At 36.6% G+C, this 267,581-nt stretch overlaps 9 protein-coding genes, 3 long non-coding RNA genes and 1 pseudogene across 32 annotated transcripts; 10 read left to right on the forward strand and 3 right to left on the reverse strand.

Moving 5' to 3' along the window:
- Positions 1 to 16,760: 16,760 nt before the first annotated feature.
- Positions 16,761 to 19,973, forward strand: Cxcl8 (C-X-C motif chemokine ligand 8). Its single transcript, XM_046428743.2, has 4 exons — positions 16,761 to 16,919; positions 17,809 to 17,944; positions 18,191 to 18,274; positions 18,707 to 19,973. Exons 1-4 carry the CDS (start codon positions 16,856 to 16,858, stop codon positions 18,726 to 18,728), a joined length of 306 nt encoding a protein of 101 aa, XP_046284699.1. The 5' UTR covers positions 16,761 to 16,855; the 3' UTR covers positions 18,729 to 19,973.
- Positions 19,974 to 68,356: 48,383 nt separating this feature from the next.
- On the forward strand, positions 68,357 to 70,644 carry LOC124082237 (C-X-C motif chemokine 5). The gene is made up of 4 exons (XM_046428717.2): positions 68,357 to 68,687; positions 68,810 to 68,942; positions 69,054 to 69,137; positions 69,496 to 70,644. Exons 1-4 carry the CDS (start codon positions 68,459 to 68,461, stop codon positions 69,509 to 69,511), a joined length of 462 nt encoding a protein of 153 aa, XP_046284673.1. The 5' UTR covers positions 68,357 to 68,458; the 3' UTR covers positions 69,512 to 70,644.
- A 6,814-nt stretch (positions 70,645 to 77,458) lies between these two features.
- Ppbp (pro-platelet basic protein) lies at positions 77,459 to 78,927 on the forward strand. Its single transcript, XM_046428745.2, has 3 exons — positions 77,459 to 77,695; positions 78,010 to 78,139; positions 78,272 to 78,927. The coding sequence occupies exons 1-3, from the start codon at positions 77,554 to 77,556 to the stop codon at positions 78,372 to 78,374; spliced, it is 375 nt and encodes a 124-aa protein (XP_046284701.1). The 5' UTR covers positions 77,459 to 77,553; the 3' UTR covers positions 78,375 to 78,927.
- A 1,906-nt stretch (positions 78,928 to 80,833) lies between these two features.
- Positions 80,834 to 89,505, reverse strand: LOC124082203 (uncharacterized). The gene is made up of 3 exons (XR_006848301.2): positions 89,337 to 89,505; positions 81,848 to 81,943; positions 80,834 to 81,727 (listed from the first exon to the last, which is right to left on the reverse strand). It is a non-coding gene; the product is annotated as an uncharacterized LOC124082203 (long non-coding RNA).
- Positions 82,417 to 83,438, forward strand: LOC124082199 (platelet factor 4-like). Its single transcript, XM_046428654.2, has 3 exons — positions 82,417 to 82,624; positions 82,964 to 83,090; positions 83,203 to 83,438. Exons 1-3 carry the CDS (start codon positions 82,519 to 82,521, stop codon positions 83,288 to 83,290), a joined length of 321 nt encoding a protein of 106 aa, XP_046284610.1. The 5' UTR covers positions 82,417 to 82,518; the 3' UTR covers positions 83,291 to 83,438.
- Positions 89,506 to 89,823: 318 nt separating the features above from the next.
- Positions 89,824 to 97,622, forward strand: LOC131423601 (uncharacterized). Its single transcript, XR_009225346.1, has 3 exons — positions 89,824 to 90,130; positions 95,071 to 95,166; positions 95,286 to 97,622. It is a non-coding gene; the product is annotated as an uncharacterized LOC131423601 (long non-coding RNA).
- Positions 93,469 to 94,649, reverse strand: LOC131423140 (platelet factor 4-like). Its single transcript, XM_046428656.2, has 3 exons — positions 94,390 to 94,649; positions 93,964 to 94,078; positions 93,469 to 93,852 (listed from the first exon to the last, which is right to left on the reverse strand). Exons 1-3 carry the CDS (start codon positions 94,493 to 94,495, stop codon positions 93,765 to 93,767), a joined length of 309 nt encoding a protein of 102 aa, XP_046284612.1. The 5' UTR covers positions 94,496 to 94,649; the 3' UTR covers positions 93,469 to 93,764.
- Positions 97,623 to 105,021: 7,399 nt separating the features above from the next.
- Positions 105,022 to 123,004, forward strand: LOC124082196 (C-X-C motif chemokine 2). 9 transcript variants are annotated; one of them, XM_046428647.2, is made up of 10 exons: positions 105,022 to 105,206; positions 112,999 to 113,106; positions 113,213 to 113,275; positions 114,205 to 114,268; positions 115,076 to 115,189; positions 116,558 to 116,673; positions 119,595 to 120,655; positions 120,762 to 120,885; positions 120,977 to 121,060; positions 121,820 to 123,004. In XM_046428647.2, the coding sequence occupies exons 7-10, from the start codon at positions 120,241 to 120,243 to the stop codon at positions 121,875 to 121,877; spliced, it is 681 nt and encodes a 226-aa protein (XP_046284603.1). In that variant the 5' UTR covers positions 105,022 to 105,206; positions 112,999 to 113,106; positions 113,213 to 113,275; positions 114,205 to 114,268; positions 115,076 to 115,189; positions 116,558 to 116,673; positions 119,595 to 120,240; the 3' UTR covers positions 121,878 to 123,004. The 9 variants fall into 9 exon arrangements, with proteins under 9 accessions (XP_046284603.1, XP_046284600.1, XP_058430044.1 ...); XM_046428644.2 differs by having other exon boundaries at positions 114,208 to 114,268; XM_058574061.1 differs by having other exon boundaries at positions 112,999 to 113,094.
- Positions 111,182 to 224,475, reverse strand: LOC124082200 (platelet factor 4). Of its 12 annotated transcripts, none has more exons than XR_009225342.1 (8): positions 224,290 to 224,475; positions 214,535 to 214,589; positions 193,235 to 193,305; positions 161,790 to 161,984; positions 138,158 to 138,215; positions 112,318 to 112,543; positions 111,851 to 111,977; positions 111,182 to 111,730 (listed from the first exon to the last, which is right to left on the reverse strand). XR_009225342.1 is itself a non-coding variant. In XM_058574063.1 (3 exons), exons 1-3 carry the CDS (start codon positions 112,421 to 112,423, stop codon positions 111,643 to 111,645), a joined length of 321 nt encoding a protein of 106 aa, XP_058430046.1. In that variant the 5' UTR covers positions 112,424 to 112,557; the 3' UTR covers positions 111,182 to 111,642. The 12 variants fall into 12 exon arrangements, 1 of the variants encoding a protein (XP_058430046.1); XR_009225336.1 differs by having other exon boundaries at positions 214,357 to 214,589; XR_009225343.1 differs by having other exon boundaries at positions 224,285 to 224,475.
- On the forward strand, positions 129,334 to 136,084 carry LOC124082201 (uncharacterized). Of its 2 annotated transcripts, XR_006848298.2 has the most exons (5): positions 129,334 to 129,661; positions 130,487 to 130,616; positions 131,153 to 131,287; positions 134,785 to 134,857; positions 135,940 to 136,084. It is a non-coding gene; the product is annotated as an uncharacterized LOC124082201 (long non-coding RNA). The 2 variants fall into 2 exon arrangements; XR_006848299.2 differs by lacking the exon at positions 130,487 to 130,616 and having other exon boundaries at positions 129,355 to 129,661.
- On the forward strand, positions 200,755 to 200,855 carry LOC124082311 (U2 spliceosomal RNA; annotated as a pseudogene).
- Positions 224,476 to 224,548: 73 nt separating the features above from the next.
- Positions 224,549 to 226,639, forward strand: LOC124082198 (growth-regulated protein homolog gamma). The gene is made up of 4 exons (XM_046428653.2): positions 224,549 to 224,788; positions 224,895 to 225,018; positions 225,128 to 225,211; positions 225,993 to 226,639. The coding sequence occupies exons 1-4, from the start codon at positions 224,692 to 224,694 to the stop codon at positions 226,006 to 226,008; spliced, it is 321 nt and encodes a 106-aa protein (XP_046284609.1). The 5' UTR covers positions 224,549 to 224,691; the 3' UTR covers positions 226,009 to 226,639.
- A 9,556-nt stretch (positions 226,640 to 236,195) lies between these two features.
- LOC124082204 (growth-regulated protein homolog gamma) lies at positions 236,196 to 238,369 on the forward strand. Its single transcript, XM_046428657.2, has 4 exons — positions 236,196 to 236,437; positions 236,544 to 236,667; positions 236,778 to 236,861; positions 237,690 to 238,369. Exons 1-4 carry the CDS (start codon positions 236,341 to 236,343, stop codon positions 237,700 to 237,702), a joined length of 318 nt encoding a protein of 105 aa, XP_046284613.1. The 5' UTR covers positions 236,196 to 236,340; the 3' UTR covers positions 237,703 to 238,369.
- The last annotated feature ends 29,212 nt before the right edge of the window (positions 238,370 to 267,581 follow it).

Consider the following 267,581-nt stretch of genomic DNA (forward strand, 5'->3'; position numbering starts at 1 on the left):
TCCATGTGTAAATTCATCACTGTCAAGCCTCCATGTGCAGAAAGGAATGATGAAGAGCCTAGTTTAGCAGATGCAGGATCTGATGTCCAAAGAGGAGAGTGTGGCTTTCTCCAGGTCACATGGCAGCTGATCTGCTGAGCAAGTGCCAAGATCCCAACTCTCTGTTGTTGGATCCTGTTTAGACAATCTGATACACCTTTAAGGAAAGGGGAAAAATTGAGTAAAAGAGTTTAATTATCAGTCATTAGTATTGTAGAGCAGACTCCATTATCAGAGATTTTTTCTGGTCTGGTGAGCATGCTACAAGATATTTTTATAGTTAAGAGTTTTGTAAATGCTTCATTATTTAAAAGGGACCCAAATCTCTCAGTGAAAGGGCACAAAGGCCAAATGACTAGTTTAAGTTAATCCATAGATGAGATCCCAAACCCAAGTCCAATGACTGATAAGAATTCTCTTCGTAAGTTTTGACATATAGCTTAATGTACCACTAAGAATGTCCTTTTTAATGTGTAGAGTCTTCTCTCACCTTCTAATGGAAACCCCTTGTCCATAAAAAAAAAGTGACCAAATATTTTAACTCTTTGAATTGTGGTTGTATTTCAGCAAAGCAGTTGCTCAACAGAAAAGTGAAGAATAGAATTTGCAATGTAAGATTTGGATTAGATGTTCTCAAAGAACACTTGTGGCTCTCATCCTAGGTAAGGTATGACAGAATACCCCAGTAATTGACTTTTCATATGTATAATGAATTCTGATGCAATAAAATAATCTATTCTGCTAGGATCAGAACAAGGGAGAAAAAAGCTTTAAATATAAAGGATTATTTATTTGTGGTTTTAGTATGCCAAGATCCAAATACCATGGAGTTTTAAAATAGTCAGAATGCAAAGAGGTTTAGATAAATATTTTAGAATTATTGCAATATTGAAACTTGGACAGAACAATGCATCTGTATTTTTTTTTTCATGATTTATTTAGTATGCATGCTTTGCATGTATTTAAATCTATGTTAGGTAAAGCTCTGTTCTCTGAAACATAAAGAAAGTCATTTGATCCTGATGAGTTTTACTTTCCTCATTTTTAAGTGAAAATCCAGGACAGTGGCAGCAGAGAGTGTTTAACAATGCATTTTCCATGTTCCAGAAACTATCCCAGTGCTTTCTACACATGAGGTCAAATAATCATCACAACAGCCCTATGAAGTCAGTACTACTGCTATCCCCATGTACAGATGAGGGCATTGCGGCAGAAGAAGTTATGCACTTTGTAAAATGTCCCACAGGAAGTATAAGGCAGAACAAGATTTTAGCTCTCAAATTCCAGAGTCTGACTTCCTAAGTACATGCCACAAACTACGCAGCATTTACAGGATTAAGAGCCTACTAAGAGTCTCTCTCATTCATCCATGATGCTTACCTAACACAACTGCATGAGCCTACGAAGCATCCAAGAAAGAAACTGCACACAAATTCCAGTGAGTTCTACAGTGTGTAATGTCATCCGGTACTGACAGCTCATTTTGGATTTTGAAAAAACTCACTATTTTTCATAAAAAAAAACTGAGCCTGATCTGACTCATGTAATCCAGGGTCATTTTAGGCTTATAAGTCATTGGAATATGTAATTGTTTTATGTGGTGTTTTCTTTAGGACAACTGGGAATACCCCATGACAAAAATGATTTCCACCCCACTAACTGATGCCTACAATTCCCTTTGGTTTAGGTTCCCTGGTAAAACTCACATTTTTCTATTAGAAAGAACACTTTAACCTTTCCAAAATCATTTATGCTATGTTGTAAAAGACAAATCAAAAGGTAGGTTATGAAAACAGGGAAAGAAGAGGAGAAAATGAGGGTCCTGGCTCTGGAGATACGGCGTAGAGTTAGAGCAGTCTGGGAATTTTGCTTACAGCCTTCCCCACAATTTTGCTTGTAACAAACCCTACTTGATTATTCAAGTAACACCTGCTCTGTAAGGAATGGTTCTCACTCCACTTGCAAGACGTCAATCCATGTACTGGAAATAATGGAGGAAATAGAAGAGTGAAACATCACATTTCTGTTTTTTACAGAATGTATAGTAGAAGACAGAAAATGAGCATACATATAATTACAACAAATTGCTAATCACAGTGGAGCCCATGAGAGTGAATAGGATTCTTAGCAAGACCATGATGGACCAATTCTCCCGCATGCACCCAAAATACCTCCAATGGCACAGGAAAGTACTGATGGTAAAAGCCTCATGGTTCACACAAGTGTGAAATTCTTCTCAGAGTACAGGTTTTCACTTCAAGATTCAAGCAATATTTTCTGCTTCATAACTTTTCCTTGTATATTTTCATGTACTAAAAGAGTAATATTTTAATTTACTTTATAGTCATGAAAACTGATGATCAGGGAGGTGCCCCTGTTGATACCAGGCTTCTGTACACTCTGATATAATGCTTTGTTACCCCAGGGATCAGGGTGTCCCAATCTGGTATATGGAAGATGTGACCTAACACCTACAACCTTTCCTATTATATGTCCTCATTAATCACCTCCAGTTGCCTTTATATTCCATTAAAGACTATGCTTCATGGTCTGGAAGTGAGAAAGAGTGACTTATGCTTTCTCCTCCATGTGTCATAACATATTGACACCTAAACACCATGTGGATCAATAACTGGCAGGGAGAGGAAAGAATTAGGGGAAAATTAAGTCCACATAGGATGTTCAAGGGGATAATATCCCTAGAGGGACCTTAACTCTGGCAAATGTGTTTATAGTGCCTGTCTTCCCTACTGGAGATCCCATATTTATAGGTTTTTTTAATGTTCTATGCAGCATAAACAGGAAAATCGAGCATGTCGGTAGTCATTTTGGAAATAAATAAAGCTTAACCAAAACATAATATGAACATTCTCTACTCCCCTCAGCTCTTCTCAATATGGACAGTAGTCAGAGTTTTGTATAACAATAATGCTTTGATCAGTTTCGCTTGAGCAATAAGGGAAAATTATAACTTGTTTAATTTCCAGGCTGAAATAATTGTTTATACATTTGGAATGTAAATTATGTGTTTAAAATAATACTGATATTACAAGTATTTTCTAATTCAATATTTAGGTATTTTATTAAGAAATTTCAGTGTGGTAGGAAGCTTTAGTAAATGTTTACAAAAAAAAATCATCTTTCCTTAACACCATGCTTGGCTTTCAGTAGGTATTCAATAAATAGTAATACAATGATGAATGAAAGAAACATAAAAAGTAAGGTAATCACAGAATTGCTTTTAAGAACATAAACACAAAAGAAAGCATTGTCATGATTATGTTCCAGGTAAATTCATGACATTTTTATATAAACCATCTATGAATGGTTGATCATTCGTGAGGTATATAACTGTGAAAGGTCATTTTTTAGTTTAGCTCCCTATGTATGTCTTCATGTCTTCTAAATCATATGTGTCCTGGTAATTATGGTGTTAAAGGAAAAAAAAATGATTAGTATCTATAACCTCAGAAAGTCTAAGCAATAGTTCCTAAGAAATTAGGGGAAAATAGGTATCAGGGAGTTGGATCATTCCTATGCACCTTGTTTAATCTTTTCTAGTGCTGGGGGAAAAAACAGTTAACTTCTAAGTCTGTCTAGTCCAAGATTGCCTAAGGCAATTGACATTTCTTTCATTGGGGTTCTTCAATTACCTGAGTGCTTTTGTTTTCTACTACTATAGAAATTATTATCAGTTTTTATAAAAATACACAAATTAATAGCACATTTTAGAGGATGGTTCTAACACCTAGAAGTTCAATGTGTAAAAATGAAACAAAAACACTTTAGGGAAGCTGAACTTTGTTCCTGGCTTCATGTTTATGGGAAGTCAAGTGAATAGTCAATTTCCTGAATTTGGCAGATTCATAGATTGGACATTCTGTGTATAAAGCAGATGTGGTTAGTAGGCTAGAGAATAGAGCAGAATTCTCCCCGTAAAAAGCTTCTATTAGATCATGCTCAAAGGGGAATTTCTTTCTATGACATTGTATTTTCCTTGACAAAGAGTTTTGCCTTTCCTGTGTTTTATGTACTACTAGAAACAATTTTCCTGTGGAAAAAATATTTATTGGAACTCTAAGATAAATCTCATATAGATTCCTCTATGATTTTTTGTTTGTTTTATGGCTCTTTTATTTTAAAGGTGGGAATACTGAACTCTATTTCTCTCTTTTCCTCTGTTCCATACAAACTTCTTTTGTTTTTATTAGTGCATAATAGCTATACATAATATTGGTGTTTGATGTAATCATACATGGTTCTTGATAACAAAGTTAATGAGACACATTTTGGCAATTGACAATATATCCACAGGAAAACAATGCCTTGTTATTCCTATTTGTGATACATCTGTGATGGAAAATTTATTTTAAAAAGGGGACTTAAAGGGAGATTTCTCAAATCCTTGGGAAATTCCACACATGGTCAAGGGGCTCATACCCATGACTCCTGGAACATGTCAGCAAGTGGTATTGCACAGGATTTTCTACTGAATCATGCCTCAGGAATCTGAGTTTGGAGTGAAGCTTGCAGAAGGAAGCTGACTGCAGGATGGTTGCTCAGCCAGAGGTCTCCTGTTTCAGGAGCGTTCTTATGTATTCACCTGGTAGGAGGATTTTGATACTCAGTTCAGATGCTGGTACACAGATACCACTATCCAGAGTGAGAAACACAAGAAATCACCCATGATACAGCACATTGGGAGACAGCAGTAGCTTTTAAATTCTGTCCCCAGAGAAGCATTGTGTCATGCGTACTTGGTAGAAAAGCAGATTATGGAGGGCCCTTGACCTCCTGAAACAGACACTGTGGGAATGGAGCCCAGCAGGCTGGGTTTCAACAAGCCTTCCAGTTGTACTCTAAATCCTGAAAATGCACTGGGCTAGGAGAAAGGCTCTCTACACCAGGAGAAACCTCACTCCACAAGGGGCAGGCCAGGGGCAATGTTGAGAGGGCAGTGTTGCCTAGACCTTTGAATAGATCAGCAGGTTTATTGAGAAAAGGGGTGAGGGATAGAAGAAGGGCATCCATGCAGGATGTGCACTAGACAGTCAGGAGTTGAAAAGTTAAATAGCGGGGATCGGGTGGGGGAATAGACCCAGGGAAATGTCTAGAGAGGTCAGAAGGGGCCAAATGGAAGACTGTTAGGAGAAGGACTGTAGGCAGGATGAGGAGCTATCCCGAAGACAGTGGCAATGGGTAGACCCTGAAGGGTAAACCTAGGTTAAAACAGGGTCAGATTTATAGTTCTGAAAGTTCACTTGGCAGAAGTGAGTGGACAGTGGAGGACATGAAGCTTGAGATTCAGTCAGTTAGGAGCTTCTGTGGGTCAGAGAAAGCAGGCCTTAGCCTAGCACAGTGAGGCTAGGAAAGAAGAGTCCCAAATAGAGAGTCATTAGGAACAATGACTTGTAGAACTCTAATATCACAGATGTTAAAAATCGTTAAGTAGAGATACTGACTGATAAGCAAATCCCGACAAGAGTGGAAAATGAAATAAGCAGAACATAGAGGTGTGTGTATGCTACAATGCCAGTTTTGAATCTTATGCACACATATACACATAGTTCTGGAAGATATATATCAAAATCTTTATCCCTTGATTACAGACAATTCTTATTTTTTCTTCATGTTTTATTTCCCAAGTTTTCTACACTGAAAGTGAATCACATTTATAATCAAAACTTCCAGTGTTAGGGTGAGAGGGACGAAGAAATAAAGATATATTTGAAAGTAGAAGAAGATAATGCATGGGAAATTAAGTCAGAATGGGTTCACGAATAGATATGAATTATAATTCTCTTATTAAATTTAACCTATCTTAAAAAATATCCTACTTCTGGGCCTGATGGCTCATGCCTGTAGTCCCCCTATTCAGGATGCTGAGGAAGGAGGATCGCTTGAGCCCAGCAGTTCAAGAGCAGCATGGACAAACATCAAGAACCTGTCAAAAAAAAAAAAAAAAAAAAACCCACAAAGCAGGCCTGTCAGGCTGTTAACATAGCTTCCCAGCCACCAAGCCTTGTAGCCAGCCCACTGGTTCCTGCTGAGAAGCAACGGCGGGAGTGGTGGAGTGACAGCCCAGGCGGATTAAAGCCTAAGTTGCAAGCTCAGCCTGCAGCTGTATGGAGCCCACCATACAGGCATGGAGACCCTGAGATGCTGTGGGTCCCAGCTTACTGATCTATCACCCTTCAGTGGCCAGGTAGGTGCACTGTATGGATCCTGCTGGCTGCAGAAGCCTGTTCCATGCAGCACTGCAGCCTGGAATTTGCACACATAGACCATCTGACAACCTCAACCTCCTGCTTCCTGACCTGTGAGGAGAAATGGAAGTGAGGAAAACCTGAATATTTGGGACTCAAGGATTGACTAAACAGTGTTAATACCCTAATTAGCAGAAGTTTGGACCAAAAGCAGTGACTCAAGTACCATAGAACCCTAAACTAGCACCCTAAATAGAGATAACCTTGCTATTAGGTCCCCTCTTGCATCACAAATGTCTGTTCCTATTGCTATTCATCAATAAATCTGACTCTTATACTCATTCATCCTGGCCTGTGGATTTCATTCTTTGAATTCACAAGACAAGAACCCAGAAAGAAGAAGAAATTGACAGTGAGGTGCTGCGGTCTGCTGCAACACTGGAGGGCATGGACCACCATTAAGAGCTGTAACACTTCATAGCTGCAGAAGTCCGCAACCTTATGCAGACCTCACTCACCAGCAGAAGTAGAGAATCGAGTTCCATCTCAAAACTCCCATTTCACTATGACAGGGAGCTCAGAAATATTGTATGGCAGCAGAAAAGAGGGATGGACTTGGTGTGGGCTAGAGCTAAAAAGGAAGTCAGTTGTGCCCTTCCAACTTGTCCACTAGTTTATGCACTGCTGTTATAAGAAAGGGACATGTGTACCAAGAAGAAAAGTCTCTGATGGAAGGTCTTAGGTGGAGTCAGCCTTGGAGAACTGTACCTTTGACTCCCCACAGACCCTGCCTCACACCAGGCTCTGTCTCACTACTCAGAGCATTTGATGCTGCAGTGTGGGGATGCGGTGACAATTGGAACAGAGTGGCACTAAGACCAGTTCTTTGATTGCTGTGGTAGCTACTTATTTATTTTTCTGAACCTATTTCCCTGCAATAGAAGATGACACATAGTTCTAAAAACTCATAAATAACAAGAAATCTATGCAGCAATGGGGAATGTTTGCCTAGAATCTAGAAGTGAGGGAAGCCGCTTTATTCAGTGATGGTAGGAAGGTTTGGGATCTCATTGTTCATGGAAAGGAAATAAGTGGCCAGAATTCCAGGAAACTAATATCATAACAATAAGGACACTAAACTATCATTTATCATTACACTAAGCACTTTACAAATGTTATCATTTAATCCTTACAACAACTCTGTCCATTTTTTGAAGTCACCATTCACAGGTGAGACAAGTGGGACTTCCAGCCTTAAGTGATTCTACTAAGTGTCAGAGCCTCAATTTGAACCAAAGTAACTTTCATTCAAAAGTTGACACTAGAAGTTCTGAGGATGGATGGTGTTGATAGCTGCACAACAATGTGAATGTACTTAATATTACTGAACTAAATATTTTAAAATGATTAAGGTGGTAAATTTCACATTGTGCATATTTTACCACAATTAGGAAAACTGCTGTTTATAATACTTTCTACATATTCTAAAGACGTTTTTATGTGACCATTCTAAAAGTCACCCACATTAAGGACATGCCTGAATTTTGGAAAGAAAAACTGAAGAGTCCTAATGCATTCCAAAAGTGGCTCAAGGAACCCTAGGTATAGGTCTCCTTTCTCTCATTTCTAACCCTCTCCACCTTTTAAAAATTCTCCGGTCCCTTTTTCATTTCTTCCTTTCACCCTTCCTTATCCTGAACAATCAGACAGAAAAGCTGCCCACTTCTATTTTACACCCACACCCAGTCCACAGTCATCAGCCCCTCCCACACTAGGGCTGCTGAGGCTTCCAGGGCTCACCTCATAATACTTGTGAACAGAGAAGAACCTGTCAGAGCCCACTAACTCTAACCCTGAAAAGGGAAGTGAGCATGTTTGTTTTAACCTGGGAGGACTGGCTTTGAAGAGGCTTTGGAAATTCCAGTGGAGATCAAACAAGGCAGAGGGAGATCCACCATGCCAAATTCCTTATTTAAATGCAACACCAAACATACAGGCATACAAAGGAAATGAGCAAGGAGCTAGTAGCATTCCAGAGAAAGGAAAAACTCTGAGAGAAAGAGGGCAACACTTTTGCCTAAAATCCTGACTGTACATCCTGAGCTCATCTGTAAGAGGAGGGTGAGGTGCTGCCTTCTAACCCATAAGGTGGTGCTTGTGCTGGAGTGAGCTGAATATCAGAAGGATTCCTTGTTTTTCTACATTGCCACCTAGGTATGATGAAGGCTTACTACACATACATACCTTAACAGGCTGCAAGATCCCCAAAACACTCAGAATGGAATCTGAGCATAGCTTTAAGAACTATATGTGAAACACTGATTTATCACAAGAAAGAAAAAAAATGTGTTATTTTATCAGATTTCTTTTTGCTTCTGTGGTATATTTATGAAGGTAGCTAGTGCCTAGCTGTGCTATATATATAGTGTTCTGCCACAGAGACCCTGGAAGATCAAAGTGAGCCTACCACTCCCTTTCTTTATCATCTTTTTTTGGGAGGTGGGGGTGAGGGTAGTACTGGGGATTGAAATCAGGGGCACTCAATCCATAAGCCAAATGCCCGGCCCTATTTTGTGTTTTATTTAGAGACAGGGTCTCACTAATTTGCTTAGCGCCACACCTTTGCTGAGGCTGGCTTTGAACTCGTGATCCTCCTGCCTCTGCCTCCCCAGCTGCTGGGATTATAGGGGTGTACCACCATACCTGGCTCTTCTTATTTTTAGAGTTCCAGTGCATTGAAGAAGAGGAGGAAGAAGAGATGGGGGACAGAAGAAGAAATTTCAAGACAGAATTATAAAATTTCAAACATTATATTTAGTACATTAACATTTATATATTACACAGATTTATTGTAGTATATTCATATTATTAAAAATATGTGCAGTATTGTGTTCAGGATAAGATAAGAGCTCAAAGGTGGTCTCAAATGTCTTCTGTTTTCAATCTTGTCAGCATATGTGATTGAGGGGGGTTAGCTTATTGAATCACAGTACCAAAGACCAGTTTGAGGATTTTGTGAATGTAAGAGTTAGATTAGATATGCTGTTCTCTTCCCACTCACTGGACCATCTATGCTGCACTCACCCCACTCACTGGACAATCTTTACAAACCACAACAACATTCATACCTATCAGATACTTTTTCCGAGGATTTTACAATCTTATTTAATAAGCTTAAAACCCTTTTATTGAATTACAGTATTTGACACTTGGACCAACAGGATAGAAACACTCCAGCTCAACCTGGCCTTCATTCTGCAGAGAGAACAAGTACAATTTCTCTTAATGCTTTGCTAAACCTGAGTGTTGGCAAATCTCTCCTAGATTTCCACAATGTTCTGTAGAGTCAAAAAGATCTGATTTGAATTCATATTTGGGCTCAGCTGCTTGCTAACTGTATGATTTTTGTATTCTGGGTCCATTTTCTCAAAATTGTTAAGTGAGGATAATAGCACCAAATGCTAAGTGTGTGGTGACAATAAAATGAATTAACCTGAATAAAAAACCTAGTACAGTGACTGGAACCCAGTAGATATAATGGATCCTATCCCCTTATCCTCTCTGCTTCCTGATTATCTGTACCAGCAGCCATAGCCTCTGCTTTCCATGGCTATAGGACCAAATTGAGGAGTTCTACTCAGGATGAATCAGAAGAGCACTATCAAGCAAGATTTTCCCCATACCAAAGAATTCTGCAATGTAACCTGAGATACTCTCAAGGATCTAAGTTGATAGAGCTTCCATTTTTCCAAATTCATACACCTAAAATCTTCTCCATCCATGACTGTTTTTCTCTTTCTCACATCTCATATCCAATTCCAGTTACCTGAATCTGATCACTAGCTGCCACCCTTGCTGTTACATCCTGGTCCAGTGTGGGCTATTATTATCTCTCTCCTGGATTTCCACAATGTTCTCTAATTGTTCATCCTGCTTTTCTTTTGTCCCACCACCCCCACCTCCAACTATCTTCTCCCCTAGTAAGCAGAGTGTTGGATCATGTCACTGATGTTCTTTAGATACTGCAATGCCCTCCATCCAGAGTGAAAGCCAAAATCCTTACTATGTCCACAAGACCTATCTGGGTGGCTCCTTAATCCCCATCCTCCTTTCCTGTGGGTTCTCCCTACTCCAGTCTCAATAGACTCCTTACCCTTCCTCAAATATGCCAGTCATGCTCCAGCTCTATTCCCTTTGTCTTCGCACATAGACCCTAAGCCAATTCCTAGATTGCTCAATGTCAACCTCTCAAGGAGGCCTCCCCTGACTCCCCAGTGATGATTCTGTTCACTTCCCCAATCAAACCCTTGCCCCACCCACCTGTTCTGCTTTTTTCATTTTCATACTACTTATCCACCTAAAACACACTCTAAGGTGGATCATTCTATTTATGTTATTCACCAGCCCTTTCCAAGTACCTAAAAAAGGAATTGAGATATAGAAGATGCTCTGTCAGTGCCTGTTGAATGGATAAGTGCTGGGAAAGTTAGGCCTCTTTTCCTATATTTCCATGCACTATCCACTAAATTTTATGATTCTGCTTTGGAGGAACTCAAGTGAGTTCTTTTCTTCTTGTTTTTCTTTCTTAATTAATTTTTTCCCCTTAACCCCATCCATAATACATGTTTCACAACAAAGAGTCAAACAGCTCCAACTTGTCTAAGAGTCATGAGGAAATCAAGTAAGAGGAAGCAGTGTCTGGTAAGAGAAGAGCACAGGAAGCATTTCCTTCCATTCCTGGAGACTGCGGGTGATGTCTGACAGCAATCTCACTGTTCCATAGCCTCTCACGCTAGCCTCTTACGTTGTTAAACCTGTGCCCTTCTCCTCTTATAGATGAGAATTTTGTAAAGAACATGTCTGAGCCACATTCAAGGACAAGTACAGTTTCTCTTAATGCTTTGCGAAATATGAGTGTTGGCAAGTGTCATCTCCCACTTATAGGTGGTCAGGCTTCCTAGAGGGGGTTCTCCATCTATTTCATGTACATTAAGCATCATAAATAATGAAACAAAAGAGACTATGGGAGAATCCCCTTATTTTATACATGAAAAACATAAGACCTCAACTGGAGGTAGAACTGGTCCTTCCACTGTATTATCATATCCTTCTTCCCTCACTGAATCAAGATCCTCTTTTCCTGACTTCTGTATTCTCCTAGGCAGACGAAGATGGGATAAAGAAGGGAAATGTGCTTGAAACAAAATTTGTGAGACTTATAGACATGTAAGATGAAGTGCATAGAAAGTTCATTCAATGAACTTTTTGAGGCAGCACAGAAACTCTGGACTCTGCTTAAGTCTTACCACTGCTTCAGACTTGTTGGGAAGTTGACCTTCTGCAAATTACTTACCCTCTCTGAATTTGTTTTCTCATCTGGAAATAAACATAGGAGAATAAACAATACCAAAATGTAGGGTTGTTGTGAATATTACAAGAAATAATATGCCATGCTTAGTCACAAGATGCTATTGTCATAATTATTCTTGAGTGGAAACCCTCTGCACCCACTGATAAATCCAAGTAGGTCAGATTCACAAGAGGATTGCATTCCTTTCATTAACCTTGGCTCTTTAACACCTACCTGATTTCTCTTTGAGTCACTTGACAGTGTGTTTTCATGGCCTTACTCTTCTGACCTAGTAGTATATTGTTTCTTCCCCATTTCCTCCCCACCCGTATCTATTTTGTTTTATCCCCAACTTTGCAGGGGATGGTGCCAATGATGTTATCCCAGGTCCAGTTCTCACTGGTAGGGAAAAGGAAGTGCATAGAAAGTTCATTCAATAGCTTTGGAGTGGACAGTTTTTACATTGTTTTAAAAGTCCACTGGAGCCTGCAGTAGTGATTTCCTGCTTCCTGGTTTAGACCCACAGGGAGAGATTTGGTTAGTAAGTAATAAGATAAGAATCAAGAATGATATGCTATAAATGAATCGTTGTGGCAAACAGGGAACCATACTAGATGAAAGTATTAACCACCTAGAAATCAAAAGAGCTCAAAACTGGAAATGAAATACTATGAGGCACCAGATGAGAGAGAGACCTAAGAAGCTTCATATCCTTATTTTTGCTATAAATTTGGGGGACCGAGAGACTAGCCCACATCTCCAAATATGTACATAATCTAAATTGTTTTCTAATTTGGCTTCCCTTTTATGTGAAAAATCATTAGGTAGGTAGGTAGGTAGGTAGAGATGAGGGGAATATAGAAGGACAAAAATTCACCCCTCTGCCTCAGCCACCTTTTGCCATTGGCTGTACTTTTTAGCAGGTTCACTGAGGAGGTAACAGCACTTCAAAGTAATACTCAGTTTTAATCATTTTTAAATAGATTTTGGTTGTACTCTGATGGATGACAAAAAAATCAAAGGTCATTCATATTTATACTTAATATTGTAAAAACATTCTCTTCCTCTTCATTCTGCTCCCTCTTCATCTTCTAGAACTTAACAGATTGTTTTCTGGAGTTTTCAACGTGGACATGAAAGAACAAGAATCCAGAAAGAGCAAGAATCAGTCATGGGATTCCATTTCTCTGGCAGCTAATATGGCTTAAAGATGGTAAACTCAGGATTAACTTACTATTTTCAAGTTATACCTTCAACTTACTCTTTATTGATTTTAGCCTTTGAGGGTTTGTAGGGGAGGTTGGTAAACTTCCTAAAATCCTTTGGGGATTTCAACAACTTTGTACCTTTGGGTTCCACATGGATTTGGAGCAGAGAATATATAGCTTTTAAGACACTTTCATAGAATTAAATGGTTAAAATTAAAAAGGTTGAGAACCACTGAGATAATACTTAAAAGAGAAGTTAATCTCTTTAGTCTAAGCACAGTGGAAGTTATTGGACTTACTTTGTAGGACACTGTTAATGTTTACAGGGCTCCGTGGTCTGTGAAATGCAGGTAGTGGGAAGTGGGCTCCAGTTGCTGGTTGCATGTGCTCACCATCCTTTATCCTAAAGGATCTACTATATTACTCCTATTCCAACCCTAGAGGAGCCTGGAAAAGACTGGATGGTTAATTCACCAAGGAGGAAATTGCTGCCTGGTTGCACTGGTGCTAGTTTACCCGCTCACAGCTAAATTAGAGAGCATGAACTAAGACTGTACTTTCCATAGTGAATTCTTTTTGTGTTTATATAAATAAAATAATTGTCCCCAAGGGAGAACAAAAACAAACAAAGATAAACCCTTCTACTTCCTTTTGTTGATTTTGCTCTTGTTTGGAGAGGTTGTGAGAACTGGGAATTTTGTGCTTTCATTCAGAATATGAGCACCTGTGATGTGCAGGCACCCAGTGTTGATGGGCCTGGCATGGTTTCTGACTTTGTGGAATTTCCAGTCCAGTGTGTGACATATATCAACAAATGGCCGCCAGATGGGTTGAGAGTGCATCACATCCATGGAATTCATTAATGTGGAATTCATACTTGGGTCAAATTTTGTCATAATACTTTAAAAATCCCCAAGGCAAATAATTAAGGAGCTTTTGAGGAAAAGAGAAAAATTGCAATCATACCGCCTTGGATCAGCATTTCTGAAAGTTTTTTTTTTTTCCTTAGTCACTTGACTTAATTGCTTGGCATTATTATTCACCCCAAGGCATCAGTGCTGTCATTTTTAATGGAAAATTTACTTTCTGCTAAATGATACCATTTCCTGTGACCTTTACTTTGAATGAAAGAAGTCATTTAACAAATAATATATAATCATTGTCATTTATAATATATATTCATAAGATATAATATATTATCACAGGCATAATGAACATTTGAGTAAACGATGCCTAAATACCTTCAAAATAAATCTAACAAAGAAAATAAGTGTATACATACTTTTGTTGTATATATTTAACAAGGAAAGTAACGACTACAAGTAAGCACTTAAATTCAATTTTTTGTTTCATATTAAAGACAGATTGATCCTAGATTTCCTAGATTTCTCAAGTTCATAATAGTCCTTTTTTCCAAAACCTGTCTTTCAAACTGCAAACTCCATTGATTTGGGAGATACTTTTATAAATGATACTTAATTCTCTGTGTATAACAATCAATAGTTATAGTGCTATTTGCTACACATAATTGTAAATTGGATCACTAGATATAAAAAAGAAAGCTTGTATAATGGCAAAAAGCATCTAGATAAAACCTTTACTGTATCACCACAGTGAATCTCACCATCGTGTACATCCACAAGACTGGGGTCCTAATTAGAATAAGTTATAATCCATGCTTGTATAATTATATCAAAATAGATTTTACTGTCATGTATAACTAAAAAGAACTGATAATATAAGAATAATCTGTTGTAATACTCCTTTACTTTTTGATTGACAAACTTTTAAAGGAAATATGATTCTCTTACTCCAGAAAGGGATAAATGTAACTGTATTTTAAAGCCGGGTGTCTTTGTAGAGTATAGCTAGTCCTGCTTCTTTTCCTATTTAAGACTATTTAGTCCTTCTACTCATGGTATAATGACTCAAAGTGTTACTTTTATAGAAGAGGGACAAGGGAAAAATAGTGTCTCCTCTAGTCATTTGTCTATATCTGATGGAGGGGATCCTAGAACATAGTGTATAGAAGGTCACATTGTGAGGGATGAATAGCATTTGAAAAGAGGTCTTTTGACCCTGTAAGTGCTCCATTCTAGAAAGGAAGAAAGGAAAGATGGGAGGGAGGAAGGAAAGAGATCAAGGTTAAATGGAACTCATTAACTCAACTTCTAAGGATGATGTCAGGATGAAATAGGAGCTAAGAAAGTAGGGAAAGAGGCAGATATAGGGAGATGGAAATAAGGAAGGAAATGGGGTTCACACGTAAGTAGAACTCAGCAAAAACACAAAGGCAACCTTCTGGGAAAAGTAAAGGAGTATTTGCACTTGGTCAGAACTCTTGAGCATCTTGGTAGTGCTGCTAGTATGAATGGGTCTTACTGGTGATGATGACTAATTGTCCATAAGTAGCTCTAGTTTGGAAACTCCTTGGAGTGGGTACTATATCTTATTTACACGATATTCCCATCTCCATACTCTTGATATGAGTAGAAAATAAATAAGTAAATGGATAACTAAATTCCTGAAATACTAACTTTAAAATAATAGGAATTGTGTTATACAGAATAAACATTTACTTTGCTTTTGAAGGTAATGTAATCCAGACACCACTTTGTCCAGAAGCTTAGGTTGCTTAGGGGAAGACAAAGAAAGAAGTATGATTGCTCAGAAACTGGCCTTTTCATAAATCATTGTGGAATTCCTCCCACACAACTTTCTGTGGTGAGGAGCTCACTGCTTTATCTCACTAGCCAGGATGGAAGAAAAGCATTAAACTAAACTGATTTATGGATAAATTGAGTATTTCTCCAGAGAGGACAGCCTTACTCAGTATGCCTTATCCAAAGAAACTAGGACCTGTCTTGAAAGGACTTTTCAGGAAACTAAAACACAAAGTCATCTTTTTACAACTTGGAAAATTTTCACTCTGTTCCTCTTTCTAGTGATCACAAGCCTTCAGGGGTTAGCCTTGGTTTCCTTGGATAAGGAGCATGAAAGAGGGGTAACTGGGCCAGAGTTTGAATGAAGGTGTCCTTTCACTAAGCAGGTGTGGTTTACATTTCCAAGGAGCCTTAGTGTGCCACTCCCAGGAGCAGAAGCATACCTGGACTCTACCACTTAACAGTCCTTATATAGTCTTTGCTTAGATGTGCTGCTCCTTTTCCTCTTCCCCGGTGACTATCCTCCCATCCTTCAACACTCTCGATTGCTTTTGGAAGATTCTACTCTGATGCCCTTGACTGAAGTTAATATCTCAGTACCACTTACCTACTCTGTAATACAGTCAGTCCTTTTGTGATAGACCAAACTCTTTTAAGACTACTTAGTCTTACCATCTCTAGATCCTCCACATTACTCAGAAAGCTGCTACGTTAATGGTTTTGAAACTGAATTATTTTTGTATGCAGCAGGTGCGCCTTTTAATTCTATTAACATACATTAATAAACAAAAATTTAAAGTTTGACTATGATCCTTGAGAGCAGTAACAGTTCCTGGAAGTGTTCCAAAATGCTTATAAAAGGACTTACCATAAATTATGTACCCAATAAAATTGGGTAATAAGATTACCTTCACTATCTTCACAGTTCGTATTATTTGCTTAAAGAAATGATCCTATCATAAAAAGAACAATCCATGACTTTGTTCTAACAGCTCTACTCTGTCATGGAGTAATAGGAGTTATCCATAAATAGAGGAATATCACTGACAATAGTTTATTAAACCGGGAAGCTTGGGTATATAAAAATATTTGTTAACATTATTTCAAAGATCAAAGAAAACTTCAATCATACTAAAAACGTGATAAGGAACTGATCAGGGAAGTCTGATGACTCAGGTTTAGCTTCGAGGGCAGGAGGTGGTTGCATATTGTGGAATTTCCTCTGACATAATGCAAGGATGAGGGTGCATCTATTCTCTAGTGTTGTGATAATATAAAAAGCCAGAGGAACACTCCATTCAGCACAGATCCTCAGAGACAGCTGAGAACACAGCTTCTAGAACAAGAGCGAAAAGGAAACCAGAAGAAACCACTTCATCTTGAGTAAACATGACTTCCAAGCTGGCCGTGGCTCTCTTGGTAACCTGCCTACTTTCTGCAACTCTCTGTGAAGGTAAGCACAGCTTTCCATTTGTCTCAATGTGATCTCCAGGTTGCAAAACTACCCTAAATGCATTGAGAACAAACACCAGGAAGACAAAATAATCTTTGTAGTTATTTAATGTTAAGTTGAAGTTTTAGTATTTAGGCTGTATAACACTTGGGAAATTATAAAGTTTGATTAATATAGACACTGCTCTTATAATTTATATTCTGCAATATGCATATATTTCATATAAAACTTTAATTGATAGAATATTCCATTAAGGACAACAGCTAACCAAATTATCTATTAATATTGAGCAGGTTTAATTCAGATAATTCAACTCCAAATAGTGCTATTTTACAAGCTTCTAATAATTATCAATTCCTATTAGGTTTAAAGATACCCTGATTGCTGACCTTGAGTTTGCTCCAATGAAATAAACAGTTTATAATGCTGATAGTATACATTTCTATAGTTTTTCTTTTAAGCAGTAAGGATTTTAGTATGATATGACACCTCTGTGAAATTCATTTACATTTTCTGTTAAGTCTTTCAGAAAGCAGTTTCTATGTTGGTGAACTTAGTTTGCATGTGTTAAATAGCACTTCATTATTACAGATGATTATGTAATACTGATTGGAAGAAACGGTATAATGAAGATGTCAGCCTAGCACAAAGATAACTCTAATGTTTTATGTAGAAAGCTATTCGATGTTTTTAGCAATAACTTTAAAATAGAACAAAACTTAGGTCAAGGGCTAGGACATCATCTGGACCTCAGGGTCAAGACTGGGTTTTCTAAAATGTGATGTTTTCTATGTTACTAAGACAATTATGTTGGGATCAAAGAGGGAATAGCTAGCAGAGCTGTACCTCTTGATGAAATCCCTAACCATTCTTTATTTCTTCTTCACAGCTGCAGTTCTGGCAAGGATTGGCACAGAACTTCGATGCCAGTGCATAAAAACTCATTCCACACCTTTCCACCCCAAATACATCAAAGAACTGAGAGTGATTGAGAGTGGACCACACTGTGCCAATTCAGAAATCATGTAGGTACTTTAAAAAATGATTAGTTAATTTGCTTAAGCAAACCTAAAATTGAGGAAAGTGGAAATATCCAGGAAAATTCTAGGTACTGGGAATATAGAAGTGAGCAAAACTGATAGAACAAAACTTAGGTCAAGGACTAGTTTGAAGTTGAAGGCTATTTTGGTCTTAGATCATGCTTGTACTTGAGGAACCATGGTTAGAATGGGAAAGATAAATACTGCTATTAACCATCTCTCCCATTTCAGTGTCAAGCTTGTTGATGGAAGAGAGCTTTGCCTGAACCCCAAGGAAAAATGGGTGCAGAAGGTTGTGGAGCTATTTTTGAAGAGGTAAGTTTTTTAGAAAATTATTTAAATTCTTCATTTATTCAGAGGCATAGAGTCCCAAAGTCAGACCATTAATTTCCTGCTGCTGCTTCTGAAAATCTTTTAATTAAAAACTTTTTAAAAATAAAAAGCAGCAATACTGAGATTGCTATATTTATAACTGGTAAAACCATGCATTTCAGCTTGTCCAGGGAGTCTGCTTATGCTTGTGACCTGTATCATGAGGAAGGTTTCCTCTGTACTTCACAAGTGTTCTATTTTAGATATTTTTTCTGATCTCCATATATACAGTCAAAATTATAAGACATTTCTAACACATGAATGTCTGAAAATACATTAATTTTTCAAGAAAATATATTTTCAAGAACCCTACTTGTCTCCTTATTAGAACATTGATAATATTGAATTATTTTATTCTCTTTTGTTTATTTTCAGGGCTGAGAATGAAGATCCATGAGAAAAAAAAAGTGTTCTCCATGGTATCCAAGAATTCTTCAGTAAAGATGCCAATGGAATTTCAAACAAATCTGATTCAGCACTTCATGTATTGTGTGGTTGTGTTATGAGGCTGCCAGATAAAATACAGGATGCCCAGCTAAATTTAAATTTCAGTAAAACAACAGATATTTTTTCATGGCGTCATGCAACATGTAGGATGTATTCGTTTAAAACAACTGTTTGAAACTGTCAAAGTTTAGGAATTAGAATTGCTAGAAATGTGATATTTCAAAATTACATAAAAATGATGGCACAATGATGTTTTCTGTAAATCCAAATTTAGCTGGAAATCATAGATTTTTTATTTGTGAAATCTGGCAGATTCATATCTCATCTGCAGACCAAGATCCACAAATCTTTGGTTTCTCCTTTATTCCTAAACTGGGGAAAAACATATCAGTTTTTCCATCCTACCTCACAGGGATGTTTTGAGGACATGTGGAAGCACTTTAAGTTCTTTTTGTGGTCATGTTAATTATTTTCAAGTGTAACTTATTCGCCTATTTATTATTTATATATTTATTTAAGCATCAGATATAGTTATATTTGTGCATGAATTTGAAACAATGGAAAAGGGAAAGAAAGAATCTTGGTTGATAAAATAGTATAGTGATGTTAGAGTGAATTTATATTTATTGTAGATATTAAATTTAGTTATATTATAGAAAATTTGATCAGAATTTCCAGACTTAGTGGGGAAAAAAAGATAATCAGTTAAAATTTATTAAATGTAAACAACAAATAATGTTTCACTGTAGGTGTGTCATTGTTACCTGAAATTTTAGTTGAGCCGACAATCCTAGTTTTGATGATCTTGCTCTTTCCTTGTTATTGGTAGCTTGTTAGCAGTGCTATGATGAATTACAGAATCCTGAGTTAGTACTACTTTTCTCAAAACAGTCAAATTTCAACAGTAAGCAAAGTAATTTCTTAGTGACGAAAATTTATTTACAATGTACAAATACATTCTCATAATTTGATTTAAATGATTGTTTTTTAACTACCATTGTTTTTAAGATGCTTTTATGAATTCCCAAAGACTTTTTTTCTACTATGTATGATATCATGGATATATAAATGTAACTACAAAACATTTAAAATATAATTTATTATGAAAGTCATCAGATGTTTGTCTTTCTTTGTTGCTTTAACTTATTGTATATCTACTTGCTTATATTAAAATAAAATTTGATCCAAAAACAAATATTCTGCTTTAGGATTTCATGTACTATTTATCTTTTATTATAGATAAGCAGAACCCCTTTCCAGATATGGGTTACAGACAGCTTTGGTTTCCAACATAGGATGCTGGAAATTTTCTTTCAAATTCCCACAGCATACTGTTATGCTAATAAGTCTGACTTTAGATTTTCAACCAACCAGTCTATGTGTCCGAATATCTGAATGCAGATGGATGATTACTTAAAGAGGGAAGAAAGTACACATTATGATGTGTTTATCAGCAATTGAGAAGTAAAACTGACACATATAAGACAATATAGGCTAAAATATAATTATTTATAATCTGTGATAGAGAGAAAAGCCTGTTTCCTCTTATAGTTCCCAATTTACTTTAACTCACATAGAAGTAATAAAAATTTAATAAAGTAATAAAGAAACCAACTGGAAATTCAATGCTGATTTTCAGTGTTCAGAAACATCTTGATTGTTTCCTTCTAGAGATTTCTCCCTGCCTATATCTCTTCCCAGGCCATGTCTTGGGACTCTTATTTTTCCTCGGTGTTCTGACTGAATTTCATTTCCATATTCTTCTCTCTCACTTCAAGGTTTCTGTCCACCCCACTTTGCAGTCTGTCATCCTGTGGGTCTCATAGATGAGTGAATAAGTAAGATAATAAAGTAGTTTTAAAGAGTAGCTAGACAATACATAGCATTCTTTGAAAGAAGAAGCCAGGGGTTATCTAACATAACTAGTCTACGCTTTCGAAAGAAATTCTGAACTAGATCTGAAGGATAAGTAGGAGATAGCTGCACAAAAGGAAGAAGGGTATATAGAGAAGAGCAGTCTAGACAGAGGGAGGAAGTAATCTTCAGGCAAGAGCACAACACGATTGGAGAAGTGAAAGAATTTCAGTGTGACTGGTCTTGGGCATGAAACAGAAAAAGTACTAGCAACAAAATACAATGTATTTTTCAAAAAGCTTAGCACGAAAATGAAAATTTTGGTGGATTTCAAATTGTGAACACTAGATGCAATTCTTTTGCATCTCTTTCCAAAAGAGAAGTGGAAGGCCAGAAAAGCAACTCAAAAAGTCCCCTTTTAGGAGCTTTTAAGTGCTGGTTGAAGAGTGAGTCAATGAAAAACTCCCAACCTTATATAAAACCTCTTAGTGTGTTAAGTACATATCTTCAATCTGGTCAGTGTTCAAATATAAAAGCAAAATGAAAACACCTGCACCAGCCTGGTAAATCTTTCTAATGAGTACTCCAAAAACCTACCTCCAAAAACCTACCTCTCAATTTCCTCTTTATCACCTTCATTGTACACAAATGTCTTCTTTACTGTCTCACCGTGTTGTCACTGACTGTGAGACAGCAAAAGATTTCATTAGAAGGCCATCATATAGATCAAACTGGAATTTCAGCATCATGTAAATGAGCCCAAAAAAAAGGAAAAAAGGAAAAGAGAAAGAATCTAGGGACAAGAATGAGATAGAAGGAAAAACCTATCAAACTGCTAAAATTAAATTTTTCCTTCATTTTGCTTCAATGATATGAATAAATCAGTTATATTGACACTGTTTTCATTTGTATAGACGAAGATTTAGACACAAACTTGAACATGGAAGCTCTCACCACAGACCTCTGATTCATTTGTGAGATCTTCAAATTATAAATCTAATTTTCCCAAATAGAAGCCTGAATGTAAATACACAAACACAAAGAATGATAAAGTGTTCACCTTAAAGCTACATTAAGTGTAAAATACCACAGTAAATACATTGTGCATACAAAATCTTAATTGTCACAATTCTCATTTTATTCTCAAAATTTTGGTAACTAAGTAATTTTTACTGCAATACAGCTATTTTGCCATCTGGGCTGTGTTCGAAAATTTCACAAGAATGATGAACTATTCTGCTTTTTGCTTATGGGGTAATAATATAGCAAGTTAAAATTGCTTATGAATGTTTTAAGGAAAGTTTGAGAAACCAGTAATTACTTCATTCAATTGCCTTAAAAGAAAGGCGGGCATTGCCTCAAGTTAGGTTATCATTAACCTAAGATGTGGAGATCATAACAAATAGGGGGTTTTCCAAGGCATCAGGGAAAATGCTGATTTTCGATTCCACCCTGCAAGATTTTCAGAAGAGGAAATTAGGAATGCTCTAAAAGATCATACATAGGACAAAAAAAATCTAACTCTTAAAACATTATTTGTTAAGATGATAGATGGACAAAAGCATACCTTTGATGGAATACAAAAATGGGAAATATTTATCAACATTTCTACCAGAAGTTTGTTTCAGATATATCTAAAGAAATGTTCTAGTGGTTTTGTAAAAAAAAAAAAAATCATGGTGTGGAGGAGAAGATACACTTTAAAGATATCTAGCAATGACATTTCACAGGACATGGATTTAGCTCATATTTTAATCATGTTACAATGCAATTCCATTGTTGGCATCCTAAGTTAACCTTTGGACATAGGCCCCATGCTATGTTTCACTTGCAGTTTTAGTATTGCCCTAAGTGGGAAAGTTTTAGTATTCCCTATTTGTGGGAAAATATACTACCAGTAGATGCCTCTGTCTAGATATACTTTTTCTTTTTGCTTCCAAAGATGTTCACTATGCCCCTTAGAGCAATACCCTTGAGAAATAAGTTACTGAAGTGGCTTGTTTCTGCTCAGGTCTCCCTGGGTCTCCAGCAGCCTCATTATGATGTGTGTGAATTATCCTCCCACGGACTTTCCACCCTCTTTCCATTCTCTCAGGGCCTGCCAGTTGTGCTTTGTGAATAGCTCATTCCTAAACTTTCTTAAATAAGTGAAATTTTGTTATTGTTTCCATTCATACTTATATTTCTGGTTATTAAAAAATTCATATTCCAGGCTCCTTCTGAAAAGCTTGACTGAATCAAGGACATTTGTAGAATAGACTGCTAGATATATCTGAAGGTAACTTTGGGTGGAAATTTCTATGAATGTTTCCCATCTTGATTTCCCATGAAAGGCATGTTCTTATCTACTTATTTTACCAAATAATGTTAAAAAGTCTTATGACAATAATACTTATTTAACTTTATGTTTATCTTTGGGTATATATAAAGCACAGAAATATGCCTTTCTTTACTCATTATAAGAGTTGAATTCTTTGACCTTTATGTAATCTTTTGTAGAATTCCTAATTGCCACTTCTCTAAATTTTGTGGATTGAACTTGGCCAAGAATTATTCTGATACCTGAGTAAAGAAGAAAATCTTAATATTTTCCTCCTTTTTCTGTTTTCCTGATCTATCTTATTCATCTTCACTTATGAATATATTTTATAGGCCTCTATGCTACCATGAAAAGGACTCTAACACCTACTTTTCTAGCACCAAACTTTGTTTCTGAATATTTTGACTTTCTAGTTCACCAAAACAATTTATATAGGTACTTTTCCCCTAGGAGGGGGAACATAACGTCATAATTCTTAATTATGAGCCACACACCTAGTGACTTAATTATAAAGATTGTAATATGGAAAGAGGAGAAGAAAGAGTTCACAGTAGAGAAACCTGAAAAATACTATCTCATCCAGTAATCAAGTCAATGTCACAAGTGATAATGAGGTAATGAAAATGGCAACTCACCTTTGTGGTCTTCCTCCCCAAAATACATGACCCAGGCTAATCATGAGGAAAACATTAGATGAATTCCAGTAAGGAATTCTACAAAACACTGGCTAGTGCTTCTCAAAACTATCAAGGTCATCACAATAAGAAAATTCTGAGTAAATGTTAGAATTAAGAGGAGCCTTAGGAAATCTCACAATTAAACATCATGTGATATCCGAAATTGATTCTAGAACATAAAAGGACATTTTATGAATATTTGAGTCAGGTATGGATTTTAATAACAATGTATCAATACTGATTCATTAACAGACCCTAGAAACATAAGATGTGGATAATAATGGAAACTGGGTATGGGATTTATAAGAACTCTAAAATATCTTCTAAATTTTTCTATAAATCTAAATTTGTTTTTTAAAAAGCTTTATTTAAAAAAATTTGGGAAAATACTTCCCTACCAAATCTATAGCGTGTAATAATATTTTTTTTAAAAAAATTTAGTTGTTGATAGACACGATATCTTTATTTTTGTTCATTTATTTTTATGTGGTGCGAGGATAGAACCCAGTGCCTCATACACGCGAGGCAAGCTATCAACTACTGAGCTACAACCCCAGCCCAGCATGTAGTAATTTGAATTTTTCTGTCAGAAACAGTGAAACTAGAACATGGGCTATGAAGCTGAAATTTGCTGAGCATGTCCTTTAGGCAGTGAGAGGACCCAGCTTATTATAAAGCACATCTGTACAACTGCCTGACCTCAAGTGCTCGTCTCAGCCACCATTTGGTCAAAAATCCCCACCCTTACCAGATCTTAGTGTAATTTGAATTGTGATGATGTAGAAAACCAAAACAGGATATAGGGAGATAGCCATATGGAGATCAAATAAGTCATACTGATATACATAACAATTAAAATATTTAGGGAACATTTCACTCAGTGAGACTCATTTTGACTAACTTAACTGCTCGGGAACACTTGGCCAGAATTCAGCGAAAACCAAACTCACTTTAGCTTTGCTTATAACTTCCTTCTTGTACCCTATAATTTTCTTGCCTCACATTCTGTTTTGGTAAAACCAGCTTCTGATTATTTATTTTTCTTTTCATTTTAAATAATTCCCAATTTGTTCTCTAGATGCAATAATTTAGATTGTATTTCCAGGACAGACCTTTCCAGGCTGGCTCCCCTGGAAGCCAGGGTGACCTGCCCTCACCCCTTAGCACTGTCTACCTCTGACTGGTTAGAAGAGTCTCCAGCATATTCTGACATAACCTGGAGATGTTCTGTTCGCTCTAAAAACAAGGAACTTGGCAGCCAAAATCAGAAATATTCTATAAGGGTTCTGTTGAGTAGACATAGGCAAGGAATACTCAAGATAATTTGGACACGTTATACTGGAATTCTGACTTAAGAAACATGTCTGAATTCAAGTCTGTCCTGTGTTTCTTCATCATTTTTATTCAGGTTAAGAAATATCTATACAATAACAAATCCCTTACTTACCTTTCTTCTTTCCTTTCTTTCTTTTCTTCTAACTCCATGGCACAAGTCATCTGAGACCTTTAACATTTCTCAAGATTCTGTAATGCTGATCTGTTTCCATCCTTCCCCTATTTCTCTGCAAGTCAAAGGATAATAATAAACAGTAAAATTATTTTTCACTGGGCTTCTGTGACAATGGTGAGTAAATCCTTCTGAATATTTTATACCAACACTGTATTTTTTGCAAAAAGTTAGTGACAAACACTTTTCATATAAAATTTCCTTACTTTCAGTATAAATAACTCTTTACTTTTCTGAAATGTAGTAATATTAGTGATTTATTTTACATAAAATGGGAACTGCATTCATTGTTTTTATAATATTCTGAAATAAAGTGCTTGCAGTAAAAGTTGTATATACACATGTTAAAAACTACAATTGAAACCTCAAGTAAAGGCTCCAAGGAACTGCTTTTCATTAAGGAAAATGGATCATACAAATTTTAAAAATATGATTATTCCAAAGTAAGGAAGAGAGTCTTTCTTTATTGGATATAAAAGGTTTACAATAATGAAATATAATAGTTCACATACACACACATGCATATACACATTGAGTTCCTATGCATGTTATTTATTTGAGATTATTATATTCTTTCACCTTAGTACATTTTAAGAAAGGTAATATTATCATATTTCACACTTAAGACTGAAATTCAGAAACTAGGCAGTGAATCCATCAGGATTCTTCACAGCACTGAAAGGAGACAGGGAAGAACAACAAAATTGAGATGCTGACGACAAAATAAATGCTCTAAGGTTCAATATTACAAAGTCTGAGACCTAGAGAGGTAACTGGAGTAGAAAATAAACTCAGAGTTTCCTAACCCCCAACAGGAACCAGAGTATTGGAAGAGGGGAGGGGCAACAGAGAAAGAGAGGAGAATAGAAATTCTCTTAAGGTCACCCTAAAAACATTTGGAAAGACAGGCAAAATTTAAAGCATAACAGTAACAGCAGTGTTCTTAAAAAAGAGCAAATAGCTTAAAGCCAAATCTTGAAAAGAAAACTGAGCCAGGGGTCCAAAGCCTTCTTATGGAAACTTCAGCTCACTAGTTAGACCCTTAAATCAACCTGGAGTCTTCCCATGCCGAGAGACAGCTGTAAATTAAACCAGAGGGAATTTCCCTGGAATGGAACACTTAAGAATCCAGCCAGTAAGAAGGTCTAGAGGGACCACCACTATCTGAAAATCCCTGAAACCCCCTGGCCCTCCCCTTCCCTATGAATAAGGGGAATGAATGGCTGGTGGGGACCTGTGCCAAGGAGCAGCACCTAGCCCCTCTCAGCCTGTGTGACCCAGGCAAGGGCAGAAAGCTCTACATAGCCTCCACTAACTCCATTCACTCAACTAGATAGAGACAGCTTGTCTCTGAACAGAGGACAGTGGATTCACCAGGCCCTGACCACTGACATTTGGGGTGGCACTGTTGGAAATCTAGGGATGATCCCTGGAATTGTGGGGCCGACCAGAGGGAAGTTGCGTGAATATCCAGTGACACAGAGACCTAGTTCCTGGAGGGTGGCATCTGAGGACAGATGGCTGCTGCCAGAATAAATTCCCTCAATTCCCCAGGAGACTTAAGCTGAAGCACTCACAAAGATAGTTAGAGGGAGATCAGTTAAGATGAAAAATTACCAGAGCCTATGCATAAGGAAATGGCTGCTCCCAGCCCTAACTGGCGCAAAGCCTGACCCATGATCACAAGTGGTGAGTGAAAGGGCATTATTTGGATATTTTCAGGATATTGAGTCAGACTTGGTAAACAGAGGGATCAAGGCCTGCCATTCACAACCTGGGAAAGTGGAAACTTTCCTCTCTTTATTTCTGACTCTCTTTTTCCCTCTCCCTTTCCCCCCATTCTTTCTTCCTCTCCCATTTTAACTAAATTTAATAACTAGTTTTTTTACCTATTTCAGAACTTTATTACAAGTTTATACCTGAATTTGATGAATACAAGAGATCAACTGCAACAAAATTTTGTTCTTATGAGGTTGAACAGAATAAGAGTTGGCTAGGAAATGATTATAGTAAATAGGGCTCAGTGGCATCTTTTAAAGTTATACTCATATTGGAATCAGCAGAGGGCAAACATTTACTTAACATATCATTATCTGGATATTCATCCAACCCAGAGCCCTTAAGAGAAAGAAGATCAGAAGGTAGTCCTTTGTTTAAAAGAAGTGATGACTATACCAATAGTGGGTAGACATAAAAACAATATGAAAAATCAAGGGAAGAAACCACAGCAAACAGCCCATAATGCTTCAATAACTGATTACATCAATACCACAATGTATGAAAAATCACAAAAAAAGAATTCAGAAAATTCATAGTTAAAATATTCTATGTGCTAAAAGAAGATGACATGTAAGGAGTAAAATCAGAGATAAAACACAGGAAGTGAAAGATCACTTCAATAAAGATCTAGAGAGTCTGTAAAATAACCAAACAGAAATCCTAGAAATAAAAGAATCAGTAAACCAAATTAAAAATTCATTGGAAAGTATCACTAATAGATTAGACTACTTTGAAGATAGTTTTTCAGGCCTCAAAGACAAACTATATAATTTTGAAAATAAAGTTGACCATAAAGAAACAATGTTAAAAGAAAATGCACATAATATTTAAGAAATCTGGGATAACATTTAAAGGCCAAATTTGAGATTCATTGAGATAGATGAAGGTTCTGAAATACAAGCTAAAGGGATGCATAATTTTTTCAGTGAAATAAAATCAAATATTATTTGATTATTATTTAGTTTTTTTCCAAACGTCCAGAATAAGATAGAAATTCAAATACAAGAGGCCTATAGGACTCCAAATATACAAAGTCACAGTGGAGCTGCTCTAAGACACATTATAATGAAAATGTCTACCATATAGAGTAATGAGAGAATTTTAAAAGATTCAAGAAAAAAATGGCTACATTTAGAGGTAAAACAATCCAGATTTCAAATGATTTCTGGACCCAGATACATATATATCAAGTTCTGAAAGAAAATGGATGCCAACCAAGAACACTATATCCAGCAAAATTTCACTTCAAAGTTGAAGATAAAATAAAAACCTTCCAAAATAAACAGAAGCTAAAATAATTCATAACTAGAAAGACTGCACTACAAAACATACATACTCAATAAAATATTTCATGAAGAAGAAATAAAAAATAAAAATGAAAACCAGCATAGGGAGGAACTTGTTATGGTTTGGATATGAGGTGTCCCCACAAAACTCACATATGTGACAACATAATAAATTCCAGATGATAAATGATTGGGTTGTAAAAGTCTTAACCCATTTAGTGATTTTATGCCTTAATGGAGATTAACTGAGTGGTAACTGAAGTGGTAGGGTGTGGCTGGAGGAAGTGAGATTTGGGATGAGTCTTTGAGTACATATTTGTATCTGGTGAATGGAGTCTCTCTTTGCTTCCTGATCATGTTAACTTCTTCTCTGTGCCACACTCTCCCAACATGATGTTTAGCCTTACCTCTGAGCCCCGAGGAATGGAGCCAGCCTTCTATGAACTAAGATCTCTGAAACCGTGCACGCTCAAATAAACTTTCCCCCTTTAAAATTGTTCTGATCAGGGCTGGGGATACAGCTAAGTTGGTAGAGTGCTTGCCTTGGATGCACAAGGCTTTGGGTCCAATCCCAAACACCACACACACACGAAAAAAATAAAAAAATTAAAAAAAATGTTCTGATCAGATCTTTTAGTCACTGCAATGAAAAAAAAACTGACTAAAATAAAATTACACTTGAAGACTACTCAATTAAAGTGGAATCAAGTCCAATTTAAATATTAGATAGAAATAAGTAAAAATGGCAGGAAATAAAAGTCATCTCTCAATAATAACATGGAATGTAAATGGTCTAAACTCTTCAATCAAAAGACATAGTTTGTCAGATTGGATTAAAAAACAAAACCAAACAATATATTGTCTGCAAGAGTCTCACATTATAGGCAAAGATATCCACAGACTGAAGGTGAAAGGATGAGAAAAAAAAATACCATTCACCTGGTACTTGTAAACAAGCAAGGGTAGCTATTATCAGATAAAGTGGACTTCAAGCCAAGATTAATCAGAATAGATATAGAAGTTCACTTCATACTGCTTAAGGTAATCATACACCAAAGATATAGTCACTGTAAATATTTATGCCACAAACAATACCTTTCAATATTAAGAGTCAAATAGACCATAAAACAATAATACTGGGTGACGTTAACATGCCTCTCTCACCACTAGAAGATCATCCAAATATAAACTAAGTAAATATTCTGCAAAACTTAAAAAAATATAATTAATAATATGGAACTAACAGACACCTATAGAATATTTCATCTATCAATGACTAAATTCACTGTCTTCTTAGAAGCACATGGTGCAATTTTCAAACTAGACCATATTTTAGGTCACAAAGCAAATCTTAGCAAATACAAAAAATAGAGATAATACCTTGCATTGTATCAGATCATAGTGGAATGAAGTTAGAAATCAATGATAAGATAAAAAACAGAAACCACTCTAACACCTGGAGATGAAATAATGCCCTTTTAAAAGCTGAATTGATAGTAGAAGAAATCAAGGGGAAATTTAAAAAATTCTTAGGAGTAAATGTGAATCAAAACATATCAAAATCTGTGGGATAGTAGAAAGGCAATTCTAAGAGGAAACTTCATAGCATTGAGCTCATACATTAAAAGAATAGAAAGACACCAAATAAATAATCTAACATTACCTTTCAAGTCCCTGGAAAAAGTAGAATAAACCAACAACAAAATAGGTAAAAGACAAGAAATAATTAAAATCAGAGCTGAACTCAATAAAATTGAGAATTAAAAAAAAACACAAAAGATCATCAAAACAAAGAATTGTGTTTTTTCCCAAAGGATATACAGATTTGATAAACCAAAAGAAAGAGGCAAAAATCTCAAATTATCAAAATCCTAGGTGAAAAGGGAAAGATCACCCAAGATGCTACTGAAATCCAGAGTATCATCAGAAACTATTTTGAAAATTTACACTCCAGTAAGCTAGAAAATCTTGAAGATATTGAAAAATTCCTAGAGACATATGATTTACCCAAACTGAATCAGGCAAATATGGAAAACTTATACAGGTCAATTTAAAGTTATGAAATTGAAGAAGCTATGAAAAGCCTTCCAACAAAGAAAATCCCAGAATTGGATGGATTCTCAGCTAAGTTATACCAGACATTTAAAGAAGAACTAACACCAATCCTCCTCAAATTATTCCATGAAATAGAAAAGGAGGGAACATTGCCAAACTTATTCTATGAAGTCAGTATCACCTTGATACCAAAACCCGACAAAGACACTTCAAGGAAAGAAAACTTCAGACCAATATCCTTGATTAACATAGATGCAAAAATTCTTAATAAAATACTGGCCAAACTGCATACAAAATCACAATAAAAAATAGTTAACCATGATCATGTTTCTTCCCAGGGATGTAAGGGTGATTCCACATAAGGAAATCAATAATTGTAATTCACCACCTAAATAGACTTAAAGCAAGAGTCACATAATTACCTCAATAGATGCAGAAAAAGCATTTGAAAATGTATGTTTCCCCATTCATGTTTAAAACACTAGAAAAACTAGAAAGAGAAGTAACTTATCTCAACATTGTAAAGCCTATCTGACAAACCCAAGGCCCACATTATTCTGAATGGAGAAAACTTAGCATTTCCTCTAAAAACAAAAACAAGACAAGCATGTCTACTTTCATTACTCCTATTCAACATGGTCCTTGAAACTCTAGCCAGAGCAACCAGGCAAGAAAAGGAAATTAAAGGGATATGAATAGGAAAAGAACAGCTCAAATTATTTGCTGATGACATGATCCTATATTTAGAAGACTCAAAAAACTCCACCAGGAGACTTCTAGAATTCATAAATTAATGCAGCAATATAGCAGGATACAATATCAACACTCTTAAATCAATCATGTTTTTATACTCCAATGATATATCTGCTGAAATAAAAATTAAGAAAATTATCCCATTCGCAACAGCTTCAAAAAATAAAACAAAACTTTGGAATCAATCTAAAAAAAGAGATGAAGGACCTCTACAATGAAAACTACAGAACACTAAAGAAAGAAATTGAGGAAGACCTTAGAAGATGGAAAGACCTCCCATGTTCTCGGATAGGCAGAATTTATATTGTCAAAAGGGCCATACTACCAAAAGTGCTATACAGATTAAATGCAATTCCCATAAAAATTTCAATGACATTCTTCACAGAACTAGAAGAAGCTGTTATAAGTTTATTTGGAATATAAGAGACCCAGAATAGTCAAAGCCATCCTTATCGAAAAAGCAAAGCAGGAGTTATCATAATATCAGACCTCAAATTATACTACAGAACTATAGTAACAAAAACAGCATGGTATTGGCACAAAAATAGGCAAGAAGACCAATGGCATAGAATATAAAACACAGAAATAAACCCACATAAATATAGTTATCTGATAGTAGACAAAGATGCCAAAACATACATTGGAGAAAAGATAGCCTTTTTAACAAATGGTCCTGGGAAAACTGGAAATCCACATGTAGTAGAATAACATTTAACCCCTATCTCTCATACTACACAAAACTCAACATAGATCACAGACTTAGGAATTTACACAAAACTCAACATAGATCACAGACTTAGGAATTAGACCAGAAACCCTGCACATATTAGAAGAAAATTTTGGCCTAACATTCCAACGAGTTGACACAGAAACTGACTTCCTTAACAAGACTCCTAAAGCATAAAAAGTGAAATAAGAAATCAGTAAATGGAATGGCATCAATTAAAAAGTTTCTTCACAGCAAAGGAAACAACAGTGTGAAGTGAGAGCCTACAGAATAGGACATAATCTTTGCCACGTGGTCCTCAGGGCATTAATATCCAAGATATACAAAGAACTCAAAAAACTTAACTTCCAAAAAACAAATAATCAAATTTATGAATGGGAAAAAGAACTAAACATATGAAAGAAGAAGAAACAGAAGAAGAAATACAAATGGTCAACAAATACATGAAAAAAAATGTTCAACAGCACTAGCAATTAAAGAAATGCAAATTAAAACTAGGTTGAGATTCTATCTCACTCCAGTTAGAATGCCAAGGAAGAATAAAAATAACAATAAATATTGGTGAGGAAAAAGGTACACTCATACATTGTTGGCACAATTGAAAATTAGTGCAACCACTCTGGAAAGCAGATATTCCTCAAAAAACTAGGAATGGAACCACCATATGATTCAGTTGTCCCACTCTTTGGTATATATATATATCTAAGAGATTTTTAAATAAGCATATTATAAGGACACAGGCACATCAATGTTTACAGCAGCCCAATTCACAATAGCCAAATTATGAAGCCAACTTTCATCAACTTCAACAGATGAAAGAATAAAGAAAATGTGGTACACATACACAAGAAGTATTAGTCATAAAGAAGAATGACTTTATGACATTTGCTGGTAAATGAATGGAACTGGAGATTATCATGCTAAAAGAAATAAGCCAGTCCCAAAAATTCAAAGGTCAAATGTTTTCTCTGATACGTAGAAGCTACTCGAAAATAAGGGGGGGGGGTGTTAAAAATTGGAGAAAGATCAGTGGAATGAAGATCAGTGGAATGCAGGGAAGGGAAGAGTGATGGGCTGGGGGAAAGACAGTGGAATGAATATAACCTAACTTTTCTATGTACACAAATGAATATTCCACAGTGAATCTCACCATCATGTACATCCACAAAACATTAATTAAAATAAAATAACTAAGTAAAAATTATCAGAAAGATCAGTAGATGAAAGGAAGGGGATCTGGGGGAGGAAGGAGAGGGGCTAAAGAAGAAATACTGGGGACTGAATTAGAACAAATTATATTCATGTTTTTATAATTATGTCAAAAATGAATCTCATTGTTATGTATAATTAAAAAGAACCAATGAAAAATCAGAAAATTTAAGTAACTTCCTGAAGATTAGCTCAAGCCAAACTTGAAATCATGTCATCTGCTTCTAAAATCAGGCCTCTCTCCTTTGCACCACAGTATTTTTCCAGGTTCATTCAAATCAGTTTTCTAAGAATTTATTATCAAGCATCTGTTAGTCCTGGATACTTCAGGGAACATATATGAGTAAGTAAGTTACAGTTCCTTTCCTTAGGTATTGGGTAAAAAAGTAGTCATTGCTGCTACTATTTGATATACATACACTTAAATGTACTATAGAGTCCATAGGCATTGACAAATATCATGCCACTCAGACCTTATAGACAAATTGCTTTCCTGAGTAAGAATTTAGTGTAGTACCCATTATTTTTAAAACTGGATGTTAGCTTCAACCCTCTGCCCTTGGGAAATGGATGAAATTGAACATAAGCACAATGTCCAAGGCTTTGTAGGAGACCAGAATCTGCCCTACAAAACCTGTGGACACTGGAGCTTACTAATTCTTCTGTTACCATCATGGTGCAAATCCTATCTCCACAAAATTACATCCTCCAAAACCTACTTATTGCAAATTGTCTATCCATTCATAAACCTGTCATGGCACTGGTTGTGGGGCAGCCAAAAGTAAGGGTCCATTGCAAATCATGTATCCTTCGGTATAGGTCACTGATCCATCTCTTCCACACTCATTATCTTCTTTCTCATTTTAGTTTCTAGGATCTCACATAAAATAATTTTATTCATATTGGAAAACTCATCATTTCCCCTATTCATCCATCAGAATGTTTTGGTCAAAATAATAATTCCATTTCTTTACTTTGATAAATAAAATATTTTGTTCCCATTATATTTTCCTCCTCCTCTTCTTTATTTCTCTTTGTCCTTCTCTTTCTTCTTCTCCTTCTCCTCCTCCTCCTCCTCCTCCTCTTCCTCCTCCTCCTGCTGTTTCTCTCTCTCTCTCTCTCTCTCTCTCTCTCTCTCTCTCTCTCTTCATTCTCTGTGGATGTTGCACTTATGTCAATTGAAAAGATTAATATTTATTTAAGCATAGCTTCATTGTTCTCAATTTTAAAAGATAATAAAAAATAAAAAAGATAATTAGCATATGTAGAAAAGTACCAGAATTAACTGCTAAAGATTTTCTTTAGGAATTGCTGCGACTACTAGATCAAGAGCATATTTTAGTGTTATTTTTATTATGATGGTGGTGGTTATGGTAATTCTTATTGTCTATTGAGAGCCCATGATGTGTCAAATGTTACAAGGAGTATAAAATAACAAGACATATGTTTCCATCTTTTTAAGACTTTTCCAAGCACTAAATTATGAAAATGAAGAGCTGGAAATGTAATTAATAGTCACTCAGTCACTTATTCTTGGGAAAGTGGTCTGAAGAAACACATAACATGTCTCACTTGGAAAAAATGACATGTCAGCCTGACAAAATTGTTCTCCAAGCACACAGTCTGGCTTCCTTCAGTAATAAAGGTGAGCTGTGGTAAGAACACATCAGTACTAGGGCAGAGCTTAGTCTAATAATTTGAGTGCTGGTCTGTTATCTCCTTGGGTCTTGAAACCAACTTGTGCTGCCATGATTAAAACTTACACGTCACCAATTTTGTGTTTTTTTCTTTTTTGCTAGCTCTAGCCAAAATGCAGAATTCACATTTCTCCCTCTGAAATCAGTCATATGAAATCACAGATCATTGGGTGATTAAAAAAGAAGCAGAACCAGGACACTTATAAGTGTCAGCAAGCTATTTCTGAGTCTTTCAGTACTAGAGATAATATTCCAAGGAGAAGGACAATGTCATGCATATGACCAGGATCTATTGCTCTTTGAGTTATTTGAAAAGTAAAATGGATTTGGGTCCTTTTGCAAACAATGGTGAGTGTATTTACAGTATATGTGACTAATTTCTGTACTATTTGGGAGCAAAAAGCAAGTATGGGGCTTGGGTGGAAAAGAAAAAAAAGAGAAACCACTTATCTTTGCAAAGTCAACAGAATTGGGAACCACCTGAATGAGTTGCTTATCTTAGATAACCTTAGGGCAAAAGAGGAGGAAAGAAGGAAAGAATTATGATTCTGCCCCTCTGTGTTTGATAGCTGTGGTAATAGGTATAAGAACTTGTCATAGCAAATCATTTCCAAAGAACACCTTCATATTCCTGTACGTGCTGAAATTTGCTAGATGAATAATCACCATATTCATCAATGCCTGCAAAGAATTGGAGGAAGAAGAAAAAACAACTATTATTCTGTTCCTATCAGAAAGACATGAAAGTAACCACATTTTTGTTTCAATGGTACCGTGGAACTTAATAAAATATTAGAATCAAAATCTATAGCAAACATTCTTTATGGTATAAAGGTTCAGGAAAAAAATCAATTGAAAAGTCACCTAAGTACCTATTTATCTGTATAGGTGAACAATGAGCACACCCATCTGAATTGCTAAAATAAAAAAAAAAAACAGAAAATATCAATTATTTGTGAGGATGCAGAGGAACTGCAACTCTCAAAAATCTGATGGTGGGCGTGTGAATGACAGTGCAAAACCTGGTCCCATGTACTAAAACAGACATACACATTTCTTAGACCCAGTGCTATGGTTTGGATAAATGTCCCCCCAAAAATGTTTGTGTTAAAAGCTTGGTCATCAGGCTGTAACACTATTGGAACACAGTGGAACTTTCAGGAGCTGAGGCCTAGAGGAAGAAAATCTGTCAGTATGAAATTGTCCCTGAAGGGGATATGGAATACCAGAGTCTCCTCTTTTTCACTTCCTAACCACCATGAGTTGAGTAGCCTCTTCTACCACTCACTCCTGCTAAGGTATGCAGCCTCAGAAATTTAGAGCCAATATAAACTTTTCCTCTTTTCAAATTTATTATTTCAGGTGTTGTGTCACAGTGACAGAAATCTGACTTATACACCCAGTAAGTCCCTTTTTGGGTAAACTCAATAGAAATGTGTATGTATGTTTCTAAAATGACATATGATATATAAATTATTTATGATATGTTCCTATAATGGAATACTCTATATTACTACAGCAGCATTGAGAAAAAACTCTACAATTATACACAAAAATATGGATGAATCTTATTAACAAATGGTTGAGTTTAAAGATCCGAACATAAAAACTAGATAAGTTGAATCTAGAATTGATTTGAAAAAGACCCTAGGATGACCAAGTCAATGGATTACAGCTATTTCATTTGGGTTCACATAATGTTTGTGGGTTCTCATAATCTTTGTCACACCTGAAGTGAACAGATGGCCACTCTGTAAAAACAAGACAAAATAAAAGCAAAAATAAACAAAAAAGTCAAAGAGAGACTGGTCATACTGGATCTCAAGAATTATCACAAATATATAGTAATTAAAACAGTATAGTATGCACAAATATAAGAAAGACAAATAGATCAATAGAGCAGAGAAAAGCTCAGCTGTAAACCCTTGTGGGCTCGGAACACTAAGGCATCACAAAGGCGGCATTGCAGACCAGTGAGGAAGGGAGGGACTACTGGGCAAGCAGAGATGGAAAAGGCCTATTTTTAAAATGAAGTTAGATCCTTGTCTCACAACATGCACAAAAATAAGCACAAGTGAAAACTTCAAAATATTTGGAAGAAAATTTAGGCGAATACTCTTTTGATCTTGAGATGGGGAAGACTTTTAGATAAAAGCTATAAAAACACTACCCAATAAAAAACACATATATTCTCAAAACAGAGAATTCCCATCACAAATGTAGTTCCTATACCCAGAATCACTTTTATGTCTTTGTAGTATTATGTCTTGCTCATTAAATTAGGCAAAGAAAAGCATGTGAATGTAGGAATATTAGATGAGTAACATGTTTTAGAAGTAATGTCAGAATATCCTGTATTTCTATGAATGAAGATTCTATGAAATTATAAAAAAAGATGTGTAATAGTTCTCTGCCTTCTTATATAGGATATTAGCTAAATTATAGCATTAAATGGCTATAGAGTAGTTGTATAATTTCTATTTCAAAATTAATTGACTTTTAAAGCTACTAATAAGGGAATTCCAAAATTGCTTGTGGACCAACACTTTATCTTCAGGCATCTGTGGGTAACCCTGGTTATGCAATTCCCAAAGTGGACTCTTTCCTTGGATAATAAGTTTTCCAAGGACAGATACCAAAGTTAAGTCTAAGGAGTGGCCCAGACACTACTGGCTATATGTTCTCCCTTTTGGACTCTGGATGAAGACAGAGACCCAGAAAAGAAAGGGCGGGTGCTAATCCATGGCTATCTTGCCTAAGATCTTTTTAAGTTCAAGTGGTTCTTGTTTAAACTTGATTTGTTTGAAGATTAAATATCATCCTGACACACACGTACACACAAACACACACATGAGCAGATTCCACTGACACACAATTTATGAGCAGATTTACAAACTGAAAAATGCTTTGTGTACTGAGAATACAGAGCCACATTTGTTGTGTCTACCAAAGTTCACAGTCTGACTGCAGTAGGTGGTTACAAACAGCAAATATGCTGACTGAGGGAAATGCTGACATTATTGTTATATTAAGATTAAGTACTCTTTTTCCTCAAATGAAGATGATATTCCTGAGTGTAATTCCCAAGTGCAATGAAATCTTATAACATTGCTATTGTCATATGTGTATCATGGCCAGGGAAGGGGAAGGTGAAGGAATTTTAAATTGGGCACATCTATATGGTCTACATTTATTTTAAGCATTAAAATTTTAATGAAAATTTTATTCTTCAACAATAGTTGTCTGGAATATATTATAAGCTGCTATACATCAATATGAGAAAGACAAGCAAGCCGAAAGAAAAATGAACAAGAATATAAATAGGCAACTAACAAAAAACTTAATATATGTTTAGTTTCATTAGGTACCAAAAAAATCAAATTTCAATGAGATAGCATTTCATATCCATCAGAGGGTTGACTATTGGTAAATCTGTTAACACTGAGTTTGAGTGAAAATATAAGGAAACGATAACCCAGACGTCACTGGAGGAAACATAAGTGCATAAAATCACCTTGAAAAACAGTTTGGCAATACCTAGTTGAAGTCAAATGTGTGCACATCCTGTTGCAGCATTATTGCTTCTAGGTGTCATCAAAAGGAAATTCTCAATCATGTACATAAGAAATTCAATATAAAGATGGTCAGGCCCATTCATGTTAAAACACTAGATAAGCTAGGGAAAGAAAGAACTTTACCTCAGTATCATATCATGGCCCTGTATGACAAACCCAAAGTCAGCATCATACTGAATGGAGAAAAGCTGAAAGCATTTCCTATAAAATCAGGAAAAAGACAAACATGTCTCTGCTTACTACTAATATTCAATGTAGTTCTTGAAGCTCTAGCCTTAACAATCAGGCAAGAAAAGGATATCATAGGGATTGAACAAGAAAAGAAGTCCAATTATCTCTGCTTGCTGATGACATGATCTTATATCTAGAAAACTCCACCAGAAGCTTCTAGAACTGATAAACATGTTCGGCAAAGTAGCAGGACATATCATCAATATGCATAAATCAATAATTTCTACACTCTAATAACAAATCCAAAGAGAAAAAAAAATTTTAAACTATTTATTTTACAATAACCTAAAATAAATGACAAAATACTTGGGAATAAATCTAACCAAGGAGGTGAAAGACCTCCACAATGAAAACTACAGAACACTGAAGAAAAATATGGAAGACATTAGAAAATGGAAACCCTTGCATGTTCTTGGATAGACAGAATTAATATTGTCAAAATGGCTGTCATTTGAGGCATTATACAGATTCCATGCAATTCCCATCAAAATACCAATAACAGTCTTCAACAAACTGGAACAAAAGTTCTAAAATTCATTTGGAAGAATAATACACCCCAAATAGCCAAAACAATACTGAGCAAGAAGAATGATGCTGGAGTCATCACGACACCTGACCTCAAATTATACTACAGAGATGTAGAAACAAAGACAGCATGGTATTGACACCAAAACAGATGAGACCAGTGGACTAGAAGAAAAGACAGAGACAAACCTACATAAATACAGTTATCCGATACTCAGCAAAGGTGCCAAAAACAAACATCAGAGAAAAAACAGCCTTTTAAATAAATGTTCTGGAAAAACATATGAATATATATATGTAGACTATATACTGAATATACATATATAAAAGAATGAAATTAGATCCCTATCTTGCAACCCGCACAAAAGTTAATTCAAAGTAAATCAAAGACCTAGGAAATAGACCAGAAACTTTGAAATTTCTAGAAGAAAACATAGAATCCACATTCCAACATGTTAGCACAGTCACTGACTTCCTTAACAACACCCTTAACCTCAAGCAATAAAACCAAGAATCAATAAGTGGGATGACATCTTATTTAAAATGTTTCTCACAGCAGGGGAAAAATAGTGTGAAGGGAGAGCCTACAGAATGGGAGAAGATCTTTGCCATTTACTCCTTCAACTGTGGATACCAAACTCAAAAAACTTGACACCAAAAAAAAATCTAATCAATGAATGAAACAGACATTTTTCAAAAGAAGAAAAACATATGGCTAACGAATATATGAAAAATGTTCAATGTCCCTAGCAATCAGAGAAATACAGATCAAAACTATACTGAAATTTCATCTCACTCCATTTAGAATGACTATCATCATGAGACAAATAAAGATGGGGTGGGGATACACTTATACAGTGCTGGTGGGCTGTAGATTAGTACCACCACTCTGGAAAGCAATATGGAGATTCTCAAAAAACCAGGAATGGAACCGTCATATGACTCAACCATCCCACTTCTTGATATTATCCAAAATAACTAAAATCAGCATACTATATTGATATAGAAACACCAATGTTTATAGCAGCTTAATTCACTATAGTCAAGTTATGGAACCAGCCCAGGTACCTAACAAATGGTAAAGAAAATATGACATGAGATATATACATATACACATATATGTACATAATCATAATTTCTTCTTTATGGTTGAGTAAAATGCTACATGGATAGATAGAGATGTAAATATTCCCTTCTTCTTTATGGCTGAGTAAAATAGCTCAGCCATAAATAAGAATGAAATACAGCATTGGCTGGTAAATTGATGGAGCTGGAGAATATCATGCTAAATTAAACAAGCCAGACTCAGAAAATCAAGGGTCAAATATGTTTTCTCTCAGATGTGGAGGCTAGAGCAAAATAAAGGGGGGGTGAGTGGGGGGCCCATGAAAATAGAAAAGAGATCAGTGGAGTAGAGGAAGAAGATTGAGGAAGAGGAGGAGTGGGAAAAGGAAGGAACTGTAGGATGAAATTGACCCAATTATGTTATGTACATAGATGAATGTATCACAGTGAATCCCACCTCTATGTATACCTATAAAGCATTAATTAAAAATAAATAAATAAATAAATAGAAGGAAAACTAGCATAGTGGAGGAAGGGGAACAGAGATAGGGAGTAGGGAAGAGGAAGAGAAAGAGGAAGTAATGGGTACTGAAATAGAGCAAATTATATTCCATGTATGTATGATTATGTCAAAATGAACCCCACTATTATGTGTAGCTATAATGTACTGATAAAACATTTTTAAAAGATGTTCATGAAGCACTGTTTGTAAAAGCAAATATGTAGGAACACCTACTCTCCCTCAGTAATCAAATTGATAATTCGATGATACAGGTTAAAATGGAACAATTGTGTTCAATTAGATTTACATGGGAAAGTCTTGAAACATAGCTGTGAGTGAAAACAGATGCAAAATGCTACATTCGATACAATGTCATTTATGTGAATGCTAAAGCACCAAATAACATTGATAGAAACACATGTATATGAGCTGGGTGTGGTAGTACAAGCCTTTAATTCCAGTGACTTGGAGGCTGAGGATGGAGGATCACAGATTCCAGGTGAGGCTCAGCAATATAGCAAGGTTCTAAACAACTTGAGACTCTGTCTCAAAATAAAAAAAATAAAAAGGGCTGGAGATGTTGCCCAGTGATTAAAGCACTCCTAGATTCAAACACCAGAATGAAAGGAAGAATAGAAAAGAAAGACTCAAATGGTAAACATCAGAGCAGTAATGAGAATGACATTATCATCACAGATCTGGATAGTGAAAGGGGAATACAGTTATGAATAGGACTTTACTATATATTATTTTTAAATTATAAAGATCAGAAGCAAATACAGCGAAATGTTAACATTGCTTCATCACAGAGGTGGGTAGATAGGTTGCTGTTATATGCACATATATATTTTATTTTCTTGTTTAGAAGTTTGTATAATTGAATGGGTTTTTGTTTGTTTGCTTTGGTACAGGGGATTGAACTCAGGGGTACTTGACCACTGAGCCATATTCCCAGCCTGTTTTTATATTTTATTTAGAGACAGGGTCCCACTGAGTTGCTTAGTGCCTCACCTTTGTTGAGGCTGGTTTTGAACTCGAGATCCTCCTGCCTCAGTCTCCCGAGCCTCTGGGATTACAGGTGTTCGCCACCGCACCCAGCATGAATGTTAAAAGGGTTAAGTTTGTAGAATTCTTTTTTTTTCTCTTCATGGGGAAAAAGAAGGGAATTTGAATATTTCCTCTATCAAAAATTCCTTTAAAGTTTTATTTGCCAAAGCTTCCTTCTTCCTTGTTTAGGGATTAGTAACTCCAAACCATATTTACTTATGTGGTTCATTCTGAAAAAGAGAAGATTTGGCTGGTTTACATAAAGCTCGACATTAACCTAGATTCTGAGTTAGAGGTTCCAAACAGAAATATTTTCTCTGGCAGACCTGAAAGGAAAAAAGTCAAAAACATTTTAGTGTTGACACAGAAAAGCCATAAAGGTCACTGAATCTGTGATCCTTCATGGTATCCACAGTGAGTCCAGAAAATTTGCCTCTCCTACCAACTATTTGGTTCAAGGTCATCAGAGCAGATGGACATTCTGGAACATGCTTGTTGCTGTCCTTAGATTGACACTTTCCGCTTAGCGTACTGCTTGTACCTGTTTTCAAACTCTTACCCTTTGAGTGACTATCGCAATGTTCGTAAACCAAAGGAAGTCCCTTGTTCCTGCTGATTCGTGCATGCTAACTTTTTTTACTTATGTAATAAATTTATATTTTATAAAGTGGACATTTTCTTCAAGGTATAAACTTGTCAGTGTGCACCTTTTGGTAGAGAAGCAAAGGCTTTTTCTCCACATATAAAGATAATGAAACCTATGTTCTCTACAGTGCTATGTACCTTTACAGGTATTAAAAGAGCAAATGTAAAGAGGTTTGATTTTTTTTTAACAAGTGAAAAATGACACCTAACTTGTACTATTGGAATTATATGTAACCCAAATAAATGCTTCCTGAAAATTATTATTTAATATGTAAAATTATATTTGATGGAGATTAAGTTTCAACATACAAATGGGGAAAGGAACCCAAACATTCAGATCAGAGAAAAGATTGCCTGTGTAGACATCATAACAATGTCTGTGGGTTTATGAAACAAAAATAAGCATACAAGTTCGGAAGTGGGTACCTGAAATCAGTGTGATCTGTATATCTTTGCATTATGAAGAAAGAGGGAAAACTACTGATTAATTTTAGAATGAGTTAGTATTTCTGGTTATTACTAGGACCATAGGAATAGTATGTTTACTATAAGAAAGTGAAATGATGAGGAAATCCTCTCATATAAGTAGAGACAGGAGAAAAAAATAGAATAAATAGCCCAAAATTAGAAGAGAAAAACAAATCTGAGTTAACATGAAATGAAGTGGAATAAACGAAAAATTAAATAAATTAAAAAATAAATACTGTTAGGCAACATGAAAAGTATTGATATATGAGGTTTTTGTAAGAGACTTAAGGATCCAAATGATTCAAAGTAAAAACATGGAAAATTAAAACTTATACAGAAATGGAGATAGCTACACTAATACTGGGCAAAACAGACTCTCTTGCAATGTGTGTAAAATATAAATATTTCACTTCATAATGAGAAATTTTTTCAATTAATGATAATATATAACAATGGTAAGTGTTTGAAAATATAGCTTCCAAGTATATTTTGTTAAAGTTGACAAAAAAACACAGAAGAAATAAGTAAATTCACAGAATAGAGGAAGATTTTTTCACACACCTCCCTCAATAATTGATAAGCCTACCTCTCTCTCAAGAAAAATATTGTATAAAATTCAATGGGAATAATGCATAAAAATAAAAAATAAGGTTTTTACATGCTATCTTTAGAAATTTTGAATGTGGTTGATGTAAAGTAAATTGTTTTAGTAAGTGATTGCAAAATAAACAAAAGATTATACATACATTAATATTTGACAATTTGTTTCAAATCAAAAGAGATACATTAAAAGCGTACTTCTTTGGCTTTTTGGTAAAACCTTATGTTAAGTAAATAATGCACATTGAGCCAAACAAAGAAAACTTCCCTTTTGAAAAGTATTTCAAAAGGGAGAAATGTTACAAATGATGAACATGTTTTTATTTATTCACATTTTAAATTTATAAAATTTTAGTTCAATAATCCACAGTCACTAAGCACTTTTTAAAATTAGTCTTTTTTTAAATTCATGCTCATAGATTGTGTCATTTATCTTCAAAATGGGACAAGAACAGTTTAAAATTATTTTATTTGAATTATGTTTTCTAAGAGAGGGCTCTATGTGACTCATCTTTGAAATTTTTCATACAATTTGCTGAGCCTCACTTGCTGGAATGAAATTTTCCAGTAGGCTTGATGTCATGAAGGCTTCAGGAACAGCCAACAGTGAAGCAAAGTGTCATAAATTGTCCCGTGGTTTATGGATCACTGACTGAGTGAGTCAGACCAGGACTCACTACAGGAGTCTGACAAGCTCCTGAGATTCCAGTCTGAGCAGTAGACAGAGTCTGGATAATATTCACTGCTCCAAAAGGGTGTTGGCTTTTCCTCTCCAAATCTGAGACCTGCATTTTGAAGTGAAGATGACATTTGGTTTCCCATTTGTGACATGTTCTAGAAATTGCCATACTGGCATTCTATTTGAATAAGGGTAGGAAAAGGCAAATCCAGGTATATCTTACATAGAGTAAAAATGCATTCTTTTTAAGGTATAACATTTGATGAGTTTTGACAAGATCCCAACCCATGTAATCAACACCATAATCGAGATATAGAATATTTCCATCAAGCCCCAAAGTTTCCTCTGCCCTTTTCAGTCAGTCACATTGTCCCCCATCTGTCCCAGATAAATACAGATCTACTTTTCACCACTGTAGAATTTTTAACTGAGACACAAAGTTGTACCTATTAATGGGGTACCAGGTGGTGTTTTGATACATGCCTACATTGAGCAATACTCAAATCAGGATAAGCATATCTACTTCCTCAGTTGTCATTTCTTTAAGTCAGAAATTCTCAAAATCCTTTCCTCTAGCTTTTTAAAAAGTATGCAGTCCATTATCATTATCCATAGTCACCCTACTGAGCCATCAAATACCAGAACTTATTTCTCCTAACTAGAGTTTGGTACCTGTTGATCAACCTCTCCCTACTCTCTCTGGCCTCCAGTAATCACTATTGTACTGTCATAAAAGATCAACTTGTTTAGATCGTGAGAAAGATCATGCAGTACTTATCTTTCTGTGTCTGGCTTATTTCACTTAACATAATGATCTCCAGTTCCATCTGTGTCATCACAAACATAAGAATTTCATTGTTTCTTGGATGAACAGTGTTTTATAAAGGTCAGAGAGTGCATTATGTCTTCCATCACTCGGTAGAATTCTGTGAGCCGTGTTCATGTTGGTGCAGTACTCATTTCTGTTAGTTGCTGGATAGGATTCCATATTATAAGATTATATATTATAAGATTATATTCAGTCTTTCATGCTTTCATCGATTTTAGTTTTTTTTTTTTTTGGTTATCTTGAATAAAGTTGCTATGAACATCCATGTTCAATACATTTTCAGAAAGAAGCTTTAACTGCTCTTGAATAAATACGTGGGCGTGCATATATTAGATCATATGATTGTATAGTTAAGTTTTATAAGAAATGGACAAGTGTTTTCTGAAGTGGTTGTCCCACTTTACACTCCCTCCTGTGATGCATGAAGAGTACCAGTTGCTCCACATCTTCTCCCAATAATTGGTATCCATGCTTTCAAATTTTAGCTATTGTCTTTTAGGCCTCTGACTATAATATTAATTTGTAATTCCCTTATGCCTAATAATGTTGAGCATAGTCCCATGTGCTTAAAATTGGCCATGTACATGCCTTCTATAGTTCACTATTTATTATTTTTTAAATTATGAATCTTATCAGATATGTGTATTACACTTGTTTTATGGTCTGTGGCTTTACCTCCTCATTTTATTAACAATGTTGTTTGAAAATCAGCAGTTTTTAATTTAAATCCAATTAATCAAAGTTTTCCTGTGTAAATAAAACTTTTACCTACTCAGAGGTTATAAATTTTTTCCTGCAGATCATTTAGATACAGATATATTTTAAGTTTGTGTATGCTATGAAACAAAAGTCAAGGTTTATTTTATACCATGAGGATATCCAGTTCTTCCAGCACCATTGATTGAAAAACTATCTTTTTCCCCATGGGATGGACTATCTTAGAAATTTGTAGAACACTAGTTGGCCACATATGTATGTCCTAAAAGTCATATTTAAGAACTCAACCCCAGGAATTAGAATTCCTAAATTTAAATACTGTCTCAACCACTTACAGGATAGTCACCTTGAGCAACTTCTTTAACTACTGGAAGACCCAGCTTACTCATTCTACTCCAAGCATAAATAAGGGGATGAGCTTATGCCCAATGCCCTTAACCATGTGACTTGCCACAGGTTACTCACATAGATTGGTAGCAACACTGGGAGTTGAACCCAAATCATTCAGCCTTCTGTTCATAGCTCATTGTACTCTGGAAAATTGGCCCTCTCAAAACACCACAAATCTCTCAAATTCTTTCTATAACTTTGAGTAAACGCTCAGATTTCATCAAGCTGACTTTTCACATGCTTACATGTGAGAGAAAAGCAAGCAGCTTACCAAGCTTTTTTAAGATTTGTGAACTTACAATCATACTTTTTATAATTCCTATAAGAAAAATTCCAGTCAAAAATTCCCAGAATAGGTGTCTTATTTTTAAATATTCATTTCAAGTATCTCTTTGTGTATGTGTAATTATTTAATAATCTAATAGTTTAAAATAATGACCTCAAAGTAAATTCAGATAAGCAAGTGGTCAGAACAAATAAATGAAATTAATTAATAATTGATGCAGGGTTACTATAGGATGGCCTTTAAGTCTTTGAATAAAAGTAGTTTAATTCTGGGATTGTGAAGTTCTAAATAAAGCAGAAAAGCTGCAGTATCAAAAGTTATTCCAGGGAATCTCACACCAAAAGGAAGAAGCAGAGAAACTTTCTCACCAGAACTATCTCTTTCTCTGTGGAAATTTTGCTTTGAATTTTACTAAGAACTTTCTTCATTGCAGTCTAAGTGCTGAGCTGTCATAGTTCCTCTGATAATAAATTTCAAAAAAAATTGTGACATGAGTATATATAATGTGAAAATGAAATGGTACTAAAGCCAGTTTTATTTGGCAAAATATGTAAGCGGCCCACAACTTAAAATCAAAATTGTGTTTCATTTGACATATTCACTTCTCTTTTCATCAAAAAATACAGATCCAAGGATGTAAGCATGAATCTAACACAATTTGAAAACTTACTTCTTTCAAAGATATGGCATGTAGATAGGAATATTACCTTCTCAACAGAACAAAACACACAATGTCTGTGGCCAGCATAGAGATTCAGGGATTAAATGTGAAGAAGTATCTATTGAATGCTAGGTGGCTGACTGGTTTTCTCTCATTGTGATTCCCACTGATACTATCATGCTGGCTCCATTGGTACTTGGTGTTCCATTTTGTTAGATACATGCATGGAAATACACCTGTGTTGTATTTTTCTTGATTTGGGAGAAAACATAATTTGACATTTAAAAAATTTTTCAAATAAAAAGAAAAAAATACATCCAGGAAATAGTGTTGTAGAAACAGTTTGAAAAGTCCTGTATTTGATTGTAGACATCTCTATTTTAGGACATTGAATCTCTCATGTCCTAAAATAAGGTTACTTCTAGGGGAAGATTGTCACCTGTGGCATGACATCAAGGGGTTCCTTTTGAGGCACTTTGACCTCATAGAATAAAAACCAGAGAAAGTTTCCCAGTCAATAAGTAGTCCATGAAATTATCTTCCACTCTGTTTAAGAAATGAATGGACACTGTGGGTGCCAACAGAGATTTCAGCCTATTTAAGACCATCTCATAAAGCAGTTAACTTCCATATGGACTACACGTACAGCTACAACATAGTCATAGTGTCAAAAAATGTCAATGATAGCCATGACCTTATTACTGTCATGTATTAAGCTCCAATTATGTACCAAAATGTATGATATTTGCTTTACAAACTGAATTCTATTTAAAACAAGAACTAGATGCTATGTAAAATGTTAATTATTAAATACTACTTATTTATTTATTTTTGGTACTGGGGGTTGAACTCAGGGGCACTTTACCACTGAGCTACATCCCTGGTCCTTTATAATTTTTGATGGGGTCTCACTAAATTGCTGAGGGTCTGGCTAAGTTGTTACAGCTGCCGTTGAATTTGGATCCTTCTGCCTTAACCACCTGATTTGTTAAGATTACAAGTATGTGCCACTTCAACCAGCTGAGTTATTAAATACTTTAAATAAGGTCTTATTTTTCCTACAAGTGGATTTCATTCATTTGTTTTGAAATAAGTCTAAATATTTTTATTATAGCAAAATACAAATTATACAAAACTTACACAGTCATTTTTACATGTACAGTTTAGTGACATTAAGAACATTCACATTGTTAGACAATCATCACCACCACTACCTATATCCATAACTTTTTTTCTAAGATTGGAACAAGACAAGACGACCACACTTATCACTATTATATAACATAGTAGAATATGAAAGTCCTACCCAGAGAGACAAGGCAAGAAAAAGAAACACAAGTCATCCAAATCAGAAAACAAGTTAAATTTTCTCTGATGACATGATTCTACATATAGAAAACTCTGAAGACTCCATTATAAAATTGTTGGGACTAATAAATGAATTCAGTAACATATAAAAATCAGCTGCATTTTGATACAGTAATAAAAAAACTATGGAAAAAGAAATTAAGAAAACAGTTCCTTACAACAGCATCAAAAAGGATAAAACATTTAGGAACAAATTTAACCAGGGATATAAAAGATCTGTATATTGATGAAAGAAATTAAGACACAAATAAACGAAAAGATACAAACGCTCATGAATTATAAAATTTAATATCATTAAAATGTCCATTCTATGCAAAGCAATCTACAGAATAAATACAATTTTCTCAAAATTCCAATGGCATTTTTCAAAAGAAGTTGAAAAAAATACAATCCTAAAGTTCATTATGTCTTAGTCTGTTTGAGTTACTATAAAAATCATAAAATAGGTGACTTATAAACTACATAAATTTATTTCCCACAGTTCTGGAAGCTTGAAAACCCCAGGATAAGGTGCAGGCAGATTTTCTGTTTGGTGGGGGACAGCTCTCTAATTCACAGATGACATCTTTTCACAGGGCCCCCACTTGGTGGGTGGGCCAAGGAAGCTTTCTGGGACCTCTTTTATAAACGCAGTAATTCGGTTCATTGTTAGATATTCAGACCTGATCACCTTCTAAAGGCTCCACCTCCTAAAACTGTCATACTGATGATTAGATTTCAAAATGTGAATTTGAGGGAGACACAAATGTTCAGGTCATAGGATTATAGAACCATAAAAGATCTCAAAGAGTTAAAGCAATTTTGAGCAAGAAAAAAAAAGAAAAGAAAATTGACAATATCACATTTATTGATTGCAAGTTATAGTGCAAAGCTATAGTAATCAAAACAGAATGGCACCCACAGAAATAGATACATAGGTCTATAGAATGGAGTTCAGAAATAAAATAAACATAGGCACTCACAGTCAACTAATCTTTGAAAGAGTGGCCAAGAGTACAAAAAGAGAAAACAACAGATTCATCAATAAATGGTGGTGAGAAAATTGGATATCTATGAGCACAAGAATGAAATTGGACTCTTATACCAAATGAAAAATGCAACTCAAAGTGGTTTAAATATTTAAGTGTAAGGCCTGCATCAGTAAAACTTCTAGAAGAAAACACTGGAAATCAATTTCTTCACATTGGTCTTGGCAATGAATTTTTGGATATAACATGAAAAGCATAGGCAATAAAGGAAAAAATAATGTGAGTTACATTAAACCGTCTGCACAGCAAAGCAAACAATCAGCAAAATAATCAGACAACCTACAGTACACGAGAAAATAAGGAGCTGACATCCAAAGCGCATAAGGAACTCATGCATCTCAATAGCAAAGAAACATACAAACTAATTTAAAAATGGACAAAGGACCTGATAGACAGTTTCCAAAAGAAGACATACAAATGGTGAAGAAGCATAGGAAAAGGTGTTCAATATCACTAATCACTAGAAAAATGCATATCAAAAATCATAATATCATCTCATGTCTGATCACAAGTGTTGGTGAAGATTCAGGGAAAAGGGAACCCTGATACATCCTTAGAGGAAGCACAAATTGGTAGAGAGAATGGGAAACAGTATAGTGTTTCTCTTAAAAGTTAAAAATAGAATTTTCAGATGATCCAGAAATTCTACTTCCACTCTTTATCAGAAGAATTTAAATTAGGATCTTGAAGACATGTTTGCACTTCCATGTTCATCATTGTGGCATTGTTCACAGTAGTTAAGATACTGACAACCTAAATGCCCTTCAGCAGATGAATGAGTAAAGGAAAATTTGAGATTACACACACACACACACACACACACACACATATATATATACACTCAAATACATATCACACAAATATACATGTGTGTATCTATAAACAATGGGATATCATTCAGCTTTTAAAAAAGAAGGAAATTCCACTGCTTGCCACAATATAGTTGGACCTGTAGACTAGTATACTAAATGAAGTAAGCCAGACAAAGACAGACAAGCACATTATCATCTCATGTATATGTAAAATTAAAAATGATAGAGGCAGAGAGTAGAAGGGTGGTTGCAGGGGCTTTCAAGGAAAAGAAACAGAATGATGACAGTCAATGAGCTTAACACTTGAGTTATATAAAATAAGTTAGTCATGGAGATCTACTCTACAGCAGAGTGCCTGTAGCTCACAGCACTGTGCTGAATACTTAAAGTTTGCTAAGAAGTAGATCTTATGTTAATGTTTTTACATCCCCTCAAAATAAATAATTATAATGAGTAAAGGGGCCTGGGAGGAACAATGTGTCTAAAACCTGTCGGTGTGATGATTTTATATGTGCATGTTTTTCCCCCAAACAAAATTGAGTTGTATGCATTAAATATGTATATATGGATAATTAAAGGAGTTTTTAAAAAGCACAAATTGCTCACAAAAGTTATTATGCAATAGAATTTAATTCAGTGAAATAATATTGGTGTACTTGAGAAAAAGACTAAAGAGTGGTAAGGACACTTGGAAGGGGAGTTGAATTTCAAAGCACTCCACCCAGATAGCCAAGGGTCAATCAGAGCACAGGCACTGCAAGCTTCCTATTTGCAGGACTGTTTCAATTTCAGATTTTGATCAGAAAGTACCTCTTTCTTCCCTCAAATTCCCCACTTACTTATGTTTGAAATTCTTTTGTGATGATAACTGCCCTTCATCTTTCATTAGATACCTAGATTAAAATGTTCAAAACAGATAAAAAAAATTAACAGTAAGATGTGCCGGACTAGATTATATTTTTTTCACTTTGGAAAAAAAAAAGTATTTCAATAATGGAGGAGTGCTAGAAGGAAACTGGAGTGATTTGGCCATAGTAGTTATGCAAAGAGGAAGACAAAGTCCCTTTACTCACAGTTTGACCATGGACTAGCCATGCACATCAACTTCTATGGCCCCTGCTTTTGGTTTTAGTGTAACAATCTAGGATTTCACACCTAAGAATACGTGACCAGACATCTACAGACCTATCTGGTATCAGAAGAATTTCAAAAGGCATCGTTGTTATGTATTCATCTCCCTGGGTGGAGCAAGAAATTAAGCAGATAGAATAAACAGGTGTGGCTTTGCATTTTATTTGATACTAACTGAACCTACAGGAAATAAGTTCCTTAAATAATGATGTCTTCCTTTATGGTAATTCCCCAAATAGAGTTCTGGAAAATAGTTTTCTTGGAGAAGTTGTTTCGTTTTCTATTATGTCTTGGTAGGTGCCATTGGCATTTCTGGGAATATGTCAGTGGTGCTTTGCGTGGTCTCACCTCCACCACATATTTCATTGCCAATAAAGGTGATAATTTTATCTTCAAAGGAACATAGAAAAAAGAGGAAATCTTTTGAGGCAAGCCCTAGAAAATTTTATATGTTGTTTATTCACCTGTGTTTTTATAGAGAACATCAAAGAGCATATATTCTTTGAAGTCAAGACAGTTTCGTTACATGCTCAAGATAGCAAGATAACTATGAGAAACTGAGGAAAATTGAAAGGAGTAAGAGAACTGATAGGAAAAGGCCTTCCTGCCCTAGGATGCCACACTTGCTGTAGAAATTCTCATTTTTGTGTGTTCCCTTATTTATTGTTTACTTTGCAGTATTTTATTGTTTTTAAAAATACAGGATTTTTTAAAAAACTAAATGAAGAAAAATAGTGTATTTCCACAATTTCAGAGCAAAACTTATTTCTCTGGGAGGACTATAAATTCAATGCATGGTGGGAATCAGGGGGTCAGCTCTGGATTTACCACATATCCTAAAAGATGTAGTAAAGAATTTTCCAATCCTATTGATATCATTACCCTAGGTTCATGTATGAAGACATGAATGGTGTGACTCTATTTTTGTACAACCAGAAAAATGAAAAATTGTGCTCCATATATGTACTATGGATTGAAATGCATTTTCTGTGATATATAACAAATTAGGACAAATTTTTAAAAAGTCAATGTCACACAAAAAAAGAATTTTCCAATCCTAAATACATGTAATTTAATATTATGTATGGCTGTGCCACTAATAGGTCTTTCACATTTTTGAGAACAAATGGTGAGAATGGAGGTAATGGAGTGATTTTTGCAACTGAAATATGCTGACAGTTACTATAACTGCCAACAATAACACATAGGGTCACGTATCTCCCACTGCAAAAGTCCCTGAGGAAATTCCCAGCCTCCTTTCTCAGCAAGAAAGTTACCAAACTTCAGTAGAAACTCAGAAACACAAAGCATCATGGCAGCATATAGTTAGTACCACAAATAAAGTGAGGACACATCTCATTTTGTAACTAGAAATAAACAGGTGCCATAGCTTCTATGATATTAAATCACATAAGTAGAAAGCACATTGATGGACGCAACAGATAGGTGCCTTAGAAATGTAGCCTGAAAATTACTGGAGTTTCCACCCCTTTCCCTGGGGTGGAATATTTTTCTCATACCTGTTTTTAGTTCACCACCCCTTCATTTTTTGGAGAAAAATAACAACTGACAGAGTAGAGAAGACTAGAAACAGTGATTGTAAGAGTAAAGGATCTTCACAGAGGGGGAATAAATTATCCACAAACAGAGATGAGACGCCAGTTCATTATTTGTGTTATTATCTCTAAAATAATTTACAGAAAAGATGAAAATAGAGATTGTTCTAGTGTGGTGCTCAGGGAGGCTTGGATTTCTAAAGTTCCTCTCAATCTCAAGAAATAATGCAATTTAGTGTAATATCAGATTTCCTGAGTTTGGTATCTCACTTAATATTTGTAAATGAAGACATTGTCTATTTAAACATTATTAAAATAATTAAAATTTATGGGAAACCATGTTATCATCAAATATGAGGCTGATAAGCCCACTGAAATTGCATGGGCAAAGCTGGCTATGGTTGTATTATTAAGTGTGTCAGCACAGGTTTATTCTATCCCATGTATCAATTCCAAAATCTGTCTTATTTCCTTTCTCATTTTCACAAAATATGCTTTAAATGTTTAGATGAGTGTTTTATTTGATCAAGATTGGGGATAAAATGGAAAGCAAGCAGACACAACCCATTGCCCTCATGGGGTTTATGGTTTAATGAGAGTCAGATAATAGCTAATAATCACACACACACATGCAAACATGCATATACACACACATAGCTGTGGAAGTATTATGAGGTGAGTACCTTTCCATACATAGAGAAATAAAACTTTCTGAGAGAATACTTATCCTTACTATGTGCAATCCACTCTGAACTTTTTTATCTCATTCTGTAATATTTCCTTTATTAAAAAATAGTTTCTTGCCAGATATGATGGCACATGCCTGTAATCCCAACAGCTCAGGAGGATCACAAGTTCAAAGCCAGTTTCAGCAACTTAGTGAGGCCCTAAGCAATTTAGCAAGACCCTGTCTCAAAAAAAAAAAAAAAAAAAAAAAAAAAAAAAACCCTGGGGATATGGGTCAGTAGTTAAGCATCTCTGGGTTTAATATCTCATACAAAAAAGAAAAAGCAGTTTCTGGTCATAAGTTTTTAAATTTATTTTATAATCTACTACCATGAGGGAAATTAGCTTAGTCATAAGAGTCATAGAAGCCTTCCCTTAAGGATGTGATGATTGAGTTGAGGTTGAAGATGAGTAAGAGTTAACTAGGTAAAACAAGGCAGAAAAGAGGCACTTAGTCAGAGAACACCAAGTGCAAAATCAGGGCAGAGGAGGAAGCAGATGTGTGCTTGGGACCAAAGGAAGGACAATGCATGGCTGTGGTGCAGAGGGCAAGGAAGAGCTAGCACCTGGTGACAGTGGGGAGAAAGGATGGCCAAAGCCAGGCAGAGTTCTTCAGTGACATGTTAAGGATTGTTTCCACTGTTGTCATGTATTTAAAAAAAAAAAAAGGATTGCTGTCTTTGAGAACAAGGAGATGGCAGTGAAGATTTGCTTTTTGAGATTGTGTGAGCTAATTGTGCATAACATAGGGATAAAGATGGACACAGGCAGGACACTGAATTAACGCAGGAAAGGAACACCATACCTTGGGTCTAATTATATGGAAGCAATTATGAAAAAAAAGTGTATTCTAAACATTAAAAATTAATTCCTGTTATAACACAAACAGAATGGCTTATAAATACTGACTCTCACACATATCAGTTTCCACATAATCAATTACCCAGGGAAGTGGATTTAAATGACTTCCTGGGCCCTACACTTTAATGATTATAATTTGAGTTTGTGGTAGAATTCTGGTATATTGACATATTTTAAGTCTCCTTAGGAATTCTGATGTACATGTAGAGAGCTATTAAGAAGATATAATTATCTTCTTTTAATTCATTTTCCTATATGACCTACTGCAATTCTTTGTATACAAATACTATCCATATGATGGTGATCCTCAAATTTGTATACTCAACAAGACCTCTCTGCTAATTATACATTCCTAATTTCAGCTGTTTACATGTTTACTTGGATGATTTAACAGGAATGTCTATAATTAATATGATTAAATGTATCTTTAAATTCCCAGTCATTTCCCATCTCATCTTCTCCTTGAGTTTCCCTGTCTTAGCTATGACAATTTCACATTTCCCCCTCACTCAGATGAATCATCCACACTACATCATGTATGCCAGGCATGATAGGAAGTCCTATTAGCTGTACTTTCAAAGACCCTCCTCAACCCAAAGACTTACCACCAGCTCCACTCTAGACCAAAGCATCATCATCCTGCAGCCATAGTGGTGGTACAGTCTTCATGTTAGTCTCTCTCCATCTTCCTTTACTTCCTTTTGTTCTATTTTTCATGTATCTTGTGTAGAAAATTTAATAAAGAAAGATCATTTTACTATTCAATATTCTCCAAATGGCTTCATAATCAATATAGATGAAACCCAAAGTTCTCATCATACCCTACAAGAGACAAATATTTCAATCTCACAGCCTCTGACTTTTTCTTATTAATATTGCTTAGCCACAAAAGTCTTTAAATTCCTACCTTAGAATCTTTTTTTTTTTTTTTTTTTTTTTTTTTTTAGAGAGAGAGAATTTTTAATATTTATTTTTTAGTTTTCGGCGGACACAACATCTTTGTTTGTATGTGGTGCTGAGGATCGAACCCGGGCCGCACGCATGCCAGGCGAGCGCGCTACCGCTTGAGCCACATCCCCAGCCCCTACCTTAGAATCTTTAACCTGTTCTTCTGTCTGCCTGGAACACTCTTCTGACAAAGCTACATGATATCTCCCTCACTTCTTTTAGATTTTTGCTTAATTATGATTGTAGTGGAGTCCTCAGAGCATGCAATATAAAATACATATGTACGCATACATGTATACACACAAACACACATACACACACACCTTTTTTTAAAAAAAAATGTCAACTATTGCCCCACCTTCAAAATAGAATGGCTAATCCTTGAGAGACAAACTGTCTCATTGCTAGTGCCTTTAAAATTGCTTGGTTCTTAGTAGAAGTTCAATAAATATTTGGTTAATGAATTAAGGAGTGGTATATGGGGAGAAGGTGTGGTGAGAGGGGCCTGGTGAAGAGAATGGGTGAGTGGCAGGGTTTGGGGAAGTGCCAAATGGCATCTTTGACATATGCCTTGCCATGTGAAAAAGTTATATTCCCATCCCTCTTCATGTAGAAGCTATGCATATACAAAGAGGACCTTGAAGAGGCAAGGAAGGATATTAGGCAGTGGTTACCTATGTTAGTTCTGCTGTCAGACAGCTTGATTTTAAACTACAGTCCCACCATTTTTCAGTATGATCTTGGTCAAGTCACTCAACCTTGCTAAACTTCTACCCTCATTCAAACATGGGATAAAAGTTTTACAGAAGATTAAATAAAGATAATTCATAAAATGTGCATTAAAAAGGTAGTTGTCATTAAATATTAGCTGTTGTTTATTATTATGTGACAGGGTTAGCTAGTAATGGGATAATAAAAGAAAGATTAAAGAAGAGGATTAGAAGAGCCTAAACATTGGGATTATTCTGCTATGAATGTTTAGATAAGGAAGATCTTTCTCACCTCTCAAAATGCTTATTTAGAATAAGAGGTCAGTAGAACACCAACAATCAATCTTTCTAGGGTTGACCTAGTTAGAGGTTTCTTTTTTTTTTTAATTTCAGGAAGAGAGGTAAGGCAAAATCCGATCAAGTGCCAAATGGAAAGAGGAAGACAGTTGAGAAAAATGAAAACTTGATTCAGCAGAGGATTTAGTGCGTCACATTACACCACATCCTGTTTTTCTCTTAAGCCATTACCCAGTATCATGTGTTGCAGCAGGATGAGGATATAGTTCAGATCAACTTTACTTAGCATCATCAGGGATTGCCAGAAGCAACCAACTCCAGCTTTAGTCAGTATATCAGATGATGCTAAAAAGCACTAAACTCCCATCATATGAAAACACAACAGAGACATCATAGCATTTTGTAAGTATAGAATCATATTTTTATACTCAATCATAGTAATTAGAATGAAGAAATCAAAAACTCTGCTAGGACACATTTAACACATTTAGGACTTGACCAAGGTCATACAGAAAAATGGTGGGACTGTAGTTTAAAATCAAGCTGACAGCAGAGCCAACATAGGTAACCACTGCCTAATATCCTTCCTTGCCTCTTCAAGGTCCTATTTGTATATGCATAGCTTCTACATGAAGAGGGATGGGGATATGACTTTTTCACATGGCAAGGCATATGTCAAAGATGCCATTTGGCACTTCCCAAAACCCTGCCACTCACCCATTCTCTTCACCAGGCCCCTCTCACCACACCTTCTCTCCATATACCACTCTTTAATTCATTTATCAAATTCACTGTTGTTTCTATTTTGTCCCCAGCATCCCAAAATACCTACATGCCCTTAATAGGCTGGTAATTTTTCTAAATATCAACTCACATCCAATCATACCATTTAAGGTTTCTATGATTCATAGCATGCTTGAATGTGTTTGGAACCAATTCACAATTTCAATATTTACCAAAATATTAAACTAAGCTTTGTATTGCAGGCATCAACATGATTAAAGCAAACGGGTTGGCAAAACCTCTCTCAGAAATGACAGATCTCAGTTGAACATTAATATTGTTTTTATTGAAGATCTTCAGTTTGGCATTCTAAATCTCATACTGAAAAATCAGCAAATGGCTCATTACCTCTCTCATTAAGTATCAGGGGATTTTCATAAGTCTCAGTGTTGGATGAATTGACCAGTAACAAATGAATCCTAAAGGCAAATAATGAAGCGGAAATATGTTATGGTTGAATATTAACAAGTATTTTGATGTAAACTTGATAGTTTAAATCTCCTATAGGACCCCATGAAAATAAATCTGTTTAGAAAGAGAAAAAGAAGATGGTTGAAACAAAGATCTTGGAAAGGCTCCCTCGAAGCATGTCCATCCATAGATTAAAAGGACCCAAAACCTAACTCTTGGTTATGGTGGGAAATAGTTATATAAATGCAAGCACCATCAGCCAACCAACTAGAACATCAGCAAAATAAGGTCTGGCTCTGTACTTGCAGCTGAATGGATCAACTCCCCTGGAAGGTCTTTCTGTGATAAGAAGAGGACAAAGAAGTAAATTGTCTTGTTGATAATACCTAGAGGTGTTGAGGTAGACTTCTTCCTGCATAGAGCACTTACATGAGCACCTTATATTTGGAGGAGAGTGAGCTCTAAAAGATTTTGTAAGTACTGTCCCATGTGGCACGAGAGGAAGATACCTGAAGACTAATCTATAAGTCAGCATCAATAGTCACCAGTTTTATAAACAAACAAAAAAGAGAAATTCGTCTCTAACACAAAGGTCCCACCATTTCTTAGATTTCCAGGCAGACTTCTCTGGTTATTGCTACAGGACTCGTGATTGGATAGGTCTCAGTGTTTAGAGTAAGAAATTTTTGATTTGTCAAAAACTATTCTGCCATCTTAGGACTACACCTTTCTAGGAGAGAGCTACGACATCCTAGAGAAATGGAGCAGGAGTTGAATAGTTGAAAGAGAAGGACATTGGTGAAAATCTGTTGACAAGGGCCTGCTCAGGACATTGCTCAATAGCTCTCAGTATCTCTGAGGCTGTGGCTTTGCAATTAAAGTGGACAGAATGAATATTTGGAATATGGAGAAGAGAATTAAAGGGAAGGGAAAGGAAATAAAAGCAAAAGAAGGGATATGGGGGTTGCATTCTTAAATATCCATCAAAAGAAAACAAACTTGTGTTGATGCTGAAAAAGCTGTTTCTGAGAAAGAAAAAAAATTTTAAAAAGTGGAGAAAGGAACAATAGAGCAAATTCTGGAAGATCAGACTCATTTAGAAAACATGACAGCAGAAATTAGCTATATCTAAATGCTTCTGTGAAGGGCCAGGTGAATTCTGACTGCACACCACATCACCCTCGTTGTTAGAGGTAGTAATTAGAATTTGAGAGAACTGGAGAGGGGAGTGGTATCAGTGGTATCATGGGGGAAGAGGAAAAGACTTCTAAGCGGGGCCTGGAACCTAAGCTTGACTTGGTTACCAACACTGATGTGGTTATGATACTTGTTGAGGTCATGTTCCCCACATTAAAAGCTTTAGGGGCTTTGGGAGGCCAGGGTTTCTTCCCCAAGTAGAGTCCACATATCCTCAACTCACGTAAAACCAAAATCCAGTGGTTTACCTAGGTCTCTGCTACCACCATAAGGCAACTTGGTTACCAGATGAAAGAAAATGGCTTCTGAGAATTAGTCAGAGGAGAACCACAGAGATACAAAGATACAGATCTTTAGTCTCTCAATGACAAGCCAGACTTTGAAGTACTAAAGTTGATTTTCTAACTAATAAGCCTTTATCAGAAAATCAAGTGAAGACAGAAGGAAGGTTGATGTTAAAGTCCTCTTATTGGTTATCAACTGTCTCTCCTATCACTTCACATCATGGGAAAACAGTCTTGTCCCTCATACATTTGGTGAGTGATGACACCTATAGAATAAATGGATTAATATATCAATTTTTAGAAATAGGCCTTTGTGGTTCAGTGCCTTTTAAACTTTGGGTACATTATAGGGAGACTGAAATTCTTTGGAGAAATTGTGAAATTGTCAAATTAAGGAACAGATGGATATAGGTGCTCTATTGCATCAGGATTCTTTTTGTACTATAGTAGTAGTCGCACTGACAGAACTATTTTTATCTTCTCTAAGGTCCTGGTACATTCTCACAAGAGTAAACTAATAAAAATTTATCACTTTGACTCTCTGAAGCTAAAAGTTGGCAGAAAAAATAAAGAATTAATAATCTCATTTCCTCTTGAGCATATTTTGAGAAGACCTCATGAATTGAGTGCAAAGAGTTTTTAATTGAGAAAAGCTGCATTACATAGTTGTTAGTGGATTATTTTGAGGAGAATTCATGGCCAGGGTTACTATACATTTTTCAACATGAAGTGAAAGTTGGCTACCCACAAGGCAAGATAGCAAAATGTTAAGTGATTCATGACAGTATTAGATAAATCTTGGAGAATTACATTAATAGAGATTAGTGACCCAAACATCTTTATAGAACTATTGGCTCACATTTGGTCGTACAGTTACGAGGATCCCGTAATCCATATACATCGCCAATTAGAAAAAGATTCCAGAAAAATCATATGAGTGTTTATTATGATACTCTTAATTTTGTATCTGAGTCTGGCCAAAAAGCATTAGCCCTAACTCCCATGCCAAGGAAGATAAATTGTTTGGCTCACTACATTAGTGTTTTACAATTAAGGTATTATAGGTATCAATAGATGATCAGGAATAGGGCAAACACACCTTTGACTTTATTATGCCTTTAAACAGATACCCCCAAAGATGTATCAGAAACCTCTATGAGGTTTTCTGTTAGCTTTTCATCACTGTGACTAAAATATCTGACAAGAACCATTTAGAAAAGGAAAAGTTTCTTTTGAACTCATGGTTTCAGAGGTTCAGTCCATGGTCAGCAATTGCTCTGGGCCAGAGGTGATCCAGAAAATCATGGCAGAGGCCATAGGGGAGGGAGGATGCTCTACTTGTGTTGGCCAAGAATTAGAGAGGTCAAGGGGAAGGGCCAGCAGGGAAGATGAACCCTTCAGGGGATGTCCCCAGTGGCCCACCTCCTCTAGCCATGTCCTACCTGCCTGCAGTTACCACCCAGTTAGTCCATTCAAAGTAGGATGGACTGGTGCAATTACAGCTCTCTTAATCTAATAATCTCATCTCTGAACATACCTGCATTAACACAGGAGCTTTCGGGAGACACCTCATACCCAAAGTATACTTTTTTTTTATTAGTTGCTCATGACAATACAGTGATCTTGACATATCATACATTTGATTCAAATGGGGTATGAATTCTCATTTTTCCAAGTGTACAGGTTGCAGGATCATGGTCTCAATACTTAATGAAGAAGGTGGTAAGACCCAAAGGGGTAACTCTAGCAATGAGAAGTGGCAATGATAGCTTATATATCTTTTTACAGCAGCAGTTCTAGTGAAAGCATCCACTGTCCAGCATTACAAGTGTCTGTCAATGATGCAGGCGAGGGTATCCATGATCAGTGGAGAGTTTGTGTTATCTTCATCAGCCTGGGTTTGCTGTGTAGGTTTGGACATTATTCTTTATGAGCATCTTGTGAGACTGACTTGCAGGTCCTCCTGGGAAATTTTGTGAGTCTCCTAGTATCTCAGGATAAATTCATTTATCTTCTGCTTAAATTTTTAATGTTGTTTGTCACTAATGGCATCATTGTCTTTAGGAAATTATTAGGGTCACCTGGAAGGAGGCTTCATGCAATCTCTTTGGATATCTGTCTGGAAAGGGCCAGACTGCACTCCAAGAGGAAATGAGCAGCAAAGCAATCAGAAGTGATACCCCACATCCCACCATTGATGGGCATAAAAATAATTTAGGGGAAATAAAGTAGGTCAAAAGTCTTGGAAGCAGAAAATACAATTTAGAAGATTGGTAACAGGTCAACTAACCTCTCTGGATTTTGTTACTTACACATATACAACAAATCATAGCATTTATTTTACAGGAATTTTATAATATTTATAGCAAATGGATATGAAATACTGAGTTAGATCCTGGAGAAGATAAAAGGATTGAATAATGAAGATGAAAGAAAAAGATTTGAACATGAGGATAAATACTCTGTGACTGGAGATCACCAAACTTTGGATTGCTGGATGCATCATTTGAGGCTATGCTTTCTTTTTAGCCCTCTTATGGGGGCAGATTCCCCAAGTCATTCTCTGTGCAATATCCCTCAAATATAGAATTTTAAAACAAATCTCTTCACTGAGTTCCAGACTTATGAAACACTTCTTCTATGACATTTCACTTGGGTATTTCATATGTGCATTTCTAATTCCACTACTGTGTAAACACATTCCTCCCCATTCATTTATGTCTTCATAAATGGCATCACTATACATAGTTATGCCCATCAAACAATGGAATAATTCTTGAATATTCCATTGCTTGCCTCCAACCCTTCAGCATGTCTTATAAATTGTATCTACAAAATATATAGAGAATCTCCTCACAACTCTACTTCTCCATTGATATCATCCTAGTCCCATTCATCATAATATTTCAACCAGACTAGGGCTTGATAGACTTTTTCTATAAGGACCAGATAGCAAATATTTTTTCTCTGTAGGCCATATAGTCTCTGTCACAATCATTCAATACTGCCTTTGTAGCATGAAAGTAGCCATAGGCAAAATGCATTGCAAATCATGTTGGCTGTGTTTTACTAAAACTTTATTTACACAAGCTTGTAGCAGGCCAGGCATGACCCACGGGTGATACTTGGCAGCCTTCACTTTGACTGTCAAAGCTGTTTTATAATTTGCACTTCTGAATCCAAATTTGACAGGATTCTATTTCTACACAAAGTCAGAGATTTGGGGGTTTTTTTAAACATAAAAATGAATCATATTCTCTTAAAAAATCCTGGAAAGTTTTCTTGTTGAGAATGAAATATGATCTCTGTACCTTGGCCTAGAACTCTCTGAATAGTATAGTTTTTGCTCACCTCTCCCCTTTCTCAGTAAGTTTCAGTCATCACCAGCTCATTTTTCAAGCAGGCTCTTTCCTGCTTCTGACTTTTGCCCTCATTGTCCTTCTACCTGGAAACCCCCTTTTAGACTCTTTTCAGGCCTCTATCATTTTTATCCTTCTGGTATCAGTTTAAAATGCCGTGTTCTGAAGGGCCACTGTTCTAAAGTAAGTACACCCAGTCTGTGATACTTTTCAATCAGGTTATGAAATTATTCTGACTCCTTTTTAGCATCTAGACAGTCACTATCTACTTTCTTTGCCTGCTTTGTTTTTAACCTCTCCCATTAGATTTTAAGTTCCATGAAGACAAGGTCCTTGATAGTGCTATTCATCACTGGATCTTGAGTTCATAGCACAATAAAGAGTTTGTATAATCCAATGCTTCATTCACATTATTCAATGAATATTTGATTGAAAAAAAGTAAAATAAGCCAGGCACCAAAGAGTACATATTGGGTGATGAATTATATGACGTTTAAGAATGGGCAAAACTGGGGCTGGGGTTGTAACTCAGTGGTAGCTCAATTGTAGCTCACATACCTTGCACGTGTGAGTCCCAGGGTTCGATCCTCAGCACCACATAAAGATAGATGAATAAAAATAAAGTTATTGTGTCCATCTACAACTAAATATATATATATAAATGGGCAAAACTGGAAGTCAGAACAACAGTTTCCTGGGAATGATACATTTAGAGGAAAACAGCACAGATTTTTCTGGAGAGAGGAAATGTTCTATTATTTACATTATTTAAAACTCATTAAACTATACATTTAATACTTGTGTATTTCACTATGTAAATTTTACTTCAATTTAAAACATAAAAAGCAAAGTACTCTATAGAACCTTCCTGTTTGTCCTCTCAATAATTTTATGAGGAATAAAGCTGGTACTAATATTGCCATTTTTAAAAGTGATAAGTTGTTTTAAGATCGTATAGAATCCACCAAAGAAAGGTGACTACATGCTTTGATAGAAAACTTTCACAAATTTCATTTATTTTAAAGAAACCATCTTGTACATAGCCATATTGTGACCGAGACCAGCTTGTGGTCTAACATTAATCACTAGTATATTTTTTTTCTATGGCATAATCCCTGGTCATAGTATTCATTAGTCTGGTCTCTGATTTAAATTGGGCAAAAGTTTAAAACTATTCTGAAAGGACATTCTGTTCCAAAGAAAATAACTTCTAGTTTGACTTACTAATACTGTGGGTTTTTTGAAACCAAAATGATTCAAAGTAAAACATTTTGTGAAAGCTATTTGCTCAATTTACTCTCTAGAGGAAGCTATGTTTTAAAATCCCAGTTAGTTAATAAGGGACTCATAGTCCTTTTGCCAGAATTTCTAGGATTTTGTGTATTTGGGTTTGAAGTTGCAACATGCTTTATGTCAGTGGGAGCAATTTCCTAATTCTCAGTTCTTGTAAAAATAGTATAGTGAGTACTCATGGAAGCAGTTACTCACTAAGAATTCATAATCAAATTCAACCAAAAAAATGGTAGCAATCAATCATCTATAAGATGTTTTATTCTTAAAAGTTCATGGACACTGTCTTGGATACTTGTCAAATATTAGGTCTTTTTTTTTCAAGCAGTAAGGCAAATAGAATTTTGACTATCTAAGAAGCACATTAAGTCATATACATGTAATTACATCACTATTATTCCTGTTAACCCATTTTATTCCATCATTCCATATGTTGTACACCTACAAAAAATTGAACAACAAATATTAACCTTATTATTGCACCTTGTCATAGAAATATTTGTAGAATTGAAAACTTGGGACTATGGCAATGATAAGGTTCTACTATATATTAAATGACAGTAATAAATATTGTGAGGCTACGCAGAGTGAATATTCTGCTAAAAAAAAAAAAGTACAATGTGTGGAGGTAATGGTGTCCAAAGCAACAGAGCAAATGGTCACTACTAAGCACAATGTTACAAGTCTAAGCACATTATCATACAAATGCCTTCTCAAAATTATTTGAAATAGTTAATACTAAAAGGATTTTCTTTCTATTTTTTGCTTAATCCAGGTCAAATTTATGAAATAAGACATAAATGCTTCCTATTTCTGAGAAGCCCAAGACTTGAAAACATACAGAATTTTCATCCTAATATTTTCTGTGTATCATTTTTTATTGTCAACAAAAAATAATTTTAGGATTGTGCTGCTAGACCAAAGATAACTAGAGATTCCCTTTTCTTTTGTGTGCAAGTAACTCTTCTGCTCAAACTCTCATTTTCTTTCTTATATTGAATTCCTTGCTATGCTTAACCAGACATTGATATATCAACATTCTAAATTATTGGCACTTGTAGAGTATTTCTTAAAGGTACTGTAAAGCGTAATGGATATAAAGGAGAATAGAAACTTGAGGAAATATTTGAAAAGGCCTACACCAGATGCTAAATCTTATAATTAAAGGCTTCTGGTTTGTTGGAAGAGATCAGTGAAGAATGACATTCCCATATTGCTAACATTCAATTTAATATAACTTAATCAGAATTTCTTCTAGTCACAATCCCTATGTCACAGAAAATTCTCAATTTAGTAAAGATTTAGTAGTATAATTTCCTTTCTTTTAATATCAAATATCTTTCTGGATTCTAAAAATTCTTTTGAATAATTCAGATTCCAATGGCTGAACATATTATTTGAATTTTCTCTAAGAATTACCAAGAAACCATTTCCAACGTAGAGAAAACCAATCAAAATAGTGGAGTTCCAAAAAGTAGAATAATCCTATCCTTTCCTCCTTAGCTTTCAGATATACTGGTAAAGAATACTGTAAAATAACAAGCTGTTATCATCATGTATCATCAAATGCTCCTATACTGCTCACTACTGAACTTAGAACTTACTATATATATATATATATATATATATATATATATATATTCTGATTTTAGAGTTTATAGTTGTCTTGAAGGAGGAAAAAACAATTAATGAATAACTAAGCTCAGACTTATGAGGTAGTTATAATAAGAACATTAGATGTTCAAAGACTAAAGGGGAAATACATTTCAAATGGCTGAAGGTGAAGCACAGTGGTAGAGTGCTTGCCTAGCATCCATAAGGACCATAGTTTGATCTCCATCTCCAAGTGAATAAATAGGGAAGTAAAACCTGAAAACATAAAAGATTAGTCTTGGAGAAGGTGAAGGATATAGAAAACAGTATGGTTTCTAGCTGGGTAACCTGGAAGTCTTTGGGACCTTTGACATCATTGTGGCCCCAAAGACAGAAGTGAATAGACTGAGAATTTCAATAGTTTAAAATATGATGACTGTGGGGCAATACAATAAAGTGGTTGACCAGACTGTGGAGAGCTCCCAGGGGGTATGTGTAGTGACTGTGAGGAAAGTGGTTTGTAATCTGGAAACCATTAAAAATGTTTTATAGCAGATTCCCCAATGCTGTTACTTCTAATCCTGAATTTTCTACTTCTTACTTCTGTCTCTGGTCTTACTTTCTGTACCTGATTACTGGAGAAGAGATTTTCTCTTATCTGCCTCAAAGAATTGATGTAAGGCTCAAGAAATCATGAGTATGGAAGAACCTTAACAGTTGCTAACCATTCGTGTTTTCATTCATATTACATTACATTATATTTATTTCATTCATATTATATTACTCCATGGTATTATGACTAAAACCAGACTGCCTTTGACAGACAGTAAATCTTCCAGGTTATCAGGATAATGATGTCATTTTGTGGGTTATTTTATTGTCATTGGGAAAAATAGCAGAGTCTTTCTTTACCACCCGATACAATGCCTGTAAGACAAATGGCATCACTTTTAAATTTGCGATAGAAACACAATTGCTTTTAAAGTGCTCTGTCTCCACTAATTCTTAGTGCTTTCATTCTCAGTCTCAAGTGATCTTTGGACATCCACATTCCTAATTGTCTTTGTACAAGAGCAACATCAAAGACGCCTAGACAGGAGCCTGACGTGGCTGTGGGCAAAAGCAATTTCAATGAGAAGCTAGGTTGAGTTACATACTGCTTCCTGATAAGGTTGGACAACCGAACAGCCCACTTCTTATGGGGACTTTCTTTTAACTGCTTGTGCCAGTTTTTTTTTCTTTTTATATTCTGTAAACAATCCATGGTGAGTTGATTCAGAGTGCCAATCAGATGAAGCATGTAAATCCATAAGACTGAAAGGTGGAACTGGCAATCTCTTTCCATGATTTCTAACTGAATTTATCATTTAGTGTCATAACTAATTCACATGATCACTTGAATTTAAAATAATTTGGAACTAACCTAAACACACACACACACACACTTAAAAACTCAATAACCTGGGTCATTAAACTTTCTTCCCCCACAGTCTTATGATAGTGTGATTTCTTCCTTGTAGTTAAAATGAATTTAATTGCTCAAGATCACTAGTTTTGTTTTTGAAGTTTTGTCTTAGCCACTTGAGTGAGGCTTATCTGTCATCTTTAGATACCTTCTAATCTCTAAAATGTTGATACAATAAATCCACAGGCTGCTTTCTACAGATCACCACTCCCCAGAAGGATGAAGGATTACACTAGCTGAGTCAGGGTTGATGCTGATGGTATCAGGAAGCTGTGCAGGACAGAGAACTTCCCACTTAGCTTCCCTCCCAGAGAAGATCAAACCTCCTTCCCATCCTAAGCCAGATACTTAAGTTTCCTTCCAGAATAAAAGTTCCAAACAGAAATGACAACTCTTTCTTGCTCAGCAATGGAAGTGCTGTTATTCCAAGAAAGATGGGTGGAGGAGTTAATAAAATTCCCCAAGTTCACAGGGGACAAGTAAGAGTTTCATTCCATGACTAGTTTCTGATTGCCATCATGTTTGCTGATTGCCTTTGCTGGCCTACTGTGAGGTCAGGGGTCTTGAGAACAATCCAGAAGAGAATTTAGTTGGTTGTCCATGAAAGAAAGCCTATGCATCACATAATATCATACGTAAAACTGCCATGGAGTGATGGTCTGGTCATTAAAACCCCAGTTCTGAAAGTTATTTTACCACTTGATATTGGGGAGACAACTCTCAGCTCTGGACCAGGTATTGGAAAGAGCCTAGCTCACCACTGGTCATGAAGCTGGAAGGTTCCACAAGCTTGTGGGAGAGGCACCCCCTCCCCATCCCATGAAGGTGTTTGTGGGAAATTAGAGTGGACTCTGTCTTGATGCCAAATTGATTCAAAGATCAAGCTTCCACAGGAGTTTCGTAAATTCATCAGTTTCCCATAGCTTCTCCAAATTGTGTTAAATCACATATGCACATACACACGTGGCCCAGGAGCCAGAGCCAGAACAGTGGATCTCTGGTATTGGCTTCAGACCTCAGTCACCCTACACCGCAGCAGCCCCACGAAGACCAAAACCTCTTCTAATTCAAGCATATGTTGAACTGCTAGAAGCGAGGTGTCATCTTCTATGGCAATTTCCTGCATGTGAGTTTTGAAGATTTTTGTTTGTTAAACCACCTCAAAACGCATATACTTGCTGAACTTACACGTACAGGATTTCCAGTAAGTAGTTGATTTTGAAGCCAGTTCCTGCCACTTACTTGAAGCAGAAGTAGAGAAGAAACACATTCATCTTGGTTTCTAAAGCTGACTGAATTCCAGAGAATCCTTAAGTAATCTGAGGAAGCTTATAATGACCTACCTGAAAGGAGAGAAAGGTCTTTCGGTTTAGCGCAGTTCTAATCACAGATTACATTTCCTGAATAATAATAATAATAATTTAAAATCTACCGAAAATTTTCTAAAGCCAAATCTCCGCTACTTTAGTTCCAGTCTTCCTCTCTAGATGGAGCCTTCGCAGAGGCATCTGCCCTAGGTAGAAAGAGGTTACCCAGGAACGAGGTCCCCAAAAGATCGCTCCCTGTGTAGGGAGGGAGGAGTAGCTCCCTCCACTGCGGGGCGGGGCTACCAAGTCCTTTCCAAACCGGTGCTGGCAGCTCCTCCCAGGCACCCTCTTTACCAATTCGCCTGGTCTAGGCCCCCCTCCACAAGCCCCCTCCGCCAATCCCCGACCCCCGTGTGCAGGGAATTTCCCTATCATCCCAACTTGAATTTCCTTCCTGGGGGAAGGGATGAATGCAGATAAAAGGAGTGCAAAGGACTCGAGAAAGTCACAGTGCTCTGGAGCCTCAAATCTCCGCGCCTCTTCCACGCTACGAACCCGCGCTCCCTCGCTGCGCTCTTTTGTCCGCGATGATGAGTCTCCGGCCCAGCCTCTCTCCCCGCCTTCCCCGCCCTTCCCGGTCACTCTGCGCGCTGCTGGCGCTGCTGCTGCTGCTGACGCCGCCAGCGCCCCTTGCTAACGGTGAGAGCTCGGGACACACCAGAGGCACCCCAGCAAGACCGCGTGTCCCAACCTCTGCATCTGGGCCGGGTGGGGGTGAGGGCTCTCCCAGCACCTTTCGATAACGACTCTTTCTTCCCCAGCTGGTCCAGTAGCGGCTGTGGTGAGAGAACTGCGCTGCGTTTGTTTATCCACCACGCCCGGAGTTCACCCCAAAATGGTCACTAATCTCCAGGTGATCGCCGCAGGCCCACAGTGCTCCAAGGTGGAAGTGGTGTAAGTTCTCCTGCGCTGCGGTGTCCGCTGTGACCTTAGCAAGAAGGGACTCCTCCAGCCTTGTCTTTTGCTCCTATAACTTAGGCTTGCATCCTCCTTTTCTCTCTGTAGAGCCTCCTTGAAGAACGGAAAGGAAGTCTGTCTGGACCCTGAGGCTCCTTTGATCAAGAAAATCGTCCAGAAAATTTTGGACGGGTACTTGCCCCTTTGATCTTTACAGTTTCTTAATCTTTTCTCAGGAAAAGGTAGACTTCACAAGGTCCTTCCTTATTCTCTCTATAGGATTTGGGTACCACATTCCAGACCATGCTTAAAATTAAAAGGTTGTTAAGAAGGGAAAATTTTTCTGGAAGGAACTGGGAAAACCTGGATCACCCTTGCATGAGCCATAATACAAAGCTCATTATTGAAAGATGTATTTTTTTCCCTCCACCCTTTACATTTATCTTACTATTATTTTCATCAACATTCCAGGCACTGTGTTTTGAAAATAGGGTAGAGTAGACTAAAGTATGAAAATCTGGTTAAACTGATATAATTATTTTCTCAACAGTGGAAACAAAAATTAAGAGAACGGAACATGCATTGGAAGGACTGTCCAGCTTTCAGCTGAGAAGTTTTCCAAGAGAGTCTCTGGACCAGTGAAGACAAGAAGTGGTTGATTTTTCCCCCCAGTAGCTTTCTGTGCGGATTCCCTGCTTTGAAAGGAAAAGGGAAATCTGTTTACCCCTCATATTTTTTTTTTGCTCAGTTTATTAAGTATTTAGCATAGTATTTCTTGCTACTTGTTTTTATTTTATCTGCTATATTACTGGAATCCTTGGAAACTGACTATTTTGTGAGCCAGGAGTCATTGGTGGTTGATCTTTCAAAGTGTCTTGAATTGAAGGTGACTTCTGCACTGTATTTCTAGAGTCCATTCCTATAGTGTGTGTGAAAAGGCTTTGAATTTAACAATGAATGTTTTGTTGGAATGCTGTTGGGGGAGAGACATTCTTATTCTCATTCTGCCCATGGAATAGAAGATATTTTAGTGTGTTTACTTGGATAATATGTTACAGAATTTTTTAACTCTTGACCCCTGTATGCTATTTAAGTTATATATATATATATTAGAAACCTGGGTGTGTCATACAATAATGTGTAGAATATATTTCCTTATTTGGAATTTCTAAATGTTTAAATTCAATAAGGAATAATATATTCTCTTCCTATGATTTTAGACATTTGGTGTCTTCTTAGTATGGCATAATGTCATGACTTACTCATTAAATTTTGATTTTGTATGCTATTTATTAACTATTTTATTAGCACAACTGTAATCCAGTCATTAAATACTTGTTTAGAATATATGAAGACAAGAAACAGGTAATTACTGACTTATAGTTTTTATAGGAATGCATTTTTTTTAGTTTTTCTAAGTAAAAAGCAAACTTAACATCAATCTATACTCTGAAAGTTTCGAAAACATATTTGACATATTTAAATACAAATTCATCATTTGGTCATCCAAAAATATATACTATTGCTAAGATATTTACATGCTGATAATGTATCTTTTAAAGGTTTTGAACACTTTGTTAAAAGTATATATACATCACATCCACTATATTAAAATTGCACTTTATTTTTTAACTATGTGGCTCATTTGTTTATAACACTTATGGGGGGGTAGAAAAAAATAAAAGATTTCTAAACTTCACTCACATTGTTTCTTTCTTATAGAGTTAAAATTAATTGTATTTTTCTATACTTCTACATTATTCAAAAACTTAATTCTGCTCCTCTCTGGCTTACAGAGAGGGCCCTCATTTTCTCATGCTGATGCATCAGTTCAACTTTCTCCAAGCTCCAGTAAATCCTTTGTGATATCAATAGGTCCTGGCATCTATAGAAAACACAAAAAGGATAAGGCTTCCCTATCTGCAATTCTTAACTAGCTTCCTACTATAGTTTGGACCTCAAATGACCCTCCCCCAAGGGCCATGTGTTAAAGACTGGGTCCCCAGTTTGTCACTCTTAGGAGGTGGTGGAACTTTAGGAGGTGGGTCTAGTGGGAAGTTGCAGATCATCAGGGATATGTCCTTGAAGATGGTTTTAGGATCCAAGCCCCTCCTTTTTCTCTCTTTTTCATACCCAGCCATGAGGTGAATAGCCTCTTTTGCCATGTGCTCCCACATCACAGACTATGCCACTATAGGCCCAAAACACCTGGGCCAATTGGTCATAGACTGAAAGCTCTGAAACTCTGAGTCAAAATAAACCTTTCCTTTTTTTAAGTTCATAATCTCAGGTAGTTGTTACAGTAACACAAAGCTGACTAATATAGTCCTTATTTCCTAGATGCTGCTAAGCATGGCTAATGAAGTTCTGTCTCATCTCACTGCTGATTATTACTTCAGCTTTACTTCTTCCTCACATTCTTTGCAGTCAGGCATTTAGTTCCCTAACACAGCATGTTTGTTCTTGGGTCCATGCCATTTTTTATGGCTCTACCTGTAAGGAACTTGTCTCATTTTTGCCTATAGGAAGATAATTACTCATCCTTTAGAACTAAGCTCAAGCAATACCTTTTTCATGTAGTTTTTCTTGCCATTGCAAGCAGAGCTCCTGTTTTTCACTTTGATGTTTCCATAGCATCTTCTAGATGTCTGAGTTATAGCAAATATTGCATTGCTATTATTTGTTTGTAGGTCCTTTCACCCTAGTATTCTGAGAACTCCCCTAGAGTAACACCTGTATTTCATCCATCTCTGTATCGCCAATGTGTGGCACAGAATTATGGCATTGAATTAGTAACTTTTCCTGACCCAAGTTGCCCTGTAGTGTACTACCTGGCTCATAGTAGGTATTGATTAAGCTATTCTCTTCTCCTTGTCTTCAGGTAACCCAACAAGGAAGGGCTTTGGCTTATACAACTTCTTCATCCTATAACACACACCCCTCACTTTCATAATAACTCCCATCCTTCCTCTCACTTCCTCCATGCATCCTGACCCTTCCTCCTACCAGATTGAGATTCCTTGCTTATCTTGTCTTTTTCCTTTGTAATATTTTCTCACCAAAGTGACTATTGAATTTATGGAATCTATACACAAGTAGTTATGGTGTTAGTGTCGATCTATTTCAATTACACAGTAATCTCCATGAGGACAAGGACAGTGTTTACTGCTGTTTTTAGGACAGCACTGAACACACAATGGGTATTTAAACAGATGAGTAATTGAGACTAAACAAGCCCTACTGTCTTTTTAGTACTAAATAGTAATTTCATATAAATATCCCATTCTTATGACAAGCAAGAAAGGAAAAGAAGAAGACTAACTAATATAAACACACACACACACACACTGCAATTGCATTAACATATATACTTATATTGGCATGTATTTATTTTAGTAAGTACTAATATTATTAACATTTATATCTAACCTAGGTTTTCCTGTAGCTTTTGCTCTCTCATTATATATAAAATATAAGTTAGATTAATGAATTTTCTATTATTACATATTGATATAGCTATATAACAGAAAGAGAGAAAGAAACAAAAAGATACAAGTTATGGAAAAATCTGTTATACTTTCAAGAAGATGGGTGACAATTTTTCCAACAATATAGAGAAGAACAAAATGGCTCTAAATTTTAAGAAAACATTGAACTTAAGTGGTCTCTTTCTTTTCTCAAATAGTACCTTTTTTTGGGTGGGATCCCATGAATTTTAGGAAACACTCAAACTAAATTATCATAAATGTTTGAGCTCTAAAATTTGTTATACTAAAATTTGTTACATCAAACACTTATTGAATAAATGTATGATAATAATAGATGAAAGCATATTAAATGACCTTTAGGTGGTAAAATAGAAGTTTTGAGAGAAAATAAATATTACTAGTTCTTTTTTGCTTCATCATCACTTCAAGGTCTTTGTTTCTCCCAGTAGCAAGATTTAAAGTTAAGTTTATATACAGACCATAGAATAAGACCTTGTTTCTAATATCTTTGCAATTCTTGTTGTCATGCTCATTCTGTAAAGAAGAAAAAATACATTACAGTGTATTACCAAAGTGCAACCTGTGCAAGTATCCCAATGACAGCTACTGGTCACTATTTCTATCATTACTACTTGATTATGCCACTGGCAAGCTCAAGGACTACTGTATCTGGGGAAAAGTAATCTAATGTATGTCTTCTAGGGATGTCTTCTAGGTTCCTCATAATGACTCCTAAGTACTATTTTCATTGTCTTATCCACCTGAAACTCTCTCTCATATGTGAAATCACTTGGAATTAAATAAGTGGTCAGCTAAAATCTACTCTGTGTGATTGGACCCAATTCAGACAATTTTAAGTGTATAAGATCCTTCATTCATTTTACCATACTTGCCTCTGGGTGTAACACATTCGCTTAATCCCTCAGTTCCCGAAGGTATGACAAGATCTATGGTCAAATATGACTAGTGGCTTTGTTTTTCTTAGTTTTAATTATTGCATGAGGAAAAGAATTGCTGTGGGTAACTCTTGCATACATCACCTCAAAAGACCTTCCTGGATGTCACAAAGTGAGAACTTTGACAAACAGAATGGGCATGACTAAATCCAGGAAGAAAAGCAGAGTGTGTGTGATTCTGATTTTGGCTGATGATCCTGGTTTTCTCTTAGTCAGCAGAATTATTATATTTCTGGGAAGGATTGTTGATACATCAAATATGCAAAGAGGGATAGTGACATAGGACAACCTAAAGTTTAGATCTAAAAATTCATTTCTACAAATTCTATTCTATTTCAATACAGAGAAATTGCAAAAATACCTGACTCCTGCTTTGCAAAATCGCCTTGCCACATAAATTTATGTTTATTTCTGATCCACTCTAGGATTGGAAAAAGCAAAAAATAATTGATTCATTTTCAGGAAGGGTGTAGGTATCCTTTACATTTTGTGGTGCAGCACAAATTTGGAGCAGTTGTCTTTTAAGTCTAGTTCTGAGTATTTACAACTATGTGACCTTGACAATTTATTTAACTCTCTGCCCCTCAATTCTCACATCTGTATACTAGTATAATAAAACCTATCTAACAGGCTTTCCCAGGGGGATTTTCTGGAACAAAGTAAATGCTTGATAAATATTAGCTCCCTTCCAAGTGTTCTAAATTTACCCATATCCCTTCTACCTATGTAAGAATGATATTTAATACTGCTAAGAATTTATTGCTGAATCTTTTTTAAGAGCCTTCTGGAAACTAAATATTCCTTACATATTTTCTGTTAAGGACATGGTGACATTATTAAAATACATGATCCCCTATCATTCCTATAGACATTCAACAATAAAAAAGTCAATATATTGACATTTACTTATAAATTTTTATATACCAGATTCTGTGCAGGATCCTTATGATTCTAAGGTAATAAAGAAGAAATTTCAGTTTGAATTAAGGCTTTTTTTGTAGAAAATAACTTAGTTTTCCATGAAACAAAGATTTTCTTGAATGGAGAGAGGAAGGGAAGGGAAGAGAGGGGAAAGGAGAAAAAGAGAAGGAGAGAGGAGAGATGGAAGAGAAGGAAAGAAGGAGGAAGGAGTAAAAAAAGTTTGTGTCTTTTCTTTTTCCTTTCCTTCCTAATCCTGCTCTCTTCTCCCTCTCTTCCTTCCTACCACCTTCTTTCTGCTTATTGTGGAGAAGTAAAGGAGCCACAGGAGGAGGATCATTGCCCCAGGAGTCCTGAGGAGCACCTGGCTATCTCAGCAGAGGTGTCAGCAGCCAGCTGCCAGCAGCCAGTACCTCCCAAGTGAATGAGGCCCCTCTTGATTTTTCAGCAGTTTTGGTCACTGTCTGACGAGGCTCACTAAAGTGAGCACAAGGAAGAGGAAGACAGCAGCCTCTAAGTTATCAAGTGTAAGGTTGACTTATTACATAGCCAAAGAGGATCAATGGTACTCGGTAACAATTTAATGTGTTTGCAGTTTACAATTACAAAAAATTGTATTTCAATTTTCTCAGATGACTAAGTAGTAAAACTGGGTAACATTCATGTATCTGATATTCAACAAATGATGTTATTCAAAATAAAAATTCTCAGATCTGTAAAACTTTTCAGTCTTCTTATGTTACAGCACCCAGGAAGATATTTCCCTTTAGCTCCTTCATCCTCTCCACTCATCCCCGCCCCTACTCCATGCTTTACCTCTGGACAGTATTTAGCAAGCACTCAATAAACATGAGTGCCAGAATCATTGAGGTCTGGACAATTCTTGTCAACTCAAGAGGTATACAGAAAACACATTTGTTTTCAACATTTATGGAAAATGTTTGTTCTCTAGTATTTTAATTTGTTGACTAAGGTACTTTAACAGATGAATCCCAAGTTTTGGTACCCAAGGATCTTCTGTACCAATTGCTTTTATGACCAATTTGCAGATGATAGTTTATTTCCTGTATACTTGGAAGAAGGATTTAAAAGACAGCTTTTCAAAATGTTCTATATAAAGCAGAGTTTATATATGTCTTAATTTTAATGGATAATAGTCCTCCAAGGTCTTTAAATATTTTATTTAAAATAGCTAACTGATAAGTTGTATTTTGGGTCTTAGAAAAACTTGCTTGTTTCCTGAATGACTCTGCTACTTATAAGGTGACTTAAAGGGACAAGAAATAACACACACACACACACACACACACACACACTGAAAATGCAAGATTCAAAAAAGCCTGTCAAGTTATTTTAAAACCCAAGAACCTCTGGCATTTGCTTCTACTTTTAGCATTCATTTAAATTCTAATTTTTTATGAGTTAGCTGCTTTTAATTGAATAACTTATTTTAAAATATATTTTACCCATTTTGTACAGACAGTTTATGACCATCTGTATTGTGTGTCTCATTATGGAAATGGAAGAAAATTGTAACAGAAATAGCAGTTAACAGCAGTAGTCAAAGTAATTGTAGTAGTATCCAATTCATTTTTATCTCATTTTTTTGTGCAAATATTTTAGGACTTACTTTTTTAAAAAAGAGTTAAACGAATAAATTCAATGAAAATTTTATAATGCCTTGCACATAATAGATACTTAATCGTTATTTCTTGAATAAAGAGAAACTAGTAAAAAGTTGTTTTACCTTAAATATGCACTAAAAAGAAGTTGAAATTTTAATGAAATGGACTTTGTTAGTACTTCCTCATGAATCTTGTTGATGATGTGATTTTGTGTGTGTGTGACAAGACACATTTGTTGATTAATACTGATGTAATGTTATTATGCTACATGCTCACGCCTTTCCTGCTACCAATCAACTCAAGTAGTACCACTAATTCATAAGATGTTCTACATCTTTTCCTCCAATGGATTAAGGATTGTTGAATAATCTAACTAAATAAAACACAAAAGAAGTTTGGGTAGAATTAAGTATTGAGAGAATAAAAGTGTTTGGTGGGCCAATAAATATCATTTACAATATGTTTTGGAGGGTTGTGATGGGCAGAAAAAGAAGGAGAGCATAAAAAATGTTTAAATCCTTTGTGTTTCACTCATTGCTTTTGAAAGACAAGAGTAAGCTGTATAATGATCCCAACAGAATGATTCCACTTATAAAAAAAGGACTATGCCTATCTCTATGTATGTTTTATCTATGTGTTATATATGCCTTTCTGTATATGTTTATGTGTATAAATGAATGTAGATAGAATATAAAACAAATGCCAAATTGTTAATGGTGATTTCTATAAGAGCAATAATATGGAGTTAAGTATGAAGAGGAGCTTGAACATTTTATTCCACATATATGCACTGTATAGGAATTTTTTACAACAGATTATGTTATTTATCTTTGTTTGATTAAAAATAAAAAGAAAAATGTGCTGTTTCTTTCTCTGGGGTATACTCAGATGGTAAAAATAAGTAGCTTATTTTATAATTCAAAGGAGAATGTGTCTGCTTCTACTTTCTTAATGAAATTACAAAATGTAATTTATTCAGAAGGCAGAAAGAAACCCATCAACTAATATCCAAGGTGAGCCTTTGGTGGTAATTGGCTCATATTTTATCCACATACTTCAAACAAATCCTGACATTTTTCAACAGCCAAGACCAAAATATCTGCTTTCTTTGCCATTTGTAAAAGGAAACAACTCTCTTTCTTCAGGGGCCACATGCTTATGTCTTCAGATGTTCACCAAATATCTATTAAGCCTATAAACTGTATCATAGGAGAGGCAGGCATATTGTTACCCAGTTGATACAAAGAAAAGACATGCAGTATTTTAATCTGGTTCTTACCTCCCTAAGTAGAGTGCTTATATGTATGTAAGGGATATATGTATTGAGAAAAGGAGAGTAGGGATGTGAAATGACTCATAAAATGCAACTAATTTAGCAGGAATTTTGATCTGTCTGATGTTTTCTGGGTGGTATGACTTAAGCATGCATTTACGGGTCTATCAGTACACACCCTCACTTCCCCTTTCCTAACTTCTTCCTCCTTACTGGTCTTGAAGCAGTCATATCAAAGACATCTGGAGGGCATATAAAGCCACTTAGCTGCAGACTTCTAGGCAGCAACGCACCTTCAGGCTGTGGTCTCCTGGCTCTGGAAACAGCTCTAGCTCTGTCTTCTGCACCATGAGCCTCAGACCCAGTGCCACCTCCTTCTGTACCAATACCAGACCGGTTCGTGTCCTGCAGGTGTTGCTGCTGCTGTCACTGTTCCTGACTGTGCTGGTTCCCTCTACCACTGGACAACGCAGGAGAAATTTAGGGAAAGGTGAATCTAGAGCCTCTGCTGTCCAGCAGCTATAGCTGTTTTGTTGCAGTTGTGCAGGGGGGACTTGAGGGGATGACTATCCTGGCCCTTCTAGGGCTAGCAAATGCCTTTATACTAGTGACCCTAAGTGAAGGAGCTGAGCTTAGTGGGCATTACAGATGTGTTGTGCTATGCAATCTGCTAGCCATATTACTAAAGGTTTATCAATTATATGCCATTGTCTTATGGGAGTGGTTCAATTACCCTGAATTTACAAATAAAGAAACTGAGGAAAATAACCATGACCACTAATAGAGTTTTATGTTCTCTCATAGTCAAAAGTGTAGAACCATATGTTGAACTGCGATGCATATGTGTGAAGACGATCTCTGGAATTCATCCGAGTAACATCCAAAATTTGGAAGTGATCAGACCAGGGGCCCACTGTGCCAAAGTTGAAGTGATGTAAGTTCCTTCTTCTGTATCACTGCTTCATTAAGGAAGCCCTCCAACTCCTCCCACCTACACTACTTTCTCCAGTCTCATGGATCTGTTCCAACCTAGGATACTCACAGATAATTGTGTTTTGTCTTGCAGAGCTACACTGAAGGATGGGAGGGAAATCTGTCTGGACCCAGAAGCTCCCAGAGTCAAGAAAATGATCCAGAAACTGTTGGAAAGTGATGAATCAGCTGCTTAATCTGTTTATTTTCTACCAACCCCTTTTTAATCTCCCAGGAAGGGTAGGATTTTGAAGCCTTGACTTTCTAGAGTTATTAACTCATACACTCATTTTTACTATACAAAAATTCAGGTACATTTTCCATTCTGTCCTCCAAATCCTACTTGACTGTGAGAACTCTGCCTAAAAGATGACAGAGAGAAGATGAAAATGAGCAAGACTAACATATAATTTAAGGTTTACTCTCCAGTTTTTGGCTAAACACTGTACTTGCTTTACATTTCTTTAGTTGAAAATTTCTTTCCAAATACATTTGTGTAATTTTCTTTCTCTATTGTTATGTTCAAAGTTCCTATGTTGATTAACAGATTTTACAATAGTCAATGACACTAGTGATCATGCAGAGCCAAGCATGGAATATTTGCTCAATAAATGCATTTTAAGTGTATTTAGGCAATAGAGATTTTCAATGTTTTTGTTCTAGATGGCTTGTTTAAAAGTATCCTTTGGAAACTTTTCTAATGTTTATTTTGCCTTAAAACTCTAAAAATAATAAAGTTGTAGAATGTAAGTCTTGTAAGCAATGGTTATTTACTTTAAAGGGAATACACTTAACACTAGTAGAACAAGAAAATATATGGTGAAGAAAACCTTGACATTCTTTATTAAAAACACTCTCGCATTTCTTGAAACAGAAAAGACAGAAAATGATACATTTTATTTTATATTAATGTTTTACTCTGACATTTTGTATATATTTGCCTTTACATAATGTGTGCATAATTACAATTTCAGTATTAGAATTGGACTTACAAATAAGTACAACAGAGAATTTAAACTTTACTAGACTATTAATTGTTCTTTTTAAAATCAATATTCTTCATCAATTTCTAAATCCATAAAATTTACACCCTTGCTATTTTAAAAGAAATATGAACATGAACCGAAATGTTATTTATTTATTTATCATATATTATCAATTTACAGACTTGGAGAAAGAGTTTTAATTCTCTCTCTCTCTCTCTTTTTTGTTTTACACTTTGGTATTTTACAATATTGCCAACAAAATTCACAAAGTTGATAATCTCTGTGATTTTTACATGATATATTAATCAGAAAATACTAATCACTATTAAAAGGCCAGGCATAGTGTTTTACATACATTGATCAAATAGTTCTGACAAGATGGCAATGATCTGATTAAGAGTCTTTTCTCTAGAGCCAGAATAATTAGGTAACCTGGCTCCCCCACTTGTTGGCTGTTTGACTTTGATTGGATTGCATCATCTCTCAGATGGTGATCATGTAATTGCCTATCTCAGAGAGCTGATGTGAGGAGTAAGAGGTGTTAAATTCAAAGTGCTTAAAACAATGAATGTCATACAAATAAATATTAGTAACTGTTTACTATTGTTACTAGTAGTACTGCAAAGAAGAAATCTGAAGATGGCTCTGAAGAAATTTACACTGGGCTGGGGATAGAGTTTAGTGATAGAGTACTTGCCCACCATGTATGAGGCTTGGGGTTTTAATCCCCAACAATGAAAAAAAAAAGAAAGATAGGGTGAAATAAAGAACAGAAACTCACCCCAACATCAGATACTAAGTGAGCAGAGTGATCATAGTGAGGATTTGAAATCGTATTCTAACCCACTATACCATACCACTTTCCTGGATTCTTCTTTCTCTACCAAAATTATATTATTTTTCACATAGTGTTGTAGACACAGAAAATAGTATTTAATACACAAATACCATACTGTGTGTACAGTATTGATCATAGGAATATAAGTAAGTTCACCAATTCTGACCTATAAAGGGACTTTAGGAAACATTTACCTACTAAGAATGTAGTTCATTTCAACTTTGCTTTATTAAGGGCTCCTTATATTATCTCCTCACTGTCATAACTTCAGTGCCTTAAAATGTTTTGCCTATAAAATAAATACACTTATTATGTAATAGGTAACAAAAATATACATAAGCATGGCACAAAACAGTAAATGAAGATTGAAGCCATTTACATTAGTTTTTATCCAAAAATCAAAAGAAGCTTGGGTATCTCAGTCAATAGTGGTTTCCTACAAAAAGTTGGCAGGGCCATCTCATGAGATATGACACAGTGTTTGCACTATGCTTACATCTCCAAGATACACAGGCCATTTATTATTGTTGTATGGACACATTGTATTATTTTGTGTAAGTGCATAGAAAGGATAACTTTATTGCCCCACACTATTGCCTGGATTCCTTTACTTTGAAATTATTAAAATCTGGGGATATGGTTATACAAATTCAATGTTTTGCTTTACCATGTTCAAAACAATTCCTCCTCTCCATTCGCTCTGCTGCTAACCCAAAAGGAGACTCAAGTTTCAGTTCCATAAACCATGATGTACACCATGTCCTATAACAACCATTATTATATTAGATGTTGAATTTTCTAAATATATGCCATGGAGAATTGCCCTTGAAGATCTCACTCACTGATCAGCTAAGAGAGGCAGACATGTGGACAGAAGAGTAAACTATATGTGGCACATGTCAGTATGGAGAGATCTGCAGCAATTGTACAAGGGAACACATGAATGAGTCAGAGCTTCATAACCATTTTCAACATGTGTTGATCATTCTCAGTGTAGCGATATGTATTAGGCCCCTACCAGTGTACTAAATTAGTGATAACCATGACCTCTAACCTCCTAGAGCTTTCCATTGAGGCAAAAAGAAAAAAACATTTTAAACACTGTTAAACACACTCCAACACATGCGTCTGAGCATACCATGTATATGTGTATTATGGTGTGAAACAGGAAAGGCTGGGGTGCTGCAAGAGAGAACAACAAAGGAGCATAATAGAGTGTCACTTCAGGCTCCTCTGAGGAAGTTGTTATCTAAACCAATACCAAAAACATGAACAGAACTTAGCCAACTAAAAAGACAGGTGGTGTGAGAATAGGAGAAAGAACATTCCAGCCCCAGGGATTCAGTTTGCACTATGCACATTTCTGCAGATGTTCCATGCTGCAGTCTCCTAATGTCCTTCACCACTACTAATTTGCGTGACAGAGAGAATCCAGCATATACCAGAATTAGAATGTGCATATCCCTAGTCCTGATAACAGCCAAGCCACTCCTTTTCAAGAAAAGGAAGACAGTTCATGTTGATCTCTTCACCTTTCCTGTGTGGGATTCTGTGACATACCTTCCACCCTTACCTCCACATCATTTACACACTCAACTCCCAGACTCTGTATCCTCCTTCAGAGAACATTGTTGTTCCCCACCAGCAATACAGCCCATCTCACCCTTCACTGGGACTGGGACACATGGCCCACCAAACTCTCCTGTTCTCTCTTCTGGAATATTATCTGGGATGAAGACAAATGGAGAATAATTCAAGCTCCAATATTTTTTTAAAAAAATCAAATACAACTTTTGTAATATATGTAAAATTATGAGTAATGAGGATAATTGACCTCGTTTCTTACAGTATATGGGAAGATGGTTAGTGATGCTGGTAAATCTCATCCAAGAGACTGGAGAAGGCTTCCACATTCAGGTGAAATTCTGAAGACAGTCATTGCCTAGAGAATGAATTGCACTTTTCAATAGCAGAAAACAATTACAAACAACACAGCTTTAACTACACAGTAGTAGCCAAACTCAACAGAAGTCAACCAGAAAGGCAGGGTCTAAGGGCAGTTTTTGGTAATGCAGGAGCTAGTTAAGAAGGAAACAGAAATTGTCTGGGTCTCAAAGGTATACACTGTGTAAACTGCATGGTGACCACAGAGCGCTCTGTGATTCCACATAAAGAAAACATAGACCTTATAAGATTGAGTACTAGTATTTTAAACTACATAAATGTGTGCATATTTCAGTTAGGGTTGGAGATGTGACTCCTGCTGCCAACTTAAGGCCAAGGCAGCTGACTCTAGCCCTTTTTTGGGTTGTTTTATTTAATCTTGCCTGGCTAGAGCCCAACTCTTCTCTGAAATGACTTAGCTTCCGCACCCCAGTTCCTCATTCCCCATCCCAGGTTTCCGGACTGGACCAGCAGGAGGGATAAAAAAGGTGGGGACATCGCTGGAGCCTCGGGCCTGGGAACCCTAGCCCCCACTTGCCCTGAGCACTCGGATCCTGCTGGAAACTCCAGGACATGGGCCTCACATTGCGCTCCTGCAGCCTCTACAGCCAGCTCAAACCCAGGCTGCTGCTCCTGGGGCTATTGCTCCTATCAGCTGTGGTCAAAGTCGCCAGTGGTGGTGAGAGCAGAAGCAAAGAGGGGAGGGACTGACCCATGGGAGCAGCAGGATTGAATCCAGGAACCCCCGGAGTGCTGAGGCAGTGTCCTTAAAGTTAAGGGTTCCAGCTCTATTGTCCTGGGCTTGCAAAGTGTGCCAGCACTGTGCCAAGCTCTGCACAAGCTCGCTGCCATGGAGTCAATATACCTTCCCTCTGGAAATGCAATTGGTGGCTAAGGAAATGAAGGACAAGGGCAGGGGTGGGGGTGGGGCAGGGAGATTGGCAAGGTGCCTCTGGCCACTCCTGAAATCCTCCTCCCTCCCCTACTCCTGGCTCCTCACCCTTTCTGTCACCCTCAGAGGACCCTGAAGAAGATAGGGAGTTTCAGTGCATGTGTGCAAAGACCAGGTACAAAGTCAATGCCAAGGACATCACCAACCTGGAGATGATCAAGCCAGGACCCCACTGTGCCACCGCCCAGATGATGTGAGTTCTGGCCCTGTACAGTTAGTGCTGCCCTTTGTCCCTCTGTCCCTCTGTCTGATCTTGTTTTGGAATCCAGGGACCAAAAGGTGCATCTCTTCTCTTTTTCCTGCAGAGCTACACTGAAGAGTGGGAGTAGAGTTTGCCTTGCAGGGCAAGTCTCCTTCTTTAAGGCATTAATTGGAAAACTCATGAAGAGGTAGTTTCTACCTGGCTAAATGTATACTTTGCTATATAACATGTTTGGGTGTTACACCCACCACACACATACACACACATTCGCTCTAATTAAAAAAGCATCTTCTAATGCTTATATTATCCTTCAAATCTTAAATAAATAAATAATATGAATCAAGGTGTGATTTCGTCAAAATATTGCTTCATAATAGAGGAGAAAATAGTGATGTCATATCATTTTTTTCTTACAAGAAAACACCTCCAGAATTTTAAGCAAAAAAAAATGTTTTGAAGAAGGGTTTGTTTTATAAGGAATAAATTTGCTTGGTGCTACATGTTGGCTGATAGATATTTGCATGTATAGGTGACTGTATTATTTCATAAATGCATATTTCCTGCATTTCTTAGTTGTGTTAATAATAGCATTTAATCATTACTAGTTTCCTAGGGTTTTTTTTAATTAACTAAATAAGTCAGACCCTGATTTTATCCCTTTAAGACTTAGACTCTACTACATTATTATTAGAAAATTAATAAAAATACAATTTGAAAAGAATAGTTAATGTTACTCTATTAATACTTTGAGAAACTGCATTAAAATAGCTTAATCTTTATAAGTTTTTTGAAAATGTTGATATTCTACAAAAATGAAAATTAAAAACAGTTTTTGTATTCATATTGCTGCCTACAATGGATCCCTATTTTGCAAACCTACCAGTTTTGTTCTTATTATATTTATATGTTAGTATTCCTCTAAGCATGCAGATGTCTTGAATAGAAATTTTTTTCCCTGGGCATTTTCAGGTGGAGGAGTTGCCTTATTTGCAGTTAAGTATTCTCCCTTGCATTCCCTAGCATTAGAGGTGTTAATATTACATGTTCAACAGCCATGGAACCAGGAGCAGTGCAAGCTGATGTTTTCATTCACATTTTGGGAAGATGTTACTACACTTTGGGGAGAAAAGAAGATGTTGCAACATGGGTATATTAGTTAACTATTGCTTGTGTAACAAATTCTCACAAACTCAGTGACTTACACAACACAAATCTATTTCTCACAGTCCTGAAGATCACAAATTCAAAATAAGTCTTAATGGGCTGAACTCAACATGTCCTCAGGGCTGTGTTCCTTCTGGCTTTAGAGGGCAGTCTTTCTCCTTACCTTTCTCAGCCACTAGAAGCCACCTCCATTCCTTGGCTTGGGGCCCTTTCTTCCAAGTTTGAAGCTTATCATTCCAGCCTCAGCTTTTGTTGTCACATCTGCCCTCTCCTCTGACATTCTCTAATAAGAAGCTGTGTGTACACATTGGGCCCAATTGGATCAACCAGAATAACCTTACTATCTTAACATCCTAACACATGTGTCAACTTTTTTTCTGGCCATATGAGGTAACCTAGTCATAGGTTTCAGGCATCGAGCCATGGGAATCTTGGGGGTTGGGGACATTATTCAGCCTACCACAATAGGCAAGAAGGCAAAATCTAGTTAAGGCAGAAGGAAGCCACAGATGCTGGCTTAGGAACTAAGGCAATTTTGATCTAAGATGAAAGTGTTTGGATAATGGTATGTTTAAACTCCTAAGGGAAATGAGACTATGATGCCATTCAGTCTCTTGGGGAAAAGGGACACCTTAGGATGAGAAATTAATTAAAATAGACACAATTTCTAAAGGCTTATGAAGTGCCAAAACATCATCTAAAATTTCTATACCCACACTGTCTAGGAAAGGCCACAGCTTGTTAGAAGCTGTATAAATCAGTCTGGTTCCTATCTCCCTGCTCTGGGTTTCACATTGTGCTTTCACACAAGCAAGTAGCATGGTAGCCCATGCTTCAGAAAGGAATGACCCCATAAACTGGCTCTTGTAGATGGATTAGGGTTTGCTAGTGGGTCAAAGGGAAGAGTGGTACTACCACAACATGAAAAACTAGACAGAAAGATGCATGATCGTTAAGTCCTCGGCATATTTGGACAGAAGCTCATAGTTCTGCAGGGCTGCAGTCTATGGGGAAAGAGAGTGAACAACGGTCTCCTGTTTAGTTTTCATCAACTTGGTGCTTATCACTTCCTGTATAGCTCTCATGCATTCTTACCTAAATTATCTCTCAAAACAGATATAATTATGGCACTCCCCTTCATAAAACAAAACTCAAAGTCCTTAGCATGGCTCTCAAGGCTGTGCTACATTCACTTTCCCTCTGTGCCTTGTTTCCTCATCCATGAAGTGGGAACAATCTGAGTATAGGCTTCATGGGTTATTGTGAGGACTAAAGAAGTGGCATCTGTAAAACATTTGGTATAGTTCTTCATGCTTAAGAATAGCAAATATTAATTCTTGCTATAGTAATGCTTCCAAAATACCATTTCAGTCAGTTTGGAGTTTTAAGTGTTTAGCAAAGCAATTTTTTGTGACAGATAGGAATACAGGGTCGAAATAGTACCAGTGTTCTTCAGAGCCAATGAAATTTGAGGGAGAAAACCTTGGAAAGGAGATGAGAGTGGTATGATTTATTTTGCCCATTCCTCTTCTGCTTTCTGTCTCAAACAACACACTCAGTTATATCCCATAACAGAGGTGAGTTAAAGGGACAAAGGGCCACAACAAATTTTTCCAAGTGAACCAGTGCTGGAATCTTGGGGCCTCATATGTCTTTACTTCAGAATTACTGTAGTCTAACTATTCTGACAACACTTTCAAGTTGCTGTCTTTATCAGCAAGGGCATTGAGAGAGGTCTTTCCTACCAGGAAAAGCCCAACACACACACAATTCCTTGTTGTTCAGGCATTTATGGAGTAATAAGCTTGAGTGTACTTCAATTGTTCATCCACCCCAACCCTCCCAAGCCTGGTGTTGGTTGGAGGCAGGCAGTGGGAAATGTCCACAAAATAGGCACTTACCTCCTGTCATGGTCCCTATCAACAAGAGGGAGAGAAAGGGGCTGAACTCAATATCCAAAAGATTTTTTGCCCCCAGAAGTTGTTCTGCCATTTTTTAATCTTTGCTCTCTTTTTTATTCTAAGGCCTTTGTGGTAACAGTTTCCAGTGTAATATGAAGAACGTTGAAGACTTACTTGAATTTAAAGATATATCCACAGTTTTCTCCTTATAAAGGATGTGATACTACAGATAATAGCACATAAAGAGAACACAAATATTTTTCAAAAACTATAATTTCACCACTCGGAAGTATCCTTTTCCTTTTTCAAAGTACTGGTCATATGATATGGTTATAAGATGAACAGTTAATTTTCAATAAAGTGTCATTTGTTCTCACAGATTCATAAAAGAAACAGTAATTACTTGATTATATTTCAAGGAGTTAGGGAGCATTCCTGTCCCAATTTTACAGATAGAAAACCAAGTTCCAGTATAATAGAATAAGTTTTCTTTGGCCAGGGAATGAATGGCAAATCCATGTGATCTAGTAATCTAGCATTCATTTATATCATTCATATGATATAAATATATAATGTGAATGCATATATTCATTGTGTATTTATGTATGTATGTATATAGTTCCACATGTATACATCTATATACATGTATGCTCACACAAGCTCACACACACATAAAAATTTCAAAATACAATGCTTACACTTGTTTTATACTGTTAATCCTGGTATTTCATTTTCTGCACTATGCTATCCTACTTTTAAAAAATGTTGACCACAACTCTATAATTTCATCACTCACTGCTGGACATGGATGTTAATATAAAAGCACTTTAATTAGAGTCAAGTTCTTATGTTTCCTATTGAGTCCCCACTCTAGAGAAGGCACCTGGAGAGGCAGCAGGCATGAAATGAGCAGGACCAGCTACGTAGTTCAATCTGCTTGGCCAGGTATCCTCTTCCTTCATTCTCACCCCCGACCTGGGTTGGAATTCCCATGACAAGCAGTTTTTGATATAGAGATATTACAACAAATAGGTGTCTATATGAGGTGCTACCTCCTTGTCCTGTTATATTCACTGCCTGTTCTGCTTCAGCCATTAGATTTGTTTCTAATGGGAACTTAATCAAGGGCAGAAAATACATTGCTTTCCAGGGGGCTTTGGAAAAAAACAAACATAATTTAGTGAGTTTAGCAGTTTTATACAGATTTTTCTCCCCATATTTCTCTTTTTGTTATATTCTCTCATAAATGGTAACATTAACCCAATGGGCTAATAATTTGAGTCTCCCCTTCTGTTATGGTTTGGATGTGAGGTGTCCTCCAAAAGCTCACGCGTGAGACAATGCTCTTGCATTTCTCAGAGGAGAAATGATTGGGGTATAAGAGACTTAACCCAATCAGTGAATTAATCCCCTAATAGGGATTCACTGAGTGGTAATTGAAGTAGTAGGGTGTGACTGGAGTAGGTGGGAATTGGGGCATGGTTTTGTGAGTGGAGTCTCTCTCTGCTTCCTGATCATCTTGTGAGCTGCTTCTCTCTGCCACACTCTTCCCCCATGATGTCCAGCCTCACCTCCAGCCCTGAGGAATGAAACCTGCTGTCTGTGCATTGAGGTCTCTGAAACTGTGGGTCCCCAAATAAACTTTTCCTCCTTTAAAGTTATTCTGGTTGGATCTTTCAGTCACAGCAATGAAAAAGCTGACTAAAATGCCTTCAAAGCACATGTTGAAATGTAAGTGCCACTGTGATGGTAATTGGGACATGGCTAATAAGGGCTCCACTGTTTTGAATGGATCAATGGTATTGTGGCAGGAGTGGCTTAGTAATGGGGAGAGTGGGTTGTTGTAAAAATATACTCAACTTTCTTGGCTTTCTCTTGCTCTTGCCCTGGCCCTCTTTCATGGGCTTTCTCATCATGTCATCCCCAGTGTCATGTTATGAAATAGCAATAAGGTTCTCATCATATGCAGCCCCTTGACCTTGGACTTTTCAGCCTCCAATATTCTGAGAAATAGGTTTCTTCTATTTATAAGTTACCTACTTTGTGCTATTCAATTTCAGCAATACAAAATAGAATAAGACAACTCCTTTGGATTAAATCTTAATTTTGATTCTGTGTGACCCTTAGTCTACTCAGTTTCCTCATTTCCAAAACAAGGACTAAGGTGGCCACCATGCACGGTAACTAAAGGAGTAAATCACACTAATAGTAGGATCCAGCATAGGGTCTGATTCAGAATTGAAATCTTACTAGTGAATACTACTTTTCTTCCCTTTCCTTAGAGATTTGCACAAGAGCACATGCCATTCCAAACATTGGTGGCCACAATCCTTGACCCAATACATAACCCATTAAGAACAAGGCCAACAGGCCAGAATTTTCCCACACAGAATCACAATCCAAAGCTTGCATACAGACAGCTAGTTAGAAAAAGTTGAATATGACAGACACAGGGGTACTTTCCACTGTTGGTAGCAACTAAAAGAATCAAATAACAAAACCACAATGTTTGTCAACCAATATATCTAAAGATTATAAAATATACAGGACATCTGATGATTGGGAGCCTGGCTTAAGTGTCTTCCTAGTAAACAACAACAATAACAACAAAGAAATAAGATTTTGATGTAACAATTTCAGTCTTTTTTATGCTGTTGTAACAGGATACCACAGACTGAATGAACTTACAATAGATGGAAATTTATTTGGCTCCTGGTGGTTCTGGAGGTTTGCAAATCCAAGATTGAGGAGCTAAACCTGCAGAAGGCTTACTTGCTGCATCATAACATGGCAGAAGGCATCACAATGTGAAAGAGAGAGGGGTGCAGGAGAGGGAGAGAAAGGGGTTGAACTCACGAATTCATCCCTTAAAAGGAACCAACCCACATGATAATGAACTTGCTGCTGTGATAATGGTACTAATCCATTCAGGAGACAGAATCCTCATGACCACCTTTTAAAAGTTCCCCTTTTAACACTGTTCCATTGAGAATTAAGTCCCCATCATGTAAAACCTGGGAGATATGTTCAAGCCATGCCAAATATTTATTTCTTCTCTGTAGCAGATATAACATGGGATTACACATTTATCTGGCATTTTGTGATGATAGGCTATAAAACCTGCAGGCAGAGTAGTCATCAAGCAAAGTTGGAACAATTAGCTTTCACTTACCATCTGTGTTGCAGAATCAGTCTTCTTCTGCCAGTATGTTAGAGAAAACTATAGGAACTATTATCAAAGAAGGAATAAGGCAATGTATGCATACCTCCATCACCAGAATGACTGTTAAGCTAGACTGTGAATATGCACTTATCTGTTTTTCCTACTTTACATCAGGGAATAATGGTCAAACCTATTCCCTCTCTTTACTTCCAATTCCAGATAAATACCTGAAAGACCAGGACTAAATAAATATTTGTCAAATATTAACTACATGAAGAAGAACAATAATGCACTTAGTCCTGCTGATGCAATGGTGTAGTTGAAGGCTGAGCAAAAGGCATCTAGCCAGCAGATAGTTAATTGAACATAAAAGACATTCTTCCCAACTGCTAACCTTGTTAGGCTCGGAGTTCTCACCATGTTATTCATAGACACTAGAGTACGCTCATGCTCTTTGTACCATCAGTGATTGTTTGATATTTCAGTTACAGTCAAATTCTGCTTGTCATGGGAATTCCAACCCAGGTCGGGGGTGAGAATGAAGGAAGAGGATACCTGGCAATGAAGATTGAACTACGTAGCTGGTCCTGCTCATTTCATGCCTGCTGCCTCTCCAGGTGCCTTCTCTAGAGTGGGGACTCAATAGGAAACATAAGAACTTGACTCTAATTAAAGTGCTTTTATACTATCATCCATGTCCAGCAGTGAGTCATGAAATTATAGAGTTGTGGTCAACATTTTTTAAAAGTAGGATAGCATAGTGCTGAAAATGAAGTACCAGGATTCCACAGTATAAAGAAAGTGTAAGTATTGTATTTTGAAATTTTTATGTGTGTGTGAGCATGGGTGGGCATACTTGTATATAGATGTATACATGTGAAACTATATACATACATACATAAATACACAATGAATATATGCATACACAGTATATATATATATATATATATATATATATATATATATATACATATATATATAATATAAATGAATGCTAGATTACTGGATCACATGGATTTGCCATTCATTCCCTGGCCAAAGAAAACTTATTCTATTATACTGGAACTTGGTTTTCTATCTGTAAAATTGGGACAGGAATGCTCCCTAACTCCTTGAAATATAATCAAGTAATTACTGTTTCTTTTATGAATCTGTGAGAACAAATGACATTTTATTGAAAATTAACTGTTCATCTTATAACCATATCATATGACCAGTACTTTGAAAAAGGAAAAGGATACTTTCGAGTGGTGAAATTATAGTTTTTGAAAAATATTTGTTTTCTCTTTATGTACTATTATCTGTAGTATCACATCCTTTATAATGAGAAAACTATGGATATATCTTTAAATTCAAGTAAGCTTTCAATGTTCTTCATATTACAGAGGAAACTTATCACAAAGGCCTTAGAAGAAAAAAGAGAGCAAAGATTAAAAAATGGCAGAACAACTTCTGGGGGCAAAAAATCTTTTGGTGGTTTTGTTTTGTTGATAGGGACCATGACAGGAGGTAAGTGCCTAGTTTGTGGACATTTCCCACTGCCTGCCTCCAATCAACACCAGGCTTGAGAGGGAAGGGGTGGATGGACAATTGAAGTACACTCAAGCTTATTACTCCATAAATGCCTGAACAACAAGGAATTGTGTGTGTTGGGCTTTTCCTGGTAAGGAAGACCTCTCTCAATGCCCTTGCTGATAAAGACAGCAACTTGAAAGTGTTCTCAGAACAGTTAGACAACAGTAATTCTGAAGTAAAGACATATGAGGCCCCAAGATTCCAGCACTGGTTCACTTGGAAAAATTTGTTGTGACCTTTGTCCCTTTAACTCACCTCTCTTATGGGATACAACTGAGTGTGTTATTTGAGACACACAGCAGAAGAGGAATGAGCAAAATAAATCACACCACTCTCATCTCCTTTCCAATGTTTTCTCCCAAAAAGTTCATTTGATCTGAAGAACACTGGTGCTATTTCGATCCTGTATTTCTATCTATCACAAAAAATTGCTTTGCTAAACACAACACTCGAAACTGACTGAGATGGTATTTTTGGAAGCATTATTGATAGCAAGAATTAATATTTGCTGTTCTTAAGCATGAAGAACTACACCAAATGTTTTACAGATGCCACTTCTTTAGTCCTCACAATAACCCATGAAGCCTATACTCAGATTGTTCCCACTTCATGGATGAGGAAACAAGGCACAGAGGGAAAGTGAATGTAGCACAGCCTTGAGAGCCATGCTAAGGACTTTGAGTTTTGTTTTATGAAGGGAAGTGCCATAATTATATCTGTGTTTTGAGAGATAATTTAGGTAAGAATGCATAAAAGCTATACAGGAAGTGATAAGCACCAAGTTGATGAAAACTAAACAGAAGACCATTGTTCACTCTCTTTCCCCATAGACTGCAGCCCTGCAGAACTATGAGCTTCTGTCCAAATATGCCGAGGACTTAACGATCATGCATCTTTCTGTCTAGTTTTTCATGTTGTGGTAGTACCACTCTTCCCTTTGACCCACTAGCAAACCCTAATCCATCTACAAGAGCCAGTTTATGGGGTCATTCCTTTCTGAAGCATGGGCTACCATGCTACTTGCTTGTGTGAAAGCACAATGTGAAACCCAGAGCAGGGAGATAGGAACCAGACTGATTTATACAGCTTCTAACAAGCTGTGGCCTTTCCTAGACAGTTACCTCAACTCTGAGATGGGAATAATATTACCTAACTTGCAGTGTGGGTAAAAAATTTTAGATGATGTTTTGGCACTTCATAAGCCTCTAGAAATTGTGTCTATTTTAATTAATTTGCCATCCTAAGGTGTCCGTTTTTCCCAAGAGACTGAATGGTATCATAGTCTCATTTCCCTTAGGAGTTTAAACATACCATTATCCAAACACTTTCATCTTAGGTCGAAATTGCCTTAGTTCCTAAGCCAGCATCTGTGGCTTCCTTCTGCCTCAACTAGATTTTGCCTTCTTGCCTATTGTGGTAGGCTGAATAATGTCCCCTACCACTAAGATTCCCATGGCTTGATGCCTGAAACCTATGACTAGGTTACTTCATATGGCCAGAAAAAAATTTTGACACATGTGTTAGGATGTTAAGATAGTAAGATTATTCTAGTTTATCCAATTGGGCCCAATGTATACACACAGCTCCTTATTAGAGAATGTCAGAGGAGAGGGCAGATGTGACAACAAAAGCTGAGGCTGGAATGATAAGCTTCAAACTTGGAAGAAAGGGCCCTAAGCCAAGGAATGGAGGTGGCTTCTAGAGGCTGAGAAAGGTAAGGAGAAAGAATGCCCTCTAAAGCCAGAAGGAACACAGCCCTGAAGACATGTTGAGTTCAGCCCATTAAGACTTATTTTGAATTTGTGACCTTCAGGACTGTGAGATAATAGATTTGTGTTGTTAAGCCACTGAGTTTGTGAGAATTTGTTACACAAGCAATAGTTAACTAATATACCCATGTTGCAACATCTTCTCTTCTCCCCAAGGTGTAGTAACATCTTCCCAAAGTGTGAATGAAAACATCAGCTTGCACTGCTCCTGGTTCCATGGCTGTTTAACATGTAATCTTAACACCTTTAATGTTAGGGAATGCAAGGGAGAATAGTGAACTGCAAATAAGGCAACTCCTCAACCTGAAAATGCCCAGGGGAAAAAAATTCTATTCAAGACATCTGCATGCTTAGAGGAATACTAACATGTAAATATATTAAGAACAAAACTGGTAGGTTTGCAAAATAGGGATTCTTTGCAGGCAACAATATGAATACAAAAACTGTTTTTAATTTTCATTTTTGTAGAATATCAACATTTTCAAAAACCTTATAAAGATTAAGCTATTTTAATGCAGTTTCCCAAAGTATTAATAGAGTAACATTAACTACTCTTTTCAAATTCAATTTTTATTAATTTTCTAATAATAATGTAGTAGAGTCTAAGTCTTAAAGGGATAAAATCAGGGTCTCATTTATTTACTTAATTTAAAAAAAATGAGCCTAGGAGACTAGTAATGATTAAATGCTATTATTAACAAATGTAACACATACAGTAAATATGCATATATTAAGTAATACAGTCACCTAAACATTCAAATATCTATCAGCCAACATGTAGCACCAAGCAAATTTATTCCTTATAAAAAACCCTCCTTCAAAACATTTTTTTTTTTGCTTAAAATTCTTGAGGTGTTTTCTTGTAAGAAAATATGTTATGGCATCACTATTTTCTCCTCTATTATGAAGCAATATTTTGACAAAATCACAACTTGATTCATATTATTTATTTATTTAAGATTTGAAGGATAATATAAGCAATAGAAGATTCTTTTTTAGTTAGAGCGAATGTGTGTGGGGGTGGGGTGGGGTGGGGTGGGGGGAAGCACCCAAACATGTTTTATAGCAAAATACACATTTAGCCAGGTATAAACTAACTGTCCAGGAGTTTCTTCATTAATCTCTTAAATAGGGAGACCTGCCGCTCAAGGCAAATTTTCCTTCCACTCTTCAGTGTAGCTCTGCAGGAAAAAGCAAAGAGATGCACCTTTGGTGCCCTGATTCCAAAACAAGATCAAACAGAGGGACAGAGAGGGAAAAGGCAGCACCACCTGCCCAGGGCCAGAACTCACATCATCTGGGCGGTGGCACAGTGGGGTCCTGCCTTGATCACCTCCAGTTTGAAGATGTATTCAGCATTGACTTTGGACATGGTTTTTACACACACACAGTGAAAGTCCCCATCTTCTGCAGGGTGGCAGAAAGGGTGAGGAGCCAGGAATAGGGGAGGGATGAGGATTTCTAGAGTGGCCAGAGGCACCTAGAGAATCTCCCAGCCCCTCCCCCACCCCTGCCCTTGGTCTTCATTTCCTTAGCCACCAATTGCATTTCCAGAGGGAAGGTATATTGACTCCATGGCAGCAAGCTTGTGCAGCCCAGGACAATAGAGCTGGAACCATTAACTTTAAGGACACTGCCTCAGCACCCCGGGGGTTCCCGGAATCAATTCCCACTGCTCCCATGAGTCGGTCCCCTCCCCACTTTACTTCTGCTCTCACCACCACTGGCGACTGTGACCACAGCTGATAGGACCAATAGTCCCAGGAGCAGCAGCCCGGGTTTGAGCTGGCTGCAGAGGCTGCAGGAGCACAATGTGAGGCCCATGTCCTGGAGTTTCCAGCAGGATCCGAGTGCTCAGGGCAAGTGGGGGCTAGGGTTCCCAGGCCCGCGGCTCCAGCGATGTCCCCGCCTCTTTTATCCCTCCTGCTGGTCCAGTCCGGAAACCTGGGATGGGGAATGAGGAACTGTGGTGCGGAAGCTAAGTCATTTCAGAGAAGAGTTGGGCTCTAGCCAGGCAAGATTAAATAAAACAACCCAAAAAAGGGCTAGAGTCAGCTGCCTTGGCCTTAAGTTGGCAGCAGGAGTCACATCTCCAACCCTAACTGAAATATGCACACATTTATGTAGTTTAAAATACTAGTACTCAATCTTATAAGGTCTATGTTTTCTTTATGTGGAATCACAGAGCGCTCTGTGGTCACCATGCAGTTTACACAGTGTATACCTTTGAGACCCAGACAATTTCTGTTTCCTTCTTAACTAGCTCCTGCATTACCAAAAACTGCCCTTAGACCCTGCCTTTCTGGTTGACTTCTGTTGAGTTTGGCTACTACTGTGTAGTTAAAGCTGTGTTGTTTGTAATTGTTTTCTGCTATTGAAAAGTGCAATTCATTCTCTAGGCAATGACTGTCTTCAGAATTTCACCTGAATGTGGAAGCCTTCTCCAGTCTCTTGGATGAGATTTACCAGCATCACTAACCATCTTCCCATATACTGTAAGAAACGAGGTCAATTATCCTCATTACTCATAATTTTACATATATTACAAAAGTTGTATTTGATTTTTTAAAAAAATATTGGAGCTTGAATTATTCTCCATTTGTCTTCATCCCAGATAATATTCCAGAAGAGAGAACAGGAGAGTTTGGTGGGCCATGTGTCCCAGTCCCAGTGAAGGGTGAGATGGGCTGTATTGCTGGTGGGGAACAACAATGTTCTCTGAAGGAGGATACAGAGTCTGGGAGTTGAGTGTGTAAATGATGTGGAGGTAAGGGTGGAAGGTATGTCACAGAATCCCACACAGGAAAGGTGAAGAGATCAACATGAACTGTCTTCCTTTTCTTGAAAAGGAGTGGCTTGGCTGTTATCAGGACTAGGGATATGCACACTCTAATTCTGGTATATGCTGGATTCTCTCTGTCACGCAAATTAGTAGTGGTGAAGGACATTAGGAGACTGCAGCATGGAACATCTGCAGAAATGTGCATAGTGCAAACTGAATCCCTGGGGCTGGAATGTTCTTTCTCCTATTCTCACACCACCTGTCTTTTTAGTTGGCTAAGTTCTGTTCATGTTTTTGGTATTGGTTTAGATAACAACTTCCTCAGAGGAGCCTGAAGTGACACTCTATTATGCTCCTTTGTTGTTCTCTCTTGCAGCACCCCAGCCTTTCCTGTTTCACACCATAATACACATATACATGGTATGCTCAGACGCATGTGTTGGAGTGTGTTTAACAGTGTTTAAAATGTTTTTTTCTTTTTGCCTCAATGGAAAGCTCTAGGAGGTTAGAGGTCATGGTTATCACTAATTTAGTACACTGGTAGGGGCCTAATACATATCGCTACACTGAGAATGATCAACACATGTTGAAAATGGTTATGAAGCTCTGACTCATTCATGTGTTCCCTTGTACAATTGCTGCAGATCTCTCCATACTGACATGTGCCACATATAGTTTACTCTTCTGTCCACATGTCTGCCTCTCTTAGCTGAACAGTGAGTGAGATCTTCAAGGGCAATTCTCCATGGCATATATTTAGAAAATTCAACATCTAATATAATAATGGTTGTTATAGGACATGGTGTACATCATGGTTTATGGAACTGAAACTTGAGTCTCCTTTTGGGTTAGCAGCAGAGCGAATGGAGAGGAGGAATTGTTTTGAACATGGTAAAGCAAAACATTGAATTTGTATAACCATATCCCCAGATTTTAATAATTTCAAAGTAAAGGAATCCAGGCAATAGTGAGGGGCAATAAAGTCATCCTTTCTATGCATTTACACAAAATAATTCAATGTGTCCATACAACAATAATACATGGCCTGTGTATCTTGGAGATGTAAGCATAGTGCAAACACTGTGTCATATCTCATGAGATGGCCCTGCCAACTTTTTGTAGGAAACCACTATTGACTGAGATACCCAAGCTTCTTTTAATTTTTGGATATAAACTAATGAAAATGGCTTCAATCTCTAATTACAGTTTTGCGACATGCTTGTGCATATTTTTGTTACCTATTACATAATAAGTGTATTTATTTTATAGGCAAAACATTTTAAGGCACTGAAGTTATGACAGTGAGGAGATAATATAAGGAGCCCTTAATAAAGCAAAGTTGAAATGAACTACATTCTTAGTAGGTAAATGTTTCCTAAAGTCCCTTTATAGGTCAGAATTGGTGAACTTACTTATATTCCTATGATCAATACTGTACACACAGTATGGTATTTGTGTATTAAATACTATTTTCTGTGTCTACAACACTATGTGAAAAATAATATAATTTCGTTAGAGAAAGAAGAATCCAGGAAAGTGGTATGGTATACTGGGTTAGAATACGATTTCAAATCCTCACTATGATCACTCTGCTCACTTAGTATCTAATGTTGGGGTGAGTTTCTTTTCTTGATTTCACCCTATCTTTCTTTTGTTGTTTCATTGTTAGGGATTAAAACCCCAAGCCTCATACATGGTGGGCAAGTACTCTATCACTAAACTCCATCCCCAGCCCAGTGTGAATTTCTTCAGGACCATCTTCAGATTTCTTTGCAGTTCTACTAGTAACAATAGTAAACAATTACTAATATTTATTTGTATGACATTCATTGTTTTAAGCACTTTGAATTTAACACCTCTTACTCCTCACATCAGCTCTCTGAGATAGACAATTACATGATCACCATCTGAGAGATGAAGCAGTCCAGTCAAAGTCAAACAGCCAACAAGTGGGTGAGCCAGGTTACCTAAGTATTCTAGCTCTAGAGAAAAGACTCTTAACCAGATCATTGCCATCTTGTCAGAACTATGTAATCAATGTATGTAAAACACTATGCCTGGCCTTTTAATAGTGATTAGTATTTTCTGATTAATATATCATGTAAAAATCACAGAGATTATCAACTTTGTGAATTTTGTTGGCAATATTGTAAAATACCAAAGTGTAAAACAAAAAGAGAGAGAGAGAGAATTAAAACTCTTTATCCAAGTCAGTAAATTGATAATATATGATAAATAAATAAATAACATTTAGGTTTATGTTCATATTTCTGTAAAAATAGCAAGGGTGTAAATTTTATGGATTTAGAAATTGATGAAGAATATTGATTTTAAAAAGAACAATTAATAGTCTAGTAAAGTATAAATTCTCTATTGTACTTATTTGTAAGTCACGTTCTAATACTGAAATTGTAAATATGTACACATTAAGTAAAGGCAAATGTATACAAGACGCTAGAGTAAAACATTTAATATAAAATAAAATCTATCACTTTCTCTTTTCTGTTTCAAGAAATGCAGGAGTGTTTTTTATAAAGAATGTCAAGCCTTTCTTCACCATATATTTTCTTGTTCTACTAATGTTAAATGTATACCCTTTAAAGTAAATAACCATTGCTTACAAGACTTACATTCTACAACTTTATTATTTTTAGGGTTTGAAGGCAAAATAAACATTAGAAAAATTTCCAAAGGATACTTTCAAACAAGCCATCTAGAACAAAAACATTGAAAATCTCTAGTGCCTAAATACACTTAAAATGCATTTATTGAGCAAATATTCCATGCTTGGCTCTGCATGATCACTAGTGTCATTGATTATTGTAAAATCTGTTAATCATCATAGCAATGTTGAACCTAACAATAGAGAAAGAAAAATTACACCAATGTATTTGGAAAGAAATTTTCAACTAAAGAAATGCAAATCAAGTACAGTGTTTAGCCTAAAACTGGGGAGTAAACCTTAAGATATATGTTAGTCTTGCTTATTTTAATCTTCTTTTTGTCATCTTTTAAACAGAGTTCTCAGAGTCAAGTAGGATTTGGGAGACAGAATGGAAAATGTACCTGAATTTTTGTATAGTATAAATGAGTATATGAATAACTAATAACTCTAGAAAGTCAAGGCTTCAAAATCCTACCCTTCCTGGGAGATTAAAAAGGGGTTGGTAGAAAATAAACAGATTAAGCAGATGATTCATCACTTTCCAACAGTTCCTGGATCATTTTCTTGACTCTTGGAGCTTCTGACTCTGGGAGCCCACCTGCTCTCTCCCTATTTCCCTCTCCCTCTCCCTCTCTCCCTGTCCCCCAACCCTCTGTTGACTTTGCTCCCACCATTGTGCTGCCATCAGCCAGGAGGTGATGCAGCCAGAAGGAGCCTCATAAGAGCCAGTACAATGCTATTTGGGCTTTGAGCTTCTAAAACTGTGAGCTAAAAAAATCTCTTTTCTTTATTTATTTTTTATTTTTATGTGGTGCCATGGTTTGAACCCAGTACCTCATGCATGCTAGACAAATGCTCTACCACTGAGCCACCTCTTTTCTTTATAAGCTACACAGCCTCAGATATTTCATGATAATAATGAAAAACAAACCAATACAACATTCATTTTATCAGTTTAGCAAACCCATGGCATTTTCACTTGTTCCAGCAAAAACTCTAGACACTGTTTCTGACTTAACCAGGCTTAGATCATTTTCTCATTTCTGAATCCATCAGCAGGGTGGGGAAAGGTTTGGACAGAAGCAACTGAGAAATGGCTTATCCTGTTTGAACCCTTGGACTGAGAGCAGGTATGACTAGATGAAAGAAAGAGGGTAGCCAGACAAGCAGTGTCGGGATACTGAATGGTGAAGTTGCCCTGAACCTGACACTAATGCCCTTGAATTGTGGGGGGAGATAAAGCCTAGAATTTGATGGCACGCTTTGATATCTTCATTCTTCCCCCTTAAAAACAAAGTCATCGCATCATTTTAGGGAAGTAGGGTTGGCAGTTGTGAGGCAATGAGTCCCTGAGGCAAGATGGAGTAGAACAGTGGAGCTACACTGCCCACACCTGCCTGCCAATCATCAGGGTTACTTCCAAGAATGGAGCAGTGGGTCAGCCTAGGGTTCCCTTTGAAAACTGGAGCCTAATCATGGGTCAGCCATGCAGGTCATTAATTTGAGAATGTGTCTCCAGTGTATAGGACTGAAGAACTGGGAAGAGTGAAATAGGAAAAGAGGGTGGGCAACTGGGATTCCATCCTACTGGAAACCCTCTAAGAAATATTGAAAAAATATCTGTTTAAAGCAGAAAAAAAAAGGGAAAATGTTTATCCATTGGCTCCTATTTTATGGCAAGGAATGTTTCATGGCAGCCACTGAGAAAAATTGGCCCAGGAAGGGAAAGACACTGATACAGCTGAGGCGAGGAGCTGTCAGGTTACTCCTGCAAGTGGCTGTTGCCACAGCAATGCCTGGGGAGGGGAGTAGAAGATGTGAACACCTGGAATTTACTGTTTGTCAATTCTGAATGAATGGTTCCATGATGATTATAGGGCAAATGGAATTTTACCACCAAAAATTCAATTTTTAAGGATTCTCCGATTTCTTTAAGAATTGCAGCCTTGCAAAATATGTTCAACTTCATTAACAAACAAGGGAATGCAGACTGTAATGACACTGAGATTTTATCTCACTCCAGTTAAAATGGCAAATTTCAAGAATACCAGTAACAATAAATGCGGATGAGGATGGGGGGGGGGGAGGTACACTCCTACATTGTTAGTGGAACTGAAAGTTAATACAACTACTTTGGAAAGCAATGTGAAAATTTCTCAAAGACTAGAAATAAACCCACCACATGACCCAGCTATCCCACTCCTTGGTGTTGACTCCAAAGAACATGCATACCAATCTTTATAGCTGAGCAGTGCACAATAGTCAAGTTATGGGACCAGCCTAGGTGTCCCCCAATAGATGAATGGATAAAGAAAAGGTGGAATATATACACAATGGATATAAAGAAGAATGAAATTATGTCATTTTCCAGTGGATGAATGGAATTACAGAATATCTCCCAAGGGAAATAAGACAGACTCAGAAAGTCAATGATCAAATTGTTCTCTCATATGTGGAAGCTAGAGAGAAGTAAGGTATTTTTTTTAAAAGTGATCTCATGAAAACAGAAGGGGGGAAACAGTGTGGTAGAGGAGGGAGATAGAGGAGGAGGGAGTGGGGAGGGGAAAGGGAAGGAAATGCATACTGACATTGACAAATTATACTATGTGCATGAATGTATATATCACAATGAATTCTACCTTTACACATAAGCACCAATTACAAACAAAAATTAACCAAAGGAAGACCAATAGAGTAGTGGAAAGAGATCAGGAGGAGGGAGGAATAGAGGGAAGATGGTAGTATTAGAGATTGAAATGGAGCAAACTATGTTATGGGGATTTATGAATATGTCAAAAGGAGTCCCATAATTATATAAACCAAAATGCATTAATAAAAACATAAATTTAGGGCTGGGGATATGGCTCAGTTGTTAGAGTGCTTACCTAGCATGCACAAGTCCTTAGGTTCAATCCCCAGCACCACCAAAAAAAAAAATCCCATAAATTTATAGAAAAAATTTTTGCTTTCATGAGTTTAAAGACTGCATAGAAATCTAACATTCCCCTCTTAAAATGGACTTGACTTAGAAAATCACTTGTTCAAATGAGAGAATTAATTTGTTTCTTGTTCTAAGTTATAGTATTCCTGTGCTTTGAAATTTTTAAATTTTGATTTATGAAGATTTCATTGAGTTAAGTGGCATGTTAAGGTAGCATATAAAATAAAAACCACATAACTCTTTGCTTTTTATTTCATGACAAAAACATGTGATTTTGATTAAGTTATTTCCAAGAGTTAAACTCTATAATCTCCAAATGTTGGCTGCTTCTTGACATGCTTCATTCTTTTGGCAGCTCCTCTGGGTAAACTATGTCTGACTATCTGAGTCCTCTCATTTATGTCAGTTATGAGTTGTGTGTGAAGACCAATTGCAGCAAACACTTTCTGTTTTTCTTCCGTTCCAAGAAATAGACAAGATATTTGGATCCCAGTGACCTAAGGGCCTCCCTCTCTGACCCACCTCTTAAAAGTCCAGCCACCTCTTAACATTTCACATTGGGGACCAAACCTCCAGCACAAGAACCCTTGAGGGGTAAACCAAAAAGAGGCCTAGAGTTTTGCCAATTCTTGGTGAGAAATTGGCACAATGAAGTTGGCACAGAGAAAATGAAGTGGGATATATTTCTACTTTGGAGAAAATTCTTTGGCTATCCTTCAGCTGGATCTGATTTTTCATGGACTTTTCTGTTATGTAGGTCAACATATTTTTTTTTAATTTATTGTTTCATAAAAGTTAAATGAGATGTTTGTCTCTTCCCAGTGAAATGGTTTTCCTAAAATCACCCACTTCCCATGCTTCTACTACTTTTCAACACAAGTTGCTGTTTATTGTTAATGAATCTACGCATTCATTAATTAAATATTTATGTACTGTTTAGAAGCTGTGAATTGAATTAAGTTCTGAACTAGGTAACCAAGAGGAAAATGATAGACCGCATCACTACTGAACTCACAGTCTATGGAGTAGGACAGAAAGACATGGAGTTATCCAGGGACCCAACTCTCTTAGCAATGGACAGAGCTCTATAGGCTGTCAGAGGAGGGAACACCTGATTCCCTTTTATGGAAGGATGGGAGCTGCCAGATAAAAGTTTCTGGAGGAGGAACCGACCTAAGGTGAGTGGATACGGTGGACTGATTCAGAAAAGGAGAATGGAATAAAAGAAGGCACGAAAACTGGGAACAATGTAGTATGACCTGAGAGGAAAAATAAGCCGTTTATTATAGTAGAATGAATCAGACATAACTTTGTCATGTTCATATATTAATAAATGACCAATGTAACTTCACATCAGGTAGAACCACAAGAATGGGAAGTCATAATCCATGTATGTATAATAAGTCAAAATACATTATACTATCATGTATAACTAAAAATAACAAATAAAAAATAAGCAGTTTATTTTTTTAACAGAGTTTAACATGAGGCAGGGAGTGCTGAGAGATCAAGAGGAGGATGGGTATAACTCAGTTGTAGGGGGCTCCTACTTGTAATTGAGGGGGTATTTCTAACATCCCCTCCCCCATCATAAGTTTATAATTCCTCCCAAGGGGTTAACCCAGCCCCTGGGTTCTGAGCACATCATGGGATGTGGAGCACACTAGTTACATACCCTCATGAGAGTTATATGCTCTGCCAGGAAAGCAATTATATCTCATTTCTGTTTGCATTCACAGGTCTCCAGTGAGAGTGCTTGTGGAAATAATGCATGAATAAATGGTTTCAGGCCATTGCTTCCTAAACAAAGTGTCCTGAGGAAGGACATGAGAAAACTGCCCTTGAAGGATTTTAGCATCCTAGATTTCCTTATTGACCTTACTTTCTTTTGCTTGTTTTGGCCACTCACTACTTGAATAAAATCTCAGTTGAATACAAGTGAACAAAAAGATATTTCATCCACAGCCAGAGTTTGAATTCTAGAGGATGTGCTGGAGAAGAGTACCCTGCCTTAGATAGAGAAATGAACCTGAACAGAAGTCATTAGAAAGTTCTAAGGCCTAGCTCTGCCAACAGGACCCCAGAATGTAGATGAGATCTGAAAGTGCATTCAAAGCAAGAGGACCTGAGATATTTGACCTTTATGGACCATCTGCCTCATGGCCAAAGGAAAGATCTAGTTAATTAGAGGTTGTGTGGTCTAGACAGAAGGAGTGAATAATAACTATTCATTATATACATTTTAATTCATGTATGTGTATAAAGCACAGCAATGGGTTTTATAGAACAGGTAAAATTGGATTAAGTCTAACTTCTAATGTAAAATTAGACATTTAATCTGTCTACTTTCTTCTATAATCATTCTTCTACAAAAAAAATCAGCTATTTTTCTCCTCTGGCATGATAATATAATAATAAGATCAGATTTCAATACTTGAAATTGTTAACACCGATAAATGTGTCATATATTAGCTTTTCACAGATGTCTTGGGAGTAGGTTATTGATTTTTAAAAAATGTTTTTATAGATTGTTTTGCATCCCCATTTTCTTAAGATTGTTTTCTGAACTCTCTGGAAGTGGTACTTAGTAAATAAATGATGTCATGACTGAAAGGAGAGTGACCAAGAGACCTTTTTGCAGCAGTGCAACAGGGGAGAAGAGAGAAAGAGAGAGAGAGAGGAGAGCATGCGCGCAAGGGAGACAGAGAGATCAAGAGAGAGAGACAGAACAAGAGAGCAAGAGAGAGAGAGGGGCCCAGCAAAAGGGAGTTTTTATAGCCCAAATCTAATGAGGACTCTGGGTCTGCAAGCTGCCTTGTTGGCACAAGGAGGGGTTGAGTGTTCAGCCTTGAGTGGGGGTTGAATGTTCAGCTTTGATGCAAACAGGTGATAAAGGACAAGAGAGAGGGGGGTTTGAGTACCTGGGATATCCTGCAGCTAACATTTGTTCAGCCTGCCCTGCAGATAACATAGTTCAGCCTGTTCTGCACCCAACAATGACCACATAGTTCAAAAAGAATATAGGATTGTCAGAATAACAAAAGAAAAGAAAATGGGAAATTTTCCCTTTAAAAATATAATAAATTTATTTTGAAGATGAAACCATCATTATGATTTTGATACTGTGGAGATAAAATTTAGGAAATTGCAAGATGAAGATATAAACCACAAATGAAAATACATGACATGAAGATACAGCTTTCTATAAGGAAAATTATGAATAACTATTAAAATTTGATATTAAATATTATTCAATGTTCATTCAATGTTTCAATGTTCCTCCAATGTTTTGGTTGGAAATATCTTTGTTTTTATTGTTTTCTTCTAGGCTCTGTTCATATATTCAGGAAACTTTTCAGGGACAGAATTCTGAATGGTACTGATTACAATGATGTGGCACTGCTGAAGTGTGACTGAGCTGATTCAATGGCTGACATGTCTAAGCAGTTAAAGACACCAAAGAAATGTGAGATCCAATTATGTATAGTGGAAGTTATGGTAATAGTGAAGAAATGCCTTGATGGCATATATTTTCCATTTGTATGTATTATACATTGAATATAAATGTCTACAATTAAATAAAATTGAATGAGCTTGTATTAAAACTTCAGAATGTGATTGGAGGATGTGGATAGACAGATGAAGGGAACTCAATAGATTCCATAATATTACAGAAGTGACTGTAACTGAAAAATCAAACAAGTCACTGATGGTACAAAGAGCATGAGCATGAGTGTCTATGAATAACGTGGTGAGATCTCTGAGCCTAACAAGGTTAGCAGTTGGGAAGAATGTCTTTTATGTTCAATTAACTATCTGCTGGCTAGATGCCTTTTGCTCAGCCTTCAAATACACCATTGCATCAGCATTATTGTTCCTCTTCATGTAGTTAATATTTGACAAATATTTATTTAGCCCTGGTATTTCAGGTATTTATCTGGAATTGAAAGTGAAGAGAGGGAAGAGGTTTGACCATTATTCCCTGATGTAAAGTAGGAAAAACAGATAAGTGCATATTCACAGTCTAGCTTAATAGTCATTCTGGTGATGGAGGTATGCGTACATTGCCTTATTCCTTCTTTGATAATAGTTCCTATAGTTTTCTCTAACATGCTGGCAGAAGAAGACTGATTCTGCAACACAGATGGTAAGTGAAAGCTAATTGTTCCAACTTTGCTTGATGACTACTCTGCCTGCAAGTTTTATAGCCTATCATCACAAAATGCCAGATAAATGTGTAATCCCATGTTGTATCTGCTACAGAGAAGAAATAAATATTTGGCATGGCTTGAACATATCTCCCAGGTTTTACATAATGGGAAGTTAATCCTTAATGGAACAGGGTTAAAGGGGGAACTTTTAACAGGTGGTCATGAGGATTCTGTTTCCTGTGTGAATTAGTACCATTATCACAGCAGCATGGGGGTGGGTTCCTTTTAAGGGATGAATTCTTGAGTTCAGCCCTTTCTCTCCCTCTCCTGCACCCCTCTCTCTTTCACCTTGTGATGGATTACCTTGTGTAAGCCCTCCGCAGGTTTAGCTCTTCAATCTTGGATTTGCAAGCCTCAAGAACTAGGAGCCAAATAAATTTCCATCTATTGTAAGTTCATTCAGTCTGTAGTATCCTGTTACAACAGCATAAAAAGGACTGAAATTGTTTCATCAAAATCTTATTTCTTTGTTGTTGTTGTTGTTGTTGTTTACTAGGAAGACAGTTAAGCCAGGCTCCCAATCATCAGATGTCTTGTATATTTTATAATCTCTAGATATGTTAGTTGACAAACATTGTGGTTTTGTTATTTGATTCTTTTAGTTGCTACCAACAGTGGAAAGTACCACCTGTGTCTGTCATATTCAGCTTCTTCTAACTAGCTGTCTGTATGCAAGCTTTGGATTGTGATTCTGTGTGGGAAAATTCTGGCCTGTTGGCCTTGTTCTTAATAGGTTACGTATTGGGTCAAGGATTGTGGCCACCAATGTTTGGAATGGCATGTGCTCTTGTGCAAATCTCTAAGGAAAGGGAAGAAAAGTAGTATTCACTAGTAAGATTTCAATTCTGAATCAGACCCTATGCTGGATCCTACTATTAGTGTGATTTACTCCTTTAGTTACCGTGCATGGTGGCCACCTTAGTCCTTGTTTTGGAAATGAGGAAACTGAGTAGACTAAGGGTCACACAGAATCAAAATTAAGATTTAATCCAAAGGAGTTGTCTTATCCTATTTTGTATTGCTGAAATTGAATAGCACAAAGTAAGTAACTTATAAATAGAAGAAATCTATTTCTTAGAATATTGGAGGCTGAAAAGTCCAAGGACAAGGGGCCACATATGATGAGAAGCTTATTGCTATTTCATAACATGACACTGGGATTTTCATGATGAGAAAGCCCATGAGAGAGGGCCAGGGCAAGAGCAAGAGAAAGCCAAGAAAGTTGAGTATATTTTTACAACAACCCACTCTCCCCATTACTAAGCCACTCCTGCCACAATACCATTGATCCATTCAAAACAGTGGAGCCCTTATTAGCCATGTCCCAATTACCATCACAGTGGCACTTACATTTCAACATGTGCTTTGAAGGCATTTTAGTCAGCTTTTTCATTGCTGTGACTGAAAGATCCAACCAGAATAACTTTAAAGGAGGAAAAGTTTATTTGAGGATCCACAGTTTCAGAGATCTCAATGCACAGACAGCAGGCTTCATTCCTCAGGGCTGGAGGTGAGACTGGACATCATGGGGGAAGAGTGTGGCAGAGAGAAGCAGCTCACATGATGATAAGGAAGCAGAGAGAGACTCCACTCACAAAACCATGCCCCAATTCCCACCTACTCCAGTCACACCCTACTACTTCAATTACTACTCAGTTTATCCCTACCAGGGGATTAATTAACTGATTGGGTTAAGTCTCTTATACCCCAATCATTTCTCCTCTGAGAAATGCAAGAGAATTGTCCCATGCATGAGCTTTTAGGGGACACCTCACATCCAAACCATAACAGAAAGGGAGACTCAAATTATTAACCCATTGGGCTGTTACCATTTATGAGAGAATATAACAAAAAGAGAAATATGGGGAAAAATCAGTATAAAACTGCTAAACTCACTAAATTAATATGTTTGTTTTTTTCCAAAGCCCCCTGGAAAGCAATGTATTTTCTGCCCTTGGTTAAGTTCCCATTAGAAACAAATCTAATGGCTGAAGCAGAACAGGCAGTGAATATAACAGGACAAGGAGGTAGCACCTCATATAGACACCTATTTGTTGTAATATCTGTATGTCAAAAATTGCTTGTCATGGGAATTCCAACCCAGGTCGGGGGTGAGAATGAAGGAAGAGGATACCTGGCCAAGCAGATTGAACTACGCAGCTGGCCCTGCTCATTTCATGCCTGCTGCCTCTCCAGGTGCCTTCTCTAGATTGTGGACTCAATAGGAAACATAAGAACTTGAATCTAATTAAAGTGCTTTTATACTAACATCCATGTCCAGCAGTGAGTGATGAAATTATAGAGTTGTGGTCAACATTTTTTAAAAGTTGGATAGCATAATGCAGAAAATGAATACCAGAATTCACAGTATAAAGCAAGTGTAAGTATTGTATTTTGAATTTGTTAATTGTGTGTGAGCATGTGTGGGCATATCTGTATATAGATGTATACATGTGGAACTATATACAAACATAAATACATAAATACACAATGAATATATGCATACACTATATATATATGTGTGTATATATATATATATGTATACATATATATATGTATATATATATACATATATATATGTATATATATGTGTGTGTGTATATATATATACATATATATATATGTGTATATATATATATATATATGTATATATACATATATATATATATAAATGATATAAAGGAATGGATAAAAATGAATACTAGATTACTGTCACATGGATTTGCCATTCATTCCCTGGCCAAAGAAAACTTGTTCTATTATACTGGAACTTGGTTTTCTATCTATAAAATTGGGACAAGAATGCTCCCTAACTCCTTGAAATATAATCAAGTAATTACTGTTTCTTTTATGCGTCTGTGAAAACAAATGTCACTTTATTAAAATTTAACTGTTCAGCTTATAACCATATCATATGACCAGTACTTTGAAAAAGAAAAGGATATTTCTGAGTGGTGAAATTATAGTTTTTAAAAAATATTTATTTTCTCTTTATATGCTGTTATCTGTAATAACACATCCTTTATAATGAGAAAACTGTGGATATATCTTTAAATTCAAGTAAGCCTTCAATGTACTTCATATTACAAAGGAAACTGTTACCACAAAGGCCTTAGAAGAAAAAAGAGAGCAAAGATTAAAAAATGGCAGAACAACTTCTGGGGGCAAAATATCTTTTTGTGGTTTTGTTTTGTTGATAGGGACCATGACAGGAGGTAAGTGCCTAGTTCCTGCCTTTTTTCCCACTGCCTGCTTCCAACCAACACCAGGCTTGGGAGGGAAGGGGTGGATGGACAGCTCAAGTACACTCAAGCTTATTACTCCATAAATGCCTGAACAACAGGGAATTGTGTGTGTGTTGAGCTTTTCCTTGTAAGGAAGACCTCTCCCAATGCCCTTGCTGATAAAGACAGCAACTGGAAAGTGTTCTCAGAATAGTTAGACCACAGTAATTCCGAAGTAAAGGCATATGAGGCCCCGAGATTCTAGCACTGGTTCACTTGGAAAAATTTGTTTTGGCCTTTGTCCCTTTAACTCACCTCTCTTGTGGGATACAACTGAGTGTGTTATTTGAGACACACAGCAGAAGAGGAATGAGCAAAATAAACCACTCTCATCTCCTTTCCAACGTTTTCTCCCACAAAATTCATTTGATCTGAAGAACACTGGTGCTATTGCGACCCTGTATTGCTATCTGTCACAAAAAATTGCTTTGCTAAACACTTAAAACTCCAAACTGACTGAGATGGTATTTTGGAAGCATTATTGATAGCAAGAATTAATATTTGCTGTTCTTAAGCATGAAGAACTACACCAAATGTTTTACAGATGCCACTTCTTTAGTCCTCACAATAACCCATGAAGCCTATACTCAGATTGTTCCCACTTCATGGATGAGGAAACAAGGCACAGAGGGAAAGTGAATGTAGCACAGCCTTGAGAGCCATGCTAAGGACTTTGAGTTTTGTTTTATGAAGGGAAGTGCCATAATTATATCTGTGTTTTGAGAGATAATTTAGGTAAGAATGCATAAAAGCTATACAGGAAGTGATAAGCACCAAGTTGATGAAAACTAAACAGAAGACCATTGTTCACTCTCTTTCCCCATAGACTGCAGCCCTGCAGAACTATGAGCTTCTGTCCAAATATGCCGAGGACTTAACGATCATGCATCTTTCTGTCTAGTTTTTCATGTTGTGGTAGTACCACTCTTCCCTTTGACCCACTAGCAAACCCTAATCCATCTACAAGAGCCAGTTTATGGGGTCATTCCTTTCTGAAGCATGGGCTACCATGCTACTTGCTTGTGTGAAAGCACAATGTGAAACCCAGAGCAGGGAGATAGGAACCAGACTGATTTATACAGCTTCTAACAAGCTGTGGCCTTTCCTAGACAGTTACCTCAACTCTGTGATGGGGATAATATTGCCTAACTTGCAGTGTGGGTGTAGAAATTTTGTATGATGTTGTGGCACTTCATAAGCCTTTAGAAATTGTGTCTGTTTTAATTAATTTGTCATCCTAAGGTGTCCCTTTTTCCCAAGAGACTGAATGGCATCATAGTCTCATTTCCCTTAGGAGTTTAAACATACCATTATACAAACATTGTCATCTTAGGTCGAAATTGCCTTAGTTCCTAAGCAAGCATCTGTGGCTTCCTTCTGCCTCAACTAGATTTTGCCTTCTTGCCCATTGAGGTAGGCTGAATAATGTCCCATACCCCCCCAAGATTCCCATGGCTCGATGCCTGAAACCTATGACTAGGTTACCTCATATGGCAGAAAAAAAAATTCACACATGTGTTAGGATGTTAAGATAGTAAGGTTATTCTGGTTGATCCAATTGGGCCCAATGTGTACACACAGCTCCTTATTAGAGAATGTCAGAGGAGAGGGCAGATGTGACAACAAAAGCTGAGGCTGGAATGATACACTTCAAACTTGGAAGAAAGGGCCCCAAGCCAAGGAATGGAGGTGGCTTCTAGTTGCTGAGAAAGGTAAGGAGAAAGAATGCCCTCTAAAGCCAGAAGGAACACAGCCCTGAGGACATGCTGAGTTTAGCCCATTAAGACTTATTTTGAATTTGTGACCTTCAGGACTGTGAGATAATAGAGTTGTGTTGTTAAGTCACTGAGTTTGTGGGAATTTGTTACACAAGCAATAGGTAACTAATATACCCATGTTGCAACATCTTCTTTTCTCCCCAAAGTATAGTAACATTTTCCCAAAGTGTGAATGAAAACATCAGCTTGCACTGCTCCTGGTTCCATGGCTGTTGAACATGTAATATTAACACCTCTAATGTTAAGGAATGCAAGGGAGAATACTGAACTGCAAATAAGGCAACTCCTCAACCTGAAAATGCCCAGGGAAAAAAAATTCTATTCAAGACATCTGCATGCTTAGAGGAATACTAACATGTAAATATAATAAGAACAAAACTGGTAGGTTTGCAAAACAGGGATCCATTGTAGGCAGCAATATGAATACAAAAACTGTTTTTGATCTTCATTTTTGTGGAATATCAACATTTTCAAAAAACCTTATAAAGATTAAGCTATTTTAATGCAGTTTCCCAAAGTATCAATAGAGTAATATTAACTAATGTTTTCAAATTCTATTTTTATTAATTTTCTAATAATAATGTAGTAGAGTCTAAGTCTTTTTTATAAGATTTTTTTATAGAGAGATATAGAGAAAGAATTTTTTAATATTTATTTTTTTTATTTTTTCGGTGGACACCACATCTTTATTTGTATGTGGTACTGAGGATCGAACCCAGCTCTGCTGGCATGCCAGGCGAGCGTCCTACCGCTTGAGCCACATCCCCAGCCCTAGAGTCTAAGTCTTAAAGGGATAAAATCAGAGTTTGATTTATTTACTTAATTAAAAAAAAGAGCCTTGGAAACTAGTAATGATTAAATTCTATTTTTTTATTAGTTGCTCAAGACAATACAATGATCTTGACATATTAAATGCTATTATTAACAAAGCTAACACATAAAGTAAATATGCATCTATGAAGTAATGCTGTCACATAAACATGCAAATATCTATCAGCCAAACATGTAGCACCAAGCAAATTCAGTCCTTATAAAACAAACCCTCCTTCAAAACATTTTTTTCTTAAAATTCTGGAGGTATTTTCTTGTAAGAAAATATGATATGACATCACTATTTTCTGCTCTATTATGAAGCAATATTTGAGAAAATCACAACTTGATTCATATGATTTATTTATTTAAGATTTGAAGGTTAATATAATCATTAGAAGTTTTTTTTTTTTAGTTAGAGCGAATGTGTGTGGGGGTGTGTGTGGGGGGGTCCACCCAAACATGTTTTATAGCAAAATACACATTTAGCCAGGTAGAAACTACTTTGCCATGAGTTTCCGGACTAATCCCTTAAAGAAGGAGACCTCCCCTTCAAGGCAAATTTTACTCCCATTCTTCAGTGTAGCTCTGCAGGAAAAAGAGAAGAGATGCACCTTTTGGTGCCTGGATTCCAAAACAAGATCTGATAGAGGGACAGAGGGACAGCTGGGCAAAAGGCAGCACCAACTGCTCAAGGTCAGGACTCACATTATCTGGGTGTTGGCACAGTGGGGTCCAGCCTTGATCACCTCCAGGTTGGTGATGTGCTTGGCACTGACTTTGGACATGGTCTTTAAACACAGGCACTGAAGGTCCCCATCCTCTGAAGGATCCTCTGAGGGTGGCAGAAAGGGTGAGTAGCCAGGAGTAGGGGAGGGAGGAGGATTTCAGGAGTGGCCAGAGGCACCTAGAGAATCTCCCAGCCCCTCCCCCACCCCTGCCCTTGGTCTTCATTTCCTTAGCCCCGAATTGCATTTCCAGAGGGAAGGTATATTGACTCAGTGGCAGCACGCTTGTGTAGAGCTTGACACAGCGCCCTCACACTTCCGAAGCCCAGGACAATAGAGCTGGAACCATTAAAGTTAAGGACACTGCCTCAGCCCCCCAGGGGTTCCAGGAATCAATTCCCACTGTTCTGGTTGGTCGGTCCCTCCCCGCTTTACTTCTGCTCTCACCGCTCCTGGCGACTGTGATCACAGCTGATAGGAGCAATAGCCCCAGGAGCAGCAGCCCGGGTTTGAGCTGGCTGCAGAGGCTGCAGGAGCGCAATATGAGGCCCATGTCCTGGAGTTTCCAGCAGGATCCGAGTGCTCAGGGCAAGTGGGGGCTAGGGTTCCCAGGCCCGCGGCTCCAGCGATGTCCCCGCCTCTTTTATCCCTCCTGCTGGTCCAGTCCGGAAACCTGGGATGGGGAATGAGGAACTGGGGTGCGGAAGCTAAGTCATTTCAGAGAAGAGTTGGGCTCTAGCCAGGCAAGATTAAATAAAACAACCCAAAAAAGGGCTAGAGTCAGCTGCCTTGGCCTTAAGTTGGCAGCAGGAGTCACATCTCCAACCCTAACTGAAATATGCACACATTTATGTAGTTTAAAACACTAGTGGTCAATCTTATAAGGTCTATGTTTTCTTTATGTGGAATCACAGAGCGCTCTGTGGTCACCATGCAGTTTACACAGTGTATACCTTTGAGACCCAGACAATTTCTGTTTCCTTCTTAACTAGCTCCTGCATTACCAAAAACTGCCCTTAGACCCTGCCTTTCTGGTTGACTTCTGTTGAGTTTGGCTACTACTGTGTAGTTAAAGCTGTGTTGTGTGTAATTGTTTTCTGCTATTGAAAAGTGCAATTCATTCTCTAGGCAATGACTGTCTTCAGAATTTCACCTGAATGTGGAAGCCTTCTCCAGTCTCTTGGATGAGATTTACCAGCTTCACTAACCATCTTCCCGTACACTGTAAGAAGCAAGGTCAATTATCCTCATTACTCATAACCTTAGATATATTACAAAAGTTGTATTTGATTTTTTAAAAAATATTGGAGCTTGAATGATTCTCCATTTGTCTTCATCCCAGATAATATTCCAGAAGAGAGAACAGGAGAGTTTGGTGGGCCATGTGTCCCAGTCCCAGTGAAGGGTGAGATGGGCTGTATTGCTGGTGGGGAGCAAAGGAAGGAGGAATGTTGAACATAACAATAGAGAAAGAAAATTACACAAATGTATTTGGAAAGAAATTTTCAACTAAAGAAATGCAAAGCAAGTACAGTGTTTAGCCAAAAACTGGGGAGTAAACCTTAAGTTATATGTTAGTCTTGCTCATTTTCATTTTCTTTCTGTCATCTTTTAAGCAGAGTTCTCAGAGTCAAGTAGGATTTGGGAGACAGAATGGAAAATGTACCTGAATTTTTGTATAGTATAAATGAATATATGAATAACTAATAACTCTAGAAAGTCAAGGCTTCAAAATCCTACCCTTCCTGGGAGATTAAAAAGGGGTTGGTAGAAAATAAACAGATTAAGCAGATGATTCATCACTTTCCAACAGTTCCTGGATCATTTTCTTGACTCTTGGAGCTTCTGACTCTGGGAGCCCACCTGCTCTCTCCCTGTTTCCCTCTCCCTCTCCCTCTCTCCCTGTCCCCCAACCCTCTGTTGACTTTGCTCCCACCATTGTGCTGCCATCAGCCAGGAGGTGATGCAGCCAGGAGGAGCCTCTTAAGAGCCAGTACAATGCTATTTGGGCTTTTGTCTTCTAAAACATGAGCTAAAAATATCTCTTTTCTTTATTTGTTTTTTATTTTTATGTGGTGCCATGGTTTGAACCCAGTACCTCACGCATGCTAGACAAATGCTCTACCACTTTGCCACAATCCCAGACTACCTCTCTTCTTTATAAGCTACACAGCCTCAGTTATTTCATGATAATAATGAAAAAACAAAAAATACAGCATTAATTTTTATCAGTTTAGCAAACCCATGGCATTTTCACTTGTTCCAGCAAAAACTCTAGACACTGTTTCTGACTTAACCAGGCTTAGATCATTTTCTCATTTCTGAATCCATCAGCAGGGTTTGGACAAAAGCAACTGAGAAATGGCTTATCCTGTTTGAACCCTTGGACTGAGAGCAGGTATGACTAGCTGAAAGAAAGAAGGTAGCCAGACAAGCAGTGTCCGGATACTGAATGGTGAAGCTGCCCTGAACCTGACACTAATGCCCTTGAATTGTGGGGGGAGATAAAGCCTAGAATTTGATGGCACGCTTTGATATCTTCATTCTTCCCCCTTAAAAACAAAGTCATCGCATCATTTTAGGGAAATAGGGTTGGCAGTTGTGAGGCAATGAGTCCCTGAGGCAAGCTGGAGGAGAACAGTGGAGCTACACTGCCCACACCTGCCTGCCAATCATCAGGGTTACTTCCCAGAATGGAGCAGTGGGTCAGCCTAGGGTTCCCTTTGAAAACTGGAGCCTAATCATGGGTCAGCCATGCAGGTCATTTATTTGAGAATGTGTCCCCAATATATAGGACTGAAGAACGGGGAAGAGTGAAATAGGAAAATAGGGTGGGCAACTGGGATTCCATCCTACTGGAAACCCTCTAAGAAATATTGAAAAAATATCTGTTTAAAGCAGAAAAAAAAATGGGAAAATGTTTATCCATTGGCTCCTATTTTATGGCAAGGAATGTTTCATGGCAGCCACTGAGAAAAATTGGCCCAGGAAGGGAAAGACACTGATACAGCTGAGGCGAGGAGCTGTCAGGTTACTCCTGCAAGTGGCTGTTGCCACAGCAATGCCTGGGGAGGGGAGTAGAAGATGTGAACACCTGGAATTTACTGTTTGTCAATTCTGAATGAATGGTTCCATGATGATTATAGGGCAAATGGAATTTTACCACCAAAAATTCAATTTTTAAGGATTCTCCGATTTCTTTAAGGATTGCAGCCTGGCAAAATATGTTCAACTTCATTAACAAACAAGGGGATGCAGACTGTAATGACACTGAGATTTTATCTCACTCCAGTTAAAATGGCAAATTTCAAGAATACAGGTAATAATAAATTCGGATGAGGATGTGGGGGGGGGGGCGGGAAGGTACACTCCTACATTGTTAGTGGAACTGAAAGTTAATACAACTACTTTGGAAAGCAACATGAAAATTTCTCAAAGACTAGAAATAAACCCACCACATGACCCAGCTATCCCACTCCTTGGTGTTGACTCCAAAGAACATGCATACCAATCTTTATAGCTGAGCAGTGCACAATAGTCAAGTTATGGGACCAGCCTAGGTGTCCCCCAATAGATGAATGGATAAAGAAAAGGTGGCATATATACACAATGGATACAAAGAAGAATGAAATTATGTCATTTTCCAGTGGATGAATGGAATTACAGAATATCTCCCAAGGGAAATAAGACAGACTCAGAAAGTCAAGGACCAAATTGTTCTCTCATATGTGGAAGCTAGAGAGAAGTAAGGTATTTGTTAAAGGTGATCTCATGAAAACAGAAGGGGGAAAACAGTGTGGTAGAGGAGGGAGATAGAGGAGGAGGGAGTGGGGAGGGGAAAGGGAAGGAAATGCATACTGACATTGACAAATTATACTATGTGCATGAATGTATATATCACAATGAATTCTACCTTTACACATAAGCACCAATTACAAACAAAAATTAACCAAAGGAAGACCAATAGAGTAGTGGAAAGAGATCAGGAGGAGGGAGGAATAGAGGGAAGATGGTAGTATTAGAGATTGAAATGGAGCAAACTATGTTATGGGGATTTATGAATATGTCAAAATGAGCCCCATAATTATATAAACCAAATGCATTAATAAAAACATAAATTTAGGGCTGGGGATATGGCTCAGTTGTTAGAGTGCTTGCCTAGCATGCACAAGTCCTTAGGTTCAATCCCCAGCACTACCAAAAAAAAAAAAAAAATCCCATAAATTTATAGAAAGAATTTTTGCTTTCATGAGTTTAAAGACTGCATAGAAATCTAACATTCACCTCTTAAAACGGACTTCTCTTTGAAAATCACTTGTTCAAATGAGACAATTAATTTGTTTCTTGTTCTAAGTTATAGTATTCCTGTGCTTTGAAATTTTTAAATTTTGATTTATGAAGATTTCATTGAGTTAAGTGGCATGTTAAGGTAGCATATAAAATAAAAACCACATAACTCTTTGCTTTTTCTTTCATGACAAAACAAGTGATTTTGATGAAGTGATTTCCAAGAGTCAGGCTCTATAATCTCCAAATGTTGGCTGCTTCTTGACATGCTTCATTCTTTTGGCAGCTCCTCTGGGTAAACTATATCTGACTCTCTCTGAGTCCTCTCATTTACGTCAGTTATGAGTTGTGTGTGAAGACCAATTGCAGCAAACACTTTCTGTTTTTCTTCCGTTCCAAGGAATAGACAAGATATTTGGACAGCATGATTAATGATGAAGTCAAATTATTTCATCCCATGAAACATGATGAAGTGTCCAAACTGTAGCCACAGATATTCTGGGTTTTCAGATTTGAGTAAGTAGGCATTCAACCAAAATTGAATTTCATTTCTTGAAAGCTAGCAGGTGCATGCATGTCCACTAATTTCATTTTGGTAATATTCTAAATTAATTTAGAAAGAGAAACCTTTAAAACGTGAACATTGTGTTTTTGAAATCATTTCAAATATATAAAAATTGTAAAAATAATACAGTGTCTGTGAATCCTTTACTCAGTTCCAAACATTTTTCATTACCTGGTGCATTTGTCAAATCTAAGAAACAAATCAATGTTGGTCATGCACATTACTCTTTGAACTAAACTCCAGACTTGATTCAGGCTTCACTAGGTTTTCCATTAAGTCCCTTTTCTGTCTCAGGATGCAATCTAAGTTAGTTGCCGTGTTCTCCATATTTTTGTCTAGTTCGTAATAGTTTCTCAGTCCTTTCCTATTTTTCATAATCTTCACAGTTTTGTAGAATGCTGCTCAGCTACTTCAAATTCTTCAATTTGGACTTGAATATTTTTTTTCATGATTATACATCAGTTATGAATTTTTGGAAAGAATATCAAAGAGTGCCTTTCTTATGACATCATGCCAGTGGGTATGTGACATCCTCATGACACCATACTGAAGGTGTTAACCATCATTTCTTGCTAAAGCGGTAGTTTTTCCTGTTTCTCTCCCTGGGGAAGTTACTATTTTTTCAGAATTTGGCACATCAAGACAACGTAACAAACTAACCAATGCCACAGAAGAGAGTTATGCTGTTGTACCTCAGTTTCTTTATTTGTAAACTTTACCTTCCATAAAGATAATAGTAATGTCTACTTCACAGGGTTGTTTGAAGACTGAATGAGTCAATATTTGTAAAGCACTTAGAGGAGCATAAAATAAAAGCTTTGTACCTTGGGTAGGTGCAGAGGGTTAGTAAATCGCTCAGGGTTTGTGGCAACTAAATATAGGAAGCAGCTTGTTTCATATTTACCCAGAATCCTGTAAGCCCTTATAATTTAACTACTATGTTTGTTGAGGAAAAAACAGATGTTAAGTTTTCTCCCTAGACAGAGGAGATATAAGAGGAAAAAAAAATACCTCTGCATGCCTTTCTGACTTCACAACTTAATAAAACCAGCACATATTGCAAGTACAATTAGAAAACAAAAAAAAAATTTCAAGTTTTCAATAATTACTTTCACATTTGTAGACAGTTTCCCATTAAATCCCAGTAAAATAGTAACCACACAAATTCTCAACTACTCATGAACTAGTCACAAAATTATGACCTTTAGATTACTTCTCATTTCCTTCTCCCTGAAACAAACTTTAATCTCTTTTTACTTTTCTGGGTTTTTTTCCCCCAGGATCACAGTGATAAATACTAGAGTGATTTTTTAAATAGTCATTCATTTTGTACATCTTTTTCAATAAATGAGTCTTTTATTCAAACTCTTTTTTAGTAGATGAAATGATTGAAAGTGGAATCACAAAATCAGTGATTCATCTTAGCAATAAAAAATAAAATCCCATCTATGTGCATCTCATAATAGAGCACACATATGCCTTCCTTGATGAAAGTCTGAAATATATTTTTTTGTAACTCTCAATTGATTTTTAAAAGTTTTTAAGTGTGTAGCGCTGACTACAGCAGGAAACTGCTGAAGAGGTTACTTTGCCTTTCTACTTTCGTTGAGTCAGTGCATTCTGGGTATCCTTTCTGTCAAGAAATTAATCAGGGACATGGGGAAATTTACTGACAAGGACTCAACCACAAATACTATCTATAGTGTTTAAGCACAACATGTCAGCACATGTATTCCACTGTACACCAAAATTATTGTGATAGCACTGTCTCCAATTAGCACCAGTACCAAGGGCATTCTGGACACCCAGATGATGGTGGTTTTATGAACTTTATTCTAGGATATGCCTTGATGTCTAACAGACACATTGCTACTCCATATGGTGTTGTATGCAGTTAGACACAGTTGGGGTCAGCAACTGATATAGAAAATTTTGAATGTGAAAAGGAAAATTGGGGAATGAACTTATTTTTTAAAATGTCTTCAAAGAAGGATTCACAACAGGTTGAGTTTCTGTTTGGGCAATATTGGAAAAAACTGTTCCCACTTTATTTAACAAACATTTATAAGGCACTTAATCCATGCCGGTGCTTTACGAATGTTGACTCATTTTTCATAACCACCTTGAGGGAGAAACAAAGAGGTTTAACAAATTGCAGGTGATATGGGAATTATGTGCAGCTAGAGCTACTTGCCCGGTGGTTGACAGGGGGCACCTGCTAGTATCTGTTGAGCTGGGCAGTTGGAAACCCTGTCCTGCAGACCTGTGCCTGTAGGGCAGAGGCCATTAAGTTTCTCCTCTCCCTGCTCCCATTGTATTGTATTTCAGGTTTCTGTGATAAAGATCTGAATACAACTTGGAGAAACAAACTCACGCCCTGCCCTGCCCTGCCCTCTAAAACCCAGTGATGAAAAAGTTCTCTAAAACTCCTGGAGAAAAAGCAATCAGAGAGAGTCAGGTTGAAAGAATTTTAACCTGGAATGATGGTGCAATGTGATGATCATTACTATCCAAAGACACCAATTGGTGTGAATATACTATGTGTACAACCAGAGATAAGAAAAATTGTGCTCTATACATGTAATAAGAATTGTAATGCATTCTGCTGTCATATTTAAATTAAAAAATTACATAAAGAAAACAAAGAATTTGAAATCGCTCATCAGAAAACAGAGACGTGTTTCTAGAGAAAGAGGACCAACGTGGAATACAAGACAGCCCCGTATTAAATGAAATGGGATTTGTGTGTGTGTGTGTGTGTGTGTGTGTGTGTGTGTGTGTGTGTGTGAGAGAGAGAGAGAGAGAGAGAGAGAGAGAGAGAGAGAGATTAGTGTTTCCTATCTCATTTGCATGATTCTATTTGCTGCTCTAGGGCACAAGTGCTGCGCAGCGGGTACCCACTCCCTAGAGTCCAAGAGCCTGCTACTCAGTGTTATCAGAAAAGCTAACTCCTTGAGCCTGCTCCACCCATCCCTCTACTCTGCGGCTTAAGAGTGGCCAACAGTCCGGTATTGCAAAGATCAAAGTTTAACCCCTTATACGTGGGATATTAGATCTCAGGGGAATTTCAGAGGTCGCCAACATTTCAGAGGGAAGAAGGAAGTTAGTCAGGATCCAAAGAAGAGGTCGTGTTACATTCAACTGTTGACGTTGATCCCCATTCCCACCAAATGGAAAACGCAAACAAGATAATTGGGGATTGAGGATATACAACATGAGAAGCAAGTCGAATATTCTCTTCAATCTGCGATATTGGCTCAAGTTTTGAACAAGAGAATGAATTTCAGGTGTATATACAATAAGCAAAATCAAAAATTAGGGACATACAGAGGAAAGGTATATAGTGAACTAAGCAAAACCTAAGACCCCCTTCACGCTCTTCCTTAAACCCCCACGTCTGATAACTAGTATCATCCGCTTCCTCTAAAAACTTGGCACCCTCCTGCAGTGGATCTCTCAGGCTCTCAGGATCTCCCAGCTCTTGCCTCCCTCTTTGCCCTATGCACTAAGGTCACTGGATGCCCACAGTCCCCCTCGCAGGTGGTTTGGGATACAAAGCGAACAGCCCAGAGACCCTGGGAGTTAGGCAGGAGGGCCAGGAGGGCGGCACCGGTGTGTCCCCCCTGCTCCAGCCAGGGGCAGGGCGGCGTCTTCTTTCCGCCCTCGGGGAAGCACCAGGAGCTCCGGGAATTTCCCTGGCCAGGGGCTCTGGCCTTTCCCGCCAACCATGCATAAAAGGGGCTCGCGGATCCCCGAGAGCCACAGAGCCAGGACAGCAGCCCCTCGCCACAAGCTCTTGCACTCCAGGCTCCGCCGCGATCCTCCCGCTGAGTCCCATGGCCCGCACCGCCTCCGCCGTCCCCCGCGCTTCTTGGCTCCTCCGGGTGGCTCTGCTCCTGCTGCTTCTGGTAGCCGCCTGCCGGCGCGCAGCAGGTGAGACCCGCGTCCTGGGGTCCCCAGGATGGGACTGGGATTGAGGGTACGGTGTGAGGAGGCCTAGGATGGGGACAGCCCCGCTAATCCGGTCTCTTCTCCTCAGGGGCGCCAGTGGTCTCTGAACTGCGCTGCCAGTGCTTGCAGACTGTGCAAGGAATTCACCTCAAGAACATCCAAAGTGTGAAGGTGACGTCCCCAGGACCCCACTGTGCCCAAACAGAAGTCATGTAAGTTCCTTGCGGTCAGAGGCTGCTGCCCTCCACCTGGCTCCCCTCCCCCCGCCCCTTGCCTCACTGGGATCCTCCCTTCTCTCTGCAGAGCCACTCTCAAGAATGGACAGGAAGCTTGTCTCAACCCTGAGGCCCCCTTGGTCAAGAAAATCATCCATAAGATGCTGAACACGTGAGTTATGGTTTCTATTTACACGTGTAAATGAAGTCATTATATTAGGAAAACCCATGGGTGGCTGACCGACTAGAAATTGTGACTGCTATTTCAACAACTTAGCCATAAAATAATTAATGTGCTAGGGAAGAGGGGCGAAATTTATTTCCTAGGTTTTGCATCCCCACCAGAACCCTGTCTCTATTCCAGTGAGTGTAGGTAACAACTGCCTTCTTTAAAACTGATAAATGTTAGTTAGGTATGCTAAAGAGCTTTCCACTTGTTAAAAAATACATCCCCCCTGCCACAGTCCCTTCTGGGGTTCAAATCTGGTATTTTGTAGCATGAGGCCCTGAAGTTTAGTGGTGAAAAGATTTTGCAGCAATGTTGCAGAGTAGAAGTCTGATTCCCCCAATATCTATTCACTTTTGGCTCAGGATAATTATTTCATTTTATCTGAAACTTAGTAAAATAAGGGAAATAATAGTAAGTATTTCATGAGCTAAACGAGGCCCAGTGTGACAGACAGCAATAGGTTCCGGTTGTTAGTAGAACATATCTGTAATAGAATAGAGAATACGGACCTCCTCCCCACCCCCCATTCCTAAATGAGAACGTCCACCATCCTAGAGGTCTCTGCTACTAGCTCGGCCATCACAGGCATCAAAGTCCTCTTGGAGCCAGGCTGGGAAAACTGGATTCAAAAACTCTGGAGCTGAGGGGACAGAATGCTGCACAGTCACCTTTCCTGAGCGAGCAGCTATTTAAAGACAGCAGTTTTTTCATTTCAGTGGCAATTCCAGCTGACCAGGGGAAGGAGGAAGTTCCTTGGTGACTGTTCCTGACACAGGACCTGACTTCATATGAAAAAGAGATGAAAAGATAGCTCCCGAGGCCGCCTGGAGTGGCCTTAGTATGCTTGAACATGTCTTCTGAGAGCTCTTCTATTTATTTATTTGTTTTCAAAGATTCTATTTTAATATTTTATTTATAAAATAATTAAGGGTATGATTAAATCTACTTGCACATGGTATCATTATATTTATTGTTCATTTTATATCAAATCCAAATTAGTTCAATTCTGATTCTTATTTGTCATCTGAGGGATCCAAGCAAACAGAAAGGGAGATCATTGTCAGGGAAGGAGAATGTGCATACACATCTATTTTTGTAACTCTTTAAAAAAATGTCAGTTGCTATTTATTGAAATGGCTTTCCAGTGCATAGTCAACATTTCTCATGGTGAAGCTTTATGAACTACAGTGTTCTAAATATCCCTTGGACATTTTATGTCTTTCTTTTGTAAGGCATAATGCCTTTTTTTATTGCTGGTTATGTAATATGTTACTATGTCTTAAAACAAAGAGGTTTAAATATTAATGTTTTTACAAAGAATGTGAAAATAAAGTATTTAAAAATAAAGAATGTTTATTTTATTTCCTGGAGGGGAAAAGGGATATCTTTACTAGATAATTTAATGATTTACATCAGTGTTTCTCAACCTTATCTTCCTGGGGATTCAATTTGCTGCGTAGACAAATCGTGAGTCATGCCTAATTTCATCTGGTGATGGATCTCACTTCTCTTGGCTCACAACTAATTAAGAATGTGCTTCTCCAAGCTGTAGGCTACTCTTGATGTGAGAATTATTAATGTAGCTGGATGATGGATGGATGGATGGAGGAAGAGATATAGATGGGTGTAGACACAGATATTCTTTAATGAAGTTGACAGTGAAATGGTGGTAGAGTTAATTTTTTTTTCTTCAAAACTATTTACATGTGTCATCAGTAGAAGCAGAAAAAGTGAATGTCTGAGTACCTGTAAAAAAAGACTAAGCTGCAATTCAGGTTCAAGTTTCTAACTCTCATAAACATAAGAAATTACCACCAAATTTAATGTTTTTCTAATTCTTTATACTAATTATATGAAACATGGCTCTAATATTTGACTACATCAGTTCCCACCCTTCCTAGTGAAGTTTATGTAGAATTTGATACAATGTTTATCCTGGGAAAGCCTTTGGATAGCTTGGTATTCAATGCTGCCCAAGGATGACAGCAGCAATCTATGTTTCCAAGAGAGACAAAAATGCCATGTCTAAAGAGAAAATGTATCAATAAAAAAGAAAGAAATTCTAAATCTGAAAGGAAAGAAGAAATTTTTGCACATGTGTGAGGTGTGTGCTCATCTCCAATTTAGGACTGATTCAGGAACCCCTGAGTTTAGGTAAACACCTCCAGCAGATGCAAGAAAGCTGGTCTTTCTGCTTGAGATCAAGTTCTGGCTTGGCTCAAGTAGCTAGGTAAATAAGGCCCTAAGCAGCAGGAAACAATCTCTCTGAGTTTTTTTCCTCACATCCAAAAAGTTAAAAATTATCTCTTCATAACTCCCAGATATTAATTGTGAATGAGATAAAAGAAGAAAGGAAGAAAGTTTATAAACTGCACAGTAATAAATAAATACAAACCATTCCAGAAATTCCATAAATACTAGCATTTACTCTCTAACCCTGAGTTAGAGGACACTGGGAAATGTTACAAATAGGACCCAAGAGCTCAATAAAGCCACAACTTGAACCTAAGTTCAGTCTTTATTTTCAACATTGTCTGGAGCTTGCTGTTCTGGATGCTGTGTTCCAGTCAATATGGAACACAGAAAACAAGAAGGACAAAAGAGATGATTTTATTTATATGATGGTTGAAGACAGATTTCAAAGGATCAGATAAACTTTGGGGTAAATTCCAACTATATCATTGTAATCCTGAGCAAGTTTTGTGACTTTACTTGACTTTATTTCCCCTTCTATAGAATTAAGATAATAACAGAGTATATACCTTCTGAAGTGATTCAATGATTAAATGTTATTGATGGCTACAAAAAACTGCTTCTTGTCCTGGGTTCCCAGGACAATGTCATGGACACATCTCAGTCTTTAGATCAAAAGAAAATGTAAATTGTAGTTTCCATAACAAATCACCCTATACCTTCAAAGTGCACAGCAGTTTCCTATGGGGGAGTGTTATGGCAGGAAGTGAGACATAAGGGTGTGTGAGGTGGTAGTCCAGGGTGAAGGAAGTAGGAAAAAAAATAGTATGTATCATATCTTCACTTCATGAGGCGATCCACAGGAAACAGCAATGACCAGAGGGACTGAGGTTTCCTGAGAAATGCTACCAAAGGAGACAGTGGAGAGGAGGAAATATGGTTGAGGCTATTCTGTCATTGCAAGTCCTTCTTTGTAAGGTCTCCTGAGATGTCCTCTCAAGACTCCCAAATATAACAGAAGAGACATTGGGGGATGGTGGAGGTGGAAGACCCACATTAGAACAGTGGGGGCCATCCAGAAAAGGCGTGATAGTGTTTCTTTCTCTGGATACCTATCCAACTAATAAGGAAAAGGGCTAGTCCCATGTACATCACCAGTGTCCCACTTCACATCCCTCCATTCACCAATGAGTTCAGCAGTTGCAGTGGGCAACAGCTTCTCAACTTGACCTCTCTGTTCTTCAACTTCTCTTTCTGAGTGCTTTGTTTGGGAAAGGGGACTTGGCAGAGAGTCGGCACCATTCCCATTCCAGAAGGCCTGTGATTTAATGCCCTATGGTTTAGAGGAAATCCTTATAGAAGGACAGAACTTAGTAGATGAAGACTCTGTTTTCCCAGTCCCTTGCTTAGACAATGCTAGAAATTTTTTTCTTCTCTCTTTCTCTTTATAAATATGTGTGTGTGCATAAAGTTATAATAATATATAATATATATCATCATATATTATATATAATATATATACACACATATGTGTGTATGTATGTGATATTTTTAAATAAATAAATTTTATTGTATCCTAAGAAATTTATTTTAAAATAAAGCTAGATATAGTATAAAATAAATATATAAAATACGTAAAATTTCTTCACTCTTCATTATGTTCACATTTTCATTTAGACACCTGAGCATATTTAATAGCTATTTTTAAATCCTTAGCCACTAGTTTTATCATTCTGTCATTTCTGATTCTGTTAATATTGACTAATTCCTCCACTTCCCCTGTGGCTCAGGCTGTTCCATCTCTTGGCACTCTTGGCATGTGCATAATTTTTTTTAACTGGATACAAGAAATTTTTCTTATTATCATGTATTAACTTGTGCCTATTAATGGGGTTCAGTGGGATATTTCCATACATGCATGCAAGGTACATTAATCAAATCCAACTATCCATTTTCCACTCTCCCCAGCACAGCACTCTTCTCAATACCTAATAATCACTATTCTATTTTCAAATTAACTCTTTACTTCTTTCTTTTTCTTAAGTTTTCCCATATGAGAGAATATTTAGTCATTCTGGGTTTGGCTTATTTCACTTAACATAATGTCCTCCATTTCCATCAATTTTCTTGCAAAAGATAGGATTTCATTCTTTATGTCTAAATAATACTCCATTTTGTGTATGTACTACACTTTATTTTTTATCCATTCATTTGTTGATGGGCACCTAGGCTAATTTCATCTATACCTTAGCTATTGTGAATAGTGTTTTAATAAACATGATAATGCAGGTATCTCTTTTTTATTTTCTTAAGACATATATCTAGGTATAGGATAGGTGGATCACATGGCAGTTCTATTTTTAGTTTTCTGGGGAAACTCTATACAGTTTTTCACAGCGGTTGTGCTAGTTTACATTTTCAACAACAGTGTATAAGTTCCTTTATCTCCACATTCTCACCAGCATTTTAATTTCATGCATTTTTTTTGATAATCACCATATTAACTGGAGTAAGATGGCATCTTATTGTAGTTTTTGACTTGCATTTCCCCAATGGATAATGAGATTGAACATTTTTTTTTCATCTCTTGATTATCCATTTGCATTTCTTCTTTTGAGAAGTGTGCATTCAGATGACTTGTGTGTTTTTAAATTAGAATACATATTTTTGTTAAGCTCATTGAGTTACTTGTATATTCTAGATATTAATCATCTGTCAAGTGAAAAGTTTAAGTTTTCTGTTATTATATAGGTTGTTCTTCACTCTGCTGATTATTTCCTTTGTGGTGCAAAAGATTTTTAGCTTGATATAATCCAATGCGTCATGTTTTTGTTTGTTTGTTTGTTTTCTGTACTTTTAAGGTTCTGTTGAGAAAATCACTGCTACGTTAATGTCTCAGTGTTTCCCCTCTGTTTTCTTCTAGAAGTTTCATGTCTTTGATCCACATATACTTGATTTTTGGACAAGATGAGAGACAATGCTCAAGTTTCAATGATTTGCATGTGCATATTTAGTTATCCTGGCACCATCAGTTTAAAAGGTTCTTTTCCCATGTTTTTTTGTGTCTGTGTCGAGAATCAGTTGGCTGTAGATGTGGGTTTACCTAGAACCTCTATTATGTTTCATTGGTCTGTTAATCTGTTTTTGAGCCAACACCATGCTGTTTGGATTACTATGGCTCTGTAGTATTTTCTTGAAATCAGCTATTGTGTTGCCTCCAACTTTGTTATTTTTTCTCAAGATTGCTTTGGCTTTTCAGGGTTATTTTGCTTCCATATAAATTTTAGAATCATTTTTCCAGTTCTGTGAAGAATGTCATTGGAATTGGACTGGATCTGTAGATTACTTTGTATAGATATTTTAACAATATTAATTCTTACAATCCATGAATCTTAAAAGTCTTTCCAATTATTTGTGTCTTCTCCAATTTTTTCCATCACTATTTTGTAATTTCTAATATAGAGGTATTTCCTAGATTGTTTTTTCTCTTCTTCTTTTGCTGTTGTGAATGAGCTTACTTTTATAATTTCTTTCTCATCAAATTCATTATTGGTGTATTAGAAAGGCAACTGGTTTTTACAATGTTGATTTTGTATGTTACTACTTTACTGAATTTATCAGTTCTAATAGTCTTTTGGTGGAGTCTTTCCTACATGTAGAATCTTATCATCTAAATAAAGGGATACTTTGCTTCCTCCCTTCCTATTTATATGTCTTTTCTTTCTTTCTCTTGCCTAATTGCTCTGGCTGAAACTTCTAGTAGTATGGTGAATAACATCAGTGAGAGTGAACAATCTTGTTTTGTTCTTGTTGCTTTCAAAACTTCTCTGAAAAAGAAACTAAGTAGTTTGGAGAGGAAAAAGTAAATAAGATCAGAAAATGATCTCTTGGCAGTCAAGTAGGAGCTTGGTTCAAAAATCTGAGAGATTGTGGAAAAAAAAACTAATACAATTCTGTGCATTATATAGTTAGCATGGGAGATGCTCAGAGATTACTAAAGAATTATCAAATGTCAGATAACTATTTTATTACAGAAATGGGCCAAAAATAAACTTTATGATGCTTACTTAGTACAGGACTATCTTCACCAAAGTAGATGATTCTCAATGTTGCCAAAGAATAAGAAATGGGTTCAGCCACCTGAAGTTAGTTGCTACATTACTCTATGAACTATCCTTTGTTTCCTCAAAACATAGTGGCTTAAAAACGACTGCCAATTTTTTCTAGCTAAGGATCATCAATTTGAGCTGGATGATGCAACAACCTGGACTGGGCTCAGCTGGATGGTTTTTCTATTGAGATCTTCCAGGGTCATTCATGTGGCTATGGTCACCTGCTGAGTTGAGGCACTGTCTCACTCCCATTCTAGTGCTTGGTGTTCTCCAATAACTGGGACTCCTATTTCTAGCAATGGGGCTTTGTTCTCCTTAAACGGCTTTAGCATTCCAAGAGGGCAAGAGTGGCAGGTGAGCCATCTCCTTGATATCTTCCCTTCTTCACCTGGAACATCCACATTGTCAATTTTGCCACATCCTTGTCACCAAAGCAAGTCATAAAGTCAGCTCAGTCAAGGGGTTTGGGAAATAGATTCCCCCTTTTAAATCAAGAAGTCAATAAGAATGTGTGGGGCTGGGGATGTGGCTCAAGCGGTAGCTCGCTCGCCTGGCATGCGTACAGCCCAGTTCCATCCTCAGCACTGCATACAAACAAAGGTGTTGTGTCTGCCAAAAACTAAAAAATAAATATTAAAAACTCTCTCTCTCTAAAAAAAAAAAGGAATATGTGGTTATTTTTAACCTTTCTGATATTCAATTTCCTCGCCTATAACATAGAAATATTTCCTGGGAAGTTTCCAAACAACTTACAAAAATTCATAGAGCAGCATTGGCACAAAGTAAGATACAGTGTTGCTATTATTACATTACATTGCATCACAGTATAGATACATCTTTTGAAGAATGAAACACAGGATTACAGTTAAAAGTGGAACTGTTTGAAAATTCAACTAATAAAACAGATTGTCCATAAAATCTAACATATTTACAATCTCAACATTTTAAACAAACCAGATCTAATTGTATTTTAATTGTGCTTCAGATATGACATAAAATTTTAATAGGTCTATGATTAAAGAACCACAGTTAATAAAAAAAAAGTCACTTAAAAATAGAAAAAAAAAAACCAAACTTTTAAACTGTCACTATGTCCTAAGCTTATCTTTGAAGTTTTGGTTAAATAAATTCTTTTGAGTCTTTCAACATTTAAATCAGATTAAAATGAGGTCATTGGGATAGGCCCTAATCCAATAAGACTGATGTCCTTATAAAAGGGGGAATTTGGGGATAGATATATATTCAGGGAGAATACCACAGACACGTGAGACAACCATCTACACACCAAGGAGCAATGCCTGTAACAACAACTCCTTATCTCTTGGTCCTAAAAAATAACTTTGATATTAGACTTTCAGTCCCCAGAACTGTAAAAAACAAACAACAACAACAACAACAAAACCACCACTTCTGTCATTTAAGCCATCCAGTCTGTAACTATGGTAGCATATGATAGCCTAGGAAAATATGAATATTTGCCCTTCCATTTATTGATGCCAAAAAATAGAGTAAACATGAGATAATTAAGGTTACTTGAAAACTACTCAAGTAAAAATTAAATAAATCTCACTCTTACTTAGTTTAGCTTCAAGACCATGGAAACTGCTACTTTCAAACCCCAAGTAAATTCTAGTTTTCTTTTATTTTTTAAGGCAAAGGTTATTACAGTCCAGACTCCATTTTCTTTGTAGGTTATCTGTGCTGAGGTATTGTTTTGGCTTGATAAATTCTACTAAAACCTCAAGAGGTATTATGCAAATAATTACAAATGCCAAAAGCAAATATTTGCTGAGAAATACTATCTTAAGTCTCTTCTTTATGCAAACATGGCATTTGGAAAGATTCATAAATGTTCTCATAACTCTATTCATTAACCACAATTGGCATTGAACTTTTCACATTATGAAGTCTCAACCTCAGGAAATAATAGATTCCTTTCTCTATTCAGAAAGTTCATCCCATCCTGTCCCTAGACTTTAATTTAAACAAAGCATGAAAAACAAACCCAGTTTCCTTATTGGCTTGTGAATGGCAAGCATGCCACTTATACCTTGTACCTTTCATTCTCCAATGGGGAGAGAGAATGGAAGAAGAGAAGCAAAAAATTCTCAGGGTGTCAGTGATCACATAAAGGTGGGCTGCAGTTCCACCACCCACACAGCATTCAGATCAAGGAGAGACAGGGCTGCTGAGAGCTCACCAACACTCCTGCTGGCGCTCCTTGTCATGGGCATCTTTGGTAAGCCAACTATGATGATTTTCTTTTCCTTTTGGTTACTGAAAAAAGTTTAGAAGAGATTCCAGTTCTAATGAGCTTGTATTGGGCATTAAACAATACATAGAAACTCTAAAAGTAAAGCTTAAGTGGGCATACATTTAGATTGCAAAGTGACAAAAATTTCTTATTGAGTTAAATAAAAGATACCTGTTTAATTCCCTAGAAATATTTGGCTGTGGGGCTGGGGTTGTGGCTCAGCTGCAGAGTGCTTGCCTTGCATGCGTAAAGCACTGAGTTCGATTCTCAGCACCACATAAAAATAAAATAAAGGTTATTGGGCCTGCCTACAACTAAAACAAATACTTAAAGAAACATCTGGCTGTAAGTCTATGCTTTTACTTTATAGATATGATAGCAGAAGTATTACTTCAAATAGGTTTAGGGTATTTGTTATAATAATGGTATGCAGATAGAAATGCTACCTTCAATTGATAAAATTCACATATAATCTTTATGTTTGGAACTTTTCATAAAAGGGAATTAGGTGATTTTACCATTAAATGTGTTATCATATTGACTATCCATACTTAAAGCAATGAATTAATGCTCTAATGTATCTACCAATTTCTCAAATGTAGTAGATGCTCAATAAGTGATCCCTGAACATAATAATATCCAATGATTAGCTTTGTGTGATTGCCTTCCTAAATATTTATCAGTACTGAATTGATACCCTGCTGCATTGATTTCAAATTTCAAATGAATAATTAAGGGTCACAGCTGTATTTATACTACTCAAGTAAAAATTAAATAAATCTGGGGTTTTTCTATACTTTTCTCACACAGCTGATCTCTGTAAGGCTCAAGAGTTACGATGTCAGTGTATTCAGATGCATTCTGAATTTATTTCTCCCCAATTCATTGAAACATTATAGTTGATACCCGAAGGTGTTCAATGCAGCAGAAAAGAAATCATGTAAGTAGTGATGATGTGGGAGAATATGGAAACTCCAGCATTGGTGTTTTCAAAGAGGGCATTTCCTTATAAAATGTGCTAGATTGGGAGTATAGGGAACCAGGCTCCTGGGTTGTTATTCCTTCACAGACTAGGAAGATAATTGTCTAGTATTTATGCTCTCATTCCTGAAAACATCATGTACCCTCTTCAGAAAACAAATGAAGAAAGAATCTCAAATGGGGACACAGAGTATGAATTCTTCAGAAGAATTTAGCTTTGAAATCAATGAACAAGTATAATAAGCAAAAATACTCAGCCATGAGTAAAGATAAATGGGAAGTTAATTCATCATCAAGAAATCTATTACACACACTGGGATATACAAATAAGTTCAATATGGCTTAATGGCCTTTGTGATCATCTTTCTGGGGCATCAGCCTACAAACACACAGCTTGGATACTTTGGGGAATACATCTGCTTTTCATTAAATTTTTTTTTAAGATTATGAAGTATATTTGCATACTGATTCAATTATTCATTGCTGGCTCAACAGTTGCCCCAATTTTGTGTGAAACAGACACATCATCTCACAGTAGTTTGCAGGATGTGGGCTGGGTTCTCTGCTTGGAGTTTCATAAAGCTAACAACAAGGTGTCAGCTGAACTAAAGTCTCACCTGGAGGCTCCAGGTAAGAATCCTTTTCTAACTCCAATTGCTGGTAGAATTCATCTTTTTTTTTTTTTACGTTGTAGAAATGAGGTCCATATATTGTTGTTGGCTGTTCATATATCTGGGGTCACTCTCAACTCCTGCAGAATGCTCTAAGTTCTCTCCATGTGTCTCCCTTCACATAAGCAATGAAAATGTGCCCCATATTGTATCTCTTCCAATTTTCTCTTCTGCTACCAGCCAGAGAAAATTCACTACTTTTAGGGCTTATGTCATTGTTTTAGGGTCCCTAGAATAACAATTCTTTGGATTAATTTAATCATATAATTAGAAACCATAATTACATCTGCAAATTCTTTTGCCTTATAACATAATCATGAGTGTAGTATCTCATCATATTCTCATACCTGGGCTTATGGATGAGAAGCTTAGTGGGGCTTCTTAGGATTCTGCCTAAAAATATTTTTAAAACCTATGAATATATATGGGTACCATTTGAAGAGCAGTTGTAAAATAAACTTCTGCTTATTTGCTACCTACTCAGGCTGAAATCTAGAACATAATAGTATGTCAGAAGCCTCCATGTGTAAACTTCCTATTATAGGCCAACTGGTGCTTCTCTTTCCAATACCTGAGTTGAAGCTCTAACCCCCAGAACCTCAGAATGTGAGTGTATGTCAACATAAGTTCTTTACAGAGGTAGTCATGTTAAAGAAAGGTCATTAGGGTGGGATCTAACCCAATATGACTAGTGTCCTTATGAAAAGAGGAGATCAGGACACAAACAACATGTGGGTCAAGGGTCAACCACGTGAAGACATGGTGAGAACATGACCATCTGCAAGCCAGAGAGAGTCTTCATGAGAAACCAAACCTGCCAGCATCTTGATCATGGACTTCCAGTCTTCAGAATTGTGAGAACTCAGAAATTTGTTTATTAAATAAATTTCTGTTGTTTAAGCCACCCATGCCATGGGATTCCAAGACAGTCAAAACAAACCAATATCCTTCCCAAATCATACCCATCCCCTTCCAAGAATTAACCACTATTTTGAATTGTGTCACTTCTTGCTTTTATTTATAATTTTACCAAATAGGTATGAAACCTACAGCAATCATTATTTATTTTGCCTCTTTTGAACTTCAGGTCAATGAAATTATGCTATATGTATTCTGTAACTTGCTTCCATCATTTAACTTCATATTTTACAATTCATTCATTTTCATGTGCTTATCTGTAATTTATTCAATTTAAGTGATAGTATTCCATTATATCAATACTAAATATATAAATATAAAATGTATTTATCTAATATGCTCTTGGGTTCTTTCCAGATTTTTGCTATTACAACAATTCTTTATGTTTCCTGGTTCATGAATTTGAAAGTTTCTTAAATTTTCATAGAAATTCAATAGAAATAACCTATTTTATTTAGAGTTTGTATATCTTCAACTTTGCTAGTTAATGACATACTATATTACAAAGTAATACCAATTCACACTGCTTCCTGAATAAAATCATCTGTTGCTGCACATACTGGCCAATAACTGGTATTGTCAATCTGATGAAAATGTATTGGTATCATGTTGTTCTTTTAACTCACATTTCTATATTATTAATGGGGGTGGATAATTAATCATGTTTATCAGCATTTATATTCTACCTTTTATGAAATTTGGGTTTATTTGTTTCCTCCTTTTCCAATTTGGATGTTACCTTTTCCTTTTTGACTCACAGGGGTTCTTTATGTACTCTGCATACTAATCCATGTCAGTTTTATGGATATAACACTTCATTTTCCAATTTTTTGCTCATATTTTCATTCTTTCTATAGTGTCTTCAGTGAATACAATTTTGCATTTTTACTATACTTGAGTTTGGCAATACACTCTTTTTTGGTTAGCATTTTTAATGTCATGTTTCAAAAAATATTTCATAGATTTCACAGAAATATTCTTCTATATTATCACCTGAAATACTTTAGTATCATCCATTGTGTTTAAGGCTTGAATCCACCTTTAATTTATTTTTGCATATATGATGTGAGAAAATTATCCAGTTTTATTTTACTTTTTTCACATGGATAAAAAATTAACCCAGTGCTATTTATTGAAATGCCATCATTTCCCCACTGATCTGCAATGTGCAATGCCACTTCTGCCATAAATTGAGTTCCCTTTAAGTAGAGGTCTGACCCCTCTATTCTGTATTACTGATCATATTGTCTCTACCTATATGCAGTCTTCCTTATTAACATTTTATAATAATTGACATCTAAAATGGACAATTAATCCATCTTTTCCTCCAAGACTGGCTTGTTTCTTATTGGACTTCTGTTCTTTCACATAAATTTTAGAAGCAACTTGAAAATTGCACTACGTTAAATTAGAATTTGAATGAAATTTCTTCAAAACCATAGATTCAGAATTATTGACATCTTTATAGTACTAAAATTTCCATTTCAAGAAAAGGGACTTGTTCCCAATTTATTGAGGACTTCTTTACTGTTTCCAAGATTTCGTAATTTCCCCCATACAGGCTCTTCATATCTTTTAATTAAAAAATCTTATTTCTAGATACTTTACATTGTTTGGTGGTATTATAACAGGCATATTAATAAATGTTCACAGTCCAGCTGTTAGTGTTTAGACATTTGTATTGATTTTGTAATCATCAACCTTTTACTTGGTCATATATCATCTGGGAATAATGGCAGTTTAATTTTCTTTTTTGAAAATCATAGGACATTTATTTATCTTTCTTGCTTTGTTCAGAAGGTTGTGCTAAAAGTAGACAACTTTGGTTTGTATCTGCATTTAAAGGAATACTTTCTATTTTTTACCATTTTGCATGACATATGATAGTTATTCCTTGTATTGGTAATTTTCTAAGTGTTTATTATTATCATTTTATTTCACAATTGAATATTATGTCATGGTATTTTCTTAAACATTGGAATATACACCCTTGGCTCAGTGTGTGGTGAGATGATATAGTCCTTATGTAATAATTTTTATGGAGATACTAGTGGAGCTTTGTGATTCTTATAGTACACCTAAAAACCAAAGAATTAATTTAAATAAGAAATTTATGCTTTCCCGGTTCAATTTTAAAAAAAAGGTTTAATGGGTTCCTGATTAAATCAGAGAGATATAACAATAAAGAATATATAATAACTGATTGACAACTGTCAGCCTAGAAGATATTATATTAAAATAGATTTCTCAGAGTCTAGCACTATACCTGGTACATTTTAAGTCCAAAAAAATTTCTGTGGATTGATTGACACCACAAAAAACTCTAAAATATATATTTCTTTAGTTGTTTGAAAAATTATTAATGCATGTTGATATGGCTAAAAGTCATATTCCAATAATATGATTAACAGTTTGAGAAATCTAGATGTTCATTTTAAGTATATGCATTTCATGTTGCAGAAATTATAATCAATATATTTAACACATTATTATATTAAGTATAGTTGTTGTTTAACCAAAATACTTTTTTATTTTCAGAGTCACACTGAAAGATGGGCAATTAGTTTGTTTGGATCCTGAGGCCAAATGGGTGAAGGTTCTTCTTGAAAAGGTACAATTAAGGCCAAGAGTGCTCACATTCACATTTTCTCATTTTTATTTTAATTACAGATATGTTTAGAAATATATACAGATTGTTTTAGATTAGAATAAAACTACAACAAGATTAGAATAAGTCTATTCCATAGAAACCAAAAGAATAGTTAGTCCCCAGAGTAGTAGCATTCACATTATCAGGAACCTTGTCAGGAAAATTCTCAGGACTCATCTCACACTTACTGAAGCAGAAACTCTGAGAGTGAGCCCCCAAATTTTCATTTTAACAAGGTTTCCACATATTTCTCAAGTTGAACGCCTAGTCCACATCTTCTATTTAATATGCTAACCAGGGTTACCTGTTATAAATAAACCTGTTTAACATGAAAGTGATATAAAATTGCTATCATCTACCTGTCTTATGCAGATCAACTAAGTAAGCTATTGGCTTATTTGCTGAAAGAAATTTTAAGAAGAAATGCTTTTTCTTTAGGAAAATATGGCCATTTATTTCTCCACAACATTTCTACAAATTAAGCACCAAATAGTATTTGCAAATTTTTGGATAGAGAAGAGATAATGAACACAGGCAAGTGATAATAGGTGTGCATTTGCATTAACTTCTTTTAAAAATAAAACAATACTTAGATTTTTTAAGCCATATTTAGAGTGAAGAGTTTGACCAATTAGAAAACAACTTCTGGGTTTTTTCCATTAGAAAATTAAGTGGATTTGGAGCCTCTGATTCACTTGTGGGTCACCTTGGTGGTCGAGTAATGTAACATGATCGGAAGAGCTGTGGTTTAGATTCCCAGATCTATCAGTTATAAATTATGTCATTCTGGAAATTAGCACCAGAGGCTCATATGTTTTCATTTGTTTTCACACTGGTCTCTAGGGTAGAAAAATGGATAATACATGCAAAATATTTAATTATGGCTCTTGTTAATGTTCAACTGACTGACTAAATATGCTTCATTCTTCATTCTTTTGCCTAGTCTTTTAAATATTTTTTTACAGGCATCTTTCTTAAAACAGCCCACATGTGGGTTATCCTGTGTATCTGTGTAGTTACATGCTACTCTGCTTGTATCGTAGGTCCCTTAACTGATGACACAAGAAACACCACATTCAATGATTAGTAGGAGCCCTTTGTATCGCTGTGAGGTTGGACATACTCCAGAATGTTCTCTAAAGGTGGTTCCATCTTCTTGCTAATTAAAGACTGGAATGAATGGCTTTATCTACGTATTCTGGAGACCTAAATGTTGCTTTCAGGAAGATGACTGGCTGCTTACAAGAGGAGTAATGGGAAGTACAGTGACAAAACTTCCATTATATAGGAAAAATAAGTCCCAAATCTCAGAGTAGGCAAGAAGTTTCCCTGTCAGACTCAGTATCTTTCTAGATCCCACTTCCTCCATTGCTGTCCCCTACTACCTTACTGTCCATTTAACTTCATTGTAGACCCTGCTGTTTCCCTCCCATGTTTCCACCCCGTACTTTGATATTACACTTAATGACATCATGATTTTTTTTTAATCAACACCCTGGTCTCTTGATTGCTTAACCTTTTGACTTCCAATGACCTTCACTTCAACCGCATTGTAGGAGGAGCCTACAAACTTGGATCACAGTATAAAGCAGAATTGATTTATCTCCAGTGCCCAAAAACAAAACACTTCTTTCAGAGGAATCTTTGATTCATTGTAAGATCTGAAATAAAAGTATATTTAAGACAGAATTGAGGCATAATCAAATGTATAAGAGAATTATCTTAAATTTTAAGAATTTACTTTGAAATAAAGCAAACCGAATGAATAGCATTGATCAAAAGTAGAAGTGACTCATGGTAGGAAACTAAAGTCATCATGAAAGGGAGGAAGAGAGGAAATCTAAAACCATCTAGACTCTAGCAAGATCATGAGGACGCTTCCCAGAATGGTGAAGCCATGTTCTGACCCTTTAATTTTTTCCTGGTAGAATTTCTGCATATACATATGCAGCAACATCAAATACTGAGTAAATAAATGTCAACTTTCATGTTTTCCATTTCTGAAGAAAAATGTGTTACAGCTGAATGATTTTCTCATGGAGCCAAAGCAGGATGCCATCTCAAAAGTAAACTATTCACAGTCACTGGGGTTCTTAAGATTTTCTGTCTTTGCCTTTTTCTGCCATCATGAGATTCAATCCTAGATGTTGACATTTTAATCCCACAATAGAAAAGAAGGCATGGTTATGGATCTTTGCAAGGCAGAGTATTATGACAAAGATCCTTGTATAAAATCAGAATCTTTAACAGGAACACATGTACTAAAGAACACAGGTTTATAATAAGGCAGCTCATCTGTCTCAAAAAATAAACATTTAAGTCTCCACCAAGAGTCTACTCTCAGGCAGCTTCTGGATTCATTTATAGTACCTATGTGGTCTTGGAACTCCTTGGGAGAATAAAGGGGCCCATATAAATGTCTGAAAGAAATGAAATTAAACCTGCCCTAAGGGCATACCTTCAACATAGACCTCATAGAAATCTCAAAAGTGAAACCATGCTGAAGATAAGTTCATAGTCAAAAGTCACACTTCTGAAGAACCATCTGCCCTAATTAGAAGTCAAAACCCACAATAAACAGCATCTCTAAATTAAAAAGGTTAACATCAACAAAGGAGTCCATTATAAATAGGGTTCAAATCATTAGACACTAAAGAATAAATTGAAACACAAGAAATTAATAAGATACAAGAAGACCAAGTAGACTTTTTAGGGAAAGCCCAAGCAGGTAACAATAAAAGGAATAACAAATTAAGAGGGGAGGGGAGGTAACCTCTAGAAATAAACACAATATTATATTCTGGGGTCTTTTGTAGTGCTAGAGATTGAACCCAAGGCCTAATACATGCTAGGCAAGTGCTCTACTACTGAGCTACCTTGCCAGCTCTAAAGATGGAATCATACAAGGTGAAAACTTATAGAATAGTTTAATCAATAGATTTGATTAAGCTAGAGATATAAGGAAATTATCTAAAATGCAGCAAAGAGATAAAAATATAGCATATGCAAAAAGGAGGTAAGAGACTTGGAGAATAATATAAGAATATCTATCTTACTTCTGACTGTAAAAAGAGAAAGGGTGGAAGATAGTATCTAAAAGGTTAATGACTGAGAATTTCCTAGGACAGATGAATTTTCCAAATTCAGGGAGACCAATAGGTTATGAGCGGGACAGAAAAATAAAATTAGCCCTTTAGTGACATTGTGTTGAACCTGAGAGATCCAAATGTCAAAGACCTTAGAACAAAAAGCACAACTTACCATGTGGCAGGTACACTTGAAGGAGGATTCCAGGAAAGATCAAACCTGTGCCAGTTCCCTGAAAAAAAAAAAACATGATTTTTCTACAATGGAATTGCTCTGTATGAATTAGAGTCAAAGAATAAGAAATCTGCTTTTTTGAGGGGGAGGGTTCAGGACTGTAATGAAGAATTAAAATCACCAAATGTGGTATATATAACTTTTATATCTAAATTTGGGATGAATTCTAAAGGAAACTAGTATTGTAGATATCAGGATTAGTGATGTATTGACTTATGGACTAGTTTTACTAGTAATGTTTGTGGTCCAAAGCCTATATACCTAATGACTCACACTGTTAACATTTCTCGCTATGGCCTTTCTCTCTAGGTTCAAAGAGCTGGTATCAAACTGTAAACTTCTGAATACATTGAGAAAAGTAAACCTTTCTTATTGCAACCCCATCACCCCATCTTGGTGTGTTAATATGGGAAAGTGGTAAAAATTAATAGTTAAAATAGGTTTGGAGCACACAAACCCTAGTCCTACTAGTTACAAATTAAGTAACTCCAGGCAAGTAACTAAGACCCAGACTGCTTCTGTGAAGTGTTGACACTTCACACAATATTTACTTTATTTGAAATTAATTGAAAAGACTGAAGAAGCAAATGTCTTTCACCAATTTATGATCTAGAAGTCAATCAAACTTCTTGCATTCTTTCTAAAAGTACTATTCCATTTCTTGGTCTAAAGCTCTTATTAATACTGAGCCCTCTACTCTGATGGGTTCTCCTTGCCCTGCCTCCTTATCCTTCACCTCATCTAATAATTTAAGATCCAGAGAAAGATTTTGTTTGCTACTAAATCCAGGATGTTTTCCCAGATTCCTCAAAATTAGGATGTCTACTCCTCATCCACATAAACTGCCAAAATTATAGTTGTTTCATATTTAATCTAATTTCATAGAAGGAGATTTTGAGTCAACACAAATTTAAATGACTTGCCAAAGTTAAAAAACACTTAGTGGCAGTGCCAATGCAAGAAGCCAAGAATCCTGATTTTTATCCCAAGACATTTCTCCTACTTCCAATCCAGTTATCCAGGTAAGCCCCAGACTAGATATGCCAAACCTCTGTGGGATTAAGACATGAAATCTGCAGAAAGAAACCCTCTGCATATTTCTAGATGAGGCATGTTTCTTCCCCATGATATAGGAATTAACTTCTTGGGCTGACTTAACACATCCTGAATGCCACTCCCTGGCAGCCCTCCCAGCCTCCTTTCACTGAATCACCAGGTGCCATGAACTTGGTACATAGGGATACCTATCTCCTGTATTTTTCCTTTTAGTCTAACAGAAATATGTCATTATTTTAATGAAGCCAATCTCCTTCCAGAACTCACCATTCACACAGAGTATTTCTCTTCCCTTGAGCCTCATTCATTGTAGGTCACAGATTAAGACTTATCCCACCATCTCTCACTCCCACCCCTGGGCAAACATACATCTGCCCTTATCTATACCCAACCCCATGGATCAGGAAGACCAAGGAAGAGGAGATACATTCATTAACCTCCCCAAACCTGCTACTCCTCTTTTTTTTTCCCCCACCTTTTACTATACTACCATTCACCCAGCTGCTTAAACCAGGGACCTAGGGTCATTGAAAACTGAATTTTCCTGTTCCATATGAAACCAGCCTATAAGTCCTACCATTTCTACCCCCTTATGAACCCAGCCTATAAGTCCTACCATTTCTACCCCTTTATGAACCCTCACTTATCCCTCCTTTGTCTTCTGCCACAGCACTTGTTCTCGTCTTCTCCAACTTTCATTGTACCACTGAAATAACCTCTTAACTAGTCTCCCTGACTCCAGTCTGCCCCTATTTTAGTCAGTCTTATTCACTAAAAAGTGATTGTTTTAAAATTCAAATTTCACAAAGTCACTCTCCTGCTTCAATTCTTCATCTATGAGAATAGGATACTAGGGTCAGAATAATTATATCCCTCCAAAATTCATATGTTGAAGTCTAATCACCAAGGCGGAGTGTCGAGAACAGTGACAGTGATTGGGAGACCAGTGTCTGAGGCTGGGATCCCTGATGACTTCATGGCTGTGGTATGCTTGTGACTGGGAAAGTTTCTGTGCAAAGGTGTAGGATGCCCGGTTGCTATGGCAATGCTCTCCATGGGGAGACACTGTTGCTATAGTCTTATCAGCTTCAACCTTGCTCTCTGGCACATAGCTCCTGGGAATGAAGGGACTTCCTTGCTAAGACAACCACAACTATTCACCAGTTCCTCTGTTCCTGAATCTGCCCACGAATTAATAACTTTAAACTATGGACTTTCTTGAGAGCTCCACAATTCTCCTAACATTGCACACTGCAACTGTAGAATGTAACTGAGGAAACAGCTGCATACCCATACTAACTCTGTAACTTTCATGAATACAAAGAATAATGCTTGCATAGTCTTTAATCAGGATTGCTGGTGTAATTCCTTAGGCCTGTTTCTCCAGCAGAGAGCAGTGCTCCATCTGATCCTCGAAGTTTTATCTTCAAGATCAGCATGTGTGAGTCTTCTTTTGTCCAGTCTCTCATCCCCCCTTGCCAGAACCTGCTAGTTTGGCCACACTGGTCACAGCAGTGGAGATATTAGCAGATAAGGTTGGTTGATAGATGATTGGATTATGAGGGCAGAATCCTTACAAATAAGATTAGTGCTCTTATGAAAAATGTTTCAGAGAGACATCTTGCCTCATGCACTATGTGAGGACAGAGTGACAAGGTACCATCTATGACCCAGCAAGCAGGCCTTCATCAGACACTGAATCTTCTTTGATCTTAGACTCCCTAACCTTGAGGCTACTAAATGAATTTTTGTTGTTTATAAACTACCTAGTTTCTTGGATTTTCTTTATAGAACCCTGCATAAGCTCAGACACAGGTCAATAATTAAGAACTTCCATTAATCAGATCCTTTATGAAATATGTGTGTGTGTGTTTGTTTGTGTGTGTGTGTGTGTGTTGCTGAGGAGCAAAGCCAGGACCTCATTAGACAAACATATTACCATGAGCCACATACCCAGCTCTTGTTTTTCTTAAGATTTGCCTCAAAACACTTTGGACATGCCCAGCTTTAATGGAGTCTTCTTGAAAGTCAATTAATTATGATAATCCTGAAGCTGTCTGGTTCAAAAAATTCCTCTCACATAATTTTTCTCAATTTGCCCTTTCTTACCAATAGGCCAAAATTTACAACAGCAAATAGCTGCATGTATTATATTTATACAGAGAAAACATGCTTGTAGTAAAAATTCAAACTGTGTAAGGGATTATATAATTTAAAAAGAAAGAAGAAAACATTTTTCCTTTTACTGCCAAAACCTCAGTTTTCTGCTTAGGAATAATGACTTTTATAAATTTTGGTGGGTGTATATTTCCAGAAATTGTCTCTGCATGCACAAGTGTATTTGTTGACACATGGGAGCATTGCTTCATTTCAGCAGATGTGTTTTTTTATTTACGTTTTTTACCAAGATGGGAAGTGGGGGCAGAATATTTTATTATAGAACCTAACACTGTTCAAGTGGTTCATTCTGGTGGACATGTAGGTGTTTCCAAATCAATCTTTCTTGCCTTATTTCTTTTCTTCCTTCCTTCCTTCTCTTTTTTTTCTTTTTAAAACAAAACTAATTTGTAGTGAACTTTTATGTGCTTTCATGTATGTAAGCATATCTGGGGGTCATCTTTATACAACGGGAATTTCTGTAACAGTATATAAATTTTACATTTTGGTAAACACTGTCAAAACATTTTAAAAGAATTTGAACTAAACTGCCTCTATTAGTGTATACAAATGCCTGTTTGCCAGGACTTCTGTGATAATGTATTAAACCTTTTGATTTTTGCCTGGTTGATAATTGACAATTATTAACTCGTTGTTTGACTCTGTATTCTCTAATTATGAGTGTTGTTGGTCTTCTTTTTGTGTATCTGCAATCATTTATATTTTTCTTTCTTGGAAATTTTTCTAGGAATTATCAACATCTTGTCATGTATTTGTGAAATTTATATATTAAGACAATGAGCATTTTTCTGCTTAACAAATTGCAAAATATTTACTTTGCACTTGTATTTTATTTTTCTCCCAATGGAAAGTATTATTTTTAGGCAAATTAATTCACTGAATTTTTCCTTCATGCCATTTGGAGTTTGTAATTTGTTTCTATAGCATTTTCTCATTCCAAAACTCACTTGGAATTAACTTTGGAGATGAGGTTTAGCTTCATTTTTTTCTGAAATCTGAAATCATTCACCATTTCCCCCAATTCCATTCACTTGCTCCTTCCTTTCCCCTCATTGGTTTTAAATACTTCTTGTAGCATGTGTTTAATTTCTGTTTGAATTTAATTTCCAACTCTCTAGTGTAGCCTGATGGTATCTCAGCTGCCATCAGAAATTGCTATGCCTTTATATGCTTTGGCACTTGGAGGTGCTGATTCATTTTTAAAGATTTCCTTCTTCTCCTCTAAGAATCAGGTACAGCTTTACCTTAATTAAGGTTTGTGTATGCATACATGTGTGAGGACACATATATGCCTTAATAGCATTTTACAGTTTTCCTCATTAAACCTTCACATTTCTGTTTATTCCTAGATGACTTTTGCTATAGTTGTAATTAATATGTGTTATGGTTTAGATCTGAAATGTCCCCCAAAAGCTCATGTGTTAAAGCATTGGTTCCCAAAGCAACAATGTCCAGAGGTACAGTTTTTTTTTGGAAAATGATCAGATCATATGATCTCTAACCACATCAGGGATTAATCCATTTAATGCATTAATAATTTGAAATAATCTACCTGGAAATGGTATAAACTATAGGCAGATAGGACATAGTTGGAGGAAGTCCTTTATTGGGGGTGTGCCCTTTGGGACTTTATCTTGTCATAGGACCCTTCTTCTCACTGTTTTTGCTTCCCAGGTGCATGAGCTAAGAATCTGAGTGATATAACTCACTATTTGAAAGGTCTGTCTGGCTTTCCTTTGCATGAATTAAACATTATTTATTTATATAGTAAAAAAAAAAAAAAAAAAAAAAAAAAAAAAGATTTCATCTAACACACCCTCTACCATGATGTTTCTACCTTAGAGCCAGCAGATCAGGGACTGAAACCTCTGAAATCATGAACCAAACTAAATCTTTCTTCCTTTAAATTGTTTTGTTTTTCAGGTATTTTCCCCAGTATTAAAAAGCTAACTAATACTATCTGACTGAAAATGGGATACATTATTCTGTTAAGTCTGTTATTATTCTATTACTTTCCGATAAGACAGCTCTTGATGTATGCATATTAACTCAAAGAATCATGAGCTGACTAAACTTGTGAATTGTGTCAAATTGATTAACTTGATTATTTTCAGTTGTCTGATTATGTAATCATATCAGTAACTCATAAAATTTTTGTTTTCTTCTCTGTTTTTATAGCTTGCTTCTTTTCTCAGAAAAAAAAAAATGGATAGTATCCCAGAACAGTGTCATATGGTATTAGTGACTATAAAGCATTCTTAATCTCATCCAGTCCTTTAATGGGAGTCTGAGAATTTTACCCATTAAGCATGATTCTGGCTTTGGCTGACATTAATATTTTCAAAACAAGATTAAAATGTATGCATAGGGTAAACTATTTCTCTACTTTTAAGTAGAGACAAATGCTTCTGATCAGTGTAGAGGGATTATTTTGTTTTGTAACAATATGTCAGGCATGATCAACAAAGGTCTTTGTTTTTCCTCTTAACAGCCAGTTGCTAACAGGAAGAAGAATTTTTTTTCTGCCAAAACTCTTACTCAGGCATTTCTCTAGCTCTTCTACTCTACATGGACCCACCTCCTGTCCTGCATTACTAAAGCCTCGTTCGGCGTGGTTGTCTAGTTGTGACTTTCAGTGTATGGCTCCATTTGGCCTTTCTCATCAAGCCGTATCTTTCAAAGTATTCCTTAGAAATAATGAACGTACATTTTTTGTCTATATTCTGTTCCTCTGCATTTTTTCTTAATTGTTCAGGATGATTTATTAGACCTTCTCAAAGGCCCCAACAGTAGAGGTCCAATTACATGTTTATTAAGAGTGTAAAGTCTCTGATGAAAGTTGGATCTTATCAAATACCTTTGCAGCATTTATCAGACATAATTTAAATTATTTTTTCTACTATTTTTATTTGTTGATACCAAGTCAGTGCTTTTTAAATCATTATTTCATTAAATCATAATAAATCAAGTGTTTATGAATTAATAGTAATAGTATTACCATAAAAACAATGGTAATGTTTACTATTCTCATTACACTATCTTACTGAAGATGATTCTTAAAATTTAGTTCTTCTTAGAATTAGGGATATTATTGGAGAATATGATTCCTATTCAGGTTTTAAATGCATGATTTTAATTTCCACTAAATACAGTATAAGAAAGTATCTTATGAAAGCAATCAATATCATAGCTCTTTATATATAAAATGACAAAGTATAGTTTTTGAGATGTATCATGTCCTCATAGAGAATGAAGAAGATATCAGCACTCAAATATGAGAATATTCAATCCCTGACACATATATTGATAAGAGTAGATCCAGATTAAGACCTTAATCTTTGTGTTCTAAATGTAACCCTGTGGATACCTCTTCCAGGGACTTACATGAAAATTAAATGTACATTTTTAATTCATTTTAATGCAGCACCATATAGTTATGACCTTAAGGTGGGTACTAGAAGATGTGGTTTTAAAGGATTTTATGAATATGAAAATTTTGGAAATAATTTGAGGAATCTATTGGCATAGATATTAGAGACAAAGGGATTTGGGTTTGAACACTAGCCTTAGAAACTAGTTGTGTGACCTTGGAAGCATTACCTAAAATCTCTGAGACTCATTTTCTTCCTTTGTAAATGAGAAGAAAAATAGTAATCACCAAACCACCACCAGTACCAAGTTACTAATGGGAATACATGTAAAGTCCTAAAATAAATGCCTACAATGTAACAAGTTTTTAGTAGGTGATAGCAATTACTAATACAATTGCCATTGTTACTATAGTAGTGTTGTTGTTACTTATCATTTTATTCTTTTCAGTTATCACCTGTGCAATACTAATACTTTTCCTATACTTCTAAGTTTCAATACTTACTAAACAAGTTTCAAATTTTTGAATTTCCTATCTATCTCACTGTATTCATTACTTTAACAGTAATACCTTCCAGTTAGGTGGCAAGGTTGTACTGGAAAATAAGCTACCGATTTCTTTTCCTAGGAGATCTGGATTAACCTTGATAACTCAATTTAACTCATCTTTTTTTAAAAAAAAGTTTTTCTAGATTTCACTTCCTTAAAAATCTTTTAAATAGAAATGTATTGAAATCAAACAAAATATGCGGTCTCCCACCAACCACTCATCCCCAAAATATATACTCTAATTTAGAACTGCTAGAAAACTGGCTTCCTAATGAATGGATCATTTAGATCATGTCTAAGTATAGTAAATATATGTTTTAAAGAACTTTTCAATTTGTAAATATTAAAGCAGTTTAGGTTTGTCTCCAGCCTTATTGAAGAATAACTGACAATATTGTACACATTCAAAGGTACAATTTGATAATTTTATGTGTGTATGTGTATGTGTGTGTATAATAATAATTACTCAGCAATTTGATCATCAAATCCATCACCATCTACAGTTTCCCTTTGTGAGTGGTTGGATGAGTGAGGACTCTTAATATCTGCTTTTTTAGCAGATATTAAATAAATAATACAATATTATTAACTATAGTCAATATGTTGTATGTTAGATTCTCAGAACTTACTCATCTTAAAGCTGTTAGTTTGTACCATTTGGCCAACATCTTCCCATCCCTGTCCCTTCACCCTTAGCCCCTGGCAATAACCATTCTACTCTGCTTCTACAAATCTGACTTTTTAAGATTCCACATATAAATTATTATTTTTTTTTATCTAAGTGTCTTTTTTTTTAAATTTTTTATTGTTGGCTGTTCAAAACATTACATAGTTCTTGATATATCATATTTCACACTTTGATTCAAGTGGGTTATGAGCTCCCATTTTTACCCCATATACAGATTGCAGAATTACATCAGTTACACATCCATTGATTTACATATTGCCATACTAGTGTCTGTTGTGTTCTGCTGCCTTTCCTATCCTCTACTATCCCCCCTCCCCTCCCCTCCCCTCCCCTCTTCTCTCTCTGCCCCCTCTACTGACATTCATTTGTCCCCCTTGTATTATTTTCCCCTTTCCCCTCACTTCCTCTTGTATGTACTTTTGTATAACTCTGAGGGTCTCCTTCCATTTCCATGCAATTTCCCTTCTCTCTCCCTTTCCCTCCCACCTCTCATCCCTGTTTAATGTTAATCTTCTTCTCATGCTCTTCGACCCTACTCTGTTCTTAGTTACTCTCCTTATATCAAAGAAGACATTTGGCATTTGTTTTTTAGGGATTGGCTAGCTTCACTTAGCATAATCTGCTCTAATGCCATCCATTTCCCTGTAAATTCTATGATTTTGTCATTTTTTAATGCAGAGTAATACTCCATTGTGTATAAATGCCACATTTTTTTTATCCATTCATCTATTGAAGGGCATCTAGGTTGGTTCCACAGTCTTGCTATTGTGAATTGTGCTGCTATGAACATGGATGTAGCAGTGTCCCTGTAGCATGCTCTTTTTAGGTCTTTAGGGAATAGACCGAGAAGGGGAATAGCTGGGTCAAATGGTGGCTCCATTCCCAGCTTTCCAAGAAATCTCCATACTGCTTTCCAAATTGGCTGCACCAATCTGCAGTCCCACCAGCAATGTACAAGTGTACCCTTTTCCCCACATCGTCGCCAGCACTTGTTGTTGTTTGACTTCCTAATGGCTGCCAATCTAACTGGAGTGAGATGGTATCTTAGGGTGGTTTTGATTTGCATTTCTCTGACTGCTAAGGCCCAGTGGCCCGCAGCGGGACAGAGCTTCCAATCACTCCTGCAAGGTAGGCGGGCCTGCAACCCACCGGAAGAAGAGGAGCACTGGCCTGCTGAGAGGCAGAGCCGCCCTCCACATATAAATTAAATCATACTGACTTATTTCACTTAGAATAATGTTCTTTAGGTTTATGTATTTTGTTGCAAATGACAGCACTTCTTGTTTTTGTTTTTGGTTGAATTGTGTATATATTTATGTATTATATATGTATTACATATGGGCACACACATATTACATCACATTTTCTTTGTACATTTCTTTATACATTCATCTATCAACTGACAAAATTTAGGTTGTTTCAATATCTTGGCTATTGTGAATAATATTGAAATGCACATGAAATACGGACTTTTTGAGATACTGAGTTAATTTCCTTTGGATTTTCATTCCAAAGTAGTATTGCCGGATCATATAGTATTCTACTTTTTAATGTTTTTCCATACTGTTTTCTATAAAGGTTGTGCCAATTTACATTCCCAAAGTTTTCCTTTTCTTTACATCCTTTTCAACTCTTGTTATGGTTCATATTTTTGATAATAGTGATTTTAACAGTACCTATATTTTTTATTTGCTTCTCTGATAACTAATGTTAAGTACCTTTTCATATACCTGATGGTTATTTGTTGTTTTTCTATTTGTTCTTTTTAGATACACAGGACAGTAGAGTGCCTGTTGGATATTTGTATGTTTTCTGTGGGAAAACATCATTTCAAGTCCAGTGACTGTTTTTTATTTGGGTTACTTGTTTTTTTGTTTTGTTTTGTTTTGTTTTTTACTATTAAAATATATGAGACCCTTATACGTTTCAGACATCGTTACTAGGTGCACAGTTTTCAATTACCGTCTCTCATTCTGTAAACTGCCTTTTCATTTTCTCAATTGTTTCTTTTCCTGTTCAGAAACATTTTAGTTTGATGTAGTACCACTGGTTTATTTTTGCTTTTGTTGTTTTGGGGACCATACCCCAAACAAATAAACAAAACAAAAATCAATGCCCAGGAGAATGTCTAGGAAGTTTCTATTTTCTAGAAAGTTTTATTGTTTCTGTCTTGCACTTAATTCTTTAATTAATCAATTTCAACTTAATTTTTGTAATTGTAAAGATTTTGTACATGGCCCAATTTAATTCATTTGCATGTAAATACTTAATTTTCACAGTTCCATTTATTGAAGATACATTTTCTTTATTCTTTCTCATTACTTTTCTTTTTTGTTTCTTTGGCTGTCGAATTCCGAAAGACCTGACTTTGAGTTACTGATCTTTGTTCTTCTCCATGATGAAGCTGGCTAGTGATGTTTTCTGTTATATTTGCTGTCATTGTATTTATCAATTCAGGATTTCTTTTTTATAGTTTCCATTTTATTAAATTTCTAATTTTGTTCATACAATATTTTCCTGATTTTGTTTAGTTGTTTGTTTTTTCTTGTATGTGCCTTGAACTTCTTCAGGATGATGATTATATTTTGAATTCCTTTTCAGTAATTCATAGATCTCCATTTTCTTGGGTTGATTATTAGAACTTTCTTAGTTTTCTTTGGTGGAGTCATGTATGCCTGATTCTTTTTATTTGTATAACCTTATATTGGTGTCTGACTTTGAGGGATTAGAAATCTTCTTCAATGTTTATAGACAAGTTTTGACAGGTAAGTACCTTCTCTTTTTGCATCTCCAAACTAATGGGATTGGATTTAATCAAAGGAGAGTGAAGGTGGGTTATATGACTACTGATGGGTCCATAGGGGGGTCTGCAACTGATGGGCTTATTATCAGGATCTTGAGCAGATTGCAAGAGAATATCATACTGCATATTGCCACCTCAGGAAAAGATCAAAATTCAAAGTCTGTTTTCTCCTAAATGTCTGTAACTTTCATTCCATTATGAAGTCAAAAAAATCATAAAATGAATCGTTGTAAGTTAGACACCATCTATATTTTGGTAGTCTCATCTTCTGAAAATAATAAAGGCAATTTTAAACTTAAACAAAGACATGTATGTGATATGCATATATATGTACATATATGGGTATGTTTTTATATGTAGATATATTTAGTAAAAGTTATATGTACATTATGTGTTTGTATTAAATATACATACATAACCATTTTGCATTTTATGCATGTTATATATTATGTACTTGATACTTGTTGAGAAAATATACTACATATATTTGGATGCAAACATACTGTATATATAATATATATAATTTTATTGAAAATTAAATTTAATCATGCTCTATTATATATTGGAAAATAGATGAGAAAGTAATTATCCAATATTCACATAATTAGTGCCATCATTTTAGAGTATTTTGCAGTTTTTTTCCATGTATATACATTTTTACATAGTTATAAAATATAATGACATAAGTCATCTTCATGGGATATCACACAGGGGTCTCTTGTTAGATCTTTCTTACCAGCCAGAAGAATGAGCAGAAACTGACAGGGCAAAATTTGAGAGAAGTATGGTACTGCATCCATCCTATCCCCATCAGAGAATGGAATAATTCAGAGTATTTTGTGTAGGAGTATTTGAAGAACTAACAAATATGTCCACAAAAAGCTCACATTAATAGCTTGTAATAAAATAATGCATGATCAGCCAGTGTTAGCCAAGAAAGAACTATGGATATTATCAACTAAATAAAAAAAAATTGCCATCTTTGTCTGTATCACTCTAACTCTGTTCTGACCCTGGAAAACATAGAAGCTGCAGAATGAAAAGGAAGAGAGATTTCAGAGTAGGGAAAGACAACAGACAATCAAATCTGTGATTTCATACAGGGTCATAACCTTAAATGTCATCTATGTGGCTATGACTCCCAGACTTATAACTCCACCCTTGGACTCTCTCCTAAATTCCAGACTTGTATATATAACTTCCTATTAACTTCTCTACTTGAATATATCATATGCATCTGAAAGTAAAAATATCTAAAAATGAATACTTTGTCGTCCCCCAACAGTCTGATCTACCTTTAATTCTTTGCATTACAGCTGATGGAAATTCTATCCTACTAATGGGTCAAGTGAAAAATTTTGGAGTTTCGCTTGAATTCTGTTCAGGAAAGATGTCAGTATCTGATGCTACTGATTCCATCCTCAATCCAAATCAGTGCCTGGTACACTTTTCAAATATCTTTGAAATGAATACATAAATAATATTACACTGCTCTATCCAAATCTCAGAACAACAAAATCCCTTCATATCACTTATGGTAGGGTTTGTGTTTTCCCAGGTTATCTTAGATGATATTTGCGCAACTCTTTTTAATCATCTATTTTTTTTTCTTTCTGTTACAGCTTATAGATTTTTCTAATGAGAACTAAGAACACAACCTAGATTTACATTAAGACATGCATCCTCTATCAGGATGACATAGCCCCTACAGAGAGAAACAACAATTGGTTTCTGGAAAGTAGAATAATCCTAGACATTACAAAGGCTTGTGGTCTCCCAAAGGGTAACAGTACATACTTGAACAGATACAGAGTATTTTTATAGTTCTGAAATTTCATGGAGGGGTGAGGATTGATTAGGAAAATCATGGAACTAGTTGGCTAACTCTTGATTGTAGATAAAGATAAGAAGAGGTCACAGGTTAGGCATAACCATTTAGTGGTTAGACATTTCAAGATGATTCAGAAAGGAAAAATACTTATGCTTTTGATTTTATACTTGCATTTCACATAACTAAGGGCACAGTAAGTGCACCCAATATGTGACACCTTACAGTTGTCCAGATAATTAAGGAAAGTCCACTACGTCATCTGAGAAAAGTTGATTTATTATAAGTTCTCAAAAGATACTGATCCATGAATAGTATACTTTGAAGGCAGAAATTATTTGAGTTGGCACCAGAAAGAAAGAAAGAAAGAAAGAAAGAAAGAAAGAGGTAATGGTATGAATAGATTCTTACTTTACAGTGCCAACAAAATATACACAATCCTACATACACAGATCTGTACAAATTCTCAGTTTCTGCAGGGCTGTGGTCTAACTCTTAATGGCCACAAATAAAACATTGAAATTGATGAGAATAGATGCTCTTATGCTGTTTACCGCCTCTCTTCAAGTTAATTTGTGCTTCAGACAACTACCAGGACAAGAGTATGTCAAATCTTGAGTTTCAGGTTTACTATCACCTAGACTTTTCATCTTGTAAGAAATATGGTTGAAGGCAGTTGTACACCTGGTTCTTCTTTATCCTGTCTAAGCAGCTTCCTAGGTTATGGACTCATCAAATGCAATTTTCTATTAGACTGGCCATTATGCATAAGTGATGAAAATTACAGTCAAACTTGGAGGAGTGAGCAAATGTCCTGAGGCACAAGTAGGTCTTTCATCTGCCATTTTGAAAGCTGAATTTCTGATTTTATTCAAATTTTGTTCAATAGTACTTTATTTTTCAGCTATTTAGCTTTTAGGAGATTATTGAAAAATAGTACATGTACCATTTTTAGTTGTTTTCTGTGGAAATGCAATTCAAAATAATGTAGCATGCCACTATTGAAACCCAGAATTATCAATCCCATCTCTACAAGTAGAGAAATTTTTTTTCCAAAACTTCCAAACTCTGCTATTGTTTCTAAGAAGCAATACCTGAAGAGCATATATGTATGGTATTTCTTCCTTCCTCAAACCCTGTCACCTAACTAGCTGTGCTATGACTTGTCATAGTGAACTCAGTGGCTCCCTTTATATTTCACGTAAAACTCTCCATGGCAGGTATCATTCTTATTCTCTGCAGCCTCTAGTTCACACTTTACACAAAGTAGACACTTAAGGTTTATTGAATACAAAAGACTTAAATAAAATATTTCTTGAGAAAACAACTATTAAACAAAATATTACTTCAGTTATTTCCCACATTTCTCAATTGCAACAAGACCTAGTCTTGAGCAATAAAAAAAGTTCCCAAGACTTTTCCCCTCACATCCACTTCAGTACTGAGTTTACATAAAGAAATGTGAATGGCCCCAGTTTGTACTTTTTCTAATAAAACCCAGCTGCTGGAATTCAATCACCACTCATTCCAACTTGTGATAAACATATTTCATCAGCCCACTCCACAGAACTCATTAAGTGGCCTCAGCTCACAGGGAAAGAAGGAATTTGGCTCCCAAGGAGCATAATCCTGTGCAGATGTGCTCAAGCAAGACACAAAATCCCAAACTGCTTGATAATACATGAAATGATATGGGGAAAGAAGGAAATAGTTTTCAAAGAGCATGAAACATGTGTTGCCTTAATTGCTTGTATGTTTCAGGTGAAAATTATCCTTGACCAGAAAATCACCTGAAGTTTGGAATCATACAACCCAAGTAACAAATTCTACTTTTGTTATGTATTAGCTACTTATTGAATATGAGATAATGTGTATTAGAAAACAACCTCATTATGTTATTTACTAGTAAGAAAGTGGGGAGATCAGCCAAATATTCCATGTTCCCCATCAGTAGTAAGCCGTGTCACAATTTCAGAGATGTTAACATGTGAAAGAAAATGCTTCCTAAAATCACTGAAAGAGAGTAGGTGTCTTAACATCTTTGAAGCTCTATTTCTACATTCAGTAAACAAACAGGTATAAAATAATTTCTTTATATATGTGAATTTCCTCATCATGCTTTATCATTCTCAACACCAGAGTCAAAATCTACTGCAACAGATACAGCAGGAAGGTCAAGAGTCCAGCTCCAACTTACCCATGAAGAATAGACCACAGGGCAGTTGTGCAGGTTGAGCTGCACAGGGCACTACTTGGTAAAAGCAGGACTTTTCCTGCAGACTGCTTCTATCCCCCTCATTCTAGCCCCTCATGGCATATCTACTTAGGGAGAAGGAGGTATGCTGTCAAGTTAATCCAGCTCATCTCTCTACTGAAGACTGATGAGTTTGTAATAATCAACTGGATTTGTATAACAAAACAACATCTTCCTCTTACCTCTCTCCCAGAACCACCTGCCCATCTATAACAAACAATCTGCTCTGCTCACTGTAAGAGTGAAAGTAGTTTAGTCCACAGGGGATAACTGTTTTTCCAGCCCAGCTTGTGACTAGGTAGGTAAATGCCTGATTCTGGGGTCAGTTCACCTACTCACACAGTTGTAGAGATTATGTAGACAGTCTTTAATAAAAGATTGTTATACTAGGGGTGATATTTTGTTCTTTTGCCTAATTTAGATCCTTTTTGTCACAATAGATCAAAATTCAAGGAGTAGAGAATACTATTTGTAAGTTTCCTAAAAGAACAACTGGCACATCGGTCCTTGGCTCCGATGAGCCTGCAGGCCTCTGTACTAGAATACAAAACTATGATAAAAGTGGCATTGAGATGTTTGATTTGCCATGTGATCATTCCACTCTCACCCTGTTTGACACAGTCAGGATTACAACCCAACCTAATTCTGTATTTGTATCTGTTAAGGAGGACCACTCTCATTTCTCACTCTTCTCCAGTTCCTCTTAGCTCCTCCCACCCCAATTAGCACCTGCCTCTGCTATCCAGAGCTTTAGTGACAACCTGTGATGAACTTGACTGCCTTCCTTTTGCCCTACCATGTGGGTAGGAAACCCAGGCACTGATCCATCCCAACCAAAGAGCATGAAATTCTGGTCTATCGGAATGAAAACACTATTATCTAAAGATACCCTAATGACCACAAATTGACTCACTGAGAGCCATTAAATTATTTACTATATTTTGTTGGGTCCTGCCTCATCCTCCAGGCCTATGTGCCACCCAGCAATTCATATAGCAAACAGCTGTATGCAAGTATAACCAGACAGCACGTGGCTTGGCTACACTCCATGTCTGTTGCTTTGTGCTCCAGAGCTTCTCTGACATGATGGCACCCAAAAGTAAGAGGCAGCTGACCCCTTGCTACAACTGGTAGAGTATTGCAGGATGGAAGCTGATGGATAAATTCTCCTCTGTACTGCCCCCAGGGCATAAATTCTGCAGCACATCTATACCAGCATTATCACTGTCTCTGTACCTGGATGAAGTTGAAAAGGTCCCACTTCTGAAGATCAAAAGAAGCACAATGGAGCCTGAACTTCCTTGAGAAGATAGAATAACATTTAGGGCTATGGAATTTGAACAATGCAGAAGGAGATGGTCAAACGAGTTTGTCCTGATATCTTTGCAATAAAGGTTACTGGCCTTTAAGAAAGGAAGTTCATATAACTCTCTAACATAAAGGATATCATAAAGAGATATCATAATGATCAATCAGAAAGAGAGAACACTTCCTTAAGTATCAAAGGAAGAGTTAGGACATATTGAATATAAATTAAAACCAAGCAAATTTTAACCTAACACTGATTCTACTTGCAATAATCTTAAAAATATTTTGGAGATTTTTGGAAGAGTTAGCAATGATTTCAAAATTTAATCCATTTCAACATGATCATTTGCAGTGATATAATTTTTTTTTCAGTGCAAGCAACTTCTTTTACAAAGCCTGTCCCTTTTCTCTCCAAATCTAGTTGGTCAAACCATCATAAAATACCGAACATAGTGTGTTCTCAATACCATAACTGTTGATACATTAATGATGTTTTCATGAGTAAAACACTGCTAAAACAAAGTTCCAGAAGTAACCATATGAGCTCCATATCAATGATGGAATAATTATGTCCGTTACTGAGTCTTTGTAAGTCTGGACTTGTAAAGGAGAAGAGGTGAGGATATTTTGAATCTCCAGCCTGACTTCTTTCTCTTAAGGCTGCATGTGAAGAAGGTCCTCTTCAAACCTTGCTTTCAGTCAGAGCCCTGGCTCAAGCACTGAGAAGAGGTAGACATGAAAATAAAAACTTGTCAGTCCAGCAGCCCAGCCAGCCAACATTACTCAGGAAACTTGCTTTGTTGATCTTGAATGTCACTCTTTTTCAGGATATACACTTGGCTCACCAAGAAAACATCTTTGAAAGGTTTAAAGGGTGAACTGATATCATTTAGAAAGACAAGGAGAAAACAGGACTTGGTCATTCACTGTGAAGAGACGTGACAGTGAGCTCTCTTGGCAATGGTAAGTAGAGAGTCTCCAGGAAAGAAGAAGTAACTATTGGCCTTGAACATGAATCTTACCACGTAGGGTCTACTTTTTGCCACTGCCACAAGGATTCTGCCTTTCTTAGTTCATTTGTTTATGGGTCTCCAATATCATGTACTCACATAAAAGGCCATTCTAGTAAAGGGCCAACATGGGTCACAAATATCAATACAAGTTATGGAATTGTTCTGGAATTTTTATCATTAAACTCATCTAAATTCAGATAATTACAAGGGTGGACATTAAAAAATTCCCAGAAATGAGCCATTGATTGCACCAATTTGCAGTCTCACGAGCAATGTATGAGTGTACCTTTTTCCCTACATCCTTACCAACACTTATTATTATTACTATTATTGCTTATATTCTTGATAATCGCACCATTTTTGTGAAAGCTATTATTACAAATGCTTTTATGGTTAAACTATTTCAATATGCTTTCTCAGCAGCTCAATTTTACTCTCTCTCTCTCTCTCTCTCTCCACACACACACACACACACACACATTGAAGAGAAAGTATTTCCTCTGAAAATTCAACACATGGCATCATGGAAGGTTTTTACAATTTTAGGAACAATTAAAAACATTCTGTAACTACATAGTCCAAAACCAAATATTCTGAAATAATTTTGATGTGATATTATCTGATTCGGGATCTTGATATTTTTGGAACTTATCATAATGATCTTTAAGAGTTCCTTTCTAACATGCTGACTCTATGGTAAGCACAAATGATACTGGGAGATTTTAAGTATAAACATCAAGGGGTTGTCTTAGGCCTGTCAGCCATAGCCACTATGATTTTTATACATGTTTGGGAAAAAATCTACTGAGGCCCACAGAGAAATTACTAAGCCTCCCCTAACTAATTCAAATGCATGAAGCTTCAATTCAGTCAAAGTAGACTCTGAGAGCCTTTACTTCCCTCCCTTGCAAAGTGAAGGTTTGGTAAAGAACTAAGATTGTTTTATTTTACATTGCCAAATGTTTAAAACTTGGCCGAATCTCTGGACAAAATAAGCCCCACGTGCCTTTAGAAAGAAAAGGGAACAAGGGAGCTACTTAGTAAAAGAGTAGGGACTAGATGGATGGTTCTCAAAGTGTGGCCTGGGGATCTTGGAGACTCAGACAATTTCAGAGCATCTGTGAGGTCAAACATTTTTCCTAATATTAAGATGTCATTTGTATTTTTCACCCTGACTCTCCACAAGAGTTTTCTGTATGTGATAATGTCAGTGTGTTGATGGCTAATGGAATGCGAGTTGCTATTTTAAATTTTCTCAGTTTTAATTTCTATTACAGTAAATATCGATGAATATGATATCCATATTTTGAAAGAGGTTCTTTAAGAGACTGGTCCTTTTTAGGAGTTTCAATGTATCTTAAGTCCAAAACGTTTGAGAATCATTGCTTAGAGTAGTGCTGCCCAGTAGAATTTATTGCAGCAATGGGAATGTTCCATTCTTCTACACTTTCTCATACAGTAGCATAGAACATGTACCTTAACCTGCTGCTAGTGAAACCGGGGAACTCAGTCTTTATTTTTATTTAATTTAAATTTACATGTAAATAGACACTGAAGACCATGTCTACCATATTGGCTATGAAGATCCAGCCCCTCAGTTTCCTGACTCCTTATTTAATATTTTCCCAAATATTTTACACAAGTGTATTTACAGATAGAAGTAAACTTTTCTTCTGCTAACTATTAAATTCTTGGCTGAAGTTTTGTGGGATGTGAGGGAGATGTTTAACCACAAACACGCAATCAAAGAATTATCATGCGTAGTTCTGAAATATGAGTAAGTTTCAAATCCAACACTTGGAAAACAAAAGCAAATCTCTTGCAGTTGCTGCTTTGGGAATTATATAGACTTCAAAAGAATTTCTTCATGCTTCATTTTTACTTAACAGCACAGATTTTGAAAGTTGTTTTAAAATTATAAATGAAATTTAGGCTTTATTTCTATGGCACTTTAGTTAGAGAACAGCCTTACGGGCTGCAGTTACATACAAAGTTGTTGCAGTGTCCGGACATGTTCTCATTGAACTGGCCTGCCGGTGTGTCATCATCATTTAGGAGGACCTGAATCTCAATCAGCAGAAAGTCTAGATTTCTCAATTTGTAGAATGTCTGGATATTGTGCACTTGATCTTGCTAACCACATTTTCAAGATATAGGTATGCACAGAAGAGTATTGACCTGAAAATACAGGCTTTGATAGTATGAATTGGTGAGAGTAACTGAAATTTTCTAAAACTATTTTCCCTAATAAAATGAGATAATGATATAATTCATGGCTTCACTATATATTACTAAGATGATCAAATGAGATAATGTATATAACACATTCAGTGAAACCCCTGAAAAACTGCATATAGTGATAATTATTGTTATCATTATTATTATTAGCTATGTGTACTTATCATGTATTTATAGGGAACTATGTGCCAAACAGTGTATTTAATATGGTGAATTAGAGGTTACAGTCCCTGTCCCCAAACTCATGGAGTTTCCAATTGAGGAAGGGAGACAGATAAACAATCATATACATAAATAATATTTATAAATAGTTCTGAGATTTATAAAAGAATTGAATCCTAACATAGAAAGCGATATGGAAAATGGTTAAGAATGAGAGGCTAGGAAGGATCTCTGTGAGGGAGAAATATTTAAGCTAAGACAGAAATACATGCAGGATTTATTACTAGTAGAAAGGTGTTGAGGGCTATACTGGTTGGAGTACTGATTAATAAAGAGACCCTAAAGTTTAGTGACTACATGAGATGGGAGTTTCTCTTTTGCTTAATAGTTCAGAGCAGGTAGGCAGGCAGGTGCTGCTCCAAAAAGTCATTTAGGGTTCTGGGCTGAGTGTTGGTGGAGCTCCTGCATCCTCCAATGTGGCTTCTACAGTTGCTCTATTATCACTATTTCCAGCCAACAGGAAGGAAAGAGAATTAGACATCTAGAGAGAATGTCTTTAAACAGTGGACTTGAAGTTGCATTTCCACAGGAAAATCACCTGGAGGTTCACACTGAGAATCTGGGTTTCATTCTGCACACTCATGTGTGAGACATACATGCACTATAGAAATTATGCATTTGTTTGTATGTAATTCATAAGTGAATTTAATTTCCTCTGAAAGTTAATTTAGTTCAAAAAACATGTAGAACTTCTACTGTTTTCCTCTTAAAGCTAAGAATACCTTCAATGCTTCTATTCACTTACACACTCTTTCATTCAGCAATGTTCACTGATTATCAACAACTTGCACAAAATGCCAAGTGCTTTGACAATGTTGATGAAATACAGCCCTTGACCTCAAGAGATCTGAGTTTCATTTGGACATGAGAGGAGAAACATCACAGTATGAGACATAGTGAAAGATGTGATACTGTGTAGATATTAAATAAATGTAGAAGAAAATTGAGGGCTGTTTGTTCAGAGAAAATGAGGAATGTTTTGTGGGCAGAACTATCGAGGGAACTTGAACATTGATTTGGATTCTAAAAGACAAGGAAAAGTCTTCCAGTCCTCAATAAAATTCATCCATAGCTGGGTGTCACTGGCGAGTTTAGGGGTGACAAATAGTCTAGAGTAGATAGAATCAATAAATGAAATGGAATGTTATAAGAGAAGCAAATTGTGAAGAGCCTCTAACATGAGGAAACATACCTTTGAATTTATTTTATAAATAGTAGTAGATTATTGGAGGTCCTTGAAAGGGGGTTGGACATGACGGCTCTGAGTATTAGGAAGAGCTCAGGTGGCCACAGGCAGCTGAGCTCAGTGAGCATATACACACGGTTCCTGGAATGTACCTGTCCTCAACACTGTGACACTGAGCAGGTGATTAACCCATATGTGCCCCATTCCTGTCCACAAGGTAGGAATCATAGTAATCGTAGTGCTTAGGATTGCTGTGGAGATTAAATTAAGTTAAAGCAAAGGGTTTAGAACAGTGCCTGACATTTTAAAAGTATACATTGATATTTACACACAACTGCTCACAGACACACATACACACACACACACACACACACACACTCGCTCACAATCTATGTTGGAAAAAAAGGGAGCAAAGTAGGAACAAAGTAAGAAAGAAAACACTTCAATTGTGTTAGTCCTATAAAGGGCAGATGAAGGACAGGAGTGAGGGATCTAGAAAGACTACCTGTTATACAATCTCAGGTAAATTCCTTCTTAATCTTTCTAAGCTTCTTTTTCCTTCTCTGTAAATTACAAATAATAACTATTTCATAGAGTTGTGAGGGGTTAAATCATGTAACACATGCAAAGTGCTCATCAAAGAGTCTAACACATAGTAGTGATCCCTTATATAAGGATGGTTTCTACTATAAAAAAATGATTCACTTAACCAGTTTTAATCTCATAATTCTTTACCTCTCAATTAACTCCTGGCCTTTGCCATATGACTGACATTGTGCAGAGAGCACAGATTTTGTAATCAGGAAAACCTGAAACACGTATTGTCTGTCCTTTGAAACAGTGTGAACTTGGGTATTTTTCTCAAATTGGGATCATTCTGCTTCCTCCAGAGACAATTACAATACTTCTCACTTCAAAACACAATTGTGACAATGGCATGCAACAATTTACACAAAGTAGCAACTAGTGCCCAGCCACCACCTGATAGAGGATACAAATCTCCTATTGTTTCCTCCAGCTGCCTCTCAAGTCTGTTCTAGGAGATGGAAAAAATCACATGACCTCAGCCTGGATAGGTATAGCCTTGACAAGATTGATGAAAAGTTCAGTTTAGTTGCAAGAAGAGATTAAGCACTGTTTCAAATCATGAGTTGTGGGTTCAGAGAATAAAAGTAAAGCCAAACCAACCCTACTGCTTCACTTGCCAGACCTCTTGTTATTGGAACCCCACTGATGGCTAACCAAAATTAGCCACAGACCACTAGCAAGCGGGTAAGCCATTATAAAATGCCTCCATCTGGTGAAAACATGGAAGATGAAGGAGAGAAGGAGGAGATAACAGAAAGGTCAGTTGGGGGTTTTAATGAGTCTGGGCAAAGTATAGTATATGCATTGATTTGGAGAGAGGATTGTTTAACTTTTATATCAACACATATAGAATTAAACGGCCCAAGTAAATAAGCTTTCCTTGTATTGGAGACTCTTCATAACATAGTGGTTATGAAAGGTGATTTAGGAATGTTGTCTGTTCACTTCAGACCCTGGCTTGTGAGCTGTGTAGCCTTGGGTAAGTTATTTAAAGTTTCTGAGCCACTGTTTCCTCAATAGTACCTAAATCATTACATGAGTGCAATGATTACATACCTTATAATACGTATAAAGTAAATAAGATTTTGGCACAGAGCACATGTTAAAAAGTACTAGCTATTATAATTGTGATTTAAGTTTTTGGTTGAGTCAACATGGATCAAAATAAGGAAAACAAAGACAGCTATATATCTATCAGAGGTGGTGTAGATCAGATGAATCAGGTATCTATCTGGTAGCATGAATATTCTAATTCTTTCTGTTTGCTAGGCATAGAATTGTCCTAAAATTACTTTTCTTAGAATGGCTTTCGAGTTAGATTCCATTGGTTTATTTTTCCCTAAAGTTGTTTTTTTTTTTTAATTTGCTTCACTTTTTGATACAGAACATTTTGTCGTTCATGAGAAACCACTCTTATTAACAATCTTTGTCAAGCTATTTGTTCTCAAGGGCCTTCAGGCTTGACTGGTGTTCACAGATCTTTCATCTAGTCCTTACCACTCCTCAGTGTGGTTTGGATCTCAACTTCCTTTCCTTCTTACTATAATAACCTTGGATATAACCTTGGGAGGAAACAAGCCCATTTTTACCTTCTGGCTTTGTGATAACATTACCTGGAAAGTACTGTCCTATACTTAGTATTTGTCAAGCACCCACTCTTTTCCTAGAATTATGCTGAGTACTCTGAGTCCGTAAAGGAAAAATATGGGTTTCAGCTCCAACTAGTTTAGAATTTAATTAAAGAAATAAATCCCATATTGACGAACAGACTTTGCTTGACACGCTTTAGTCAAGCTGCTGAACCTTTTCCTGTGCACATTCTTACAAAATCCACTTTCAGCCAAAAACGTCTTAAATTAGTTTAACAAGAACCTCTTAACCCTCTATCTGATCATCACCCATATCTGATTCATTCTACTGTCTTTCCTATCCTCTTTCACCTCCCAGGTGATATCTGTTCACTCTGGTCTATCTCTAGTTAGGTCAGGTTAGCCAGGATCCCCCTGACTCCTGAGGGTTCCTCTTTTTAATTTTCCATGCATTGATCTCCAATCTACTCTTGGGCTATGAATTCCCACTTGCCCATGCTGTGCTTGTGGTTGGGCCCAATATCTATCCCACCTGTAAAATCCCATTTTTCCTACATTTATCATGCTGGTCCAAGGCACATATTTGTTTGCCTTACAGTTTTTAACAAGTATTGCTGAATGCTTTTTTTTCTGTAATATGCATTAAATAAGAAGAATACAGTCCAGGCAATTATGAGAATAAGAAAGATAATGTGGTACAAACATCACGTGGGTCCACCAGAAGATTTATAGTAGATAAATGTTGATTTCTGGGAAACAGCCATCACTACATCTGAGAAAGGGAGGGGAGGCAGTTGAGAAATATTTTGTTGGCCAGATGGACTGTCTGGCAGCACCTCAGCGGGGCCATTAGACGTCTTCCTTGACTGCAGTCCTCTTTTGCTTCACAGCACACTTTCTGTATAGAGACATGATGAATAGAACGTAGGTTACACGAAGGTTTGCAAAAAGTGATTTAATTAAAAAATAACTGAACCATAAAGTGCTAGAGCACAAGAATGCCTAACATTTTTTGGGGGAAGTCATATTTCAGTGCAAAATGGACTTTTGCTTACATTGCCTTAATGCTCAAACCATTCTGTGAGATAGTTATTATTTTCATTTTCAAATAAATAAAACAAAGTTAATAAAACTTAAACAAATTTCCCAAGGCCACTAATTTGATTCCAAACCATTGCTGGTGGGTTATCACCAAGTTCTATCACCAAAACTTGTGTTATGTTACATTGTCACACATTTGTGATTGAAGAATGGAGGATATGTGTGTGTGTGTGTGTGTGTGTGTGTGTTGGGACAGGGGTTATTCTATGAAGTGATCCCACTATTTTGAATATTCCAAATACTTACAAATTAACTTGGAAATAAAATTTTAAAATACATTCCGGTTATAAGTTGGAAACGGATGAATAAAGTGCAAACCTTGGACCTACCATCTAATATTTTATTACCTTATTTCCCTGTCAAACAAAATGTTATGGATTTCTTTCTCAGTACATTTTTCCTTTCACTCATTTAATAATTCATTAAAGATCTATTAAAATAAATCTTTTTTTCTCTTGTACAAAAGATTAACAGTTATTACGCTAGAAGTGAAAGAAGTTTTCTCTATTAATGGCATGGACATTGGTATGTTGCATAATGCATTAATTTCCAAAGAATTTCCTGCCACAATATCTAATTAGAAAGTTATGTTTATGTTTTTACTTATAGTCTATTTGACTTTGAAGTCAAATATATTTCATACTTGAGTTTATTTTGTATTCCAGTTTTTATTGTTTAAAGTCAAGTTTTTGATTACAGTCAAAGACACACTTATTTCAATGAACTCTTAAGTCTTTCAAGCTTTTAGCTATCTGTTCCTTGAATACCCCATCCTATTGTGTTCTCTGACCTCTTTTTTCCCCAGCCAGGAAACTTTCTTTGCTAAGAAATCTTACTAATGATTAAAGTGTTTTGCAAAATACTATAATCTCACCGTGCATGGTGGCACACACTGTAATGCCTGTAACTTGGGTTCAAGTTCAGCCTCAGAAGTTTAGCTGGGACTTTATCAACTTAGTGAGAACCCATCTAAAAATAAAAAGTAAAAAGAACTGGGGATGTAGCTAAGTGATAAAGTGCCCCTAGCTTCAATTCCCAGTAGCAAAAAACAAAAACAAAAACCAGAACAACTATATTCACTTTCCCACCCATGGTTCAAAAATTCTGTCAACATACGATTGACAAAATAAGTTGGTATTTTTCTAAGTTAAATCTAAGAGATACAATGTCATCAATTAACATTTTCACAAGACTGACCCAGTTAATGTCTTCACCAGGTGGCAGACATTCAAAATGGTTTCAAATGTTTTATGCTAGAATATAGCCACTGTTTTTGCATTTCTTCCATCAATTCTGTAAATGATAATATTAAAGCACACACACATTCTCATTTAAAAGATGACATGGGCTGTAAACTGAATGGTAACTTATTTTTATTCCTACCTCTTTTCCAGATGAAAACTTGTCCTGGATAGAGATCTTTATAATTTATGTACTTTCCTCATAACCAGAACTTCCTTACAACTCACTGAGCTCTTCCTGGTCTTTGTTTAGAAGTAAAGTTATTTGCCAGCTAAGTCATTTCTGTTTTTATTAGCCATGTGGATTTAGCACCAAGTGTGCAATTGAGAAGTGGAGCTTCAGTGGTCTGATGAGAAGAATCTCTATTCCATTCATCCCCGTATCTTGAATTTTTCTCAGTTTATGCCTTTAAAACATTTTTTGTGGGCTGAAGATTTTCCTGCTTCTTCATGCCCAGGTTACTCAACAATTCCTAGGTAAAAGCCTGGCCAAAGATCCCAGCACAAAGGGGAAGAGGTGTGGGAAAACACAAGGCTGAACTCAAATGCAAAGTCTCTCTGCGGGGTGGGGGTGGGGTTGCTTTTCAGCAACCAGAGAAGCCATGAAACCAAAATAGCTTGAACCAGGAGGTATAAGCCATATTTGAATAATATTGAGACAGAGAGAATGCAAAAGCTTGGTGGAACTAGACTGGAGGGGATCCAAGGAGAATGGAACTTTCTGGCTACAGTAAATGGTAGCACAGATAAAACTCTGGATTCAGAAAGCACCGAAGAAGCCAAAGACTGAGCTTAAGGAGTTAAATGGTTGGCTTGGGTGAAAACAGTCCCCCAAATTGCCAGCACAACATTAGTTTGTAAAACTAATAGTAGCTGATATCTGGAAATTCACTTTTTCCTCTAAGTGTCTGGAAACTAGAAATTCTTATGGGAGCAAAAAAATTCTTACATTTACAGAAATGTAAATAAGAGATCGGTAGGCATAAAAAATAGAAAGTCTCATGTGATATTGTGAATAAATTTTTATTCAAAAACTGTTGGAACTTTAAAATAAATCCTGTCCTTGGCATAGGAATTATGTCTCCAAAAGATAATCTTAAATAATTTCATAAAAGATTTTAAAAATAAAGATGTTGATGTAGTATTTTAATGGTTAAAAATGGGCAATTTAAAACCAGGAAATAGTTAAATGTTATAGTGAAAGAAATCATCATAATATTTGAAGAATTTTTAAAATTTTTAAATTATTCATGATAGCAAATGAAAAGCATAATAATATGTTGTGCTGGCCTAATATCCTGTAAGCACACAGGGATTTAAAAGTATGGACAGTGGTTATCATTTAGCAATGCAATTCAAGGTGACTTTTATTTTCTCAGTTATTTTCCAAATTTTTGAAAGAGCATATGGGAAGCAATATAATACAATGCCCCCAAATTCAAGATCTTTATTTGGCCATGTGGCTTCTCATTTTTACTAACTTTGTGATTGTGGACATTTTACTTAAATGATTTGGGTCTCAGTTTCCTTATCTGTGGATATAGGATAGTAATAATATATATCTCAAGGAGCTGCTCTAAAGATAAATGAAATATGTAAAGTGAATAGAATAAACCTAGCATGTGATTAATTTGATAAGTTTTAAGAGTGTATTACTTTTATAGAAAAAGTAATACATCACACAAATAAATATTTAAATCATAAAACAATGAAAACAAAGTGCAGTTATCCATTCAATAAGACAGTTGAGTATTGTTGACAGCCCAATTTAATCACACTTGCTTTACTGTACTAAAGATGAGGTCATGTTGGTCAAGGAGGCAAGGAGGCAAGTATAGGCCCTGCTGAAGCTTAGTGTGCCTCTTCAAGTGGTTCATCCTTCTCTGTTGCATATGGACAACACTTGTTCAATTCTCTCTTGATTGCTTAGTACTTTCCAGTGAATTATGATTGCAAATGTGACATGATACTCCTAAAAATATAGATTCTTCTGCAAGTCATTGAATTCAGGAAATGATACACTCAAATGCTTATTTTCCCATTCACAGAAGCCACAAACTTGTCCTCTTTATAAATCAGCTGAAGAGAGAAAATGTTAGAAAACTGCATTGAATTGACTTTGCATTTGTTTTCAATGCCCTACAAATGACAGTAGGTCTCTATTTCCATATTTTTCTTTGCTCCAAACAGATGAGTGGTTAAAAGAACAAATCCCCCAGAGAATAGAGCTGGAGAAAATGCAGTGTAATCGCAGTTTTCCATAGTTGTGTCTACCCATAAGATCATACAATTTAGTACAGAAATGTAGTTTAAATTTTGGCTCTGGAATTACTAGAGATAAAATTGAGCAAATGATTGAATTTCTGAAAATTGGTTTTGACCTATAAATCAGAATGACAGAAGCTACTTCTGAGAGTTAATGGTAAGATTAAATAAAATATGTGGCATGCAGCTGGTATTCATTACATGGTAGTTACTACTGTCTAACCACTAGGGAGAAAGGGAATAGAGAAATTTCTATAATGATAACAAGAGCTAATAGCTAATAGCATAATTAACATGTATCAAGCACTTTTCATATAGCAATGCAGCTAATCGTCACAACAGCCTTAAGAGTCAGGTAATGTTATTTAAAGGAGGCTAATAGGTGTGTATTCTCTAAATTATGAACTACTCAATGATAGAAACCATATCTGTGTACTCCCGGATTTGCTGGCTTAACATAAATGTGCAACAAATTCATTCTAAAGAAAAACTTTCTGCCTCAGTAGGTGTGGAAATCAGTACCAAACTAAACATAGAAATTTATTTCATTTAAGATTTCAGGGACTACAAAGAAATGGATTAATTTCATCATTTACAGTATATAGCCTCACACTTGGAGATCAGAGTTCAATGGTAATTATCAAGATCTCCAACACAGACTTGGCATGAATATGTGGATTATGTTGCCACATGGGATGTCCACTTTCTGCTACTTACACATGCCCAGGAATTCAGCAACAACACAGTCCAGTCCTTTCATGTGGTTTTGTTCAAGGACTGTGTCCACATAATAAACCAAATTGAACTCATAGAAATGGGAGTAATGAGGGACTGGCCACAGTCTGAGGAGCCTAGTTAAGAGACCACAAACATGACTGGAGTCAGATATGTTGGTATTTATAGTCAGCAAATTGTAAGCAATGAAATAGGATGCCTACTAGCAAGATGTCCCCACAGTCCATTCTTTTTTGCATTAGGCAAGCAAAGAAATCAAATACCAGAGAATATTTAAAGTTGTTACAATAAATCTCTTTGTACCACTTTTTAAAATCTTCTTTAAAACACCATTTCTTAAATTTAGTGAATTGCCTTGAGATATTTCAGGGATGAGTCAGGGAATAAGTGACATTTGCACAATATTTTGTAATTATGTGATTATTTTTAAAACAGCACTTTGACATCACTCTAAACCTTTCATACATAATTGGTCTGTGGCCTAGAGTATTTAGCCTTCTAAGTCATCATTTCATAGGCTTATGAAGATACTATGTTGTTCAGGAATGTGTTTTGATAATTCAGCAGAATCACGAAATTGTAAAGTCCACGATTTCCTTTACATTCTACACCTCAGTAGACAAGATGACCTTCATTTAAAGGTACTCTATCTATGCTAATAATTGCTAATAAGCACCTCATTTGGAATAAATGCAATCTTTCTAAGGGAGCAATTTTGACTGCTATTTGCAAGAACTATCCATGTTAACACCTCTCCTCCTCCACCCTCTCTTTTACAGGAGTGTTTTAAATGCATAACTTTGAAATAAAGTCAGTCAAATATTGATTTCTATATATACAAAGACTAAAGTTGGACAGTGAGATTCTATAAACTTAGATTGCTCCACAATTAATGCATCATTCTCTGAGAAATATTTTAAAAAGAGGCAATTTAGGAGGAATATTATTTGTTGTAGAGTATCAGCTTCACATTTTGATTTGGAGACAGTAGGATTTAGACATCCCTGTATGACTAAGATAATAAAATATGGCAAATGAAATCAAGATGATATTCTAGGCATTGCATTCATATGTGTGCATGTGCAATGATTATGATATATTGAAGGTAGCAGGAGGCAATTCAAGTTGACCAACAAGGATATAAGTGCATAAGTAAACGCAAAGTTCTCTACATATGAACACCAGCTTCCTGACTATTATGGTTTAGATAGGAGATGTCTCTCAAAAGCTCCTGTGTTAATGTAGGAACATTCAGAAGTGAAATGATTAGATTTTGAGAGCTGTCAATCAGTCTATTCTGGTTTAGAAGGATGAGCTGAGTAGTGATGGCTGGAGGAGTGGATCACTGAGGGGGTGCACTGGAAGGGTTCATCTTCTCTGCAGCCCCTTTTTCCACTCTCCGATTCTAGGCTGTGAAGAGCTGTGTAGGTTTCCACCTCATATTGGTACCCAAGGGATGGAACCAGCTCACCATAGACTCAAACTCCGAAATTCTGAGCCAAAATAAATTTTTCCTCCTTTTAGTTGTTTTTGTAGGGCATTTTAGTCACAGTGACAAAAACTTGCATATGCACTGTCTAAAGACAACATGTCCATCTACTAATTTTTTTAAAAAAAGAAATAATAAAATACCCTACTACTGAAAGGTAAGACAAAGATGAAAGGGAGGAGTCTACATCTTTTCTGTGTGTTGGGTGAGGGGGTTGGGGGGACACAGTGTAGGGTCTTACCAAAGCATAAGTTTAAAAATAGGCTGCAAAAACTTCTAGTTTTAAGAGTACTCATCAGGATATTTTTGGAATAAATTTTATTTCCTAAAATCAAGAATGGCCTGTGGTTTCCTGTGATTTTAAAAACATGGTTCCAATCTTTTTCTGGAGATAAACATGTCACCTCTCTGAACTTCAAGGAAGGCCAGTGTGGGTTGTATAAAGACAGAATTCACTGGTGCATATTTAGACGATTTAGGAAGAGAATAAAGGAAAAGAGAATTTCCTCACAGCAGGGTCTTACATGGGAACATGATTGCTAGTAGATGTGGAACCTCACTCCTTCTATTTGTTACCCCCACATCCAGCAGAGAATCATAGAGTGAGGTCTGTGGCACAGCTACAACATACAGGCAATGTTTGCATGAGTGAAGATAGTTTTTTAGCATTGGTTTAACTTCCAAATTAAAAATATAAATTTGGTAACACAATTTATGGTAAAATTGATAAAAATTTCAACCCATAATCACTTGTATGCATGAAATCTCCCTCTATTTTTCTGTAGTTCAAATCAATTCCTATTCTAAACCCTATTCTACCAGGGTAGAAGACACAGTCTCTCTTGATATTTGCTTCTTTCCTTTTCTGAGGATTATTTTTTAATTCAAGAAAATGTACTTATTTTCTCTTTCCACATTTTTATTGGTGCATTATAGCTGTACATAATGATGAGATTTGTTGTTACATATTTGTATATGCACACAATGTAACAATATAATTTGGCCAATATGGCTCCCCAGCACTTTCTCTTTCCTCCCTGCCTCCCACCCTCTGGTTACTTTCCTCTACTAATCTCCCTTTGATTTTAATGAGACACACCCCCCCTCACACACACACCTTTCTTTTCCTTTTTCCTAACTTCCACATATGAGAGAAAACATATAACCCTTGACTTTCTGAGTTTGGCTTATTTTGCATAACATAAGGGTCTCAAGTTCCATCCATTTTCCTGAAAATGACACAATTTCTTTTTTTTTTTTTAATTCTGAAACTGTGGAGATACTCCTCTGGATGTCATCTGTACTTGTCCTATACAGCTAGGTATACATTTTCTGTGCACCTGGACTCCTAAGGCTCTCTGTACACTCCTGCAACAGGATCAAAAGCAGGTGTATTATTGTGTTTTTTTCCATGCCACAGCTGGAACTAATCATATTCAGAAAGGTCATCTGAGGCCTCCTTTGCACAGTTTTCTCTAGTGACTACTTTACCAGATCCCACAGCTATTGCTCAAGTTTCATCACTTCTTCAGCACTATTCTGGGAGAGGAGGCATAGAGTCACTTTATCTGAAATACCAATATTTCTCCTGTCATGATCCTCCCTTTCAGTTCACATCACTCCCAGTCCCAAAGAACTTCCTGTCTCACAATAGGATTTCTCAAACTCAGCACTACTGACATCTTGGACACATACTTAGTTGTGTTGGGGAGGGAGTGGGGACATCCTTTATGTTGTACGATATTTGGCAGAGTCCTTGGCCTCTATACAATAGGTACTTGTAGCATACTCTCTCCAACTCACAACAGTAAACAATGTCTCTGGACTTTGCCAAATGTACCATAGTGGAGAGGGGGCAAAATCACCTCTTTTGAGAACTACTATTCTAGAAAAAAACCCTTTTCTAACTTGACTTCTTTCAGTTATTTTGTTTGGATTCTAAATCCTTGCAATGTCCTGTGGGCTTATCTTATCACATTAAACCCTGGGACAAGGCAAATAAAATGGTATATGTATATATATATATATATATATATATATATATATATATATATATTATGATATTTTTTTCATATTATATATATTTTTAAGTCTTTCCATAGTTGGATGTCATGGTGCTTTTTTTTTCAAGTTGTATTTCAACTTGAAAGTCTGAGGTAAGAGGATCACAAGTGTGAGGCCAGCCTCAGCAACTTAGGAAGACCATGTCTCAAAATAAATAAAAATAAAGGGACTGGGGATGCAGCTCAAGTGTAAAGTGCCCCTGGGTTCAATTTCCAGTACAAAAAAAAATAGAAATAAAAAATCTTCCATAATAGTACTACATTTTCATGACCTGTAAAAATTCCTTTATGCTAAGTGATAAGAAAGCTTTCCTGGAAACCCCATGAGAACTATTGAATGGTTTTACTAATTAGTTTATAAGTGTGGATGGAGAGCAAATAAAACAACCTCAGTATTGACAGGCAAATACCCATAATCCTTATTCATCAAATAGCAATTGTTATAAAATATTTCAGAATTTGAAATAGTATAAAAATAATCTAACAAATAACTGCATGTTCACCATCTTCTTTAAAAAGAAGCTGAAAAGAAGCTTCACTATAGCTGAAGCCCTTTGAGGACCCTTCCTGATTGGATTCTGTGTGTAGCCGCTATTTTTAATTTGGTGTTAAGACATAATCACATGGAAGTCAACCATAGTGACCTCTATAACTACTATACTATGCAATACCTTGTATCTTGCTATTGTAGAAATCTGAAAATTATAAAATATTCAGGATATGAACTTTGACTTATTCAAAGTGAAAAATCTGCGAATGCTCTGATCAAATAGAGAATAATAACTAAGAAAAAAAACATTCAAAATAGCTAGCTATTTCTTTAGGCACAAGTTAATTTCAGGCCCATTCTCTGGATCTTGTTTACAGACTCTTTCCCCATATTCCATCTGCCTAAAGAAGGAGGAAAACATCTGGGTGCAGAGTGTGGGTCCCAGAGCTGTCCATTCTGGTTGTACTTTTCTCCTTTCCTACTACTTTTCCCAGTTTGTTATTTGTAATGAAGTCATATGATGGCTTGAATTCAAGCTCTCGTTTAGAAGAGAAATATGATGTTGCAGAACAATCATTATTAATAGTCAATCCCTTATTTAATTTTAAAAGATATGGATCACTGTCAAGGATAATATTGTGTTTATTTATCTTATTATCAGTAAAACAATACAATTTCTAGGGAATAAAATACAAAATGAGTCTGGGCAATAATGACACAAGCCTGTAATCCCAGTAGCTCAGGAGGCTGAGGCAGGAGGATCATGAATTCAAAGACAGCCTCAGCAACTTAGTGAGGCACTTAGCAACTCAATAAGACCCTGTCTCTAAATAAAATACAAAAAAAGGGGGGGCTGTGGATATGGCTCAGTGGTTAAGTGCCCCTCGGTTCAATCCTGATACCAAAATAAATAAATAAATACATGAAATGTATAAGAGTGTAACCCATAGCACAAAAAGAGTAAAAAGCAACAACCCTAAATATTGCTTAAAGAAGGTGTTTAATAGTGACCCAGGGAAAGAATGTGACCATGTGGAAAGAGGATATTTCCTACTCATACTCCAAGTAGGAATTAAGATTCTGGCTAGCTTCTTTCTATTTTAACATGATACTGAGAATTCTCATAGCAGAGCTTGGGAAGAGAGTGTGGGCTAGATAAATGGGGAATTGTAAAATCACATCATTATTTTCCACAATAACAAGTATTGTGTATTATTCTGCAGATTAAATTGAAGGGGGAAACAAAATATTCCAAGACTTGACTCAATAAGTGATCATTGAAATTTGATAAGTGATCACTCAATAAGTGATCATTAAATTTGATAAATTTAATAAGTGTATAATAACTTTTAAAAACTGTATTTATTTATTTATTCTAATATATAAATTAGGTATATATGACAGCAGAATGCATTTTGATTCATTGCACACAACTGCAGCACAACTTTTCATTTCTCTGATTTTACATGATGTAGTATCACACCATATGTGCAGTCATACATGTACCTAGGATAATGATGTCCATCTCATTCCACCATCTTTCCTGTCCGAATTCCCTTTCCCTCCTCTCCCTCCTCTTTGCCCAATCACAATTCCTCCATTTTTTCCCACCTCCCCCCCTCCCCGATTATGGATCAGCATCCACTTATCAGAGAGAACATCCGGCCTTTGGTTTTGGGGGATTGGCTTACTCCGCTTAACATATTCTCCAACTCCATCCATTTATCTGCAAATGCCATAATTATATTCTCCTTTAATGCTGAGTAATATTCCATTGTGTATATATACCACAGTTTCTTTATCCATTCATCTATTAAAGGACATCTAAGCTGCTTTCACAGTTTAGCTATTGTGAATTGAGCTGTTGTAAACATTAATGTGACTACATTACTATAGTATGCTGATTTTAAGTCCTTTGGGTATAGACCTAGGAGTGGGATAGCTGGTCAAATGGTGGTTCCATTCCCAGTTTTCTAAGGAATCTCCATACTGCTTTCTAGATTGGCTGCACCAACTTGCAATTCCACCAGCAATGTATGAGTGTGCCTTTTTCCCCTCATCCTCTCCAACACTTATTGTTTGCATTCTTGATAACTGTCATTCTGACTGGCATGAGATAAAATCTTAAGAGTAGTTTTGATTTGCATTTCTGTAATTACTAGAGATGTTGAACATTTTTTCATATATTTGTTGATTGATTATATATCTTCTTCTGAGAATGTCTGTTCAGCTCCTTAGCCCATTTATTGATTGGGTTGTTTGATTTTTGGGTGTTAAGTTCTTTGAGCTCTTTACATATCCTAGAGATTCATGCTCTGTCTGACATGTATGTAGCAAAATTTGCTCCCAAAATAGAGGTTCTCTCTTCACCTCATTGATTGTTTATTTTGCTGAGAAGAAGCTTTTTAGTTTGAATCCATCCCATTTATTTATTCTTGATTTTATTTCTTGTGCTTTAGGAGTCTTGTTAAGGAAGTTGGGGCCTAATCTGACATGATAAAGATTTGGGCCTACTTTTTCTTCCATTAGGCACAGGGTCTCTGGTCTAATTCCTAAGTCCTTGATTGACTTTGAGTTGAGTTTTGTACATGGTGAGAGATAGGAGTTTAGTGATCATTGAAATTTGATCTTTTAATAACTGGATAATCATTTTTTTTAAAAAAAATAAGTATCAAGAATTATTAAATACTGGTCTGGAAGCAAAAACTAAACTTTGCTGCAGAGATTATGTAGGAAAAGAGCAACACAGAACATTCAGAAAGGACCTGAGCAAACCTAGGTGCTGCTCCTTTAGATACTCAAAGGATGGGGCAGCACTCTCCTCAGGGAGAGAGGAATTAGAAATATAGAAGCATTCACTATATACTTGAGTTTTTTCAATATAAATAACGTGACAAGAAAAAGCATATTTATGAAATGTCTCCATGTTTCTTGCTTCCTCATCCATCTCTAGCTGGGGTTAGAGTATTCTGAGGTCTTTATTCTGATAGCTGAAGGAGGGAGTGTGGAGAGGTTTGGAAGGAGCCAAAAACCTACATTAATTTTCTTTAAAAAAAATACAGGAAAATACTTTTACTAGAAAGTGCACCCGAGAAAAGTCAATTAAAATCAAAAGCTAGAAGAAGGAATGAATAAAAGAATTGAAAAGAAAGCTTAATGAACCTGGACTAAATTTTTATTGGTTTTTTTTTTTTTTTTGATTGAAGGGAAGAGAGTATTGGGAGGTTTTAGAGAGATAACAAAATGAGGTAGACGGTAGACTTCTACAAGTTTTCTCTGACCCAAGTCATGTAATTTTCCTTTGTGATACTATTGACAGATTTTGGCAAGTACTAACATTATTTTCCATCCAAAATGCTGCTGCTCAGGTGTGACACTTCAAGGTTTGGACAATGTCCTTCAGTATGTGATGCATTCAAACAATGGCCACTATATGGTGAGAGAATATACACATGGGTCTGGGAAACAAGGCAAAGAAAAAGTACTGATCTCTCTGACCATCATGTCCAGTGGATCCACTTAAAGATGTGTTCCCAAAACCCACAACACTAGCTCTGGTAATGCAAAAGCTCTGGTTCCAAAGAGAAGAAGGTTGGTACCAGGATGCACATAAATTATTCCACTGAATCTAAAGCAATAAATTCCGCCCACTGACTGCATCCCTCATTCTCATTAACCAGCAGATAAATAAAGCCTTATTACAGTAGGTGATATAACTGAGGATAAGTCAATTCATGAGGAATTGGATGACTGACACTTACGGGACTTGCAATGTTTTCAGGCTATAAGAAAACAGTACATGAGCAATTTCACCAACTGTGGCGAAACCCTTCATGACAGAAAGCTTGGGTAATCCTGTCAGGTAAGCAAATTAAGTCAGCTCAATTTCTAACCAAAGATAATGAAAATCTACAATGGATGTGAAAGAGGGAGATGATGAATTGGATGATGATTTAGGGACCAGTTGCAGTAGTGGTGAGAGTAGCTTGCTTCACTAAAACTCAGTGACCAAGAAACCTCAGAACTGCCCTCCAGTGAACCTCAGTAGTGCAAAGGACAGACTATGACATTCACTTATTGGTCTTCACCTCACATACTCCAAACCTACCTCTGATTTCAGTCACACCTATAGGGGAGATCCTTGCTCTACAGGACCCTCATTTTCACCTTGTACTGGTAGCCACCCACCTCAAGGGCACATGTTTTTTGGCTTTGGGCCTCAGAGCCCCTTCAAGGCATGGGCGGCTGCCTGACTAGTGTGCAAGAAGATGGGCAAGTAGAGGCAAGAGGTAATCCCCTGAGGGCAGTCCTCAACCATAGGGCAAACCAAACTGGTGGATACAGACTCTAGGCCCACAAGACAGACAATTCTAGTGGTATTTTTTGTGCTGCCTTGGAGTCCCAGGGGAGTAGCGCCTCTGTTACAGTGGCAACTCAATGAGACCCAGCAATATTGACTTTTCATCCCTTTCCATTTCTCTTCTCCCATCTCTCAAGTGGGTGTCTTGGATCCTCTCCTCAGTCAAATACCCAAATCCTTGTTTCAGGTTCTAAGTTTAGAAGAGTGAAAATTACAATGGCTCTTCAAAAAATCCAACAGGCAAAAAGTCTTCTGCCAAGAGAAACACCTTTTTTCCTGTATGTCCTACAGATGATACAGACATTTATTTTTCCATCTTTGAACTGCCATTGAAACTGTTTTGTTTGCATTTTTTTGGTTCCATGTTATCATTTCCTTGGGATAGTCAACTTCTGCTTTTCGTTTAGTCTCCAGATGCTGAGAGTATAGGCCCCAAAGTTCAGCCCCTCACTGTCCTTAGCTTTGTGTTACAATAAACAAAGTCAAGACACCATCATAATTCTGGGATATACTTAACACTTGCTCAAGAGGGAATAGTTCTTTTTTTCCTCCAAGTGGCCTGATCCCTTCACAGTCCCTGGGGTTAGTGGTGTTTGGAGGTATTTGGCTATGAATTTAAACATTGAAGTGTGGTCTGCCTTTAGAAACACCAGACAGTGAGTCAGAGGTCCTTGATTCCTTTTTATGATTGTGCTCAATGTGTTGGGAAACCTCCGACCTTCCCCAGGGGTTTCTCAATCTGTAATGGAGCTGCACAGTGCTCTTCTGTATCCCAGAATAAAGGAGCCGAGTTGATGGCTCTAAGAGCCTTTTCAATAATCAGGGATGGGCCTAATTCCATTGCACTTTGTTTGAAATCTAAATTATATTTCTTAGTGGTTATATTTTGATGTGATTGAAAATAGGAAAGAGACTGATATTTTGTATTTCTAGTTAATAAGTAAATTCTGGTACAAGGAGATTTACTCATTTTTAAGTGAGGAGAAATTCATTTCTCAAAATTCTGAATGGCATGTTGGCTCTTTACATCTGTTTTTGAACTCTATCCTGCTCAAGTCAATATCATCAACATTATGTTGCTTTCAAATTTTACGGGGTATATTCCTTCCAACAGACAATGTGTAAGTCCACAGAGCACTCCAAAGAAACACAGAAGGGCATTTACTGGTATACTGTTAGAACACAACAAACCCCTCCTGCATTAGAGTCATGTATGAAGCTACAGGTTGTGAGAGAGGAAGTCGGTATGGGAGCAAAACACACATGTGGCATTGAAGCTACAATTGATAAATCAGACTACATAAAATTTAAAAACTTCTGCCCTGAAAAGGAAACAATAAACAGAGTGAAGAGACAACCTACAGAATGGGAGAAAACTTTGTCAACTATTCATCTGACAAAGGGTCAATATCTGAAATATATAAGGAACTAAAAAAAAGAACAATACAAAGAACAAATAATCCAATAAAAAATGGGCAAATTATCTGAATAGGTATTTTTAAAAAGAAATAAATACAAATGGCCAATAAGTATATGGGGGAAAATATGCTCAATATCTTTACCATGAAGGAAATGCAAACCAAAACTACAATAAGCTCCCACTTCACCCCAGTTAGAATGGTTATTATTTAAATACATAAATAAACAAACAAATAAATAAATAACAATTGCTGGTTAGAATTAGAGAGAAAGGAACTCTAAATATTGTTGGTGAGAATATACAACCACTGTGAAAACCTGTATGGAAATTCCTCCAAAAACTAAGACTAGAATTGCTGTATGATCCAGTTGTCCCATTCCTGAGTATATATTCTAAGAAAATGAATTCATACAAACAGAAATACCTGAATACCCATATTTATTACTGCATTATTCACAATTGCCACGATATGGAATTGGCCTACATGCCTGCCGATAGATGAATGAATAATGAAAATATGGAATGTGTGTGAGTGTGTGTGTGTGTGTGTGTATTTAGATAGATACATACATGCATACATATACAATGGAGTATTATTTAGACATTAAGAAGGACAAAATCCTGTCACTTGCAACAATAAGAATGGAAGTGGAAGACATGATGTTAAGCAAAATGAGTCAGACACAGAAAGACAAGTTTCACATTTTTTTCTCTCATATGTAGAAACTTAAAAAACAAAACAAAACCCTGAAAGTAGAAGAAGGGCTATGAGGGACTAGGAAGGGGTTTGGAGGAGGAGAAAAAGACAGAAGGGAATGAAGAAGAGGAGGGTGGGGGAAAGGTGGCAGAATGATGGATGGACATGGTCAATGTACAATATAAGCATGCATGGAAATGTCACAATAAACCCATTGACTTGTTCAATTAATATATATTAAAACTATAATAAAAAGAGGGTGGTCTGTAGTAAGAATATAACCCAATCTATTTTACTATTAGAGGTAGCATTTAGTTCTGCAAATTCTTTGATAAAATTCTAGTTCATACATTTAGGGTAAAGTACTGGAACCAGATCAAGAACTTATTTTGTCTGCAGCACCAAGATGGAGTAAAAATGAACACTGGATATAGATAGGAAGTAATTCATCTTAGGAAGGTGAGATGGAGGCTCTGGGTGGCCATCTATGATCTTCCAGAGAAGCTTTGAAATAAAAACAGAAGATGACAAGACAAAAATTTGTTTGACAATTGTTGGCTTTGCAATTTTGTTTAGAGAACCCTTACAAGAATATGACTAGGTTAGTATAAAGATGGCAAAACTCCCCACTATAAATTCAGCCCACTTTTCCCAGTCAAGTATGGTTCCTAACTAAAAACAGAGAGAAAGGAGTTAATTAAAAGGAGAAAGAAAAGAAAAATTCTAGAAATTACTACACACACCCCCCCCCACACACACACACACGGGCAGATGATTATTTAAGCTAATTTTTCACCTCTCTCTCATACTTAGTTTCCAGTATTTTAAAAACATTACGGTTTTTATTCCTCACACTTGTTTTATATAATTAGCATGCTATATATCCAGAATTTGATGATTCAAAACAAAAGAAATGAGACCGACGGTTCAAGGTTACCCACAGGGGGGGATTTTGAGGATGCCTTTAACATTAAGATAGAATGTTTTATAAAGCATTCCCTGAACTGATACATACATACATATAAAGTGAAAATAAAAATTTAATTACCAATTCTTATTCATTTTTCTTCCCAATATCTTTTGAATCCAAGCCAACTTCTCAAATTTCACTGTCTCCATCCATATATCTGTTGCCCAGAATATTATATAGGCTAACTAAAAAGCCACCCTTAGCCACTCTCTTGCTCATACACTGCAGATTGAATCCAGCAGGAAATCTCATTGGCTCTACCTCCAAATGGAACCACTTACACTGCTGTCTTCCTAGTGCAGGCCACCATCTTCAGTCACCTGAAGGATTGCAATAACTGTTCAGTATATCCTAAGCTCCCCTATGTTTATTCTTGACACACTTTCCATTGGGGTCCTTTCAAAAATAGGACTCTTCTACGTTCAGAATCCACTGTGGACTCTCCTGTCACTCAGTTGATGTCCAAGCCCTTAGAAATGAGTCACAAGGCCTTTGCAATATGGCTCCTGATTACCTCTCTGACATCATTTTCCACCGGGTTTTGTGCCTTGCTCACTCACCCCAGCCATCAGGGGATTCTTTTGATTCCTTAAACTCACAGCAGTCAAGTTGCTATTTTAGGACTCTTTATATTCTTCCAGGGATTCTCTTCCACCAGGTATCTACCTGACTAATCCGTCTGTCCCTTGACATCTTTGCTCACATTTCCCTTCCCCATTAGAACTCCTTCAAGCTGGCTCCTGTATCCCTTTTGACATATCCCTCTAGGGTTTTGAGCACTTACTTACTTTCTGACATAAGGAACTCCTCAAGGCTCATCTCATACTTCTCTTCAGCTGCTCTCAAGTCTTCCTCAAAGGGCTGTCTGTATTCCTGCCTAATTCATCATGTACATATTGTCAACCATAAGTGATGACATGGAAAAGTTGGGCATGGAGTGTCCAGCATTTACTCCTCCACCCACATATGAAGATATGAGCTTTATTTTATTTGTTGCTTTTAGATATACATGACAGTATGGTGTATTTTGACATTATACATACATGGAGTGCAACCATTAAAATTTTGGTTCCATTTTTGTGGTTAAACATGATGTGGAGTTACATTGGTTGTGTATTCATATATGAGCATAGGAAAGTTATGTCTGATTCATTCTACTGTCTTTCTTATTCCCATCCCCCCTTCTTTCACTTCATTCACCCTTGTCTAATCAAATGAACTTCTATACTTTCCCTCCTTATTCTCCTTTGTTATGGGTTAACATCCACATATCAGAGAGAACATATGGCCTTTGGTTTTTTAGGGACTGGCTTATTTCTCTTAGCATGATAGTCTCCAGTTCCATCCATTTACCAGCAAATGCCATAATTTCATTCTTCATTATGGCTGAGTAATTTTCCATTGTGTATACATACCACAGATTCTTTATCCATTCATCTGTTGAAGGGCACCTAGGTTGGTTCCATAGCTTGGTTATTGTGCATTGAGCTACTATAAATATTGATGTGGCTACATCACTATATTATGCAGATTTTAAGCCCTTTGGGTATAAGCTGAGGAGTGAGATAACTGGGTCAAATGGTGGTTTCAAGTTTCCAAGGTATCTTCATATTGCTTTCCAGAGTGGTTGCATCAATTTGCAGTCCCACCTGCAATGTAGGAATAAACCTTTTCCTGTATATCCTTACCAACATTTATTGTTACTTGTATTCTTGATAATTGCCATTCTGACTGGAGTGATGTTGAATCTTAATGAAATTTTAATTCACAGTTCTCTAGTTGCTAGTGGTGTTAAACATTTTTTCAAATATTTGCTGACCATTTGTATTTCTTCTGTGAAGTCCCTGTGCAGTTCCTTAGCCTATTTAATACAAAGGGTCATAATCCAGAACCCCAGGAACTCATAATGCCTACATAAGCACATTTAGGACTTCATTTGTTTTTATAAATATTTTATTGAATGAGTCTGGCACACTTGCCAGTGAAATCTTTTCAAATTGAAGACAGGGTATGAATATTGCATTTGAATCCACATTGATATCCATGACATTAGGTGCATTCCTGAGTGTCCTCCCAACATTGTGTGGTGTCTTGGTATCCTGCATTTTATTCTTTCATATGTAAAGTCACAGATCAGAGTATAGTTTCCAACATTAAGTAGGCTCTTAGTAAATATTTGATTAGGGAAAGAAAGAAATGGTCATCTTAGCAATTCTATGAATAATTTAGAGGAAAATATTGAATGACATATAACAAGTTATTGCGTGGCAAACGGCAGGTGTATCACCTATATATTTCTGAAATCTGCTGGTTCTGAGATACATAGCACAAAAAAAATTTCCTACATTTTCCAACATTCCCAACAACAACATTACAAAGTGGTTAAAATTTATGGGAAAACACATTGGATGTTAATCCTGCTTAGTCTCAAGTTTTGACCAGTTTTGAGACAACTATCTTTATAATATAATACTAAATTGAGTTTTCTTGATTGAATCAGCACAAAGTCAGTGAGTATTATGAAATTGTGACTAACTACTAAATTAAAACCACAACAACAGCTACTGACATCTGAGCAGAAAATATAATATGTGGGAATTATGCTATCATAATTTTATATTAAATTTATCATTGTCAAATCATTAATTTGTTATTAACAACTAAAGCATTATTTTACAAAAAATATTTTTCTAGGGAAATAGCTATGCTTCTCAAGAAACAATGAATCAAAGTTTGGGATTATAATTAAATTAACTAGCAGCAGAGGGACAAAATAGTGGAGAAGCATGTAAGATTCACTAACACTGGTGAACCCTGAGTTCCAATGTTCATGCTGCAGTCATGGGCATTTGTGTTTATTGTGCTCTTTACTGTACTCCATTCTTTACATCTTTGGTGTTTCTTTTACATCATCAATGATTACATAATAAAACAGTACTTACACAAACATTTTTTGGAAACTACTGATTAATGTATCAAGCTCTTGATATCTCATCTTTTAAATAGGAATGGTAAATAGTACTAGTGATATAAAATTGCTATTAAAATTAGATGACCAGTGACTCAGGAGGCTGAGGCAGGAGGATCACAAATTCAAGGCCTACCTCAGCATCTTCACAAGACTCTCAGTAACTTAGCAAGACTCTGACTCTGTCTCAAGATAAAAAATGAAAAAGGGCTGGAAATGTAGCTCAGTGGTAAAACATATCTGGGTTCAATCCTCTGTACTAAAAAAGAATACACAAAATAATATATAAAAATATGCAGATGGACTAGGGAGATAGCTCTGTGGGAGAGTGCTTACCTAGCATATGCAAGGCCCTGGGTTTAATCCCCAATACTGAAAAAAAAATAGCAACAGGGTGTATACATATGTATATACTCACACATACATACACATGTGTATATCTATTTTATATTTACACGCATACATGTGCACGTATACACATACATATATATATGTATCAGTACACATATACATGTATATATATCAATTATCATGTATGTATATATCTCAATGCCTATGTATGTATTCAGGTAGGTATGTATACAACCACTTATGTTAGTTTTTCTTCCAACTTTTAGTCTTTAAATGTGTAATTTAGCTTTTGGTAAGTTTCAAGACATCAGGAATGAATATCACATTTGACTCCACCTTGAAACATTTCAAGCATACAAATACATTCTTGATGAAAGTTGTTGTGTCTTAACCATACATTTATACTGGAAAATAAGAACTTCACAGTTTTTTCTAAAATGTGTATAAACCTGTGTTCTTCTAGTTTTACAAATGTTGTCTAATGCCTTGGACTCCATACATAGCTATTAAAAACCCTTGACTTTCATGACTAGGCAATAAAATTTTAACATTTTTAAATTAAACAATAAGCTGGAAATTTTGAGTACTAGGTGAGTCAGTTAATTATGAGTTGTGATTTTCTACACTACAATTAGATGGTCTAATTTTACCTTCCTATTTACCAGACAGAAGCATGAAAGACTTCTGAAGATTACTAAATTCAACAATCCCACATTATTTCTGCTTATGTTCTCTGAGATAAAAATCAAAATATGTAATAGAGCATGCACAGTCAAATCAGGCATCTTTGGTGTGCTTTTTTTATTATGATAATTTTTGTGGTGCTAAGGACTGAACACAGAGCCTCTTACATGCTAAGCATGAGCTTTACCACTAAGCTACATCCTTAACACCCTGTTTACTTTTGAAAGTCTATGAACACACTCAAAAATTTTGATGTTCTGTATTTGGGGCTAAAATACATCCTCAGACCATTTTACTAAGTTCCAACCTGTGTTGTTCCAAATTGAGCTATCACTTCTGACCACTCTCTACCACAAAAACAAGCACGCAGACTTGGAAGATGCCGGACCATTTAGAGCTGGTATTTGAATACCAATTCAGACTAAGTCAAGAAATATCCCCAGAAATTTGTTTGACTCTTTCCATTGAAAATTAAATTAATTATTTCCATTATCTCATTGCATTGTGAGTGAAAGCAGAGATGATAATAAAATGTAGCATTAAGCATGCAATGTTCATGCTATTCCAATTCTCACACATGCACACACCACACATCATGAAGCAAATATAATTATCTTGAAGTGACTTGTCCAAGCTACACTACCACTGAGTTAAAGCAGAATATCAACCATCTACATTAATTATTCTACCATTTATTCATACAGCGCCTAGCAATTTCAGTCAATCATCAGGCATTTCTTCTAGTATTGCATTACTAGTCTAGAAGGCATTTTTCCCTGGAGAAAAAATGTTTGAGGATCTATCTTAAGACTTCAAGGATTCAGAGATAAAAGGAAGAAGTACTAAATTAGTCATGATCTTGTAAGACCTTTAATCTGAGATTTCCTGACAGGATCTTACATGATTTACAATCTACAGTTTTTCCCTTATATTTCAGGTAGAAGAAGATAAAGAGGGTTTTGAAACTCTTTTATAAGTATTCAGGTAAAATGAAAAACTAAATAACTGCTACAATAGAAGAAGGAAAAGGTAAAGATTTACAGATTTTTCTCAGCCAACTTTGCATATTACTAGGCCATATACTAACTGCAACATTGAACAGGATGCTTTATTCACTACTTTTATTAGAGACTAGTTTAAGAAAAATATGTAGATGTGTTTAACAGCTTTCTTGTCCGTTTCAAACATATAGGGACTTTTCTCTCTTCTTCTAATCAAATGAATAACTACTCATCAAGTGGCCTTCCTACACATTAAATCATTTTCACCGTGGATTTGTGTACAGTGCCTTCTTCTTGCTGTTTGAGTTCATTTCCGTGAATGCAAAGCAGTGAAGAATATGGATTTGGAGCCACCTTGTGACAGACTTGGAAAAGACTTTTGGCTTCCCTTCCTACAGGGTGTTACTTTCCAACAAATATATTTTGCAAAAGGCTAACATATGGTGATGCCTGATTTTTATTAATTAAAAGGTGAATGCCTTTATCGCAATACAGTGATTTGTTTCTATGTGCCACCACTGCAATCAACGTAAGTTAACACTCATAATAGCATTTGACACTGAATGATCCTATGAGGTAAGTGCCATCATATCTCCATTTTAAGGATTAAGCAACAATGTTAGTCATATTTCCATTACTGCGACAAATTACCTAAGATGAACAACATGAAGGATTTATTTTGGCTCATGGTTTTAGATGTTCAGACTGTAGGTTCTTGGCCTGGTTGCTTTGGGTCTGTGACAAGCCAAAACTTCATAGCAGGAGCACGTGGTGGGGTGAACCTGTTGATTTCATGATGCCCCCATTGATCTAACTTCCTTCCATAGGCCCCTCCTCTTCAAAGTTCCAGTACTGCTCAATAGCTTTACCAGTCTGATGACCAAGATTTTAATATATGGCCTTTGAAGACTTTTAAAATTCAAACAACCATAATAGCAATTAAGATTTAGAGAGAATAAACAATTTGGTCAAACTCATGCAGAGAGCAAGTAAGATTTGAGGAAGGCTCAAAATATTCCACTGGAAATGGGCGTGGGGCAGGGTGGCAGTGTTCTGCATGAAAGTACAAAAATTATATTAATGTATTAACAAATAAATCAACACATTTAATATTTAGTATAATTTTAAAGCTTTAAATTTCATTTTATGAGCATATTCTGAATTGGAGACTTTTTTAGGAAACAATATGAAAATCTTGGAAATATGAAAGAATATTATAAGAACTAATATATTAGTACTCCTATTATATCAGGCTGTCTTATACTACTATAATAGAATACCAGAGACTGGGAAGTTTATAGTCAACTGAGGTTTATTTCTCATGGTTCTGGAGACTGAGAAATGCAAGATTAAGAGGCCCCATCTGGTAAGTTTCTACGTGCTGCATTCTAATATGGTGGAAAGCAACACATGGCCCAAAGAAAGAAAGAAAGCAGCTGATTTTGGACTTTTTAAGGATCCCTCTCCTGCAATACTGAACCTACTATCTCAATAATGGCATTAACCCATTCATGAGAACAGATCCCTTTTGATGTAACTACCACTAACACACTTTCCACCTGTAAGTGGGATTAAGGTTTCAATATATGAACCTTGGGGTTCATATTCAAGCCATATCACTTATGGTCTTACTCTTGACCTTTAACTATGTCATATTAAACAGAATTTTTCAGTTTTGTGCTTAAAAAGAAGCAGACATTATTCAGTTTAAATTAAAGCTAAAATCTTCCTTGAATTATGCATCCTTTAATTATTCCTTTGGGTATATTGGGCAATATCTTCAAAAGTAAAATTATTACTTTTTCTCTGTGCTGTATTCTGTATTTATTTTTCTTTTGTGTGTGTGTGGGGGGCGGGGACTGGGGATTGAACCCAGGGGTGCTCTACCACTGAGCCATATCTTCAGCCTTTTATTATTATTATTATTATTATTATTATTGAGAAAGGATTCACTAAATTGCTGAGGCTGGCCTAGAACTTGCAATCCTCCAGCCTCAGCTTCCCAAGTCACTGGGAGGACAGGTGTGAGTCACCATGCCCAACTGTAGTCATTTCCAGTGCTGGCATCTTGTAGTAGGTAAGGAGTTCCACTGCCCAGATCCCCTTTTGAGGAAGATTCTGCTGTTTCAGCAGCAGAGAGCTGTATTGCCCAAGGTCACACCCTTCCTAGAGTAGTCTGCTTCTGTTACCCAGTAGGGATAAGGCCAGTTACTTCAGCTTTATTCAGGGGACAACAGTAGTTGCTCTGGGTGGTCTTTGTCAGATTTACATTACAATTTGACTATTCTCTCCCAGTCTGCTATCCTTTCCCTTTCTTTCCTAGGTTTTAATCCCAATTAATATCTTTAACACCAAAATTCATTTCATAATCTTCTTCTTGAAGATCCAATCTGTGACAATATTTTATTTCATGATCTAAATCCTTGTTCAAGAGTTTTGAAGTTTTTCTTACCTTTTGTGGCAGTATCCTAGCCAGGCGTGTGATAAAAAAAAATTGTGATAATAAAATGTTAGGAAAAATATAATGCAGAGGATTTGCAATGATCATACTCTTTTTTATTTTAGCATTTAGGTTTTTCTTTTTCTAGACCTCAAGAGAAGTAAATAGGAATTGGGTGTCAACTCGGCTGGATGAAAAGATGCCTAAAAATTGCTAGAACACAATTTTATAAGTATTTGTGAGGTTGTTTCCATAGACAATTGGCATGTAGGTGAGTGAACTGAGGGAAATATCTGTCCTGATTATAGGCAGCACTGTCCAACAGGCGGGGCCCCAGATGGAACAAGAGGGTGAAGAGGGACAAAGCTTACCTGGGAATGTGTGCTTAATTCTTCTGTCCCCCCAATGACAATAGACTCCAGATTTTTCAACCTTTCAACACAGACTCACACCAGCAAATCTCTAGAGGGTTTCCAAGATGTCAGCCTTGGACAGGGGCTGCACCATTGGTCCCTCTTTGAGGGACTTCCAGCTTCTTGGACTGAGTAGCTACTGGTTTCCCCAGCTCTCCAGCCTGAATGGTTACTATGGGACTATCCAATCTCTTAATGTATAAGCCAATGTAATAAATCCTCTCTTATAATTATCTGTATACTCTATTGGGTCTGTTGCATTAGAGAACCCTTACGAATACAATCAGGTTCTCAGCAAGGTGAACAGTTTAGGAGGGGACATGGTAGCTAAACATTTTTAGCCCTAGCTATCCAAAAGAAGTATGGAGACTTCCAGTCCTGTTTTTTTCTCAGAACTTTTTTTTATACTATGACAATTTGTTAGACATTCTGACAAAGAGATTCTATAATAATTATATAGGCCTACTGTTTTTTAATAAATTATCTCAGACCATTGGTCTCTAACAAAATCAATTCTCCACGGTTTGTAATTACCTTGAGTTACTCAATGTTATGGTCTCATGCTTCCCTTATACACATCCAATATCTTTGAATGTATATTAGGGTTATATACTGTGACACTAGCAGAAAGATTCCTCTCCAATCTGCGCTGTGGTTTCCCAGCTACCATACCTTTCCCTAAGTAAAAGCTACTTTTTTTTCCAATTCATAAGGTTTTTGGTAACAATACCCAAGAGAGAAAAGGAGTGGACATTACTTTTATTTTTTTTCCTCATCCCTATCTTTTGTTTAGGTAATTCTTATTAGCCTACTGGGGCACTAATGATGATGACACTAATTTAGTGCACTGAAGTGGGCTTTTAGTCTGTATGGATACAAGATTGGCTTGACCCATGGAAAGGGATCCAACTACTCACCATCCCAAGACCTTAATCTGTTGTCTGTATTCATTTCAGTGCCTCCCACCAGGACCAGGGCCTCAGGGATGACTTTATAGTCTAGTCCTGTTTGTTTGTTTGTTTAATATGTTTCTAATATTGCCTCTCTCCTCCTTAAATTCATATTGTTAATATCAAAAATTGGTATAAGGTATTCAGTCAACATTCTCAATCTAATTAATTTTCCACAAAACACTTAATTTCCATCTTTTCCTACTTATTCTAAGTGACCATACCTTGACAAATTCTCCATTTTACCTGCACTGCCTGCAGCAATAACTTTCTGGCATCAACAAAAGAAATAGATTTATATACATTCATTTAATTAATATATGTGTATTTTGATTATATATAACATATAATGACTATATTTTTATAAATTTTATATAATGTATATATTTCATATAAATTTATACATATTATACATTGGTATCTAATACATATATATATATATATATAAATTTTTTAATTTTAGGCAATTTAATGGCAAGTATGAATTTCTATAACTTAAAAAAATGTCTGTAATGATAACATACAAGAAATAAAATACTTAAAATTTTGATCCATTTCAGCTTTGATTAAAAAATCCAAAAAGATATTTGAGATATATCTTTGAAACCAGTTTTGAACTATGGTAATCACTTTATATGAGCTTAAACATATTATCAATGTGCAATCCATTGAGCCACAGAGCCAGATTATTCAAATATTTTCAACCAAACTGCCCCCAAAATTCAACCTGGTAATTTTAATTATAAATATTATATTTATATATACACACATAAGTCTGCATATATATGTATATATGCACATATATATGATAAAGCAAAGTCAATTGTGATAATTATATTGGGGTTTTATTTATTCAATATGTTTTTATATTTTTTCATTGGTATTTCAACATGGTAAATTACATTGTACAATTTTCATACCTTAAATCAACTTGCACTGCTTGCTATATTTTTAAATTACTGATTTTCAGGGTTTTAGTACTATATTTTTTTCAAGAAAATTTTCACTTATTTTTATAATTGAGATTAACCTGAAAACTTATTTTCTGAAACAGTTCTGATGCAGTCGGAGACCCTCACAAAAAACAGATCTTTGGGATTAAAGGATTAAAATCTCTCAGGGAAATAACACAGCCACAGCACACTAGCTCTCAGTCTTATGGAGTTAACAGCCATGCCAGAAAAATAGGAGTAGAAAGCTACAGGAATAAGATAACACTCCAGGAGATGGGAGGCTTGAGAAGTTGGCTCAGCTTTTGAGATTATGTGGTCAGCAGAAACACCACAAAGCTGGAGCCAAACAAAATAAAATCATTAAGATAAAGCCACTGACCTAGGGAAACAGTCTGTCCTGTTCTGAAAATAATATTTGGGGTTTTCCCAGATGATAAGGAGCAACTGCAGATGGTGAGGGGCAAACACAGGCATAGCACAGTCATCAGAGTAACCCACAACCACCTTTACCTTATTAGAGTAGCAAAACGCACACCCTTAGGTGAAGACTTAAGATGGAGGGACACACGGGTCATATGAAGAAGCACAAGGAAGAGCACAGGTGCACCTATAACCCCACCTCTCCATGTGATGAGATCAAGAAACTGGGGCCCTGCTACCTTGCAGATGCCCCCAAAGCTGTACACCTTTGTACTCTGAGCAGGCCTGACACTTGGTCAGTGCTATTTCTCTTCTGGACAAGCTGAATCCTCCTCCAAGGAGGAGCTTGGTTCCTGTTATGCTGTTTCTCTGCCTGATTCTTCTGGTACACAGCACAAAAACCCACTGTCCCGGGAACAGTTCTTGTCAGTTTTTGATATTGAAGATATACTAGTCATAAGTAATAAGTTGTAGAAGGTTCTACCATTTTAAAGAGGGGGACAAAAAGGGGAAAAGGCTAAGAACAAAAAAGTCAAAGTCAAAATGGAAAAAAAGGAGCCTCAGCCACCATCCTTAGTAAGAAGGCCTCTAAGTGGAGATGCTTAGGCCAAGAATGCAGATATGCTTTTTAGCAGGACTGGTGGGGAAGTAGGAGTTTGAGGGAGTGAATAGTCCTTTACAGAAACTCCCTCCACAAAACAGTAGTGCATGAGCTATACACCCAATCTATGTGGGGAGGCAGCGTCCTCCCATGAGGCCTTCTCGGCAGACCTGTCCCTGCCTATGGATGAACCTGAGAAAACACACTTTCACTTTGGTTTGCAGCCAGATTCCTCAACTGCTAACTACCAGCCCAGAATCCTATCACACACAGTTCTTGATTTGACGGTTGGTTATGATTTTGAGTCATGTAGTGTACGAATGTAGATGACAAATTTATGTGATGGCTCACATGTCTCTAAACATTCTCAGGCAAGAGTATTTTTTGTCCTTTCACTTATCTATGTTCAATGCATCAATGCAGACAATTTTCCTTGCACAACCTGCAATGACTAGATCCCAGAAATTAAGGGTAAAGGCTTTCATGTTTAATCCTTTATGAGGGGTGCTAATATTATTAGATTCCCTTTAAGGCCCTGGACATTGTCTTATTGACTCATATCTGAGAGGTATGGAAAATTGGTGCTAAACATGTGATACACTTAGTAATTGCCCAGCTTCAATACTCTGTTTACCTCATAAGTCTTCCTTTTGATTTTAAGAGTTTACTGATGGAATCAGAAATATTTTAAAATAATTCTCAATATAGCTTTTAAAGTTATTTATGGAGACCATGCTTGTTCCACTTGATGGAAATGAAAATTTAATTGTGTATCATATTGAGACAGGGGCAAAGGACCAGTAGTTGATTATCAAAGAAAAGGAAAAGGAAATGAGAGATAGCCCTTTCCTTTCAACTGGTTGCTAACACCTCTGGGAGAAAGGAAGGATCACACTTTCCAACAAAAGGGATTACCCCCTGAGGCTACTCTTTCCTTCCTTTCTTGAAAGAAAGGAAGTGAGGGTCTATAAAAATGTAAGACACTTGGCATTATATTCTCCAACTCCAGCCATTTACCTGCAAATGTCATGATTTTATTCTCTTTTAATGCTGAGTAATATTCCATTGTGTATATATAAATGCCAAATGTCTTCTCTGATATAAGGATGCTGATTCATAGTGGGGATGGAGAAGGGAAGCATGGGAGAAATAGAACTTTAGATAGGGAAAAGGGGAGGGAGAAAAAGGGGGACCATATCCTGGTAGGAAAGATGGTGGGATGAGATGGACATTATTACCCTAACTGCATGTATGAAAACACAAATGGTGTGACTCTGCTTTGTGTTCAACCAGAGACATGAAAAATTGTGTTGTATTTGTGTAATACGAATTGAATTGCATTCTGCTGTCATATATGACTAATTAGAATAAATAAAATAGAATAAATTTTTTAAAAAGAATAAAGAGAAAATTATTAGCATATAAAAAAAAGAAAAAAAGCAAGACACTTCCAGTCCCACAGGTACTAGCTCTGGGTCCCAGGCTCTACTCCAGAGAAGTCTCTAGATCTTGCTCTTGCTTTCGCTCTCACTCTGATCTGTCTCTTAAATAAAATTTACTTTCTACTTTTGCCTCAGTGTTTCTCAGGTGTTTAATCTTCTACACTGGGGGAACAAGAACCCAATCCTGACTTGCAAGACCAATATCAATATTTCCTTAAAGCATGACAGTATCCACTCTTACAACCTATGGAAAAGTTAGTTTATCTTTAGGATATGAAAAACATGTATGAAGAAAAGTATTGTTCTGGTTATTTAAAATGGTTACTAATTCAAGTATACCCCTTAATCTTTTCCACTCAATCCACTTAGGACAGTATCTTATCTGAGAGAAAGTATATATATATAATGAGACCCTTCCCCAAGGTCAAGAATCTGCCCCTAAACTTTAGGGAAAGTATATAATCAAACTGAAGAGGAGTCAGATTTCAGGAAGAAGTGATCTGTTTGAAGTCCATTTGTCAGTAGAAGTTACCACATGGCTGTATTTTTAAACCCTGATTAACCATATATGCAATCTCATTAAGCTGTCTTAAAATAAACAATAGGAGGAGGCAGCAGTGAGGACAAGGAAACTCTTCAAGTGCTATGGATCCACAGTCATCAGAATCCCTAGCACAATCAACATCCTCGCTAGTCTAACAATGTCTACATCATACCAACTTGCAATCTGTATGGTACTGTTCAGGTGTCCTGAGGTAGCAGTATAACAGTTTAGAACTAAATATCCTGAGGAGACTCAATATTTACTTTTCGTTTGAGCTTCTACATGGCTTTACTATTCAACTACTACTCAGATACATTATTAATTATGTAACAAGTTGCTGAACCTCATTGAGCCTCAATTTGCTCAATAGTAAATAATGAGAATACAATATACTTCATGGCCTTATTATGAAGAATTAACAAACAAACTGTGATACAAACTGGATGCATAATAAATGCCAGTAAATTTGCCCTGAGGATCTTACAGCTAGAGGATTTCTTTTCTTTACCTCATATGTGTAAATTTTGTTTGCTTATATCTGGCTCATAAACTCATCCTCATTTGCATCCCTTTACCCCTACCACTCAGAGGGAAGAGAGCTAACTCCTGCTGAGCATAGTCATTGGTTGATCCATAGTTTGAAGTCAGCCTAAGAACAAATGCTTTTGACTTTTTTTTTTAATGCTTGATGATAAGAACTTGAGTTAGAAAACATTTGACCACTGAGAGACTCAAGTATATAAATTTATAAATTTATTCTGGTGGAATTCTGTATTTTTTACATAAAGGTTTTAAAAATTCATAGAAGATTTTAAATTTCATAATTTAAAATGTGATAGATAAAATAAGAAGTGATTACCAAAAATTTGCAGTTACCATGAAAGAAGGAAGGGAGAAAAGAGTGAACAAGACAACACATAGAACAAACATGTTTATTTCCAAACTTCCAAAATGGAAAGGGGAAAGACATTGGATTTAAAGTGGAATAAATAAAATTCAGTTTGGACAAAATATTCACTTAAATAAGATAATAATGACCTATGATACATTTGAAATAATTTTGAGCAATTACTGTTGAGAGAGTCTTTACTATTTTGTTTTTCAAATCTAATGAAACTATGTTAGGAATGGTGCTCTAGCACAAGGGTCTAACAGTTCAAGCCTTAAATGAGTGAAAACAAAAGACAGAGTAAGCAAAATACGAGTAGAGAAAAGACAGAGCAGCAGCATTGAAAGTTCTCTAATATAACATTATTAAGTATCTAAACTAAATATAAATATTCCACCAGGTTATTAAAGTATTTTCTTAAAATAAATATAAAATAAAATATTTTCTTTCTACTTTTCTATATCAGCATGCAGTATCTCTATGTGTGTATGTTATGTAATTTTTTAATTAATTTGCATTTGAAAGTGATATTTTATATGACTCTTTAAAAACAATTCAAAACAGTTTTACATGGACTTTCAATACTCCTGTGTGACAGAAGTGCCACATTTCTATACCAGTTCAGAAACATAGGAGAAATTAAAGGTTGGTTTTCAGCTCCACAAAGTAGTCAAAGCTGTTTTCTTGGTTTGGTGTCCCATAAAAGCCACCAGATATGGATCACAGTATAAGCTGCCTATTTTGGAAGCAATTTTGGAATTTGTGAGAAGGGTTATGTAGTGGAAAGAGAAGGCAATCAGTGAAGTATCAGGCAAGGGACTGCTGGGAATTAATCAGAGCTTCCTGGATATGTTCAGTACATGCCTCAGTATTGTCCCATCTAAGGAAGGAAGCTGGAACACTTAACACCACTCTAGTGGATAATTAGTTAAAGTCTGCTTCTAAGGAAATCAATTTCCCAGAATTTTCATCCTGTGGCCCTGGTTGTATAACAAACTCTGGTGGCTGGAGGAAATCCTTTGAAGAAGAACCTGTGAGCAAGCATTGAAGAGATACAGATGGAATGAAATGGATCAGGGACCACAGCAGAGGCTACAACTCTGAATTTTGTTTACTTAAAATTTTGTTAGCATATTCACTAAGGAATTTGAGGGAACCATGGAATAATTGCCCTTATAAATTTTTATTATTCACTTTTTTCTCATCCCTAAAAATGAAACAAAAAATTGTAAATTAAGAAAAAAATAAAGAATTTTTAGGGGGGTATCAGGGATTGAACTCAGGAGCACTCAACCACTGAGCCACACTCCAGCCCTTTTTTGTATTTTATTTAGAGACAGGGTTTCACTGAGTTGCTTAGCACCTCACTTTTGCTGGGCCTGGCTTTGAACTCAAGATCCTCCTGCCTCAGCCTCCAAGCCACTGGGATTACAGGAGTGTGCCACTGTGCCTGGTGAGAAATTTTTATTATGCTTTTTTTGAGAAATTATTACTCTTTGAGGTTTACTGTTGTTCTCTACATTTTCAGTTATTTAGAAAGAAAAAATGCTCCTGCTATATTTTCTGTTTAAAATAGCATACATAAAATTATTGAGCTTACTTTTCTTAATATTCTCTATTAGTTCTATGACAAAGAATTTTAATTGAGGAAATGAACTCACCTCCTCAGAACTATCTGGCAATCTTCCATCTGTAGGTCCAGGCAGAATTCTCTTCATGAATAAAATTCACACTAAAAAGAGAAAGAGACTATTGATATTGTTTATCTGGTTTAAGATTTCCATTTGCCATTAAATCATGGTCCTTTGATGCTGTGGTAAATTGAAGATCTCAAGATGATGTCTTCCCAATTTTCTCAGAGCCCCAGGTACCTCACTTATAAAGGCCAGTGGATTCCAGTATCATAGTGAAGTGGATTCCCCAGGTACCTATAGTCAGATTGCTAGGGTGAGCCAACATGCACCTAGATCTGCTTCACTGGAAGTAATTCTCAATTTGAATTTAGTTACCACTTCAAAAACTTTCTCCTGCTTCTCTAATTGCTCTAACTCTGCAGAATGTCAGATTAGCCAGTTTCCCGAAGTGCATTTCAAGATCTGCTTATATCAAATAAATGGAAGGTTTGTTCCAAAATTCAGAAACAAAGGGGCCACAATAGCTAAAGGGAGATGGATGATAGAGAGTACCATGTTAAATTTCACAGACAGACATTTTATCTTGATGTTATTTTACCTCTGTATACTCAGTACCTATTCTACATTTGCAGGAGCAAAATAACTAAGCACTTTTGATAACGTTTTCATGATACCTTAATGTTTATAGTCTGATCCACTCTGAATCATTCTTAGTTCTTTGATAAATTTGACATGGAAAAGTGTGAAGAATGTGTTGGATACACAAGCTTGTACTCACACTTGGCACAGTAGCAGCAGTAAAAACAGAAATGGATAAGAGATGAATTTTACCAAAGGGCACAATTCTACTAGATATTTTTTAGACTCAAACATGGTGATTTTGAGGATCCTGGGAAATGTCTTAATTTTAAGAAACAAGTGACTACAGATAGCAGACCTAACATTAGGCTAGCCCTTGATATTAATTGTCTTTCTTACTGTTTTGAATAACTTCCTATATAAAGAATAATATTTATAGTTTTTAAAGTTAATATTGAATTTCCATATGGCATTTTTTCTATTTGATTTTGGAGTTCTTATACTGTGAAAATACAATGCTATTTAGAGGAGGGAAACTTTAATTTCATCAACAGAGAAATTACCTTTAGAAAGACTAAATAGAACATTGAGTATGACATAGAAATACTCCCAAACCAAACATACAAGTAAGCAAACAAACAAAAAACTTCAGTGTTGACAAAACAAAAATACAAATAGGGAAGCCTTATGCTAAAACCACACTATTTGTGATAAGTAAAATTCTCTGGATGGTCTAGGGGTCATCAGGGGTCTTCAAAACAGGAAATTATTATTGTCTGAGTCTTTATCAACAGAACACTGAGTAAAAAGATGCAGGCTTTCTGGTTCACTGTTAATAAGCAGTAATCACCAACTGCACACTCCCAGTGAAAGATATTACTCATAAATGGTTATAAGATACGTCATGATTTATAGGTCTTTCAATTTGGCTAACATTTGGACATATAAAATATATGTGTTATCAAACAAGCTCTCATTGTATTAATCATGCCTATATAAATTCAAACATTTTATTTAATGGTATAGACATGGGAATAAATAATTTAAAATTTAACACAAATCAGGACTGACTTAGGCATTAGCCATAATGCCTATAGGACCTGGGGCCCACAATAATTTTAGAGGCCTATGAACATTTTTTTGGTGGGGGGACTGGGGATTGAACCCAGAGGCACTTTACCACTGAGCCACATCTCCTGTCCATTTTGATTTTTAATTTGAGGCAGGGCCTCCCTAAGTTGCTTGAGGCCTCACTGAGTTGCAGAGGCTGTCCTCAAACTTGTAATCTTCCTGCCTCAGTCTCCTGAGTTACTGGGATTACAAGTGTGCACCACAGCACCTGGCAAAACATGCTTAAATTTTGCCTAAAACAGAGAAAATACATGTTGAAGTATTGTGGTGGAAGGGTTTCACAATGGTAAAAGTATCCAGGGCCTACAGAAGATATTTTGCATTTTTCAGTCCTGCCAACATTAAATGAATAGAAGTAGAGGGGTTTTTTGTTTTGTTTTGTTTTGTTTTTAATAGGCAAGTCTCTAAGCATTTTGGATAGCCTTGCTTTTTGCAAACATTGTTAGATAAAAGAAAACATTGATTGGAACATTGTTCTACCTCACACAGTGTGAAACTGCCAAGAGAACAGTTGAGCAGGAGCCATTTGGGAAGTCATGTTAGGGTGGAGCTATTTTTCACTCAGTTTCCCACAGCCTCAGACACCAGTCTGCTTGATATTCTCTGAGGACTGTGCAGGCTGGAGTGCTCCTGAGACTTTTAAATGATTGCAACACTAAATGTGTGTGAGCCTTCATCCTTGCACTGCATTACTGGAAATTACTCAAAATCCAATATGCACCCTGCACTTTGCACCTGTACCCGAACTCACTCTGACACAATTAAATGCTTCATGGTCTTTTAACTATTTTTCACAAGCTTAAAGTTTAACCTGATTTAGTATAATATTAACTAGATTGTTCAATGCACATACCTCTCAGTTTGATTGTTTTCATAATTTATATCCATAATTTTAATAATATTTATATTTTGAAATGACTTTAAAATTATAAAAGTTTAAGAAGAGTATAAGAATTCCAGAATACTTTTACCCAGATTTCCCAGCATTTCCTAAGAACAAGAAAATTCTCTTATGAAACATGAGTATAATTATCAAAATTAGTAAATTAATGGTGATATAATAGTAATTAATTTATAGTGCTTATTCAAATTGTGACAGCTATCTCATCAATTCCCTTTATATAGATGGATGAAAAGCTGGATGAATGAATGGTTTGGTTGGTAGGTAGGTACGTAAGTAGATAGATATAGATAGATAGACAGATAAAGATAGGAGATGAACTGTCCCAGGATTCAATTCAGGACCGCATAGGGAATTAATTTGTCTTGTCTCTTTAGTCTTCTTTATCCTGGAACATGTCTTCAAACTGAATTTGTCTCATGTTTCTTTATGATTTGATTTGTTTGAGGTATACCACAGGATGATTTTTTTTTTTGTACTGGGAATGAACCCAGGGGTGCTCTACCCTGAGCCACATCCCCAGTCCTTTTGATTTTAGTTTCAGACAGGGTCTCACTAAGCACCTTAGTACCCCACTAAATTGCTGAGCTTGGCCTCAAACTTGTGATCCTCCAGCTTCAGCCTTCCTAGTCCCAGGGATTACAGGTGTGTGCCACCTCACTTGGCTCTATATTGTGTTCTTTTCAATGTGTTGTATCAGGATATATTCCTATCTCTGCATACATAAAGAACAGATAAAGGAATTTCCCCACAAGAAATAGAACATAGAAATACCAGTTTATGCTTTAGGAGGATAAAAAAAAATTGGTAAGAATGTTAGTTTCTTAGGACTAGCGTAACAAAATACCAGAGACTTGGTGGCTTGAACAATAGGATTCTATTTTCTCATAATTCTGGGGTCCAAAAAAAAGGAGGGGGGTTTTGATAAGTTTAGTTTCTTCTGAGGGCTTTCTCCTTGGTTTGCAGAGAGCTGCTCTCTGGTTGTTCCCTCTGTGTGCATGCATCCCTGGTACCTCCTCTTCTTCTTACAAGGTCACCAGTCAGACTGGATTAAAGACAACCCATGTGACCTACTTTAACCTTAATTGTCTCTTTAAAGATCTTATCTCCCCAAACAGTCACATTCTAAGATGTACTGTGGGTTCAAACTTCAATGTATGAATTTTTAGGGTAAAAAATTCAGTCCATAACACCAAGTGAATCTTCTTTGCTCAGCCCAAAGATGAACCACTGTTGTTCATCTAGTTCTGCAAGACTGGCTTCAATGCCCGGGTATAATAAGCAGAACATCTCTTGAAGTAGTTACAATCAGTAAATACTTAATTTTGATCAGTGCCTTTACTCTTTTCCCAGACTCAAGTAACGAACAGGTGCTCACAGAAGCCATGTGGACACAGGGTGGAGTAGAGGTGGGTAGGGAGAGTATAAATGTATATTAATTTGCTCAGGAAAAGCAAAGCAAATGTTTATTTTCTAAATATTTAGTTCCTGATGTTTTTGACTTTTTGATTTTTTCTGAACCTAATTTATTCACTAATTCAATAATGTTATTTAATAAAATGAGTATTACTAATAATTTAATAAACAGTTTTTCAGCATGGGATGGACCAACACTGGTTCATGTTGTTAGTGTAACTGTGAATAGGATGTTTCTTCCTTTGTAGATCTTGCGGTCCAGTGAGGCTATGAACAGGCAGATAAACACGCAGCTTGTGGAGTGTTATGGCATAGGCAGAGGGCTCAAAGGAGCACATAGACAGGACTTCTCCCCTGTCTTGGAGGGCTTGATTTAGAAACTGAGCATAGAGTTTTTAAAGGGGGGAATTTTTAAAGGAGAGCCAGAATCCTAGCCTTTGGACCCATGTGCTCTTTCCTTCAGAAACTCTGGGCCTGCTGCAGAGGCAGCTCTAGCAAGAGAAGTCATTGGATGGGCTGCAGGTCACTTATTCACTTTTCATGGAGAAAGGTCATGCCAAAAATTTGAACCTTCACCCATTGAAGCTATCAATCTTATATCTGGATCCTCCCATATATGACATTGCCTGTATTTTTTTAACCATTACTGTCATTATTATTCTTAATGTAATAATGATTATTACTGTTCATTTTCCAAGGGCTTAGGAAAAAATAAGCAGCTGCCAAGGTAGTTAATGACGGGGTGTTTCCACAAAGTTCTGTTTCACACATTAAAATACAAATAGCCAGGGCATCAAATGCTCTGAGTCAGCGAAGCAGAGACTAGGGCTGGACAGGCACTGGACAGAGCTGGGTAGCCAGTCATAGGCCTCAAACTTTCTCCTCCACTGTTCACTCACTTCTACCAAATGAAATTTCTACAATGCAAATCTAGCTATGCCTTTCCCTGGCTTTATCTTCAGTGTCTACCCATGTGCCATTCTCTTCTGGATAGAATTTACAATTCTGACCGTGATAATGATTTTTGTCTACTTGTCCCCCCAGGCTCTTCAGATTCTTCTCTGGATCTATCTGTTCCTCCACCCACCCTTAGCTTTAGTCTACCAAATTGTCATACCTTTTGAGTCTTTGCTCATCTGACTCTCTCTATATGGAATATACTTCCCCTTCTTTATACAATCTTTATAATTCAATCAAGGTAGTGTCACTGCTTGGATTACTTCCTGTGAGCTCATTAGTTCAACCTCCACCTCCTTACATAGGTTAAGATAACATAGTCTACTCTCCCTAGCCTAGAAGCTCTCCTGTAGCCAACTGTACTTATCCCTAAGTGATTTCTTAAATTTTTACCTCTTAAAAAATAGAAACTGAACCTGAATCCCAAGCACCTCACAAATACCAAACATTCAAGAAAAATCTGCTGAATGAAGTTAGTCTCTCACAGTCATTCTGGCTGAGCAGACAGGAGTTCCTATGTCCAAGGCTTGTTTCCTTCTCTTGGCCCCATTCTGACCTCAGTATGCCTGACACATGACTCACTAATTCCTGGACAATGTCATTAATTCACATGGCTAGAAAGCTCTGGCCTCCTTTGGAATTCCCCAAGGATTTCAGAATCTCCCTTTTAAATCCCTTTCCCTAAGCATTTCCATACAGATGCTGCCAGAGGAAAAAAAGTTATTGGACATCTTTAGACAAAAGTTAAATCAAATATGTCCTGCAAAAAATTTGCTTTAAGGAATTACAAAAGAGGAAATCAAATGAGACTTGGCTTACAAATTTGATGAAATAAAACTTTTTCAAATTTTAATATAGAAGACAGGAAATTGGTTTGAGTTGGAGATTCAGAAAGACAGATGGAAATCTATGTGACTAGTTCAAAATACCACTTTAGTGCCAAGGAGAGAAAAATCTCTTCAAATTTAAGCTAACGGAAGCTTCATAATACCATTGCGATGACGTAGGTAGGCATGATTCACCATTTTGGCTATATAACAGAATCTTCTTACGCTTGTCACTGTTACTAGTTACTAATGTCACGGTTACTAATCAAAAGGAGGAACATTTTTACATAATTTAAGCAACAACTGCTAATCATATGGATCAGAAACTTATTACAGTCAGAGGTGAATGTACCATGAAGCAGATTAACCCCTTGCTAGTTCAGGAGTTTGTCAAGGCCTTGGGAGGGGCCCTAGTAATGTGCTCATGTGCTCATATCCTTTTTAAATATATTGATGTCATACATTTTAAGCAAATTGATGAGGATTGCTTTTTCTCTCTGTCTCACTTCCAGCTCCCTTCTTGGCACTTCTCCTTATATTGGGTGACGCTGGCGTAGCTGTATTTTTGATATTTGGCTAAGGGGAAGTTGAGTTGAGGATACTCATATTTGGGTTAGGTTTAGTGATAAATATTGGTTCACAGTCATGTTATGAATGGTTCTGTTTTTATTAGATCCTAGAGTGAGAATTGCATCTAGGAGTACACCTTTGTTCACTGTGTGCAATCACCCAGCTTCCTGATGCTGAACTCAGAATGGGCCCTAAGGTATACACTCCAAAATGACTTTGGTATGGGAAAAACAAGCCTCCAATAGAGATAGCTGAAAGCTAGTCTGAGAAAAATTCTTTCTGTCATCAGAGTGAAAATCCATAAGCAGAGTATTGAGCTAGCATCAATCCTAGACAAAATAAACCCTTCCATTTCAGAAATATACTCAACAATTGGATTACAAATGTTTTCTTACTTTTCCCCCTATTTAATTGGAATGATCATATTTGACTGGAATTTAATCATGTTACATAGAATCTATCAGAAGACCTCTGTTTGCAGAGGATGCTCCTGTAGTAAAGTGGACACACAGGGGGTAAATTTGTATGTGAAGTTGCATGCTTTATGCACCCAAGTATTTAATAATAGCTAATTTTTTCATTGATAAAACCCAATGTCATTTAATATCATAATTTCCATCATTAATGTACAAGAGCATTTCTTTTACATTACAGATTAACAGATACTAGAGACACAAAGAGCAATGCTATTAGAGGAGCAGAGAAAGTTTGGGAAATGACTCTCTGAAACAAAAGCAAGATGCTCTCTATTGACAGCCAATGGATTCCTGATTTCTGTCAACTGAAGGCACCTTTGCATACACAGAGCTCTCTCACAGTGGAGGAATCGCCCACTTTACCTCCTACCATCTTCTGGTAGGGTGGTCATCTGCTCTGCATAAACTTATACGTCACCATTAGGATACACATGAAAGATGAGCTGCATGCTGACTTGGGAGGCATTCATAATCATAATGTCTATGGAAGACAGATGACAATGATTTTTATTCTTCATTTTAGTGTCTGGACCTAGAACTAAAAGTTTCTTCATTCCTTCCAATGATTGGAATGAATAGCAGTTATTTGTTTTTTCAATAATAAAAACAAATTTTGACCAGATATTTAAATGAAAAACTGAAATATCTTTCTATTCTTTGTGTAGAAAATTATCTTAAAAATCATTGCTCATCGCTTCTCGGCCTTTTGGCTAAGATCAAGTGTAGTATCTGTTCTTATCAGTTTAAAAATCATTGCTATATAAAGAGGAAATCACAAGTATGTAACCAAGAATGTAGAGTAGAAGTATTTTAGAGGTGGTGTGGACAGTCTTTTTAAGCACCTAACATAATTTTGTAAATATAATTTAAGTTCAACACAACAAATAACTTTCAATATAAATAAAACTTGGGAGTGATTTTACTGTTATGGGTGTGCTTTTCTGTTCATCCATCCATCCCAAGGTAGAGCACACAAAGACAAGGATACTTGCTGATCTCATTCACTGTTGAGACTTTTCCTTTTTTTTTAAATCAAGTTGTTGCTGAAAATCCAAATTTACACAAACAGACAATTGTGAATGGTACATTGTGGATAGCAATACACTTTCTACTTTTTAAAAAACAAAAAGAGAGAGAATTTTTTGATATTTATTTTTTAGTTTTTGGTGGACATAACATCTTTGTTTGAATGAGGTGCTGAGGATCGAACCTGGGCCTCACACATGCCAGGCGAGCTCGCTACCGCTTGAGCCACATCCCCACCCCATACACTTTCTACTTTTAAAAAAATTCCTTAAGGTTAATCCAAATTTATGGTAAAATTAGTATTAAAATCATTCTTCAGTATAAATGGAGGCCCACTCTGTAATATCTCATTTATGTCTTCATACTCAAAATTGAATGCAATAGTCTCCTCAGGGCTTTGAAAATCAAGTATATCTTTTACCTACATGCTCTTCTTAATCTTTCAAATGATTAAAAGTTTGAAATGGAAAAAGGTAATATCTCTAATTTTGCAATCTTCAAGTTGTTATTGAAAGTTACAATAATGCTGAGAATATATAGTAGCTCTGACAATCATTTTATAAATCTCACTGTTGTAACACTGGTTTCTCACTTCAGAGATGCCACAGTCTGGCTGGGCACAAATGCTGCAGTCTGGCTGGGCACACAATCACGAGCCACCACACAGCTTGTAGATTCAAACAGCAACTCTTTATTCCCGAACTCACACCAGCCGTCTACAATCACGTTCTGGGGAAATCCATGTTTTCTTCCCAAATCCACCTCCACTGGGCTTCTATCTCCAAAATATATTGTCTGAATCCCGTGAGAACTCAAGGGGAACTCAGGCAGCAGGATACTCCCTATTCCCAGCAGGAATAATCTTAAACCTTAAACCTGGAACCTAAACTGGGAACGCCCTAAACACGATTATCTTAAAACCGGGAACACCCTAATCTGCCTTGGTCCTTGAGCAAGGTCACGTACATTCAATGTCACTGCAACATGGGGTACGCTGGCAAGGAAATTGTCATACCTACTTGGCTAATGGCTCCCAGCACAGAGATACCTACTTTGCTATATCATTGTTTTCGTTTCAGATTTCAACTTACTAAAATGGCCCCAAATATTATTTAAATGTGCTAAATCTCTAATTCAAATATCACCTTTACCTACTTGATGTGACAAACACCACACAGGGAGTTCTTTAATGAAAATCTATTTTGTAATTTGTTATATCCTTTTCTTATTCAAAATAAGTGTTCTTTTTGTGCCTAATTCTGCATTTTCATTTCTATTCTTTCTTTAAGAGAGGCCTGTGATGGTATGATCTTCAGACTCTATGAAACTTAGATCTGACTTGTGATTTTTGTAAATTTCATGCACAAATTGTTCCACTGCAATCAGGTCTATCTTTAATAAGATGATCTTTGTCCCCTCACATGAAGTCAGAGAGCAGCAAGGTATCCCTCGGTATGGAAGAGCATGGTGTACACAAGGTGGTCCTGCCTGGATCCAAATCCCACATCTCCATGCTATTCACTGTGTGACCTTGCTCCTCTCTCTCTTTTTCTCTCTTTCTTTCTCTCTCTTTCTATCCTCTTTCTTTCTGTCTCTCCCTACCTCTCCCCCACCACACACACACACCTTATGATAAAACCAAGACAAAAGAAGAAATTTTTTAAAAAGGAGTAAAGGGGGGACCCAACATGGCGGCGGGCAAGGAAGCAGCACTTTCAGTATCTCCACATTAAAGGGATTAGAACATTAATATGCCTGGATTCTACCTGCTGAGGAACTTCTAGCAAAATTCCGCTGAAAGGAGACCTGCCGGGAATTAGTTTATTAGAGGTGACAGTTTGTCCCAGACGAGTGAATCTCGGCCACGCGGCGCAGAGGTCCAGTCCCGCCGGCCGCCGAATGGCCGCCGGCCGCTGCCTGCCTGGCTCTGCAAACGGCCCCCCAGCGACCCGGCAAGGCGAGAAGGGTCCCCGCCCGGCCCGGCGAAAGGCCCCCAGCCCGCCTGGCTCTGGGAATGGGCCCACATGCACAGCGAACGCCCCCCGCCCGCCCGGCTAGGCGAACGGCCCCACCCGCCCGGCTCTGGAGGTGACCTGAAGGGACTCTAACTAAGCCTTTATGAAATAGCGAACTGGGAACTAAAACCAGAGATTGAGTCAGACCAGAGACAAGCCAATCCCACCCCTCCCTTCGGACACTCCTGCAAGGAGCCAGGGGCCCACCATAGCAGAGAGGGGAAGTCACCAAAGTTCGGCCAACGAGATTCCTTCCCAGTGGAATCTACTTTAGCATATGTGTGACTCCCACCCACATCAGACACAAACAACCGGGAAACTTCAAAAATCTCTCCGTGGGCGTGACCGTAAGGGCCAAGGGACTCCCGACCCCCAACTCCCCCTACTGCCAACTGAGAGGGCGTGATGGTAGAGGCGGAGGGAAACAGAGGACACTCCAGACCCCCAACCTCTCCTACCGCCAGCGGAGTGGTCGTGATTGTAGGGGCTGAGGGAAGCAGAGGGATCCTCGACCCCCAACTCCCATTACCACCAGTGGCAACACCCAAGGTCTTAGCCGCCAGCTTCCGAGGGTGTGCCCACCAAACGGGTCTGGAAAAATTAAACTATTGACTCCCAGACCACAGCTCCACAGCACTGGGGCTTAAATGAATGACAGAGAGAGTGCTCAGTCGTTCGGGAAATAGGGCACACGGTGGGGCTGAAAGTGTAACCAGATCCTTGGGGAACCGCCTCCGGTGAGCAGGACCTGGCTGGCTGGCAGGAGGAAGGGGAGGAGGGGCCTTAGAAGTGAAACAGCTCTGGACCAACAGGATTCAGAGACTCCCAGGAGCCGCCTTACAGGGATTGCTGTCGACACTTTGAGGGCAAAACTCAGCTTGGAGGGCACAGCTCTGCCTATGGGAAGAGAAGAAAATGGATCTCTAAGACCTAATTTTATTTCTTATTTTATTTTATTTTTTCTCCCCCCTTTTCCCTCTTTCTTTCCCCTTTCAAGTTTTATTGTACTTTCCATTCTCCTCTATGCTATCTATCTCCCTCTCCTTTCTTTTCAAGAGCACCTTCCTTCCCCTTCCCCCCAACTTTCATCCCAAGCATTACGTCCTCCATTATGTGTAATTTTCTAAATGCAAATAGGTGAATGTTTTGAGGCTGTCTATAGGGCTCCTAAATACCTAGCTACTACCAACACCCTGATCCAATAGACAGTTAGTATCCCCCTTCAGTAGAGCAACCTTCTAAAGTAACCAAGACATACTAACCCTTCTTCATAGCACCTAACCTAAAGTCCTAAGAACAAACAACAGATCACTATATGCATACAGAATCCGGAAGCCCTTTATAAATTGAATGAGTCAGCTCTAAAGTACAATAAAGCCCAACATCTCTAGGCATAATCTCCCACCACAAAGGAGAGACAACAGAGATATACAAAGCCAAAACAAATGTATAGGAGAAAGCAGTTACAAAGCAGTCAAACAGAGCTGGAAAGTAACGTGAACAACATGAAAAAACAAGGGAAAAAAGGATTACAGATAATGCAGGACAACTTAAATCTACAGGAGGACCTAGAAGCATCAGAAACATGGGCAGGGAAAGAAATCAAGGCATACCTAATGAGTTAGAACCTAATGATGGAACGGAATATTAGAGAAGACATGAGACAGCAAGTCCAAACATTGAAAGTATATTTTGAAAACGAACTAAACAAACAAATTCAAACTGCAAAGAACGAGCTTTACCAGGAGATAGAGATCTTAAAAAAAAAAAAACCAAACAGTAATCCTACAAATGCAAGAAACCATAAACCAGATTAAAAACTCTAATGAGAATATTACAAATAGACTAGATCAAGTAGAAGTCAGAACATCAGATAATGAAGACAAAGTTTATCAACTTGAAAAGAATATAGTCAACACAGAAAAGATGCTTAAATCTCATGAGCAATCTATCCTAGAGATATGGGATCTCATCAAAAAAACAAATTTGAGAGTCATTGTGATAGAAGAAGGCACAGAGGTTCAAACCAAAGGAATGGACAACTTATTAAATGAAATAATCCTAGAAAACTTCCCAGAGATGAAAGATGGAATGGATTGCCAAATCCTGGAAGCCTACAGGACCCCAAACATCCAAAACCATAATAGACCAACTCCAAGACATATAATTATGAAGATAGCCAACATACAGAACAAGGAGAGAATATTAAAAGCTATGAGAAAAAGGAGGCAGATTACATTCAGGGGTAAACCAATTAGGTTAATGACAGATTTTTCATCACAGACTTTGAAAGCGAGAAGATCCTGGAACAATGTATTTCAAATGCTGAAAAATAATGGATTCCAACCAAGAATACTGTATCCAGCAAAATTAAGCTTCAGATTTGACAATGAAATTAAAATCTTTCATGATAAACAAAAGCTAAAAGAATTCGCAGCCAGAAAACCAGCACTGCAAAGCATTTTGGGCAAAATTCTACAAGAAGAGGAATGGAAAAATAGTGCCGAAAATTAACAGCTGGAGGTATCTCAGTAAAGGGGGAGGAAAATAACCAAAAAGTAAAAACTAGCCAAACTAAAATAAATAAATAAATAAACATGACTGGAAGTACAAATCATATTTCAATTGTAACCTTAAATGTTAATGGACTAAACTCACCAATCAAGAGACACAAGCTAGTAACCTGGATCAAAAAAACAAATCCAACAATATGCTGCCTTCAGGAGACTCATATGATAGGAAAAGACATACACAGGCTGAAGGTGAAAGATTGGGAAAAATCATACCACTCACATGGCCCTCGGAAGCAAGCAGGAGTGGCCATACTCATATCGAATAAAATCAACTTCAAACCTAAGTTAATCAAAAGGGATAAAGAAGGACACTATATCCTGTTAAAAGGAACCATCCACCAACAAGACATAACACTTATCAATTTGTATGCACCAAACAATGGTGCGGCAACGTTCATAAAACAAACTCTCCTCAAGTTCAAGAGTCAAATAGACCACAACACAATAATTATTGGTGACTTTAACACACCGCTCTCGCCATTAGACAGATCCTCCAGACAAAAGCTGAATAAAGAAACTATAGAACTCAATGATGTAATCAATAACCTAGACTTAACCAACATATATAGAATATATCAAACATCATCAAGTGGATACACGTTCTTCTCAGCAGTACATGGATCTTACTCAAAGATAGATCATATATTAGGCCATAGGGCAACTCTTAGTAAATATAACGGTGTGGAAATAATACCATGCACCATATCTGATCATAATGGAATGAAACTCGAAATCAATGATAAAAGAAGGAAGGAAAAATCCTGCATCACAAGGAAAATAAACAATATGTTACTGAATGATCGGTGGGTTACAGAAGACATAAAGGAGGAAATCAAAAAATTCTTAGAGATAAATGACAATTCAGACACAACATACCGGAATCTATGGGACACAATGAAAGCAGTTTTAAGAGGGAAATTCATTTCCTGGAGTTCATTCCTCAAAAAAAGAAAAAAACAACAAATAAATGAACTCACACTACATCTCAAAACCCTAGAAAAGGAAGAGCAAAACAACAGCAAATATAGCAGAAGACAAGAAATAATTAAAATCAGAGCGGAAATCAACGAAATTGAAACAAAAAAAACATTGAAAAAATTGATAAAACTAAAAGTTGGTTCTTTGAAAAAATAAATAAGATCGACAGACCTTTAGCCATGCTAACGAAGAGAAGAAGAGATACAACTCAAATTACTAACATACGGGATGAAAAAGGCAATATCACAACAGACACTACAGAAATACAGAAGATAATTAGAAAGAATTTTGAAACCCTATATTCTAATAAAATAGAAGACAGTGAAGATATCGATAAATTTCGTAAGTCATATGATCTGCCCAGATTGAGTCAGGAAGACACACACAATTTAAACAGACAAATAACAAAGGAAGAAATAGAAGAAGCCATCAAAAGACTACCAACAAAGAAAAGCCCTGGACCGGATGGGCATACAGCGGAGTTTTACAAAACCTTCAAAGAAGAATTAATACCAATACTTTTCAAGCTATTTCAAGAAATAGAAAAAGAAGGAGCTCTTCCAAATTCATTCTATGAGGCCAACATCACCCTGATCCCGAAACCAGACAAAGACACTTCAAAGAAAGAAAACTACAGACCAATATCTCTAATGAACATAGATGCAAAAATTCTCAATAAAATCCTGGAGAATCGAATACAAAAGCATATCAAAAACATTGTGCACCATGATCAAGTAGGATTCATCCCTGGGATGCAAGGCTGGTTCAATATACGGAAATCAATAAATGTTATTCACCACATCAATAGACTTAAAGATAAGAACCATATGATCGTCTCGATAGATGCAGAAAAAGCATTCAACAAAGTACAGCATCCCTTTATGTTCAAAACACTAGAAAAACTAGGGATAACAGGAACTTACCTCAACATTGTAAAAGCTATATATGCTAAGCCTCAGTCTAGCATCATTCTAAATGGAGAAAAACTGAAGGCATTCCCGCTAAAATCTGGAACAAGACAGGGATGCCCTCTCTCACCACTTCTATTTAATTTAGTCATTGAAATACTAGCCAGAGCAATTAGACAGACAAAAGAAATTAAAGGCATAAAAATAGGAAAAGAAGAACTTAAAATATCACTATTTGCGGAAGACATGATCCTATACCTAGAAGACCCAAAAGGGTCTACAAAGAAACTACTAGAACTAATAAATGAATTCAGCAAAGTGGCAGGATATAAAATCAACACGCATAAATCAAAGGCATCCCTGTATATCAGCAACAAAACTTCTGAAATGGAAATGAGGAAAACCACCCCATTCACAATATCCTCAAAAAAAATAAAATACTTGGGAATCAAGCTAACAAAAGAGGTGAAAGATTTATACAATGAAAACTAAGAACCCTAAAGCGAGAGATAGAAGAAGATCTTAGAAGATGGAAAAATGTACCCTGTTCATGGATAGGTAGAACCAACATCATCAAAATGGCGATATTACCCAAAGTTCTCTACAGGTTCAACGCAATGCCAATCAAAATCCCAATGGCATTTCTTGTAGAAATAGATAAAGCTATCATGAAATTCATATGGAAAAACAAAAGACCCAGAATAGCAAAAGCAATTCTAAGCAGGAAGTGTGAATCTGGAGGTATAGCGATACCAGATTTCAAACTGTACTACAGAGCTATAGTAACAAAACCAGCATGGTACTGATACCAAAACAAGCAGGTGGACCAATGGTATAGAATAGAGGACATAGAGACCAATCCACAAAATTACAACTTTCTTATATTTGATAAAGGGGCTAAAAGCATGCAATGGAGAAAGGATAGCATCTTCAACAAATGGTGCTGGGAAAACTGGAAATCCATATGCAACAAAATAAAGCTGAACCCCTTTCTCTCACCATGCACAAAAATTAATTCAAAATGGATCAAGAGCTTGATATCAAATCAGACTCTGCGCCTGATAGAACAAATGGGCCAAGGACCTGAACAGACACTTCTCAGAGGAGGACATACAATCAATCAACAAGTACATGAAAAAATGCTCACCATCTCTAGCAGTCAGAGAAATGCAAATCAAAACCACCCTAAGATACCATCTCACTCCAGTAAGTTTGGCAGCCATTCTGAAGTCAAACAACAACAAGTGCTGGAGAGGATGTGGGGAAAAGAGTACACTTGTACATTGCTGGTGGGACTGCAAATTGGTTTGGCCAATATGGAAAGCAGTATGGAGATTCCTGGGAAAGCTGGGAATGGAACCACCATTTGACCCATCTATCGCCCTTCTCGGTCTATTCCCTGAGGACCTTAAAAGAGCATACTATAGGGATACTGCCACATCAATGATCATAGCAGCACAATTCACAATAGCTAGACTCTGGAATCAACCTAGATGCTCTTCAATAGATGAATGGATTAAAAAATGTGGCATTTATGCACAATGGAGTATTACGCAGCACTAAAAGACGACAAAATCATGGAATTTGCAGGGAAATGGATGGCATTAGAGCAGATTATGCTAAGTGAAGCTAGCCAATCCTTAAAAACAAATGCCAAATGTCTTCTTTGATATAAAGAGAGCAACTAAGAACAGAACAGGGAGGAAGAGCATGAGGAAAAGATTAACATTAAACAGAGACGAGTGGGGGGAGAGAAAGGGAGAGAGAAGGGAAACTGTATGGAAATGGAAGGAGATCCTCATTGTTACACAAAATTACATATAAGAGTTTGTAAGGGGAAAGGGGAAAAAAAACAAGGGAGAGAATTGAATAACAGCAGATGGGGTAGAGAGGGAAGATGAGAGGGAAGGGGAGGGGGGATAGTAGGGGATAGGAAAGGTAGCAGAATATAACAGTCACTAATATGGCATTATGTAAAAATGTGGATGTGTAACCGATGTGATTCTGCAACTTGTATTTGGGGTAAAAATGGGAGTTCATAACCCACTTGAATCAAATGCATGAAAGAAAAAGAAGTAAAGACTACTTAAGATACACTTTTGTAAATCATCTAGCCCAGTATTTATTAATAAAATATGCTAAATTAATAATAGTAATGATTATTAAGGTGCCACCAAAATTCAATTATATATTTCACATAAAATAATCATGATTTTTGCTAGACTTACATCTATTTAAAGTGTTATTATAAATGCAATCTCAAATCTGTTAATGTTAGTGTAGTCGCTCGTGTATGAAAATAACTGGGATAACTAAAAAGTGGCTTTTTTCAAAATACAAATATTTGAAGAACAATTTGAAAGGAAAGTGACCACGACACTCGGAGCCACCAAGAGATCTTTATCGCGGTGTTGTCTGATCCACCAAAGGAAAAGAGGAGAGAGAGAGAGGGCCTGGCAGGAGAAGGTTTTTATAGCCCTTTGCTGTGCTGCTTAAGTCTAATAGGGTCTCTGCGTCTGCGAGCTGCCTTGTTGGCGTACAGTGATTGGGTCACACAATAGTTGCTAAGGGTGTCATCTCTGCCTTCAAGCAGATTGGGCATGGCCTAGGCACGAGTTTCAAATCGAAAACCAACAAGAGGAAGTAAAGGGAAAGGAGCCAAATAATTGTCTGGAGAAGGAAGGGCTAATGAAGGGTGGAGGTTGGGCACTCAGTTTTACCCTACAGCTAACATTTATCCAGCCTGTCCTGCAGCTAACACAATTCTTTCGGAATGCCTCCACTAAACCCCCCTTGGGGAAAAATGTCTTCAATTCCTTGTTTCAGGGAAATGGTATTTCAATAAACACTGTGATCTTGTAGTGGGCAAGGGCAGCAGACTGACCAGTTGAAAGAGAATAGGCGTATATCAAAATCCTCCAAGTTAGGATCTACTTGTTGCCTGTGATTCAGGATAGCCTCTTGGAATCCTGGTTGCTCCATCTATAAAGAGCTAATAATCCTTTGTGAATTTAGTGTAAGAATCAAATTAATTCATGCATAGAAAAGTCAGGAGGATACTGCCTGGTACACAAAACAGATCCTCCATATATATTTTAATTGTCAGTTTCTTAACAGCTTTGCCCAGCAACTATTCTTTATCATGACCTCCTCTGTAGCCTAAAGACCCACAAACCTAGACATTAATGTGAATATTAATAATTCCCATATTTATAAAACAATTTGGATTTTTCATAGTCATCTTTCATTGGTAAAGGAAATGCTAACTGGTTCACCTAAGGTCATACAGCTAGTCAAGACAGAACAGGGCCAGTGGATTTCTTCTTTAGACTCTTTATCCATTCTCTACTCCCTCCCACACAGCCTTTTGCACAGTATCCAGGGCATATGGCCAACAAGAAGTTCTTTTGAGAAAGGGAGAGTGTGCTAGGTCCATGAATTATGACTTTGGCCTAGAACATTTCAACATAAAAGCCTGAGGAGAGATTTAAAGTCACAAGAGGAAATCACTTCTGTTTTTCTGCCCTCTTCACTACTTCTCAAAACAGGTCTTCACCCAGGTTATCTGACTCATGTCCCTTGCTTCAGGCTTCTGGCTTATCTAGAGCACTGTGAAGTGTCAAGAACCAGAGCAGACAAACCACTAGAAACATCCAGACCTGGGCATACACTGGAGAGTAAAAATGTTTTAAAATCAGAATGTTATAGAAGATAAAATGTGTGTTTGCCAAGGGTATTAATCTATGTTCTCTTGCTATAGTGAAATACCTGAGGATGAATACTTTATAAAGAAAAGAAACCTATTAGCTCACAGTTTTGGAAACTGAAACTCCAAACAGCATTGCACTGCCTTTGACAAAGGCCCTGCTGACTGTACTACCTAACAGAGGATGGCATCATGATGGCAGTGTGTGCAAGAGAGAGATAGCACAAGGCAAAACAAGAGTCTGAAGTTCCATTAGAACTGTTAACCCCTTTTCCAAGGGCATGCCCACAATGACCTAAATACCTCCCACTAGGCCCCACCTCTTTAAGATCATACCACTTCCCAATACTACCACCTGGGAGACTAAGAAACTTAATCTCCAACACATGAATAATTGGGCAACACATTCAAACTATATTCAAAACCATAGCACCAAGTCTGTAGAACAACGCACAGCCAGACACTCCCAGGGCAGATGTGTTACTGCGTGGTATAAAACATAAAGATCTTGACTATATCCAAACAGTTCATTACAGATACTAACTTATTTGTTCTTACAGTCTAATCTCCAGTGGAATGTGTCAACTGCTAATTCAGAAATATCAACAACAACAAAAAAATCTTCTGATAAGGAAAAGCTAAGATTATTTGATTTACTCAACAAAGAAGGTACATTGACAGTGTTAATGTCTCAGGGGACATTAGGGGATCTAGGCTCAAAAGGTTTAACATCATTCTGTCAAGGCAGGGAACTAATTGGAATCAGGAGAAGTTGCTGGCACAACAGTTTAGGATTGGTGGATAGGAGAAGTGAGGGTCTTGAGAGGGACCCTGATAATCAAACTTCTGTCTGAGAAGTGAGGTACTAGGCCAGATGAGAAATTTGATGACCTGGATAAAGTGATGGGCAAGAATTTCCTGCAGCAAGCAGTAAAGTTTTCCTTTTAACTACAGTTTTACTTCTATGTAAGAATTTTCCTGGAATAGAGTTGCCAAGTTGACATAGTCTTAATTAAAAAAAAAAAGGCTCTAGGAATTTGTAGCCTCAACTTCTGGAACAGTTCCTACCATAAAATACACATTGTCTAATTATTTTAAACCCCATGATTAAAACCATGAACGACCTCTGATTATCCTGGTCCTAGGATATGTGGGGTTTGCTGGAAATGTGCAGATTATGGGGGCAATGTTGTCTCCTTCCACTCAGTTCTAAAACCTTTTCCCATTCTCTCAGGAATATTTAAGCCCTCTGAAAACATGCACACTTTACTGCTGTGGCATACAAGCTTCAGTTTCTGCTTAGGAAAAAACAGTGAGTTAGAGGATTGGAGTTGATTGGCAGAGCCAGTCATGGAGAATTCCTATTTGTTGTCTCTTAATAATAATTTGGGGAACAAAAGAATACCTCCCCAGCCCCAGGACATGTATCATGGGATGCCCAGATTTATGATCCTGGAGGGAAAAAAAAAAAGCCCTCATCTTGTAGTATTTCATTCCTAGAAACTTTACTTAGGCTTAAAAGTACTACGCACTGATCTGTCCAGTGAGAACAAACTCCTAAGAATCTATATAGTGTATGACAATTGGCTTAATGGTGAAATCAGAAAAAAAAAAACCAATAAGTGAAAGAGAAAATCAGCTAAGGGGAAAAATGTACAGCAGAGGGCCATGGGGATAGAAAACAGAGACACTAGGGAGTTATGTTCATATAGATCATGTTCCTCAGAGCTATAAGCTATAGTGCACTGTCAGATTAACTCTCAAAAAGAAAAAAAAGAAAGAAAAAGAAAAAAACGACAGATTTGTACCACTTACTGATTTCTGTGGTATAAATACTCTCACTTGGAACAAATTCCTGATACCAATAGTAAATCAGCTAACAAAGTTCCTGACAACTTAAAATTAAGTTTTTGTGAGTCTTATGAACTGGCTTGAGCATGAGAGGGCTAAAATTCAGCCTGACCCTGGGAATGATGACTCTCCAATTTAAAATACTTACATTTTTGGTTGGATATAAAGCTTAGTAGGTGTGAACCAACTGAACAAAGAACCAAAACAAATTTGCTAAGTCAGTCAATGCTGGTGCCATGTCAATATTTTAACTCTGTTGAGAATGTTGCCAAGCTGCAGCTCTTATCAGCAAGAGCATCAGAAGCAGGCACTTCTGCCTGGAAAAGTCCAGGTTGTATAACACTTTACGGTAGATCTCTATTGAGAAAACTTTCAGAGAGTGATGATATTAGATTGGAATGTGCTTCATTATTTTTCTTTTTTCTTTACTGGAAATTCTCAGCAGTTAAATTCTACAAGCAAGCAACTCATGATATAGTCACAGGCTTGATCAATGGAGCTAAATCACTGAAGAAAAGCTGAACATTGTGGTGCAAACTTGTTATACCAGCAACTGGGGAAGCTGAGACAGGAGGTTCACATGTTCCACATCAGCCTCAGTAACTTAATGACACCCTGTCTCAACCAAAACCAAAAAAGGGCTGAGGACATAACTCCATAATAGAGTGCTTGCCTGGTATGTGGGAAGCCCTGGGTTCAATCCCCAGCACCATAAAATAATAATAATAAAATTAAATAAATAAGTGCAATTAAAATTAAAGCAAAAATGGCTGTAGCTGTAGCTCAGTAGAGCACCCTGAGTTCAACCCACAGTGCTGGAAAAAAAGAAGAAGAAGTCACTGAAGACACATTTTTGCTCTCAGAAGGTTTTTTCCCCTATATCTTCTGCATCAATCATTTAGTTTTACAGAATTACTCATGTTTATAAGACACAAGAAGTATCACAATATAATAATTTGTGATTATATTGTTAAACAATTGTGATACCTTATAATATGTTCTTCTTCTAAAAATATTTGTATTTTATTCCATTATGTTTTAAATAATGTTTATAACCCAAAAATTAATTGTATGACTCCTAGAGGATAATGACTTGACTTGTAGATATAAAGTATTGCTCTCATCTTTTTGACAACAGAGCAAAGAGTTGTCATGTTGGAGTCTATCTTCTTATTAGTGCTATCTAAGATAATTTGAGAGCCAGTAGAGGTAAGATTCAATTAGATTGTACCTACCATCTGCCTCCAATCTCAATATCATATCCTGATCTACTATCAGAGAGTCGGGGAAATTCATTGATGCAGTATTTGGTGTTGAGATGATAAAGTAAGCAAGAGTAACTCAGTCAGTTTTCTGTCACTACAATAGAGTCAGAGACTAAAAAATTTATAAAGAAAATTTTGTCTCTCTCACAGTTCTGGAGACCAGAAGTCCAAGAGCATGGTGCTGGCATCTGGCAAGGGACTTCCTGATCCATCATAACATGGTGGAAGAGAAAGAGAGCACACGAAACAGAAAGTTAGCTCTGCTTATGCTTTTATTAGGAACCCACTCCTATTAAAACCAACCCCTTCTGAGATAAAAGCATAATCTATTCATGAGGGTGGAGCCTTCATGACCTGAGCACCTCTTAAAGGACCCACCTCTCAACATCGTTATAATAATTAAATTTCAACATGAGTAAAGGAGATGTTCAAACTATAGATGAGTACCTCCAGGCTGTTGAGAATCTTGTGGCAGCTAGCTATCATGGCCACATTTCTGTTGGGTTCCTAGTAGAAACTGGATTGAAGATTAATTTAATGCTTTGCTGAAAAGAAAAAAAAAATTCTAAAGTATACTCCATAAACTTAATTAAGATTCTTTGATCTTGTCTTTTCTTTCTAGTCACTTCTTCTCTTATATAGGGAAAGACTGGCTTTAAAGCAATAGACTTCTGAGTCAGTCTTGGATTTGAATATAACTCTACCTGTAACACCCTGTCAGTCAGTTTTCTTCACTACAAAGTAAGAATCGTACTAACCTCTTAGCATTCTTGAAATTATTAACATGACATTATAAATAACTCAGGAATTGAACTCATTGTTTAAGAACTGGAACTTACTAAATAAATATGATTTTCCTTCTCCTTTCTTGGTGCTTTACACCCAGAGCACATACTTCAATCATCTGTGGCTACAATCTTGAGCACTTACTAAGGAAACACAGGTGAGAAAGAGTTTTCCTTCAGCAGGACCACAATCCAAAGCTGAGGTACTATAGTCAGTAAACTTAATACAATGAATATAAATGATGTTTGGCAGAAAATCAAAATTTAAAAGCACAATTTTCAAATCACTATGTTGGTAATTTTATGAAGTAATCAGAATGTCTGGTAATGAGAAGCAATTGTAACTATTTAGTGAAAAAAAGAAGAAAAAATAAGCATAGGTAATCGTGTCAATTATTTATTTCTTCACCAGGTCAAGGGGATTAATTATACCACTGTTCATGGTATGGTGCAGCAAAACTTGGAAGAAAGCAGTCATTGGGTATAAACAAAGTTAGAACTAATAAAGTTTAATTACCAATAGTGTTGGCTAATTTGTCTTCTAGTCTGTAATTCCAAAGCACCATATTTAAAATCCCAATCAGATTTCTCTCTACTATCCGTTGTAATTATTTGTTTATCTTCCTTCCCCTAGAGGAGAAAATTTTATGCTCCCTCGTGAATCTAACATCTAGGAAAAAATGTCAACTGCAGGAGATGCTAAAAAATATTTTCAAATATTCATCAAGGGGAGGAAAGTAATGTCATTAATGTGAAATTTGGTAAGGACTATTTTATTGCTGAGATAAGTAGCCCAACTAAGAACTGATTAACAGCAGTGATGCCACTAAGTGCCTTATTACTGCCATGATCTGGTTTTCATCTCTCTCATAACAGTTTACAGATATGATACTTGCTCACTATGCTGTTATCAGCAGCAATGATTCTAATTTCAGTGAGAAGAATATGTAAGAACTTTCAGGGGCCTGCTGAAGTTTCTCTTCATCTGGCCACCCATGTCCTCCAATAACAATCCTGCAATATCACAAAATATGTTCATTAAATGATTTAAATGCATATATCCATATTTAATGTGAAGTATGCCAGAGGTGACACATAATTAAGTCTTTCTCCTTCTACTTTCTATCATGGTTACCTTCCACCTGTCCTAATTGGATCCCATGACTCTTTAGCCTCCATTTTAACACCTTCAAATGACACATTAGCTCAATCCCTAACAAGTATGGGCCTACCTTTGACATCATTATCTTCAGGATGGTGTCACATCCAAGATCACAGACACTGAAAGACCCTTTACACAACATTTTGTCCACAACCTCTTTTAGCTATTCCACTCACAAATTTATATTAAACATATTCAACTTCCCATGGAGAATGAAAATCCTTCAGAGATGCCCCATTTTGCCAATCTATCATATCTTCTATTTCACCTACTTCCATCGTGGTCTGGACTTACGGATAGTCATTTCTGCAAATAACTCTCTTTACACTTTATGCCTGGCTCATCCCTAATCCTTGCTCACTCTGTCTTCTTTCTGTTTTTGTCCTCAAGCTTCAAAATATTACTGGAGGAATGAAGTCATGTGAATTGGGGTCACTATAGTATAATGCTTTCTAACTTTAGGTGAGATTTCTCTGATATTTTGCAATACTTGGATTGCAATGTCAACTACAAATGTCAACCTTTGGACTTTCATTGCTGTTGGCCCCAAATCCTATCCACTCCTCTCAAACACACAGCCCTGTCATTAATCTATTCATTTAGTAAATAACCCGCCCTCCTACTTTACAATAATGACCCCTAATGTCACCTGCCTTCACCTTCAATATCTTTCTGTATCATCTTATTTTATATTGAGAAAACATTATCCCACCCTGATGTTCTTTGCTAAGTAGGAGCATTCCATAAAAATAACTTCAATTATGGAATTCCAAATTTATTTATGACTTAGTCCCTTAACTTTTATTTTAATTTTACTTTCTTTTTATTGTGGTAATGCACATACCACAAAATAATCTTAAGAATGAGTTTATTGGAATTGAGTATAATGTATAAATCACCACCATTCATTTCCAGAATTCTTTCATCTTGCAAGACTGAAATTCTCTATCCATTAAAAATAATCGTCTACTTTTACCTCACCCTGGCAATCACCATTTTACCTTTTGTATCTATGTCATTCCATTTGTGTGATTGTGTGTGTGTGTGTGTGTGTGTGTGTGTTTGGGAATTAGACCCAGGGGCACTCTGTCACTTAGCTACATCCCCAGCTCCCCACACCTTCTTTTTAACTATGATAACAGAGTCTTGATAGGTTGCCCAGGCTGGCCTTGAAATTGTGATCTTCTTGTCTCAGCCTCCTGAGACACGGGAATTACAAACATGCACCACCATGCTGGCTTCCTTCTTCTTTTAAAAGATAATTTAAGCTACTTCATTATTTTTCTTTACTTAACAATATTGTATATAGATTTACTTTCATGCACATTCTATAAATGTTAGCTTATTTTATTCTCATAACAATTCTATGAAAAATATTTTTAAGATTTTAAAAGGAGTATAAATGTTTAGATTGACTGTAAACAGGTGGAATGCAGAAGAGACAAAATAAATGAGACAGAACCAAGGAGAAATGCATGATCCAAGAGAAACAAAATAAGCTATATTCCTAATTTTCTAAGTTCCATCCTTGAGCAATGACTATTGCTATCCCCTGCCCTAGAAATCCATTGACTTCTCTCTGACTTTTTGTATGTACCCAATATCTACCACCACCATCACGAATTACCACCAGCTTACATACCTTTTATTTTGCTTTTGCTGGTTTGATAAGAATTCAATCACTTGTATCCAAACAATTCATTAATAAGACAAATATCAATGTATCAATGAGAGTTATGTAATATGAGATTATGCATATGATAAAACGTAAAGAAGGTGTACACACATACACATATACACACACACACAAAAATACCATGTTTAAATGTCACCTCCAAAACTGATGTCAAAAATTAATTGTCATTGTGATAGTACTAAGAGATGGAACTTTTAAGAGGTAATTAGATTATGAGAACTCTATTCTTATGAATGGACTGATGTCATTGTTGTGGGAGTGAGTTGGTTACAGAAAGAATGGAGCTCCTGATAAAAGGATGAGTTTGGTTCAGTCTCTTCTCCCTCATATGCTTGATTGCCCTCCTACCTTTCTCCATGAGATGATAGCAAGAGGTCCTTTGCCATCAGTTTCCATGACTGGATTGTACATTCCTCTCCTGCCTCCATTTATCCCCTTTCCCTATCTCACAGTTTAAGTTCCAGATATATGTTTTGCTCCAACTATGCACAATGCTTGTTCTAGCTTCAATGCCTTTGCTCATTGGGTTACTATCTTCTGGAACTTTGTCTTTACCCTTCAAATTCTCCCATTTTCTGGGAAAATCCTACCCATCATTTAAGAATCAACTCAAGAGTCATTTTCCAGAGATGATTCTCTGTAACTCTTCTCAAGATTCTGCCTACCCCTTTGAGAAATAAGGTTACAAACAGTTATTATAGGACCACCTCTGTGCTCCTATAATACCCAGGACACATTCTAATATGGAACATGCTAGGCTGTTTCATATATTTTATTAATACATCTGTCTTTCTTATTAGACTGATAGTTTGACAGTACTGGAATTCATTTTATGCCTTTTTTTTATTTTTAGGAGCTATTTTGATTCCTAATTCATGAATGAATAGATGAATTAAATTATTTAATGAATAGAGAATGAAAGGAAAAGCTCTAAATAATGGAGAGAACAATCTGTGTTAGAAAGATAATGTTAGAGCAACACAAAAAATAGAAGATTTTTCATTATGATTCTAACTATGAGTGATAGAACTTAAATTGTTTTAATGAAAGCATATATTAGTATACAATAATGAAGGTCAATGGATCAGATAAGGTAAAGCTGAATTCAGGTGATCAGCAATGACCCCAACAACCCTGCCTGTGTAGGTCAGGGCTTTCCTCTGTGCTTGCTCCATTTTTGGAAGTCTCTCACCAACAATGTCAAGCCCCCAGGTTATCATAGCTATCAGTTTAGTAATTTAAGCAAGCACTGAGAGCCTGTTAATTCCTTTTACTCTGGCACAACCATTTGGTCTCAGATTTAACGAAGCTTGGCATTTGTCTCACCTCAACCACATGGGCTGATAATGGTGGAGTCAACTCACCTTAACTACCACATAGACTGATAATGAATGGCAGAGGTAAGGATTTGTGGTAGAAAATCAGAGTTCTGTTTTAAGAAGAAGGTGGAAGGGTGAGTACCAGACAGGGACAAATTTAGAGATTGGAGACTAAAGACAATACAGATTGGAAGGGAAGTTAACACTGACACTAACCTGAGTGAGCGTCCTTGGACACAGAAATGGTAGATCTTGTAATCTACTGACATGTTCAACATTTTTATTTTCTCTTCCAGAACAGAGCTATAATATAATGAACTATGGGTATCAAGAAATGAAAGAGAAAGGATGGCAGTTATGTCAACAAAGTCCCCAAAGTGAGTCAGGAGAAAGCAGAACTTCACCACTCACTCTTGCTGCCCAAACAGCAATGCCAGTGCTCAGCATGGAGCACTGTCCCTAGATTGTACAGGCCTATCAGATTGGTGAAGGCGCTCCCCCTCTCACTGTCTTGACAAAGTCACAGTGAAGATAAGTGCTGGCAAAGCCGCTCTCCCACTGTCTTGACAAGGTCACAGTGAGGATGAATGCTGGCAAAGCCACTGGCTGGTGGGAAACCAAAACATGAGACCCTTTTTTATGTAATTGGGACTTTTCATTTTCATGCTCATGTTCCTGACAGGAGGCATGAGTATGTTAAATGCTAAACCAAATTAAATTTCAGATAGTTCACAACAGGTAGAACACAACACGTAGTTCATGCCTTGAAGGCTGTTCTACTACCTCTCAGCATATCAAGGATAAAACAGAAGGCCGGTCTTCTATCTCAGTACATTGAGGACAAAAGTGATAATGGACAACAATCATTTTCCGAAAGGTCACGAGAATTTTAGGCACCACATTGAGTATATCAACTAAGAATCAAGCCCATATTTCCAGCCTCTTAGAAAGCCTATTCATTATGCTTATTGCACAAAGCCCACCATATGTAGTTTTATTTTTGATTAAGGAAAAATCATGTTATATACTTAGGAAAGTTAAGACATATAAAGATACATTCTCCTCTTTTTTATAAACCATCTTTTACTTCACATAGGGACTTATGATGAGCATAGTTAACATTGGCGGTAAGTGGATTGATGTTTAGTACTTGATTTTACTGAGTTTACAAAGATATAAGAACTAATGCACCTTGACTAAGAAACAAAGAAACTCTTTGAGAAAGCAGCTCAACCAGTTTTATGAGAATGAATGTGGGAATTAATTAAAGTAGTTTTATAAGACATATTTTTAGAATAATAGAAATATTATTTTATTTAGATTCTTGGGTTTAGAATTCTTAAGTTTTTAGCTGTATGGGTTTCTGATATGTTTTAAGAATGGTTTCTAGGCTTTAAGAATGCTTCATAGACTTTAGGATATTTTAAGTATAAGATCTAAGGGGACTTCTTTAGATGGGAAGTTTAGATTAGAAATAAGGTGCAGGTGTATTTTAAACTTGAAGGTTAATGATAGGTTAGGAGACTTAGAGTCTGGTTACATAGTTTGGCATTAGTTAATAAGAAAATAGCATATCTTGGGAAAAATAGTACATCTTGGGAAAATCTGAAAAATGTAAATTAGTGACGTATTTTATTAATGATTCTGTACTCTTAATAAGTGATAAGTAAATGTCACATCCTGGAAAAATGTAAATTGATGTTACATTTTTCTATACCCCTAATGCTGATTAAGGAAATGTCACATCTTGGCAAAGTTTTGAAATTGTATAATCAATGACATATTCTGAATCCATAATGATGTGAAAAATTGCAATAAAAGATGACCCAGAGAAAGCTACATTAGAGCTCTCTCTCTCTCTCTGGAGATTGCTGCAACAGAATGACTCCTGTCTCATCCTTTTCACCGATGCCACTCATCCTTCATGACTCCCTGGACCCTGCTAGGGCAGGACCCTGGCATCAGATGGTACTAATCAAATCTGAAGGAGATCATAAAAATTACAGGTAAAATGGAATTTACTCAAATGCGCTTCTGTTTCAGGGATAACTTCATAAAGTTGTGTGTGTTAATAGTGGCATTCAGCTCATGTTAAAATGGAAGAAATTTATCACAGTAAGTAGGCCTCATAACACTGGTACTCTTGAAATTTTTTGAAGCATAGCATAAGACTCTCATCAATTAAATAACAGAAAGTAGAAGAAGGAAAGGAAAAAAATCTTTCTACTTCTTTTCTGAAGGCAAATGATTTTGGTTAAACATGTCCCTCGGAGTATCATAGATAATCCTACACATAACAAAACTGATTCTTAACATGTCTCATTTTTTGACAACTACAATAGATAAATTAAAATTATATTCTTCCTGAGAATTTACTTATATAAGTACTTGAGTAGAATTTTACTACATTTTAAAAGCATCCCCCCAAAGCTCCTATGTTAAAGAATTGGTTGCCAGTCTATGGTACTTTTGGAAGGTGGTAGAATCTTTAAGAAGTGGTGTGTAGTAAAGGGGAGTTAGGTTGTTAGAAGCATGCCCTTAAGGAGGATATTGGAACAATGACTCCTTCCTCTTTCTTTTTGCTTACCAGTTGCCATGGGATGAACAGAACTTCTCTATCATGGGCTCCCACAATGAAATATGGCCTTACCAAAGGCCCAAAATAACAGGACCAAGCAACCATGGACTGAAACCTCTGAACCTCTGTGAGCCAAAATTTCCTTCTTGTAAGTTGATTATATCAAGTATTTTGTCACAGTAATGGAAAACTTGCTTACACAGACCTGGAAATCATTTCAGTTAATAATTCAGTTAATAATATTTATATTCCTCAAGTATAAGAAATAGATGAAAAATTTGGATACTTAGTTGTTAATGCCGCTGACAAAGAAACAGTCATTTCTTAAATCTTCCAAAATTTGGAGGGAAGGAGAATTTACTTTCCTTCCTATTTTATATAGGAAGTTATAAAACTGAACTTTCAAACAAGCAATAGATGAAAAACAATGTAAGAGCCCTTAAGAATACAGATACACTCTTCCTTCAAAATTTTTGATGCTGAAAATTTAAAAGATTAATTAGAAGATGTTTCTTTGGAAACACTGATTTTTTTTTTCTGTTTACATAAGGATTCACCATAGGCTGTTTAACTTTAAATTAATATCCTAACTGTCTACAACCATAGACTGAATGGCTTAAACAACCATTTATATCACAGTTTTGGAGGCTGAGAAGTCTAAGTTCAAAGTGCAGGCCGATTTGGTGTCTGGTGAACGCATGCTTTCTGGTTTGCAAATGGTCAGCTTATTGCTGCACTATGGGTAAATATGGAGAGAAAAAAGAGAGAGAGAGCAGAAAGCTCTCTAGTCTTTTCTTATAAAGGCATTAATCCCATCATGAGTTTGCCCCTATCCCCATGACCTCATCTAAACCTAACCTAACCTGGCAAAAGCTCGGCTTCTTAATACCATCATACTGTGGGTTGGCTTTGACATATGGGGGGAGACAAACAGGTCATTAACAATAAGGTTGTAAAGCACCATTTCTATTTTGTTTATTTTCCAAATATTTACCTAGCACTTCATATGTACTGATGGTTTATAAATACAGCATATTTAATAATACCTGAGAGGCAGAGGCATTTCTATTAGCTGAAAGGAACCATAAGCAAAGGGAAGTTAAATACATTGCCAACTATGGTCCAGGAGAAAGACAGGATTGCTAAAATTTTAATCCTGACAGACTTTACCAATTTAACTCTGCAACTCTGCATCTAGGGAACACGTTTTTCCTGGAACTAACAGCTTTTTCATCCAATTGCTTCCCTACCCTGCTCACAGCAGTGCAGAAAATTTCACACATCCTCAAATTTAGCAATCACCCTGGAGAATCAATGCAGTCCACCAAAGTTCAACATTTTTTTTTTTTTTAAAAAGAACATTGGAAGCTGGACACAGTGGTGCACACCTAGACTCTAGACTCTAGAGTTCAAAGTCAGCCTCAGCAACTTGGTGAGAATGTAAGCAACTTAGGGAGACCCTGTCTCAAAAATTAAAACAGCGTTGGGTATGTGGTTCAGAGGGTAAGTGCCCCTGGATTCGGTGGTTCATCCCTAGAACAAAAAGGAGAAGGAGAAAAAGAGAAAAAGGATAAAGGAAGGAAGGAATAAACATTGACACTAAACTAAAAGTGAATTGCCCAGTATGAAGGTATTAGCTTTTACCGATATTCTTTGAGAGCCAAAAGTATGTCAACATTTGTTTATCAGCATGGAATCAATCATACAATGCAGGTAAATTCAGACAACTGTCCAGGACAGTACTAGAAAAAGTGGACCTCTTGAAATCAACAGGACCCTTTACTGCTCCTCAAAGGGCTGAATAAATGAAGAAATAGCTTCCAATACAACAAAATAGTGATGCTCCTGACTCCTACTAGAGTTTGGGAAGTTTCAAAAGTTAAAAAGAGGACAGATGGGAGATTAAAAGGGGGTCTTCCAAAATACACTGAATTCACCTCTGGCACTGGTAATTCTTCCCCAACTTACCCCCATCCCCACTACAGGAAAAAATAGTTCAAATGTGATTTGAGATCACAAAACACTGGGAAAAAGAAAACGTTCTCCTGTGAAATTTGAGAAGACAGATGTATTTTTATAGTGTGTGTTTATTTCAGAGACGAATGAAATACGCAAAACTAGAGCCAGAGGAGAGAGTGAAGAGAGGGCCATTCCCCCCAACAGCCACCCCAACTGAAGTCTCTTCCAGAGAAGTCACTGTACATTAAACACTTGGCTCCAGGGCTGGGGGTGACAGCTCAGGGGAAGAGCCTGCCTGGCACGTGTGAGGCACTGGGTTCGATCTTCAGCACCACATAAAAATAAATAAAATAAATAAAGATATTGCGTCCATTAAAAAAAAAAAAAAGTGGCTCTGACCCTACCTGCGTACAGCAGGTCTGATCACCACGTCCCGCACATTGGGGTCCCTGGCGCCCAAGGTCCCCCTCGCAGGTGGCCAGTCACTATCGTTTGGGAATCTGGGGCATCAGGGAAACATCCCGGGGTCACAGGGTCCCCGGAAGCTGGGCAGCAGGGCCAGGCGGGCGGCACCCATGTGTTGTCCCCTCACCAACCTCCAGCCAGGGGCGGGGCGGCGTCTTCTTTCCGCCCTCGGGGAAGCACCAGGAGCTCCAGGAATTTCCCTGGCCAGGGGCTCTGGCCTTTCCCGCCAACCATGCATAAAAGGGGCTCGCGGATCCCCGAGAGCCACAGAGCCAGGACAGCAGCCCCTTGCCACAAGCTCTTGCACTCCAGGCTCCGCCGCGATCCTCCCGCTGAGTCCCATGGCCCGCACCGCCTCCGCCGTCCCCCGCGCCCCGCGGCTCCTCCGGGTCGCGCTGTTTTTGCTGCTCCTGGTAGCCGCCTGCCGGCGCGCAGCAGGTGAGACCCGCGCTCTGGGGTCCCCGGGAAGGGACTGGGATTGAGGGTACGGGGTGGGGACATCTAGGGTGGGGACAGCCCTGCTAATCCGGTCTCTTCTCCTCAGGGGCGCCAGTGGTCTCTGAACTGCGCTGCCAGTGCTTGCAGACTGTGCAAGGAATTCACCTCAAGAACATCCAAAGTGTGAAGGTGACGTCCCCAGGACCCCACTGCGCCCAGACAGAAGTCATGTAAGTCCTGCCCTGAGCTGCTTGAAGCTATGACTTGAGTCGCCCTGACCCTCCTGCTGCTCCCCAGCTGAACCTCCTGCCTCATTGGGATCCTCCCTTCTCTCTGCAGAGCCACTCTCAAGAATGGACAGGAAGCTTGTCTCAACCCTGAGGCCCCCTTGGTCAAGAAAATCATCCATAAGATGCTGAACAAGTGAGTTATGGTTTCTATTTACCCATGTGACAAGGGTTGTGTTGGCATCTGTCTCTTTAAAACTATTTCAGGAAAATTCAAGGGTGGCTTTAAGACTAGAAATTACAATCAGTATTTTTTATACTTGACTGAACTATAAGTTCATTAATCTTCTCTGGTGTCAGAAATATTTCCAATGTCCTCCATCCCCATGCCCAAACTCTATTCAGTGAATGCAGGTAAATGTATGCACCTATAGGAGGAAATCGAATTGACACTGGTGGTTTAAAAAAAAAAAAAGCCTCCAACTATTGAGGAACCATCTGTACCTCAGTGTCTAATGGGTTCAAAACCTGGTCTTGGTCAGGGTGTGCCTCTAAATCTTCCCAGTCAAGAGCAAGGACTTTGAGTGAGATTTCCCTGAATTCAAGGCTAGAATCCCTGTGGATGTTATTTAATGAACTTTAACAAAAGGCAAATAACAGTAGCTATTTCATAGGCTTGGGGTGCTGTTTAAGGGAGGTCCTGCAGGTAAATTTTTAATTCAGTGTGACAGACTGTGAACAATGTTTTTTCCTCTTTTGAGCCAATGATATATTTGACTCCACTTCCTAGTTTTTCTTCTATAAAAACATTCAGGAGCCCAAGTTCTCTGCTGTTCAGGGAAGCTTTAAGTCAGACCTCCACTGGGTAGAGGGGAAAGCAGGAGACTGCAATGCAGAAATCCTTTTAACTTTCAGGACCCAACTAAGAAATGAGTAGCTTCCCTCAGCACCAGTAACACTAACCTCTCCCATCACAGGAGCAGCACCAACTGACCTGGAATGAAGAAGCTCCCCCTGGTGGCTTCTGCTGGGTGGTCCCTGCCTTAGAAGACCTGAAAATGGAAGAGAGCAGCCAGCTTCTGGGGACAACTGGAAAGAGCTTGATGTCTTTGACTATTTCTTATGAGAGTTCTATTTATTTATGGTTATATTTATTTATTTTTCAAAGCTTCTATTTTAATATTTATGTTAGTTTTTTAAGATGTGAATGTGTTCCATGAAACATGACTAAGTCTTGATTGTTATTTAACTTAAAGATGATGGGTTTAAACTGTCTCATTAAATTGATATTTATTAGGAGAGAAGTGCCAGCCACTTGATAAAAGAGGGTGTGTGGGGATCCAACCGATTGCACAGTGTGATCAATATTAGAGTGAGGGAATGTGTGCACATCTATTTTTGTACTTTTTAAAAAGAATGTTGGGTGTTATTTATTGAAAGTCTCACACATTATGTAGTCAACATTCATATGTTGAAGTTTCCCTTGGACATTTTATGTCTTGCTTGTAGGGCATAATGCCTTGTTTGATATTTATTATGAATTGTTTCTCTCCGTCTTAGAACAGAGAAGTTATAACTACTGTCATATTTTTACAAATGAAAATAAAAATTTTACTGAAAAATAGCATGCTTACCCTTTGTTTTATTTTCCTTCACATCTCTAGGCTATAAGTAACTGCATGCCTGCTTTTAGGGCTGGCACTTTCCTTAAATATCTCTTACTGGTGAATGAATAGTTGACACTATTAGAAAGTACACACTACCCACTTCCAATCACTATGATAATTCTGGTTTCATATAAAATATTGTTTTTTTCACAATTACCTATTATTTATTGAAAAGTAGTTTTTATAAACTTATGGATTTTTACAAATATTTTAACAAGAGCTTCCATTACATGCTTTTTGGTAAGTGGTTTTGCAAACAATTATGCAATTCTTTTTCTTTTCATAAGGTTGGGAGTTAAAGATTGAAAAGTGGATTCTACCTAAGAACTTAAAAATCTGTGCCATTTAAAATAACAACAATAATCATGATTGTGGCACTACGAACCTACTATAAAGTAAAATAGATAACCAAAAAAGCAGAAAGGATATGTAAGGAGATAAATAGATTTAAAATATAACATACTTATTCAATTTTTAGAGAAAATATTAAATTAAGGAAAATTGTAATGGAGCAGAAACATATTGTAATTTCTAAGGTGACCCTAAAAAAGGAAATGCAAAATTTAGGACTTAAAAATTTGAAAAAGAGATAAAAATAAAATTAAATAAAACATCTAAATAATGCAAAAGAAGACAGAAAGTTAAAAATGGTGGAGGAGTACATGGGACTTGAAGAAGGGATGAATCTTCCTTACGGAAGAATTCCTAATGAGTACAGTCTCCCCCTTCCTGAAGTGAATGCTTAATTCCCCTATGCACAGGAGTATGGACAAGTTGCTTTCAAAGAGGAAAATAAAACCATTCTAGGGAAGAAACGTGGCAGACACAATTTCAATGAAGTGATCAAGATTATTGTTACCAGTCAAGGCACGTGAATGAATATCATGCAACCCCTGATAGAATATGATGGGAAGGGCACTTCAACTCCATTTAAATGCTTCCCCATAATCCAGATTCCCAGAACAGTCATGAGAAAACATTAGAAAAATCAAAATTGAGGGACATTCTACAAGACACCCAACAAGTATTTTTCTAAACTGCCAAGTCAGGGGAAACAAGACAACATTAATAAATTGTTACAGATCAGAGGAGACAAAGGAGACACGAGGGCTAATGCAATATATGTGTTGGGTTGAATCCTGCAACAGATAGATAAAGGACATTGACGGAAAATTGGTGAAATCTGAATAAAGACTGTAGTTTGGTGGTTAGCAATGTACCAACGTTAATTTCTTTGTTTTGACAAGTGTACTACAATTATGGAAAATGACAATATTAGGGGAAAATGAACAAAAGGTCTGATGCAGGAACTTTAGTACTATTCACACAAATACTTTGTAAATCTAAAATTACTCCAAAATTAGTACTTGATTTTTAAAAATAGAAAGAATAGTAAAACAGTTAGCTTAAATGCAACTATAATAACAATGACAGTAAATTTAAATGAAATAAGCACTCCAATTAGAAGTCAAAGATTGGGCTGGGACTGTGGATCAGCAGTAGTGCACTTGCCTGGCATGTGTGAGGCACTGGGTTTGATTCTCAGCACCATATATAAATACATAAAATAAAGATCTATCAACAAGTGAGGAAAAAAAAGTTTTAAAAAAGGCAAAGATTATGAAATTGTACTAGACATCTATGTTGCTTAACAAAATTCACTTGTAGATATTAAACTCTAGGTATCTTAAGAGTAAAAAATAGAAAATGCTATATTATGCAAAACATAACTAAAAGAAACCAAACAGCTCTATTAATGTTGATTATTATTAACAACTATGAATGTTATTAATGTATTTATTAATAATTGACCTATTTATGAAGGTCCATTTTATATATTAAGTTTATGCAAAGAAGTAATCTTAGAAAGAATGTTGATTCAAAAAAGGCAATTCTATAAGAGTCAAAGCAATCATTAAATTTTATGAAATTCACAGCATTATCAAACATACCAAGCAAAATGGAGAGACCAAAAAAGATCCATAGACAAATACATATTAATTCAATACTTAATGGATAAAACAGTAAAAAAGTCAATAATAGTGTGGAAGAGTTTAGCAACATAATCAACAAATTTGGCCTGAGTGACGTATAGATGCTTCACCCCAGCAATTGCATAAATTGCATCTATTTTTTGAGGGCATCGGGAACATTTTCTAAAATAGATTAAAGCTAGTGTGCTGGCCCCTACCTGGAATCCCAGTGATTTGGAGGCTAAAGCAGGAGAATAGCAAGTTTGAGGCCAGTACCAGCAACTTAACAAGACCCTGTCTCAAAATAAAAAGGACTAGGGATATAGCTAAGTGGTAAAGAGGCCCTGGATTCAATCCCCAGAATCAACATAACAAAAACAAACAAACAAAAAAATAGAAAAGAATACATATGGGCCATGAGGATTGCAGCAAAAATTTTCAAAATGTTGAAATGTTACAGAGAACATTTTCTGATCATCAAAATTTTATGATGATTTGTAATTTTCCTAGTTGAAATGTGTATATCCATATGCGTGACATGTTTGCTGTGGTTTACAACTCATCACTCAACTTCCTAAATTTTGCTTTCAAAATATCAAAGTCATCATGCTGTTTTCATATCCAGTATAACCATCTAGTATGATAATATTTCCATGGAGATAGTTCCTCATTTCTTAAATTTTTTTCTAACATATTTTTGTGTAATTTTTGGTATCTCTATATTATTTGGATTACACTACACAAACATAATGCAATTTAATGACTCAATAGTACACCCTCAACATTTTTAAAAAGGATCTTAAGAAAATGGAAATGCAAAGTTTATATTACTGTTTTTGTAAAAGTATTATGGAATAACATCCAAATCTAATGTAGTAGATAGTGTTCAGTGTTAATTAAAATTAATTTAAATATCTAGAGATTGTTGAAATCATGAGGACATCCTTACTACAGGAATTAAAGAAAAGGCTATGTTGCAGAAATGTGCATGTTCCATTATCAAAGAAGAATTTTCTTTCTGTTTTGACTTCTTCCATTACTCGTCTCTTGCAAAACCTATTACTCCTTTGTATGTTGTCTGTGTCTCTTAAACGTTGTCCAAATTTAATACCCACCACCCCCTAATATTGGTACTGACTTAAGCCTGTACGTTAAACCAATCTTCCACCCACCACAGGGTGGATAGCAATAAAGGTCACCTTGTGGTCTGAGGAAGTGGATCATGAAAACACCTTGAGATGCAAGTGGAGGCTCCCAGTGGAAATAACATCCAAACCAATTGTCAAGCTAGAACCTGTAGGCATATAGATTCCAGTGCTGGGGAGCCCTGCTTCCCACTCTTCTCAGTGCTCCCACGCTGCTTCTCAACACAAGGACATTGCTCACTGGATCCTCTCCTTCTGGACCGTTTTCCATGCCTCAGAGGTCCTCCATTCACATGGAAAAGTATTTATTATTTAAAACTCACATAAGTGACATTTTCAAGAGATCTTCTCTGACACCTCTCACAAATTCACACTGTAAAAATTGTATTAGGTATCCTCTCTTTTTCTAATGCCTTGGGAGTAGTTTATTGTGGAATTTACCAGCTTTTCTAAAATCTGTTTCTACATTCATGTCCCTTACTGCATTGAGAGTTTGAGGGTAGCAGTCTGTCTTAATCCTCTTTGTATCCATGGCAACCAACATCATTCCCATGTTAAAAATGCTGGGTAAATGGTAAATGAAAATGCTGAAACAAATGGAAAAAAAAGGAATTATGCTCCAGTTGAAATGCCCTTCTGGTTAGAAAGGTAATTCTAACAGTAAGTGGAATCAGTAACAAAAATTCAATTTAAATTTGCTCAATATATAAAAAGGAAATTATTTCATTTCCCTATGAAATGGAAAGTCTGGTTAGTAGGTGAGATAAAGCAGAATCCTGCAATTCAGAAATACTCTTTGGTGGTTAGTGGTCAGTCTCAGTCCAGATTTGGCAGCTTTTCTCTGTGCCTGGCCTCAGTGTGGACAGGCTCTGCTTAAGCAATTGCAGAGCTCCAAGCTTCTGTCCAACTAGCTATGCCCCAGCAGGAAGTAAGAGCTTGTCTGTCCAACCTTTTCCTGACAAAATGGACTCCAGGGAATTCTTCTGACTTGGACAGGTTTAGGTCACTTGTCCACCCCTGAGCCTACCAATGTTACTGGGGTTGGACTTGGACAAGAACTGGCCATACACCTGGGATTGTGAGAGCCCTCCTGGAGATTTGGAGGAGTATCACTGCCTGCACCTCAGACTGGGAGGAAGGAGGGATGACAAGGAAAGGAAAAGCAGGGTTCTGCTCTCAGAAGTAGGGGGCAGGGACTCAAACCAGGTATAAATGACAAATGCATTAGAAATAGGACAGGATAAATGACATTAATACTCAAAATGCTTTGAACTGTAGAAGTGGATGTGTCCATGGATTTAATGCCACATTCAGGCAGCTTCATCCTTTCCTCTTATTGTCAGAGTCATTCATTGTATTTAAGTAGTAATTGCAACAAAATAGGTCTGGCAGCTTAGATGGCTTGGCTCCCCACAGCAAGACTGAGCAGAGCAGCTCTGCACCACCTGCCCATTCCTGTTGCTTCATCAGTGCGCAGGATGTGGCTGCAACTCTGGATTTAAAAGCTATATTAGTGAAAATAAAAACTACAAGATATAATAAATATGATTACTTAAAAAGGAATTATAAACCAATGTTTTTATTTTAGTAATGACTATTCTTTTCAGAGTGGTAATTGTATGACTTTAAAGTTTGGACATTAAACCTTTTACTTAGCTCATACAATGAATAATTGGCTGAGGAAGGCACTTATTCAAATAAAAAATGTTTGGATTATTTTAGTATAACAACATTGCTTCTTAAGTTTTCTTTAAAAAAAGAAAATATGAGGTGTTGGGCATGGTGGTGCATGCCTGTAATCCCAGCGATCTGGGAGGCTGAGGCAGAAAGATTGCAAGTTCAAAGCAAGCTCAGCAATTTAGTAAGGCCCTAAGCAACTTAGAGAGTCCCTATCTCAGAATTAAAAACAAACAAACAAAAACATGAAAAAGGGTTAGGGATGTGGCTCAGTGGTTAAAGGCCAAATGGGTTCAATTCCTGGTACAAAAAAAAAAAAAAAAAAAAGACAAGGCTCTAAGGAATTAAATTATGAGAACTGCTATATTGTAAAAGGAAATAAAACTCTTTAGTATTTCATCTTGTAAGCAATTGTTTATCACGTAAGTCTAGGTATAAAGTTTTAGATTATTCTTCAAATATGAGCCTGCTTCTTTAAATGTTCCATCCTTTTGGCAACTACTATACATTTTTTAATGCTTTATTCACTCTGTTTGCTTATGACAGTACTTGGATTGAACCTGGAAACTGTTAAAGCAAATATGTCGTTTTCTTAGTCAGAAGGAGAATAAATGTCTGGCAACCTCCTTTTAATGCTGAAGGCAAAATATTTCAGTTATTAAACACAATAAAGTGCGCAAACTGGTTCAGCAGAACACTGTGAGTGTTAAAAAAAAAAAAAAAGAACACTGTGAATGTTGTCTCACGAAAAATAAGAGCTGACTAAAATACTTATTTTCCCTTCTAGAAAGTTCCCAGGGTAGAATATTCATTCCTGCTGACCTAATTTTTTGGGGGAGGGGAATATACTAATTTTGAAAAGTGGGTGAATAAGTAAATAGATGTAGATTTTATTAAATTAAGTATACATATGCCACAAAAATTCTCTTTGTTAGAGAAACAAAAAGTGGAAACATTTTAGAAGGTAAAGTTGAACCGTGAGATAATAAACACAAAAATCAAAGAACTCTCCTGAAGTTATAAATTACTTATTTCAGAAAAATATTTTGTGTGTGTAGTTGTTGAAGCCATGTTGCCTAGAGCTCAAATTCTGAATTTTGTCAACTATGAGACCTGGACAAATTATTTCAATTTCCTTCCCTTTCTATTTCCTTATAAATTACAATTTCAACAGGGGGTACTTTATGAGGCAGTTGAGAAGATTAAGATTAAAACATTGCCTTTTGTATCAAAGTGTTATGAATGATCACACTCTAACATTTACTCAGCATCTTTAAACACATAAAATATTTCAGTTATTAGGGACATCAAAGACAAAAGCAAAGTTCTGCTAAAGTTTGTTCCTTAGACTAAAGTTTAAAAAGCTTACTAAATAATCTCTTCATCTTTTGTACTCTTTAAATTTTTTCTACAATAAGCAGGTATACATCTATAATTAGAAAAATGAAAATATTTTAACTTAAAAAGAATAGCTATTATAAATGGGCAAATAAACTAAACATACACTTCTCAAAAGAAGAAATATAAATAGTCAACAATAGTTTTAAAAAGTTCAACATTGTTAGCAATTAGGCAAATGCAAATCAAAACCACACTGAGATTTCATCACACAGCAATCAGAATGGCAGTCATCAAGGATACAAACAATAATAAATGCTGAAGAAAATGTGGAGGAAATAGAAGACTTTTACACTGTTTGTAGGATTGTAAATTAGTACAACCATTATGGAAATCAGTATGGAGATTCCTCAAAACACTAAGAGTGAAACCACCAACTGATTCAACTACATCACACCTCAGTATTTATCCTAAAGAATTAAAGTTAAAAAAATTAAATAAAATAAATTAATCAGTACTTGAATTAAGTTTGTTGATATACAGAATTTACAATTTTGAAGCTTTGATTGCACCCTGAAAATCATTCTAAATTGATAAAATTAAACCAGTATTTTTTGAACCAAGCCAATATATATGTGTATTGGTGATGAATAAAATGTTAAACACTTGACAAAAAAAAAAAAAAGAATTAAAGTCAGAATAGGCACCATGGCCCAGCAGCTCAGGAGGCTGAGGCAGGAGGATTATGAGCTCAAAGCCAGCCTCAGCAATTTAGCAAGGCCCTAAGCAAATCAGTAAGACCCTATCTGGAAATAAAATATAAAAAAATGGTTGGGGATGTTGTTCAGTGGTTAAGCACCCCTTGATTCAATCTCCAGTACCAAAAAATAAAAATAAAAATTAATTAAAGTCATCATATTATAGCAATATGTGTGGACTCCTGTTTAGAGTAACACAATTCGCAATAGTTAAACTATGGAACCAGCTTAGGTGTCATCAATGGATGAATGGATAAAGAAAATATGGTATACATGTTCAGTGGAATTTAATCAGCCAAAAAGAAGAATGAAATTATATAATTTGCAGGAAAATGGATAGAACTTGAAATGATTCTTTTAAGCAAAATAAGCCAAACTCAGAAAGTCAAGGATCATATGCGTAAGTTAGAAAACAAAATAAAAAAGAAAATTGAGCGGGGGTTGGGCTATCTCATGACATGACTTAGGGAGATTAATAGAGGAAAGGGACTTGTGAGAGAAAAGAAGGAAAGGGGAAGTACTCAGAAATAATATTGGCCAAGTTGTATTGTTATATTGTATGTGTGTGTGTGTGTGTGTGTGTGTGTGTGTGAATGAATTGGTAACAATGAATCCACCATTACTTACAACTATAGTGCACCAATTAAAATACCAAAAAAAAAAAAAAAGAAAAGAAAAGAAAAAGAAAACAAAGAATGGCTACTTTGTTTTGAACTACTGATTATTTCAAGAAAACAGAATATTTCCAACTAAGAATCACAGAAAAATAAGAAAAGCAATAGTAGCATTGGCACAAATACTGTTATTGATGAATTCATCATATTTTATAAATTTTAGCTTATCTTTCACTTCCTATACCTTTTTAAAATATATATATATATATAATCTTCTATAAATTTGTTTTATTTTATACTGGACAGTACTGAAAATCATTGGGAAAAATGTAAAGACAGAAATCTAGTTATTCATAATTTTTTTGTAGTAATTAAGAGGGGACAATTTTACTTTTATTCATATTTTGCAGTTGAAATTACGAAAACTAGGATTAGAAATTAACCCACCAATTAAACTAGACAACAAGACTCATCCTATTTCCTCTTTAAAAAAAAAAAAAAAACTAATAGAAAAACTTTAGAGAAGTGGCATAAGTGATACGAAAAAAATCAATTTCTTTCATTTATTTGTAATTATCTATAGCATTAAATATGTACTGGCATTTTACATATGATAACACGTATTCATCTTAACAACCTTGCCAAGTAGATAGTACCACATTATGTCCGTTTACAGACAAGAATCTTTATATCATCAAGTAGACGGTCATGCCCCAGTAACTGACAGAGTTGACTCCTCTCAGGGCGCTCTGTGAAGGGTCCTGCTCTGTGCCTTTGTAGCAGCTCTGCAGCATCCCCTCCCTCCTCTTGCAGCCCTTCCTCACACCTCTGGAAAATCTACATCCGGAACCACCCCTAAACTCTCTGAATCCGACCTGTAATGTGATGCAGAGAATTAAAATTGAGAGTGAAAACGGAATTGCTGAATGACAGTCTTGTGTTAACAGTTTTAAAAGGTTTATTAGAGATCAGTAAAAGCAAATAATGACGATGATTGTTTTTCTAGAAGGGAAATCAAATTACTGGAGACAGGAAAGACCATATAAGGTGGAAAAGAAAGAAATTTTGTCTTTATAAAGCAAAGTAGGACAAGATTTATGACCACCATGTGTATATTTCACAAGAACACATCCTTTTGCCACTTAAGATGATCAGTGGGTGCTATTCCCCCGGGGCATAAGTGATATGAAAAAAAAATCAATTTCTTTTATTTATTTATAATTATCGATAGCATTTAATATGCTATACAAACCTAGGAACTGTGCACTCTGCAAATTCCAATGTAACACTCCCTCCCAAGAACAGCTCCCTGACCACCAATAGGTCATTATTTTATGAACCCATCAACTCTTTCATACATCAAACTGTGGTACTTGTCCACTTACTCCAGCTTTGGAAATTCCAGAATTTCACAGAGAAAGGAAGTTATGTAGGATTTCGACACTGTTTTCTAAATTAAACGTCGAGTTAAACTCTTGACACTGTCCTTTCCCTGAGCTGTGAAGAAAGGCATGACACAAAGTGTGATTTATTTGTGCTTGTTAAATACCAGGAACCAAACGGATACTCTTATGTGTAATCGGAGAGTGATATATTTCAAAAGAGTATATTATGCAGACGCAAGGAAATTCTTCATCCAGAAGATATTTATGGGTATATAACAAATAGAAAAGCGGGTATTCCACTTCCCATCTTCCTTCCTCCAATCCTGATGACTAAGGTTCCTCAAACTGACCGGTGTCAGCTGATGACACCGCCTCAAACTGACCGGTGTCAGCCGCCTCCTAAGGGAGTCTGGGGGCGCACAGTCCCGCTGGCAGGCGTCCACTCCCTCTCCTTTGGGAATCTCGGGCAGAAAGAGAACATCCTGGGGGTCACAGGGTCCCCGGAAGCTAGGCAGCAGGGCCAGGCGGGCAGCGTCAGAGTGTTGTCCCCTCACCAACCTCCAGCCAGGGGCGGGGCGGCGACCTCCTTCCGCCCTCGGGGAAGCACCCGGAGCTCCGGGAATTTCCCTGGCCAGGGGCTCTGGCCTTTCCCGCCAACCATGCATAAAAGGGGCTCGCGGATCCCCGAGAGCCACAGAGCCAGGACAGCAGCCCCTTGCCACAAGCTCTTGCACTCCAGGCTCCGCCGCGATCCTCCCGCTGAGTCCCATGGCCCGCACCGCCTCCGCCGTCCCCCGCGCCCCGCGGCTCCTCCGGGTCGCGCTGTTTTTGCTGCTCCTGGTAGCCGCCTGCCGGCGCGCAGCAGGTGAGACCCGCGCTCTGGGGTCCCCGGGAAGGGACTGGGATTGAGGGTACGGGGTGGGGACATCTAGGGTGGGGACAGCCCTGCTAATCCGGTCTCTTCTCCTCAGGGGCGCCAGTGGTCTCTGAACTGCGCTGCCAGTGCTTGCAGACTGTGCAAGGAATTCACCTCAAGAACATCCAAAGTGTGAAGGTGACTCCCTCAGGACCCCACTGCGCCCAGACAGAAGTCATGTAAGTCCTGCCCTGAGCTGCTTGAAGCTATGACTTGAGTCTCCCTGACCCTCCTGCTGCTCCCCAGCTGAATCTCCTGCCTCACTGGGGATCCTCCTTTCTCTCTGCAGAGCCACTCTCAAGAATGGACAGGAAGCTTGTCTCAACCCTGAGGCCCCCTTGGTCAAGAAAATCATCCATAAGATGCTGAACAAGTGAGTTATGTGACTGGAGTCATGGGTCATACTGACCTCATTGTTTAACATTTTATCAGAGAAGCTCAGGGTTTTGCTAAAGGACTAGAAATTAGGATTATTTTCATAAAATAATCGTGCCATTAAGATGATTAACCTCTGGTGCCATGAAGATAGCTCCAGTGTTCAAACCTGTATTTAAATATGTGCAGGTAAATGTGTGCTCCTAAAAGAGTAAGAATTGACCAGTGATGCTAAAAAAAAAAAACAAAACAAAACAAAAAAACAAACAAACAACAAAAAAAAGAACTTCTACTTATTGAGCAACAATGTATGTCTCAGCCTCCCTTGGGCTCAAGTCCTGAATAGTGGAATACCAGGTTTGGGGCAATATGAACCTAAGTCTTCCTGCTGAAGAGCAGGGTGCAGTGACAGGACACCTGCCAGTGTAAGTTTAGGTCCCACCTCTTATTATCCTGAGTCTCAGTGAAATAAGAAATAGCTGCTCATGGTGTTTCTCTGAAGCCTAAATGAGGTCATGCATGTACATTCTTACATGCATGCATGTACATTCATGTACATGTACATTCTTACAATATTACATTGTAATATTATTCTGACTGAAGTTAATGATACAATTGTGATCACAGATCACCTATTCCTAATTAAACAGTAACCTGGTGTGTTTTTTGTTATGCAAGGCAGCAATACTATGGGTAGTAACCACTTGGTGCAAGGCTAGGGAATGGCCACATTTAGAAAATCCTAGACTATCAGGGATTAAGGCTGTGCAATCAGTTTCTTAAGTACCCACAAACAATAATTGCTTTTTTTATTTTTCCATCACAGAGGCAGCAACTGACATGGAGAGAAGGAGGAAGCTTGTCTGATACTGTTTCTGAAGAAGATTCTGAAAGGAATTGGAGTGAAGAGAGAGAAACAAATAGTACCTCAGGGGCATCTGGACTGTGCCTGGTGTGTTTGACTATTTTCTATGAGAGTTCTTCTATTTATTTACATATTTATTTATTTGTTTATTTATTTTCATGCATATATATTAATGTTTGTTCTGATATTTAAAGATATGAATATGTTTGGTATTCACTGTACTGTTTTTTTTAAAGGTAATTTTTTAAAATGTTAAATCAAAGTTGTTTCAGTCCAGTTGTTTGGTTTAAATCATTAAGCTTTTTGGCCACTGTAATGGATGCTGGGGATAAATAGTGGGAGATCAAAGATAGTCAGATCACTGATAAGGTGTGGGAATGTGTGTATGTCTATTTTTGCAGAAGAATGTCAGCTGTTATTTATTGTAACACTTTCACAGTATGTGGTCAACATTTCTGATGTTGATACTTTAAGAAGTCTAATGTTCTAATTATCCCTTGGACATTTATGTCTTCTTATGTAAGGCACAATGCCTTTATTTAGCATTGATTATGCAATGTGTCTCTAGTCTTGGAGTAGAGATGTTTATATATTGATGTATTTTTACAAATAATATGAAAATAAAGCTTTTACAAAAATTCCATGCTTAGGTTTGTTTTATACATCCAAGCTTTTGTTTCTCCAGAGTAAAGGAGGAGGTATGAGGAATCCAGGAGGGACTATATAAATCATGCCACTGGCTGCCACTAGTTGACACTTCCCTTTTCCCCTTAAGAAGGCATATCTGATGCATTTTCAAAGTCCATGCAGGCTCCCACCTTTAAAAACACTTTTTCACATAAAATGTTAATTTTGCTTCATGATAAACAATCTGCTCTTCTGTTCTAGAGTTTTAAATTGCTTTGAAATTTTAATAGATATTTTTCAAAGAGCTCTTGTTTAAATTAATTTGGTAAAGTTTTTTCAAAAAATTAAGAATTAGTAAAATGGATTCTTCCTCAGTACTCAAGCAACTCATGCAATTGGGAAAAAAATAGAAACACTGAGTGGCTGAGTACTTCATCTGTGAAAGGGACTAGTTGAGAAGGGTTTCATTCTCTAAACTTTAAGGGGAAATTATTAAAGGTAATGCTATTTCAATGCTTCCCAAGTATGATAATGGTTTAAATGCTCTAGCCTGCACATTTGAATTTAAATTGCCGCAAAATGACAGGTGATTACTGAACCTCCACCAGAGAAACCAAGGTGTCATCTCCAGTTAGGAAAAGATCCAGTCCAGTGGAAAATACTCTCTGGCCCCGTAGGGAGAAATTGTGTGTGCCAGAAGAAAGAAAGGAGTAGGGAGGGTGACTGAGACAGAACCTGTTTCTAGATTTCAAATCCTAATTTATAGCCTCCACAGTGGAAAGAGGGCCTGGGTGGGCCACCAGTGGCCCACCCTAAGCAGATGGACAACTGCAGCAAAAATCAACTATTTGACTATCCATTATTCCGCTGAAAAGTAATTATAGTAGTCTCTTCATAACTCCAATGTTATTGCTTAGAATGAATGAGATAAGGTGAAATGACAGTTTTTGCACTGCATAGAGTTGAACAAATGCAAACCATTCCGGACCCTCCAAAAATGAATTAGCTCCCTAATGTGTTTTAGGCTGTGGGAAATAACACTTCCTTAGATCATCAGTGTTCTGTGAAAAGTCCTTTCCCCTCTATGAGAATTAAATCTGTAGCCTTTTGTCTAGTTAATTGTTCTGATCCTGGAGGATAAACATTTCTAATTTGTCCCACTCAAAAGGCCCAAAGGTTACATTCAGTACTAGGTCACTAGTTAAGAGCCAGGTGCTGGAGAAGATGTGAGCGTTCTCTCTCTAGTTATTTACAGGTCAAAAGAGATGAAGCCACAGAATTTAGTGACTCCTCTGGGTCTTAAAAGGGGAGAGAAGTCTCTTGGAGACAATTTATTTACATATCTAAAGGTTGGAGGCAAATTGTAGTTCATTGGAGAGCTCTTCTGGGAAGAACTGAGGCTTATTCCTTCTTTCCTTCTTTTGGGCAGGAAAAAAAAAATGTTTTTCCTAGTGTGTGGAGTGTCTGACTACTAGTGTAGGACTATGGATGTGACTTTCATTCCATTGCCAGGGATAAAGCCAGAGGCAACTAGGATGTAGCATGCTTATTTTCTGTGAGTCATTCAATGATAAATCTATCTCTTATTCAGAGTACCTTGAATGTTCACTCAGGATAAATATCTTAAATTATAAAGATTAAAAGCCCAGCATAGACATAGCTTGGTGTATGTAAAGAAAGATAAAGGAGATGCAGCCAGTTCAACATAGGCTATGAAGAATTGAATGGGTCTGGGAGTAGATTCTAGTTCTACTCCCTTGTGACTGTGATGTTGGGTCAAATTTCTTGATTAATCTAAACTTCATTTTCTCCTTTCAGTAGAGAAGTACAATAATACTGTTAGGGAGCAGACAGATGTGAATGGTGGGAACATGAGGTTAAGAGAATAATTCTATAAAATGGGCCCATGGTGTTGACCCTCACATGCTTTCTTTTCCAAGAAGCATTTACCTGCAGCCCTGCCTGGCCAAAGTGGACAGGATATGTCACATCCCTCAGCAAAGTACCTGTTAGCTGCAGGAGAAATGCAGGCCCAAGATAATGTTGATGGGAAGAACCTGGGAGATATTTGTGACCAGATCGTGAAACTCTGGGAGATAAGGATAGTTCCTCCTAACCATAAAATCTATAAGAATGTATGTTTAAGAATCTAATTAGAACCAGTCAGCATGGGCCAAGGTGACCTAGAGTTGCCATGGCAGTAGGAACTTGAAAGTCTGATGTCACCCTGCTGTCAGTCAAAAGTCCCTGTATGGTACTCTCTGGAAACTTCTCTAGGATCTCCAATAAAACTGGAGTGCAGAAGAAGCACATTGTCCCTCTCCTCTCTGAGAGGACCCACTCACTCCCTTGAGAGTATCCCCTTTCCCTTTTCCCTATCCTTTCAATAAACTCATTCCTGTTACTGTGAGTGACATGTCTGAAATCTTTCTTTGTTGCAAGAGTCGTGGTCTGAAGAGGGGGTCTTCGAGCTGCCTCAGTTTCTCTGAAGACCCCAACTCCATAACAGTACTACTACTGTTTTGTGGTGATTACTAGATTTCTGAGTTATGATTTGAGTGAAGAGCTAAACAGTGCCTGAGAGACTGTAGTGGCTTTGGAATTTCCAGAACACAGGTGCAGGCACATTCCTTTGAAGGTGGAGGCAGTAAATTCCTTTTCTATCATTGTTGTAGCAAATTACCACAGTTTAGTGGCTTAAAACAATAAAAATAATTCTCTTACAAGTTAGGTGGCCAGAAGATCAAAATCAGTTTTACTGGGCTAAAATCAAGGTGTCTATAAGCCTGGTTCCTTCCAGAGACCCTGTGGGAGGATCTGCTTCTTTAATTTTTCTAGCTATCAGAGGACATATCTCCTGCTACATGGCCCCTTTCCTACATCTCCCCAAATCAACAGCATAACTTCTTCAAATCTCTCTTTTCATTTTTCTTCCTCATCCCAGTTACCTTCTGTTTGACTCCTTTAACAAATACCTTGCAGTTATCTCAGGCCCATCCAGGACAGTGCAGTATAGTCCCTACATCTTAAGATCCTTTATTTAATCTCTTGTGCAAAAATTCCTTTTATAATATAAGGTAACATATTTACAGTTTCTAAGGATTTGGACAAGAACATCTTTAAGGGCATTATTTAGCCTATTACAGGGGCTTGAGGTCAGCATTCAAAGTACTTTTTGTTAAGAAAATACACATATTTTAGCAGGAAAACTTGAGATTGTGGAAAGAACTAAAATGATTCCAGCACTGCTAATTTTCAAGCCATGAAGCTGTTGTTAATGTTCCTGTATTAAAGAATACTAATTTAGGTATTTTCTCTAGCCCGGTGACTTCAAAACTTCAAAGCATACAAAGAAAGAAAGATATTGCATAATCAGTGGGCACTCATGGATGACTAGAAGAATAAGAGGGAGGAAAGTTTCCCTAGTTCTATGTTTATTGTTGAGTAGCTAATCTCATTGATATTGACACATTCATGGGGTAAACAGAAAAGGCAAGAGTGAGCACCACATTAAAATATCTGTAAGACTTTTGAGTATAAGGCAAACCTCCACAGGAAACATCAAGGCAGGGAGTGGGGAACAGAGATACTTGAGGAGAAAGTCACTAGACCATGAGGGCAGAAAAGGGGTGTTCTTTGCATTCAAAAACCAGTCTTAGAACACTGTAACACAGTGCCCATGTGACTTTCAGAGACCACCAGGAAACAGCAATGGCAGTAGTACTGGAGGTTTTCTAGGCATAGAAGCCAGAACATCTTCAGACTTTTTCTGAGATGTCTTCTAGAGACTTCCAGAAGCTGGTGGGATGTAAGAAAAAGGAAAGATGAAAGTTCTGCAATAGAATCCAACTCTCATTGAATTATGAGAGATGAAACCTAATCAGTCCATCCCAGTTTGAATGGACTGACTGGGTGGTAATTGTATGCAGGTAGGACTTGGTTGGAGAAAGTGGGTCACTGGGGGTATGCCATGTTAGGGAGATTCTTCCCTGTGATCCCTTCATACCTCCTCCCCCCAGTCTCTGCTTCATTGTTAGCTTGAGGGGAGCAGATTCCCTCCACTATATCCTTCCTTCCTGATGTTTTGCCTTACCTTAAGCCCAGAGCAATAGAGTTGACCACCTATGGACTGAAACCGCTCACACTTTAAATCCAAAATAAACCTTTTCTCCTCTAAATTGTTCTTGTCAGATATTTTGGTCATAGTGACACAAAATCTAACTAAAACAATGATGCAATTTTTTTTCCTGCTAAAGCATAAAAATTAAAAGGTAAGGATTTGCTTTATCTTAGGTTTCCAATAAAGCAGAGCCCAAGGCAAAGTTTACAATTTTAATTTTTTACTTTTTATGTTAACATAGTGTGTAAATTGTAATTTCTGATGGTTAACATAAAATACATGTACATGTTTTCTTATATTAATATAAAACATTTTCTTATATTAACATAAAATAGTAAAAGGCTAAAAAATGTAGCTTGTTTTGTAAATTTGACTTAGGAATCATTTGATATTTTGTACATTTGTAAAAATAGCAAGCAAATTAAATATCAACTTCGCATATAATTGCATAAAAAGAAACTAGATTACCTGACTATTCTTCTCCAGCAGGTGTTGCCTGGGAAAAAATTATTAATCTGTTTTCAGAAAATATATATATGTTTTTATTTATATATGACAGTGGAATGCATGGTGGCCAAGTGGTCAAGGCAATGGACTGCTACAATTTTATTAAATGTACCAGCCTACCTCTGGGACTTCAAATTCATCAGGGTGTATGGTACTCCTGTGGGAGCATTTTATCTACCACATTAAAAGTGATAGTGACAGGTGACCCAAATTGTGTCTTTTATCTTTAACGATCCTGGGAAAATAACATGAGATGATCTGGGGAGTCATGAAAAGATCAAAAGAACCTGGTCCCATGGAAAGCAAGTTAGAACTCAGGGAAGTCTGCTTTGTGGTTATGAAACAGAGACACGTCCATTGATTCACCCAGTTTAATCCCCTCACAGAACCATCTACATACAAATCAAGGAGGAGAACCAAGGTTTTTGAACATGAGTGCCACAGTCCGGCTGGCTGCAGCAAAATAACCAGGGGGTGACGAACAACTTGTGTAGATTGATACAGCAGGAGTAGGAGCCGTTTATTGCAGGACGGGAGCGGTATTTATACATTCCACACAGCTTATCTAATTAGCATAAACTAGATACATCAGTCAACCAATAAGGAATCTCCACACTTAATGGCTTGTTTTTGTTACTTCTCAAACCACTCCCTCTGGCATTTTGCCAGGCACCATCCAGACTTGTTTATGAACTCTAACATTCCCCTGGCAAAATGCCAGGTGTTATTTTGACTTGTTTACAGACTCTAACACATGAGTCCAGGAATCTTTCAAAACCTATGACAGCTCTTTGTGCACACTGCGATGTCATAGTTTTCCTCTTCTTCTCAGAGCTCTCATTAAGTTCACTACAGTGTGGACCAAGTTTGTTTTTGTATTCCCTTATTATCATCATGGTAGCTACAAACACTGACAAGCACAATTTGATACACCATCTGTGGTTCTTACAGAATTTGGAGTAAGAAAATTAAGATTGTGTCCAGAGGGTGTTCTGATTTATTGTAGCTTTTTGATTGGTGAAAAAATCAATGACTCAGCAAAATGTTACATTGTTCTCCAATTTTATTGCATGCTGAGATTTTCCCCTAAAATACCATTTACTGTCAATTAAACTTTGCCCTTGGAGCATGCCTCTGTTTGCAATATTTTTTAGCTTTTTTTCAATATACCGAGGCTTTGATTTATCCTTTTAGACAAAAAGTCAGTGATATTTCTCCTTGTTAAGGCAAATGAGATATTCTGATTTTTGAGGCTACTTATTGTCTTTTACCCACAAAAATTCTATTGATTACTCAGTTAAAGGGTTAGATTTGTTGTTGCAGAAAAAAGTGTGTTAAATATCATATAGCCAAGTTCATTTAACAAAACCGTAGAATTTGAGCTCACAATTCATTTTTTTCTATTTTTTATTTTGATTTGTTATATATGATACAATTAAAACTAAATTTTAACAATTTAGTTTTAAGAACTTTGAGGCTTAGTATTCTGGGCCTGTCCAAATAAAAAATATCAATTTATTCTAAATTAATTTTCATAATAGTTTATCATAAGATACTGAATTAAATTAAGACCTCATTTACGATTGTGCAAGTGAACATAAAATGAAAAGACAAATTAAGCCATATTAATTCCTGCTTTGTACCCAAATGGTTTTTAGAAAGACACAAACAATTTTCTCATGACAACTTTCTTTAAATCATGATTAACTGAAAATGCCATTGTGTCCTTCAAAATTACATTGGTCCATCTCCAGGAAATAACACATCAAAAATGTTCTGTCTTTATTAATAGATTTATTACATTCTCTACTTTTCATCCTTCCCAAGGAGAACAAATTGGACAGAAATATTCTACTTCCTTATTGACTTGTATTTGATAAGCTTCTCCTTTCATTCTTCAACAAGGAAGGAGAAGGAAACAAAATTAATCTTGAGATTGTGGTGCATAAGGAATACCAGTGTTGAATCCACCAAGGTGGAAATCAAACTTGCCTATGGGATCTCACCAACATTGTTCTGCTATCTGCCCTTGGGTTTATTGCCTCCTTTTATCTATTGGAACATTTCATAAAGGAAAGCCAGATCTAAAGAGTTTTTTTTTTCTATAAGCAAAACAAAAACTGTGAAATATCTAAAATTAAATCAGGATGTTCACACAGGTTGTCAAGTATAAAAGTTCAATTAGGAGCAAAACAAAATCTATTTAATTATCTGGAGACTATGACTACAAGTGTTTGTACTCCTCTTATTAGAGGTGACAGTATAATTACTGCCTGTCAACCTGGGGTATTTATTTAGTAGATAGAATTATTATATTCAACTAAGATCTCATGGCTATCATATTTACAAATTTTCACTGGACTGAGCAGTTCTTTTATACTTATACAGGCCATTGTCTTGATGACAATGAAAACCTTAAGGAATGGATCCTTGCACTATATGCTCAATACTATTCCATAGTTGCAGCTTAATTAATGCATATTGATGATATTGGCAAATAATTGGTCTTTTGTGATTTCTCTGTGTTTATTTCTCTCAATGTTGAACTGTTGATCCAGCACTGAGACTTGGTACATTGATTTGAAATATTAAACACTTGGGTAATATGGCTGTCTTTATTTTCACTCAGACCTTTACTGTTTGGGGGGGGGGGTTATTTTTAAGGCTTTTAAAATTGTTTTCATTTTTTTGTTTTTGAGGTTCTGGGGATTAAACTCAGGGCCTTGCACTTGTTAGTGAGTTACATGGACCTTTTAAAATTTTAATTTGAGACAAGGCCTTTCTTAATTGTCTAGGCTGGCCTTGAACTTGTGATCTTCCTGCCTCACTCTCCCAAGTAATTGGGATTCATAGGCATATATCACCACATGTATAAAAAAGAATAGCTGACTTTTGCTGTACTTATTTCACACACCTGATGCTTGTAAGAGCCTAGAGCTTATAATGTCAACCTATTCAAATATATTTTATTTCTCCCAAATTTATTGAAATGTCCAATTGATGCTTGCAGCTTCTTACTGTAGCTGAAAAGAAACCATTCAAGTAGGAAAAATGAGGAGAAAATAAGGGCCTCTGGTCGTGGAGTTTTCAGAGCTGAAATGGTTTAAACTTCATTAGACTAAAAATATAAGAGACTAAGATATTGGGCATAATTTTTATATGACACACAAAGAAAAACTGCTTTGTCTTCAAGGTCCCATTCTAGAAACTGTCATGTAGCCTCTTAAAAAAAAAGGAAAAAAATGGGGGACATAGAGGGGGCTCTGAGAACATTAGTAAGGTATAAATTGACATGCATAGACTTAATTTTGATGTCAATGAACATCTACCATAAGCAAAGATGCATGGTAAGCAGTAAGATTATATGGATAGTTCTAGATTATTTGGAAGTCTATTATACACTTGAATAGAAAACATTCAAAAGAAACAACATAATTTTTTAGGTTTAAAATGTCTTTTAAATGCACAAAATTTTGTAGAAATAAAGGCATTGTGTTGTGTCCATCTACACCTAAAAAAATTGAAAAAAAATTCGTAGATATAAAAGATAGTGTAAAAATATTGTATAAAACACAAAAGTATGTTTTACATAAATAATATTAAAGATTATACATGCATATGTATATTATATGTATGTGTATGTATACATATGTATGTATATAGTTCTAGAAACAGTAAAAATGTAAATAATTATTTTTATTTCCAACTCCAAAACTTAGAACATTCCTGAAATACCAGAAGCACTCTCTATACTCTTCTAAATCTCAGTTCCTCTCCCTCCCTGTAACATACCACCATATTAACCCTCATCTTGAAATCAGTGTTAATTATTTTTCACTTATCTCTACAAATTTACCAGTATTATTGGAATTCTAAAAAATTCTTTAGTATCATTTGCCTTTGAATTCTGGATAAATTAGATAATGGCTCTGTAATATGACTTAATTCTATCATTCAATACCATATTTATGAATTTTATATAAGGTAGATTCATTTTTACATAATTTTGTATGTGCTGATCATTTTAATAAAATATCATTTCATTTTGTGATAACACCAACATATATTTATTTGGTCCATTGTTGCTTAGAAAATTGTGTTACTTATAGCTTTACTACTATGAATAATGCTGCTTTCAAATTTTTATACTGGTTTCCACAACACATGTGTTAGAGATAATTAGAGATACTCTAGGATAGATATGTAGGAGTTGAATTACTGGCTCACAGCGTATGTATATCTTCAACTTCACCAAATAGTACAAACAATTCTCAAAATGGTTGTACCAAGTTTGCCGTGCACAAAAGCAATTTATGAAAGTGCCTCGTCCTCCACCTACTGGCCATTTCATAGACTGGCAGACTTTTATATTGTTGCCAAATAATTTGTATAATGCCCATTTGCTCTCTGTACTATTTGCTATTTCATAAAAGCTTTTAAATTTTTTTTGTAACTAATCATTCATCACATATATGTGACATAAAATTGTCTCTGTAATGCTTTTTGAAAGGAATTGTCTATTGTTTAATTTTTCTCTTATGCTTCTCAAAATCGTAATTACATACTATATTGTCTTCTAGTAAATGAATAAATTTGTATTTTATATTTAGAACTTTCATCTACTTAAAATCGATTTTTCTGTATAATATGAGATAGATATTCAACTTTATTTTCCATATATGGGTAACCAGTTTCCCAGTACAAAGTGTTGGAAAGATCATCAATTTCCAATCTCTGTATAAATCTAAATTTCATACATGTGTAATTTGATTTTGGACTTTGTTTTCTTTCTTTTATTCGGTCAATATATCACATCTACATGAGTGCAGCACTATCTTAATTACTATAGCATTATAAAAATTCTTGATGACTGGAAAGGCAAGTCTCACAGCATTGTTTTTGTTCTTTAGCAGTGCTTGTCAATATAGGAATTTTGAATGAAAGTGCATTGAATTTATGGGTAAAATAATGATGCATCTTTAAAATATGAAATAATTTATGAACTTGATATAGCCTATAAAATTGAGTTCTTTAAATGACATTTAAACATTCTTCTTGGACTTTTTCCTTAAACATATTTCTAGAAACTTGCATTTTGTATTTTGCCATTATAAATGGTGTTTTAAAGACTGTGTTTTCTGACTTTTGTATCCATTAGTATTCTAATTATGTAACTCTAAGTTGTTTTTCTTTTTCTGTCTAGACAATTGTGTCATCTCCTACTAATAGCAGTTTTATTTTTTCATTAATTATAAATTTTAATATCACTTTCTAGCTTTGATGTACTGCTTAAAACTTTCAGTACTCATTTGAATGGAGGTGGTGATAGCAGGCTCTCTTGTTTTGTTCTAAATAAAACCTTCTAAGCATCTCATCACTAAGTGTAATATTTATTATAGGTGTTCTATTGCCTTTGTGAGGTGAAGGAAGCTATCTGCTGTGAATACTTTCTTGAGTTTTCTCTTTAAGTCATAAAAATTAATATTAAATTACATTATTTTTAAATCCTGGGATTTTTCACTCCTAATTTAAAGATGGCCAAGCTCACACCTAATAGACTTCTGGGGAATCCTGAAGATCTAAGTAGAGCCCTGTGCTCTGTGAAGAGCAGTTGAAGGTTCAGAATTAACTTAAATGGAAACTCAGAAAAATAAAACACAGAACACTTTAATTTCAATCTGGAAAATGAAGGTTGTTTTTCCCCAATAACAAATGAAATCAGATTCTAAAAGCAAAACAAACAACTGACCAAAAGGGCTGTCAGAGATATAATGCTAAAAAATATATGGTATGTATTCTATGGTAGCAACTTGGGAGATATTGTGTAGATTACCTAACCTAACACAGAACCTTATACATAGTAAGAAAGGGGTTCTGATCAGTTTACTGCTAAAAAGTTCCTATTGTAGATTATAACTGACATTATTCATAGTCAATGGCAGAAAATATGATTAATGCATTTAGAAAATTATATCCTAAATATATAGTAGAATAATATCTGAAACAAATTTATTTTGAAATACATATATTATATAGTTGTTAAAAATACATACTATTAAAATGTGTTGGAATTTTGAATGAACCCTTTTTTAACAGATAGTATTACCATTTTAAAACAATTTCCAAGTGTTTTCCTTTTTAGAGTCACATTGACAGAAAAGTTAGTTTTCTTTGGCTCTTGAGGATGTATGAGTAATGATCATTATCTAAAAGATTAAAGAGAAGTATGGTACATGACATTAAATAAAAATTACAAGAGGCTATTGTTTTAGAGTAAGCTCCTGCACAGTTCATGCTCAGAGTGAAAGTGGATTTATTCACACTGAAGTGTCAGGTCACTAAGCTGAAACTAAGCTGTTTGTTTGATCTTTGGAGAAATCAGGATTAGAGTGTGTTAATCGGCTTTCCATTACTGTAACAACAACCTGAGGTAAATCAGCTATAAAGAAGAAAAGTGTATTTTGGCTCACAGTTTTGAGATTTTATTCTATGACCTATGGGCCCCATTTCTCTGTGCTGGTAGCAGGAAAGTATGTTGTGATAGGAACATGTGGCAGAGGCAGCTCATTAACCTTATGACCAGGTGTGAAGAAAGGAGGGGAAGAGACCAGAGTCTCAGGATCCCTTCAAGGGCACGACCCCCACACCAATGTTCTAAACCCTCCCATTTGGCCCACCTCTGAAAATTTCTACCATCTTCCAACAGTGTCACAGACTGGGGACCAAGTCTTTAACACATGGATTCTTTGGGGGCTGTTTAACTATACCATAGTAGAGAGGGAACAGACAAATCTCCTGAAAAGACCAGTTTTAATTGGCATGATAATGAAATTTCTTCTATTTTAATCCTCACATGAAATAAGTAACCTGATATAACCTAATGTTAATTAATCAGTTATTTTCCTATTTTTCTGTCTCCCTGTCCCCACCTTATAAAGAAAGTAATTTTGAAATGGCCAATTGCCTTTTTGTTTTGTTCTGTTTTCTTCAAGCCCTTCTCTGTCTATAAAATCCAAATCTTTTGTTCAGAGCCCTATTCTGTTTCATGGAATGAGATGTTGCCTAATCTGGCATTGAAAATAGAGCCAATTAAGATGATTAAACTAAATTCCTGTGATTTTTGTCCCTTGAAAATGCCAAAGTATCTTGATGTTAGTATTTTTTTTCTTAAGTAGACTATTATTTAAACAAAATTTCTGTTCTAGATTTGAATGAATGGAACTATACTTTTCATGTCATGTGACAGGATATTCAAAGTGATCTATGTTGTAATTATCTTCCCTAAATATCCCAGTGATGAGTTGTTACGTGAAGATCAGCACCTAGTTCTTACACAGATCAAACAGACATATTAGCTAAAAAAATTTTTTTTTTTAAATTATTATTTTTTTCTTCTTTAGAGGATATCCTTTATCTCCAACATGGTGTCAACTCCAAACACAGTCAGCCAATCATTGGGTAGAAAATGGATAATAAGAATAGACCTTGAGACAAGGATTGAAGTGCAAGTATGTGCTTGAGAAGCACAGGGAAGGTTAGCAGAGAAGTAGACAGAAAACACTGCCAATTGAGGGTGTACTATTAAACCAGCTGCCCTGACACTGTGGACCATCAACTGAGCTCGTATAGTAGCCTGTGTTAGAGGAAGATCTGAATGATGTAATTCCATGGTCACTGGAGATAACAAGCCTCATATTCAGGAATCCCAACAAATTACATGCAGGACAAATTAAAAGAATTGCATACCTTGACATCTCCAAGTAAGACATCAGAATGCAGAGGAGGTAATGAAGATCTTATAATAAATTAATGTAATCTCCTATTGGTCAGTGTCTTATACAAGAGCGTGGACAAATCAATTCATCCCATCTCACAAAAAATGTAATTGGCTCATTATAAAAAATGAATTGATCTGTCTTATACTTAAAAAAAATGTGATTTGCATGGCTTTTCAGGTTCATTTTTCTTCTTTTTTTTAGGTACCAGGAATTGAACCCAAGGACACCTGGGCCACATCCCCAGCCATTTTAATTTTTTTTTTTTAAATTTTGAGACAGAGTCTCATTAAGTTGCTTAGGACTTAACAAAGTTGCTGAGGCTGTCATTAAACTTGTAGTCCTCCTGCCTTAGCCTACGGAGCGCTATGATTATAGGTGTGCACCATCGCACCCAGCTCAGGTTCATTTTCTGTTTAGTGAAATGTAAGTTTACAATACAAAACTAAGCATCAGAGTTTTGTATTGATCACAAACTCTGTTTTGAGATGGTTTTTGTATTTCTGGAGGAATATGGTAGAAACAAATGGTCATAGTTTATCCACTGATTTGTTTACTTAGTTTCACTTCCTCATTTTTGTAGTTTCTTTTTATATACCTGTAACATCCAAAGCAATGATCTCCTCTTGTTTGCATGGTTCAGTAGAAAGACTATATATAATTAGCAGTTAAAATGCTAGTGCAATCATGAGCCAGGTCCTTGATATCCAGGTAACCTTCAGCAAGTTATTTTGCTGCTAATAATTTAAGATTCCTAATTACTTAGCTATGAAACTCAATGCTCTAGTTACATCAAATCACTCTTTTCTTCCCTGAAATGACCATTTTCTGTTCTGGATCAGGACTTTACCCATTCTGTTTCCTTTAACTGAAACATCTTTCATCTCCTCACTAAGATTTAGCCCATTCATCTGGTTAAGTTTTACTTACTCTTCAACTCTTAGTTTACAAATCACTTCCTCCAAGAGACATTTCCTGAGCCCTTCCAGTATTATTTAGCTAATGAGGTGTCATGATAACAATCATTTCATTTTACTATGATTTTCTAGTGAAAGGAAATGAGCAAAGAGAAATGAACTGACTTGTCCAAGGTTATAAAACCTACTAACGGCAGAGCCAAGGCTTGATGCCGGATTGTTGTCTCCATTTTCTTCCATTATTACCACATCAGTAAGCAGTACCCAACTCCACCCAGTTTCACCCAGCCTCTGTGGAATACTGAGATGTAAAATCTAAACAAACAAACAAACAAACAAAGGCCTTCTATGAGTGCCTACATGAGGTGGAGCTAATTCATGAGGCCGACTAAGACATCCTGACTGCTGCTCCTTGCCAGCTCTGCCAAGCCTCCTGCCCTGGAACATCAAGTTCTATGATCTTACTGAGGACTGATGCATATCTGCTTTCTTCTTGCTGCCAATGTTAACATGTAACAATTATAATTTGGTTAGCTCTCCCCAGAGTTCACATTAAGAGCCCACTGTTCTCTGTTTTGCCACTTTGCTTTTTGAACAATTCCCTCAGGAGCACAAAGTATGTTTTGCATTACTCTTTGAAGCTAGACTACAAAGAAAAAAAAAGAAAAAAGCAACATAATTCAAGGCCATAAAAATATGTTTGTTTTCCACCCCATTCATTTAGGAACTCCAGTTACATTGTACTTTGTGTCTTAAAGTTAACCCATGGCTTGCTGATGACTTATTATTATTTTTTATCTTTTCCCTCTCTCTCTCTCTCTCTCTCTCTCTCTCTGTGTGTGTGTATATATATATATATATATATATATATATATATATATAATAACATTTATATATATAATATAATAAATTTATATATATAATATAATAAATTTATATATATAATATAATACATTTATATATAATATAATAAATATATATATGTATATAATATAATACATTTATATATATAATATAATACATTTATATATATAATATAATACATTTATATATAATATAATACATTTATATATAATATAATACATTTATATATATAATGTAATACATTTATATATATTTCACATAAGAAAGAAGTGAAGGCTGGTACCATGGCACAGACTGTATGTAATTCCAGCTATTTGAGAAGCTAAAGCATGAGGACCACACGTTCAAGGCCAGCCTGGGAAACTTTATGAGATACTGTCTCAACATAAAATGTGCTAGTGATATAGCTTAGTGGTAGAGAGTTTGCCTAATATGTGAGAGGCCCTTGGTTCAATATATATATATATATATATATATATATATATATATATATATATAGAGAGAGAGAGAGAGAGAGAGAGAGAGAGAGAGATACACACACACATATTGGGTATTAAAAAAATGGGTACTTTACCACTAAGCTACATACCAAGTTTTTTTTTTTTTCTCTTTATTTTGAGACAGGGTCTTGCCAAGTTGCTGAGACTGGCCTCAAACATGCCATTCTCATGCCTCAGCCTCTGGAGTTACTGGGATCACAGGCCTGTATCAACACTTCAGTCTTCACTTTTTTTTTTAAATGGGTACATTATAGTCGTACATAATGATGATATTTGTCATCACATATTTTTACATACACACAATATAAAAGTATAATTTGGCCAATATAATTCCCCAGTATTTCCTCTTTCCTTTCTCTCCTCCCTCCCCTGATCCCTTGCCTCTATTCTACTGATCTCTGTGATTTTCATGAAATCTCCCCACATTTTTTTCCCTTCTTTTCCCTTTAGTTTCCACTTATTAAAGAAAACTTTCTTTACAATTATCCACTCGTTTTCCTGCACATGACATAATTTCATTCTTCTTCAAGGCTGTATAAAACTCCATTGTGTAGATATACCACATTTTCTTATTCGCTCACCTGTTGACAGACACCTAGACTGGTTCCAGGGGCTATTGTGAATTGTGCTGCTGTAAACATGGGTCTGCATATATCACTATAGTATGATGTTTTGAATTCTTTAGGAGAAATACCAAGGAGTGGTATAACTGAGTCCCTATGATGGTTCCATTCCTAAACTTTTGAGGAACTTCTGTCTCGCCCGTGTCCCACTTAGGCAATTGAAATGGGGTTCCTCTCTGTGGAATGGGCTGGCTGCAAAATGAAAGCTAAGAAAAACAGAAATGTGAAAGAACTACAGAACCCAAAATATTTTTAGAAAGAAGGGCCAGGCGGGTTAGCCAATCTTAGGGATCAAGTTTCCACACTGAAAAAGGCCAGAGGCAGCCTACTCTTGCTTTATTTATATGGAAAGACATCAAAGGTAGGGATAAGGTTTCAAGGGCAGAGTCTTGAGTTGTTTTTCAGTCAGCAGGTTGATTGACATCTTGGCAGGTCATACCCATCTCAGGTGCTGTATGGGACCTCTGGCAGAGCTTGAGGGGGAAGTTCACCTGCATCAGGTGATCCAGGGGGTGTCACAGGAGGTTCCCAATGCCAGACTTAACCCCTCATTCGGCTACTATGGACAACGTAGTCCACACAGCCCACAGACGGCTTGTGACACTTTTGCACTAATTTCCATAGTGGTTGTTCTAATTTACAGTCCCACTAACAGTGTAAAAGTGTTCCTTTTTCTCCACATCCTCTCCAGCATTTATTATGGTTCATATTTTTGATGACTGCCATTCTGACTTGTGTGAGCTGAAATCTCAGTGTAGTTGTGATTTTGCATTTCCCTAATTGCTAATGATATTGAACTTTTTAAAAAATATTTTTTGGCCATTTGTATTTCTTATTTTGAGAAGTATCTGTTTAATCCACTTGCCCATATACGTCTTTAATTTTGTTTTGTAGTTGTAGATGGACAGCATGCCTTTATTTTATTTTATTTTATTTTTATGTGGTGGTAAGGATCAAACCCAGTGCCTCACACATGCTAGGCAAGTGCTTTGCCACTGAGCTACAGCCCCAGCTCTATTTGCCCATTTATTAATTGTTGTTTTTTTTTTTTTTTGGTGTTAAGTTTTTTGAGTTCTTTATATATTATAGATATCAATCCTTGATCACAAGAGTAGCTACCAAAGTCTTTCTCCAGTTCTGTAGATTCTCTCTCCACATTCTTAATTGTTTCCTTTATGTGCAGATGTTTTTTAGTTTGCTGTCATCCTATATATTAACACTTGGTATTATTACCTGAGCTTAAGAGGTCCTATTGAGAAAATGATTGCCAGTGTCTCTACGCTAGAGTGTTAACCCTATGTTTTCTTCTAGGAGTTGCATAGTTTATGACCTAATTCTTAGGTCTTGATCCATTTTGAGTTGATTTTTCTGCAGGGTGTAAGTGTCATTCTTCTACACACCCATAACCAGCATCATTTGTTTAAAAGTTTGTCTTTTCTGTTTTTAGCTGCTTTGTTAGGGAATATTTGTGTGGATTTGTCTCCATGTCGTCTATTCTTTACCATTGGTCTATGTGTCTGTTTTTATGTAGTACCTTGCAGTTTTTGTTACTATAGCCCTGTAGTTTAACTTGAAGTTAGATATTGTAATGTCTCCAGAATTGCTTTTTTGCCTTAGCTATTCTGGGCCTTCTGTTCATCCAAATAAATTTTAGGACTTTTTTTTTTTCTAGTTTTGTGAAGAATGTCACTGGTATTTTTATGGCGATTACATTAAATCTGTGTATTGTTTTTGATAGTATGGCCACTTTAACAATATTAATTCTATACATTTCTTTTTTGATGATTTGTATGTCTTCAGGTTCACTAATATTTATGCCACATCAATCTGTCATTAACTAATTTAGAAAATGAGAACAGTAGCAGACCTATGCTTATATGAGATTTCACATAAGAAAGAAGTGAAGGCTGGTACCATGGCACAGACTGTATGTAATTCCAGCTATTTGAGAAGCTAAAGCATGAGGACCACACGTTCAAGGCCAGCCTGGGAAACTTTATGAGATACTGTCTCAACATAAAATGTGCTAGTGATATAGCTTAGTGGTAGAGAGTTTGCCTAGTATGTGAGAGGCCCTTGGTTCAATCTCTAGTGTGGGGGAAAAATGTGAGGTTGCAAACAAGAGAAATGGATGGATTAGTAATAAATGCTCTTGTTATAATTGCTAGTTAATATTTAACAAAAATATATTTGAAATATAGTTGAGCCTGGTATGGTGGTGCACACCTGTAATCCCAGTGGCTTGGGAGGCTGAGGCAGAAGGATAGCAAATTCAAGGCCAGACTCAGCAACTTAGTGAGACCCTGTCTCTAAATATAAAAAAGGGCTGGGGATGTGGCCTAGTGGTTAAGCATCCCTGGGTTCAATCCCTGGGGTGTGTGTGTGTGTGTGTGTGTGTATGCAAGATGTGCATGTGCATTGTAATCCTTATTAGAAATTTGAATCTGTAAATCAAAACTTATGTAAAAAGCTCTAGAGTAAATAAGCAGAAATATACATGTATAATCTTAAAGTAGGGAACAATTACTTTAACATTACAATAAGCTCCAAACATAAAAGATTGATTAGTTAGACCACAAATAAGAAATTTCATTTATTGAAAATCTCAACAAAAAAGAAAGACACAAACTTAAATACCTGTTGCTCATGAAACTGAAAATGAATTGACATTCAAATATAAATCACATATCAATTAGAAAAAAAATAAAATGACATATTTCATAGAAGAGAAAATAAAATGCAGATGAAAAAGAAAAAAAAATATGCTTCTTAATTAGCAGTGAAGAAAAGTAAATAAATTAAGCAAATTAAGATGTTTATAAATCCTACTTATTGCCCAGTCTATTAGCTAAAACTAAAAAGATGACTAATTTATAATCTTGTGAAAGATGTGATTCAGTTATTTATTTCCTATTTCTGGAAATAAAAAAGTTAAACTATAACTATCATGTGATCCAACTACCCCAGAAGAGGTATAACAGCCAAGGAAATGGAATCAGAATGTAAAAGAGACATTCACATTCCCATGTTTATTTGCAGTACTACTCACAATATCCAAGACAAATGAAATCAGCTGAAATGTGTATCAATGGATTAGTGGGTTTTAAAAAATGTGGTATTTATATGTAATAAATATTAGTCATACATAAATTATTTTTCATAAAAACAATGCAATTCTGTTATTTGGGGTAACATGATTATATTTGGGGGATGTTATATTAAATGAAATAACTCAGGCACAGAAAGACAAATACTATATGCTCTGGCTTGTATGCAAAAACTTAAGTTGATCTTATAGTGTAAAGAGTGGAATAGGGGTTACCAGAGGCTGGGAACAGTAGAATGGAGGATGGGATGGAAAGAGGTTAGTTCTGGGGCACATTAAATCAGATTGATAAATTCTTGTGTCTGTCACATTGCAGAATGACTGTAATTATTGCACATTTTAATACAGCTACAATTATTGCATATTTTAAAAGAGCTAAGAAATTAGGTGATGGATATACCAATTGACTTGTTTTGATGATTATACAAGGTATATATGTACCTCTCCCCCCAAATCATATTATACTAATCCATTCATTTCTCTTGTTTGCAACCTCACATTTTCCCCCCATACTAGAGTTTGAACCAAGGGCCTCTCACACACTAGGCAAACTCTCTACCACTAATTTTATATTTAAAATTACTGAGTCAAAATCATTTTAAAATAGTATTGAAAAAATTAAATTTAAAAATGAAGTTTTGGGGGTTTTTTGTTTGTTTTTTAAAGGAGCAGTTAGAGAAAAGCAGGAAGCAACAATCTGTATTCAAAAGAACCATTCTAGGCCAAAAAAATGTAGTGATCTTAAAATATCCTCTGGAAGTTGCCCATCCAGGTTGATATTGCCAAGACAACTTTCTTCAGCTCCTTGGGCTGCTGCTTCCTCTCAGACCATAGCTACTCATCTGGCTATTGCTTGGGCGTCACTCCTGTTTCTTGTATCTTGTTTTCCTCCACATCTAAGCTCTTTGTTGAGCTTTTGACCAACCTTCTTCTTTGCTCTTCTCTGTTCAGAGTAAGCTAGCGCACATGTCATTAGTACCAACTCTATTTGCCTCAAGGCAATCTACTCTTATTTTGCTGGCTTCTGATACCAGTTTTAACTGTTTGCATTTTAATAATCATTTTTTTTTTTTGCACTGGGGAATAAATCCAGGGCTGCTTTACCACTGAGCTATATTGCCAGTCTTTTCTATTTTGAGACAGAGCATCATTATGTTGTACAGGCTGGCCTTGAACTTGTGATTCTACTGCATCAGTCTCCCAAATCACTCTCAAATATTTTGTTACAATAATGAATATCACACACACACATAATATATATATATATATATATATATATATATATATATATATATATTGCAAAAAATTAGACCAATGCAGATTAATAAAGTTATCTAAGACAGTGCTTTGCCTCAAAAGTAGAACATGCTCACTCACATAATTTTTTAACACAGATGTCAACACTTCATAGTTACTTGGTGGCATGACTTTTCATTTCACTCTTTCTTTCTTATAAAAGTAGGAAGTGAAAAGCAAGCTAGATCCAGGATGGCACAGGAAGTGTTTGAGTGAATTATTGCATACCAAGATAAAGATATTATCTTTTAACTCATTCATATTTAACACTTTATAGATACGTAGAGACTACCTACAAGGAATATGAATATATTAACTGTAGAACTCAATCAAATGATGATTATAAATTGTTTTAACAATTATTTCTTTTTTTTTTTTTTTTTTTTTTTTTTAAATATTTATTTTTTAGTTTTCGGTGGACACAACATCTTTGTTTGTATGTGGTGCTGAGGATCGAACCTGGGCCGCACGCATGCCAGGCGAGCACGCTACCGCTTGAGCCACATCCCCAGCCCCTAACAATTATTTCTTTAAAAGCTTTTTGAGTCTTTTGATTTGGTACAAATTAACACTTTTAACACTTTTGATCTGAGTTACTTAAGATAGTTTTAAAGGTTTTGTCTTTTCATATCGTGTTAACATTTGTGAATTCATTTAGTCCACTGAAAAGTATTAAATTAAGTCAACTTAACTTAGGCAACTGGGGTTTTTCATCTAACACTAACATTTCATGCTTTCCTTAAGAGTCATATTAAGAAAACTAAATTATTTCTGTTTTAGTCAGCTTTTTTGAAGCTGCAACTAAAAGTTTATTTGGTGGCTCATGATTTTAGAGGTCTCAGTCCATGGGCACCCGGCTCATTCTTCAGGTATCCAGGTGAGGCAAAAGAGCATTGCAGAAGAATGTGGCAGAGGGAGATGGGTCACAAGATGATCAGAAGGCAGAGACAAACTCCACTTGCCAGATTATATATATATATATATATATATATATATATATATATATATATTTATACACACACACACATACCCGAAAGGCACGCCCGCCATGACCTACCTCCTCCAGCTACTCCCTTCCTACATTCAGTTACCACTCAGTTAATCCCTCTCAGGGGATTCATTCACTGATTGGGTTCACCCACATGGAACTGCCCACCAAAGCTGCAACCAAAAGTGGAGATGTACATAGAAGATGTGACAGCACCAACAGCACCCAAATCAGCCCAGCCCTCATACCACACAGATCCAATTATGGCCACTGTAAATCCACCATATGGAAAGCTTGAGGGAGAGGCCAGTTGTAATTTCTAGAAAACACAGTACAGGAGGTTCAGACATTCAGTGGAACTTGCTGGTCCCATTGCTGTTTGTGCTCATGATCACAATTTTTTCTTTCTCTCTTCCACATCCTTTCTAGAACTTTCCAATTCTTGGCCATTACTTCAGCTGTAATCTAAGCTGTTTTCTTGGAACAGATGTCCACACCTTCACTACTGAGGCCTCAGAGACATTATTACAGAGAAACATTGAGTTACTTCTCTGAATTCTCTACCCATTATGTAGAGGGCTAGTAATCCTGCCCTTCACTGTCACAGGGATGACCACTATTATAACGCCTTTCCTTGCTGCTGTGACACCACTGTGGAAATCCCAAAGTGACAAAGGGGCAGCTACTTTCAGATTTTGTGGAACCTTTCCTGTATTGCCATGTGCCCCTGTCTACCTACTCTTCAGGATTAAAGATGTCTATACAGCAGATCCTAAAGGTGCCTAGACCTAAAGCATAAATTCTGCAAATGAGTTCATGGAAATGATGTTGAAAGAGGCTGGTAATTGCTTGGCTTATGGACCTGTTTCCCACTTTTTGGAAACAGAACCTATGGATTTAATGTCAGTTTCTGTAAGCTTACACAAAGGGTGAGATAGTAAATATTTTTGGTTTTACAAATGATCATGGTCTTTCTTTCAATGACTTTGCTGTCGAAGAGCAAAAACAGCCATAACCAATACAAAAATATAACTCCATGAGGACCTATATCTTAATGCAGTGGTCCCCAAAGACATCAGGGATAATGACTCAGTTATTGCATGTCATCATTTTGCCACCAATTTGCTGACTGGTATGGTCTCCTGGAAGGGCAGGACCATACTAAAATATTAATTGCCCTCAGTCAATCAACCTTGGTGCTAGCCCAGGCTCTTGTAGGATCTATTGACAGCCTCCATCTCTGCCCCCTTGACAGCTCTTTTCTAAAGCCTATTGGAATCAGAAAAGACATCTCAAAAATCAGTATTACTACTTGTCAAAAGGATATAAGTGCAAGGAATTTTAATAAATTTCAAATCTTAGGTGCATGAAGATGACTTCAAAAACAGAGAAAGTGTTATATTTATTACCTCTTTAACACCTTTCTACATTACCCACATTTTCTTCCCTTCTTCCCTCCCTCCTCAACACACTGAGGAACATTTCATAGCAGCAGTCTTCTTGAAGTCTTGATTGGCATCCAAAGAAGAGTAACTGGGGAATAAACATCAACTGACATTTCATTTATTCCTGCATGATAGATCAGTTCCCGTCCTTTATAGATTACTTCTGACATGCAAGGAAATAAGAACAAATTACACAAGCATACATATGTGTTCTTACAGAAATTTCTATCAACTAACATTTTATTTTTTAACCTAAGAAAAATAATATCACACTTTTTAAATGTTCCTCAATTTAGAAGTTTGATAAGATGGTAATTTTTATTTTGTGTTTGTTGACTCAATAAAAAGTATATAAAAAGGAAATTATAATGGAAAGAATAAATAAAATATGGAACAATTAAATGTCTAATAAATCCCAAAGAAGATATTGTTAATTTGAGCTATTTTTTAACCTGGCAGATATATGTTGTGTATAAATATGCATATATATTTCTCTCTGTGTGATGATGTATATATGTAGGTAACTGTAAGCACAGATACAGAAAAATTTGACCAAAAGTAGAAAAAATTATTTGACATTGACATTTCCATAAAACTTGGTAAAACAGATATTATTTGATGCATTAATCAAATGTCATAAAAAGCAGTATTCTTTAAAGTGTAAAGATAAACATCTAAAGTCAGCTCCTTAGACTGACATTGCAGCAACATGGAAAAGCACCCAATGATGGGTCAGTTATATTCCTAGAGAACCAAAGTAACAGGCATCTACATTGGTGAGTCCCTAGATCTTTTCATTCCTGTATTTTCTTCTGCAAGAGGGATCTAGACACAATGTGATACCCAAAATTTGATCCTAGAACAATAAATGAACATTAGTAAAAAAAAAAAAGGGGGGGGGATTTGTAACAATTGTGCAATTTGAACACAAAGATGTCCCAATGTTAATTTCTGATCTTTGACTGGTGGAGCTTGAAATATAAAAAGTTAAAATTAAATGAATCTTGGCTAAGAGCACATGGCAGATTTCCACACTCTCTTTGCAGCTTTTCTGTAAATATAAGCTATTTAAACATTTAAAAGCTTTTTAAAAATGGAAGAGGGAATTAAGCATGTAACTTTCCACAAAAAATACAAACCTGAGCTGCAGTGATGTTCTGATAATAGCAACAGAGAGGAATATACTTAAATCATTTCAAAAGCAACCCATAGAGAGAGGAGGAAGAATCAGAGATTAGGAAGGTGCATGCAGGACTCTCCTGTCAGGTCACATTCTACTTCTTGGCCTGGACTGGTGGCTGCACATGTGTCATCATTTTATGGTAACTCACTGAATTGTATTTTTTTGTTGTTGTTACACTGCCCTTCAACAAAAGAGAAGTTCTTAAACACAGTCACAGTACTGGTAAATAGTTCTCTATTACAGGTAAAGAATGAAATGAGTATACATAAATAAATTAAATCTGCAAGCATTGAATGGGATCTTGTGTAGGCAAAGATACCCAAGTTATTAAACCACAAGCATAACATTTTCAGAGCTGAGAGAGCATTAGAAATGGCCAAATTCAGCCCTGACAAGTTCTCCATGGAGGCGGCTCTCCAGGTGCTCCTTCAGTGGGAAAGGCAGGACCTGACATCTGTGTCTTAGCAAAGCCCTCAGAGATTCTGATGTAGCCAGATTATATACCACTGAGACATGCAAGGAGGCAAAGTGAAATTTCAGAGGCAGAATGTCCCAGAAATGGCACAAGAGCCATAACCCCTGACCCTGGCCCTCAACTCCACCTGCAGCCCAAGACCCCAGCTAAGACTCCTGAACTCTTACAATTCCATTAGCATTGTAAGTTCCACCAATCTAAATTATCTTATTTAAGACATGTTTTTTTTTTTTTATCATCACGGATCTGTTTCACCCTAGAAATATCATTATGTTTTCAAAGTAATTAAGTTTCATACTTTTAATACAACAGTTACACAAGTTATTTATTTAATGGGATCATATTTAATGGTAGAGTCACAGAATATCAAAACCGGAGGGCTACTAGCCAGCCTACTCATTTTGTACATGAGGAACCTAATGCCAGAGATAAGAGAAAGTTGTCATGAGTTTCTAGAGATCAATTGTCCTTTTTCAGGTCAATAAATTAGCCTGGATTTCTTCCCAACACTTATTGTCTGAGGGAGATAAAGTAATATGCCCTAAGAAATACCATCAGATTTTGGCTTTGGTTTTTGGATATATAATTCAGTTTGTTGTTGTTTTGTGATCTTTTCTATTGAAGATGATTGTTGCTGATCAGCAGTGTGATGGAACTGAATAGAAGACAATAAAAAAATCATTAACTACTGACAGCCAATCCAGGTACTTTTTAAATGTGAAATTAATTCATAGTAAATGGAAGTAAAATTTAAGAATTTCTTTTAAGGTATAACATTCTTAGGTAGGCAATTATGAGAAAGATAATCATCAGAATGGACAGAGCTACATGATTCATCCACAAGCTCCAAGGTGAGATATCCATGTCCTGCATTAACAAGAATTCTTCACCAGAACATCTGAAATGAAACAGAAAATATAACTTTATTCCTGGCATCTGTGAAATTTTGGTCAATTTATTTGCTTTTCTTTAAAGAAACCTATGGATTAACAATATCTTCAAAATTATCACTTCACATACAATAGCTATCAGTCATTGTTACTTGATGCTATGCTAAATAACTTGCATATAATTTCTTACTTATCCCTAAAATGTTCCAAAGGGGTATAGATATCATATTCATTTAAGAGGAGGGGAAGAAGGCTTAATTAACTTAGCCAAGTTTACAATCATATTATAAACCAAATTTCTAGTGTAAGTAGAAACCAGATTCATTTGTTTCCAAGTATATAATGCTACCCTCTTCAAAAACCAGAAATAGGCCAGGTGCAATGGCACAAATCTGTAATCCCAGCAGCTCCGAAGCTGAGTCAGGAGGATGGGGAGTTCAAAGCCAGCCTCAGCAACTTAGTAAGGCCCTAAGCAACTAAGTGATTCCCTGTCTCTAAATAAAGTATAAAAGGGCTGGGCCTGTGGTTCAGTGGTTAGTTGCCTCTGGGTTCAATCCATGGTGCCAAAAAAAAAAAAAAAGCACAAATAATTATCAACTGATCTTTCACTGACTGCTGATGGGGACAACTTGCTCACCCATGAGATAGCCATCCTGAAAAAAAATGGCTAAAAATTCTAAAACCAGAAGGGAGCAAGGGCTTGTGGGCAGAGTCAAGTCTGTCAGTTGTCAGTCTAACACTGTGATGACCATCACAGATACTCAGCTACAGGATGTTACCTGCAGGCACAGAAAAAAGACTCAGACCTTAAGAACCAGCTGAAGCAGGGCAGGATGGAGCATTCCTGCCACATAGAAAAGTACCTGATACTAAAACACATGATGCAGCCACAGTTGTTGCCTGCTGCCATTTTTGTGCATGTTGGCATTTAGCAGTTCCTAAAATAGCCATGCCCTCATTCTGCCTAGAGGAGAGATTCCTCCTTCCTCTTGTGAGGATAGCTCTTTGTGAATAGTTAGGCTGTGGTGGCTCCTGCTTATCTGTTCCCCTGTTTCCAACCACTGCATCCTGCCTAGCAGCCTGATGGTGACTCTGTGTTACAAAGACACCACAGCCAGATCAAACCAAGGTCAAGGGGGCCCAGTAGAGAAAACTCTATTCATAGAGGTTTTACCTGTCAGTAATTCAAAATAGGAACTTGTCTGATTATTACAAATTATTCTATGTTATTTGAACATTCAAAAGGGATTCAGGACATCAGCATTCTCTTTTCTCTCATTAATAGGCACCTGGCCTATTAGCAGCAATAATAGAAAAGTAAAATATTAAAATATAAAACAAGGTCTTTTAATTTTTTAAACCTCTGCATTTCTTTTTTAAGGACATGATGCAGAAATAATATTTACTTCTCAATTGGCTGAAATATGTGTTTCTTTCATTGAAAAACATAGCCACTGTGAGAGAATATTCCATTTCAAAACACATACACACACAAATATATATACACACACACAGGCACACACTCACACATGCACTACATGGCCTTGGATTTTATGTGTCTTCCAATGGCCTGAGCAAAATGAAGGGCCAAAATCTTGGGGGACCATGTTCACTTCATGTATACTATGGCTGCCCTGAAACTTCTTACTAACATGAGCTCAGCTGACATGTAGCACAGAACCCATACACTGAGAGATTAAAACCTTTGCTAAACTGTCAGAACAACCCATTTTCAACTTAAATGGCCTGAAAATTGAGAACTCAAAATTACCCAAAACTCAACTGTAAATTAAAAAGTCAACATGATCTTTTGAAAGGGCCCAAACATTTCTCCACAATAAGTACAATTTTCACTGTACTTATAGCATGTTCATATTGATTAGTGCACAATGACTCAATTTATGAGGGAGAAAATATAGGCTCAGAATGTTTGTTGACCTTGAAAGTTTTCATACCAGCTATAAGCCCAGGGAACTTGCTGTATCTCATTACAGTATTATGTAAACCCCTGATGACACTGGACACAAACTCACATTACATAGTCAGGACACTTATTGCTGGTTGTTGTATTGAGTTCTGGACAGAAGTTTCCTCCCCAAAACTCATTATGCTGCAAAGCCTTTGTGACACAAAGAATAAGACATGATGATTTTAAATTTCAAAAACTTTCCAAAGAATTATCACAATGAAATCCTCAAACTTAATCTTTACTAGTCTTTTTTATTTCTGCTTTTTAGTTATATATGACAGTAGAATGTATTTTGATATATTATAAATACATGGAGTATAACTTATTCTAATTAGCATCCTATTCTTGTGGTTATACATGATGCAGAGTTACACTGGTCATGTACTCAAATACAAGGCTAGGGAAGTTATGTCCAATTAATTCTATTGTCCTTCCTATCCCCTCTCCCTCTCTTCTCTTAGCTTCCCTTTGTCTAATCCAATGGACTACTATTCTTCCCCTCCCCACTCTCCTTTGTGGGTTAGCATCCACATATCAGACAGAACATTCAGCTTTTGGTTTGGGGGGATTGGCTTATTGAGCTAAACATGATATTTAAAAGACAAACCAAGCTTCATATTTACAATCTGTCATGGCAAAGTGATTAAAGTTATGAATCAAGAGGTCCAGAGTTGGGATGATGTTTTCAATTAACCAAGAAGAAAGACCTCTTGTTAGATGACCCCATAGCCCCTTCCATCTTCTCTCCCTGTGACCTCTACAGCTTTATAAGTAAAACGATTCATTGTTGGTCATTGAAAACTGAAGACTTATTTTAATGACACTTCTTCTTTTCAATAAAAACACTTACAATGAATGATAGGTGGTAGAATCTTGGTTACACTGTATTAAGACACTGTTTTCTTTGGAGTTGGTTAGCTTGCTAGAGCCAATAGGGCTGAGTGTTACATAACCTTTGTTCCTCTTATAATTTCCCTTTCAACATGATCTACTATTCTGGTCTCCCATCTTCTCATTTCCTTATTGAATGCAAACAATGTTTCACATCATTATTTCTGCTTTACTATGAGATTTATTCTCCCCACCCTTCCTCACCCTCAAAAAACAGGATGATAGAAGGAAACGACAGATGATGCCCTGACCTTGTGCTAATGAAGGCTATTAGGAAATCCTCATTCACTGCTCCTGAAAGGACATTCCTGGGTGGGAGGTGTCCACAGGTCATAGCAGGGAAGGCTGGGTTTTATTTTCACTGTTCCCATCTTGGAGAAACACTCACAGGTGTAGATAAGGACAGCTTACCATAAAGCCATAATATGGAATGCTGAAGTACTGAAGCCAGGAAACTGAGATCTTCTGGTTCCAAAATACAAAGACACACCTGAAAGAATCTACAGAGAAAAAAGTATGAATTAGAAGAGTCCAGAGATTTCAGGAAAAATTGTTCAGAAGATGCCTTTTGAGATCTCTAGAAACTTCTCCACATTACTGCTAGGAAGAACTCTTGAAATCCTTTGCACTTATTCTAAACATTAACCTTCCTTTACATGTGTAAACCTCTGCCTGGCAAAAGATGTTCATGGTTTTAAGTTAATAAAAATATACTAACATCTATATTATATATTTCATTTATTTGAAAGATCCTTATTGTCAATACTTTGTACTTAACTTCCTCTGTACCAGTACACAATGGAAGATTAAGAAGTATACTTTTCTCTTGGTATGCAAGGGAGATCAACTCCAGGACACATGCATACAGATACCCAAATCTGCAGATACTCAAGGCCCTTTATTTCACAATAGCATAGTATTTGTGTGTAATTCCAAGTAAATCCTTCATATTTAAATGTATATATATCCTTTGATTTTAAATTAGCTCCATATTTCTTATAATACCTAGTAGCATAGAAATGCTATGTATGTATTTTATACCATAGATATATAACTTATACATACTAAATAGTTTAGAGAATAATGAATAAAAAAAGAAAAATTATGCAGACACAGTACTTGTTTTGTAAGTTTTGTTTGTAGTCAATTGCATCTTATAATCCATAAAGTATGTATTTGAAGGGCTGACTGTACTCTATATTCTAATTATATCTCTACCATGTGTTACCTCTAAAAATCTTAGAAATCTAGAAACATATACAGAACATTCCTGAGCAACACATATCCCTCTCTACTTCCATATATCAATAAGTGTTGTTATTTACAAAGTTTGCATGTTGTATCCATGATGTTAATAATAATTTGGGCTTCAGAATTGCAGGTTTCAGGTTACCCAAAGCCTAGAACTGATAAACAGCAGAATGCAGTGTAGTACAGCAGAATACATAGTGAATCTTTTCATTTAAGGCTATAAAAAAGCAGCAGTGTAATGCTGACTCAGGAAGGAATGCTGGAGATGAACTAGAGGGACTGCTAAGGAATCCACATTATACTTGTCCTAACTTGTACAGGGTATGTTGGGATCTGCATGGCAATGATAGTGTTGGTGTACCTGCGTATATCAGAATTGACCTAACAAGTGCCTGATACATAACATGGCAATCCTGAGTGAAATGC

The sequence above is a fragment of the Marmota monax genome, unplaced genomic scaffold, assembly GCF_021218885.2.
Source record: "Marmota monax isolate L192 unplaced genomic scaffold, Marmota_monax_Labrador192_F-V1.1 WCK01_AAM20220418_F8-fsc00132, whole genome shotgun sequence".
Classification (NCBI taxonomy): Eukaryota; Metazoa; Chordata; class Mammalia; order Rodentia; family Sciuridae; genus Marmota; species Marmota monax.

Bases quoted from the DNA above. Each gene is read 5' to 3' on its own strand.
- LOC131423140 (XM_046428656.2), bottom strand. From the start codon at position 94,495: ATGGGCCTCACATTGTGCTCCTGCAGCCTCTGCAGCCAGCTCAAACCC. The intron at 94,079-94,389 runs GTGAGAGCAGAA...GCCACCCTGCAG, and splicing joins GGTCACAGTCGCCAGTGGTG to AAGATGGGGACTTTCACTGT. The intron at 93,853-93,963 runs GTGAGTTCTGGC...TTTTTCCTGCAG, and splicing joins TGTGCCACCGCCCAGATGAT to AGCTACACTGAAGAGTGGAA.
- LOC124082196 (XM_058574057.1), top strand. From the start codon at position 120,241: ATGCCCACAGTCCCCCTCGCAGGTGGTTTGGGATACAAAGCGAACAGC. The intron at 120,656-120,761 runs GTGAGACCCGCG...TCTTCTCCTCAG, and splicing joins CGCCTGCCGGCGCGCAGCAG to GGGCGCCAGTGGTCTCTGAA. The intron at 121,061-121,819 runs GTGAGTTATGGT...TAAAGACAGCAG, and splicing joins ATCCATAAGATGCTGAACAC to TTTTTTCATTTCAGTGGCAA.
- LOC124082200 (XM_058574063.1), bottom strand. From the start codon at position 112,423: ATGGGCCTCATATTGCGCTCCTGCAGCCTCTGCAGCCAGCTCAAACCC. The intron at 111,978-112,317 runs GTGAGAGCAGAA...TGCCACCCTCAG, and splicing joins GATCACAGTCGCCAGGAGCG to AGGATCCTTCAGAGGATGGG. The intron at 111,731-111,850 runs GTGAGTCCTGAC...TTTTTCCTGCAG, and splicing joins TGTGCCAACACCCAGATAAT to AGCTACACTGAAGAATGGGA.
- Cxcl8 (XM_046428743.2), top strand. From the start codon at position 16,856: ATGACTTCCAAGCTGGCCGTGGCTCTCTTGGTAACCTGCCTACTTTCT. The intron at 16,920-17,808 runs GTAAGCACAGCT...TCTTCTTCACAG, and splicing joins TTCTGCAACTCTCTGTGAAG to CTGCAGTTCTGGCAAGGATT. The intron at 18,275-18,706 runs GTAAGTTTTTTA...GTTTATTTTCAG, and splicing joins GTGGAGCTATTTTTGAAGAG to GGCTGAGAATGAAGATCCAT.
- LOC124082204 (XM_046428657.2), top strand. From the start codon at position 236,341: ATGGCCCGCACCGCCTCCGCCGTCCCCCGCGCCCCGCGGCTCCTCCGG. The intron at 236,438-236,543 runs GTGAGACCCGCG...TCTTCTCCTCAG, and splicing joins CGCCTGCCGGCGCGCAGCAG to GGGCGCCAGTGGTCTCTGAA. The intron at 236,668-236,777 runs GTAAGTCCTGCC...TTCTCTCTGCAG, and splicing joins TGCGCCCAGACAGAAGTCAT to AGCCACTCTCAAGAATGGAC.
- LOC124082199 (XM_046428654.2), top strand. From the start codon at position 82,519: ATGGGCCTCACATTGCGCTCCTGCAGCCTCTACAGCCAGCTCAAACCC. The intron at 82,625-82,963 runs GTGAGAGCAGAA...TGTCACCCTCAG, and splicing joins GGTCAAAGTCGCCAGTGGTG to AGGACCCTGAAGAAGATAGG. The intron at 83,091-83,202 runs GTGAGTTCTGGC...TTTTTCCTGCAG, and splicing joins TGTGCCACCGCCCAGATGAT to AGCTACACTGAAGAGTGGGA.
- LOC124082237 (XM_046428717.2), top strand. From the start codon at position 68,459: ATGCAGATAAAAGGAGTGCAAAGGACTCGAGAAAGTCACAGTGCTCTG. The intron at 68,688-68,809 runs GTGAGAGCTCGG...TTTCTTCCCCAG, and splicing joins GCCAGCGCCCCTTGCTAACG to CTGGTCCAGTAGCGGCTGTG. The intron at 68,943-69,053 runs GTAAGTTCTCCT...TTCTCTCTGTAG, and splicing joins TGCTCCAAGGTGGAAGTGGT to AGCCTCCTTGAAGAACGGAA.
- Ppbp (XM_046428745.2), top strand. From the start codon at position 77,554: ATGAGCCTCAGACCCAGTGCCACCTCCTTCTGTACCAATACCAGACCG. The intron at 77,696-78,009 runs GTGAATCTAGAG...GTTCTCTCATAG, and splicing joins CAGGAGAAATTTAGGGAAAG to TCAAAAGTGTAGAACCATAT. The intron at 78,140-78,271 runs GTAAGTTCCTTC...TTTGTCTTGCAG, and splicing joins TGTGCCAAAGTTGAAGTGAT to AGCTACACTGAAGGATGGGA.
- LOC124082198 (XM_046428653.2), top strand. From the start codon at position 224,692: ATGGCCCGCACCGCCTCCGCCGTCCCCCGCGCCCCGCGGCTCCTCCGG. The intron at 224,789-224,894 runs GTGAGACCCGCG...TCTTCTCCTCAG, and splicing joins CGCCTGCCGGCGCGCAGCAG to GGGCGCCAGTGGTCTCTGAA. The intron at 225,019-225,127 runs GTAAGTCCTGCC...TTCTCTCTGCAG, and splicing joins TGCGCCCAGACAGAAGTCAT to AGCCACTCTCAAGAATGGAC.